Source organism: Nelusetta ayraudi, unplaced genomic scaffold (genome assembly GCF_046127955.1).
Source record: "Nelusetta ayraudi isolate G7.1 ecotype Tasmania unplaced genomic scaffold, CSIRO-AGI_Nayr_v1 ptg000004l, whole genome shotgun sequence".
Taxonomy (NCBI): Eukaryota; Metazoa; Chordata; class Actinopteri; order Tetraodontiformes; family Monacanthidae; genus Nelusetta; species Nelusetta ayraudi.
The window spans coordinates 8,160,543-8,448,900 of record NW_027466054.1 but is presented as its reverse complement, the minus strand read 5'-3'; the positions used below and the strand labels follow the sequence as shown (position 1 = coordinate 8,448,900).

Genomic DNA, 288,358 nt, shown 5'->3' with positions numbered 1-288,358 from the left:
ACGGGGGGTTGGGTTGGGGGAGGGGGAGGTGGGTGCCAGTTATCAAAGTTCAGAAAGGAGACATTGTGGATTAAAGCTGTGTAAAGGTCACAATGCTCTTGCATGGAGGATTTTTGATATGGACGCTCTTTACATGTGCTGAATGGAGTTGGAGATTGTCAGGAGGTGAATGTCCATGTTCAGGTCAGACTGGCTGAAGCTCCACTGTGTAATATTTGGCTTGATTTATGATTTTTATATTGGTAAAAGCTTTATACACTGCCCAAAAAATACATAATAATCGTAGTATACTAAAAGTAATTTGGTTTTTCCACCCTCAGAACGGTTCTCATATACATACATATAAAGATATACATAGCACAAGAGTCTTGCTCCCAGTTAGCTGACATCTTACACCGCCATAATTCTAAGCAAGCCGATGTGGAAAATCCAGCTGCCTGACAGCGCATTAGTATTTAGAGTGAACGTTATTGTTGTGTCTTAAAATAAACCAAAGAACAAAAAGGTGGACAAGAGATCCAGGTTTGGGTGTGCAGGCTACTGTAGTTCACTGGCAAGCTCAGGAGAGGGGTGGAGTTGGAAAGATGCTGCAATATAAAATGTAACCACTTGATGTCTCTGCTTCTTCTTCAAAATCTCCTGATGTTACACGCCTTTCGATTATCCACTACTTTGTAATTAATGCCTTGCACACACTCCACTGTGAGTGGTGTAGTAGTAACAAATGTAGTTTTGGTCAGACATGGTGGTTTTGAGTCTGCTGATGACTGTGTGACCAGAAGAAAGCCTTGTCGTTTGTATCTTGTCTCTTCTCCACAGCAGAATCCACAACATGTTCCTTTAATCTGCATGGCTTTACTTTACATGCTTTCATTCAAGCTGAACCCTGACAAATAAAAAAGGCCCAGTCTTTACCCTCTAAAATAGCTCTATTGCACTTCAACAGAAGCATTGACTTTCACTTGCTACTAAACTGCCACAATATTGTCATGCACGCTGCTGCTTTGCCTAATGCACGCTGCAATTTTAATACTATTTTAACGTTGTAATGCAGTGGGATTGAATCACTGAATCTAAACTCTTTGGGGTCTCAGTGGATTAAAACGACTTCAGCCTGTGGGCAGAGTAAAAGAGTGGAATCACCTCGTGGTTCTGAAGGGATCTACAAACATCTTTGAATAATCAGCAGCGTTTGACACACAAGTCCCACTCCCAAACCGGCAGCTCATCAAGGCATTTATTGATATCTTTCTAACCGGAGAAGAAACCGCGTTGCAAAGCTCTGCATCGAAGCCTCATTTATTTATACACCTACAAACACGAGTGCACCAACTTCCTCTGGTGGTGACTGACGCAAAACATGTCAGTTGCCTCCGTCTTTTCCCCGCAGTTTTGAACTTGATTAAGCTCCTCGGTCCCGATATTAGAAAGTCATTTATCCATTTCAGATGATGATGATGATAATATAACTCCTTGGTTGGTTATCATAATATAACCCGTTTTTGTCAATCCAAGTCAACTTAATTTACAATTAAACTATTTAATCGAATGCATCATATTGAAATCCTTTTGATGTATTTCCTTTGACATTCATGATATTTGGTGGAAAATATATTTTTTCTAATCTAAAAGCTTGGCACACATATCAAACTCGGTATATTTCAAACTTTATCCTAAGCGTCCCTAACTGCCATCATTCACTTTCTAATGAGAAGCAGCAGCAGGAGCAGAAAACCTGAGGGAGCGTGTCTGGGTTGTTTTCTGGCTGAAACGGTTTTAAAAAATGAGGGAGCAGGACTCTGAATTATGGGGCTGTGTTCTATTTTAAAATCCCTCCACTGGCGAGCCCACAGTTAATGTTAATCCTGTTGCTGCAGGGACTCTTTCTTCCGCCACAATATTGTCAGGCTCCCATTAAAAATGCCATTCTGCTAAATGAGATGCATTAGCCTTGTGGGCAACATATTCTTCACCAGCTCTCTTTAAACAAGAGTTGATTAACACGTCTTCTTTAACGACGCTTAGAGGAGGGCCGGCCTTCGCTTTGGCCCATTGTCAATTTGGCTCATGGGAGATGATTTCCCCTTATATTCAAACAGTAAATATTGGACATAATGGGTTTTTTTGCTCAATGCATCCAATACATGATTATAAACTATTCTAATTATTCTAGGTTATAGCTGGAACGGAGTTTTAACCTCAAAATCTGGTCGGTTATCTGAAATGTCATGATTGCCATGAAGCTAGCTAGGGCCTTGATAACGTAAAAGGCTTAAAAGGATTTTGAAAAACGATGGGCAGTGCAGCAGAGACAACTTTTAAAGGCTTAAAAGCAGTTGCTTCCAAACCCAGGAAACTGATTGCTCTTAATGACCAAAGTGCAGTTGAGAATTTTGCCGACCTGCGGTGCATTTTGAGCTTGAGGTTCACTCGAACCTCTGCCGATGCATGCTTTGCCTGTAGCAAAAAGCTTGTCAAAAACATTCAGCTCATCTCATAAAAGTGCAAATAACCAGTTTCTGTTTTGAGCTCGACTTTGAGCTGTATACTTTTAATCTTTTTATGCCTGTATTATTGTCCATCAAAGAACCACATAAAGTTGTCTTGAAACTTGGAATCTTAACTTGAAATTTGATCTTCCCTGCATTCTCAGGAGAGCTCCCGATTCTGTTCAAAAAACTAAATCAATTAAAAGCCTCTGAGAAAGTGAAATGTGCAAAGCCCCCCGAAGGCCAATGTGGGAATTATTGTGCTGGAAGATAATCTTTTGTGCCACGAGGTCACCCACTGCTCTTGCCTTTTCACTTTTGCCTGCATTTCTACATTCACAGACACAATATTGATCATGTCTCTTTTGTGCAAGCTGAGGTGTAGATGTGCCCACAGAATTGCATTTTAAGCTTGGCAATGAATATGCTGACAGTGTTCGGGGCAAAACGAAAAGCAATGCAGAACAAAACAAAACCTGAAGAATAAAAAAAAAGATTCTCAAACTCAAAATGAATTTGAGAATCTTTTTTTTAAATTTTGCAGTCCAGGGAGCGCTTCAGTTTGCTGAAAGTTTTACTACATTTTCAGCTACACCTGTGCGTTAGAGCCCTCCACATAGGGAAGCATGGCGGAGAGATGGAAAAAAAATAAGCGACTGGATTTGCCTAAAATATGCAGAAGTATGTGGGGGAACAAGTACGTTACGCTTGATGGATGAGTCGGGTTTTCCTGCCGCGACCACGCGAGGATATTGTTTACATTTAATTGGATTGTTTTGTTTTTTTTCGTGGGGAAAAACACTGGCGCAACAGCCGAGTTTCCGTGCAAACATGATGAACCAACGGCTGCCATCAAAGTGACAGTCAGGTGAATGTCGGCGCCGCCACCGACGCACAAGGACGCCCTGCAACAAGCACGCCAGCCACTGCCTCATGTTAAAGAAGAAGAAAACAGTCAGAAAAAGTTAAACGCGTGTTTGTATGTTGCACTGGGTAGTCGGAGCAAATGACATTATGAAAGAGATTAAATAGTTTAAAACAAACTTTGTATGAACCGTATCCGTACGGCACAATATCACGCGTGGTTGCAAACAAGCAAAAGAAAAAGGAAGGAAAAAAAAATCACATAAATATTTATAACACATTTTGCATAATGTGCTGGTAAGCAAAGCCTTTACTCATTCATTTTGCAGAGTGTTGCACACTTAGGAAGAATGATCATTTCCAATTTGCTACATCAGAGGGGACGTTGTATACATAATGCAGACTGGTAAACTGGGAGGGAAAGCGAGTCATGGTGGCATGAATCATGCCGGAGCCGCTGTTGAACATTTAGGATTTTAGCAGGCCAGTTAATGTTGTGTGTTTACGGACGCTTGAGGTAAAATATTGTTTGCATCTTGACGGCACAGTTGCTTCCAGTGGAAGACTGAGCCAAGACACTCAGACACTGGCTCTGTTATTATCATGGGTTCATTAAAAGCTCACTGACACAAACGGCAGTTGAATTTTTGCTCAGTCATCATAGTGGAACGGATTCTGACTTGGCACAAAGTAACGGTCACATTTGACAGCTGTCAATGATCACTTCCTCAAGTGCAGCTGTTAGAAATGGGCTCAGAGCAATAATGAGGACATTTTGTTTGAGGATGAGGCTGCGAAAACAGAATGGAAACATGTTGTAATGGTCTCGCACTAAAGTAGTGATTTGAGCTTCGGTGTTTTTAATGGAATGCACTTCCAGGTTTTCCAGCGATAGTAGCTGTTGACATTTCTTTTTGATGCCAACCGATAATAGTTAGTGATCAAACAAAGATGCAAATATTTCAAGCGTAGGTCAATTGAGGCCACTATCACACCGTTTGGTGAAATACAACAATTCCAATAAGACAAAGATGGCTAATTCAAACGTCATTCATATCGAATGGAAAAGAAATTTGGCTTTGCCAAATGTATGGGAACCACAAGATGTGAAGCAACATTCTCTAATTTATAATACAGTTGAGGTGGTTCCAGTCTTTACTTTTCCAAATCATAGCTAAGGTGCAAAATCTTTTCTTGAAACAGTTTTGCCAAATTAACTCGGACGTTTGGAAAAATTGGCTCATGTGACCTGTGCTTCTTTTGCGTCCTTCCGGATCTTTCTGTAACGAGCCGGGAAACTTGGACAGATCAGGAGACCAGAATGTTCGCCCCGCATCACTTCCGTAAAAACAGAACTGAATTCCACTCTCTGTTGTTCTGCTGGTTCGTTTACCTCCGCTTTCTCGGGTAGGCACAGAGCGCCATCCAATGACCTTACTGTACTTTGTGCATCCTCGTTAATTGCCATCAAATCACTTCAGTGAAATGCAGCATGTTCATTTCTTCAAACATTTGCTTTTAAATTTGCACAAAATGTCTCGGAAACGCAACGTCTTGCTCTGATGCGGCACAAGCCCTCCTTTCATCACTCCCTCTGCTAAAACCAGGCCAGTTGTTTGGACTTTTGGGCTCAGTCTTGTATGTAAAATCTCTGCTTTTCACATTCCAAGTTGTGTACCGAGTCGTTGGGCAGCCGCAGGGCGTAGTTCCCTCCGCAACGCGCAGCATTTTAGCATCCTTTTCAGCCCACTAGGTGGTCTGCAGCACTGACATGTCAAACTCAGTGGAAATGATACTTCAAGGGCTGGGAAAATCCTGAGGGATGATGACACTTTCTTTCATGAGAAATCATCCTGTCAGTGCCACAGTAAGTCGGGGAGCAAAACAGAGCCAAGGGTTGAAACACACAGAGCTGTCACCTTCAAAGGAGGAACTTAGAGAGTCTCAAAGGTTCAACCAAAACTAAATTCTTCACAGGAGGGACCAAGAAAAGTTCTGCAAAGGTCATGTCCTCTGCTCAGGCATAGGAGAGCAACACTTTTTCTTCATCATTATTTTCATTTTGTTCCTGTTTTTTTATGTTTTGTTATGAGACAAAATGTTGGAAATAAATAAAATTCAGAGTACTGGATTTCTTTTAATTTTTTTTATTTTTTTAGTAAAATGCTTTGCTATTTAGAGATTTGTCCCTCATTTTGGAGCACTCTAGTTCAACCTGCAAAATGGTGCATTTGAATGAATCCACCCTTGATCTCCTCTTGTACCTTTTGTCCAAGTGTCCATTTAAACCCAGTCCAGAGGCCTTCAGCTCATTTTCCCTGTTAGCTCTGCAGTCTCTCATCTTCCTCTTGACAATATCCCATATGAAGGGCAGCTCAATCGAGCTTAGTGAGAGCAGCACACCAATCACTGGTGGTTTTGGCTCTGTGTGACGGCGCCCCCGCGGAAGCACAAAAATCTCCAAGATTCCCTGCTGAATGGCTGTGCTGACTCTGGACCGGATGGAACACAGTGGGCCAATAGCAGCAGGTGTCACGGCATCCTGAACCAAGCCGAATGTGGAGGCTTCACTCTGGACTTCAAGCTGTCTGGACTCTGTGCCTCTCCAACTCTTCCTCCATTCTCTGGGACCTTGATTTCCAAATGAGATGCAAAGGCTACTTTCACAGAGCAACACCACAACCAGTCCTCCCCCCCCCCCCCCCCCCGCGCGCCCGCCCCCCCCTTATTTCAGCCAGTTTAGCCACTTCTGACGTCCCTGGTGTAGGAGTGGCTTGAATTTAGGAATGTGACACTTTGCTGTTTACATCCGTGAGTGGTGGCTCTTGATTGCACTTTTTGGGAAGTTTTGGAAACAGCAATAATTCTGTTTTTCTTGAGCAGCCTTTTACATTAAGACACTTAAAGAACATATTCATCACACTTCTGTTGCACAAGTTTGAACTGTTATCTAACAGGAGTGTATGTAGAAATACAAAAACAACCTCATCCTGAAACCAGGTGATGGAAAGCAGGAAAGCAGGTGGCCACTTGCAAACATGATCAGGACTTTTTTCTTTTTTTTGCTGTCAGTGTTTCAAATGAACAACAGCTGCGCCCCCTTCATGAAGGAACAAATCTGAAATCTGAAAATTCCAACCAGCCACTGTGTAAAAAGTCCATTATTCTTTGTTCACAGCACAATGGCTTCTAATTACTTCACAGCATTCATATCTTCAAGTACCCTCAGAGTGGAGGCTGAGCAAATGTTGCCAATATTGTTTTCCATCTACCATCGATTGAAGTTTAATTTGAGTTGATGCGCCCAACGTTTTCTCTTGCAATATGCATACATATTGGCTCTGTGGTTTGCATGCTGCGCTGCATTTATGCTGCCTGGTGGTGGAAGATCGCGCTGGCAGATTTCAAGCCTGGCCCACTCTCTTCTGAATTATCAATTAGAGTTTATTTCCCTGGAGGACAATAACTCCCACAGCGCGCGGCGGATGAGCCCGGTCCTGCTTTTGTTTGCGAGTGCAGCGGCGGCGTGACACCGACACTGCAGGGAGAAATGAGCAGCTTATGCTCCGTACAAGCCGCGTGACACTTTGGGACATTTTGTGCGCAGACAAAAGCTACACAAACCCAATAAGCCAGATGGACTGTTAAACAGCTCCATAGGTTGCATTTTACATGTCCATCTGGGACAAAACGGAGTGGAAAATCTTTGGGATGGGGGAGGTTACTGCAGCGGAGCGAGCTGGATGTTGATTGGATAAACCTGCGGTCTGTTTCCCATTGGTGCTTACCCTGTCTGGGTCCCATATCACAGCTGTTTTGGCATGAGGGCAGGGTTACGTCACATCATGTGGCACGCACACTCGTACCCTTAGCTACCGCCGATTTAGAGCTGCCAACCCAGTCTGATGTTGAATGTTTTTGGACTGTTGGAGGAAGCTGGGATACCTGGAGAGGACCAATGCAAACTCCACACAGAAAGGCCCCAGCTGGAATCAAGCACACGACCGTCTTGCTGTCAGACCACTTTGTCAGATCTGGTATTAACAAACTCTGCCGGTGGAGCCAATTGGTTATTGAAACTCGCCAACCCAGTCGAGGGTCGGAGAAAGCATTTAGTTTACTTTTATTGCTCTACTCTGACGGGGGGAATGTTGTCCAGTTCTGATTAAGCCGCTGCTAGCGCTGCCTCTTTCCTCCAGTCCTGCTCTTGTCACAGCCAAACCCCTCCTGCAGCTTCTGCCTTTATAGGCCGCTGATTGGTCTGCTACTTTTAGACCAGGCTAGTGCTAAACAAGAAGACACAGAGGGGGAGAGAAATCTTCGACATGCTTTATTATATTTTGCTCGACCACATAGTTTATATAAGATCCACAGTGTCAAGTCGCACCTGCCGTGTCTCTCTAATTGGAAATGATTGTACAAGCTACAGCCGCAGCTGTTAATTGGATGACACATGATAGATGGTTTGTGCTGACCTCTCATTGCCTCGGCCCTATTAGCTGAGCAGAGACCCCCTCTGTTCTTTGATGGGCTCCCTGCGGCTCCAGCTCATCCCCTATATCTGTATTAAAGAAAAAAAAAGAGGCAGAAAAAGATGCATTATAACTGCCATCGATCGACAATGGGTTTTGCCGTTTCAGGGCTCTGTTGACAGATGATCTGAAAAATGATGCAGCTGAAACAATAACAGATTTTCAGGTGTCCTACAAAAGCACTCTGATTGATGCTCTTGAAGATGGCAGTCGTTTGGTTTTGCCTTAAAAGAAAGTATGGCTATGTCAGTGTTTCCTTACAAAAATGGCAGTGATCACAGCGTTTGGTTTTTACTCTTTCACAAGTTTCAGGCACCCTAGTGCGTGTATTTATTTCATTGACTTGGAGCCGTCATGATGAAAAACTATATTAAAGTCCAAAACAATGGGAGGTATGACTTTCAAGTTGCATTACAGCAAGCATATGTTTTGATTTCTCATAAAAGAAAAACACCTCAGGCTCCTCCCTCCCAGACCTCCCCTCCCTCAACCGGTTTCTCATCAAGATCCAGTATGGTGACAAAAAAGTACTGGTTTTAAATAAAAGTTTACACTCTGATTTTATTACACACTTTATGATAAAGTTTATGCATCTTTTGGACGACAGATTTTTTTTTTTTTTTTAGCTACCCCCAACCTACTGTAAGACCTGCAGCGGCGTACACCGCTGTGAACAAGAAACTGCCAACTTTTTCTTGTCTCTTTGACTCTCTGCTGTCCTCCGGCGTTACCGCTGTTATATATCTCAGCCCTGTGGTGTCTCGGCAGGCAAACACTGCTGCCCAGAGACAGGCAATCCTTAGCCGGCGGCTTCTGCCTCATTTTGTTGCATTTGTTCGATTGCGGCCGGTTGTGAGCTCACCTTGACTTGACAACATAATTCTCCCGTGACACCCCAGGAAAAAAAGTCATTTTGGTTGATTAAAAAGCTGCTTTCAGCACCTCGAGCCAGGCTTGTCATCGGTTTCCTTTGGGTGATAAGAAGGAAATGAAAGCCGCATTGTGGGCCTGCGCCATCTACTCGTATCACAATATGCCAGTGGACGGAACAAGCGCAGAAAATCTTAACACAGCAATGCACAAATGTTAGGTCTGTCTTCTTTTTCCTACTCTGTATATAGCGCTCCCCTCAATATGATAAACCAATGAGGGCAGGGCTTTCGGGTTCATTTAATATCCATGTTCTTATATACTTGGTTTGTTATGTTTTGGATCTCTCATTTATTAAATGGGTTTTAACTATTTACTTATTTATATTTAAATAAATAATTAACTTATAAATTATATAATCATAATGTACAGAACCTAGTTCTCTATTTGAAACACGTTAAGCACACATCTGAAACACACTGTTCAATGCAAATGCAAGAATAAAGTACACGGCACAACAAATTTCATAAATGAAATTCTCAATTGTTTACTTAAAGGTAATAAACCAAGGAATGTTCACTATGCAAGTCTTTCAATCAAAAACAAAAAACCCTTTTCCCACCATCAGGGTAAACGCTATAATCCAACCAAACTCTTCCAAAAACAAAAAAACAAACACACTTGCGGGCCCACACACCAACTAAGCCGGCACTTTTATAACCGCACGCTAAAATAAAAATGGGTCCTTTGGTCAGCCGGAACGTAGCTCGGGTGCATTGGAGCCGCAGTGTGTAGCTGTTTCACCCACCACTGGGCAATGGAAGAAACAGAAAAGCAGTACCTTGGTCCAGAGCAACGGGGTCCACCACAGTGGGGGGTCAACGGACAGAATGGATGCGTTGGGGAAACCGACCGGCTAGAATGACTGGAGGGCGACGATGTGCGGGGCGCTCACCCGCCGTCTGCTGCTCCTCCCGTCCCACGCTCTCCGCTCCCACAGTTCGCGGATGGCTAACTGCCGCAGAGCGTGGGGCCGCTAGCTGCTGCATTAGCTGCCAGGTGTCTCCGTCCTTCCCAGGACAAACTTGAGCAGGCTGCAAACAATCCAAGTTTTGGGAGAGAGTCCGGGTCGGACACTCTCTGCAGTTCGCTTACTCCTCCGCGCCGTCTGTATCCCTCGTTTTCCTTTTTTTCCTTTGGTTTTGTCCTCCTTGGCCAAACACACCTGTTCCTTAAGCACTGGTGATGGTTAACCCTCCCACTGCTGAACACACCTGTTCCTTAAAAGTCACCTATTATACTAATTTTCGGGCTTTTGTATTTGATATCTGGCCCCTCCAGAGCAGCAACGCATGATTTTCCGCGCTGAAAGCTTTTTAGATTTGCGTATCTCGCGGCTCGTTTCCTCGTATTTACTGCGTCCCGCGAAAAGGCTCTGTTTAGAACCATGCCCAACAATTTGCAGGGCTCACGTCCAAACGCATGAACGTCATTATTTGACGATATCGAGATCGTTTGACGATAGAGTTCAACATTGTAACAGTTTTTAAAGCTCAGAAAAGTGGAAAAGCACCATAGGTCCCCTTTAAGTACCGGTGATGGTTGACCCTCCCACTGCTGATTCCGACCGCTTACATGGTTTCCGTGCTGTACAATAAACAAACAAACTGTTTAAAACGCCTGCTAAACATTTTAACAAAACAACTGAAAACCAACCTTTTTAACCCATTTTCTATTTTATAATATATAAATAGTATTAGGTTATTTAGATATATGCTATATACATATATATACATATATATATATATATATATATATATATATATATATATATATATATATATATATGCTAGAGATTTTGCAAAAACACACACACAAAAAAAAAAAAACGCACTCAACAGTCAGACTGATTCGTTAGCTTGTCCTTATTCGCCTTTAGTCTTCATCTTATGTCCTAAGGTGACCTAATATCTATAGATTTCAGCCCAGAGTTTAATTTTAGCCAGTGGAGCATCCAGCATGCATTGTCAGGAAACTGGACGAGCTGCATTACAGCCCTCTTGTAGCAGAAATATGTGTTGCATGGAGAAGTGAGGACACAGGACTCGGGTCTTCAGTGTTTTGCGCAAAATCATTTCCATCAGGGAGACTTGTTGAATGTTATTTCACACTCCGGTGTAGACAATCAAGCTGAGAGAAGGAATTAGAAATAAGCCTATCAAGTCTGCCGGCAGCTGGAAGGATCAGGAGAGTTACCACAGGTAAACTTCACTCAGGTAGTGTTTACAATTACAGTGGCAGCAAATTGGACGTTGGCAGCCGGTTTGCATATCAAACAGAACTGACGAGCTACTCTTTGGCTTCGCTGCAGTGGGGATCTGTTTACTCGGCAAACAAGTTTAATTGGAAAAATAATTTTCCAGCTGCTGTGGATTTGAAGACAAGCGTGTGTGCGTGTGTGTGTGTGTGTGTGTGTCAGATAGTGCGTAAACTGTATTCAGTTCAGGGCTCCTAAATAATTAAGCCAGGCGAGGGGAAATTAACGGAGCGGTCTTGCTACTTGGATTTGTGGCGATAAAACCAGTGACCGCACAACCAGCACCCTAACACACCTGTCAGTGTTTGGTGCACGTGACAGTTGGTGTCCTCGCGACTAATTGATACTCCCTCTGATTGGCTGCAGCCCACAGGGGTGGACCAGCAGACGTGTGGTTATTGCCAACATGTGGTGTAGACCTACCTGCAACTGAGCAGGAAAAAGGATTCCTCAGAGGCTCCCTAAACGGTATCTCTTCAAGACAAGGTCGGCATCAGTCAATTCAGGTGTTCGCACTAAAACCCTGCTGGATAAAACCCATTCAAAGCCTCTCCGCAGAATCTGGCAAAGGGACTTTTTCGAGAGGCATTCAGCCCAAAAGAATGTCAAGGGGAAAAAAAGTGCAACAAAAGTTACAAAAGATAATTTTGTTAAGAATCAATATATAGGTCATCCTGAAGGAGCAGCACACCTTCTCCTGCTGTAGCCGCACCACTCTCTTTGAAAGAGAAACAAGTGTGTGCTGCGATGTGCACTCCACAGGTGCTTACTCCACATTTCCTCTTCTCTCACTCACATTCCTCTTCTCCCCCCCCCTGCCCCTCACGAGCCTCCCTGTGGCTCAAGAGTTATTAGAAAGTGGGCAGATGTACTCTGTCAAGAGGTCCCCTCAGTCCCCCTAGCCAATCGGCTGAGCCGAGCGGACCACGAGCTGCATTGTGATTTTTGTTTTTTCTTCTTCCTCCCGCCTCCCCCTGACAGGGTAGTCAGGCCTAGGACAAATGATAGAAGAGATGGAAGGCAACGATGGGGAGTAAAATTCTGAGAGGTTGAAGTATAAATGAAATATGATACTGGAATGTTTGCTCTGTTTTCTGTTGCCTCCATAGAGCGCGAATGAACGGGCAGTGTAATTGTTCCATCGTTCGTAAGTATCAGGCGTTTCCATTTGAGACTTTGACAGGTTTACAATTAACAGCAACCCATCCGCATCTGTTGTTTTCAGCAAGGTTGGCAAATAACCTTTGAGTTCTGCAAGAAGACTGCATGCCTCTCATCCATCCATCCATCCATCCATCCATCGAAGGCTTAGGCCTCCTGGGTCGACCACAGGAGGGACCTTCACCCAGAAAGGCCAAGCGTCCTATGCTCACTAGACACCGGCATCATTTTCCACACTCAACACCTAAAAGCAACAACCCTGCTCCTCATTTCAGCTGCTTGTATCTGTGATCATTGCCAGGCCAAAATTGGAACAAAGACAGACTGGCAAAAAAAAGTTTCCCTCAAGGTTGAACTCCTTTGTCACAACACCAGTTAGCGACAGAGCCAGCGTCGATATAGACAAACTGTTCCAAACACTATCCGTCTCCTGTTCTGTCTTCCTGTCATTTGCCAGTAAGACCCAAAGATACTTGAACTACTTTGCTGAGGGCAGCAATTAGTAGTGTGGATTGAAATTGGATGTCCAAAAATGACTTACAAAAGACATAATTCCGATGTCGCATGGCGCAGTGGGCCCTGTTTTGTTGATTCTTTTTTTGTTGAATTAGTATAGAGTTGAATAATAATACAAATGAGTGAACACTGTTTCATTTCAGACAAAAATAGACGAGGGGAAATATTTTTAGTAGTATCTGATTTCTTTTTTTTTTTTACTATAATTTTTTGAATTTCTTAGAACCTCCATGGTCTTTCTTCCACCTTCCTTCCTTTGTTTTTGCACAATGGCCTTCCTTCATGTTGTGTCCATTACTCATTGCTGTGTACATACACAAAGAGACACATCCGAAAGGCGCATGCCATCTGCTTTTCCCCATCACAAATAAATTGCATCCTGCACATATGAGCAGAGAGCTTTTCAATGGCCTATAAAAGAACGTATGAACGTCTTGAGCTGATGCAGCGGTGAATGTGACCTGAATGCTGAGAGTTAAAATGTGCCTCCTTCAGCAGTAAAGCATAAAAAGCAATAGGCAGTACTGCATATGTATAGTGGGAGCTATGGAATCACATCACATCCCACTATGGAATAAAAAAAGAGGTCTGGTGTACAAAGCTCCAGCTTGGTAGAGTGTCCACCCTGAGACTGGGAGGTTGTGGGTTTGATTCCTGGCCGGGTCATACCAACAGCTATGAAAATGGTACCCATTGCTTCCCTGATTATTTAGGCTTGGAGTCGGTTGGTCCCAGGGCGACACCACTGCTGCTCACTGCTCCCTCAAGGGATTGTGTCAAGGACCAATTTTGCATCCTTCAGGATTCAGAGGGACCTCAGTTTTAACAGAGGCTTGCTGTGCTGCAATATCATGTCTCGAAATGCTGCTTAGTTCAGTGTAATTCTTTTGGGAGCGACTCCGCTGTGAAATTTTGACCAGTGGTTTTCAATTCAGAAGAGATTTACTGGCAGCTCTTTTGTTGTTTATTGCAGAAAACTTGTCCCACAACACAATTAAAAAAACAAACAAAAAAACAACATGCAACAGGTCCAGGGATTCAGCTTGAGTCAGGCATGCAAAACTTCAATTTGCTAATAATTGTCTTTCTTTCCCATTAATTGGGAGGCAACAACATACTGGCCTCTGTAAACACTGTTTTTCTCTATTTATTTGAGCTGGTTTTTTGCTCCGGGCCGGCCTGGATGAGTCAGTGAGCTGATGGGATGAGATGGACTCGTGGTCCCGGTGGATATCCACACTAATACATAATGTTTCAGCGTTTCACAGCACACAGAGAAAGTACAGCACAGTTGGACAAGATGGGCTGTGTGAACTTTGCATCGGGCCCATAGTGGGTCATGGAATAATAATGTGAGCTGCTCTTTGTTTGAAAAGGAGAGTTTGACTGTTGGTGAAATGTAGCAGTGTGTTTAAGCATCACTTCCATGTATCCGCAGGCTGCTGGAGCACCGCGGCTCACTGATCCTGAACTCAGATGTGAAACACTTAGCGAGGACACCCATTGGGAGACTGGCTGCAGGGGGAATTCTTTGGTTGGCCTTCAACCACCTCAGGAATCAAAGCGGGTGTAGTTGAAGGGAGGTTGAAAGGAGAAGAAAAAACATTGCTTGAAGGCGTTTAGAATGCGTTCTTCAAAAGCAGAAATGTTTCTGACCACCTGATTGGGTAGCCTCTGGTCAGAATAGTTTTGCTTTGCATCTACTACAAGTTCACGTGAAAGGCTGCTTCTGTTCTTAGCTTCTCTGTCGTTTGGGCCTGGGCTGAATTTTTCAATCCTGACTTTTTATTTATTTATTTTTTTTTAAAGGGTAGCATTACAATAATCTTTCATATGACCTAACAATTTGTAAAAGTGTTTGCTTCTTATTATTTAATTACTGCAAAAATAAATCCTCTTGAATTTTGACAGTGATTTGTACCCTGCCTTCGCCCTATGACGGCTGGGATAGGCTCCAGCAGGCCGCCATGACCCTGAGCTCGGGGAGAAGGATGGATGGATGGATGGAATTTTGACAGAGTCGACAAACTATTAAAGACTATTCGTCAATATGACATTAAATATATTTTTTTGTCTTTATCCGAGCACACAGGTGTTAGACCCTTAACTGTTGGAGGAATGCATTTTCAACACATCACCTTGGGTTGCGGAAATGGGGATTTTCAAAATAGTACTATAAATAGTTCTATAAACCTTTTCATGCCTGCTTTTTTGAGTTGCAGTACGAGTACATTTTTTGGATAAGGACAAGTTTTGCCTCAAACTGAATAAATATTCAGCACCCTCCAAATTCTTTCAATTTATTCAGACGCAATCCTTCGTGCAGAATCATGGTAGCAGTTCAGAAGCATTTTCACGCAACACGTTCCCAGTAATCAGTAAAACTGCCAGAGATGCAAGATGGTATCAAAAAATCAGGCTAGATGCACCAAAAGATGAATACAACTAACAAACATTCAGCACGACAGCGATCTGTCAGATATTTACTTGGTGCTTTCTTGACTTTTCTGCTTCTATTATATAAAAGTTGTTGAATGGTGCCTTTGTGGTTTAACTGTGTTTTGTTGTGTTTATTGATATCTCCTGCTCTGCAGTGCTGTTGTGGGAGTGGGCTCAGATCTCAGGAGACGAAGGTGAATTCAAAGGGGCATTTAGTTACTTCAGTTTATTTGCTGAATGTGAACAATACAATTTTAAGTTTTGAATAAACTTTTAATATATTTCTAAAATACTGACGTTTTTTCAGTTTTATGACAGGTGGTCTGATACATTTGCTAAATAAACACTGTGCATCAGTAGTTTCAGAATGATTTTATTCCATTTCTAGCCCAGAGAGCACAGCACAAATCGCAGAAACACGGCCGTCATCTGGATGACTGACTCTCGTCCTCTGGATTCTCAAAAATCAGGACTGCAGGGGAAGTTAATTTTTGTCTGCTGGCCTCTTCAGCTTTACCATCCGTCAAGGTTCCTCATGGCCAAAACACCGCTGAATATTTATGCTCCCATAAATAAGCTCTCAATCCAGCGGCGAGAGAAACACCTTTGTGCGCCGCTGTCTTATTTTTCTGAGTGTCCTCCACTGCTCTCGTGAATTTATAGCCTAGTTGCCCTCTGAAAAACAATAATGAATAAGTGGACTGTGAAATTTGATGACTATTGCTTGTGTAGTCCCTTGTGTCCTGCAATGAAATGAAACTTCCTCTGCATATACAGCCTTCCCACTGGTGGCAATGGTTTATTACAGCCAATGGAAGCCCCCTGCATTCTTCTTCATTAATCACTATAAGTACAAACCACACGACCACGTTCCCACCTTCTCCGTCACCATCTGCTAGACTTCTGCCAGCGCCAGGCTAAGGGCAGACCACTGCAAATCATTTTGCTGTGCTGAGAATGTAATTGGCTTCAATCTGCAACTCCCCACGGAGCTGAACTCCATCAGGAGGTTGGAGCATGTCGGTGACAGCGGGCCGGTGCACTCCATCAGGAGCAAACTTCACACTTCACCAGCAGTGCACTGTGGTTTTCACTCCTGGTGAACAGTGGGTCAAACGTGAAGTTGGAAGTTGAATGGGTATGTATGAGCTCTTTAATTTTCAGTCGCAAAACAGAAATTCTGAAAAAGCAATTTCAAAACTGATGTTCACATGAGCTCAAGTAGTCAGGAGAAAAATGAAAAAAGAAAAATAGCAAAAAAAAAAAGAAACAGTCTGAAAGTGAAATATCCCAAATATCCCAAACTCTCGACAGAGCAAATACTGTAGTTTGCCGTATTCCCTGATAATGAAGACACAACGTGATGTTCCCATTGTCCCATTTCTCAATACTTAGCAAACACTATTTGCTGCAAAGGCTGCAACCAAGGAATTTGGAGGTTGTGTGCTTCATCATTTTTGAAAAAGGCACAAGCAGGATAAAATTGTGATCCCACCCCCCCTTCTGCTTATGACAAAACTTTTGATGAAAGTTTTGACAGTGAATATGGTCAGTTAGGTTGGTTTAGTTTATAGTTTCTGTATCATTTTCTCTGTATTTATATCTGTGAACTTGCATATACTTTGTATTTCTACTTTAATTAATTTATGACCATTAACAGTGTACATAGCTATGATTGTGATATAATGATATTTTGAGACCGTATTAAGGGCCTGAAGGCCCAGACAGACCACCTCAACACATAATCATCATTGTGATCAAAACAGCCTGCTGCTGTATTTCTGGATTTTTGTCTTGAGTCGGTAATTTTGTGCAAAATCTAAGAAGATACATTTTAATATAACTCTGAAAACATGTTCGTATAACATCAAAGGTAGTTTGATGTTGTTGTCTTAAAATGACAAAGGAATCAAAGGCTGCTATAGTATGCAAAGCGCTCACTGATGTGGCAACTGCTGCAGCTGCGTACCTCTTCAGATTTTGTGTGTTACTCACACTAAAATTCTCGTAAGTAGACAGCCAGAAAATATACACATTCAAAAGCATTTAAGTGCACCGCAAGGTCCTTGCCGTGGTTCTTCCCTTTGTGAAAACTGAAAAGAGGCACTGCCAGAGAAAATCCAGCCTCGTATAACCTGAAATTTGTTCTTGTTTGAGTATTACTTTGGCCTGACGTGTGTGAGTGAATATTTTACACACTGGCGGTGGATGTTTGGAAAGAGGAGGCACTTTCAGTAGCAAGTAAAGAAAAGTCTTTACTGCTCTACTTTGAGCCACTTTTAACAGGGAAATTCTCACTGCGTCAGCATTTACCTTCATCTCTTCATCTGGCTGCCACCTTTGCTTACAGGCTTTCCGTCTAAACTCTATAGCCACCAATACAATCGCCTCTTTCGCCTTAAAGGACTCCTGATCTGTGTGGCAATACTGTTGTGCAGATAATGAGAATAATGCAGGTACGATTCACAGCATGACCTTTCATTTACAGACTTGATGCGACTGCAGATTTTGTCAGATTGTTTTCAAGTCCTCAAATCCTCATCTCCATTCGGTGCCAGCAAAGTGAGTATCACAAGGCAGCGACAATATTCGTACTGTGATATCATCAGACCAATTCGTCACCTTAAAACTGGACCATCAGTCTGCATGTGAATGTGTTCATATCTTTAGCTTTCGAAGCAATTTTCCACTTTCGGTCAGTTAATTATCACATCCTTGAAAGCTAAAGTCACCTGCAGGTGGCTTGAGAAGAATTTAAAAAAGTAAAAAGTGAATAAAGTACAACGCAACTGAGATATTACTGAAAGTGAAAATGAAAAAAAATGCTTGTAGTAGTTTCTTGATCAAAAACTTTTTGTATGAAGTGGACCATTGCAAGAACTATCAATGCATGTTAACGGAATTAAAAACTAGAGAATTAGTCCCTGGGTTCTGTGTTGTTGCAAGCAACCACCATTTAGAGGCAGAGTTCTGCGAACAGCTTGCTGACATGGTCGGTAGCTCGGAAGTTCTGGCCAGGAAGTCCAGCGAGAGGCATCCATCGCCTCTAATGGTCAGCCGACCACTTTCATTAAGTTCAAAATGAGAATAGCATTAGTTAAGAGGACCAACAGAGACAGTTGTGCCTGTGCTGAGCCTGCAGTTGAACAATATAACACACACACACACACACACACTTGAGCTTTCCTTCCCTCGCCTGGTTTATTTTTAATTTTTCACATCTGCTGTGTTGGTTTTTAGTGGGTTCTCATTTCGCCGTAACTGTCACGTCGCCGTAGCGGTGAGAGCGATCGCCGGCCAACACGGAGTCATCGGTATGCGCGGCGACGTGCGCTGCAGAAACTGGAAGCAGGCCACGTCTTTTATGGATGTCAGGGACAGGCTGCCAAACGGTCCCAGCGGCCCACTATCCCAGTTGTTAGGCTGTTCACCTAATATCAATGAACCATTTCTTACACGGGACAATGGATCTCTCAGGACCCGCATTAACTTTATCAGCGTCGGCGTTCTCGACGGAGCTAATTCAATCTGAGGCGCCATATATTTGCTCGCAGGGATTCTCAACTTGAGGCAAAAGGGATGTCGGCGTTATCTCAGAGGTTTTGCTCTTGCCCAGGATCTGTTGCAGTACGTCTCCAGCTTTATCATGCAGCTGTTTGGACGTGCCGCTGTGAAAAGGAAGGGCTCCTTTTTTCACATTTTCTTTTTTCCAGTGCCGATATTCACGCTGTGTTTCTAGCTGTATCTTTGCTTGTCAAGTCAAGCCTTGAGCTTTATCAGTGCACACAGTGGAGCGCAGAAGTGAAATGCTACTGTTGTTGCTTGAGTCATACACCATTTAATACTCAGCATATGTTTCTAGTCAGTTTTTAAAAAAAAAATGTTTGAATGTTTCTTGCAGCTAAATGTGATGGTGGATTTTTAAAATAGGGACTGCCATTTGGTCTCAGCCCCACCCTGGTGTTTCCAACCCCTGCCGTCTTTTTACTTCTGTCTCCATCACCATCAAGTCACTCTGACTGACACCGCTGCATCAGTCAGTGACACGTCACTGTTTCTGGGACTGCTATCAAAGTTTGAGAGATTAAAACTGCAGAGTCTGGAAGGATGAGGGGCTAAAATATGACTTTTTTTCTTCTTCTTCGTCTGCATGTTGCCAAATTATTTTTCTGTTTGGTAGCATACAAAAACCTTTAAAATGACTGTCATAACCTTAAAAAAAACTGATAAAGTCATTCCAAAGACAAGTTAGCAGGATATTTTTCAACAGTGACAGTAAGTGTGGAGCAATATGTGATATCAGTTAGGGTTAGGGAAGTTTCTATCTACTGTAGATGTCATGACAACGACAGAAAGATTGGCTGCTGGGCCGGTGTTGGGCGCTGTTGACCAATCAGCCTGTTAGAGTGGTAGAACAAACAACAGACATGATGATATCTAAGGCTTGTCTGTTTGGTTCTCTTTGAGCCAGTCAGCCGTCGTAGACTGATACAGCAATGTTTACCAAAGGTAAGATGTTCAGGTGAAAACTTGAGGCAGAATGATTTGATTTTTATGAGCAGCTGCAGTTGGCAGAAATGAAATGAAATAGTCACTGTTTGCTCGTCATACTTACCCTTTGGGTCAGAGGAGGACAAAGAGGGGGAGAAGCAGAAGCTGACACTGGGAATAAAAACTAGTAAAGAAGTTGGGTTAATTCAGTAAAGGACACACAGTTACTGTGTCAGGGCATGGCAGCCTCTGTGTTGCCCTTATTCATCATGACAGACTTATTGTTGAGACAAGCGACAAAGCAAGTCCAGCAAGAGATTTAAAAGTATTTTCAATCATAGATGAGTAAAGAACACACAATCTTGTTTGGAGGTTGGTGATACTGTGTTGGTAGATGCTGCTGATTACTCCTGACAGCACAATGTTCATTCTTCCTTTGCTTTCTGTTACTTGCGACTCAAAATAATCCACATTTTATTCACAAATGTATGTGTAAAGCTAGTGGAGAAATAAACCCTTTTGTTCTACACATGAAGTCTTTACGATGCTTATGATGCACTGCCACCTACCTTATGTATTTACACCCGTTAGAATTGCAGTCGCACAATGGTGATGTGTTGCCATGTCTCTTCTTCGCAGTTAGCTAGCTAGCAGTAGCAGGGACGAGTCAATGGAGATGAGGAATCGGGACACACAAGTTCCATAAAGACTGAACTATTCATGCAGGACTCTCTACGGCTACCGAAATACTTGTTGTGGCTTTTATTTCATCTTATTCTCAATTAAAAAAGGAAAAACACAATCGCTCTGATTTTAGAAGTGCCATCGACTGCTTCGCTGTAAAGTAAATTATTCCCTGCATGCCACACACACACACACATACACACACACACACACACACACACACACACACAAAAACAACAACATATGATGCTTGCTGTTTCTCAGTCAGGCAATCAACACCACAGAGAGCATTAATTGGGTCACTATAAAAGCCCTATTACCGAGCCGAGCTTGCTGCCGCTGTTTTTCTTGGAGAAATAATAATAATAATAAAAAAAAATGTTTCATGTTCCGGCTTTTAATTCAGATTTAAAAGGCCAAAACCCGCACGCGGGCACGGCGGCCATCCTTTCCAGACGAACGACACAAACATGCACAGACACACACATGGATAAGTGGCGCTCCCTCACTGAGTTACGTTGGCAGCGCTGCGGCGGGCGGAGGGGCTACGAACTGATCCCCACAGACCCGTCGCACATGGATCAGTGCCTCATTTTCAATTGTTCTGAGACCCCCATAAATCATCCCTGTGTATGTGTGTGTGTTGTCGTCGTTGCTGCTGCGAGCTGTTTACATATCAGCGGCATGGACCCGTTCACAAGCTGTAACATGTCGCTCTTCATTTACACCCCAGAGCCAGTTGTTTAACACTGAGCTGCGAGAAGCACAACGTCCTCGGCGCCGAGGCGGCCTCCCCTTCTTGTCCGTCTATTTAATCCCCACACAGTGAGCCTGGAACCCAAAAAAGCACAAGATTTGGCATTAACATTACTTGGACTGGAGCGTGTGATGATGCGTCGGGTGGAGCGGGGGTGGGGTGGTTCAGAGGTCAAGCTGATAGCTTGATTTGTTCCGCCTGAGCTTATTGTCAGTGCACGGTGTGTCCAGGCTGCTCAGTAAATTGCTCTTTTAATGAATGCCGCTCATTATGTGACTCTGGATGTTGTGAGGAGGAACTTGAAAAGAGGAATGCTTCAGCAAGTCGCTGTTGGTTTTTCACCCCTTTGTGATTTTCTCTAACCTCAACTTCACATAAATATCTAGTCCTTCCTTTTCAGGGTCAACATGCACCCCAATTATGACTATCTGCACCGTTGCTGACACTCATTATTCACTTTGTTTGTAGCGATCGTCTCTTTTTCCTCTTCTTTGCACCAGTTGTCTTCCTTACCATTCTGCTTTATTTGAAAAAAGAGATCTTTCTTTCTTCATCAGATGATCACAGGTTGATTTGTACATTATGTTGTCCTCTTGCTCTTCCTCTTAATAATCCCCATTCTCTGCATCCACTTCTCCCAACCTTTCTCCTTCCACTCCATCCATGACAGATCATCTTTGCATAAAGTTTACATATTATGCTGACAGAAAAGTTGATTGTACAAAGAAAATGAACTGACTGGACCAATGGTGTCTCTCTTTCTGTGCTGCTCAGCACATCGTAGACACCAGAGCAGTGGAATAAGTTTATTTATGTATTTTTCTGTTATGTAATGGCTTGTGGTCTTTCTCAAAAGCAGAGACCTTCCACAGGGAACATTCACACAAAGAGGGAGATGTCAAACTTGACATGAACAGCTGTGTAATAAAGATATTTTGACTAAATAAACAAGTTGAACTGAAGGAAATATTTCCACAGAAGGCCAGTTATATGAGGCACTGCAGTGATTTGCCAAATAAGGAAGTGCTACTCAAACGGAGCCATCAGTGGGTTTTTAAAAACACTTTAGGGACTTGCTGGCAAACCTTTGTAAGATCTGATGATGTTTGAACATCTGACCAATGTCTTACTGAACCTTGATATGCATTTATCAATGCCTGGCATTTTGTTAGGTATTTTTTCTTGTTGGGTTTTGTTTTTAGATTTTAAATGATGTTTCAAGGCTTCTGACCATTGTTTTTTTTTTGCAAATATATAAATAAGAATCTGTGAAATTTTATCAAAATGACCACGCTCACTTATTTGTATGGATACGAGTTAGGCGTTTCGATCAATGCGACACTGCGTTTAGGCTAAATATGTAATGCATGTGTTCATTTGAGAGCTCCTCTTTTCATCTATGGACTCCAAACTTATCGCCGGCTTAGAAACTCTGCAAAGAAAGTAAATGATAAACACCTGGAGAGTGGAGGAGGTGGACGGCTGCAGACGTCGCTCTCCCAACAGCTGTCTGCGGCGACGGGGTGAGATCTGACATTCACTGGAGCGCACGAGTCCCTCCGGAAGAAAACACAAATCAGCGCAAATGATGCAGCGTCAGGCGCCGCGGCCGCAGCTGGTTCTGCCAGTCGTCAGAATGGAGAGGAAGTTGTAAAAAAGCGAGATTGCTGCCAGCAGGCGGTGGTTTCTCATTGGACGTCTGCCGACGGGCGTGTTTGTCTTGTCCCGCTGCTGCGTGATGAGGAATAATGCAAATGCGGCCGGAGATGATGTGCCTGGAGAGCGAGTTTCAATAACGCAAAGCTTGCCGAGCGGAGCATGTGAGGACCCTTCTCGCCCTGACACACAGGGTCTCCGTGCAGAGCCGTCGGGCCCGAAAATCAACCCGGCCGTGCTGAACTGGGCAGGTCAGCGACGGGCCAAGTTTGCGCAGCAGTGTATTTATCCCTCGTCCACATGCTGCTCTTCCTCCCACTGCCGTCCTCTGCAGCTCCGGAGTACATCTGAGGCGACTGTCAGCCATGAGATCGATTGTTAGGTTAACAACACGCTGTTTAAACAGTCAAAGCTGGCAATCAATCACTGCCTTGTCAGTCTTGCTGAGGCTTTCTCCCGAGCTCAGTTCCTGTGGCTCCTGCATCTTTTCCTCTGGACGAGTTAGGTGAGGCAGCATTTGGTGGCTGACAGAGAATCCAGTCCCTCCACACACCAGACAATCAAAAATCACCCCAAAACTTTTGTTTAGTTTTATGGCTATTACTTCAAACACTATAAGCATTTTTTTTATTGTATCATTACAATATTTTCATCTGATCTATTTACTGATCAGAGTTTATTCTGCTGTCATTGTCTGTTCAACATGTTATGCTCTCTTGCGTAATCCTTCCCCCCAAAAAAAGGTAAGAACATCTTTAACGGAGGAACAAACAATTTTTAAAAGGATTTAAGATGAACCTTTTTGATTTATTAACTCCAAGCCTGCTCCCTGGAAAAGCATGTATTTCGCTTTGTTTTATTTTTGGTTTACCTCCAGCTGGCCATTCCCAAAATGTTCTAAAACCCAGACGCTGCTTGTCGAGGTCACTTGCTTGTTTTAAAGCTGGAAATTCAGAATTCACTCCTGCCGGCCGGCTGACACATGACATTATGTTCCTGCGGCGAATGCACCGACTTTGACAGCCTCTTGTATTTTATGGACTCACACCTGTGACCTTGTGATAGCTCGTAAGTTCACCAGGGTGCCGCAGTCTCATTCAAAACCAATATTCCGGCAAAAGCTTGTCTGTAGAGGACCTTGGGAAAGAGAATTTTGGGTTGGAAAAAAAAAAAAGTGCTGTTGAGTTTACTTTTTTCCCCGCTGCCAATAAAAACAGAAGCATAAAGAGGGCAAAAGGCTGTATAAAGTAAGTGTGTGTGTGTGTGTGTGTGTGTGACCAAAAAAGACAGAATTGAGTGGAAATGTTTCCTCTAACCACGGCCATGGAATGCATACCTCACTTGCTGTCACACTGTAATGACACAATGAGACCTGATTTAGGCATTTCCATTAGCAGAGACCAATGAAAAGTACAAAAATGGAAAATGAAAAATGATTTAAAGTCATGATTTAAAGTATAAGTGAGGGCACGAGGTGTTGTGTGAATGGTATTTAATTTTATTTGAGCCACGGACTAACAAACTAAATCCTTGGAGGAAATTTCTTGTTGCAACGTGTCAGCTGTGAAACGAAATCGACAATGGGGAGGTGGCGCCGCCGAGGTTGATTGTGTTTTGTTTCACTTTGAATTTTAGATGCCTGGAGTGAACAGCCGACATTAATTTTGCTTGGGCGTGATTCTTGTTTGGTTGACAGGACAGCTCACTGTGTCGCTGAAGATGGCAAAACACATTGTCAGCCCAAATTGCTTTGCCACAGTAGAAAGTGCCATCTGTGTGCGAGGAGTGAAAATGTCTCACTGTGGTAAATCTGCAGAATTAGAAGAGCCTCCTGTTGCATCTTATTGCAAGTGCAAATGTCTTTTCAATATTTGATAAGAGTTTTTAAATTGTTAAAATAAGACGGTATTATTTCACTGCACTTGTCTTGACGCGTCTTGTCAGATCCAAAATATTCAACTCACACCAATTATCCGACTTTATCTTAATTGGCCGTCTGCATTTTACATTGGAAACGTGTGTTTCGTCAACCCACAAGCGCTGCTCCCTGACACGTGCTTTGTGCTCACTGGACGGCTCCCACCATCCAGCCAGCTCCTTTCGGCTTGAAGTGGGTCGCCTTCAGGGACCTCTGCCTCCCAATTTATGGTCTCTATCAGCCGCGCGCACGTGCAAGTGCAATATTGACTCGCCCTGAGCCTCGATAACATCTCCAATTTAATCCACAACCAGCCCAGTCTGAGGGAGCGGGCTTTAGCAAATGAAAGGGAGAGATGTTGATGCTGACACATCTCCCCGAGCTTACTTCTCCCTTTTATCTCCACTCGGCTACATTAGTAATCGCTTAGCACAGTTGGTCTGGATGAGGCTGGGAAAGCTTTGGTGCACAGACAGACAGTGGGATGGACGGACACATGCAAGGACACACACGCACACACAAGCACACACCACTTCCTAAGGTACCTGATCCTGTAGGTACACCTTGCCAGGGCAAGGTGTACCTAATAAAGTGGACGGAGTACCATCATATCCAAAAGCGGTGATGTTTCTGGTCTATCCATCATAGCCTTGTTTGCTTTCTTGTGGCCTTCTGCAATGCTGAACGCTGTGCACGGCTTTGACAGCATTTTGAATTTTGAATTTTGCCTTTTTTTTTTTTTTTTTTGGAAAAACATACTACAAGTTATTTAGATTTCAATAAAAGGCAAATGGTAGCCAACCAATCTTCCTGCATGAATGGTAGCTTACATTACACTGTAACCCCCCCAACAAAAAAGCACACATAGCAGATTTTATCGTGTTTGTTTTTCAAAAGACAAGAAGACATATTGGATTTTCATGTTTGTATTTGTAGCACATGCGGTGTGTTGTTCCTCTGATGTCTCAAAAATTGAAACTGCAATCATTGTTCTCAAATCAGAGCTCGAACTTCTGACGTGACCCTGCCCTGATGGCAGAACAACCTTGTGATGTTAACTAAAAATTTCCCAAACAAGTGCCAGACATGGAAGTTGTGACAGTGCCATAATAAAAGTGTTGTCTGAGCAACAAGGTTGTGTAAGTGACGTAAGATTTGGATTATGTAAAAAAAAGAAAAAGAAAAAAATGTCATCGCCAAAACACCCCATGCTTGCACCTGGTTTATGACAAAATTGTTTCTCTCAGATTGACATTTGAGGTCTTTAAGATTCTGGCCACGTGTCAAGACCTTGCGTCGTTCCTGAATTAGATTAAATCCAAACCGGCTTGTCTAAATAAAGGTAGAAAACTGCTGGTGATACAACAAAACAAGAAGTGCCAAAGACTTCTCGCCCATGAGCTTTTTCCTTGAAGGTTGATGCAGAAAGAATGAGAATAGGGAGGTGGAGAAAAGAGACAACTGATGCTTTAAACTCAAAGAACTTGACATTTAAATACAGATAAACTGAAGATCAAAGCGTCGACAAACAGGCTGCTTATCTTTGCGCCTGCTTTTCCGTGTAAGGGAGAGCATTTTCTGTGAATATATTCACATCCGTAGATCAAAAGAACAGTTATGATTACGTGAAATGTCAAGCAAATTGAAAACACTTAAAAATTAAAATGCGGGTGCCGTGTTTCCACGAGAGAGCAATTTCAGGAATTACTGCGAATTGGGCAAGTTCTAATAATTCTTGTTATTCAAACTCATTAGTCGTGTGAGCTGAATGCTTGCTGCTTCAGAATCTATTTGGGAAAACTGTTTCCATTCAACATATGACATATCACACCAGAAAAAGGAAACCGACCTCAGGGGAACATAGAACTGAGAGAAAATACTTTTCTCCCAGTCAAAAAAATGCAATGCACAGTTTTAAAAAGCAACCCCTTGATGGACTGATTTAGTAATAACAACGCCCACTGTCTAATAAAGCCTCAGTTATTTGCCAGAGGCTTCAAACAAGGAACTGTTGGTAGCCGTGAGAATAAACTAATGTTGAAAAATAATAAGAGTATAAAAATAAAGATCTGAATATGGGGCATTTAAATTATGGCAAGGGTTATTACGCAAGATTGCTTTCGATTCCAATTTTTTTTTTTTTAATTTTTAATCTTTAATAGCCTTTATTGGAAAGCAATAAAAAGAAAAAAGAAAACAGCACTCTCACATTGTTACAGTAACATAATGATTATTGTCAAATGTTCTCCATCAGGCACCAAAATTGATGTTAAAGCTAGGATGGCTCGTAACCTTTCAAAGAGCAAAACAGACTCACATAAATAACCGAGGGGGGGGGGTCAAAAAACACCAAAACCCAAACGCTGCCTCTGTCTGAGGCAGCATTAGGTTATGATAGAAACCCTTTGCAGGGAGTCTCCTCCCTCTCGTGCACTCACCGACGTCTGGTCTAATGACATACTTCCTCTCATTTGTCAGCTTCCCTGGAAACCAGCTGTGACTCAGGAAGTCAGTGATCCCAGCAGAACACAGTGGACACTCAACTCTGTGTGAAACCACACGGTTTCTCCTCCTCCGACTACAGGAGGTTTTACACCACATGGACTATAACGTGAGTGCGTTTTTACGGAGTGTCTTCGAGGACCGGCTGATGTCCAAACTTTAAAGCTCAGAATGAACTTAATCACCCGATGTCAGTATTCACATGAAAAATTCTGTGATTTTTAACCCAAGCGTTAAGTGAAGTGTTATGATTTATCCATATATGCTGTTTTTAAATGCACACAATGATGTGTGGTCACTATGATAAACAGTATGCGACTCGCCAGGCTGAAGAAGCTGCTCAGCCTGTTTGCTTCACCTGCACCTTGTCACTCCATTGACGGCCACCGTGAAGACTGTGACGGCAGCTGCGCCGCGTTAGCCAATTATTAATGATCGTGGAGGAGCTCGCACTTTCCCGCTGCCTCTACCAGTTAGTCTTTACTCATAACAGCAAGTCAGTCCGCAGTCAAAGCAAATTAGTGCCTGCGATCTACTTTTGCGAGTTCTCTCCGACACCTCAAACCAACGCAGCATGAAATGGGCATTATGCGCTTCTTGGTTGTCGCGCAATTTGACTTCGGGCTGCTGGTGACGCAAAATGTGTCATTTCTGCTGTTCTGTTTGTCAACATGCAAACCCGTAAAGATTAGACTCGGACGTAAATCTCACAAGTCTGAACCTGAAGGTGCGGGAGAATATCGCACATTGCAAGAGCACCAAACTTGATGATTTGCTAACACAAATTTACATCAGCAAAATTGTAATTATAAAAAAACTGATTTCGCTTTTTAGTCAATCCCTGGTTTCAACCTGTGGAAATTTTGGGATCACTTCCGCAAAACTTATCCAGAGCTGGTGACAAAAATGAGAACACATAGAAAGACGTAAATATGTTAAAATTGCATGTTTTCTGGTTCAGTAATTTGCTATTTTCCAAACCTATGCCTCAACTGGTGCCTCCACACATGGGTGTAGCCATCCATTGATGGCAACGCTTCACGCTAAATTAAGTGGCCACCTGAATTCCTCATCACCCAGTGGGAGTCCCACTGGGTGATTTGGACCTTGAGCCACAGGACCGATCCTGGCAAATCTTGCCAAATAAGGCAAACGAGTCCAAGCTATGAGCCAGTGGAGCCCATGTATCCTGTTACCCACCGACCCCCCCCGGGTGTCTGTCGTGTCCGTGTCTCCGTCCACCACGCCGGGTTTCTGGCCGTGTTTGATGCAACAAGCAAAACACTTCAGTATAAATGCGAATAATTCTGCTGCCATCAACAAATGCAAAACACACCAGCACGAGGCATTGCGTGTGTGTGCGCTCTCCTGGGCCGCCTCCTAACGGAAGCACGGCGAACGCGCGGGCGGCGGAGCACTTTTCACCGGAGGCGGCGTGTGGAAAAAAAGAAAAAAACCCTGCAGCCGTCCCACAGATTAGGAATTTGTCTCACCAGCGTGGTAATTACGTGCTGATTTGAACGCTTGTTTTTGAGGAGCCAGCCATTCCTAATGAAGCCTAAACCAATGCCTTCAAGCTTTTTAATTGGAGTTCAATCCCCGCACACTTAACACGTTTGCCGCCTTAATTTGAATTCCGATCGTCGCGACTGTATCGTCAACCTTGAGGTGGCTCATGAGTGTCCAGTGGACGGTTGTCAGCGGGAGATTCACTACTAGACTAGTTTGTAAGATTATTCAGAAGGAAGCAATGATTATTACAGTATGGAAATAATATGTAGTTACAATCGCAAATGTAGTTGTTGGTAATGATGATATTGGACCATCTTGCAGTCCAGAGTAACACCTGATTCCTGCAGTAGCAACAAATTGTATTTATTGAACCGTTGAATTGTTGATTATCTGGCACTGGTTTTCTTAGAAAACGAATGTGGAATGAGCCCAATGCGACATGACAAAGCACCTTTGACCAGGTCTGGAACTCATTTACTTTTGAAAATAACAAGGAAGCAACCAATACTTTTGCTTGAAATTGCAAAAACTTTTATTCCTCAAGCTACAACACAGCAACTTTTCAGCTCTGGTGGCAAACAGGAAGGTGTGAACTTCATATTTTCAGAATATTGTCACACTGTTTTACGCCCAGTTTGTCCCAGATGTGACTCGGCGCCATTTGTCTTGTTCGGCTTTCTTCCTAATGGGAGAAAAGCAGCCGGGAGTTTGGGCAACACTCTCATTTCTCAGCAAACACTAATCATTCTTCACAGACACCCAGTCGTCCAATCAACAGCAGCCAATACTTTCTGTTCTCCCAGATTGCTCTGTGTATACACACTGTTCTGCCGCTAATGGAAACCGATCACGCCCCTTCAGTCCAGCTGCAGAAAGCGAGACTGGACTCCCGAGAGTAGGTGGGAGTGCAGTCACACACACACACACACACACACACACACACACACACACACACACACACACACACACACACACACACACACACAGAGACAACCAAACTTAATGGTCTGAAAGATTTTTGTTTGCCAGCTTGTTGCTCTTCATGGACTAAACTGAAACCAACTTCCTCAGCCGCCACAAAGTGAACCAGACTTTTTCTACCGTGGTTAAACAAATGATTTTGGCCAAAAGGGAAAAAAAAAAATTCAAGGAAATATTGGTAGAGTGAATCAGAGGAGAGCACGTGGAACACAGCATCCCACCAGTTTGATCTGGATGTCGAAGAGCGGGAACTCTTTGAAGAACCAGAGGATGGTTGTTCAGCTCTATTCCCGCTGCTCGCATTTATGCAACTCGGTGTGAGCTGCAGGGCCACTGCAGCGTGATCCACCGGCTCAAAGTCGAGGAATGAAAGAAAAAGGAATCGCATTAATTCAATTGCAACAATCAAAGGTATACGGGAAATTCAGTGGAAAGTCAGCGCAGCCACACTTTCAAATGATTATGTGTTTTATTGAAAAGCCTGGGCTAGATACGCAGAAATGGTTATTGACTAATCGCATCCCTCCAGTCGAGATGCGGCTAAACGAAAAGACTGGAGGGAAATAAACAGCTGCTGGGAAATGTGATTGCTTCAGACTTTGTCTCTCATCCTCGGCGTTCACGGTGCCTGATGTGCTGCTGTGCTCCTATTTAAGGTTGTTATCATTCCAGAGTTGGGTCACAGCCGTGTGTGTGTGTGTGTGTGTGCGCGCACGCGCCAACACGTCACACTGTATTAGTTAGCCACGCAGGTTTGTTTTACAATTCTGGTACATGAAGCAGGCCATTAAAAAGGCGATTTGAAAATATTTGGAACACTGAGCAGACTTTACCCGTGGCCCTGGGTGAATATTGTGTTGAACTGTAGTGGGGAATAATTGATGTACACACAGTGTCATCTGAACCTCTCATAATGATGCTTTAGAAATGCTCAATGGTGGCTCCATCTTCATTTAAACCATTATTTGGCAGAATTCATGCAGGGAAATTGGGTGTTTTTAAAAAAAAAAAAAAAAAAAAAACTATTTCTCTCTTTTAATTTGCCCCTTGCTTTGAATTTGAACAGCGTCCACAAGGTCAGTGCATTAAAATACAGTTCTTGGAAATGTAATTGGTCTTTTTTTGCCCCGCAGTCAAACTGTGCTAATGTTTGTTTTCACCTTTCAACATTTTAATGCGAAAATGCTGCGGCAGATTTTCTCAGTGGTCTCTGTTTTGCTGTTCTCACCCATGAAAAACTCTGGGCAACATGTTCAACTGTAAAGTTAAAAATATGTAACGCAGTAAAATCTAACGTAGTTTTCTTTTATAATAGTAAATATAGTATATGAAATGGGAACCTAAAAAGAGCCTCTGTCAACCTCTATGTCTGGGTTTGTCAAATCAACATGAGCCACTAACATGCTTTTTCTTTATGTCAAACAGATTTTTAGCTGTTGTTAAAATTTTGACAGCCATGTGTCTTGGACCTCGCCATGCTGCACTTTACTTCATTGTCACCATTTTGGCCATCAGCTTTATGGTTTGCATCATTCCTCTAATGGCGATTGGCACGGAGAGATGACGATAATCAGCTTCTCGGTCTTCATTGTTGATGTTGTTCTTGGAGATGGACGGTATGTCTGCCCCACACAACCAGGATTGGTTTGTCGCGTTTGTTCCGCGGTGCAAATGTTTATTGCTCCTGCAGCATTATAGTCACATTCTTTGTAAATTACAAAAAAAAATACATTGTTTTGGTTTAGGACATGGAGCTGCGTTCAGACCATCCGCAGGCTGAATGACGGGTTTTTTAAAAGGACAGCAGGCAAAGCACCGCCAGTAGAGCGCCACCAGCAGTGCACCACCGCTTCCATTTAGCGGTCGCCAAACAACGTCCCGGTCAAACGTCACGCTGATGCGTGTCAGAAGCGTAGAGCAGCGTCGACTGGGAAAAGGGCTCTTCAGCTCGGTGTGAAAGCTAGAAAACAAACAGGACCGCAGCTCCTCGTGCAAAATAAAAGCAGCTTCTTCTTTTTTTATTGTCAGAGTCTCGGTCGGCGCGACCACATTGAAACCACCACGTTCACTCACTTAGCGCCGTTTGTGGTCTTTTTAAAAATTCACAACTGCGGCGACGGCGGCTGGAGCTGCTTTAAACTGAAAAGCCTTTTGTTTACTCTGCTGGCTCGCTGTGCGCGGTGGTTCCATCACACTGCTTTACAGGACCAATGAGACGATTCACTGCACAGCCATTTTTAATTGCTTTAAAAATATGTACCTTCAACTTCATGCGTTTTGTGATTGGGTCTCACGCTATTTGCATGCGGGTTGGGTTGTGCAATCGGCCAGTGGCATAGTAGTGGACCTGCGTGGACTGTGACAGTGCTGAACTGGTCTCCACCAAAACCTCCCCCGACATGAGGTCAAAATCAGGAGTGACACTGTCGTGGCTGCCATTGCTGGCCAAGGTCACAGGCCACAGGACTACTGAAAATGAAGGAGAAACACTGTGTGCCCACCAGCACTGGGTTTAATGATGACTTTGGTCAGTCCTGTCTGGCAAATCCGAATTTGAACTAACAAAACAAAACCATGCAAATCATAAAGAGTTTTTTTTTCTTTCTTTTTTTTTAAATGGGGCCAACAAGGCCTGAAGCACAACAGCAATGCTAAACGCACAACGAGAATTTCATGGCAGTGTGATGATCTCTGGTGGTCGGCCCCTGACCTTGTGTTTACGAGCACGTCACACCCGAGATGATATTCAGTGTAACGGCCAACCTTCCGCGTGATCGCACATAAATAAACAAGACAACAATGTTATTGCTGCTCATGAGTTCAGTCTGGACCAATTGTCTGATTTTCATCCAGTTTGTCTTTTAAGAGGAAGATTAGACGGAACCAGGCCGAGACCATTCTTTCACTTTTGGATGTTACATGAGCCAATAGTGCTCATGTACCATGTGTGCTCATAGTGCTACCAATAGTGCTCACAGTGCTGCGTCATGGCTGCTCATCCAGTCGTTTTTTTTTTTTTAATGGTTTTGGGGCAACATGAATTATTGGCTTGCAGCGACTTTGCTTTAAATAATGTAGAATGGGGGAAACCTGCTTTATGTCAGAGCAGTTAAACGCTGCCTGGTTTCTGCGTTCCACGGCCTTGCTGTGTAAATGCATAACAATGAAACGGTTGTGTGCAGCCGCTGATGCCCCCCGCCCTCCAAAACCTGTTCAGAGGATTGAAAAGCACGGCGGCGTGTCGTCTGTGTATCCCAGCAGCCGCTTCGTGCTCGTTGTGGAGATTCGGAGTTTCCAAGTGCACCTCGGTTGTTCCTTCTCTAAAGCGGCGTGATGCCTCCGGGGCAGCGGCTCCCCTCCCCTCCCCCACGTTCATCCGTACTCTCTTTTCGCCGGGCGGGAAAAATAATGATGGTGCGCTATTCTTCCGGCAGAGTCACAGTGGCTGATGCAGATGCGATCAACGTGCGCCGTCGTAGCCTGGAGTGATGAATACAAAAGTAAACAGCAGAAGCTAAAGGTTGCCACATCAAGGACTAAACCGAGTTTTTTATTTATTTATTTATTTTTAAAGATTTAATATTAAAGAAGCTTTCTACCTTTTTGAACAGCAGCGTAAAATGTCAACATCCCCCTTGCGGAATGGTTGTGTGGCTCTGGGCCGATGTTGGCATTCATGTTTTTCTATGCTCCCCCTCGCTCTTTTTTTTTTTTTTTTTTGAGGATGCACACTCTCCTCGCTACTATTTTCATCATCGTGGCCCCGAGTTCACCTCAAAAGCTGAGCAATGCAAATAGTTTACATTTAAGGGCCCAGACGCATTGATGCTGCCGGTTCTGTATTTGCTGAACTTCCTTTTTTGTTTTTTTGCTGATGGAAATGTCTACAGCCAAATAAGATTTGAAAAGAACATCAGAAATATCTTGGAGAGCGGCCCCGAGCCTTTACCAGAGGCTTCATGAATTATAGAAGTGGCTGGTGCAGTCTGAGGTACGACACGCAGCGTAGCAGCAGCAGCAGTAGGAGACAGCGTTCCCGGCGTTCCCGCAGCCCGCAGAGCCGTGTAGGTTTACAACACCATCGCAAAAAAGCGGAAGTAATTATTATTTAATAAATGCGGTCTGCTGTGACACTGCTGTTTATCCTGCGTGTTCAACACGACTCGGTCTTACTAGAGATTTGTTGTAGGGAGCTGCGTGCTCAGAGTGGGTGAGTTGCTCTGTTTATACCTCCAACTTTTTTGTTCTTTTTTTGGATGAACAGGAAGTCACCTAAAAACTTGAAGATTTTGCTTTTGAAGCATTTTATAATGTGTATACTATGGAACTGCTACATGAGAATACATACAAACATCACTGGACTTGTTGTTACCATGATTGACTGACTACATAGGAGCAATTTTTAATGTAACTGTAAAAAGAATGTTTCTCAACACCCAGCAACGAGACCAGATCTGCTTCAGCGCACTGAGTTGTGGACACGGATGGACTATTACTATTAGACCACAAGCTTATGATAATGGAGGGAAAGTGCAGACTGGAGACATAAAATAAAAACATAAAAACACCACACTACATGGGAATCGAACCCAGGAGGTTTCAACCTCAACAACAGGCAGTTCAGTCATTGGCAGTAAAATAATTGTGAAATGGCACATTTTGGACTTTTAGAGCAAGTTATCTTAATACAACAGAACTGTATGTGTAATAACGCTAGAGCAAAGTGGCAGAATACTGGCTGTTCACTTCTTCCACTATAGGGGACACTGATGATCATGTTAGTGCACCTCTACATGAGATTGTGACCTAAATACTACTGTGGCCGATACAACCTCACGCAACCTCTCACAGAGAGAATGAAGCACCGTGAGTGTTGATGGTAGCCCAACACTCTTCTGATTCCCAGCAGCCGAGAGGCGGGAAAAAAAATGCAAACGCTCGCACAGTACATTGGACATCAGCGACTCGCTAACAAGGCTTGACCTGGTGAGCTGCTGATGCCGGTGGCCTGTGTGAGCCACTTGATCACAGTTCTTGTTCCTGTGCGGCCGCTCAGAAAGCCCAAGTCTTGGGCCAGAAGACAGACAACACAACATCAACAAAACCAATTGGTGAAACTCAGAGAATTCTATCCCGAGTGCCTTGTGATGTCACAAAGAGCGCTGATACCTGACTGAGAGACAACCTTGCAGCTGCTCTGCTTCTAAAAGTGATTTTCTTTTTTTAGTAGGTGGTAAATCGTTGCATCAATATGCTTTTTCTTTCTCTATTGACATCTGTAAAGTTGTTTTTTGTTGTTGATAATTTACATTTACATTGGAAAGCTGCTACACTGGAGTTCAGAAGGAAAAATAAAGTATAATTGGGGCCCTGGAATTCCCTTGTCTGGACATCATCCTGGTGTCAAGTTGCTGACATGTGATTGGCTGCTGAGCGCTCCATCTATTCTCCCTGTAGACTCTTACTGGCAACCAGTAGTTAATGAGCTGCAGAATTTGGACAGCAGCCCAATTTAAAAACAAAACAAAAATTTAATAACAAACTGGGCAGTTTGGACAAGGACAATTGAGTATTTGCAGAACTTTTATTGGATGTAAAGTCATGAGGCTGTGTCATCGCAAGCAAACCTCTAAACAAAATCAACTCAGTTCAATGTGTTTTTCAATAGGAAGATGCAGCTTTCGTCATTGCTAGGACGGCTATTAGTACCCCATCCATCCATCCATCCATCCATCCATCCATCCATCCATCATTGTTTCTGGTGTCCTAAAGTCTATACCAGCCTCCTCAGCTTCAAACCTTCTCAGCTTTATCGCAGGTTCACACGGTGACAAACAGCTGCTGTCACTGTCGCACCTACAGCCAATTACAAGCTGCTAATTAGCCTGACGGCGCTAGTCTTTGGACTGCGGGAGGGAAGCTGGAGGGCTCGGAGAGAACCCACGCAGACAACATGCAACCTCCACTTGGAACGGCCTCGCCGGTTCTGCGAATCTAAACCCACGGCCTCATTGTTGCGAGGTGTCCAGACAAAAGAGAGAAGACGGTGGTGCGGGCGGCCCGGCTAACAGCCGTCACAACCTGATGACGTCCATCACGACAGCGTGGACATGAAAGCCCGGCGCTGACACCCACCTGCCAACAGGTCCCACCGCTGATGATCATCACGGCTGGCTGTTTTAGGCCATCGCACGCACCCCCTGCCACCCCCCACCCAATTCCCTCAGAGAGCAGGTGGGCTTTATCCATGAAGGCTTTTCTCTTTTTGTTTTTTTTGTTTTTTTTGTCCCTTCACTCTCTCGCCCCTGGCTGCTTTTGTTTCATCCTGCTTTTCTGACAGCCGGCTGTGTGTTGATGCAGGAAGACAAGACCCCCCCACCCACCACCACCACCACCCCCACCACTGTCCCATCAGTGCTCCGTGCTGGAATCACTGAGGGAATTCATTCGAGGGACCGTAGGTCTTGATGAGGCACTGTTACCACGGTCTACCCTAGAAGCCGCCAGACAAGAACCTATTACAGGCACTCCAGCGTAACGGAGGGACCAGAGCATTTTGACAGGCCGACGGCCGGTGATCTCGGCACCGGCGTTCATTTTTTTTTAGTTGGTGTTATTTATTTTTTAGCTTCCCAGAACATTTTGTTTTAAATGGAGGATAAGTTTGGTGTTCATGGACGATTGGCAGGAAGTGTTGTTTACTGGCACAAAATGTCAACAAAACAAAATGTCAGTGGTTTTCCATTACAATCATGTGACATTGCTATTTATTATAACGGAATACTTATACTTTTTTAATTAAGCAATTAGTACTGGTAACTATTTGCTATTTTTCAGTAACTAGCGCAACACTGGTCCTAGTACAAGTGTCTTAAGCTAATTGTCAACTATGATTGCAAATTGTGGTATGTTCCTCTTTTTCGTGGCCATGTGATGAACTGGCACCTTCACCCCAAGACAGCAGCTGGGATAGACTCCAACCCAGCAACCCTGAGAACAATGCTTTTGAAGCGGTCCCAAAGTTTTATCTTGTTGTTGTTGCTATGGAGTCTAACAACGTGATAAATCAATGTGGTTTATTGAATGAAGGTTCTGAGGGTTATTTCATTAGACTTAGATGGAAATTTTCATTTTAGGAACCGCTGTGCCCTCATCAGAAAATCTGCTTCTTTAATAAGGCAGACGGATGACTTCTCCTATATACCAACAAATGATTATTGGGCACTGCTGTTGCTGCTAACATCATGAAACTCCACTGAACCTGAAACAAAAAAAGAAGATAAAGCCATAATGAGCATAATGGGCACACATTTTCATTCTGCAGCCCATTTCTTGCTTCATAAACCCCGTCTTACCTGCATGGCTGATAATTTAGCTGGGCTGAAAAAAAAAATTCATATGACATTTTACATGTGTTAAAAAAAGAAACAACAAAAAAAGAAAACATACAAAACTTGGCTTAATTAGGTCATCCTTACAGAATGTTGCATTAAGGCCCAAATAATAAATAATAGGAAGTCTCTACTTTCATCTAAAGGCGTTCCTAAAGATTTACTGTTGCTTTGACAACTCAAATACACGACGGGCACTCCAACGACAACTGAGGAAAAAGAGATAATAAGGTGGCCGCCTACTGAGCATAGACAGAACTGATACACAAAGATTTGTTATACACCGTATAATAATAATGATAATAAAAAAAAAGATTTCCAGATGGAGAACTACCTGTTTTTTACTGTACCCAGTGCATCGGCGCGAACATCCTTCGAGTTATGAAGATGAAACAAGGCAGAATATAATGCTGGGGCCATCTTTCATTTAGAAATATAGCTGTTGGACATGTAAGCATCAGAAGAGCGTAGATATATATATATTCTTCACTCATTTCTTTTGACCATGAGAAACTTCTCTTGAGCATCAAAAAAAAAAGTGCTGAAATGGTACTGGGTTCTCTTTTCTGCTCCAGTGATTAGCTTGTGTCTCAGCTCCCTCAAGTCTTTCTGTGACGCCTCTTTTTTTTCTTCTTTTAATCTGCCATTTGTTGCCGAAAAAAGAAACAGTCATTAGCTCCCACCTAATCTACTCTTCATTTTACCCCTGTGATGAGGCTTGTCGCCGGATTTTGGCACGATAATGATTTATGCAGCGGTGTGAGCTTAATGGCTTTGCTTTATCTTCAAAGTCTTTGATTCCTCATTGTTGTTGCTTAGCAGACAATTAGGGTCTGCAGGCCATGGTTGGTGACGGATCTCTGGCAGTGCAGTTAGGTGCCCAGCTGAGCTTCAGCTAGTTAGTCAACATCAAAATGCAACCTTTGAGTTAATTTTTTCGGAAAATGTTGAATTATCGTGCATGTTGCTTCTAGGTGTCTCACTATTTTAGATGAATTTTTCAAGCTGACCTGGATTTAAAGGCTGTTTTGGGCAAACTCCCTGTCACGTACGACTGACAGACCTCACAGTTATCCAAGTCGCATTTAGCTGCAGACTGCCATCAAGCCACAGACTTGTTTTGAAAAGGTAATTTTATGGGAAAACGTTTCAAAGCCTCTCTTCAAGCACAACATCAGACTGTCTTGAGTGTTGCCAGATTATTTTATCAAGCGCCGTGTGCTCCTCAGGTCTGATCTTTTTTTTTTTTTTGCCGTGTGACTGAAAGCTGTGTTTGATTGCATGCAAAATTAGTGAAAGTGCCATTGGAAGAAGAGATGCAACAAGATCTCACACACAGGTGCCTCATTTGAAAGGATTTGTCAAAAAAAGAAATTTTGGAAAAGGCAAGAAGAAATGATGAAATAACAGAAAACATCACTTGCCATAGTGAAAGGTTTGAAAAATTCCAGTGTCAGTCATCTTGTTAGAAACTCTCGCAGCCCACCTGAGAGGCCTGATTACTGCTAGCTATTCCAGCATTTTACCACACACATTTTGGAAAATCACAAAACCACCTGGTGCCATGTCGTCAGATCGCATCCAGCTTTCAAAGTGGACAAGCAAAAGTTTACATTTACCGTGAACACAGCTTCCAACTTGACCAGAACATCACCTTCAACGTACAATATAAAAAAAAGTGTTCATTTAGTTTGTTTTGGCTCCAGTGAATATGCAAAGAGCCAATTTGCATGCATTTAAATAATAAACAGCTACCTTATGGCAGATAGTTAGCAAATTAAGGTGGAACTTTTTTTTTTTTTTTTGTAAGAATACACATTTACGTACCAAACAGAATTATACAGAGCCTGAGTGGAACAAAGGTGCAGAACTAATTACAACCTTAATTGGGAAGCGTGGACAGCTTAATTGGCCCTCGCCTTGACTGCAGCTTGTCATGTTCTAACAGATGCTAATTGACTTTGATGCCCTTGATCGCAGGATAGCAGCAAACTTGTTTATGTCACTAATTAAACAGCGCGTCCCTGTGCTGCTGGAGGGAACCCACTCAGTTTCAGGAAAGAGCGAAGCCACCAACTTAAGTTTCTTAAGTGTCAGATTCTACAATTCCAATTTGCACAATGACATTTTTACACATCAGCAGTGCAGTTTTTTAAAACAATATTTTATTGCACTGGAGTACTTTAGCTAGCTGGAGTATGCAAATGTTACTGTAACACCATGATCAAACCTATACTGTCTTAAAATATGACATTCTAGAGGTTTCTTAGTTTCACTGTCTCTTTTGGAAGGTTTTCAAGCTATGAAATACTTTCTTAGTGGTCTAGTGGTAGAGTGTCTACCCTGAGACTGGTAGGTTGGGGGTTCAATCCCCGGCCGAGTCATACCAAAGACTGTAAAAATCATACTCATTGCCTCGCTGCTTGGCACTCAGTATTGGGGGGTTAGATCACCCAATGATTCCCGGGCACAGCACTGCAGCTGCCCACCGCTGCCTCAGGGGATGGGTCAAATGCGGAAGACAAATTTTGCATCCTTCGGGATGTGACAATCACTGGGACCTTAGCTTTTTAACTTTAAAAGCTGGGTGGGATAAAGGCTAAGGAGAGCGTTTTCTTATGCATTCATAATTTGATATCTTCATCAAAGGGCTAATTCCCACTACATGTCTCTCAATACATGGTTATGTGCTGCTAAAAAGAACAAGATTAGCCCTCTTAGTGATTGCATAAGATTTGTTTGTGAAATGTCTGGACAGAGGAGAAACAGACTCATTGTAACTTGAGTCATGTATTTTCTTGCATGAGTAAACAGACGAGAGCTCATCAGGTCACACTCCAGAGCTGACGAGGTCATGTCTCAACTCAGGTTGTTGATGCAGGCCGTTATTCTCACCAAAGCTGCTGACCAGAATTAAAAAAAACAGGTGGAATCTTAGGAAAAATAAAACATAACCACCAAGAGCACAAAATTTAATGTGTAGGTACCAATTTATTCTTAATTTACCATATAAACCAATGTCAATTGCTCACGATGGTTTAGCATGTTTTCTTTTTTTTTTTAGTAGTCAATTGACGACATCCGTTATGTTAAAACAGATGTAACTTAGTGGTGGAACAAAGACCCTATAAAAATAATAACATTGCAGAACAGACACCAAGGCTACAGCTGGAAATCCTCGTAACAGCAGTAAGTGAAAATATAGAGAATAAGCCTGTAATTTCAAAACAAACAATAATTGGTGTTATTTTTGAAAAAGTGTCTGTTTTTAAAGGAGATTTGTCTGTTGCTGTTATTGCACAGACAATCAACAGCAGAAAGAGCACAGACAGCTGTGTAAAATAAACCTAAAAAAAATAAAAATAAAGTCGTATCTCAGGGTTGAATTGAAATGAATAAAATAATAGCCCGCATGTGTCCTCAAGTATGAAACCGCTGCACCCTCAGAGATGTGTCTCATCTCTGAGACTGCGTGAAGGGTTGGTACTCTGAACGCACCACGGCAGCACTTCACAAAATGACAGCGGCCTTTTTCTTATGCTGGTGGGTGAGCTGGAGCTGAGTGGTGTGTTGATCTGATGCGTCAGTGTTTCCACATCCAAAAGAATTCAGCTGTACTATCTGTGCCCTTCCTTCTTCAGGGCTAATTAAACAGGGAGCGGTTGAGGCTCCAGTGGACCCCTAGCCTCTCATTATTCGATTTGACAATCCCAGATTGAAAGATGTTTTCAAAAGTTTTTTTTTTAGTTTTTTTTTCCACAACTCTGCATGAGAGCATGGGGGTGACAACACAAGCACATCATGGGTGCTTCGTCACCAAAAATACCCAAAAAGTACATGGAGCTGTCAGTGCACTGACTGGCTCTACCTTTGTACTCAGCCCGGCACAGAAAAGATTGGAATGTTTTTCTGAATACCATTAAGGATGGTGCGAAAAAGGAGGATGGGAATGAACCAGATGGGAACGCAGTGGTTACCACTGTCCCGTCGCAGCGGGGTCATGTGGGTTCGATCCTTGGTCCAGGGGTCCTGCGTGGAGTTTGCATGTTCTCCCTGTGTCTGCCTGGGTTTTCTCCGGGTTCTCTGGCTTCCTCCCACAGTCCAACATCATGCAGGTGAAGCAAAATGGAAACTCTGAATTCTCCGTGGCTCTGTGCGTGTGAGTGTGAGTGAGTGAGTGAGTACTGGGTTGTTGTCTTTCCATGTGGCCCTGCGATAAACTGGAGACTCATCCAGCAGTCTCCAGCAGACCCTGAGTGTGTATAGAAAATGAATGAATGAGTGAACGTCGCGATGCGGGCGACGATGACAATGGCAAATATTACGGAGACCCTCGCTGCAATCTGCTTCAGCTCTCGTCTCGTTCCCCTTTTTCCTTCCTTCTTTCCTCTCCGCCGGCTCGTCCTCCTGTTGCTCCTCAGCTTCTATTGTGCCTCTGGAGCATCCTGAGTGCTTGTGTGTCAAGGAGGGTTGCATGCACCGCTCCAGTCCTCTGAGCCATGCAAATAATTGTGTTCCTGACTGATGTTCCATGCATTTTTCATAGGCAGGGCTTGACTGTCTGAGCAATGAGTAAAAAGTTTCCCCCCTCCCTTCTCCTCCTTGCCTTCTCCCCATGCTGCATCTTCGGTCTGCTCACCTCCCAGCACACCCTCTACCTTCACCTCGTGCTTACCCCCCCTCCTTGCGCGCACATTTCCAGCCTCTATCATTGAAATCAATGGAATTGATTCTCCTGGGGTTAATGGATTTTGCTGCCAAGGTGAGGAGGATGCACTTTAATCATGGCTGATCTTAAATATTTTATCAGTGAGAGCCAAAGGTTCAGAGCCGGAGACGGCTATGTAGAGGGCGGTATGATGGGGCTGGGGGGTGGGTGGGGGGGTCTTCTGCATCTCTGCACTCTGCTCTAACAATGGGCCAAACGCAGTCCACTTTAGAAGACAACAAAATGGTATGGGGTTGAAGGGTTGAAGCTGACTGGATGCGTTATTAAATTGAGTTATGTCGGTTCCGGTGTTGTGCTTACAATAATATTTTTTTGTCTTCAAACTTTTGTGCATTTGTGCAAGGCCAACATGGCAACAATTTAAACCTTTACAGGCAATTACAATGAGTGTTTCCCTACAGTGGAAAGTAGATTGCTCCGTGTAGCCGCTTTCTTCCTAATGGGATGTAATAGTCTAAGGGAGAAATTAATGTCCGGCATCATATATACTCTATGTCTGCTGCCCTCTCACTACTTGCTATTTTTCCGCCAATTAGCAGATGTATTTTTAAACCCACTGGGGATTAATTAGGCTTTGATCACCGAAGTTGCTGATGTATTCCGAAGGGTTGACTACAAATCTTTTTTTAGATTGCCGCACCAGATTGCTGAACACGAACAACATTGTGTTTTCACACTTGTTAAGCTGAACCGCAGCGTCTTTTAAATTGTGCGGTGTTGGTCTGCGGCCTTTTCTGCAGTTCCTTCTCCTTGGATGGCACTGATTCTCTTTAGCCCCGTTTACACGGAGCCAGATTTCACCATACAGAATATGGTAAAATTCTCTATCAATTTGGCTTACTGCCTCGTTGATGCCAGCCGTTTTAAAGGCCAAATCCACACATTTCTGAAACCGGGTCCCAGAGTGGAAAGTTTGAAAATGCTGTCCTTTGTGATTTTGTCACTATTTCTTTTCTTTTTTAGAAGTCATCATTCTCAGACTTCAGGCAGTACCTTTAAAGTGCCACATAAGGGCTAACAAAAGTACTGCATCGGTTTCAGTTGTTTTCAGTGGTTCCATCTAGACGTTAACATTTTTGGAGGCAACTTTGTCCGCATAAAACTTTTTTTTTTTTGAGAGCGGTTCAGAAAATGGTCGGTCTCAGAAAATACTGCCTTTGTGTACACATGGCCTTTGTTGTCTCGACAGCTGCTTTCTTTGGCGGGCGCATTGATGGTGCAACAAGGAGGAAAAACAACTCAACTTTGGTTTGTTGGATGAACACTGTCGGATGCAGTTTTAATTTTTAATTCTCATGGAACAAACCAAAACACATAAAGTCCAGACGGTCTTTAACAGTTCGAGAGGAAGTTTTGGATCTGCAGGTCAGAGTGAGGCGGAGATGGAACTCGGTGGTGCCGAACCCACCAGAGGACCTCGAGAGAAAATCATTAGCACAAAGTCCATAAATCTGAGCGACCTAATTGCCGTTTCTAGCACAGCAGCATCTTTTCCTCCTATTAAATTCATCTGAGAAGCAACATATACTCGTGGAGCAAGATTTTAATGATTTATTACCTTTCTGAAATTAATGCTGTTTCCATCTCCAAAGAAGAATGATCTACCTGGCTGGTATTTAGGATAAAAGCAGGGGGAAAATTACAAGTGTCCCACCTACCATGAGCGTTTACCCACAGTGCCTCATTTACTCACCTCCAGCAGTAGGAGCTCATCCTTTCAGACTTAATTAGGAGTCCTGCAAAGCCACATAAATGCGGCCATTGCACTTTGAGGAGGGAGTTGAGGCCAATCAGGACACACACCACATCCCTCAGTGTTGATATTGGCTGCCAAAAAATGTCAGAAAGTCACAGATTCAGGACAGGCTAGTTTTCCTTCAGATGTAACTGATGATCACACACATGTTGTAATGTATGGTTGCAGGTTCATTGTCATAAGTCTATTCACATTATCTCAGCCATGTCCTTTATATATTTGTCCTTTACTTAAAATCCATGTTACAATGTTCTTAGTTTACTTTTAGTCTTAATATAATCATCAAATGAAATTCAGTGGGCATTTACAAATCATTTACTGTGTTTGTAAATCTTTACATTTTTCAAAGATGAATGAATAATGCTACGTTTTATCCCAACAAGACAACTCATTAAACAAGATCATTAAGACCCCTGAGTCATTTTTTAAATAGGCTTCATGACACATTTTAGAATTAAAGTCATTCAACGGGATGATTCATTTCTGAATAAGTATGCTGTCGTTATTCACTTATACTGAACTTCTTTTTATGTAAACACATTCCCGCAGGCTATTGAATGATGACCTAATTAGCGCAAATGTTGGTTTATCGGGTATTTGTTTTATCTATAATTAAGCTCCGCAGACTCGGTAAATAAACCAAACGTTTATTTCTAGTTTTATATCCACAACCTTTAATCTCATTAAAACATGTGTTACACGATAGTAAGTAGTAAGACAGTACATAGAAGTAATTTCCAAACACTCAGTAAACTTGTGACTTCTCAATTCAAGATTAACTTAGTAACTTTATTAATTCACCATTATAGATACCTTGACATTCTTTGTTTTGGTTTTCTTTGTGTAAGGCATGTGTTTTGTGTTTATCGCGACCAAACTATGAAGACAAATTTCCAGAGGGACAATAAACTTTCTGTCCATCTCGACCCACACTTGGAAAACTGATCAGGTTGTCTTTTTCACACTTTGTCTGCACCATTCCGTTTGAAGTGTGCCGACTGTCATCGAACAGCCTGGGTCTGACGAGCTCATCCTCTTGTCTTTGGCCCTTGACTGCGGTTGTGTCTAATCCTCATTCCCACAAGCATTATAAATGAGTCAGTGAGACCAGAGATAACCTTGATTTGAAAAAAAAACAGACAAAACAAACAAAAAAATGACTCTGCCCCTTAAAATTGCCGCCACATCGACAAGCCAGGAATGAATTAGCAGGTGGCAAAACTAATTCTGCCCCAATTAAACTGATTGCTATACTGATAGAAGACTCAAACATTTGGACAAACACAGATTTCTGTTCTCTCAGCTTCCCGCCACCAACGCAATCAAGAGACCGCCGAGGTCTGGCTGGCGCCAGACAACCATCTGCCGCCAGTACAATTAAAACAAACAATTCCATCCATTTGACTGCGAGGAGGGGGGGGACTGCCGCTGCAGTCAACGGCCGCGTAGCTCTTGCTGCTGCCACGCCGCGCTGGACCTGCGCGCCGCCACCTCCCAATTAGCTGCCGTTGATTTATTTAATCTGGACTGCGGCGTGTGTGACGCCTCCCTGAGCCAGCTGCAGGATGTTGCTCCACCATTAGAATGGGCCAGGCAAATAACAGGGTCACATGGCGCTGTGTATGCCGGCTGTCAGAGGATGACAGCCGGCATACACAGCTGACAGAGGGGTGGGGTGGGCGGAGGGGGTGCTGTCAGCTGTCTTCTAAAGCCACCCCCCACCCTACCCCAACCCACCCTCACTCTCAGCACCAGGCTGGCAGGAGCATGGCGGGAGCTGGCAGATTCCTCCCTGTGAATCAGCGCTCTGAGCTTCTAATACGACCACCACCCCCCCCTCCCCCCCTCCAACAAAAACACAAACACAACGGTCCCCCTGCCATAAATATGTTGTTGTAGGAAGGAGAGAAAAAAAGGAGTGAGTCTTCCGTGGCCATTTGTTTTTATTAGTCTGTATTTGGGAGACGTCCTCCCGCCGGCTCTGTATGAGACTCACGCACTGCGGCATCACGGCTGAGCCTCAGACCCAGACTGACGGCTGTGATTTGGAAGCGAAGCATGTTTCTGGCCGCCTCCTCCGTCCTCCCGACTGTATCCTCCTCCTCCTCCTCCTCCTCCTCCTCTTCCTCTCCCTCCCCGTCCTGCAGGTGACCTGACCTTCCCGGAATAGAAACCATCTCCCCGTAGATTTCACTCCGGTAGCCTTAACCTGAAGTTTGTCTGTTTGAACCTAAGGCGCCCCCTTGCACATGATAAGAGGTGTTTTCAGTACAAGAGGTGATTTATGACTTTTGGCCAAGGGAATTTCCAAGTGTCGGTGTATATGCTGAATAATCCAAGATTTGTACTTTGGTTTTCCGCTGGGAGATTTGATGGCCTTTTCAGCTTTTAGATGTGTCTTCTTAATCTAATTCTGGATCTCTGGCTCTGCAAAGTGGAGTGAAAGTGTCCAGAGCTTCTAATGTTCTTTTCTCAATCCCAGCACTAAACTTATTAAGATTCTTGGATGCTCAGGTCAACTCAGGTAGGCCTAAAGCCATTTCTGTATGCGAAACCTTCCCTCTCCTTTGTTAGCGTTCACGGATTCTGACTTATGATGTTTGTTTGGTGTTTTTTTACACTTGGTTATTTTTTTTGAGTAGAACAATAAAATCTGTCCAGGACCAGTGAGACATGCTAGTCCAGAAAACACATTGCAAGATATTTATTGGAAAAAAGTTTATTTTTTTGGTGGGTTGCTATTGTGGTTGAAAGTATCACTGAGGTCCAGTTTGACAACTGTTTGTTTTCGTGGCTCCGTGTAGCTCTCTGCTGAGGTGATTAAAGAAGTGCCTGCCTTGCTTGGAATCTGCTTTCTACTCGTCTGACCTTTTGGTTTCAAACCGATTTATTGAATCTCCTCTTAAGTCATTGCACTTACAGACAACTTCGAGCTTTGGCCCAAAGTCCTTTCTGAGGGTGGCCTGTGTCTCGGTGTGAAGAGACACAATCTAACAGTTTCCAGCCTTTAAAACCCCTCGGACTCTCCCTCTGAAGCTTCATTTCAAAGAAGCAGGTCCAATCACTCTTACAAGACACTGACAGTGCACAGCTGGCATGTCAGCGGCAGTGCTGTAAATGAGGTTGTTGTAAACTGACATGACATCACATGATGATAAATCAATGACATTGTTCCTGCACTCTGTGGGAGAGGCAAGTGACTGAGAGGGAAACATTAGGAAAGAAATTCATGTCTTTTTTTTATGTGTGTGCAAAGTCAGTGGCACTGAGTGAGATTCCACAGCAGTATAAATGTGAGAATAAACCCACCGTGTGTCAAGTGGAGCTTTCATTTGTATTCTGGGAGGTGTTTGCTCCAGAATACAGAGTAAGTGAACAAACTAAATAAGTGATTTAGTTTTAAATTGGCCCTATTATAGCCGTTTCCAGATTTAATACATTAATGTTGGTGGTCTGCTTCCATCAATAAACAAGTTTGTTTGAGCTGCAGCAGTCTTGCAAAACCAGCATTTCTGTTGGCTCTCTTGGGCCCCTCCAATATTTCAGTTTTTCATAAAAGCATATCCATCTTGCTAAAATTGAACTGTGAAACCAGTCATAAAATTCCAGTGGAATCATGTCAGCGTTGTCTACAGATAAAGGGATGTGAGCTCTGAGGGTGTGGGGGAAATTGCTTAGAAAAACCTGGAAAAACAAGACCAGGAGGAAGAAACAATCAAGTAATTAACCTGGAGTTTAGCGTTGACGCAGATGGTTTATCACATCATATTTGACCATCACCATAAATCCGACTGGTCTTGCATGTGTGAACTATCGGTGCACTCAATTTCCATTTCCAAGTCTTGCATTCCCTTACCAAACACTGTCTACGCCCTCTTTCCTGGACGGATCAGATACCTGAGACAAATCCAAGGGATTTGGGAAATATGCTACCTAGCGTGTCGGTACGTGCACAGTATGTATGCTGCGAAGGATCACAGCTATAAAGAATCAAGTGCAGAATGGGGAGTGTCGATTAGCCGTGCCGAAATAGGCTCCTTCGCCAATGAGAGAGAGGCTAATGGGAAATTTCTCTGGAAATAAATAAATAATTACAAAAAAATCACCTCCTTAAAATCCTCCATGAGACACTGACCAAAAAAACAAGAAAACAAGATTCTTGTGCAATTGTGCCCCAGTCAACTTCCTGTATCGATTACATCCTGTGCTGTGTCACGTATTGTTTCTGTGGTTTCCAAATCAGACACCTTGGAGCCCGCAAGTGCAAATAAAACATTAATGCACCAACAGATATGGCTCAGTAAATACAAAAAATGGATGCACCAAAACAATAGCAGTGCAGTGCACAATTTGCAGGGATGAAGCACAGTGCTTTAGTCTGGAGCGGAGGGCAGGCGTCGCAGTCATCGGGTTTGACCACAGCTTCCGTGAGAATTGTTTCTTCCTCCCAGGGTTTTAACTGCTCCCATGCTGTGTAACTCTGGCAGAAGCACCATGTGCCCCAGAGTCAAACATGAATCAAGATATCGACTCTCCTCTGTTAATACTGTGAAGGAGTCTATCACAAATTCTAATAGGCCTGAAGTGGAATTGGAGTGGGTAAATGTGAGCATCTGTTTTCCAGGCTTTTGGAGCCGAATAGCTAAAAAGGGCATGTTTATTTTCTTCTCCTTTCCTCGGTACACTTGTACTATTTGCCATCTCCAGTGCATTACATATTGATTTTTGCTTCCCCCAGCCCCCTCTATCAGTCAGGCTTTAATAAGACAACACATGTCGCACAAAAAGAAACGCATTAGAATGTTAATGGCTCGATCTCTAGACCCTGGCCGCCTCGCCAGGGCACAAGATTGTGTTGTTGCGTATTGGGCGCGCCGCCACATTTTCATTAAACCGAGAGGAAACATAAATCTTGATGGTTTAAGGGGGCAAAAGGGGGCGGGGAAAGCAGGAGAACGTGGCAAAAGTAGGGATGAAGGGATAAGGATGGGGAGAGTGGTGGAAAGTGAAGAAGAGACCTCTTTGTGCAGGGTGGATTCATCTTGTGCCTTATTACTCCTGTAGGGACCAATTTATCTTCATTAAGGTTTTTGGAAGCAACCCCAATCCGCACAAGCCTCTTTAAGGAAAGACACTGTTTACACCCCGAGGATGTAATCTAGGCTTTTGTTTCCAAACAGTTTTTTTAATGTCTGACAAATGAAATACTCAGCTGTTTCACAGACAGGAGCGTCGATTTGGTTTTCTTCTAAAATATTGTGGTTTTAGTGCTAATGTGCTGCTTTGAGTTTCCAGTTTATTTCCTGTTTGGGTTTATTTGTTGTGAAATCCCATAAAAGTGATTATCTTGTATTTGTCCCTCCTCACTGTTCTTCACCAGCTTGTTGCTTTGAAGTTGGGACCACATGGCCCCAGGCGTCTTTGTCACTTGAATATGTCTCATTAAATCAGAGCAATCTCTTCGCTCCTTCATTTTCTGAATCTTTGTTTGTGGATTCTTTTGAATTCTCATGACTTTGTCAAGGACCTCTCTGAGATGGCCACAACCTCACTCCTACAGAGGGCCATTGAGGGTGAGCTTGGGCTGGTGATTCATTGTGAATAATCATTCCTTGGTTTAATGTCCCTTTTCAAACATTGTGTTTCACCACTTGAAAGATAAAAAGAAAGCCTTATCATCGGCAAATACATGCTCTACTGCTTTATGGGCATGATCCACAAAGGGATTTCATTGCTTTTGTGAAATTGTGTGAAAAAAAATTGCATCCTAGTCATTAAATCAGGGAGCTGCTTTTTTGCTCCCTGAACACAAGCAAAAAGCAGCACAACTTGCCATGACACACAGACGGCATCACAGCTGGGCCAGTGCAACACATGTTGGCGCAGCAAATGCAAAAACTTTTTTAGGAAGTCAGATGAAGGTCAACTGAAGCAGTAGCGTTTCCACCAGGGGGGACAGGGGAAGACGAGGGGCGAAAAATCAGTCCTCATTACATCCAAAACAAAAAACCTCTTCTTCCAAAAAAAAGTCCACAACAGAAAAAAAATCCTCTTCCCACAAAGGAAACTGAAAGTGAATAGCCAGCGCCAACATTACCAGGAGGCAGAAACAGAGAACAGGTCGGGTCGGCAAAAGGCGAAACAATCTAAAGTGCAGGAGAGTCAGGCATCAATCTGGCAGAGGCGGGGTGGGAGGGGGCCGTGGGGGGCGGCATACACCCTGGTGTGGTGAACAGGTGTGAGCAGTGGAGGCTGACTGTGACGAGGATCGGCTGATTGGCTAGGGAGTGGGCGAGGGATGACGGCACACTCGCGCGGAAACACAGGAGCCACAGCCGATCAGATTGCCAACCATGAGAGCCGGGCTCATTTGAATATATCTCAATTGATCATTTGCATACATCTCGCGCAAAACGACACCCTCTCCCGTGCGAGTAACCCTCGTTAGAAACAGCGTCTTATCCAAAAGGCCGGAGTTGAGGTGAGTTCCGCACGCAAAACAGGCTAATGGTTTTCACAGGTGGCGTTGCTGGTGCAGTCAGAGCAGACTTGCTACTCTCTGCATGGCTAATGAGGTGCGATATTATTGAAATACATTGGATGATGTGAAATAAAAAATATTTTTTTAACAACTAAGAATGTTGACAGAACTCATATTAAGAAGGGGATGCACCATTTGAAAAAAACGTTTTACGACGTAGTCCTGGAATCTGTGTGTAACTGATGTTCGAGATGCACTTACTTGATAATATACAAAACAAAAGTGAAAATTGCAATCGGGTAACTGGCACATATATAATGACTCACATGCCTGGACTTCTGTTTGATCACAGCAGCAGCATCGCTGCTCCTTTTCTTCTTTTTCTTTTTCTGCCTCCACTGACACTAAGTGTCTGCCTCAGCAATGAGGACAGCCGGCTCCAGATCTGAGCATTTCAATTCTCTTTTTCTCTTCTTCCATGAGATTGTTCTTGGCGCACAGCCAACAATACACATATTAACTGATGTGGATGTCAAGACACCCGATTGCACTTTGCGTCCCTGACTCAGGTGCCTAATTTGTGGGTTTTTTGCACTGGCATGCAATTAGGGCAAAACAAAATAAAAACCCCTTGTGGATATGATGATAGAGTGTGGATGTTTGTGGACGTGACCCCTGTATGTTTTGCACCTTTACAGACTTTAGTGCCTTCTTTGACTCGTCCTTGACCTTGGGGCTTGGATCACCACACCGCCGAGCAGGGTAAGGAATGAAAAAATTAACATTGATGTTCGACGTGGCCTTGCTGCAGCTTCAAGGCCTCGGCTGCGCGATGGCTGACAATAACCTTCACAGTGTGAGTGTGGGAAGGCAGCGAGTGGAGGAGACACAGGGGCTCCATCAACAGAGAGCACTTGGGGAAATTTAAACCCATCCTAATTGTTCTGGCACATGCCCACAACAGCTGTACTCTGTGAAGCTGCGAAGACACCTCGTTGAAATTGACAAAAATCTTTGTATTTTGGATTTCTTCAAGGTCTGGAACTCTTTGCAATACTCTGCTGATACTGGTATTGATAAGCATCACTGGAAACCCATTGCACCTCTCCTCTCCTCTCCTCTCCTGCCTGCTCCCCTTGTACGATGCTGGCTCTTGATGTGAGCGCTCAGTTGCTAATTAGTTTGCCTCGGCAAACCAATGAGGAGTTAGCAGGGACTGGCCGAGTGGCGAGACGGGACTGGAGGGGGCGAAGAAGACAGGTGAGGAGAGGAGAGCAGAGTTGCAGCTCCTCTGGTCATGTCATGCTGCCGTGCGCCCTGCTGACGACGCTCCCAGATTGATGGATGGAGCGGCGCATTGCACGTTTCACCAATTTTGTCCCAACGTTTTCTCTCCTCCGTCCCAAAGTCGCACTGCCTCATCACTCGCTCCCTGCTCCCCCTGCCCTCCCTGCTCCCCCCCTTCCCCGGCCGTCGCTGCCTCAGATCCCTCTCTCTCTCTCGCCCCCCCCCCCCCAACCCCCCCCCTCCCTCCCCTCGCCTCCCCTCCCCTCGCCGTATTAGTTTCCAAAAGGCATCCCTGACGCTGCCAGAGAGAGCGCCGTGAGGCAGGGGGGAGCAGGAGGAGTAGGAGGAAGAGGAGGAGGAGGAGACGCGAGCCGGGCGGGATTGCTTTTTTCCTCGCCACCGCTTTTTCTCTGCAAGCTGCTGCACGTGAGCCAGGAGGCTGGACTGGACCGCGCTGTTCCGTAGAGGAGGAGGAGGAGGAGGAGGAGGAGGGCGTCGAGGAGGAAGAGGGGGGAGAAGTGGACAAATGGAGGACTGCGCCCAACACCTGGGACACTGCATGGTGGACATGAGGGAGCTGAGTGCCACCCCGGAGGGACTGACCGCTGCCGGTGAGCTGACCATGCTGATCCTCCGAATGAGGCTCCCATCACTCTCCCCTTTCACGCTCTCGCTCCTCAGGCAGCATTCTGCTTGGCAGCTCAGTGCGTCTCGCTGCATCTCTCTTCAGTTATTTATTTCATTTTTTTTCCTTGCATTGGTTGTGAGTGTACGTGTGTCTGAGGGTTTATTTAGGAAAGCTGGAGGTGGCAGGGCAGGGGGGGGCAAGACGATCTGGGTTGCAGGTGAAACGGCTGCATGATGGACAGTGGAGTTGCTAAATGACCTCACATTAAAACATACGTCACAGAAACAAAGCGTGTGGAGAACTGGAGACCACACATCTGTGTCGCATCTAAATCTGTCTCACCGCAAACTTCTAGTTGATGTTATTTCATCAGTTTGGAGCTCCTGCAGCCTTACCTGTCGATAGGCAGCACGAAATCTGATGACTTTGACAAAGGGCGAGTTTGCGAAAAAAAAAAAAAAATTAGTATTTGTTTTCAGTTTGTTTTTTGTTTTTTTTTAGCGGCATGTGTGCAAGCAGAGTGCGTGCAATTCTCACTGCATTCGTCACCTCCTTGTCCAGCAAGTGTAACAATCACTGACGAGCGCCAAGAGGTGGCAAACTCACGTCGCGCCGGGAGGATGCTAAGGAGATTAGCCGTGTCTGCATTGCCACAAAGTCGGCTCCCGCCAGCGTAACACCTTCGCTCGCCAAAGAGGACAAATATGCTGCATGCAGCGCTGCCGAGCGATCGCATTGGCATGCAGGCTCCACGCCGGCGTCCTCCCCGCGGGGGATGAGTAAACGGAGCTGAACAAAAGAGGGGGTAAAGTGCAGATCATGACGCGTTGTCTTATGTTTTTTTCACTTCGACGCATCCAGCGTTCTTGCAAATGCACGCAAACAAACTCAGGCAAATGATAAAAGCAAAATAAAAGGCAGCGAGTTAAAGGAAAAACAATAAATAAACGATATGAACCAAAGGAGCTGAGGAGCGGAGTCCCGTGACCGCAGTCTGATGTCACCGTAGCTGTGTTTGCATTACCCCTAGAATTGCTCGAAACCTAAATATCGCAATAGAAAAACTGGTCATGGAAACACCGAAACTTTAAAAAACCTCTCAAAAATCACTAAAAGGTTTTGACGCTCTCAGGAGGTGGTTTTTCCAGACGTATCGGGATAGAGGAATATCGCAATAGTGTTATGGAAACACTTTTTTCGCATTCACCGGACGTGACTTACGGAGTCACGTGACCAGTTCACTTTCACTGAAAATGGCGCGTTACGAAATTTTAAAAATATCACTTTTATTTTGCGAAAAAAAACTATTGGAAACGCAGCTACTGACAGGTGTGGGAGTGCAACGCTAACAGCAAACACCTCGCTGCCCCTTTGTTTTCTTTGCCCCGTGATTTTCCCTGGAGAAAAAAGGGAAGAGCAAAGCGCATAATTACGATGTTTGGTGAGAAGAGACATTTTGACAACCGAGCATTATCAGTGGCAAGGTGAAATAGTTTATCTCCCCCCGTCTTGACAGGAGGGAGACGAGCGAACAAACAGGTTGCGGCTCGGTACTTATTAGGGTGACTGGACCAGCAATTTTTTTTTTTACCAACTCCACTCCACGGAAGGGTGGAATTACTCCAAACAGGTGCCGCTTTTAGAATTTACAAATAAAAGAAAAATCCAGACTTTAACAGCAGTTGAATCATTACAGCCGTTTTCACTGGGGAATTCTCTTGCAGCCTCAGAGGCCTTGTTGGATCCTCAGAGGCCTTGTTGGATCCTCAGCCTCCATCTTCTATCAGTGTGACACACTGAAAACCTTCCAAGCGAACAGCACTTGATTAACCGCTAACAACAAAACCATCCGTGTCCTCGTAATCCAGGAAGACAACTTACTCTCGTTCAGTGCCTCTTGTGTTAATATGATGCCTCTTCATGCAAACCACAGTCAGTTTGTTGTTTTTTTTTCTGATCTGATGACTGAGTGATCAAAAGGGTCAGCACGTGATCTTTGGTGGCAGGAGCAAGGGCAGGACAGAGCATTGCGCTTCAATTTGTGGTTTATTGAAACGTTTGTTGGGGGCAGTGTGACTACTCGCCAGGAGCTCCTGAAATCCCGTCCTCGCCAGCTACTCACTGCAATTGGCAGGGATGGCTTTAGTCCTGCAAACCACAGCACCGATGGATCGGACACCTGATCCATATAAGTCCAACGGAGTGTCTCCAAAGTGAATTATGAGTCCGACTGTGGCAGGTGGTAATTTGATCTTAATTAAAATGGTTTCATATCATCCAACTACGTATCAGTGAGAATTAGGTCCCTGTCTCAAATCAATGACTATAAATGCTTGAAAATGAAGAGGTAAGAAAGGCGTAATTTTGCATCCACTTGACCATTCATTGTGTAGGATCCCATAAAATTCACTTTACTTTTCATCCATCCATTTTCTATACACACTTCCTCCTGCACTCAGTGACAGCTGGAGTCTATTCCAGCTGTCACAGGGCGGAGGAGGGCTTACACTCTGGACAAGTCGGCAGTTCATCGCAGGGCCACATAGAAAGACGAAAACCCATTCACATGCACACACATAGCTACGGTCAGTTAAGAGTTCCCAATTTGTCTCATATGCATGTTTTTGGACTGTGGGAGGAAGCTGGAGAACCCAGAGCAAACCCATGCAGACTCAGGGAGAACATGCAAACTCCACACAGTAGTGTGGGATCCAACCTATGACCTTCTTGCTGTGAGGCAAACTACTGCACTACCACGTTGCTCTTCACTTTACTTTTTCCAACTTACTTCATTTTTGTTTCTATTAGAATTTTTCAGAATCCTATTTTGCCTTTTACTTTTAAAATTTCCTTTCCCACTAATGTTTTTTTGACAAAACAAATCTGCACTATCTCCGTAATGACACTTAACACAACTTGCACTTGCATAACTCCTTCTTTATAATTACTGCTATTTTAGATTTTTAATTTCTATTTTTATTTCATTCCACAAAGCAATGGACGCAAACGTTCCTGAGGACTTTTCAGGTCCTCGGTAGAATTTATGACTCAAGCATGTCACATCATCCATCTGGTTGGAAGTTCTGAGTCATTACTGTGTCTCCTGTTGATTTGTGTCTTTAATACAGATTAAAAAACAAACAAAAAAACGTTCATCCTTCGACACAGTACTTTGCAGTTGACCATACAGAAACTATCCAAAAATTCAGATTTCTTAGGTGAATCCCTGTGGCCATTGTGGGCAGCATCGTTCTCAGACCTCTCAGCTCAGTGGAGGCCCTTCCTGCCTCATTCTTCTCTCACTAACATCAACCGTGACTGATGCATGTAATGCCTGCAGCTTCTTCATTCTACATTCTATACATTTTTTGACCTGCTGGATAAAACATAAAAAATGCTGTTTCAAACACCTTTTTCTTTCTTTCTCTCTTTCCTTCCCTCTGTCTTTCTTTCTTTCTTCTACATACCAGGAATGTCCTATTTATATGGAACCAGAAGTGAAAAGTAACTGTAAGCTTTTTCCAGTTTGATAGATTTTTGCTTCAAATTCTTTTGAATGTGCTGCTCCTTGGGTGTTAAAAATGTTCATGTTTCCAAACACAATATTTTTGAATGGTGAAACTACTGAACAAGCCCAGCAGGTAAAATCAGATGTCTATAATTCTCAACATGCACAACTTAATTAGCATTTATTTATTTATTTATTTATTTATTTATTTACCATTGGTCGGTAGTATTGCAGTGGTGGGGAAAAACAGGTTTCATTGCACACATTTAAAATCTAAGATGAATCAAAATTGCAGCATGAAGAAAAATTTCTTTGGGGCTCCAGTCTTACGCATAATATCTATTCATGAGATGGACAAGAAGGACTGAGGAACATGCACGCAGTCATGACACAAATCTTTTCAAGATTCCATTTTTGGAAATTGCTTCATCTTTTTTGTGCCTCCAGATGCTTATTTTTTCATCACAGTACTGAACAAGTGACAGGCCTTAGTCAAAAACAAACACGCGCTAGCACCAGATCTTCTCCATCTCTTCTTCCATCTTCCCCACCACGGAGAGGGTGAAGAGGCAGGGCAACAAGACGGGAAGAGAGTTAAATGATCATCTGCAAGAAGGACAATCTGAGCCCCTGTCCATTAATTAGCTCTGTCATTTTAGAAAAATCACCTGAGCGACCCGCACCCTCTAACAAATTACCCTCTCCTCTTCCCCAGCACGCCTCCCCCACCACCCACCACCCACCCCTCACCGATACCACCCGTAGACGTGCGATGATAGATTGGAGGTTCAGTGGGGCTGCGCTATTATTTCCACAACCAGATGAAAACTGCGGAATAGCCGACGCCGGCACACCTCATTTGCTGCGGACCCCTCTGAGAGTTACATCTGCATGCTCCGCCGCTTGCCGCCCCGGCCGGCCTCATTACCATATTCATAATGCCAGCGGATATCGATTTTTAAATGCCACACCTGTTCCACTTTTTGCTTTTTTTTTTTTTCGCCGCCCGCACTTGTCCAACATGTGGCAGCTGCATCGCCTTTGAGGGCCACATGCTGGGGGCGCTGTGACGGAGGAGGATGGTGCAGATGGTTGACCTCTCCCCGTGTAAAAAGGGCTAATTGGCCTAATTAGGCGTTATTTGCTTGTTTTGGTCAAGCCCGACGGCTCAGTGCGTTCAGAGCTGGCAAAGCGTGAAACAACGTCGCCGGAGTGCGGGACAGGTGTTCCGCCCTCAGGTAGCCCGCACGCATAATTTGCCCGCACCTGTTAGCCACGGTTATGGAGTCCCACTTTCCCGAGCTCCACCGCTAAATGTCACAGCGTGTAGGTTTGGCGGAGAAGCAAATTAACCCGTGTTGCTGCTTGTCCCTTTATCGCAGATTCTGGAATTGCTTGTCCGTGTTTGACATGCTTGCAAGTCTCATTGAGGGGCTGGGTGGGAGGTTGGGGGGGTAAAAAAAAGGGCATCTCTCAACAGTGCGCCACTCCTCCACATTACCTTTCAAGCCTAATTAGTCACTTTACCTGGTGTGAACGTGGCTCGAGCTGTCGCAGTGCCAGCTTTGTGTGAGATCCAACCCGGGTTCCATTTCTTGTCAGTACTCGGTTATCGCACAGATAATTTGCTCCAGTCCGGAGTGTATGGTCTCTAGCGCACACAAAAAAAAAGAAAAGAAAGAAAGTACCCAGACTGTTGAGGTGATAGTCCCTCACGATGGCACCAGGGAGAAGAGCCGCCAGTTCACAGCGTGTCACCTCGGTTTCATCAGCGACGGTGATAATTGTGTGAAACTGAGCAGCAAAGTTACGAGCATGAAAGAAATTCTCCACAACAATTGATGTTGTTACTCTGCAGTTTGGCTGAGTGACCTTTCACACTTCCTTTATTTTATTTACAGCATTAAATCATATCATTCGGCCAAATTTTTTCAGAGGGTTTAACTTTTATTAGCTCTATTAAAATGGGTAAAATGAATACATACATTTTTGTTTAATTTTTTGTTTTAACCAGATAAATAAATATTGATGACAATGACACTCAAAGTCTGAAATGTATAACTGGTCCATTAGCATGTGTGTGTGTGTGTGTGAGAGAGCGTTTGAGTGGGCACATGCTTTGCCCACACATAACAATACAACCCAAGATGTTTTTTTTTATTTCACGTTATCATTATTTGTAGCCCTGTAGCGCTGCGCAGCCACTGCGCAGTGGCTGCGCAGCCACTTGCAAGTTTGCAGCTGTGTTTTGAATCTGGTCACAACACAGTTTGGGGCCAAGAATATCTCAGCCATCACAGTTGCATATCTATCCATCCCCTGTGGGGTGGGCTTGTGTTGATGATGACTCACTTAGGAGTGACGAACTGAAAGCTTGTGCGTCTGTGTACATCTGTTGGCTCTGCCCCCTCTAACTGCAACACTCGGGCAAAGACACTCGACTAAATCCCAGTTTTCAGCCGTGAGTAACTCTGTCTGAGCCGAGCTATACGGCTGTCATGGCTTAAGTAGGCAAGTGTCTCTTAAGAGGCGGTGGGAAATGCTAATGATTTCTCAAATTGAGTGTGCTTGTTATTCATTAGCAGTCTCGGTAACATTTTGTTTGTCTTACATGAATTTCAATGACCATTCCAGAGAGCATTGGAACTTCTGAGCAGTCGGTTTGGACCAGGCTTGAATAAATAAGGCTACGCTCTCATTTTTGGAACATCGTTCAACATTTACAAAGTCAGGGTATGAGAGAATCGCCAGAAACCAAAAATATAGAAGAGTGATAAGAGAAAACAAAAAACATATTTTATTATAAAAAAAACTATTTTTTTATGAAGATCATTACACATTCATCCACATAAATGGGCAATGGTAGTTATTATTTTGTTTCATTCTTTACTAGTACAGTATATACAACAGGGAATTTTTCAATACATTTTAGATTTCCTTCATGGAATAATGTATGTTGACTCTGATTAACTCTGCATTTAGAGACACTTGGTGCTTATACACACTAAGGATTCGCTGCTGAGCGCAAAGCCATAATAAAACTTCTGGTTCTGACACATTTAAACGGCATTAAGGACAGATAAATGCCACAGACGTGCAGCTCCTGTAAATGAAGAGAGAAACTGACACTATTAGGGAGACTATTAGTTTTACAAAAGACCCTGCCGTGGTGCAGTAATAACACATGCTTTAGGGCTGTTGGCCCTCAGTGTGTGCTAGTGAGTGCCCTTTTAGCTCACTCGCTGCAATATTTAACATGTAAATGACTGGGGAAATGATAGAAAAGCAAGTGGTAATTTTCTATCTAACTATAACAATTTGAGGTGGTGATAATGTGGAAAACCTCGCCTGCACGGCATAGCTGTTTTGTAAGAAGCACACGAAGGCTGACAGAAAATCTACCGTGCTTTGTAACACCTGAGAACTCTCACTGCCTTCCTCACAGCAGTGACGACGCCCTCGAGGATCATTAGTGGTAAGCACACGTTTTCTAGGTCACCACTATGAGCATAACCGTGCAAGCTCTAACGGATATTAAACTTTATATGGCATTTTTTTTGGATCCTAAAGTATTACTATACTACAGTATGATCTTCTTGATGATCTTTGTTTTACTTTCGCTCCTTGTAGGTTTTAACTTTCAATTGCCCTGAGGTGTTTGCCTGTGGTCCTCTTTATGCAAGGATAAACCTCATTTATCAGATGAATAATTCCCTAAATTTGTTAGAATTTCTTCACATGTAAAGAATATTAAAAAAAAACCAGCTTGGATGGGATTTAACTGCATCAATCAGATTATTAGTTCCTAGTTTTGCTGACTAACTACAGATTGAGACTTGCTGACATCAGTGCTGTGTTGCTGCATCACAGTGTTTAACCAAACTTTGTCACCGCTGTTATTTTAAATTGGGGGAAAAAAAGCCATCTGACAAATCTGTCGCTGCGGCATCGTCTGTAGCTGCAAGTGGCTTCCTGGGTTTGTTAAGACTCCAGCTTCTGCTTCTGAATTCATAAGATTCATTAAAAATACTCTCCGCTGGCAAGATGGACAACTAGGAATTCAGACCTGTGTTCTTGGTAGACGTGTCAGCAAGGTTACCAGAACAGGTCAGTCTTTGGTACGGTTACCAAGATTTTCAACATCAAATCTTTTTTGGGGAGATTTTTTTTTTTTTCCCACAATTTCTCCCCCTGGATTTTTTTTCACAGCTGAAAAAAGGCGGTGCTGTCCAGGGCACTTTTGAATAACAAGTAAATCATTGTTAGGCTTGGTGAAAGATCTTGATTTTATAAAATGAATATTACCTAAGGACGTGTGGCTCCCATACATCAGTAAGCGTCGAGTGTCCACGGCCCATTAGTGAGGTTGATGAGCCTTGGAGGGGCCAATTGTGTCCAAGCAACCCAGTAAAATGGAAATGTCATGTTTGTGCGTGCGTTTGTGTGTGTGAGTGTGCACGTGCATGCGCGTCCCTACTCTGCACGGTGTTGTTTGAGGGCCTGAGTCCCTCCGATAGAGGCTCAGGCCCTGGTTTGAGGCCAGTAACAGGTCCTCTTGGACTTGATTTGTTTGGGAATGCAGCCCAGTGAAGGTGGTAAACACCATCTAGGGCTAAATACCGGTACGAGACCGACTGCCAACAAGCGCATTGAGGGAAAATTGAGAAAGACTTTGGTGAGAGACATCGAGAGAGTGTGAGCTGCTAAGGGGTGACGTGTGCTTGATTGATGCACAGGAAGTTCTCCTCTACGATGTATTTCACTCTTTATGCTAAATGATGAAACATCTGCAGATGGGTTGAAACAGCATGATGAGATCTTTTGTAAGAAGATCGTGCTGACGGAGAAAATACAGCGATGATTTGATGAGTCGTTTTATTCTGGAACGACTGGAACGCCTTCGGCTTTTCGGGTGTGCGTTAGTGAGCGGAACACAAGAGAACGCAACAGGGCACCACTTTTGTATCTGACTACTCAGTTGATGTTTGATTCTTGCGAGCCGACTGTTGAATCAGGCTCGGAGGCACGTGGTTCAGCCGCCGTACTTCGCCGCCTTTCAAGTCGCACTTGGTCGGATTCTGTATTGTGTTTCCTCTGCTAATGTTCTCTCCCCTCTCGGTCTCTTTCTCAGGTGCTGTTCTGACATCAAAGCTGCCTCAGGTGGAATTCAGCCTCGGTAAGTTCTGCTCGTCGCACACGGCAATTTCAGGATAATTTTAGCTTACAATTCAGAGCAGACTTTTATCCCAGACTCTCCCAAGCACATTAGATAAAAAGGGCAAAGATGTTTTGCTCCTTTGCTTACTTACTCTGAGTAAGTCCATGCACTCCCCTCTATCACAGACAAGTTCAAAGCCAAAATGCACAAGCTGAATTTTTTTTTGTCATGTCAGACACTTACTGGCTGAATGCAGTCAGCCTTAGTTGCAGATATCTTTTTCCTAATTTAGTGTCTGCGCACTCTTTTCTAATGTGCTTATGAGGGGCAACACAAAAGACAGACAAAACATCAAACAAGGTGACATGAAATGTTGAAACTCTATCTTCAGATGAGTCACCGTGGCTTTGGGCATGTTTCAAAAACTGATAATCCAAAACAGAAAAAACTCAGTTGTATGATCTCCGACAGAAGATTGATAACATCAACAATGAGTTTCGGCTTCCTTGTTTCTATCTTTAGAGGCGAGAGCGACAAAGGCTTTTCCACTGCTCACGATGACGCATCGTGACTGAAAACTGATATTCTCGACACACATGTACACACAAAAAAAAGTCTGAATACTGCTCGGGAAGACGAACATCGCAGAGAAAATATTCTTCCACCCGTTCCCTTCATAAACCGCAGACCGGAGCGACGCACAATTTTCTTATGTTTATGTTTGCACTCCATGCGTCTTGACCGCTGACACATGCTGACACATACGGTGGACAAAGCTATTGCAGTGCATTGTACTCTATTACAGAAACAGCACCCTCTTTGGCATCTCAAGGTCCACGCACGCAGAGTGCACACACATCTGATTCGTGGTTGATTAAAAAGTACATTTAAATGTAAATTCTATGTCACGACGCTGACAGCCGGAACGCAGAAAGACCACGTCACAGCTTTTAAATTGCCCCGACTGACTGTTTGCTGATGCGTGCGCGATGTACAAGCGCAGCTGTCAAACCCTCCTCACACCTAGCAAACCCCGCAGCAGCCGCACTCAACCGCTAAAATGACGAGCTGAGCAAAGACTCCACTTGTTGATCCTAGGAAAATTAGAGCGGTAGTGGAGGGGCAGAGGGAGGGTTAATGTTTTACCATTATTAAACATCATTCATTCATTCATTTTCCATACCCGCTTAGTCCCGAGCTCAGGGTCACGGGGGTCTGCTGGAGCCTATCCCAGCTGTCTTAGGGCGAAGGCAGGGGACACCCTGATTATTAAACATCACTTGTGCATAATTTTCATTTTTTATTTTTTGGCCAAAGGATGTTCCGTCGCAGCGTTAATAACAGCGCTAACCGTTCGCTGGCTGCACCCCTGCAGCCGTCGCTCCATCGCGCTTGATCCGGGCCGAGGCAAATTAAATCATCTCACGCATCAGACACAGCGGGGAGCTCAGCACGATTTAAATGAGAATTATTAAGCGCAGAGAGGAGAAACAACTTGCTCCGTCACAACAAGCAGAGAGGAGTGCGAGCCTCAAACTCCAGCGCTGTTCAGGAAGGGAAGTAGACGAAGAAAACGTGGATGCCAGCGCTGCGTCCGCTGCCAGAGCAGAGGTACGACATTGTTCGCTCTGCTCCTTACAGCTCAGTGACGGCTCATGGAGGATGTTTGACGGAATTTAAATCCGTAATCTCTTTGTAATCTCTCTGGTTTGGTCGGCGTTGACCACACGACGAGCTGCTCGGCTGCTATAGTAATTTTGCGATCCGGCAGACGATTGACTCCATCCAGCGATGGGTTTCCTCGATCTTGTTGTAGAGTCGATGCCAAATTCCGCTGGAGGCATTTGCGCAGCGAAACAACCACAAAGCGATCGCGGGGCCGACTGCTGGCGTGGGCCGACTCCCATTTCACGCGTTTCAGAAGAACCGTGGAACGCCGAGCAGCTAGAAGAGCGAGATCACTTGACCGCAGGGGAGCCACAAGCTCGCGCTGGGAGTGCTTATTATGCTCCGACAACCGTGGGTAAAGTGGCTTCTGCATGTAAAGACTCTAGCAGGGGTTTGTGTGTAAGCTCAGAATTAAAGTGAAGCGTGAGCTGCTTCTCACCTATAGTTCGGTAGACTCAACAGGATCGGGGGACTAACACTGTTCCATCTTTTATTTGGCTTGCTAGGCATTCACATTGCACTTTGTCAAGTGCTGCAAACATTGCAATGAGATGGGTGATGTCAAAATGGTCGCTTATCTGTAATCTGTCAGAATTTGTGTGCACTTCCCTTTACCATCATGTGTTGTCATCGCCTTGTGTGCCACACATTAACTTCCTCATTAAACAACGCCTCTTGGTCTGGTTCATTCCTACTGTCTATTTGGATCGGGTTACATTCTCACCTTGCAGCAAACCCAACTGGGATGCACTTGGAAGCAAACTGAGACTTCTGAATTTTGCAGTTTGATCAAAACTTTGTGATTCTGCTTCTTTACAATGGAAAACTTAGGCATTGTGTCACATTCTAAAATCGACTGCATGCTGTTTAAATGTGATTTCCTGTTTAGGGCAATTGCACTATTTCGCACACTTGTACAAAATAGACGTGTTATTGTTGAGAGGAGCTGTTGATGATTGGCCGACTCCCGGCCCTGTGGTTGTGTGAGGAAAAGTGGATGGACGTGGTGGGACGGCCTTTGCAATTAACTTAGCAGCTAATTAACATGTAGTTACGACTCTGAGGGCGAACATGGTATTTCGCAGAATAGGGCTGTATTTAGGGTGGCAGTGATTAAAGGGGACGTCTACTAGTTTTAATCTTCATCTGGTTTTAAAACAGCTGGTTATGTCTCTGTGTCTTCTGAGGAGGCTTTCTGAAATTAAAAACAACTGTCACCAGGGTTGTGTTGGAAACTTGAAATCTCCAGATGTGAAAGTATGACATTTTCAGCCGCTAAATGTCACGTCAGAGCAGCAGCAGCAGCAGCAGCAGCAGCAGCAGCAGCAGTGAAAGCTCGCATGAGCAACCCGGCGACCAAAACAAAGACCAGAGAATCAGAGGCTGCACTGCAGACAGCGTGACAATGAGGTCATTTCTCTGCCAGGCTGCAAACAGCTGCGTCACATGTGAATTCAAACACTGGACACCAGATCATCTGTCTTACCGACTATTACGATACTCAATAATAACTTTCTCAGCCCTGATAATAAGCCACTCTCACTCATGGCAGCTGTATTTAATCGGAACACAATCCACTGCCACACTAAAAGAACAACACACTTTTCTCTCGACTGGCTTTGCCGTTGCAGCTGACCACAAGCGAGGTGGCATGAGATCAAAGTTTCCCCTTTGACCAATAGAAAGCCTCAAACGAGCAGTGACCAATCTGATCCGTCCACTTGAATGTGACAGACAAATATGCATATGTAAAAAGATGTCAAAGAATATATGAGGAGACAAGACTTCAGTGTAACCTCGTAGTGAACAGTGGTGATGTGTTACACAGTAACCGATCTGATTCTCCAATCACCTGCCAAGTTTTGTTCGCCTTTACACAACAAATCCTATCACGGCTCTTTGTGGGAGGTTGTGTGTCATGAATCCAGAGACCTTCCATCTGTTGCATCTGCTTGTATGAACGACCCGTGCGCATTGTGATATATTTTGCTCCTTATATCTCACTGATTACATTACAGCGATACGTCGCCTACGGATTCGAGGGCCTCTTCTTCTAGAATCTAGTTTACCGTTCGCAGTTGCATGCAAGATCAAATCAGTGAAAAAAAATTGCCCTCATATGTACGTAGCCATCACACCTGTTGTGATAAATTGGTGGATTGTTTACGATGAGCATGACGTGAAAAACACGAAACTATAAACCGCGTTGACGGCTGAGCTGATGAACGGCGCCACCTTTTTGTTTGTCGCTCTCGAACGCTCCTTTCTCTTCACGTCGTCATGCGTGTGTATATCACAGAATTTCAGTTGTCGACGGCGCAGTATATGTGTATTTATTTTTTTATTTAGACTCATTTTTCATCCCGGCATAATGATGACGGGGAGCGTCGGTTCCCCCGTGTTTTGACACAGTGTCACAAAACCGCGAGTGAATATGTCGGTGAAATTGTATACGTGCGTTATTCCTCCACACAGCCGAGATAAAAAACAGCACCTTGTTATAGCTGCCGTCTCTTTCAGTCAACACACCTGTGCGGTACATACACGCGACAGCTAGATATTGAGTCTGTCACACGGCTGACGTTAAATTAGGTTTGTTTTTCCTTCCATAAAGGTGGTGGTGGGGGGGTGTAAGTGACAGTTGTGACATGCTCAATACAAAAGTCTGTTTTGCGTGGTTCCTAACTGCGGTGAGGCCCTGCAGGGTGACTCGTTCCGTTTCAACTAATATTTTTGGTTTTTTTTACGTCGAAAAATGTTCCTCCCCGCTGGGCGTTTAACATTTCTCATCGTGCTTCTGATCTGCGGCGCAGGTTTGAAAAACACTCGAGTTCACCTTACATTTCCAGAAAATGTTGTTGTTGTTGTTGTTGTTGTTCTTTTCTTTCGCCGCCACCAACAGGTGCGGCTTTGCCGTGAATGAGGGCTTCGGAATGAATAAGCTGTACATGATTCCCGAGTCGGGGCTGCCATCTCAGAGGAAAAGACAAATTGCGGGTGTCATTTTAAAGCCTTCCGCGTTATTAACATCTGCATGTCAAAGCGCGCAGCAGGTGAAGGACATATTTATCACAACATGACAGCCCTAATTTTCTCTTTCTTCGCCCGCCCACCCCCCACCACCAATCATGGACAAACAGGTGCGCACTGTGGCTGCGCATGCAAATAACGTTGTCAAATTAATTGAAGCATTGAAGTAATTATCGTGATGAATGGAGCTTCTCCTGGAGACCAGCGTATCCGCGTCTCCCGTGGCGATTCCCGGGACTCCTCTCGCGATTAAATGGAATTTAGATTCGTTCCGTGGCTCGGAGGCCCCGTCGCATTAAAACTCAATTCTGGCAAATTCTTCTTGGAAGGGCTCAGCGCGGTTCAGTCACTTCCCAAAATAAATAAATAAATAGATACGGTGCAGCCACTGAGGCCTCCAAGGACGGACAAACTATATTACTCCAATTGCTTAATTGTTATGGTAATTTAAGAATCCGTCTCAATATACTCTGATAGCTGAGCAGTGAAGTGAAGCTGCGAGTCATGTCACTTTTCAATTAATTTTCACCTACACAAGGGCAGATAATTTGCTTTTAATGTCTGCAAAAAAATCTCCAAATTTAATTTTCTTTCAGGCACTTTTTTCAGCGACTCCTTTCATGCCTCCCCCCCCCCCCTTTTTTTTTTGAGTTCCTCTCCACTCTACACCGCTCTTGCTCCTCTATGTCACTCTCTCTCATCCTCCCTCTTGCGCTCTTCCTTCCTCCAAACTCTAAATGCCTCTCCGAGGGACTCCCATGTCCTTTCCCTCCCTCGCCCTCTTCATTTCCTCTGCTGCCACCCCGACCATGCATCGTAATGGCTCCAACCTCAGCGGGTCAATCTGAGGAACATATCCCTGCGTGAGAGCCAGCCCACTGATGCGTGGATGGGCACCCAGTCCCATCACTGTCCCCTCCCAGTCTGGCTGTAGTGTGGCTTCTGTGTATGTGTGTTGTGTTGTGTTGTGTTGTGTTGTGTTGTGTTGTGTTGTGTTGCGGAGGTTCCCCCAGGCCTGTTGTACTGTACGTACACTGCCATTCAAAAGTTTGAGGTCACCGACTCAAATCTCCATTGAACTCCACTATAATCAGTTCCATCAATGAATGATCTTGATCTTGACCTTTTGAATTATGAGTGTACAAAAATCAGTCAAGATGTGCTTAAGAGGTATGGGAACATATGAGTATAGGAACATTTTAGTATTTAATGAAAACCATTTCCGATGCCTAATTAAAAGTGATTGAAAGAATTCCAAGTGTGCAAAATTCTGTCTGAACACCCTAAAAATCGGCTGCTTTCAAGAGCCTAAAATATAAACCATGATGCTTTGTTATTGTTTAGCACACACAACTGAGTGTGATCACAATATAGGGCTTTGTTTTACTCTTTTTTTTTCTTCGCAATTTTGAAACATACACCTTTTGTAATGACGGCCACATATTGCACACTTGATATTCATTGTCTGAAATCACATTCAATAACACCTTCGAGGCAACAATGGACAAAGCCATCCAACATGTGTTCAGCACATCCTTTACTGACTTCCCTGCACTAGTAATGATTCTTGGAGCATTCCAGTATTATTTCATGTGGCTGGTTATAATGGAATTCAATGTAAGAAATGAGTCAGTGACCCAAAACTTTTGAATGGTAGTGTGTATCCTGAAAGTGGCCGATGATTGGAGCAGTCAGCAGCGTATCCGCAGTGGAAGCACGTATTGCTAATATATCAAAACAACTGTTGGCCTAGAAACAGAGGCGGAGGAATGTCAGGCACAAATGGGCAGTAACAGATGGAACTGAGCTGAGGCGGCTGTACGGTTGTGTGTGTGTGTGTGTGTGTGTGTGTGTGTGTGTGTGTGTGTGTGTGTGTGTGTGTGTGTGTGTGTGTGTGTGTGTGTGTGTGTTTGTGGAGCAGATGCATCAATTAATACGTGCATGTGTTTACTATGAGTACCGTTGAAGGGTCAGACATTCAGGGCTCTCAGATAGCGCTTTTATCAAGTCTGCTGCTTTCAACATCCAGCTGAAGCCTTTCCCCTAATTAAGAACATGTTTGACCTTAAATGTAAGTGCACATGACTCTGTGCCGGTGTCTTGTAAGAGGGAAGAAAAAAGGAGAAGGGAAAACCCAGAAAATTCCCTTGGAGGTGGTACAAGGATGAACTTTGCAGCAGGATGTTCTCCCACTGCACCTGTGGGATGCCAGAGGGCTACCTGTCATATCATATTTTTTTTTACCCCATCATTGCCAAACCTGTTTGTTTTTTTTTTACCTCCCTGAATAAGATTTTTTTTTATGTAGTCACAAAACAAGCAGCAAAACACACAGCCAAACACACGGGGGTCCAGATTAAGTCATTTTTTTTGCTCAACAGTGTGCACATCGTTAAAGTCTGACTTGCATAGGCGACTGGACCTCCTCAGATGTACATCTGAGTGTTTGGATGCACAGCAGTCACGCCACATTAAACCCAGAGAATCCAAATGTATAAACATTTAAATGGCTGCAACAAAAACATCCAAAGAGCCCCCCCATCTTGGAACAGAAACACAACCACTGGGTGTGACCGTTAATAGTCCATAATCTTTATGGGATGTTTTATTTTTAGATATATATATATGCACATAACAGGACAGTAGTCAGTGATAGTTTGCCTCATATAACCACCGCATGCACTAAAGTCCACTCAAACTGAAGTTACTAGCAACATAATTCAACCTTTGATCAGCTGATGATGGGACTCCCGCTGCTCTGAAGATTTTACCAGCTCGCACACAAAACTCTCAAGTTGTTTGTTAAGAAAATGGGAGGTTTACTCTGACTACTCTGAGATTTTCACAATGAAATATGCTCTCCACTTGGAAAATGAAATCGAAAGCCGAGTGCTGTCAAAAATCTCTTCCGGAACTGCCGTGTCTTCATTTCTCTATGACACAAAAGACACGGAACGGGTTATATTTCTTGTTTTTGGTGGTGACTCACAATAGTTAGGTAAGATGCTTGTGTGTGTTTGAGCAGTCTGCTTGCATTAAAACAAACCGGAACAAGAACACCTCCACTGTGATTGGGTAAGTCCCGCCCCATTCAAATATACTGGACTGACAAGGAACTGATTGGATTTTGGTGGTCCAAGATTCAGATCATTGCAGTCTGAGGTGAAAGGTCGTGGTTAATTTGACTGCACAACGTGTCTTCTGATTCTACAGCAATGCTTTGATAGTCTCCTCTGCTAAAAACTCTTTGGTCCAAGGACGACCTCTACCTCAACTGTGATGGCTGAGTTTATGAAATGACGTTTATATCATATACTAAAAAGTCTTTCATTTACTTATAAAACCAGGCTGCAGAATCCACATTTCACAATGAGGAGCTTCTGACCGACATCCGTATTTAAATTCCCAAGTCCACTCGGACTCTTTTCATTGATATTGAGCTTCTGGGGATTGTTAAAGGCCTCTTTAAGTACACACTGTGTATTTATGAGTTCACTGTATATGAGTCAGGGCAGAGATGACACCCATGAGGCCATCATTTCAGCTGTTTTTCATAATCAAAACGGGAGCTATAAGCATCCATTCCTGGTTTTGATGAATTTACACATCAGTAGATCGTCCTGTTGCTAGAAGTGTAAGTGCCAGTTCTTTTATGTGCTATAAATGTACATTTACAGTGTGATGCATGATAAGTGATCACTGATTTATGTTCCACTATGTATGATTTCGTAGCATCTGATGGTCAGAAACCTTGCTGCATGTTAACCCTGTTGTTTTGCTATTATCCTACCTCATCTCACGTCTTTCCTATGGCAGATCTGGAGGCAAACTCACAAAGTACCCTGTTCATTGCGTAAATATAAATGTTTATTCCTTTGTGTAATAATATTCAAAAAGAAATCACATTAATGACTAACTAAAAAAGTGCATTATTTTTAGAGTTGTTGAAAGCTCGATAAATCACACAAGCTAAGCTATACATAAATACACAGCAACCTATAGAGTGCTTTCAACTGACCATATGAAACCTCTGATATACTGAGGTTTTTGCAATACTTCAAATCTCAGTCAACTTAATAAAAAAAAAAATCAATATTCCTTCTGTATTTATATACCATGGCTTTGGTCTTGTATACAAGAAGCAACAGCAGAAGATAGCCTTATGAGTTGAAGGCTTTCACTGTCCTCAGAGTGCCTTTGTCAATGTCAAACTGTGTGACTGACAATTAGTCCTCAGTGTTGCTCTTCTCCTGATAGTCCCACAATCACAGCTCCAGTGCCGCGCAGATCCCTGCACAGTATGTGAACGTGCATCTGCGTGTGCTGCGGCCGCACTCGGTCTGCATTTACGCCTCGTCTCTTGAACCAAACTTGCACCAACTCATCTCTTCACCAGAGAGAGAGAGAGAGAGAGAGAGAGGAGAGAGAGAGAGAGAGAGAGAGAGAGAGAGAGAGAGAGAGAGAGAGAGAGAGAGAGAGAAGGGTCTCCACAAAACACGGCGTTCGATGCCCTGCCACTGAACCTCTCATTTCTTCGCCAGCTTTGTTTTGGCTGTTAAGAAAATACCACCCACATCATTCCCTTTCATCTTCGCTTTCTATTCAGTTGCCTAAACATACATATATATGTATATATATATATATATATATGTATGTATATATATGTATATATATATATATATATATATATATATATATATATATATATATATATATATATATATATATGTATATATATATATATATATATATATATATATATGTATATAAAAGACTACGTATGAAGACAGAGCTGCATGCAAAGCCACAACCATCTGCTTTGGCTGTGTTTTTTTTTTGTTTGGTTTTGTTTTAAAATGCAATTTGACCCTCGCAGTGACATCACTCAAGTGTTATTTTGCAAAGTAAGGTGTGAAGCTGACCGGAGGTTGTGAGTGGATCATTTGCACTTGACGTGCAGAAATAGTGGGTCGAAGATAAAATGCAGCTCTTGGCAAGGATTCAGAAAGGTTGCTGAGCACTGAGTCATTGCGTGAAGTGGTCATTAATACATACGATTAAAGCGGCACAAATGACTCATTTACTCGCTGGATACAAAAGTGGAGTCTTTGCAAAGTTAAGCACCAAATTAAAAAATAAATAATAAAACAAAACAAAACAAAAACCTTTACACTGTGCCGCCACGTCACGTCTCGTCGTTTCAGCTCGATTGCTGTGCGTGAGTGTTCCGTTTTCCTCATCAGGATGCATTGGTTTCCTCGAAAGGAACCGTGCACGCACACGCTTCCTGTCCTTGGCAGCGACGCTGAGTGACAAGCCGCCTCTCTTGTCGGAAATGGAAGAATACTGTACATGCATGCACTTCAATTCTTTTCCGCCCAGTGCTGCCACTCTCATTGACTGCCGAGGCTACGTTTTCCATAACTGTCTGCATTGTGTTGGTGTGGCTAATGATTCGCCGTGTATCCTGGCGATGCCTCTGATAAAGAGGGCAGTGAATGAAGCCCTTCGTGCCATCGCAGCTTTTTGAATTGAGTCGTGAACCGTGACGGTACCTCCACCTGTTGCTGTCACTTATACGTATTAAATATAAGCCTAATCCTCTTCCTCTTCTGCCCTGTGGTCTCCTTCTCCCCCCCCCACCCCCTTCATCTCCTGCCTTCGCTCCATTCTTCCTCCTCTGTAGCCTGCACTGATCTGGTGGCCCCGGGCAGAGACAGGAAGCCCAACGCTTTGGTCCAGGTGGCTGTCATAGATCCCCACAAGCAGCAGCTCGTCTCTCAGCTCTGCACAGAGATAGTGGAGGTGAGGACACACACACACACACACACACACACACACACACACACACACACACTCCCTCTTCCTTCTCGCTCTGACCTTTGGTGTCTGTGGTTTTGCCGTATCTCCGGGTCACTGCTTGTGTTCTCTCCGTCTCTGGCCCGCCTCCCGTCCCCTCGCTCTCAGCCCTCCTCTCCTCCTCCTCTGACCCATTGAAGTGGAAGAGACGATGAGCGTTAACCTTCTGTTTCCTGTGACAGTCCACCCGTCTCCGAGACAGTACGTGCGACTTTCGCTTTCAGCAGCTTTTTCCCTGGACATGTGTGCGAGACATTTGTGCATTGCAAAAGAGTTCTGAGTTCAACAGACTCGTCTTTGTTTGTGTGCTTGTTTGATTGTGTGGGGTTTTTTTTTTTTGCTCCTCCCAGTCTCTTTTTAAAGTCCCGTGTTCTAACCGTCTTCAGATCTTTATCTTTCATCCCAGATTTGAGTCGCGCTTCCTTTCACGAAATGTCAATAGGTCTGTAGGTCTGCATAAAACAGAATATTTTCCCCTCTGTTTACAGCAGTTTGCATAAAGTAGCATATAAGGGGCATTTGGGTTAATTTATTTGCACTGTACTGTGATATTGTGTTTGTAAAAAGCGAGCAGTTCCATATTTAATTCCTTTTGAAAAGACAGATGCCTTGACTTGGAAATCACTGCTATTCGACCAGTGATTCGTCTGATCTCATGCTCTCTTAATCATCAATTTATTCATTTGCGTGGAACTAAACAATTTTTTTCATGAATGGGTTGATGCACAGCCCTGTTCATCTTACATAGTGCATGTACATTTTTTTTAAAAATCTTTTATTTAAACACAATACCAGCCAACTGCAGATGGTTGATGGGTGAATATAGAAAAGTAAATGTATCATTAAGCAGGAAAATATTCTCATATACAACATACACAGTGCTGTAATCCCAAGATCACGTCTGCCATGAAGCCTTAATCAAATCTCCCCTATAAGCCAACAGAAGAGTCAGTTTCTCATGTTTTCAAGCACTCAGTGTTCCTCTGTCATCTTTCATGATGAAGTGCCTGAAGTTCGATTCTGTTTCTTCTGCAGAGTCGCTGTCCTGCCAAGGTTTATTGTGTCGGTGACAGTATTGCCTGATAAAACGGAATAGTTTAGAATGACTGGAAACAACATGTGTTTTCTCACCAATACGTGCATCCTCGTGTGAAAGATGAAAGAGAGTGGAAGTCATATGTTCTTGGTTATACTGTGAAATACATAAAACGTTGCTTTCGTTCTAGATTTATTATACAAAAGGTCAAACAAATAAACAAAAGAACCGGAGCAAACAAACTGGAGTTTGATTACAGAACTGATCTGAAAAAAAAGTTGAAACATGAAAGTTTTGATTTTTTTAATTCAATCACAGAAAACAATGAAAAAAAGTATCCTCATTGGCATCTAAGGTTTGATCGTCATGCAATCTTGTTGCAATGCAACTTGTACTGTATGAGCCATGATAATAATGTATCAAAGTTTTTAAAGGAAAATTCTCATGATAATCGTATTTTTTTAAATTATAAATGCCGTCTTTACTGTGAAGTGAACTTTAATGAACATATCGGTTGTTCAGTGGCAAAATCCCTTTGTCCTTGCCTTCAGATACCCAGGACCCAACAGTGTTAACGCCACGATTAAAGTGCCATCGTAGTCGTGGTAGGACAGTTGCACAGGAGTGTATTTAGCACTATTCAGCATTGGTGGTTAAAAAATATATATATATAAAAAGCCTGAACAAACACGCCTCTGTGCCAGGAACAAGATCAAACCCTCTGACTCTGTGCTGTCGGAGGCACACAAGTGGTTTTGGGGAGGCGGCAGCTGCCCCCTATCCCACCGTGGAACGCCCCCTTTTAGTGACACATGTCTGCACACACACCCATTCACGCATGCACACGCTCTTTTCCTTTCCCCCCCTCTTTCCTCATACAAGGGCAAATTTTTCCTGACGCACATTATTTTCCCCCCCCTACTAATCCAGCAGGGCAAAGGCTCGACTGTCTCTTTCAAAGGCAGCCTTTTTGCTGCTTTCCCCCCTCATTCCCGTCATAGGAACAGCGGCGCGTGTGTATTGGAGCATGTGTGCACGGAGACACAGGATGTGGTAGGATACTGTATGCTGGCTCAGCCTGCTCTGCAGACACTTGGACTGGAGTTTTTTTTTTTAAATTCACGGGTACAGAGACGGAGCCGGGATATGGAGTGCCTTCGACTTCACAAACACCGGGTACGTCTGTATTCTGTGAGTTTCTGCGCCAGTTCGCTGTAAGGGAAGAGATTTAAGGTTTAACGCCGTCTTATTTATCGGCAAGTGAAGCATTCAGACGCACAGACGACATGCTGCATTTTGCAAATGAGATCAGCAACATTATGTAAAAGTCTTGACTCAGATGTAGAACAGTGCCAGGGCGTGAAATGTCTTGTCAACAGAGAGTGTTTTCTAGTCCAGTAGGGCAGAGGGGGAGTGGAAATAAGCCGAGATTTGGAGTTGAGTTATTGAGTTTGATTTTCTCAACCACGTTGCTGTTGAACAGACAGAAAGTGATGTTCAGCAAGCAGTTGGGTCGTGACGACATCCTATGTGTGTATGTTTGTGTACGTGTGTGTGTGTGTGTGTGTCTGTGTGTGTGTGTGTGTGTGTGTGTGTGTGTGTGTGTGTGTGTGAGTGAAAGAGAGGGCCAACTGCCACTTGTGTTTCTCCCGATTGTCACATTCCCGGGATGATAGCGCACAACAGCTGCCGCTGGCATCGCTGGACGCTCGTTCAAGTTCTGGCAGTTTCGGGTTTCCAGCCTCCACTCAAGTGATCGGCCCCCATTGTCTGGAGTCCGTCACAATGTGATGGGAGACTTTGATTTGAGAGAGGAGCGATGAAACGTGCCAGCTGCCACTGAACCGCTCTTCAAGTCTAAACCATGAATCATCTGAACACAGGTCATAAAGAGAGCAAGGCGGTGTTTAATCATTGCCCTTTATTTCTTAACAGTTTAAAGACTTTACCTCCTGGTTTTTTTTTCCTTAGAGGAAAATCGAAGAACGTGCCAGATAATGTGAGCGTTTCACCAAGTATCAGACATGAGTTTTGGCAGGAGAAGTAGGATAATTACACTCCTGATCATTCACCAGTCTGGTTAACAGTGGAAAGATGGCAGTGAGAAAGAAAAACTACAGTCAAAGTTGATGAATTGAACATTTTGATTGGAGACATAAAATGTCTGCCTCACGCTTAAAAAACATTAGAACTTTTTTTGTTTTTTGCCATGGCCTATTTCCCTCAAGAAAAGTTTGTTACCCAGTTGTTCTCTGTTTTCTGACAAATTGGTTTCGAGCTTCATTGCCTGTTGTGACATTTGTAGAAACAAAAAAAAATCTAGCCGTGCTGATTGATTCGGCTGTTATTCCAGTCCGAACAACGGGAACTGCGCTCGGCGCAACGCTTTATCGAACGGCTCGCTTTTAACATCCTGAGATACTTATTTATTCATATACTGTATGGCGCGGAACTGGGACGCGGTGTAATTTCACCACAGAAAGGCTGTCCCTTTTTATCTGCGCAGAGCGGACGCGTGTGTGTGTGCGAACGCCTCCGCTGAGGCTCTATCTAATCTACTGCTCCTGAAAGAGAAAGGAGCCGTGACAACTTGAGTGAGAAATCTAAAGCCGTCTAAATCTCTTTAAAGTGCAATAGAAAACATCGCTGACAAAAAAAAAAACTGCATTCCGGGGAACACTAGAACGTTATCTCGCCTCTCAAGGAAACGACGCAGAGAGAAAAAAACGCGGCCCGGCCCCACTGGGGGTCCAGGAGTTTCGCTCTGGGGGGGGGGAGGGTGATGTCATTCCACCCCAGCCCACCCAACCCCCCCACCCCTTCACCCCCAGGGAATAAAACCATCTTTGATGTCGCACTAATTTAGTGTGGAACCCTGCGACCTGGAACCAGTCCAGGAAGTCCAGCCTGTGTGTGTGTCTGTGTAATTATGACCGGTCAAGGAAAAAAAAAATCCAGTGCACTTTGTATCCCGGCCAATCTAATCACACACACACACACACACCCTCTAATGGTCCAAATTGGCCCTTCCACCCAAGATTTGCCACCCAAACGGGACAAAAAGAGGCGGCCGGGGCAGCTGCATCTCATAGCATATGTCAGCCGCTGGTGCCACAGACGGGCTCGCCACTCCGCCTACATGGAGACGGGCTCAGCACTTGAGCTCATCTCAGCCCATCAGTAAGAAGATTCAGCCGCAGTCAAGGCTGCCAAGCATGCTGGTAAGTCTGAATGAGGCCCATTCAGGGGCGCCGGTGGGGGAAGTGCAGCAAGGGCGAATATGTCTATTAGTGCGTGTGTGTGTGTGTGTGCATATGTATATATATATATATATATATATATTCTGTATATATATACAGCATAATAGCTGTCTGTGTTTTTGTCGGCGCACCACACTGACACATATCCCGATTTGCCGTCAGAGAGTCCTTTGTGTTGCGTACCTGCTGTGCGTCCTCTACGCAAACCACAAAGCCTCAGAGCAGCTCTTCGAATGTCCATGTCTAGAGAGAGTGAAACAGGATGAGAGCGCATTTGTTTTATTTCCGCCCTCCGTAAGCCCACGGAGGGCTCTGAGGAGTTTGCTGCCCTGAGGTAGATTGCTCTCTCCTTATTTGTGTGGACACTTGAAACGCAATCATCTTTGCGTCTCTACATTCAAAGTGTCCACAAAGCAGAAAAGTGGCCAAAACAGCCGTTGCATCCCTTCTTGTAGGACCTGAGTCCGAGTTGCGAAAATGTCCTCAGGTTTTCGAAGATTTCCCGGTCAAGGCTGTTCTAAAGATAGTTTGTTGCATCAGACCTTAAAAGGCAATCATCAGCAGTTTCCTCCTCTTGCAGATCTGTGATTGTCAATGGGTCCAGTTTCCCTGAAAACGACTTCATTGCCGAGAGCAATAGAGATTAAGGTGTCCACTTGACATTTTATCCAGCTGGATCCTCTTTTGCAAATTAGTTGCATTTACAAATTTCTTTTCTGATGAGTCACAAGTGTTATTACACAAGTGTTATGCTTTCAACCTTTGGTTAAGGTAAATTTCTCCTAACTTTGCCATGGCTCAACCAATCATGATGGTTATGTACGCTGGATCCAACTCCGACAACATTGCCATCAACGACAATGTCTAATAAGCTGGTTATCAGCATCAGGCCTTGTTTCCCAAATGGGAAAAGTCTGTTTCTTTCCTTCAGATCAGGTGCCAGCTTCCATAATCTCAAAATACTATACCTACTGGCATTCTAGCCCAGGGGTGTCAAACTCATTTTGGTTCACGGGCCACATAGAGGAAAATCTATTCCCAAGCGGGCCGGAACGGTAAAATCATGGTAGGGTAATAATATCGTAAAAATACTTCCAGTTGTTTTCTTTGTTTTACTTTGTTCGTGTTCTTTGAGCACTGCACTCTGCATCAGTGTTGCCAACTCCTCAGTAAGGAAAGTGGCTGTCCTGAAAGTCGCTGGAAGTCGCCAAATGATGTCATCATCTAATTTGCATAATTAACAATTTGCGCTTGATTGCAACGTAATAACACCAGGAAAAGTTGCTAGATTTGTCGCTAGTCACTTGTGACAAAAAAAAGTCGCTATGGGAGAATAGCGACTTTTTGGGGGGAGAAAGTCGCTAAGTTGGCAACACTGCTCTGCATCAACTTTGTCTGTTTAGACAGAGACATTTAGGGGGAATTGCGGGTAGCCAATAGGCCAATTTGCTCAGCCCCAGTATTGAGTTTGTTTGCGAAGCAGAAACGATATTGCGACACCAAGTGGACACATTTAGAATAGCACTTTCTTTCATTGAGAAACTGCAGTTTTTATATTTTGCAAAATCATCTCGCGGGCCGGAAAAAAACAGTCTGCGGGCCTGTTCCAGCCCGCGGGCCGTATGTTTGACACCCCTGTTCTAGCCTGAATCGAAACTTCCTTTTTTCACTTACAGCTTCTCTATCCACACTTGCTGTTGTTACCGAAACCTTTTCGCCAGAGCATTTTGCATGTCTTGGTGGTCGCAAAGAGGTTTGACTCACAGAAAGCAGTCAAGAAAAACAAAATGATGACTGCATAATTGAATACTCTTGATTTCAACCACACAGAACAGCCTGACTGTTTTTGTTGATGCTTTTTTTTAAACACCAGGGTGTGACCAAACATATCTGCCAGCCTGTCTGTGTTGCTCTCATTACCACTCCCTGGCCAGTCCCCGAACTCTCCCAATGGGCTGCACTCAACAGCCGCCCATCAGCGCCAAGGAGAGGAAGAGGAAGTCCCCCGTGTAAACATAGAGCGCTTTGAACCCGTTCAAATGGACTCCACCAAATGGCTTCACGGCATTTCTCAGAAGTGCCCAGTCACTTTCTGAGGAAGAGGCTTTTATTGGTCCCTCCCCAAACTAAATGCTCTACATGTGTATTTCTTTGTAAGATTTCAAATCATTTTTTGTTTAACTTCCAATGTTCACAGAATTCCAAAAACATTTCACCAACATCATCGTTTAGCCCTCTGTTTACAGCCTCCCACGCAAATGTGGTTTTTAGCTTCCCACTGGAACTGACGTTTTGTTGGACAAGATGGGCTCAGCTGCGCGGCGAAACCAGCACCTGGCTGTGGGTGGAGGCCTGATTTCCACAACTGTGTGGAAACCCTCCAGGATCCAATATGGCAGCCCATTCATTTTAATGAAGTGCTCACCCAGCGCGCAAACACCGAAAAGGTTTTGGGGTTTTGCTTCCCCATTATGTGGCCCATAGAGCGTGCACAGTATTGTCACTTCCCGTCATGCCTCTGTAACACTAGTGATACATTAGGAGGCATCAGCCAATAAGAACCAGCCAACAGCATCACATACGATGCCGTGACGTCACGCTGAGTTTTTATTAAAAAGACAAAAAAGATTAAAAGTGCATGACCTAAAGACCTACAATAGAAAGATTTTATTATGAATCGTGTTTCAGGTCGCAGTATCCTGTCAGCCATTTTACAGGCATTTACTTTTTTATTGAAAAATGCTTTTTGGTGCCGTCTGGGGTTTTTGGCTGCAGTACTTTGAGTGTCCACTGGAAAATAATTGCTGCACCACCATATATCCAGTCCAGTTCTTATAATACAGCCATGTTTTCCTTTGGTTTTATTTTCTGAAAAGTGGAGCGAGCAAAAGTCAGGGGTGGACAATTCTCGACTGGCTGGGCTCACGTGTTGAATTACATTTGCATAATATTCTGTGACGTCTTGACTGCGTGTTGTGATGATGGTATGCCAACAATGCAACCAATGCAACCTTGAAAGCGGCCGCTGGGAGATGTGCTCCCCCCCACCACCACCACCATCACCTCCCACCCCCGTTCACTCTGTCACTTTCGCCGACGGACATCCACCTTTGTTGCCGCTCGCCTGCTTTTTAAAATTGGCAGAAAGTGGACGTGCCTGTGCTCCAGACAGATGCACCGGGGGAGAGGGAGCCTCTACCTTCTCTCGGCACTGCACCCAGGAGGAGGCGAGAGTGGGAGGATGAGGACAGACGGCGGCCAGCTGTTGGCTCATTTATTGCCCACCTTCCTTCCACTTCTCCTCTTCCTCTCCACTTCCCCTCTCCCTCAACACATTCCCTCCACTTCCCCTCTTCCTCTTCGCCTTCCCCACCACTTCTCCCTTTAGCTCCCTCGCTTTGAAAAAAAAACGCTCGTCGCTGTGGAAAGGTGCATGAGATGACAAGGTGTCACACAAGCAGCACCTCACACTGTTTCTACGTTATGTGTTTCCCCCACCCTGGCAGGCAAACAAAGACCCGCTGTTTCTGACGGGGGTGACCTTCCCTTCGGAGTATCCTGCCAGTCCCGAGACGCTGGTCAAACTGAGTGTGTATGACTCAAAGGACAAAAGTCAGGAATCGGTGAGTACGCAGTTCCGTGTGCTCGCCTCTGTGTCTGTCGCGTGTTTCCGTATTTAAAAAAACAAAAAAAAAAAACCCCGGTGTGTTTTCGTGTGCCGAGGGATACAGATTGGGAAGTGTTCAGAAGCCCATTGCAGCTTTGTTCACGTTTCAAATGTTGGCAACCTAGCGCCAGGCTTTTGACTTTACAGAGGCTCAACATGAAAAGCTGTGAAAAATCTGCTGCAGGATCTTATGTTGTTCACATTAATCTTTCTGTTTCAGCGGCGTACAGGGCTGTGTGTATTGTAGCAGGCCGTGAGTTCTGCCGTGTCCCAGTAATCATGCATTTCATTTGGCCTCAGACCAAAACCTTTGCTTCAGCCTTCAAAGTGAAGGCCGAGCAGCTGTCACTGGGAATCTGAGCCACGCATCCCTTCCTCTGGCAGAAGCCCTGATGGATAGGGAATGCCCGGCACTCTTATTCAAACATTTTTCCACAGGCTCTTTTAGACTCTGTAGTGTGGGCGTATTCATAATGTTAATTAACCGGTGCATTAATCATAATTCAGCATTACTCATCACTTTACGTGAAGTAAAGATGCTCCGTCTTAACTCGTCTGGCATCTCAGACGGCTGATGCGTCATGATGTGGTGGCAGTTTTGTGCTCTAACGCTCGCAAACCCGTCAAGCGTTTTGTAACTTGAAGCAATTGTCACACTTATAGGTGGGTGGTTTGGACAATTTACCGCTAGTTTGGCCTTAAACCGTTGCTTTTTCCCCACCTATTGAGGCAGTTCCTCTTACCTGCAAGCATGTGGTGGGCATTGATGCACTGTGCTGTTTTTCGTAGGGAAAATAGTGTTGCTTCTTTGCTTTTTACTCACTGGTTGTTTTTCTGTGTCCTGACATTCACACAAAAAAACAGTGGACATACATGCATTTTATAGGTAAATAAATGTTGATGCTACTGTTTTAAGACAAACAAATTATATTTGATTATGTCTGGTACAATGAATTGGCAAATGGCGTTGGACTGTGCACCTCCTGAAAGCGGATTGCAGCTAGAGGAGTCGGCCTGGACTTCTGTTTCCTGGTAACAAAGTGAAAGTGGGGAGCTGATCCCAGGCCAAGACAAACTGTGCTCGCTGATAATATACTCTTCCATCCAGTCATGTATTCATCCAGAACTAGCCTGTTTTTTGGGAGCTGCACAGTGCTCTGCCAAGATATTTGTTGGCCAAACAGAAAGTTTGCTGTAGGAATTTTTGCTAGTTGTCTTGAAGTGAAGAGAAATTATGACAACAATGTCATAATTCATGTACAAAGTGTAATCTAGCGTCCCACCAAAACTACTGACAAACAGAGTGAGCCCTCTCTTTTTCAAGTACGTGCCTTTCAATAAAAGATAAGTGAAATATGAAGAACCTCTTGCCAATGCGATACACAATTTATTTGTACTCCTCGACTCTGTCTCCCTTTTGAATGTAGCCTCGGAACAAAATCCCAAATGAAATTTGCATAAAATGGGAACACAATGGTTCTGAGGTGTGCGTTTTGAATGTTTATGTTGAACAACACCCATGTGAGCTTCTCACAGTCGGAACTATGCTTTCTATTCCCGCCTCCTTCTTGGCAGCGTCTATCGCGCTCTGCCTTCTGAGGTTCTATTAAACCTGTGGATCAGCGAGCTAATGGTGCACGCTAAAACATCAATCTGCCAGTTTTTAAAAGCAAACTTCCTGGAACAGTTTCCTGCTCTTCCTTTCTGCCTCTTACCTTTTGTCTGTAACATTCTCTTGAGGGCATGACATTTGTTCAAATATACCACTGACCAGCTTGGCTTTTACAGTTTCGGAGCTCAACACTGAACTAACAGCCGAAGGACACCTCCTCTGCCTTTGTTTTTTGTTTGTTTGTTTTTTCTGCCTTCAAACAAACAAAAAAACAAACATTTTGGAAGCGATAAACTGAAACCCCAATTTTCCGGGACTACTGAGTCCCATCAGGACTGTGCCAGCGTTTCACTGGAAGCCCTTCCCCCGTTGTCTCAGTGGACCCCATGTGGAGGACTTGGAATTCTTGAAAGTGTAATTTCCTTCTTTTTGATTATTTTTACCAGGCACCGGCGCTCTCACGCTGCGGTTGGCTTTTCGATTTTCAGCTACGCTCGGTTGGGCACAGCGTGCTTGTCTGGACCTCGTTAGAGAGTCTCGAAGTGACACAAGCGTGACCCTGGACGAGGACGGGCGCAATATGTCAGCCTTCGGCCGCTTAGAATCCCTCTGCCATTCATTTATTTATTAATTTAATGATTAATTTCTAAAGAAATCAAGCGTGAGGACACGCTGGAGCGTGTGCCTGCGTGGGCGCATATTAACAAAAATCAGCCGTCAGGAGTTTTTCATGTTGCTCCCGGCCGAGCTAACGGCGGACGTGACACGAGCTGATTCGCAGCAAAAAATAAAGCAGACGGCACTCGCGATTAGCACCTATTTAGGAGAAGAAAAAGCCCTCTCCCGTCTTCACCCGTTTAGTCTGAGCGAGAGCTTTGGAGTGGAAACGGGAGGAGGGGAGAGGCTGCGCCAGTGTGGAGGAGGTTTGCAGGCGACGACTGCGACATTCGTAGCGGACCGGAGGATTTCATCGCAGGGATGATTTTGCCGCCGCCTCGAGGCTCCTCGTTCAGATATCCTGAGATGACAATAGCCCGTCTGGTCATGAATATTTGAGAGCATCCACGTGGCTGCCAAAGCGATAAAATAAATAAATAAATAAATAAATGAACGTGGCAGACTGGAGGTGTGAGACGGGCCGGCCTCTCCCTCTTCCCCCCCTCCCCCCTCCCCGACCAAAAGCCCTGCCTGTCAGAGGATGACGGGCTGCCTCTGCTTTGTCACAGTTGTCTTACCTGTGGCTGCTCTCTGATCGGCTCCCGTGGGGCAATAAATTCTCTTCCCGCTCGCATGCGGATCCACTGAGTCAAGAAATATTCATTCTGGCAGAAAAAGAGGTCGACATCACAAAGATCGCTTCATTTGAGGCAATTTTGTCATCGGCTTGGCGGAGGCCTTTGATCGCGCCAACTTGGAAAAAAACACACATTCGGAGTGTAACTAATTTGTTGCATCTTGTCTCGAGCGCTGCAAGTAAAACATGATAGCTGTCTGGTTGCTGTCGGAGAGCCCATAAAACATGTTTTTGAAGTTATTTTAGCGACTTGTTGGCGGTTCGTGCCTTGTCCACACAGTCAAACTTTAAGATCTTGTAAGGAGGAACTGGGACCTTTTCTGTTTGTGTGGATGAAGATTTTGATGTGTTTTTGGCTTGTCTGATTTGACTTGCACCGCCTATCACGTTGTGTGTGGTTTTTTTTTAAGATATCTTATCTGCAGACAAAATCCTTAACCACTGGGTCGGACCTTCCCATCGGGGAAGTTTTAAATGTACCTCATAAATACCCCTCCAGAGTTGCCACATTGCATTTTCCTAACTTCAAAATCAAGTGCAGTGCTAAAATAGAAGTCAGCTTTATGTTCAGTCCACCATTTGACCCACCCCTGCACATCGGACCACATTCTTTGTTGTTATGAGCCATTCCTGGTAATATGCCATTACTGGTTTTCCTCTGAGAGCGGTCAATGTGTCCTCAGAGTGAAGCATCATCTAGATTGTGGATGCAATCATCTTAAAAAACAAATTTGTGTTGCATGAGGATTGCTCAAGGCTATAAAATGGGCTTTTAAGAATGTATCCAGCCACTTATTGTCTTCACAGTTCATCAGCGTGAACGGCGGTGAGATAATAGGAGTGGCGCAAGGTAAAAGCATACAAAGTTATTTGCGCGTGAAGGGTGCTCGGGGTTGTCCTCGCGCGCCGTCGCCAGGTACGAACAGGCCAGGCTAATGACAGATTTGTTCGCTTGTCTGCGCTCACACTTTGCCGAGAGCCCTTGAGGTATGACAGCGAACGGCCGGCACTTTTTGAAGCGCTCCTCTTTTAAATTGCGACCTCGTTTAACCCGGCCTCGCTCTCAGCGACCGGGAAATAAGCATGTCACGGCAATTTCGGTTTGCATCCCTCTCACCGCCCACGTCGGGGATTTTGATTGGCTTCTGTGATGCGCACCGTCGTGCGGCAACAAACAAAAGAGCCACATCTCCATGCAACACGAAATGCCACAGGCCTGCTCTTTTTTTTCCCCACACTGAGAAGCATTTGATGGAATGAAACGCGATCCGAGGGGATTCTGACTGCGACACTGCGATGGTCATTCCTCCCTCATGTACACGCTCTCGCTCTCTCTGAAAATTGGATCAAGGTTGTAAGTGGGGAGTCCCGCTGAAGCTTTTTATATCAGTTCCAATATGGTTTTTGAAACAGGAAAAATAATTGCTGTAGTCTCTGTGTCACGTACCTCAGATTTGTCCGTCTGCCTCTGTGGTTATGGCAACGGGAGAACGCTGATTTGAATTCTGAGAGAATCTGAGCGTCAGTAGACCGTGATCTCCAACAAGGCGCGGGGAAGAGGTTCATTTGCATGTTTTCCCCTTCGGAGACAGATATGTTGTACATATGAATTCTATCTATTAAAATAACTTCCAAAAACACCTCCCATGGGAAGTCTGTCTGTCAACTCGAGGCCAATTTGATCAAAAGCGCTGTCGGAACTCGCATTTGTTTGAACTTCAGTCACATGTAAAACAGAGCAAATCAATATCAAATATCATAAAACAGCAACAATGTCAAACATTGCACTGCCTCTATGGTTGCCCAGAACATGCTTTGATGATTTTACCGGGCATCACAGCAAAGAGAAGAAAGATGTGGGATGAAATGGGATCAACCTTTATATTTGCAATACGCTTTCTAGAAAGTCGCTAAATCTTAAGAACTATACCTTTGAGTTATTTAAACATTTTTAAATATAAACATGATTATTACTGATTAGTTTCTTGGTTATCACATGATTTCACTTTTTTTTTAAAAAATCCACCTTTATCAGCATGTTATAAAACACACTTCTGTGATGGCTACAGATTTTCTTTTTTAATTTCTCTTTTTTTCCCCTCCCACCTGATTTGGAGAGTGTTTGACTGGCAGACATTGGCTAAATCTTTGAAGGCACTCCGAGCAGCCAGTGCTCCATGGTGAATTGTCGCTCCAATTATGAACTGCTGAAGTATGGAGAATCCTGGCCTCGGTTAATCCTGCCCTGTCAATAATCATGATGTGTAAAAGGCAATGACTTGACACATTTTTGGCGCAGCCTGCTCGCTTTTAGCTGGATGAGTGTCAGCGTGGCGGGAATGTTTTCTTTTTTTTCTCCCCTTTTCCCGGCGAGTGTACGAGTTCGCTGCCAGAAGAGGGAAGGGGGGCTGGCGGGTGGAGGGGTACGGGGGTTAGAACGGGGGTGGGCGGGGGGAGGGTGGCGTGAAGCAGACAGCGGAAGGATGCGCACACACAAACACACCTCGACAATCGCAGATATCCCGGAAAGGTCTTAGTATAGATTGGCTGGACAGCCGAGCAGCGATAACCTATGAGAGTAACAGTCGGGAGATAAGGACTGTCGGTTGTCTGATGGCCACTCTGCCTCCCGCGCTGTCGCCGTGGCAATGTCAGCCAATGTCACGCCGCCGTCTTGTACCGCCCTTCAAGTTCGACAGTATCAAAATTAGTCGTTATTTCCTCTTCCCTCGCTCGCCTTTGGCTTTTGTGAGTAGCATTTTTTTTCCTCCCTCCTCCCCATGACATGTCGGGTTAGCGAGGCAAGACCAAGCCCTTCCTCATGATCTGATATGGCGCCCCATTCATTTGAATGAGTTGCTAGTTAGCTAACGCATACGCCGAAAAAGGTTTTTTGGATTCTGTGTCTTCTGTGTTTCTTCCGCATCATGTGGCCCATAGAGCGTGCACACTGGTGTCACTTCCCATCATGCCTCTGTAACACATGCAATCCATCAGCCATCGGCTTCAGCCGATCAGAACAAGCCAGCAGCAGCACGTTCGATGCTGTGATGTCACGCTAGGAGTGAACTCCTTTACAGTAATTTTCTGACTTTTAGAATTTTTTTTTAAAGATTAAAATTCCATGACTTAAAAATCTACAATACAAAGATTTATTATGAACCGTGTTTCAGGTTGCAGTTGTCCTGTCAGCCGTTTTAAAGACATTTATTTTTGTAATGCGGACCTTTGGGAAAATGCTTTTTGGGCAATATGGGCTGCAGTACCTCAAGTGGCCACTGGAGAAGAAAAAAATCAACACACCACAATATTACATTCATGGCATTAGAAGAAGGAGGTTAATTCCCTGTCGGGTCGGACAGAGTGGGAGGTGTGGTTTTTATGTGCGCGGCCTCAACGGCGAGGCAGTGCTGCTCTAAGTGGCACCTTGACTAACACGATTAATTAAGGCGGCTATTTCGTGTCAATGCAGCCTGCTGCGAGAAAGGCTCTTCCCATCGACCGCCGTAATAAAGTCTTGTTATACAAACGGGCGCATATCAGCGCACTCAATTAAGCTGTCATAAAAAAACAAAAACAGTCAGTACCTAATTCAGTAATACAGCAGCAGCCTGCTGGGACGTCATCGCCACAGCCGCCTCTGAGAAACTTGAGTTTGATGCCATTTATATTAAAAATGCAACGTTCTAGTCAAATGTTTTTAATCTATGATGACATTATGTTGCATTCATGCTAGTTTGAGACTCTGACAGCATTTACTGGCGTGTTGTAATGCAAGGTTGGATGCTCGCTGGGCTTCTCTGTGACGTCTTTTACTTTTGCTTGTAAGCTTGCTGTCCTCGCAGGATGTAATTATGTGTTTACATAGACTCAAGCATCTTGATTATGAGCCTGTTGTCAGTTTGAACATGTTTGATAAGAATAAGACTACGAATAACAATGAGAAAAAGAAGAATAACAATGTTTATTATATCACAATGGGGAAATTGCAGTGTTCCAGCAACATATAAAATAACGACAGAATTGCAGATAGAAAGAAATAATATATTATGATCAATTTGAATAGGATAGAATACAAATATTTACAATACTGTGCTGTGCATAAGTGACGAGTGTGGATGGTGTTTCATTGTGTTACGCACAAAAACCTGATGACTGGTTCTTCTGCCTCGCAGGTTATGCATTCTGTGATATTTATTTCTACACAACTTGACTGTGAGCACTTGCTATTTGAGTTCCTGTTGCCTTTCTACCAGCTCCAACCAGTCTGCCCAGTCTGACCTCTGACGCCAGGCCACCAACGCGGCATTTTCCTCTTCAACTGGCGCTCGCTGGGTGTTTTCTCTTTTTGGGGGCCGTTCTCTGTTGTTTGTCAAAATCCCAGTGGATCAGCCAGTTTGCGAAGTGCTCAGTCCAGCCCGTCTGGCACCGACAACCATGTTCAGCAAGTTGTCTTCCCCACGTCTACGTGCCTAAATGCATTGAGTAGCTGCCATGGGGATGGCCGATGAGAGTCGTGTTAAAAAGCAATTGAACATTTTACATAACAAAGTGGCCAGTGAGTGTAGATTGCAGCAGTTTGTGCAAAAACAGTTAAAAATGACTTCAAATGGAGGTGGCGACTAGTTAGGGGTTTACGATATTCTAGAAAAGAAAAAGTGTGTCCATACATGATAAAACCAAAGTGTCGCCACTGAATCCCTGCGCTTTACTGTCTGTCTCATTTTTTAATTGGCCTCTGCCTCTTTCATTTCCAGACAATCATCGGCGCCGTCTTACTGCAGGGGATCGAATTAGCACAAAGATTGATGGCCAACACGCTCTGCAGCCTCGGCCTTTATAAGTCTGATCTGTTGCCACCGAGAAGCCGCAATCGTTGAGTTGGGATTAGGCTTGCTGCATGGAGCACCACAGTTCAGGAAAGTGATTCAGGGGTTGCGGTCTGCTGTTTAACCTGCCGGCTTCAGGAATCAAAGCCGAGTTCCATTCGTGAAGGGAAGACAAAGCATTGCATGGCGAATGAGACGTGAAGCCACTAATAGAAATAAGCAAATCAAAATGAAAGATATATATATTTTTAAAAATCATTCTTGGCTTTTAACCTTTGGATTTATCTGCGGAAGTCTGACGCTCATGATGTGGCTTTTGGCCGTGACAGCAGTGAGAGGTGAGCTCCGTCGCTGCAGACACAACAGTCACTTGTCAATCTCGTAAATGTCACCATGAAAGTGGTAAGTTGAAAACCTGAGGCAGCTGATATGTGCGCGCAAAGGGGGATCTTTGAATTGCAGTATGCAGTATCACCATGACGTGCCTTCAGGACAGGAAGTTTGCAACCTTGGTGGTTATATGTGATATATGATATACTGTGCACAGTGGTCCAACACTGGCCACTTTCACATTCTGCACGGTCCAGCCAGCTGTAAATAACCTTCATTTATGTGCTTTTAACTTAGCTTCTCACCCAGGAAAGCAAAACAGGAGCACAGCTGATGGATGGTAATTAAACTTTGGCGGACGTTCACTGCTTTACCCAATCAGGGAGCTGGCTTTTTTCTTCTTCTTTTTTTTTGGCCCCCCAGGCCATCATGCATTGGAGAGAATTTCCCTTTTATTCATTCTTCTATAATTTTAGCTTGTTTTCCTGTTGTTTACTTGCTGAAAGTGTACAAGCTTTGACAGCCCTGCTAATTATTCTCTTTATGACCGAGCCTCACATCTTTCCTTGAAATCCTGCCGCCAGCAGCTTCACTCTCTAATGTTCCATTATGCGCAAATGTGAGAGCATAAAGCATCTTGATGGAGAGGAGGGATAAGCTTGTTTCACCCCCTATCTTAATTGGTGAAGTGGCACTTTGACATGAATAAAGCCGTTCTCTTTCAGACTTCCTTCTTTTTGTGCATGAGCCTGTGTTGTTAAGCACATGAAGGGCTCTGTTTGCCCTGTGAACGCAGGCCAGGAGCCCAGCCTTCATTAAAGTAGTGTTCCAGTAGTATGGATCCATATTGTACACTTCACACAAAGTCTTCTCACCCTGAATTGGATTTGCTTTAAGTCCTTTCAACAACAACTTTGGGGAAAACAAGTGAAAAAAAAAAGATTGAAGTCTTTCAGCCTCTTATTTGAAAAACCGGGTAAATTTAGCATCAACTAAACTTATGCTGGATGCAAAACTAAATCCGAATGGTTGACATCTTAAGCCAGTTAAAATAAAGCTAAGTTCTGCTGTCACTTGCAGGTCCATCACTGATAGTTGTGCCCTTGGGAAACATGAGATTGCAACAGTTCTGGTAAAAAAACAAAAAACAAAACTCAGCTGAAAGCAGCGCAGACGTGATGGATGAGTTCAAAAAACATCCATGGCGGCCTTGAAGGCTCGAGCTTCTCAAGTGATTCCACAGAGCCATGATATCACTTTCAGCTGTTGACAACAGCGTAAACTCCTGTTTATTGCGTTCACCACATAATTACTTTGTTATGCGCCACATCGCTGCCGCCCTCCCACTTCACACGCACTTCAACACAGCGTCAGCCATCGTGACAGTGAATGAGTTTTCACTGAATTTCAAGATTTTTTTTTATTTCAGCTGTGGTGGCTCAAGGAGCCCTACAGGTGTTGGCTGCCTGTGACGGGGGTGCAGTGGTTCATGAAAACGATTGTTTAAATAGTGCAAGTCTCATTAAAAGCAACCAACAAAGTCAAAGCAGAGACGCCAATTACTTCTAAAAAGTAGTGATTTATAACACTGGGAGAGACTTTCCCCTAAAAAGCCGCAAGTGGAGCCACTTGAAGTGAGCCAGTAAACAGTCTACTACAGTCGACCGTCTCTAAAAATATGTACAGCGACGTCTGGAGTTTACATGCAAAGAAACACATGGAAATACACCCGAGTGTAAAGAAAACAGACTTGAACAGTGATTTAAAACAACTGTCGCAGACTCATCTTGTATCTAAAATTATAAGTTGTTGGTTGTAATAAATGAAAGCACACTGACTATTTAAAGGAAAGCAAGAAATAATGCAGAATGCAGAGAATTATTCAACCAACGCTAACTTTAGCATGTCCAGCTCGCAAACTATCACACGCTTGTGGCATTGTATAAGTACATCATCACTGGGCCTTTGCCACTCTGTGGGTGTCGGTTGCCTCACATACGATAGTAGGGAGGAGGCGGAAGCATAAGGACTATGAAAACTGTGCTAAACTGTGCTCTATAGTGGTGGAAAAATTGCTTACTGCCCTTGTAAAGATCAAGAAATTGTCACATGTGGCTCTAATGCCAGCCCAGGAATATGTATAGCTGGCATCAAACTAATGGAGGGCAAAAAAGAACTCTGTCTGGCTTTTTATCTCTTTTTTTTCTTTGAGTCTACAGGGACAAACTGAATTGTGCTGTGAGCTGTTCACACCGAATCACTCATTACCTTGAATGGAACTCTACTCTACTATACCGGCATATAGCCGACGTACATAGAGCAAGTCAATTGCCTTTTCAAGCACCAGGTAACCACTTGATGCTGAAGCGTAGTTCTCTCAGGATACCCCCACCAGCCCCCCCCTCTTCCACCCTTCACCCCTCCTCCCAACACCTCCCTCCCCTGCATAAATATCCTTCAATCTCCTCGAGGTGGGATTTGTCCGGATCAATTTCCTGGTGCATAATTCATTTTTTTGAATTTAATCAAATATCTCCTTCACCAATCGTCTCGACAAACACTCCTCCCAACCCTCCTGCGCTTCCTTACCAAATCACATGGGCAAATTTTCTGTCGCTTGCAATAGTGTGTTGCCACCTCGGTGAATCACTGGGTCACAGGTGAGTTAGATGGTCGACTGATCTCTTTTCTCTCTTGCTCTTGCAAAAAGTAGCTGTGAATAAGTCTGCCTTTTTTCATGGGTAAAATTGTATAACTGCTCGAGAAAAACCCTTTTCTCAGCCTGTGTGTGTGTTCTGCAGGGTAATAGTTTCCTCTGAGAGGCACTGGTGGAAAGTGCTGATGCTTTTTCTGTGTGTAAAGGCTAATATTTTCCATGGCTAACTAAGCTACTGATGAGCTCGGCAGTCAGCCCCGTGTCTTGTACAGTATGTTTGTTTTTCCGTGTGTTCATGTGTAATTGTGTGTTGATGTCATTTCGACTCATTCTGACTGTGTGACATTAAAACTTTACAATTGCTTAATTGAGATGTAAAAATATGTTTCAGCAGGCGTTTGAATGAAACTGAAAATGAAAGTGAATGCTGCTTTCAAGTCTGCGTTGACCTTAAACTAGATTTCCCACCACGCATTCTCAATTTTTGGTCCTTCGACTTCATTCCACACACATCCCAAATTTAAGTGTTTTTGCATGAGCAGAGGTTTTTGCAGTGGCCAGTTGCGAAATATCTGCAAATAATTTGAGAAATTTGGGGAAATAAAGGAAATGTACTGTTAAGTTATTGAAACTTTTTTTTTTTGATGATGTTACTTCTGATTGAAGTAGCAATGGAGGTTTCTTAACCTGTTAATATGCAATTAAGTGTCTTTAATGAAAGAGAACCTTTTAGCGTTTATGTATTTACATTATATTGTTTGACTTTATAATCGCGTACTACGAGAGTACAGTAGTTAAGGAGTGATTACATTTGCACAGTCTAGCAGTTACAACCAGCAATCATAATATTGTTGTGGCCCTCAGTCAAAATGAGTTTGTCACCCCTGATTTAATAGCCGGACATTAAAGTGTGCTGCGGTTTGCCAACTAAGTTGGTACTGAAAGGAAATGGGGGCGGGGGGAAAAGTTTCTTGTTGCCACTGCTCACGCACACTGATTGACATGATAAACGACATTAAGCATCTCAAAGCTCCGCCTCCCCAAGGACATGCAAATGTATTTGTTTTGATTTTATCTGTTATCTGTTTTTTTTTTGGTTAAGCTCAAATAATTTTATGCACCATTTGTCAGTGTGTGAAAACCAATGGAAACAAAAATTGTTTATCTGCTTTACGAACCACCAAGGACAAATGCTGCCTTCACACACATGCAGTGTTGTCGGTTCAAAGAGGGGCTCTGTTCTTGGTGTTGTTCCACATCAAATGGCAGATATGTCTTTTTGGCAACCAACATGTGTGTGTGGTGTGCTGCAGAACAAAAATAGCTGGCAGCTGTTGCACTCTGGTCTCCCACTCTTTCCTGCATCTTGTCTGCAAAGTCAAGGTGGTGCGAGCCGTCTGAAATGGCATCTTCATACACAGACTCGGTTTGCAGCGTCCTCATGGGAAGGGAAAAGGGGCAGAAAAGCTCATTCTGGAACACCCACGCAGCATGAAACCTGTGCGCAGCCACAGTTTGCACCGACACTGACACTCACTCATTCACTCTGTGTTGTCCTCTGTGCATCGCATAATTGATGTCAGAGACTGTAAAAGGTAACGAGTCGTCCATTCAAAGACAATTCACCCAAAACTATAAGTTCAACTGTCGTGACAATTCTGTCACTTCGGTGAGGTGTGGATTTTCATGGGTGAAAATAAAATTCCACGTCAGACATATCATGTGCCTGCACTGCTCTCTCTGACGCAGCAGTCCAATTGAAATGGTGGCTAGAGTGGATATTCTCGCTAAAAACGTCCCTTAATGTTGCTGTTGATGACAGTGGAGTGGTCGGCCGTGTCCTCTATAGAACTGACTAACACTACACATTCAGCGTGAAGACTTTTATGGGTTTTTTAAACTGCTGTTCATGACTGACATTGGCCTCTACTGGGTAGAATCATTTCTGCCCATCAAAGTAACCGGAATGGCAATGTGGCTGCAGAAAATATCACCAGAAGCTTCATTGCCATGGTTGATGGCCAAGTTGATGACCATTCCAGTTTTGGTAGAACGATCCCTTCATGTAGCACTAAAGTGAGTTATGATGTTGGATAATATTGATGATCCTCACATTAGAGCCAAAGTCTGCTGCCATCACAGACACACATGCAGGAACTCTGAGCCTAATTCAAAACTGTTTGACCACGGCCTCACGTCCCGTGGGTTACTTCCTAATTATGCTTCTAAATTGATTTTGTTTATTATACATGTTTATTTTACAATGGTATGTATATTAATATATATATAATGTATTGCAACAATTTCAGGGGCAATCATTGTAAATGTCACATTTTCTAGCACTGGAACAACAGTGTGTTTCTCCTGCTGTAACTTTCCAAATCTAAAATTCCCACCAGAGAGTCTGAACCCTGCGAAAAGTGTTCAGTGAGCACGCAAACGTCAATCCAGAAACGCGGCGTAGCCTTCAGATCAGACTCTGCCGCTGAGCCATTGAAGAACAGGCTCTCCAGACATTACGGGGGGGGGGGGGACATCAGTCCCTGTCTGTCTGCCACGGCTGTCTGTCTAAGCTGTTAACCACCTCTGGGCTGCACCATTGATCTCCGTAATTGTCTCACACTCTTCAAAGGCAGCAGGGAGAGTCGGTTTGATCCGAGCTGTTTACTTTCACAGCCCCCACCCCTACTGCCTCCCCTCCCACAGCTCTCTGGAAAAGTGAGCTATCAACCACTCCAGGCATGAGCTAGCATATTAGGGAAGCATTATTCTGCATGTGCTCGTGTTCTGCGTGTGTCACAGGCGAGGAGGGGGAAATGTGCTCCAGACGGAGCCCATAGCCTCTAGCCTGACAGGCCTCGGGGCCAAGCTAGCAGCGTCTCGCTTGTTACATAAGCAGTGGGAATAGCAGACGGCAGCGTTGCCTGCTCGGGTGTTTTGCTACGCGGCAGCCCGTGTCGTAACCCCGTGATGATTACTGGCTGCACGCCGCCATTGTTTGCCGTATAACAAACATGTCCGTCGACGCAAAGCGCAAGAGAAGTCGCGTCTTAAAGCCGCGGCCGAGGTGACGATGGTTGATGTGAGGGGGAAAACAGGATGCTGAGCTTAGCGATGCGCTCTGTGGCTATCAAGTGATAAAGTGCATCCTTCCTCTGAAGCCGCATGCAGCTCGTCCCCACTGCTGCGTCTGTGGGCTCTGACCTTAACCACAGTCAGGTGGAATAAAGTTTCAGTTTTATTTGTTATTTTTTCACACTTGCACATGCGTTTCATATATTACACTGACTATCACTCTTAAAAAATGTGCTATTTCTTTCACAGTAAACTGCATTAACCCATAAAACTGGATGTTTCAGTAAGATGGTGACCTTTGCCACACATCCAAGGCAACAATCTATCTTTTATTTTTTATTTTTTGTTAAGCAAAAAAAAAAAACATTTTCCAGTGTCTCTAGTACAACCCAACCTTTTTGAATACTGAAAATGTTTTACTGCAATTGTGAGTTTTTATGTTTCAAGGGTGTCCGAATACTTTCTCCCCACTACTGTAAAGGTGGTGGAGGAAAGCTGTGCGCCACAGTCTCACAGAGTCCGTGAAGGCCGGTCGGTGGCTTGATGGCAGCGCGAGGTAAGCGGCTAATAACGTGGATCATAACGCTGACGGAGAAGAAAAGGAAAGGCTGCTTAGAACGCAACTCTGTAAGAGCAGGGTTACCCATGCTGTAATTCAAAACAAACGGCTCTCTAATGAATAGTGTGCGTTTGAATGGCCGCGCTTCTCTTTGAGGTCGTGCTGCCGGGTCATGTTTACAGACTCTGAGTGAGGGAGCCTTGACTTTAAGCACCCAGTCAGCAGAGGGATTAGCCATAAAGTTTATGGACCAAAGAAGCAAGTGTGTGTGTTTGTGTGTGTGTGGGTTGCTGGTGTGATACTACAGTAGCATCTGCCTCCACCACCCCCCACCACCACCAGTTTCTCTTCCCCCTTCCCTTCAGCAGCACACATGCACGTTGGCTCTTTCATTTTTCATTTTTGCTGCCTTGTGCTTCTGTCAGATATCGTGCGCTTGTGCAGGATAACTGGCCAGGCAACAGGAAAAAAAGAAACGCAGTCAAAGCCTCATTAGGTTAGCGAGAGCACGGCTACATAGACAGAGACATAGACAGAGAGAGAGGAGGGGAGGGGGGCGGGGGGGGAGCAGAGCCGGAAAGTAGCGCAGTAGGAACGGCTTCTTGTTTTGGGGGCAAGCATTGACAAGCTGAAGAATGCTTGCGAGAGCAGAGCAGGTACCAGCGCTGTTTTTTCCTGTCTGCCTGCCGTCCAGCCAGAGAGATATTTTTGGGAGCTCTAAAGTGTTCTGCAAGAAGGAGGGATATTAACGCGTCGGCTCCTCTGCTTCTGCTGCTTCTTTTTTTCTTCTTCTTCTTCTTTTTTTCTTGGCTCCTCATATTTTCCCGTGCCTAAAATACCTGCGCGGGGAGGAATTGTAAAGGGATTTTTGCAGCAGTCGATTTCCAGTGAGTATTCGCCTCTCGGATGTTGGAGTGTGAAATCCTCGTCTGAGTTGCATGAATATTTTTATTTCATTATATATATATATATATATATATATATATATATATATATATATATATATATATATATGTATATATATTTTGGGGAACAGTTTGAGTATCGGGAAGTTTTCTACTCAAATTAGATTTAATTTTGGCTTGAGCTTGGTCTTCTGACGGAAACCTAAAGTGGCATTTTTTTAATGAGTGCACTGTCAAACACTTGGTAACATTACTGTATTCAAAAGTAAAAGTGTGTGCGCCCACAAAACCCCTTCGCCTGCCGAGCTGCGGATATAAAACTGTGTTTGAAAGAGAGCTGCTCCAGAAAGCAGTGAAATCACTCCATTGAAAAATCTCTTGCTTCCCCAAAAGTATAGAGAGTGAGTACTCAGCGAAACACAATCAAAGAGGCCGGGGATGGTGATTGAGTTTGTTTGTCAGCGGAGCCCGTGTATCAGCGCAGTCGGCTTCATTCATTGAACAGCTGACTGACTAATTAAAGAAGCGAACCATTCAAGCGTTAGCAAAATAACATTATTGTAGTTTAACTTTGACGTTGCTCGGATGGCAAAGCTGATTAGCAATGCTGAACACTAATGCTGCCTTTTGTTTTTCCCTCCCAGTTTTTGCCCCTTTAATGTTCCTCAGATATGGATTTCTCTTAAACCCTGCATGTGCTCTCATGGTAATTTTCACTTGTCAGCCTCCGGAGAGATAAGAATGATCACAGAATTATGTGAGTATAGAAGTTGAGGCGTGCAACGCTACGCCAATTAAAAGCCCATTTCCAGGATTTTACACTCAATAATCTCACTGAAGTTGAAAAAAAAGATTAAAGTTAAGCTTTCTTGGTAAAAGAAAGGCATTTTGAGGTACTACTCCTCTTGATTTTTTTATTTTCATGTTCGCACAGGCACGAATACACAAACGCACACACATGCGGCAGTCGGCGGTTGCTCTTCAACCCATACACAGGTTAGAATCCACAAGGAGGGAACCAAAACTGGCTGTGTCTATATTTAAAAGCAGAACCTCCTTGTTACATTGGGGAAAATGAGAAGGTACCATTTGTGCCCCATCTCATGTAAAAGTTGTGTATGTGATGCTTTTAAAGTCAACTGAAGGGAGAAACGTTGCCCAGGGAACGTTGTCCAAGGAGAAAGTTCCTTCTTTTCTTACAAAGTTTTTTTTTCAGTTACCATAAAGCAAACAAACACCCAATACAAGGACAATTTCTTTAGACCTAGTTTTGTCAAAAATGTATCGTCAAGCCTGGACAGTTACATTTTCTTTTGTTGTGCAAATGAGACACAGGGATGCTTTTTGTTGGCAGTGTGACTACAGAAAATAATTTGATTCAGCTGCATGCTTTCTGATCGACGTGCTTGTAAAGGCTTTGTGTATTTGTATTTTCGATGCAATGTTAAAATAGCAGGTTGAAAGGGAATTTTACACTGATCATATATTCACTTCCCCTAAAGGTCCTACCTTCAGTCGGGAAAGTCTGAGGAAACTCAATAACCAGCTATTATTATGAAGGTGTTTCTGAGTCCCAAAGTCGTACTGACGGACCATGATTGTGCACAAGTAGACTAAGACTTTGACAAAACGCGCATTGAAATAGACAGTTGGAACAGATGCAAGTCGCACCTGAGAAAATGGACTTTAGCTTCTTCTGCATTTTGTACTGTTTTGTGGGAATTATTGATTGGTATTGGCTAACTGTGATAGCAGCGCTCATGAACACAACAAAGTGCTTCAAACTGCTGATGTGGGACTTTCATGACATCACAACCATCTCCAGGGGTTTACGGAGAATGCTCCCAAAAACAGAAAATATCTAGTTTGTTGATGTCAGAGGTCAGAGGTCATAGAGGGCAGACTGGCTGGAGACCATAGAAAAGCAACAGTAACTCAAATAGCCCCTGGTTTTAACCAAGGGCTGCCGAATAGCATGCCTTTTCTGAAGCTCATTCACATGTTTGGGACTGTCCCCGACAAAACTATGGCTCTAGTTCGACTTCTAGTCTCGCCTTCATTCAGCGGCATCACATGTTCAACAGTCCTGACACCGACGTTGGATGGTTTGCAAGGCTGGCACATAAAATCCTGATCCTTGAGGGTATAACTCACGACGCCTGGACGAGACGAGAGCGGCCATGACACAGCCTCAATGTCGGACAAGCTGAGGCTGATCACAGGCTGTCACTGCATATATTACGTGCATAAGCCTGTCCCACAACCAGACAGCCACGTAAGCTGCACAGTTGAGATTTTTTATTTTTTCGTCAGTGTCAACGATGGGCGGCGGGCGAATGAGGTCAAAGCGGAGAGAAGAGCGTGGAGGCCGTGGAGCTAGAAATGAGAACATCTGAGCCCACCGGGGGAATTGAGGGGCACCACTGCCACCTGTTTTTGTCTGTGATTGTCTGAGTTTGGAAGTGACTGGCCGTCTTTGGATCCCTCGCTGCTGAGGCTGCTACTGCCGCTGCTGCCGGTGTGAAAACCGACAGCTGCCAGTGGCATTTGTTCAATGATCTTTACACGGGCTAACACATCCCCTGCCTTCAGACCCTCACAAGGTCCGTGAATAATGTCGGCGTGTGTGTGCGCAGCGGCGATAGTGTTCAGCTGGCAGCGGGCGCCGGTTCAAATCTACTTTAAAGAGCTGGAATTAACAAGTAGCCGCGCTGTAATTTCTCAAAAAACGGGGGCTTTTGAGCTTTGCACTGCGGCAGATAGATCCCATGCTGGGAGGGGAAGACCTGCCCTGCTGTGAATTATATAAAACGTGGAGACAATTTCTTGTATTATTTTTGAGATAGTGTTTCTAATACATGTCATACTTGAGTTTCACAAAGTCTGGACCCAATTTGACTTTAGTGCATCTGATGGGACAAATAGAACAGACAAAGAGTTTTCAATATGCTTGAAGTCTACGATGTCTCGCACTTTGCCTTCTTACCGGCATTTTGTTTTAATGAACTGATTTAGTGGTGTATTGTTGTTCGATTGCCTAGCAATATATGGAAAGTCTAAGAATTGATTTATCACAATATTACTGTTGTCATGGGCCATGTATCACGTCTTCCATCGTTTCATAAGATGCCCTTTTATTCCCACCACTAGTGGCCAGTAGCGTACTTTCCATTACATTGTTAATGCACTGTGTGGGTGCAGCCACACAGTGCAGCTGTCAAAAAACTCGCAACTTGGTAATAATACACCCCAAAAAACTCCAGTAGGAATGTTCACAATTCTCAGCCACCCCCAACTGACACCATGACACAATGCAGTTTTTGCCAACTCTAAATTCTAACAGTGTGCATGACAGTGTCTGTCAGAATATTTTACCCCGGACTGGTTTACTAGCAGAACAGTGCCGTGCATGTTGGATCCCTCCGATGCCGTTTGCTGCTCGCTGCTGCTATTAAGTTTCAAAGCTGATTGATTTTGGCAGACAAGAATATCCGTCTGCCGAGGCTCGTTCCCTGCGGTAGTTACATCTTCTTTTTTTTCTTCTTCCAGTTATAGTTTCAGAACCAAAGCCATTCTATAAAGCATGTCAATAATTGCCAAACAGACTCGAGAAGGTGTGGGGTGGAGGCGGGGGGGTTGGGGAGGGCCGAAGACTTCGCCGGCTTGATGCTGATTGTCGTACGCGCCAATTTGAGAATGCGCAAACCCGTAAGCTCGGGAGCTCAGGAGCACATGCACACGCGGTGCCCCCTGCTGTGCCCGCCCCGCGTACCTGCCGGCGGTGATAAGAGCCGACGCCGAGCAGCATCCTTTTGTTCTGCCGGAATTTGCTCAGCCCTCCCGTGCGAGCGCGCGGCTAAATCGAACCCTCGCCTAATCCTTTGCTTTGAGCCCGGCTACCTTCAAGCCTTTGAGCTCCGTGTTCTCCGTCGCTCGTCGTGGGTTTGATCATCGTCTTTTGTCTGGAAGTTCCCAAAAATGGGCTGACGTCACACACCCCCCACAACCCCGACCGCCCCCCCTCCGGTCCCCACCGTCTTGTCTTTGTCTCTGTTTACCAACCTCTCTCTCTCTCTACTCTGTCCGTGACTCAGCGTCCAGAGTGTCTCAGCGTCCTCGGTGGCGGTGGTGGTGGTCGTCGTCGGTTGTGGGACACAAACTCGAGTCGCTGCTGTAACAAGTGTCTCTCTTCCTGCGGGACGGCTGAGTCACAGGCTGTGCCCGAGGTGTGACACACGACTCTGTCTGCCTCCTCGCCAACTCTGTCCGTCTTCCCTTATCCTTCCCCTCCGCCCCCTCCGGCCTCTGTTGTGCCTGTTGCTATCTTGGTTGTCGACCCATTAATTGTTTGCCTTCCTTCCTCTCCGTCTCTTCCCCTTCTGTGTTGTTCCAGACCTCCCTCCCCCCTCTTCCCCTGCTCCACCTCGTCTGCTTGTATTTGTCGACTCTCTTCCCTCTTGTGGCTCCCTCCTCTCTCTCTCTCTCTCTCGCTCTCTCGCTCTCTCTCTCTCTCTCTCGCTCTCTCCCTCTCTCTCTCTCTCTCTCTCTCTCTCTCTCTCTCTCCCTTACTGTCAAGCCAACCACAGCATTAACAGCAGCAGCAGCAGCAGCAGCAGCGCGGGTAGCTCGCAGCTTTGCCGGCTCTCGGCCACCACAGCAAAGGCTGCAGCGTGCGTGTCTCTGTGTGTGCGTGCGTGCTTGCGAGTCTCTTGTTTTGCATATCCAAGGCGTGCGCGTGAGACAGCGTTTCCGTGCAGCTCTGCAGAGCCAGGCTGTATCAGATACGTGGAGTTACCCCGAGCGATGACTGCTGGGGCTTTTCGTTGAGGCGTTGAGTGTCCTGCAGGAAGGAAGGAAGGAAGGAGGGAAGGAAAGAAAGAAGACGTGACATCTCCTTTTCCTCCTCCGTCGCCCTTCTTCCTTTTGGCCTCTTTTCATCTCTGATGACTCTTGCTCGTCTCTCGTTGGCTCTCTGGCTCAGTCGCCCGGTGCTGCGAGAACTGTGCGCGCGCCGTAACTGTAAGTGGACTTCCTTGTCTCTGTGTGCGTGTGTGTGTGTTTTCTCACATACTAACCCCTCGAAGCCCGTTTCCAACTGCTGTGTCCGTGCTTTTTGGCCAAGTGCACATGCTTGCATGTTTAGATTTAAGTGGCGTGTGGTTACATCCCTAATGACAGAACTAGGCTGATTTGTAAATAGCCTGTTTGGAGTCGACCACACTCACGTACGAGCAAAGGAGTGACCTCCATGCTGGAGTTCTGTGTAGATTTCTAGACGTATTCTGAGTAGATGTTATTCAGGGAAAGTGTCACGACTGCCATTTATGTAAAATGTCACTTGTTGTCGCGGCATGTGAATGGATGCCCTCTCCTCCAGGTGTTCTCTGCACTCAGTGTGTGCATGTGAGTGTCGCCGAGATTGGAGTTGAGAGATTGAATGATGGAGGTTCACACTAGTGTGCGTGTGTGTCTCCACTGTCAATCAAGGCGACAGGGGGGTGGGGAGAAAAAAAATCAATAGATTCACGGCTCCACTCGGACCGTTTACCACTGCCAAGTAACGGGCTGACACCGTGGCCCCCGAAGGTTTGCAGACAACTGTCAAGGATCGCCTGCAGACAGACGATGTGTCAGCGCCAGGCGCTCCTTCACAAGTTTCTTTCATTTTTCTTTTTTTCCAATCCTATTCTTGCCAAGTGATCTTACACTGCCTCTCTCCAAAAGAGAGAAAATAAAAACATTTATGTCCTCTCACAAATCGTCTGCGAGGCAGTGATGGAGGTTATACGTTAAAAAAAGTAACAAAGTTTCCCTTGTAGCTCGCAAGCTGACACGGCCGACAAGGCCGGTGCAGGGGAGGCCAGGGGACAGACGGGGAGGCAAAGCGAGACCAGTCGCTATCAATCCTCGGCCGTCCTGGAGGAGCGTCGTTTGTCTTCTCGCGCTCTGCTCTCCTCCTCCGACGCCCGTCGTTCTCTCCTCCTTGTTGCTGCGGACACTTTGATCCTGGGCGGCAGGCAAAGACAAAGTCTCCAGGAGCTTCATTACTTCGGAGGCCTTCGTCATAAAGGGGGCCATAAAAAGATGCTAAGGGATGGATTTCCGACTCCATTTAGCGGACGCTCTCCACCGGCTTGGGCGTAATGGCTACATACGGGATGTAATGTCCCTCTGCCAGCGTAAATGGCCTCTTCTGCTTCCTCGCGCGCCGAGGTTAGCGGGGGAGACTGGGATTGGCTATGATACATCAGTCCTGAAGGAATATGACGTTGTGCATTTTAAGTGTTGCCTGCTGGGGGTCCGGCTGCTGTTTGATTCAGGGGGAAAATGTCACCACGCCGCATAAACTTGTAATGAATGAATACATGACGGGGAGTTTTCTCCTGTCTATTAGTCTGCCAGAGTTTCTTTTCTCTGTGTTTTATGAAGTTGTTCTCTAAGCAGCCCAACTGACCTGTCTGCTCTATAGTTTCCTCACCTTTCCCTGAATTTGAATGATTGCCAGCTCGTAATGAAGCTGGGCCAGGGAGAATGAGTGTGGACTGTTTTGTAAGCATTTGGGCATTCATATCGGGTAGCAGGAAAAATGCTTGGGGAATTGAGGACTGAGAGAAAAGGTCAGTAGACAGGATGCCCTTTTTTAAAAATCTGATACAAGGGAGTTATGGAGAGCAAAAAGGAGGGAGAGAGCCAGTGCCATGGAAAAATCAGCTCAGTGGGGGAATAAATGTAACAAAACAAAGAAAAAATGGATCAAAAACAACATTAGAAGCCCATGGAAAAGTTGACTTTTAAAGGTCTCATATTGCATTCATTTTTATTTTATTTTTTTCTCCTTCCCTGACTTGAGTTGATTAGCCTTGTGCGGTTAATTATTCCTAAATCCGTTGATCTCTGGAAAATAGCACTTTGCCCTCTGTTCTTCAGTCAAGAAAAAACCCCAACAAACCAAAAAACAAGCCAAAAATAATCAGTTTTAGTTCCTATTAAAAATGATACTTTGCTGAGCTAAAAAAACAAAAACAAGGCAAGCTTGAGGCTCTCCCAGTGGGTGGAGCAAACACCTGGCGGAGGGGAGTTCTTCCCTCAACTTGGTGGGGGGCAGTGCACTTTGTGACATCACATAGGGATACTTTCCAGAACACAGTGGTTTGTTGTTCTTTATTAAGTAAATGATCTTACCTTTTTCATTTGGTTCTCTCCTCCAAAACCTTTAACCTTTAATTAAAGAGTTCAAGAGAAACCAATCCAAGCTGTGCCTCCTTTGAACCCTAACTCAGTGAGTCTAATGATACTGTTCCAGACACGAAACGGAGGACAGACTGCATTTGTCACAGCCGGCTCATTAAATCAACTTATTACTTGTTATGCATACAGATCGAAGACAATCACTTTCTTATTTAAGTGAATATAAGAAGGCATGAACAGCTTTCGGTTAAGGACCACATACTTGGTTTACGACCCTGTTGGAGTCGAAAAAGTTCATCCTCCCATCCTCAGCAGCCGTTCACGGATCCTGTTTTCTTTGCGTGTTTGCACAATGAATCACACCTTTTGTTTTCGTCATCGTATCACCTTTGAAAGATTACGGATGTTATTTATAAAGCAGCCTCTGGGGGCTCAAGATGACTATGGCCCTGTTTGCACTTGGTCACTTGTAACTGTTTTGGGTGATTGGATCACGAGAACGGATCTCGCAGCATCTGTTCGCACTTAGCCATTAACATGCGTCTCGAGCGTGCCATTTGATCGCATCACCCCCCCTGCCGAACCTATGCAAATGCAACATGCGTCATTGCAGTAAAGCGCAAAACCACGGCGAGTTTTACCTGACAGCGAATAAGAATCAACTTCCTTTTTGCAGACTGTATCAAGTCACTGGTTTTAATTCTACTGCAGCTCGTATGGATCCGAACGAGGAGTAACGACTGTTGGGACAGAGTGGTGACCACTTTATTTTCGGATCAACAGTGCCTGGCAAATTTTCGGATGCAACGTCGCACATTTAATCTCATATGTGGGAAACTGCGACCGCTGCTCCGCTGACAAAATACGCTAATCCAGAATGAAATTTATTAGCATGCTAATAATAGAGTCTAACAAAAATTATTTGTTTTCGCTTCTTGTTTGTAACTTTATAATGACGACGCCGGAAGTTGGGGCGCCGACCAAGTACGTACACGGGAGAGGTGAGTGGAGTAGGCGGTCCTTAATGTGGACTGAAGTCGCATTCTGTTCGCACGTCCGTGACGAATGCGTTTGCACCTCCCGAGGTGGTTTTGGTGATCGGATGTCAAAACGGATTTGGGCTGTTTGCACTTGGTCATTTCATGCGTTTTTCGTAATCTGATCAGCAAAAAACGCATGAAATGACCAAGTGCAAACAGGGCCTAACAGTATATGTTGTGGCAAACATATTAGAAAACTGATCATCAACAGAATTTATTACAATTACAAATTTGTACAGTAAAAATAAAACTTTGTCATATTACTTGAACTATACTTGTTGCCTTAGTTGTTTGATAAGCTAATGGCTGTTGCCTTATGCGCTTAAAAGTTAATAATTAGGACTGAGACTGAGCAGATGACTCGCACAGCACAGTGCAGCTACTGTATTCCTACAGTTGTCTACCGTGTGGAGAGGAAGAAGGTGCAGTATTTTCCCTCGTTGCTGCTTTCAGAATCTCAAACTCTTCTTGAAAAGATGAATGCCGACAATGGACTACTAGGCTGGTGGTTTTTGTTTTGTTGTTTGTCTTGAGCCAACCGGGTGTCTCCTCATTTCAGTACACATGACATAGATTGTGTTGCATCATTGCTACATGTACAGCGCTTTCATAGTCATGACTGACTGTTATCATTTCCCCCCTCTGCTTCTTCTTTGTTGCTGTTTTGGTTGGCATCCTTTCCGTTTATACTGCCCCCTTCAGGCATTTTGATTGTGCTGCCTCGGCCCTAATGACCAGTGTTTTTGCACACGGTTGTAGTTGTTCACTGAATCAGACCCATTTACGCCACTTTAAGTTATCAATGTTAAACGGAAACTATCTAAAGGAACATCCTTGATAATTTCAAAAAGAATCCTCACAGGTATCAGAATACAATACAAAACAACATGATACTCCGAAGTACGTTGGAAGGAAGAGGTACCGTGAAAGAAATCTGCGCTTGCCTTTATATACTTCACTCGCTTTTTCTGCTCCTGCCAGGTTGAAATATGTGGAGCTGTTCTTAATTACACTCTTTGGTTTTTCCACTGAGCGCTTTACGTCATTGGCACGGTCGTGGCCATCCAGCACAAGGCAAAATGCGCTGATGGTGTGGTGCGCAGGTGCAGGGCTCCTCAGTGCAGATTTGTCCTAGCATGCTCATGAGAAAAAGACTGGCGCGTCTCTGCGTGCGCGGGTGTGTTTTCTCCCACTGTGGATCATCCTTCTTCTGTGGTGACGGGCTCATCCCTGCCTCATTCTCCCTGACCCACTTCGCCTGTGCTGACACCCCCCCCCCTCCCCACCCCCACCCCCACCCCCCATCGCGCCTTCAGCGGCCACATGTTGTAAGGGGAGTGAGGCGAGGAAGCGGAGGCCGAAGGAGTGAGAGGGGAGAGAACATTGTGTGTCCCTGCACCGTCTGTCAACAGGACCACTTTTATTTTCCCCAATTCACAGAGTTATTATATTAGACACACTAATGCTATCTGCCTGCAGCAACTACATAATATAATCAAGAGAAGAACCGAGTTTTGCAGCAGTCCAGTATTTTCACGATGCCGAAAAGCTTCAGACAGCTGTGAAAAGCTAAATTCTGTCTCTCTCGTCTCTTTCCGCAGAGCTGCTTCCTGGGCAGCGCCACATTTTCAATAAGTGATCTGCTGAGGGCTAAGGATGAACACCTGACCTTAAGTCTCAGGTAAGTGCATGTTCCTGTTATCCTGTTATATATTTATGCTCCGAGTCCCTTTTGGCTAAAAGGCGTTCTGACTTTGGAGCGGGCAGATTATATCTGCTCCGACCCAGACTGACAGACCAATTTACACGTCACTCTGAGGAGAAGTGGGAAAAGAAAACCTTCCCGCAGTTATTGGAGCACAGTGGGGGGTGATTGGTCATTTTGTTTTAGCAGTGCCATGTTTGTCATATGCATCAGAAGGTCTCTCGCCTCCCTTTTATGCTTCTTAGTAAAGCATTTCATTTGCAAATGTTTGGCTGGCAAGCAGAATCCTCCGTCAAAGTCAAGGGCGCAAAAGAGTCCTTCCTTTTTTTTTCTTTTTTTTTTGGTCACTCGAGCAAAAAGCAGATAGATTTTTGACAGAATCAGTCAGCCAACAAATCAGAGTTAAGGTGACAAATCACTGAGGACACAAACATTCTGAAGGACAAACACCATGGGATGCTCTCAGTGCTTTACACAAAGGAGGTGCCGTTTTTTTCTTTCTGTCTTAATAAAGATCTAGTGGCAAGAATATAACCGATTGGCCCTGGTTGTGAATAATGGGTTGCTGTACGAGAAGCTTTGTATGGCAGGGAACAGTTGCCATTATGAACTAAGAAAATATCCACTTGACCAGCATGAAGTGTTTTTTTTTTTTTTCGTCTTTTTTTTTTTTTAAATAGGTGCAGTTCTTTTGCATACAAGTGCCAAGTGTGTGTGTGGGTGTGTTTGGAGAGCAGACCCTAACAGACCCTGAAATATCGTGTGGCCTTGAGTGAGATTGAAAAGTTGTCATCTTGGTAAAAGGAAAAGGGGAGAAAGGACAAAGCGAAGCGACATACTAAGTAAAGAAAGGAGTCCAACAGTGATGCCTCAGTATTTAGGACCCACATCTACCTAATTTGTTATGAGGGGCAAAATTTGCATTGCCCAACCATATAAACACCCCACCATGTAAGCACTAGAATGTTGAATAAGAGAGAGAAGCAAACTGAGAGCATTGTTCTGAGGCTATCAAGAGCCCCAAACTGGGCGTCAATAATCTTCATCTTTGACCACAAGAAGATCTTGGCTCAACCTTTGCTCTGAGTAGGTTCCCTATACAGCCTAAAAGAACTCTTCTTCACAGACAAACTGGGTTTGGGTGCTTGTAATATCAGTAAAAGCTACCCGGGGGGGAAAGTATATAAAGGCTTGTTCACTTACCAACAAAAACAAAATTCCTGAATAAATTTGTCCATTTTTCAAACCCTTATTTTACAGTTTTCATGAATTAATGTGATTGTTTCCCTTTAAAAAGATAACTATTTTTTATTTAATATCAAGTTCATCCGAAGTGCCATGTTTATGGACAAAACCTACAGTGAATCTGCCGACTGAGAAACAGGAAGTGACAGAAAGATGGAGGGTTGGTGATGTGTGCAATAGCTGAACTATTGCGCCCATCAGCTCAACTCAAACACAATTCTCATAAATATCTGTCACTGACCTGCTTTGCCCAGACCCGCAATCATTTCTTCTAAAGCTGACCTGGATCTGCGGGGATTCACAGTGCAATACACAGTGCATTGCGGGGTCCCATGGACAACAAGTCACCCTGTCCATCACTGACATTAAGAAAGTCCCTGACCCAAAGCAAAATCTTGCGCCTCCCACTTCACCAGAGAGAAAAGAAATGCCTGAAATAAAGACAACAACACAAGATGTGTGTAGACTGATGAGGGGAGGACAATATTAGTAGAATTACTACATGAAGCAAACGCAGATGCCATACTATACTTCAAAAAGAAAGACATTTCCAAATTACTTAATTACTGCATTATCATGTTTGCAAACCCAACGACCGCTTAGTCTAGAATGTCGTGTGTTTCTGACCAATGTATGACCAATATTAAAACTCAGGAATCTGTGAGTCATCCACAACTCATCCATTGTGTTGATTCCCAGCTGCTTGATGTGAAAGAAGTTGAATAGACGTTAGAACACACTGCAGCCGATGACTTCCCCTTACCAAAGACCCACTTTACTTCTGTTTTCCACTGGTCAGCTGTGACTTCAAAACTGACTGACTGATTCAGTTTCTCAATCGGGCCTTACACAACAGACAACACTCTGCATTTTCGTCAGACAGCGTTGGAGAGATATTATTATTCTGTCTTTGTAGAAATCGTGACTCTTCATTTCAACACATTTTGGATGTTTTCTTGGGTTGAAACTGGTTAAACACTTGTTTCAGCCTTAATGATTTTGTAGCATGTGTGTTTTCCCAAGCTGCCTGTGGTCTTTAAATGGAATGTTTGAGTGTCTTTCAGTGTCTAAGGGCAAAAAGTTAGGACAAAAGTACAAAGGGTTTTCTTGTAGTCCTTCAATTATTCATGGAGTGTGGTTTCATTTGTTTACTTGGCTTTATTTGGGTGCTACTTTACGACAAATTGAACCAAATGGCGCCCATTTTTTTTTTTTTTAAGTCCCCTTCAAACTCAACAACAAACATATGTGTTCTCTCTTTTTTTAATTGTCTATTGACTATCATGAAACCAATCATTTGGCAAAACAACAGGTATGAATAATAAGAATGTCAATAGCAGTATTCAGTAAATAGGACACAGTAATATTGGATAAATCAATGAAGGACTCATACTTGCTGATCTTAAAGTCACTCATTTAAACCTAGATTCATACCTTCTGCATTTGTCACGTCCCAATGTTTTATTTTATTCTTCCAAACTGCATCCCTAGCAGACCGTTCAGGATCAGCAGAACCAGTCTGGGGTGAATCTCCCAGTCTAATGCTGGCATTTTCTGCAGTCACATTACTGAAGCATGCACAGAAACCTTTAAATAATTCAAGCACCCCCTTTAAGCCTCTCACTCAGTAAAATTACGGGGCATGTGTTTGAACTCAGACTAAATTTTATATCAGCAATGCGTCTTTACCTCTTTTTACGTGGGCCAGTAACATTATCCTTCTTGCGCTGCTTCTTGTGTGTTTAGTCTGAGAGGGAGCCAAGAAGCAAATGTGGACAGAGAGCCCCAGGATTTAAAATATTGATTGACCACATTTGATATTTACAACCCATCTCTGTGAAAACTCATCATTTTAAGGATTAAAACTGTTGATGGGGTAAAACTTGAACCAGTAATTTATGTTTGATTCTCACCATTCAGAGCAGCATAAATTTCAAGTGGTCCACAGCTGGCATTCACCATAAAGTTATATTACATGAGTTATCTATCTGAAGCGGGGTTGAATAAAACACATGGAACACATAAATACGGCAAGGTTAGAACAAACCATGTGATTGTCTCCTACAGTATATGGGTGGGCCTTTGGAGATGTATTTAAAACCCTAAAACTCTTTAAACTAGGCGTCGGCAACCTTCACTATCAAAAGAGCCATCTTGCTACTGTCAGACTGCCTCTTTAAGAGGGTGACGGAGACCTGAGGCTGTGGGGATTGTTGCAGCTGTCTTTTTCTTGGCGTGAGAAGTTCGGGAGAAAGCCGATGCGCATGTTATTTGACAGCGATACAAATAAAGTATTCAGTTGGAAATTAAACGTCCGGTGATTGACGTTTGCGCCAACGTTACAATATCAGAGTGCAATTTTCACTTCTGACTCATCGGGTGCCGCATTTCAAGGCATTTTTGCGGCTGCATATCATTAGCGCAAAAACCTTTGTGGACGCGACGCAAAGATGGAGTTAGTAAGTAAGCAACTCGTAGCAGGAGTTCAACTTTGTTGTCGATCCACAGCGTCTTTTTGTGTGCGTTCTTTGCCGTCTTCACAGTGCTATGTTAGCGAGCTGCTACTTCTGTAAATACACCGGGCTCCACGTCTTCTTCTTCTTCCACCTTCAGGGAGTAAAACCATAGCGCCACATAAGGGCTGGCGTAAGTACTTTCCAGTGTTTCTGTGTATGCAGATATATTTAGAGACAGCTATATGTAATCTCTTTTTTTCAAATGCTTTTCTTAACACGCTCTGTTTAAAAAATAATTAATGTTAATGGGGTCATTAAATGGCTAAATGTGTTTCCTTGTTATTAGGTTTTTGTTTTTGTTTTTTTCAACGCTAAAGGAAGCCACTGCAGGGGTTTGCCGAACTGTCTTAGATCAGTCCCCCAAATTAAACTACCAAACACCTAAAGGTCAACTTTTTGTTTGTTTGTTTGTTTTACTCTTTATGGAGAGCAAATAGCTCAACCTGAACCTCCCAATCTAAGGAAGAGCCAAACAACACATACTGTGGGCTACAAGTCATGTGACTCAGCGCTGTGCGCTTGTTATGCAACTTCCTGGTGTGGTTCTTTTAATCTAAACTACTTCATTACACAAACATTAAAGAGGAAAACGTTGTGGAGATGAAACTATTTTGTTCTAAAACTTGTCAAGTTTTGTTTTGGTTTGGTTTTTTTTTCATCTTTTTCACATCTACAGCAGGGATGTTTGAAGATCACCCGGCATAGATAACAGTCAAGCAGCACAAAGCAAACAGGATGCCAGTCACCATGTTTTGCAACTCTGTACAGAGATAATACTCTGTAGGTGAGGAGCAGCAGCTCAAGTCACACAGGAATCAAACTATTTGAGGATGTTTGCACAATAGACAAGAATCCTATGGTCCATTAAATTCAGGGGTGGCCACAGCCAATCATCTGCCTCCATCTAACCATGTCATCTGCATCCTCTCCTCTCACACCAACTCACTTCATGTCCTCTTTCACCGTATCCATAAATCTCCCCTTTGCTCTTCCTCTAGACCTCCTGCCTGCCAGCTCCAACCTCAGCATCCTTCTACGGGCATATTGACGATTCCTCCAATCTGGCCTGTCTGGGTTTTATCTCAATCTAACATGTGCAGCCCCTCTGATGTACTCATTCCTGGATCAGTGACGTGCACAGAGGAGGGATGGTGAACCTATCAGTAGAGGGATGCTGAGGGTGGAACTGCCAGGCAGGAGGCCTTCATCCAGCAACCAAGAGGAGCTCAAATAATGTTGCTGCACAACCTTATCATGTTCTGTGCGAATACCCCTCCACGGTGCACCAAGCAGTAGGGTTCATGGCCCCTGCTTCAACAGACTGGTAGAAATTATGCCACTTGGCTCTAACTACAGCCCAGCAAAAACTGCAAAAGTGAATTTTATGATACATTTTTCTGAAGAGATCAATCCAGTCGGTGAGATTTCAGCTATGTGTCATTTGGAAATCTTCCACTACATTGTTGTTCCATGCAAACATTGAGTATGTGCGTGCACGCGAGTGTGTGAGTCACAGTGAAATTAGGTATGCGCTGTGCCTGGCGGCTCTTTATGTAAATCCCTGGGTGTGATTCAGTGGTCAGGATGTTTCCACCTCCAAACTGCTGAGATGAAAGTGTCCTTTGTCCTGATCGTGCAAACAAACTAACTTTCCCTCAATGCACACTTGTTTTTCAGCCTTGAAATATGTTTTCTCTGTGTCGACTATTTTTGCACTTTTCCAGGTGGCAAGATCACTAATTCCCGATACACAATTTCAGCTGCAGTGAGGAAAGAGATGACAAACCCTCTTTCTTTTTTTTTGTACGTTTCTTATGCGTCTGAGGTGTGTGCATGTGTGTGTGTGTGTGTGTGTGTGGCCCCCCGTTGATATTCTGCTTCTGCAGTTTTGATCCTCTGCTATGTTATGTGTGTGTGTCTGTGTGTTAGATGACATCTGAATTAATCTATTCTATTTCCATTCGCCCTCACATAGGTTTTTCTAGAAATGTGACATTTTCACAAACTTCAAAACTTTAAAGGTTCATTATGCAGAAGGTAGAGAATCCTGAAATTATGTCTCAGTACGACGCAGAATAGTTGTTAAACGGTGAAAAAGGTCAGAATGCTGGGGGGAAAAACAAACTAAAAAGAATGAAACCCTCACTCTAATCCTTCATTTTTTAACATTCTACTCAGGTTTACATTTTAAGGTGTCATCCATTAAAAAAAAAGGCGTGTGGTCTCATTCTTCACGTTACTTTGCGGTGACAAGACCGGGTGCCATTTGAACGCAAATAATCACTGGCGTGTGACAACTTGGCACCACCTCTTCACCTCGGAGACGGACACACGCAGCCGTGGCAGCCAGGGGAGCTGTTGGCGGCGTGTCGGCGTCGGGCGCTGGAAGGCGTGGAGCTGCGATGTCCAGTGGTGCATGTGTAATGGTCGGAGACACACCGGGAGGGACGGGGGGACGGGGGGGGTGCTCTTGATTCAATATGCTGTTTGCTTGTCGGTTTCTCCCGTGAGAAAACATTTCAAAGATGAGCATCTCCTGGCTCTCTCCTTCTTCTTTTCCCCTCCATGAGCATGTATGATTCACCGTGGTGCTGCTCAACCTGCGGACGAGCCCGTGGGTGATTCACAGTCCGGGTTTGCTCCGCCGACCCCAACCTCACCCCCACCACCACCACTCCCCCCCCCTTCGAGGTTGCAACCGCTAACGCTAACGGTCCGGAGTGCAATTCATTGTGGCCCGTTAAGGAACAGATGCTTCATTTTACCACAAGGCTCTAATTGCCACTCACTTAGCTGCGGCAGAAAGTCAATTTATTTGAGTTGACTGGGCTCGGCGCGCGTGGGGGAGGAGGGGCGCTGCTTTATCTCGCCGAGGTGCAGATTGATTGCCTACAGTCAATCTCAAACCCAATATGACTTTGACCAACTTCCCTCATAAGCTCCACATTTACATTCGCTGCTGAGCATGTGTGGAGAGGAAATTGGTATTTGAACGCCTGTGTGTGCGTGTGTGTGTGAGAGAGACTTTCCGACTTTCTTACCTCGGCCCTTTCAGTAAAGTTCACTCTGCCTGAGGCAGCGTCCACCTCAGCACGCCTTTTTCCCCAATTCTCTGAATTCTCTTTGCACTGCGGCTCGTCTCTCCGGCTTCACTGGCCCGCTTTCATGTACGACTCGTTAGGATGTTTGTCCTGGCCTGTTTTTCACTTATTCGAAAGCCGCGGCTGGGTTATACTTTGTGAAGCTTCCCGACGGTGTTGTGTGTAATAAGTGCAAGTGCCGGATGCACGCAAGCTCCTTCCATTGTGCCGAACTGTCTCTGCTTTGGGCACCACAAGCCGCCGAGGTATTGACGAGAAAGACATGTCGAGGTGTTTGCAGCAGAAAGTTTGACTCGTTAAAACAGGCAGCAGGGAGCATTTAGTGGTATTTCTTTGAGTCGGTTACTTTGAAGCATTGACCTTTACTAATCATAAAGCGCACGGCTGTTTTAAAGAGAATTATTGATGATGGATTTGTTTGAGAAGTAAAACTGTGTTTGACTGAGTGAAACTAACAACTTCTTCAAATCACTTAGATCCATAAAGAATGGACTGCGCTCCCTACCAGGGCCAAATTTTTTGTGAGGACGCTGCACCCGCAGTTTGCACCAGTTAGGCGTCGTATCCAGAGAGGTTTTTTCCCAAATGATATGCCGGCACAAACGCACCCATAAATTTGCACATTGCCATCGCGTACCTTGAACCCAGTCTTACGCGTTACATTCACATAAGTAAATGCGTGTATTGTTGGCTCTGTGCCTAAAACAATCTCGTAGAAAAGAGGAGAAGTAAACAAAACAGGAATAGGAGCTGGCTGTCCTCTCTGCCGGCGTTCAGCGGCTTGCAGCCAAATTACAATATCGAAAAAAAAGTCAAAGTGAGAGGAAGAAAACATGGGAGGTGACGCAACGCTGATCGAAAAGGAAGTCCAGATGTGTCAGTCATTACATATATGTGCAATTGTCACTTTAGTATTTTATTTCAGATTTCAGGTTTATGTAATAAAACGGTTTGTATTAATACAACCCCCTATCAATATATGAGTTCTGTCAGTGTTCTTATTCATTTAAAAAGCCTCTCTAACGACGTGTCTGGCCCGTCAAACCATCCAATATATTTCAATATCATTCTCACCTCACAAGCTTGTTCCCGTTCGACGTAAAGTGCTCAAAGTAAAGTGGGTTTATCAACAGTAAAGAGTTTCTTGGTGATTTATGGGCTTTAGAAAAAGCTAAATCAATATAACTCAATATGTCTCAAGACTGGCAGAACATGTTGCAACCAGATAGTGTTTCTCCATCACTAGGCTCATGTAACATTCATTTTGTATCCCCCCAAAAATACACTCACAGTTCTATCTACTCCAAGTGCTGTGAGTTAAGTTGTTTTTTGTATGTGAGTTTCATTTTTCACACTATTACTCATCATTAATCTACATAATCTACAGGAATCTCTCCACTGGCAATGCACATTGGGCTCGAGTTGTTGTCCTCACCGTGATATATTCAAACTTTATTTAAAAAGACTAAGACTGCAATTTAACTAGACTTGTGCAACTGAATTGCAAAGCCAACAAAACTGGCTGAAAGACACTAAAGCCCTACAGTATATATATAAAAAAGGATGGGGTGAAGTAATGCGACTGTGCAGTTGACACTTATATAAAAAGCATTAAGTTTGTGACCTGAGCCACTTTAGTTGTGTGTTGTTGCTTCATAAAGCTGCAGTCTATAGTGTATCACTATAAATGATGACCTCAGATTGAAAAAGGTGTGAAGACCTGCGGACCGAGCGGACTGACCTCCCCGCTGCCTTCATCCTGCTTCCTGCGCGCCGGCTGTTATAAATCTCTCTCTCCACCCATGTGCTATACGGACTCAGACTCTTTGCCTGATCCCCTTGTGGCCATTACTCACGCAGGGAGACGGTGGCACTGTACCTTTTGAAATGCTGCCACATCCCAGCCACGTAATCCATCATCTGGCTGTATAGAGTCAAGTGTTTACGAGGGAGTAAATAAGTAAAATCACAACTGGGCTCCTAATTGTCGGCCAAATTCGTTACGATCAGGAATTTGAATGTTGCGTCACGCTGAATAATGGTTTTAGGATTTGCTGAAGTTAATGGCGGGGGAATTTATTGGGCTCGTTCGCGCACATTTGTCTCATGAATGTAATTTGTTTTGGATTTTGTTGCAGTTGGTTTTTAAGCTCAAGTGATTTGCAGCTGTGTGTGTGTGTGTGTGTGTGTGTGTGTGTGTGTGTGTTTTTCTTCTCTACATTCCCTCTGCAGACAGTTTTTTTCTCCCCCCCTGAATAACTTAAGAGGGATCTTTTTTTTTTTTATTTCTCCTCCAGTGGAGAGTTTGGCTCATTTTGCAGTCATGTACATGCTAAATCTGGTGTGGTATGAATAAAAATCTGGCGAGGGCACCCGCCGCTGCTGGTGTGCTACAGGAGATGGAAGCATGTCAGCACGCTGGAGGTCTCTCAATTATGGATGTAATGTATACACAGGGGAGGGAGGTTTATAATCGGAATAAAGGAGGTGAGCTGCGTTCACCCACTCACAGCGGAGATAAGCGGATTTTTCCTTTTTTTGTAGATGTGCCAGTGCGGCAGGCTGTATACAGGTATTCATAAGGAATGCCAAGTGCAGGTGTAAATCATGTGAATAAGCTCCTCCATCATGCTACTCCAGCTTCTTTTTTTTTTTTTTTGTCTTTCTGAGGGCCTTCCTACTCCCCTGCCCCGTGACTTTCTCCCATTGTGGATGCCTTGTGCTCCTCTTGTTATTTCGGAAACTTTATGCACACAGTAGGAGAGGCACTCTATGACCCAGTTCTGTGCCGCAGTTCCGAGATTTGAATTCGATATTGTGTTAACGGGCGCGCACGTCGGGCAAGGCGGGCCCGCGCGTGCGAGATTTACCGCGGCGGGGCTGCATTATCTCAGACCAGTGCCTCTGCTGCCTGGCTTCATGGCTTATTCAATAATTTTCCGTTGCTCCGAGCCCTTTCTTCGCCGTCCCACCAGTAGCGGTTTAGCCCACTATCACTATAACACCGTTTAACACTGGCACAGCCCTCAATACTTTGCTGTCCTCATTCTCATACTTATTTTTTCAGGGTGGGGGGAGGGGGGGGGGCTGCTAACTCTCTCCCTCACGTTGTGTTCCCTGCAAAAGATTTTATCGGCGGCTGACTAAAAGCCTGAAAATCTGCTACACTCAACGTCCACTTTGTATTGATGTTGAATGAGGTTCAATCGCTTGTTAACACAAATAGCTAATCAGCCAATCAAGTGGCGGCAAATTAGTGCATTTAGGCATGACGGTGTGGCGAAGACAACTTGCCGAAATTCAAAGTGAGCGTCGGAATCAGCGGGGGAGAAAATGGATTGAAGAGACTTTTAACGTGGTAAACATGGTTGTTGCTGCCAGACGGGCTGCAGGTCTGAGTGTTTCACAAACTGTTGATCTATTGGGATTTTCACATCACAATCATCTCTTGTGTTGACAGAGAATGGTCCCAAAAAGAGAACATATCCCTTAAGCGGCAGGTGTGTGGAGGAAAGCTCCACACACCTGTCGGAGATCAGAACAGGCAGACTGGTTGGAGACCATTGAAAGGCAGGAATTACTAAAATACCCTGAGCTGAGTTTGGTTCGAATCAAAGAGTAGATATGCACAAAAGTCCAACCCCAAAAAAACATTCTAGAATGGAAACTCTTTTTAAAGAGACATTGTTCCCTTGAAAATTGCTTCAAATCCAACTGTGTGTGAGCTCACATTCACCGTGACCGATCAATGCAAAGAGCCTCAAGTCTTTACATAGAGCGGATAGGCCAGCGCTTTGAATGGTCAATCAAGACAAGAGCTGAAAGGGGGAAAAAAAAAAAAAAATCACATCGCTTTTAACCATTAAACATGTTAAATTATGCTCCCTGTGATCTGACACACTCTTTCTTCCAAAAAGCCAGTTAATAGTTTCCCCTTTCTCGGCCAGAAAGCCATTTAAAATGGGAAATTGTGAGCAGGATTTATTTAATTAGGGTTTATTATGGTAAACCAGGCCTGCATTATGTTAAATTTGAACCAGAATAAAGAAAGCATTACCTGTCTCTAGATGATATGCCTTTCAAGGAGTTCAATGAGAGGTTACTTCAAAAACAGCTGAGTGTATTGGTGATTCGCTCACTGCTGCAAATCACACTTCTTACTATGAAACAGTTCTTTGTGCTTTTCTTTTAGCGAAGTAAATTGACTGAATAAATTGTCTTTTGAGTTAAACTTTTAGAGACCAACTGCACTAACACGATGACTTGTTTCATATGTTTGATACCAACTGAAATTTAATTCTACAAGTGAGCTCTCAGTATAATCTCACTTCAGACGACGGCATTACAATTCAGGCTGTTGATTCCAAGATCACAGTGATTGCTCACAACTCTGGTGGACGGATGGTTTGCAGGAGCGTAACCTCTCTTCTGAAGTGCGTTACCGGTTTTTATCTCCTGCTTTGAAGCAGTGAGCAGCAGAAAGCGTAATGCAACGTTTTACACAGAACTTTATTCTCACCAGCTGGTGTAGACATTTTTGCTACTCTAGCAGCTCTGTTTAAAGCAGGAGCATAATGAACAGAGTGTGAAAAAAGCTTTTCAAAATTATATTTATTTTTATGTTCATTATCAGTGAGCAGAGGAAATGCATTTTGCATTTCAAGATTTTTTTTAATATACGCATATTGAGAGGCCTTTAGCAAACAGAAAAATGCATTCAGTGCAGATTGGATTTACACCTGAGCAGCGTAAACACTTGGGCGATAGGAGCCACACATGCATATTATATACAAGAGCAAAATTGCTACACCCCAGCTATACGGGGTAATGCCAACGTGCAATCCTCCAAATCATATATGTATGTAAAAGAGGGGTGTGGTGGGGTTGGGGGGCAGGTAGTGTCGACTGGCCTGAAATAAATGCACATACTGTTTCCTCATTTTTTCCTCCTTTAGCGCTAAAAGTGCTCTTTCTCCACACGGTTCCTCTGCATAATCTGAGAAATCCCAAGGCTTTAAGGCTCATGGGCAGAATGTGAAAATAACGAAGTCAGCCGGCGCCGCAACCCCACATCAAAATGGGAGTCGGAGTCAAAGAGTACTGGGCAGACGGGGAAATATTCCAGTGACGGGCCGCCTTAATTATCTGCCACGAGTACGGTAATTCCCTTTTCCACAGGACGACTGCAAGCGTCGACTTCGGTAAACGACGACAGACTCTGTGAGGTCTGTCAGTGCTGGTCAGCCATTCAGAAGGTACCTCCAGCACATATCTACACATTGGCCGGTGACGAGTGCGGAGGGTGGTGGCGGGCAATGCGTTGTACAGGGTTTTCATAAATTTGCTCCAAAATGGTTCGGAGGCACGCTGGAGGTGCCACATGCTAAGTAATGAGGGGGTGATAATGAGGGCAAAACGGAAGCAGGAAGGAGTGAGGTGCGTACAAGCGTGTCTCGCCGCTCTCTGTTTGTTTCCGCTTTTATCCCCCACCTAGTTTAGCTCGTAGAATAAATTGTGGCATTCCGTCACTCAGGCTCCCTGCTGGGACCGCGTGGGGGGGAGGAGAGGGGAGAGCGAGAGCGAGGACTGCAATTAGTTCTGTGCGTGCGCTATAGAGGATGAGGTCACGCATGGTATCCTGTCTGCCTTGTAGTTTTCTATTATCTTCAATAATGCAATGCAGAGTTCCTCTTTATTTTTATTTTTTCAGGCTAAAAATAGATTTAAACAGTCGCACACTTGTCATATTTCAGTGGCCGCTGTGCCCATTGATCTATTACTGGACCCGAGATTCAGGTTGGGTTCCGTCATCTTACCGCCGGTTATTCTGTGGCTGCTTCTTTTTTTCTTTTCTTTTTTTCCTCTGGCTGCCAGTTTACAGTAAAGCTGCTGTAAACAGTTTAACGGCCGTTTTGCCGCGGCACTTCTGCGCCTTCGCGTGCGTGCGTGCGTGCGTGCGTGCAGCCCGTGCGTGCAGCCCGTCGACAAGCTGTACGAACAAAGAGCGTGTTAACAGGAGCGTTGTAATGTTCAAAATGTCGCAGTGCAATATTTATTGCTGTGCGCCGGGCGGCGGATTCGAAATGAAGTGCAGTCTGTGTTTATCCGACGAGGGCTGAACTTCGAGCACTTCCTTGCCCCGCAGTGGTGCTCTGACGGCGAGCTGTGTTGGCGAGAAACTTTACCAACTTTGTCGCTCCGTTTCCATCCACATCTGGCAGCGTCCGTCGCTTTCGCACCTGTTTCTTGACCACAAATGACGGGAGCTGTTGTTTCAACCTATCAGGCCTCCACGCTGACATCACAGCGTTTCATCCTTTAACACCTCGGCAAACTTTTTTGTCTTTTTTCACTGCGGCTGTCATTTGAATTAAGGCCCCAATCACTGTTTGGTGAATCAATATGCACGTCGACTTGCTCACGTGTTGTGCGCTGACTTGTGGATGCTCACCCGGTTATAAGCGGCAAGCTCCGACAGCTCATCCGTCATCTTTTAATTCACTTCATCTCTGTGAAGTTCTTTTATATTTTCTGACCCGACTCATTTTTGGTGCTGAATGGGCTCTGCTGCCCCACAAGAGTCATATGAGTGTGAGGATTGCACGTATTGATGAAGTTACAGCCATGTTTATGATACAAAACGAGAGAAAAAAACCTGCTTTGATGATTAGATAAGTACTTACTAGTTTGCATCATCCTGGATGAAAAGTTTATAAAGACCCCAACTGCCACTTATTTTTTTAATATGTAAAATATTGCAATTATTCCAAGTCAACCATGGATTTCAGTGCATGTCAACGGAGAAGGAAACATATTTTCAAGTTGTTAATTGCCATTATGCGTACTACACATCCAATTTGGCATGTAACATCAATTAGCATAATAACATGTTCATGGTGACTCATAATGTTGACCGCGTGGGGAGTAAAGGGTGAGCGAAGCTACACCGCAGGGTGCATTTCCATTATTTGTTCTCTGACATTTAGATAGGTGGTTGCACAAGTCCTTGTCATTCGATGTGCATGCGTCAGTGTTTTGCTGTGTGTAAAAATGTATACACTCACACCGAAGCTCACACTACATGCATCTGTTGAATCGTTAATTCAATTTCCTTTGTGTTTTTTGATTACGATATGAGATCGTCTCGATCTTTAGGTCAGCGTCCTAAACAAACAGTAACTGCACACAGCAGTAGGAAACACTGTATTTCTCCTGTTTCTACAGATTTTACCTTAAGAGACACAACTCAACAGTTTGGGTGAAAATACTTGGTGTGATTATTTCTTTAGGTTTTTTTTTTGCTTCTTAGCACTTCAGTTTTCGTCTCCATGAGGAGAAAGCACAGATCGTTTTGCATAAGTTCACATTCCACCAGTGCTGTATGCTTGTCTTAAACGCAACATTTTCTGGAAAACACAACTTTCAGAACTTGATCCTGGTGTCTTTTCACCACCCCGAGAGAGGGAGTCTGGCAGAATGTTAACCGCTTTCCGTGTGTAAACAACAAATCGTCTGTATCAACAGAATTCCTAAAACTTTTTTTCACTTCCCAGGGATTCTTTGACATAGCCCAGAAAGTGAATCCCGTCAGGGTTTTCACCCTCATACCTTAACCCGTCGATCGAGCGGGACATCACAAAAAGCTGGCATTAACATTAAAAGTGGCTGTCCCAGATTGCATTTGGTGATAGAATGTTTGCAGTGTGAGGATGATATTGCCTGATTTTTTGAAGGGGAAAAAAACAACATAAATAAACAGGAGTAATAGACCAGATATGAACAAGGTAATGAAAACAGGATATTTAAGTCGAAGATAAGGGGCAGAAAATAATGGATGATCTCCACGAAGGCCTCCTGCAGAAGTGGGTTTTAGGAAGTGCTGGAATAGAATTTAGCCGAGTCAGCTGGCTGAAGATCTACCAGCAAGAGGTTTTAAGCTGCCGGGCACAAACTGAAAAACCCAGATCACTTTTTGAAACAAGTCGGAGCAAGTACCGTCAAGCATTTTGAAAGTAATTAATATATTTTTTAAAATCAATCATAAACTACATCCAAGAGATATATGGTCCTTGGTTTTTCAGTTTGTCAGCAGTCTTCCAGCTGAATTCTGGATTTATTGCAGATGGGCAATTTCTCTGAAATTGATCCTTAAGTGCGATGAGTTGCAGTCATCACACCAAGTTGATATAAAGACACGATCACTTCAAGACCAGCCTGATGAAGAAAGTTTGTTATTTTGTATTCTTTTTTTCTCTTTTGTCATCTTCTATAATTTGTCTTCGTAATGCTTCATATTAAAAGACAACAGCACCACTGTGATTTGATGCACAAAAACTGAAGGTTGGCAGAGTTGTACCAAATGTTGTTCACATGATTAAAGTGGACTATGTTGTGGCACATGAAGTGCACGTGGGAGATTTTATTGTGTATTATCAGCATGACAACGGACTTTGCAAATGTGGCGATAATGATTCGGAACGAAGGAGGGCACATAGACTGGTAATGGTAAAGGACCAATGATTGCTCCTGGGGCCACTCCACAGGTTAGACAGGCTGGAGGTTGTGGGAACTCTTCCATAGAAACAATGTTTCTACTTTTCTAATCTTTTCTTCACAAAAATACAGTGTAGCTGTTTACCAAAACACCAGAACCAAACAGAGACCAAAACATAAACATAAGAAGAGATGGACAACAGCCAAGATGGGTGAGATTTTTGATTAGTCCCTCATATTTTTGTTTTTACACAATGGCACCCAGTCAATTGTTTAGACATTTACCAATTAGACTTGCCACAAAATGCTAATCTGTTAATCACAAAAAATGATCTTGGATTAGCATGGCCTTTAAAAACATTTTCTTTATCTTGGATTAAGTGTACTTGAATTTTTCCAGCAGCATGATGTTTGCCCCAAAGTTATCGTACATATTTTATTAAAGCACATTTTGATTTGCCAATTATACATAAAGCTTGAGGCCGAGATGGTAACTGTTGGAATTGGATGTTCCGGGAATTTCTCTGGCCTTCTTTTTCAGAAGAAATTAGAAGGCATAAAAACACATCTGAATAAAAGGAGACTCTTGGTGTTGTCAGCTCTTCATTGAAAAAAACAAAACAAAACAACACTGTGTAGCATTTACTCCATTCACTATTTTTTGTTTCATATACTCTTTGTGTTTCTGAGTCATTAAACTTGAAACAGACTGTGTAATTGTCTCTTCAGCTCCCCTCCGCCCCTCATCCAGAGATAGACGCTCTTGCGCAAACGCATTTGAAGGTTATTTCATGCCCTGTTTCATGGCCAGACAGCACACCCAAGTTTGACCCTCACTAAATTTATAATAAAACTGAACTGGTAATAAAACAGGTCAGTGTGTGCTCTTGTCGGCCAAACGCACGCGGTCTGCTTCAGTCCGACTCATTATCTGTAATGTAAATGGAGTTTACAAGGGCCTCACACTGAGCATTTGCCTTCTGTTTTCATGGATACACATACTGTAATGGAGCAAATGCACTGTTTATCGCTCAGCCATGAAAATGCATACAGGCATGAGTCCTTATATGTACAGTGTGCACTATGTTTGTATCATGTGTGGTAAAATAGCAGCAGTAACAGACAGCGTGAACAGAAAACTTACAGCAACAGTCTGTGTGACCGAGCTGTTGGTCTGCTATGTGATCCACAAGTCATTCCTAGGTTTAGGTGTCACCGTAAAGGCTCAAAGTGTAATACTTCCATAAATAATGTGGAAAATCCAGATGCAGTACTAAAGAACAAGGAGTCCAAATCGCTTTGGGAAGTCATGTGGAATAAAACTTGAGGCCGAAAGCATTCCATGGAATTCAAAAGAGAGCTTTGTGCTGCTGAAATCCCATTGTTATGATACCTCGTGTATCAAATTGCCAGGGCTCAAGAACATGATGCCTCTACTTCACTGAAAGAAGAAAGAAAAGAGAACACTATTGGTATCCCAAATCCCATCCACATATCCAGGCTCGGATGGTTGACGTCCAGTGCACGACGAAGCACAAGGTGGCAATGCGATCTCTTAGTTTAAGGACACTCTGTCCAATCATTAGCCTTGAGAAGAAAGTACAATAATGGTAAAGTACGTTTCAAGTCAGTTTCTTCTTAATATTAAGCTTGAATGAAAAGTCAGTGAAGTGCAAGAGAATGCCATCCAATGCCTATTCAGTGGATGAACATTCGCCCGGACACATTACTCTGGTTCTGTCTGCCATCCGTGCACTGCTGCTTTAAGAGACAAAGTTGCACAAACAAACTTTGCACACACCAAAGACCATTGCCAAAGAAAAGGAAGGAGCCCAAATCTCTTGGTTTTCGTGCACACACCCAGGGAGCAACGGTAAACCTGCGATTTCACAATCTTCTGCCTCGACAAACTTTTCAAAAAACTGAGGTGCCAGTGAGCCAAAATCCTTTTTGCATATAGATGAAAGGCCAGGCTGCGCAGGCAAAGAGCTGCATTCTCCTAAACAATATTCACATGTGCACATGCATATTTAATTTAAAGGTTGATTATTTTATGTATTTGTTTATTTTTCGGAACAGAAAGTGAAAAAATGAGATGGAATAAGAAAATGATGAGGGCCAAAATGAGTGATGCGAGGAAACAGTATGTAAATGATCTAATTACTATTCAATATTCATCATCAGCTTGGAGTGGAGAGTGGATGTGGGTGGCTGTGTTTAGATGATGATGAGAAAAATAACCTGCACAGAAGTTGTTTTTTGTTATTGTTATTTTTATTATTATTATTATTTTTTTTTTAATAAAGAGAGGATTCACATGGAGACGCTGCAGCCAAAAGAACTTTTGCTTGACTCCATCAAGTCTCCAGTGAATACATCATTGCATTGTGTGGTTTTTGGTTCAGACAGCCTTCATATTTCTTCCTCCCTACACTGGGCTCACTAATATTCCCAGCAGGATAGGCTTCCTATATACATTTTCTTTCTCAGAGACAGCGCATCCAGTTTTCTTTGTAAGCTGCTGCGCCATGGCCAGCGGTGGCAACAAACATTTACAGCTTGACATGCAATAGCTTCAGCTGACAGAAGGCGCGTGTCAGTTACGCATTGTTAATTCACGACTGCATTCAAACATTTTTGTTTTTCTGAACAATATTACACGCAAACATGATACTGAGAAGATTATCTAGGGTTTCCACATATTATTTGTAGGTGTTTTGCTACACAAACAGCTGTTTTTCTTTTAAAAGAAAAGAAGGGATTAGACAAAAGTTTTATGAACCGACTATGTTTCTATATTTATGTAGGATCATAAAGGCCGTTCTGCCGCTTTTCCACCGTACTTCCTCTGTGAAAACGCTTTATCCCGGGCTGCCCCTGATGCTGGCACGGCTCGGGCATAAAAGCAAATGTAGCGCAAAGAAATTTCTCGTCATGCAGGGATGCAGTGCCCCGTGCGTGTGACAGAACTGGAACAAATAGGATGCGTTTAAAGTCACATATCTGGCGCTGGTTCCCTCTGACATTGCGCCTTGTCTGCCTCTTACAGATGTGTTGCAGCAGACAGAAGATTTGTGTACGTGGCATAAATTTTCATGGTGTAAAGATTGATCCCACTGGTGTGCTCTGAATAAATCAGCTTGTTTTGATTACAAATTGGAGCCTTTGTGAGAGCTAACAGGCTTGAATAGCACAGAGTGTGTCGCTGCTACTACTACCAAATTGCACTTAGTTGCTTTTTAATGCACTGCGTGTCACTATCCCCTTCCCTGAACATTTCTCACATTTAACTGGAAGGGCTGTAATGTGTGAACACGATCTCTCAGCCAGAATTTATACAACAAGACTCCTCGTAACTTGACCACACAGCCGGGACTCACCAGTTAATGCTGTTTGCATCAGTCACAAAAAAACAAACAAAAACAAAACAAAAATATACAGCTGGACAGATGAAACATCTGTTGTACAGTTGCTGCTTCATTCCCTCTTTAAGGCTCATCCACGCACTGCTGCACTCGTCCCGCATGCAGTGCGCAGAAAAAAGACAGATCGATATTCAAAGAGCATAATTTTATCCTTTTTTTATGTTTTTTTTTTTTTAAAGAGAGGGTTTAACAGCCGCTGTAAACTGTTGATCAACATTACACATAATTTGAAGGAACACAACTGGAAGCAATTCACATCCATGGTCCAACAGAAATACAACTGCAGCACGAACAGCATTCATGAATAATTTATTTAATATGAGAATTGGAAGGAACTACTTAATAAATTGAGTGTAGTAGAGATTGTTTGGACCTGAATCCCTGCCCTGGGAAATTACACTGACTGTACTGTAAACAAACAAAACAAAACAAAAAACAAAGCTGCCCACAAGTCACCTCACCTGATTGAATTGTGCTCACTTGCCAGTTATTATTAAGCTGCATTTCTGGCAATTCAAATGATAGTAAAAAGAAATAGCCAATATTACCATTTGTTAGAACCCAATAATGCTGCTATATGTGAAGTTCTCTGACCCTCCAGCTGACCTGCTTCCAACTTTCTCTAATTGTGCAGCATCAGTCCGTCCATGCCAGGCCTCCATCCATGTGGCTTCTTTCTCGCTGCACCGGGATATTTTCTCCAAATGTTTGGCTGCATCTGTGAAGGAGTTCCTTTTGAAGCTGTGTCGCTGTGTGATGGTTTCAGGGGGTAAAAAACCTCACACGCATCAAGAAAATCAACTCATTTTCTCCCACTAAAACAACTTCAGTTCTCACTCCAGCCTTTCCTGGTGACTTTGGTCACTTTGACAAGCAATTGCTTCAGTTTTTGCTGAATTGATGGGGATTCCCCTCACCAGACAATTTCATTACAGCTGGGGCTCATTATGAAGCTGTTAATTACAGCGAAAAGTCCTGGTATTACCTCTCAAACTGGCATCCCTCCACTCCTCTGTTACTATAGAGTCCTGTGTCCTAACATCTGTCCTCAGTGAGAACTCGCCAGCGCTATATTTAGCCCACCCGTCCAGCGCTATATAGGTCAAAAATCTCATCTACACTTCCTCAGCCTGACGTCAAGGCTGTAACATTCATGTAGCTTGTGTATAGGGTTCTGGGTTCTCATAGTGTACTTTCTCCCACCGCTTTCGATCTATAAGTCTTATAGACGATTTCAGAGCCACCCCCCCAACCACCCGAGATCCTGTTGATGTATTTTTAGTTTGCGGCTGAGGCAGGAGGCCCCTGTGACTCAAGCCAATGTTGTTGGTGCTTTATTTGCGAGTCTCCCAGGTGCTTTCCCCTCTTGTGTGAAGCCTCCCACAGAGAAAAGTGCCTGTTGGCCAGGGAAGTGTTGCTGCTTTGATGTTTCACGATGAACCGCCGCCACCCATGGATTCATAAGAACAAACCTTAAAAACAAAAAGTTGTATGAATTCCGTTCCCTCTACTGCTGACTCTATCTTTACAGGTGCTAGGTCAATATTAATAGACTTTGGCCCGTGTTTTGTTTGTCTTTAACTTATTTGGGTTCACACATAAGCATCATTTTTTATTTCAAGCCCGCAACCACAGGAAGCAAAATGGTAAAATCCCAATTTTGAGTAATGTGCTCATCCTGCTCACACAGAAATTATGTTAGTTAGAAAGAAATATCAATAGAAATACACAATATTTATCACAGTGCAGGGTCATTGTTCCATATAATCCATTGTAATTGAAAAGGAAGTGATGTTTTTTTTGCTTTGTTTTTATAATCTACAGTATATAAAATACAGTAATAATCTACAGCATACATGTAATTTACTGTCTGTATGTACTCTTTTCGAAAAGCAAAGTTCTCAACACACAGCCTCTAAGATACAGCAATATGCAGGATAAATAGAACCCATGAAACCAAGCACTCCTCACAGAATACTGAGAATAATCTACAGTGGTGATCTACGTTTGCTCTGTTGAACCAAGGCATTAACAATAAGGCCAAAGACTTTATGAAGCATGAAGATGGATTACAACTATGATGTTCCTGACGAGGCTTTCATTATGACAGAAAATGTAGCGCTGCCACAAATCTCTCCATGTAAAGTATTAATTAAGAAGCCATTCATCCATTATCTATGGGTGAGAGGCAGGAGGCGCGCTGGGCCCGTGGCCAGCTCTTCACAGGACTCTTCTGCTGAGATAAACAACCACACCAAGTGCAAGCAGTTTGGTGATAAATTACACCAACCTGCCAGTCTATTGATACATCCAGACAGCGGATTTAAAATCAATGCATCGTCACCAAAGAGGTTGTCGCAGCACTTTATTGTGTCCCATTTTTCAGCCGGGCAATTCCTCATTAGTCTCCCTCAGTCTGCTTAAAAACTGTCACACAGCATTACACCAAATACACCGACTCATGTAGTTGTCCTGCTGTTTTCACTCAATTGCTCTGCATTATAGTTAAATTGTAAATATGGTTTATTCATAATAGGAATGCAGTGCAGCTCTGGCACTCACACCGCAGTAAGTAGGAATCTGCAATATCTTTTTCTATTATTTATCATTTCCACAGAACCACTGTTTTACAACAATGGGACTGCACGTCTGTGAACATAAAATTCACAAAAATGAAATAAAAAAAAGTCCATTGTCTATGTCTTTATTGTTCTAAAAATTCACAAAGTAACTCAGCCCTTTACGATGTCACAAAAGTCACTGCCACATCTGCCGGGTCCCAGACAGGTGTTCCTTGTAGGGGGGTTCTTTAATTGTGTGCACTAGAGTACATAATAAAACAAAAGCAGCACTGAAAATGGCTATGAAATGGGTGTAGCTTAAACAACCGTCACACTGGCCAGCATGTCGCCGTGGCCACGGCAGCTGTCGGCTGTAAAGCAGCAGAAATGCTCCTGTTGCACTGATGGTACGGCATCAACAGTGGTCAGATTTGTTTTGTGACCATGATTCAACCAACTCAAGAAGACTGTGTGACTCGTGCGTCTGTAGACCCCTTTGTCAGCGTTCACATCGGTTAAGATAATACACTTGTTTCTGATTAAACAGATTACGCCCGTCATCACTGACAGTTTATTTTTGCCGCATGATGGAGCCTCGGCTGAACAGATCAGATCTCACATGGTGCTTAGCGACACGTCACTCTTGTCCGCTGGCAAAAAAAAAAAGAATCCAGTCACTTTGAGTTTATTAAGATTTATTTTAGTACAGATATTTTAATGCAAATTGCCTCGCAAACATGGCTTATACATAACAGGCGTGCAAAACCATCTGAAATAAATTAGGATGCACGTCCCGCACGCATTAAAAATATGTGTTTTTGAAATGTCAGAGGCTTTTTTTGCTTCCTGGAGAAAATAGCTGTTAAATATGAGGAGATTCCTGATAACTAATTAATTTTTGAAGTGTGCCAAATTCAAACATTTTAAGCACATTATTTTTGTCACTTTAACAAAACCCCCTGATTAAGTGTTTCTTGATCCTGGGCCAATTACATTTTTTTTTTTTAAGGAGAGATAGGCTCGCAGGCAAAGAACAGTGTGCAAATTTGTTTCCTTGCCAGGCCGAACAGACGGAAAGAGAAAGAGAGGTGGAGGGGAAGGAGGAGGAGGGCGAGAGCAGAGGGAGACGCGTATTTCTTTCATCCACACTCTCAGCAGAACCTTCAAAGTTAATTGCAGGTCATTTTATGTGCATGCTTAACTAAAGTCGGCAAAAAAAAAAAAAAAAAGGAATAAAGTTTGTGTCACTGTAAACGGATGGTTCTGCTTAAAAGTTGATGCACGCTGCACTGACTGCAAATCTTACGGAGATGAGACAAAAATTACTATCAAGTTAAGATTTTCTTTATGTCTATATACTGATAATGTAATAGTTTCTATGTCCAGTATATTTGTATTTTTGTAATAATACATTAATAACAGATTAATAATGATTAAAAGGTTTATTACCTACTTATAATGGGGTTTACTACCAAGCGGCCTTACATATTAAAGTTATGTCAGTAAATTAGTTGTTTTAATACATATCTCTATAGTTATGAAAAAATTGTTTGCTGTATTATACCAAGTTACTTAAATTTTGAAAAATTAAATTGTTCCCTGGACTGGTTTCAGGTGTAACTTGCATTCAATAATTGTCATCTATTTACATGTTTATTTACACCTCGCACCATCACGTGTGTCGCTACCTTCTTTAATCTGTTTCCCATTTATTTTCCTCCTGACACATGACATTTGTATATGCTTGCGCTGCACCTCCACCAGTGGTGTTGATCACTTATCTTAGTCATTTAGAGACGGTCCCCTCTGTCTGCTTAAATAGACTTTCATTAGTGGATTGAGGCAAGGCAATCTTAAACAGCAAAAGGGTGTTGGGGTGTGTGCGTGTGTGTCTGTCGTGCAGGGGTGAGGTGAGGAGGAGGCGCTGTCACCCCTGAGGTTTGCTGAAGGAAGGCTACCACTAAATGTGATGCATGTTAATCTTCATTTCCTCAATTACGCGCCGGGCCATCGTGGCCGCGCGCTGTTTGTTCAAAGTCAGGGTGACTTTCTTACAGCGGCGAGCCTCAGTCCTGCTGCATAGGGAGATTATGAGGAGGAAACGGCGGGTGGTGGGGGTGGCGACGGCAGGATGATGAGCAGAGGGGTAAACAGTGAGACAGGTGTCTGGCGAGGGACCATGATTAGATTTATAAGGCAACCTGTGTTATTTCCTTTGCTTGGGGAACTGCAGCAAGACATTAAGCGCTAACAGACGCTCCCAGCATCCCACCGTGGAGACGCCCCTCGCCCTGTCTCTCCCAACCCCCTCCCAGATCCTCCTCTCTTCCCTCAGTCCGTCTCTCCGACTGCCGCCGCAGTGCCTCCTCTTCCTTGTCCTCCTCTCTTCCTCTTCTCCCCCAGGTGCGATTAGATTTACTCCCTCGCGTCCCGCCGTGATGGATTGGCCTTGAAAGCCTCCCTTCTGCCTCCATCACCGTCTCTTTACGTTCTGTCTCTCCCCCAGCCAGGGGTGTGTCACCCCCGCCCCCCACACTCCCCACCCACCCCACCCCCCAGACATTTGGCTGGCACGGAACATCCAATATTTTCTCCAACTGGAAGTGGAACTGAGCACATTATGGATGGGTCTGTTAAGGTGATCATCTTGCTTGCACGATGCCCCGGGACGGGAGCATTTTTCTTCATTTGAGGGGCCGCCTGTCTTTGTGCCAATACTATGGATTTTTTTATCAGCCCCCTAATCACGGCGCCGTGATTGGAAAAGTGATTGGTCGGTCGGTCAGTGGAGTCGGGGTGGAGGGTGGGGGTATGAAATGAAACTCCTAGTATCAGTTTTGCGACCGACGGGCACGCAGGGCAGGTTTAATATACAGGCTTTTGAACGACGTGATGAAATGTTCCTTTCCTTCTCATTCGCCAACTTCCCAGCGGAGCGGGCCCGACTCCACTCTGCATGCGCACTGCTGCAAAATCTGTCAGGGAAAAAAAGGGGGATGAAAAAAACGATTGCCGCAGTCCAAGTGTGTCCTGATTCCACTTTCTAGTCAAACAGCTGCAAAATTCCACTACCCTTTCAAAAGTGGCAATAAGCTCATTACGTTGGGAGGGTTGGAATCTCCAACATGAAGGCGTGATTTTTTTTTTTTTTTTTCAGGTGCTCGGAGTAACGGGGGTGTGGGTGGGGCACCAAAAACATTCAAACTAAAGAGGCAAATGCTTTATTCTGCTGTGAATTAAATTACAGAGGTGGGAAGCAACAAAATACAAATACTTTTGTTTCTGTACTTCAATAAATGTTTCTGACATCTTTTTACTTACCTACAAATATCTGTACTTTTCAACTCCTCACATTGGAAAAACATGCCTGTTACTTTTACTGATACAAATTCTTTGAAAAGTAATACACTTATTATTCCAGCTGGTCGCTTGAAGTGGAGCTATTTGAACTATGCTGTTGTGCAGTTATAAAACTGAATTATATTTAAGAGGGATATTACTTTGGAGTACCTGGGTGACTGTAGTTTCATTAATGGCAGAAAGAAAAATAATAATTCTTACTTTCTTTCATCTCAGAACCTGTACTTTCTTACTTTTACTTGAAGTAAAAGATTTGAATCAGTACTTTTACCAGAGTATTTTTTTTTCCACACAAGTATCCTACCTTTTTCCTGAAATACGCAATGTGAATACTTTTGCCAGCCCTGATGAAATGACCTAAGGCGAACACTGAGAGCCTCCCTTGTGCCTGGTTGCAGGTCAGCCGACGGTGTGTGCGCAGCGGGCACGGTGGTGGTGAGTCGTCTGACGATGGGCGAGATGGAGGAGGTCGACGTGGACCACATCGCCGCGGACAAACCCTCGCATAAGGTGAGACTAGTGGGGAGGGTGGGAGGGGTGATGAGGAGGAGGACGAGGCAGGCGCGAGGGCGTCCGCACTTCAGATGCCTTCACGCTAATGCGAGGATTAGACTGGCACCGCTCAAGTCCTGCAATGAGATTAAATAAACTTCGGTAAAACCTAATAGGGATTTAGAGGCGTGCGTGTGTGCGCGCGTGTGAGTGAGTGAGTGTGTGTGTGTGTACAAGACTGACCAAATTAGCTTCCTGGTTCTCCTGTATGTGTGTGTGTGTGTGTGTGTGTGTGTGTGTGTGTAGTCGGCCCTGCAGCTTGGCTCTTTCATCTGACCGTGTGGAAGTTGTTCTTTGAATGTGTCTTTCCTGCCGCTGCAACCACCCATACCCATACGCCTGCACGCATGCACGCACACACACGCACGTACGCACGCACGTACGCACGCCCTGTAATCTCAGACAATGCACACCGCCTCGCTCGCCTCTGAAGGGACTAACGTAATCAGGGAACAGGATGAGAAGAGGAGGAGCGTTGCCGTTTTCTTCTCCTCCTCCTCCTCCTCCTTCTTCTTTCGTCTTCAAAGTTTTCTCGCTGAAGGTCGCGTCATCCTGATGGGTTGCCAACACGCCGGAACCCGAGTTGTACGTAACCTCACGTCACTCAACTAACACGTTTTTTTTTCTTCCACTTTCACTTTGCTCTTAACGGTGCCAGATTTGTCAGAAGTGAGTGCGAGCTGCGGAGGCAGAGTTGGGGATTTAAAGAGTTTTTCAACAGCTGCGTGGACACTTGTAGTCCTTTACCAACGTTTGATTTGCACTGTGCTTTTGTATGCATGTGTGTGTGTGTGTGAGAGAGAGAGAGAGAGAGAAGCATTGCCTTATATAATTGACCGAGGGCTTCTGCATGGCTGACTGGCTTTCTCTTCTGCCCACCCCTGTTGCTGGTGCAGGGAGGTTTCCTGCGAGGCTCCACAGTGTCACTGACAATCTGCCCATGTCGCGCTGATGAACGCGTTGCCCCTGCGCGCACGTGCGCATGCGCGTGCCTCGGTAGGCGGGTGTACGTTGTCAAAGCACATTTCCCCTCGCGTGCCTTCTGTTCCTGCTGCAAAGGAGGAGTGGAGGGACGAGGGGAGGCCTCGCGGTCGACACTGAACTGACTGGGAGGGACGGTTCTTTCACTTTCCTTATGATGCCTGGTTTTGCTGTTCTGTATATACACTGTAGTCACAAATCATTAGGGAAATTCAACTTTGGGCTGAAATTTATGGACAATATACAGTGATGCTATATTGTGACCGTGGAGCATCTAAGTAGAAGCATGCTGTGGAATTTACCACAAAATTTACCAATAATCTGACAGTAGGTGCGTTTCCATGACAGCTTTTTGCAAAATAAAAGCAATATTTCTAGAATTTCAACAAAGTACAATTGCGATTTGCAGGTGTTTCCATTGAATAGTGTGAAGCACATAAACTGTAATTCTCCTAAAATCTCGTCTTGCGAGATTTACAAGAGTTACGTTTGCCCCTTGTTTGTTTACGTTTGTGTGCTGTCAAAAATGGTTGTTATTTTTTTCTGATTACTTGTAAAAACCATTCCGTCTCCTCCTCCATCCAAACGTAACACGCCATTTTCATTTGAAGTGAACTTGGCACATGACTCCGTACGTCACGCCTGGCGTGTACATGCGAATAGTGTTTTCATGTCACTTTTGCGATACACCTCTATATCGATGTGTCTGAAAAACCACCTCATCCGAGCGTCAAATCCCTTTAGCCATATTTGAGAGGTTTTTCGAAGTTTAGACGTTTTCATGACCTGTTTTTTATTGCGATATTTCGGTACATTGTGGAATTCTAGGGGTAATGGAAATGCAGCTTGTAATACAATGTGATGAGATATGACATTGACATGAGAATGATCATCAGTGGTTGGTGTAAAACTGCAGAAAAATGTTTCAAGAGCTCGAATTGGTTTCGAAATGTAAAGAGACTGTCTAGTCATCATCATTCATGGATAGACTCTTGTTGTTGGTGATTTTTGTCACAAATCACCTTTTTGGAGGACAACATGAAAGACTGAACAGTTTGGCGTGTGCCTTTAGAAGCATAGAGAAGGTGAAGTCAAGGTCAACTCTAAATCTAATAATGCATTTTAGCCTCTTTTTGAAATTTCCAGGAGCTGAATGATTAGTAACACACACGCGGCTGTGTGTGTGTGTGTGTGTGTGTGGGGGGGGGGGGGGGGGGGGGAGAAAGAGAAAGGGAGAGAGAGAACAACAGTGAGAGAGAGAGACACTTGTTTGATGATTGCGTTATTGCCAGGGAAACGTATGAATATCCAAATGACCTGGAAAAAAAAAAAAAGAAAAGATGAACAGCTGAGACAAGAAAGTCACCTTTGATCTGGTCTCCTTTAGTCATCAGACAAAGAGCCATCCAACACATGTTGCCCGCTACCCAACATTACAATGGCGTTCCTTCCACAGCTGCGGCCCTTGATTCATCTTATGTGCCTCCCTTTTGGTCCCAGACATTACTCTGTTATGTGCTTTAAAAAAAAAAAAACCTTTCCAGCCGCCAGTGGTTCTGTACAATCGACACTTTGGGCATCTTTCAGTGCGGGTTTGCCGGTTGGCTCGGGTGTCTTTCTAGTTCATGATCAGTTTCCAAAGCTGCGAGAGGTGATGGATTGTTGCTCGCGGTCATTATGGGCTTTTTCTGGGGACAGGTTGGGCTGTCTGGCTGTGTTAAATGGTTCATCAGACAGGCCAGAGCTGACGTGCAGCAGGCAACACAGATTGTTAGTTGTCAGTTCCGCTTTGATGAAGACTTCCAGACTTCAGGCTGGGGTGGAGGGGAGAGGAGGAGGGGAGAAAATAATGGGGGGGAAAGGGGAAGCTGACGATTTGCCCTACCTCAAAGCCGTCGCTCTGACGTGGACGCGTCACAAGGAGCTGAGAAGCGCAAGAACGCTGTTAAATGAACTCGCCAGCTTACATTATAAATGCCCTGGTTGTAAATGAAAATGGAGAGCATCAAAAATGAATTAAATTCAGACTGAGTTCTCTTTGCCCACCAAGGCCCGAGAGTAAAAATGCAACAAGGGGGGAAAACGGCCGTTCACTCCTAAATGGTCGTCAGCGTCAGCGTGTCTGGCTGCAGCTTTGTGCGTTTAACAAACGCTTTTATTCAAAGTGACTCGCGAATCGCATCAAGGCCTGCGGACGCAAGTTAAAAATGCAAATGCCATGCACCCGTGTCGGTCCAAAGCGAATTGCGAGCTGCTTGAAATGTTAAATAGCTTACAACCCTCATTATTAACACAGGGTTGAGCCCACGCCAGGAGAGCACGTCAAGCATGCAGCACATGGCACCGGGTTACATAGTCAGCAGGAAAAAAACAGGAGACGGGCTGCTGCTGCTGCTGCTGCTGCTGCTGCTGCTGCTGCTGCCGTGTGATGGGAAAATGTTGCCGCTTCTGTTTCTCTGCAGCTTGTATTTTGGGGAAATTTGCTGACGACCAGCGAGTGAGAAGATAATTACCATGTCTCAAAAGACAATGTTAAAGAAATGTTCTGCGTGTGGAATTCAAATGTGCCCCTTTTTCATTTATCGATTAACAGCCACACAACAGGTATGCTGTTGTTGTTTTTTTTGACTCTAACAAACAAGTGATCAGGATACAGACGCTGACAATGAAGTGAGGTGAAGGACGTCAATGTTCGCTGACGCAGTGTGGAGGAATGAGGAATGCTATTTATTGAAATATGGCAGAAATGAAAGGTTCGGAAAAACATCAATTGAAAGCAGTCGTCCGTCGGCTCGAAAGTGATTGACAAAACCTGCGTTGAACATGACAATTTTACATTTTGTGATTGCGGTTTTTGTTTGATGTAAAGGTTGGGCAGGAGAGGTGGGAGCTTTGTTATTTAAAAGAGATTAAAAAGGGAGGCGTGGACCTTGTTGCCTCAGGCTTGTACAAATTCACTTCTCACCAGGATAAATATTCAACACTTCATTATAAACACAACAGGGGGTCTTGGCAGTTTAGCCCTCCGATCTTCCTGGAAACAGTTTTGACTTTGCTGACTTCAGGGCTGCATTGACGCTCATTGACCACTGTGTTGTTTTTTTTACGGATTTCACAGAGAATCAAGCAGCTGACTTGGGATCACTTACAAGCTGCTTTTACGTGATCGGATGAAAAAGAAATTACACGTGTTGCGTGAAAATGTTGTAATTAGATGAAATTTACGCAGCTCAAGTGGCAGTGATGGGTGAAAAAAAAAAGCAGCCCTGGTGATTCAGTGCAGCGGGCGTCTTCCCGTGGCTGCCGCCTGCTGCGACATCACTGATTGCAGCGAAGACGCGAGGGGACCGTCTTCATCACGGCCAATGAAAAAAGAGGTTTAGCGACACAGTTAGGGAGGTCGCCGGCTTGGCTCCAATGTCGAGTTTCACTGGTTGGCTGATGGTAACTTGGAAGGGAAAATCTCTCCCCGGCCTGAAACTGATTACTTGTGCGGTCGAGAGGCAAAATAAAAAAAAAAAAGAAAGAAAAAATAACTCAATGAATGTTCTGTCTTATTTTTCTGCTCTTCTGTTCTCTTGTCTTCCTCCCTAGTGTCCGCTGGTTTGTGAATCGGCATCTCATCCCTGCCTCGACAGAGAAAACAACCCACTGTCAGGTCCAGGTATGTCTTGTTTTTCACCTTTTAACGTCGACAAGAAGTTAGTTAGCGTTGCTTCAGCTCGCACACAGAAGCACTTCAGTTCAGCTCGTTTGTGGTTAAAAAAAAAAACATATATTTCAGTTTAAATAAGTTTAAGCTTTGTCATCCAAACTTTGCATTAAACTCCGCTGAATTTGTTTGATTATTACATCCCTTCATGAAAGTGGATTTGGAAAAAATACACAAATACAAATAATGGAAGAGCAATAAAAACCTTCTGGTTCAATGTGGGGTCATCAACTTTGTGTGCACCTCATATACTGGACTCATCCACTCCACTCAAGGCTTGCAAGGTTTTGTGAAAGGAAAAAAAAGAAACGAAGGACAGAGACTCTGCAGACTCGATGAGGTCGCGGAACCTCACCGTCCTTGTTTTTAGGAGGCCTGTCAATCCGTCTCGGCAGTCCCGCAACACGCCGTCCTTTCAACAATGCGCTCTTCTCCCCAGTCGCCCCCCCTCCCACCCTCCCCCACGAGCTCCCCAGCAGCTAACATCCCCCACCCCTCATCACTGACCCCCGCCGCCCACTCCCGTTGTCATGGTGCCGCCGTCGCTTACCGTCTCCGCCGTGATTAGGGGCTGAGGTGCTGCCGCGTTTTCCGCAGGTGCAACATCTGCAGCCTGTCAAAACAGGCGAGCCTCCCCGCGGACGCGGCAGCCGCGGCAGATTGAGTAATGCAATTTAGTTTCCCGCTTTTATTACCCCTCAAAATGAGCCTGCTGCGTGGCGGGAGGCCTGCGGGGGCGTGGGAGGTGGTCCTGCAACGTAGCGAGTCATTTCCTTAAGAGGTGTCAGGGAGGGAAAACAGAGGCTTCTGATTGGTGCTCAGATTAGAAGAAGTGGTCCGCGGGGAGTTCAGGGGTTAATCTGCTTCTCCGACAGAGATGGAAGTCAGCAACTGCCTCTTTATCCATGAAGGTTTACCACAATCCGACCCCTGTAAACCTCCTTCATATTTCGCCATCTGTTACTATTTCCGTAATCCAGCACTGACTTCCATTTAGTTGTAATTACAGATTCTGTTTAGGGTCATTCTGGGCTTGGATTCATCTTAAATCACCGTTACTGTGATGGCACTGAGAGGATGTCTGTTGTTCACTTTGTCTCCCGCTCCCTAGTGTTTCTTTCAATTGTTCAGTGTGTTATTAGTGCAGATGGGAAAAACTGTCAGAAACAGGTGAATGTGTTTCTTCCCAGTTCTGGGTGCATTCCTTGTTATGAAGACAGCAAGTTTAGAACAGAAATAAAATTGATATAAGTGATATAAAAGAAGGCACTTTTTTATTTTGAGCAGAGTTGGCATTTCCAAAGAGAGAATATGCATCATGCTGGATTCTGCTGCAACTCTAATTCTTATTCTATACATTCTTGTCCTACTAGCTGTTATCATTTTTCTGTCTGATATGAGAAGATGCAATATTTTACTTTACTTTACTCTTTTAAAAAAATCTTGTTTTAATCTGCAATACACTCTTTTTATGAATAGTCTATATCACCATCATAATTAATAAAAATGAGTCCCTGAAGGACAATAATGGATTCAGGCACGACGGATTAATAAAGGTTACTTTAGTATGGCTCCATTTGAACTTTGTGGGAGTGCATGAATAAATCAAGTCTGAACGTAAGGTGGACCAGTATAGAGGTTTATGTAATTCCAATATTACATTATAAAGCATATTGTGCAAAATGAGAAAGAAAAATATTGGCCTTGAAGCTCTTGTGAAGAAATGCAGAACATTATGTAACAATGTAATCTGTGTTTGATTAACCTTTCCATATACTGTATAATATGGGATAGTTTTGAAAACTCAGATGTAAATCATATACAGTCTACCACCACCCCACAGACCCGCCCCAGACCCACCCGCAGCAGATAAACCCTTCAAGGTTTACAATGTAATACAACAAGAATCCAAAATCCCTGGGTCTGCTCTGTTTACTCTTTAACGAACCCTGTAAACGCAGGTATTGACTGATACCCAACATATAACTCCTCTGAAGCACGTCCAGACACAAGTGGTTTCCTTGTACTGATGTATTTATTTATATACAACACCGTGAAAACTAAAGAAAAACACATGGACAAAATAATAATTAGCACGTAAAATATAAAGGCAAATTAGGTTATTAATCGACTGTTAACTTATCATAAAACAAAATTTAATAATAAAACAAAAACATACCTCGTTGGCTGTGTGCTACAACAAGGAATTAGGCTTCTTTTCTTGCTAACTTTTAGCTCCTTGCTCTTGCTAAATCTTCAACAATTTTCTTCTTCTACAAATGTTTTTTACACACTGAACTATAGCGACACCTAAATGTGACAAGTAGAATTACACTTAGCAAAATAAAATGTGGCAGTTACACAACATGTACAGAGAATCTGAAGAATTTATCAGCCCCATCTCGTCACAAGAGAGTTAGAACACCACCTTCTGCTGACATTCCATCAACAAGCACCTTCTCCAACTGATCCATCATGAAGGACACTGTAATATTGTGAGGCAGACTGACGGTGTGAGCGCTGGTATTTGCCAGTGTTGAGGCCATGATCTGCCTTTATGGGTTTGTTGATGGAGGCAAAGTGCTGCTTGGATATTTGAAACCGACATATTTTCCTGCTGCCGCGTATGTTTGACTGGCCTACAGCAAGACAGGCACCTTTTCTTTCTTCTTTCACCCTTAGTGCTTTGGCACTGATGTACTGAGTGACCTCCTTTATGGCCTCAGTACCACGAGCAAAAATGAGGAGTAAACATTGGTGGAGACGCACAGCTTTTTTATTTTTTGCCCTCTGCTGGCAGTACAGATAAGAGCATTACAGCTGTTTTTTTTTTTTTTGTTTTACTTTTTTCGCCTCTCAGTTTACAGTGGCTGCTATTAGCCACTCTGAAAATATAACGGGGCTGCATCTGAGCAGGTTTCAATGGGACAACTAGGTGACTGGGTCTGACTCATCCTTCACCTATGTTTTGCAATAAACATGCAATTAAAATGGAAATTGGCAGGATGCGGGAGATGACAATCTAAAAAAAGGAAGAGGAACAGGTGTGTATTCAGCAAAGATACCACTGAAATCATTGCAGCTTATCTATGGCGGACAAAGTTATTCATTAAAGAATTTAATTAGAGCAGAATACTTCCTGTGACCCTTCAAAAGTCTCCGTCTCCAGTGGCCCTCATGTTACCAGCTGCCAGAGGTTTTTGGTTGTTTTTTTTTCACCCAATGGCAAAACTTTTTCTGTCTTGGTTGGATTGTTTATTTTACGCACACTTTCTGCTCCCTCTGTCCCTCGCAGTGTTCAAGAACCCAGTGTGCAAAGTTTACAGGTTCCAGACGGTGGACAACAAGTGGATGCTTGTGCGAGAGCAAATGGAAGAGTGCACGTTGTCCTTCAGCATTCCCAAGCAGCTGCTGTCGCTGTACATCCAGGAGGACATGAGCCGGTGAGTGGCTTTGAAATCGCGCTTCTGATCTTTTCCATGTCATTGCCGCTTCTCCCGTTGCATCAGAAAGGCGCCACTTCCTAATTCTCGAGGCACAACAGACAGGCAAAGGTACCTCCGAAAAACTCTGCATCGAGTTTTGACACGGGTCTCCCGATGCAGCGCAGCAATGTAAATGATTTTTATCAAAAGTTTAGCCGGTAGCTTCGGGAGATGTGAATTATTCAGATCTGCTTAGCACTTCAAAAGGGTCTTTTAGGTCTGTGTATCCAGAAAATGACAAACATTGTCCCTTTAAACGTACACTCATTCACACCGTCTCCCACACCTGTCATAAAGCGTTAAAAGAAATCCCCCGGGCCTCCTGCTTCCAGCGCAGAAGGAAAGAAAACTTCAGTCAGAGAAAACAGTAGCGACTGCTGAGAGGATCGGATGGCACACCTCATAACTGTCCGGTGTCAGGCACATAGAGCAACAAGGAAAACAATAAAACAACACTAATGACAGAATGTAGTTGGATGTGAAAGTTGAAGCAGTGATTGGAGACTGCATAAAAAAGTTAAAATGAAAATGGCTATGGGAAGCAGAAAGTAGAATCATACAATCGTACAGCGCATTTTAACCAACGCTCACTGGCCACGTCTTTAGGCACACTTTGCTAGTGTCAGTTCCCTTCCGACCCTTGACATCAACACTGGATATTTTCTCATTTGGGAACCATTCTCTGTCGAGCCAAGAGTGTGAAAGTCCCAGTTAATCAGCAGTTGAATACACCAACCAGTCAGGAACCAACAACCATGTTCACCACATTCAAAGTCACTTAAATCCTCCTTCCCACATTCTAATGCTCATTTTGAACATCACCACGTCTACATGGCTAAATGTGTTGAGTTGCTGCCATGCAATTGACTGATTGGATATTTGTGCTGATGAGCAGTTGAACATTTTCCCTAGCTGAGTGCTTGCTGAGAATAAGAAGGATTCACTTGGTGCCAAAAACTGCAGTTCAATGCATCTTATTTTACTCGTATCCGTTATGTTTTTGATTGATATTTAGGATGCTTTATATTCTGTAAAAATGAAAAAATGCCTTTTTATTCAAGTATTTTGCTTGGGCTACATTTATTCAATGATTTTTCACTTAATTTCAGCAGTTTAGTTTATGTTTAATTTGTATTTCATCCAGTGCAGAAAGCAACATTTAATATGAACTATCAGACCGTTCTGTCAATATGGGCAACTGAAGATTCACAACTTCAGGGGAAAAAATAAACTGAAATCTTCAATTCGCCAGAGGAAACTAATCTGTATGGGTCTGTAGTGGCTTTACCACACAGCATGACAGACCAAACCCTATAGTATATGCTGCTCTATTTTTTCTGGCAAATTCAGCAGTAACCCACAGCCACTTGTTGTAACTGCCGCCTAAGGGTCAGTGAAGCCATTCCACCCCGGCACGAGCTGCTAGTGTCAGACAAAGCGCTGTGCTGGTACAAGCTGGTCTCGACACAGAGGGTCACTGAGGAGTCGGGTGGACAACTGCACAACTTCACTCCAGCAGCCTTTGGCTGTTAAAAACAGCTTCTTCCAGCAAAACGGTTGCCCTCTCGCCTGGTTTGTGGGCGCTGGACAAATTTCCCTGTTAAGCCTGCATCCCACTGGCCTGTGGTTCCCTGTGACCTCACCTGGAGCTCGGCGAGAGTTCTTTTAATGCTGCCGTCTGCGTAGACACAAAAGAGGCAATCACCGGGCTTTGAGTGTGGGAGTAAAGTTTGATTTGTAATCACAGTGTGCTCAAGAGTGCTCTGCTGCAAGGAACACATACGTACGTATCCAATCACATCCTTCCTCCACACAAACTCTCTGCCCCGACTTTCTGGATTTTAGCTGCGGAAGAATTAGATTGGAATCTGTTCATGTGTCCAGACGTTTTTGCATGACTCGAACTTTAATCTCACTTTCTGTTTATAATTGCGTTTTCAAGTGGATCCTTAAAAGGGGCAGCTACCTTAGGTTGAATTTTTTTTTCTGCTGTTACTTAAGGCTCTGGTCTGTCAAGGTTCTCGGTCATCCAGGTGATTGTAGTCTTGAAGGTTACGTAAAGCTAACTAGACTAGTTTTTGGCAACCAAATCTTCTTCAAGATACCAAAAACCAGTTGCCTTAACGTAGCCTTCAAGACTTGAGGCTCTGGTAATATTTTCTAATCCACATACCCATCCCGAGTTTCACAGAGAACTTTTAGAACAGTGGGAAGCACGACACGTCTCCATGCTGCCCTTGAACTGTCACATCGAGGTAATCAGACCACTCACATTTGAAACAAATTGGTTGCCGTTCATTCAACATTTCAACACTCTTTCATACATGGTGACCTCAGTCTTGGGGAACACAGTAGCTAAAAACATGGCGTTTGCTACCACCATTTCCATTAGCTACTGCAGGTGTCCACTTGTTGGAATTCTTTCCCACTGTGAAAGTCAAGAAGAGTTGGATTAGAAAATGTCACCCAGCACCTCCATCAGTGGAAAATGGATGCAATATAAATTTTTCTGTGTTCTTTCCCTTTGAGACTCAAATTTTTGAATAAGATTTGAAATAAGACACACAGGTAGTGTGTGTGTGTGTGTGTGTGTGTGTGTGTGTGTGTGTGTGTGTTATGTATTCCCCCCTTTGCCACTTAAGCGCCTCTCCTTTAATCCCTCTTCCCTGGCGTCTCTCCCCATGAGCTCGACTCTGTCAGTCAGCCCGGCGACGGCTGGCCGACACACATGCTTGATGTTTTTAACGATTCGCTCGGCACTACGCAGTTGCGAGTGCGGCGACGAAGGGTGGGCTTCGCCGCTCTGATAATCTCGGATGCTTCTTCCGTCTGTTTGCTAGCTTTGGTCTCTGCAGTCATGTTGTGATCTTCCCCTCTGCGTCCCCTGTGTGGGCGCGTGCGCATGCGTGGGCGTTTTAAGATAATCAAAGCTTGTTTGCGCCCGTCTGAGAAACATCATTGACAAGGAGCCGTCTCCTAGCGCTCACTAATGGCAGAACAAATCACTTCCTTACTTTTCCTCCTGACAATGAATCCGCTGTGGGATCACTCAGGTAACATATTGACACCTGGCCTCATGATGTAAAATGACTTCTTTTTGGACAGAGTGGTGTTTTAACTGGAGAGAAAAAAAGAGGGGGTGGAAGCTGTTTGCCTTTGTATCCACTCAGGCAGCTTTATTGACTGACACACACAAAGCCTGGTGTGATGAAGTTGAAGGGGCACCGCACTGCAATGAAACAATGGTGCGGGTATGACAGGTCTTTGCTGCTGAGGAAATGCTCACTCGCGCCCCAGCTATCTATTCGACATGCAGGACTTTAAAAAAAAAATTTAAAAATCGTTCATTTGTCCATTTTTTTTGTCTACTGTGTGACTGTATTATTCTGTAGTCAGACTGAAGAAAACTGCCTCAGTCTTTCTCGATTGTATCACTTATTTATTTATTTCTTATTCTAGTGTATGATTTTACTCACGGTTCAAATAACTTATTAATAATATTTACCATGACAGTATAAAGAGAAATATGAGCATATATGTGCTGTGTTTTGAATTATGTAATTCTCTAATAAGATCTTGATCATATAAGGGAGTGGAGTTGCACACACACTGAGACAGAGGCGAGGATGCACACTGCACAATCCAATCAAAACACTAAACATAGAGCCTGGAAAGCCGACCGCATGACACACACACACACACACACACACACACACACACACACACTTATTAGTGACATAATAAAAGTCGAATGGCCTTGACTCATATTAGTTTCAGCCGGGTAGCAAACATGCTCTTCTTTACAGTGACATTTTTTTCAGGAAGTAGAGTTGTGGTGAGTTCATGTGTGGCAAAATGATGTCCATGCTGTTTTACAGTTTGCAGCTCACTATTGCAGTAGAAAAAGAAGAAGCGGTTGGAAAAACTGTTGTCACTTCCGATGAGTGCAAAAACACAACGGTGCGCAATTTGAGACACAATCTGCCACATTTAAGTACATTATTATTAGTAGTAGTAGTAGTAGTAGTAGTAATAATTTTATTTTTGTTATTATTGCCCCTCAGATATCTTACATTTCATTGGCAGACTACTCAACAAATATAAACCTCATTGCACCAACTGCATCCATCCCATCCCCCATCCATCTTCTACCACTGCTTCTCCTGAACTCAGGGTCCTTGGGGCACTGGAGTCTATCACAGCTGTCTAGGGGTGAAGTTGTGGTTACACCCTGGACAAGGTGGCAGTTTTTCACAGGGCCACATAAAGCACATGGAACGATTTGCACTCCCACCTGAGGACAATTTAAAGTTTTCAACAAGCTTGTCGTGTCTGCCTTTGGAGCGTTGGGGGGAAGCTGGAGTTCACAGCAACACTTGCAGACACTGGGTGAACATGCAAAGTCCATACAGAAAGGCCCGGGGAATCAAAGCCGTGACCTTCTCGCTGTGAGGCGCCGCTGCGAACCACTGCACAACAATTTCACTCGCTTTTGCACTTGTACGTCCAATCAGCCGACACGCTGCTCACAATAACACCCTTAACCAGACAATAGCATTCTGATTAGGGAACTAATGCTATAGCTCATCAACCCTGACCCCAACGCCCTTACTCAGCTCTGGGTGTCTTTCTCTGTCATTTCCTCATCTGCAGTTTCGAACCGGGATCGTCCGTCCTGCTCGCCTCTCCAGATTCTGCGACACAAAATTACAGACTGCTGTGGGCTTTGACACTGCGGTGCCTGAAGTGCAATGTCTGAGTAGCACACGGGGATTATATAGATTATTCTGAAGGGCTGTGGTCTCAAAGAACAGCGTCAAGTTGTCCTGGAATGCATACAACCCTTCATTACGAGGTTCCCCTGCACTTATAACTGCTGTGAGAACTAAACTCGGGTCACTCAGTGTGCATTCTCCGCATTTGTAAATGCACATCTTGCTGAACATTTCCTTACTCATTCTCGTTCCTACTGATGCCCATTCCTTTAATCAAACTGCTTCATGCACTTATTAGCAGAGATTCCAGTCTACTGTTGCGCCATACGCTCAAATCAAAGGTTGCATCTCTTTTGCAATGCGCCCACATCCTCCAGTGGTGCCACCTGAAGCTGCGTGCGTGCCACTCACTTGTGGTATCCGCGATGAAATCACTTTGTAAGGAAGCAATTTCAAAGCACAATGAACTTACAAACTCCTGCCATGCCACAAAGGTTCCCAGCATGAGGCGCCTGTCTGCCCTTAGGGTTATTTTTTTCAGCTTTGTGCTTGAATGGGGGAAGAGATTGGGGGAGGTAGGATATGACGCAAAGGTTTGACACCATTCACACTGTGGTGGTCGCATTGCAATAACGACGCTGCTCGGGATTTTGTTATCCATGCAAAGCTGCATCTTCTCATCATACTGTACGTGCAAATCTTTGCTTCACTGGCCGCTTTATCCAAATGGCAAACAGCATCTTTGTCCAGAAGTAGATGATGCAGACTTGTCTGTTTTAATGCAATATACCCAGTACATGAAATACAACTGAATATTTTTTTCTGCAAACCAAATAACAACATCAACCAACAACCAACAAGAATTTGGTTTCCAATAGCGGAATTTGTTGAGCGTGGATGTTTGGCTTGGAGGCACGGAGCGACAGTGGTGACTTCTCCCGAGTGGAGAAGTCCTGAGAGCCAACAGGAGGATGCTGTGTTCGAGGTGTACAGGGGAATGTTTGGCTTTTGAAATGCTAACTAACTGTGCCAGCAGCAGCTGAATAGCGAGGCGGCAGCTCACCTTCCAGGTAAGCTTCGTCGTCGTGTGCAGGCAGTGTGACGTTTGACCACGAGCGGAACTGCACGCGATGTTCGACACAGCGCCAGTCGGATTGGGTGCAAACACTTTGAATGTTTTCACTTATAAACGTATAATCCGCTTTCCAAAAAAACAAAGAATCCTTGGTACTGTGCAATCTGTGAGCAGTTGTTGTTGGGACGACTTCCTTACAAACAAACAGTCCCTGTGTCCCGTTGCAGCAGCGGTATATATCACCAGAGATGAAACCCAAAAGCGGCAGTTTGTTTTCACATTTGCCTGTTTGTTTTCATGTGTAATTTGGCCAAACCTCATGAAAATACTGCTTGTTTTGATTGTACGCACGGCTGTGACTCACTCCGTCTGCCTTTCTGCTTTTCCTGTGGCTCCATTCTTGTGTTGCCGCTACGTATGGAAACACTTCAAAGTGTTCTAAAAATACTCCTTGTTTACCTGGAGGGAACCAGGAAGTTGTCTGCAGAGATTCGCGGCCCCTCGTGCTTTGTTGTAGTGCAGTTGAGGCGCGGTACAACAAAAGATGCGTTCAAACAATTACGCCCGGTACGAACGGAAAGCACCACCGCCGAGCGTCCACGCACGCCAGCCTTTTGTTCAGAGACCTATACAAAATGTATGAGGCGCAATCAGCGGCACTCTGAAGCGGCGCAGATGACCGTCTGTGTTACATTGATTACCACCTTACGTGCTATAATACCGCTGCAATTTTATTTTGAGGGGGGATTTCTGAATGATATCTGTCCGTCTGATGTCTTCTTCCACATGCAAATGCCGAGCCAGTGAAAGAGGCTTTTCTCATGAAATCGACACCCCCACCACCCACACACACACACTCTCACGGCTACCATTATTTCCCAAAAGAAAGACCACAAATGATTATGGGGTGAAACTGTGTGAACAGCGAGATGGAAGAAAGCCAAGGGATCAGCCCTAGACGACACTAAAGAGTTTTTTTTACATCCGAAATGGCAGAATAAGGAGCGAGGAAGTTATCTGAGGGACTTTTTTTTTTTTACCTGCCCTGTTGTGTTTATTGTTTTTTTTACACGTTAAGGCTAATGCGGTTGGCTCTGTGCTTTCTGAATTGCCAGTGCTAGCCAGGTTGTGGGAACAGAGCCTGTGTCTTTTGTGAAAGGTGGTGTAGCCTGGGGTTGAGATGGTTGGGAACAGCAGTGAGTGGTGTTGGCACTACAGCTTCAGGTTACTAAGCCTCAGTCTAGGAAGCTTGGCAATTCAATTAATGTGAGGTGGCATCTAAAGTCAAAAGTCCCACTGATTGTCGCATCCTGTGGGATGCGACATTTGTCCTCCACATTTGACCCATCCCCTGAGGGGCCATGCCCAGGAATCATTGGGTGATCTAACTCCCCAAGTCCAACCACGAATACTGAGCACCAAGCTCAATGGGCATTGGGTACCATTTTACAGTCCTTGGTATGACCCGTCTAGGGATCGAACCCACAACCTACCAGTCTCAGGGTGGACATATACCACTAGACCACTTAGGTGGCAGTACCTCATCCAGAAGTAGGTTGAGTAGCATTGGCACTATCGGGTTCAAGTCTTCCCCAAGCTTGGTCAAGATGACTCTGCCTATTAGTTTGGTATTGTAGCATTGCCATGGGGGATGTCGTGGTTCAGGCAGTAAAGCAATTTGTCCACTAACTGGAAAACCTTAAAAACTGAGTAGAGCCTCATGGGTGTTCGTGGAGAAGCCCCACTATTGTTGTCACTGATGTGGTTTGGGAGATTGAGCTGCATCTTCACACTCACTGTTTTAAATCCAAATGTCTGTTTCAACTATAGCATCTGAGGAAAAAAAAAAAAACGTCCCCTAAATACTCCGATTTCCTCATAGATCTGTGTTTATCTACAGGGTGCAGGACCTGCGGGAGCTGGGCGAGCTTTCTCCTCACTGGGACAACTTAAGAAAAGAGGTGATGACACGATACGGAGGAATAATCAGCTCCTACCAGGAGACTCTGGCTGAACTGGACAAGATTACTGGTATGTCCTCGCGGGCCATTCATTTGTGTGTCTCTTTCAATAACTCAATCCTTTAAGCGCACACACGTGCAAGGGTTCTTACTCCAGAATTGTACACACTTGATTAGCAAATCACTTCAGAGGGGTTTGCATATGTGTCCTTGCTTTTGATCTTTGTTCCCACATCATCTATCTGTAATTTTTATTTTTCTGGCACAGTACCTGAAATCATTTTCCTCCCCCGGAGCTATGTTTTGTCCTTGAATGTTCAGAAACTCATGCCCACAAAAGATTCAAAGATGAGGTATTGTTCCGCTATGAAAAGCAGAAATAACGTGCTAGTCTGCAGACAGGAGAGTGACTCTAACAACAACAAAATGTTTTTGATATGCTAATGAATATTTTTTTCTTTTCATTTTCCAGTTGATGAGCAAAGAGACACATATTATTTAATCTTATCATGTGTTGGTTTTGTCAGTCATAGGAAAAGGTGTGACCAATGGGTGTAGTTTTCTTACTTGGCCTTCCATGCCTGTTGAGCAAACCACAACAAATCATGTTCCTGTTTGTTCGTTTGGATGCTGACACTCTGCAGTGTGTATAAGAGCTCATACAAATCACTGGCAAGTTCAAACAGAAGCACATTTCTCACCTCTCATTTACAGAAACTCAGTGTTCTAATTGGTTTGGAAACATGTTTTCACCAAGGCTTTGCAACTGTTTAGCCTGATGAAGAAATGCACTCAGTTTGCTGTAATGAACGTGCTGCAGTGCACCACACTAATGTTCACTTCAGTAAAAAAAAAAAAAAAAAAAACGCATTTGTACTTTTACTGTTCTGATCGCAATTCATTTTTAAAACATACAGATACATAGCATTCAGCAGAGTCATTAAAATCAATGAAGAGTCACCCTGTTTAACACCATTACACAGGCAGCCGCAGGAGACAAACGCATGACGGATTTTTGTTGCACTGTGGTGGTTTGCATACAGATTAAATGATTCACTGTATCTGTCTGTCTTTTAAATTTGCAGTGGTTGAATAATTAATGGTTTACATCCGTGGAGTGTTACTACCTTTGTGGCGACCACAAAATTGCAGTGCTCTAATATTTAGAAACATGACCCACCTCTGAATGTAAAAAACTGATGCATCGATGGGGACAATTGCATCATCTCTTCCTGATTTTATCATCCGCTGTCACCAAGGTCTAGCTGCAGCTGCAGCCGTAGCCACTCACGCCCACTTTAGTAACCAATAGTCAAAACACACCCACTTCTGCAGGTATGATGAGGCTTAGCTGAGAGGCTTAGCTGAGAGCATATTTCCCTAATGGCTTGAGCTGTAGCTGGACCCTTCGCTCTGTGTGTGTAGCTATGACAATTAGAGAGGTAGCACACTGCCTGTTAACGGCTGCTAACAATGTTTGTTGAGCTAAAACAGTGCAGTGATCCAAATATTATTTTTTTCCAGACACTTTTCTGTTCTTGTTTGTTCAACACAATGTCCTCATAAAGTTTACTTCCATGTCACACAACTTGCACGCAATGATCAGAGTTGAATGAAATGCTTATTATCTATATTGATATCCTTTTTGTTGTTGTTTTGGGAATAAATCTTGTTTTTTATTATGCTGCGATCATTTTTTGGTATTTAGGTTTTAGCGTATTCGGAAAGTGAATACAGGAATGACTGAGAAATATTTTCTCCCATTAATCACACGCAGTATGCTACATAGCATGCTAATAATGTGTGTACATTCTAGTATTCTGCTAAGCAAACAGTGCTTCCCGGGACTTCTTCCTCTGCAAAATAGCAAATTGGTTGCTTGTAATGCGGCATCAACATTATCTGAGATAATCTGTATTATTTTACGAATCCGAACAAAAATAACAAAATGGGCATAAAAGAGCTCATATGCTCATCAATCCTGTGGGATTTGCTAATTTCCCACCCTGTTATCTCTCCCTATGCATATTTGAGCTCACTGGGCACATAGAACAATATAGCCACTGATTTGTTTGGCTCTGATTTACCCTCATGGTGAGATACTCGTCTCCTCCTTGCTATTTGCCTTGCCAGCTGATAAGAGATGATGGTGGCTCAGACTATTCAGCTCTGATTGAAGGAGTTGGGGCTCAGAGAAATGGATAATGTGGTCTTGGTCATTATGGTTCGTGACAAGTCTTTTGTGCAGTCCGAAAGCTGCTTGACATGTTGGAGGCCTCCCCCACATCACTCTATCTAATAAAGTCTTGCATTTATCTCGGTGGGATAAGAGATAATGCTAAACAAGTGAGACAGGCAAGCTGCCGCCCATTAATAATTGATCAGTAATATCATTAATAAAAGGTGGGGAGTGAAGGAAAAAAAGGGAGACAGATTGTCAAGGTGGTTTAAGTGTGAAAGGGAAAGATAATAACTGAAACCAACCAAATGGGGACAAAGGGATCTTTCCAGGATGATGTGTCTTTTTGTGCAACCCGGCTTTCCTCCCGATGGGACACAAAGATTGACTTGATGGGTGCAATTTGTTCCCAGAGAATTAAACACAATCCCTTTTGAAAACCGCATTGAGCCTGCAGCCGCTGACATGATGTCGACTGGTGAAATAAATCGCTGCAAGGACTACACTAACTGGGAGAGTGAGGGGGCCCTTACACTGTCTGTGCAAAGAGACCCTGGTTCTCGTCATCAAACTGTGTAGAGCTTCTCCAAGGGTTCCTGCTCCCTCTGCCCCTGAAGAAGCCTCTTACTTGGAGATGGGGAGACGCGGGTTCGGACGGTCTTCAGGCCAATACACACCGTACACATTAATTCAGACACTTTTTAAAATAGCGCATATAGACGTGTTTCCATCGGGAGGAAACAACACTCAAAGTGATTTTGTGTTACCGCATTTCCGTAAAAGCATCAGCCAACCAGCGCCAAAAGCGATGTCCACAATTGACCTTAGACAAACTTCAAGGTCCTCTTTAGGTTTCAATATACTGAAGGTGATTCGTCCTCCTCTTCCTCAGACGGGGCATATCGTCCCACTGACATCCCAAACTATGTTCAGAACCAGACATGAGGGAATTTGAGGTGCGAAACGCCGTTCCTCTGACAACAATTTTTTATTTATTTATTTATTTATTTATTTATTAATCAGTGATGGAGATCAATGACGACTCTATTACCCTGGTTGCTGACAGCCAACAGTTATTTTTGCACTGCCGCAGAAAGTTTTCAGCAGTGAAGGGGCACTTTCACAATGTGTAAAGGCCTTAGAACGAGACATACATTTAGACTCTGGTTCCTGCAGTCAAAATGCAGTTACTGAGAGAGTCCCTTGGAATGCACTACCCTCTGAGCACGGCCTTTTTTCTAGGGGATGACTGCAGGGACAATAACACTGGAAAAATACATTTAGAATTGGGTTTTGCGAGCAAAGCGTGAACACTTCCTCAAATTATTCCTCAAAGGGCCCAAAAAAAAAGAAATAATTGGTTCCTGGGATTGAACCTTGCAGAGTTCCTCAAGAGGTTCCTTTCCCCTCGACGGTGGTGCCCTCTGAGCAGTGTAATCCTTTTACCATCATGTTCTTTTGTACTTCCAATACTGCAACAGATATTTTTTTCCTGAGCCTATAAAACTGACAGTCACTCAACTTTACTGGCGTCTATATCTCAATCCCTGAGCTGCTTGTTGCATGGCACACCTCACATCTCTCTTGATAACATCTGCATGATAGTCCATGTGGTCTCTGCAGACTGTTGCTTCCAGGAAACGATCTCTATGGGATTTTTTTATTTCTTTTTTTTTTACAGCTTATTAAGCACAGAAATCGGGAAGAGGAACCTGTCTATGAATAGTCCAACTATTGAAGAGTATTAAAAGGTGTGTGTGTGTCTGTGTGTCTGTGTATGTATATACATACATATACATACACACCTTTTATTCACCTTGCATTGTCTGTTCAAACCTGCTCTATAGCTTTGGCACGTTTAGTTAGCTTGTGAATTCATAAAAAAAAAAAAAAAATCTTGCTTCTACTCTCACTGCCACAGAATCATAAAGATCAAAAATATCCAGTTTCAGCAAACCTACGCTGACCTGACAGACCTCTGCTCTCAATTACGAGCCACCGCTTCCTCACCGTTGTTCCTTCTCTGACCTCATTGTCTCTTTTGATCGAGTTCAGTCTGACAGATTTTCTTTCTTTATTATCCTTCCAAAAATGGTAGATATTGGATGCACATCCCCTAAAGACAGTGGAAAAGAGCAAGAAAAGACACCCTGGGGGGTGAAGAGGGATTAAGCGGAGACAGTGGGCAGATGTTGGTCAGTGCTGCTGCCATCCAGCCCGGCTGTCACACCGCCAGCCCACCTGGGCAAACAGATGGGGATGTGATATGACTAATTAATCGAACCTACAACGGTCTCCAGCTCGATTAGGCCGGTCCCTGGGGCTCCGTAGTGACAGTAAGAGCCCACTAAACAGGGGTGATATCATCTAATCATTGACTTAGCCTTTGGAAAAGGGTCCAAAAATCAGAAATGTGTCAAAGTGGACACACAGTGCAGGTCAAACTCGTACGCTAGATATGTTTATTCTAATCATGCATTTTAGTCTTTAGTGTGGCAGTGGGCTTATGGTCGTGTTTCTGCCTTGAGGCTTGGGCTCCAGGTTGTATAATACGCAAAGTGGAGCAACAGTATTAAAAATGCACTTGGACAACTTGAACTTTCTACATATTGTAAGTAATTACAGTCTATTATCGCTGGTACATTTGCATTTGGAGTGAACATGTAATTTAGCCACCTCTATTGGCTTCTCGCTGTTTTTAATATAAATTGGTGAAGGTAAAACCAAATATTATATGTATGTATGTAAATATTACAAGAATAATGTTTACATTCCTGAATATTATATATAATCAATTTTTATTTGTGTGCCCTCTCGTGGCTCACCTGCAGTTTGTTTTATACACTTACTTTCATACTCATAATGCACCAGCATTTGCAAGTGTTTGAATCAAGTGTCTGTTATGACGGTGGACACACTGTAGGAGCAGAACTTGACTCAATACTGGTCGAATCTTCGACGGCCATAATGTTTCTCTGTTGCTTACACAAGGACAGTTGAGTCAATGGGCCAGATTGGCTGTAAATGCAAATTATACTGCAATTTTCTATCTGCAGCCTGTGTGCATGTGCCTGAATTACCACAGCAGCAGTTTTTCAGGCACTCAGCTTCTGGTCCAGTTCTACGACTGATCCTCCAGATGCACAAATTTGTATATTTAGTAGCATGAAATGGCATCTGTTTGCATTTGCACTTTGAGAGATCGCAGCTAATCTGTTTCCACCTTTGCTGGAGGAAATGATTGATTCCCAGCGCTTGAAAATAATAAGCCACGTGGCCTAGAAAATTATATTCTGAGATAGCATATTTCCAATTTGAGCAGGTCAGCAGTAGCAGCATTATCAAGTGTGAAAAGGGGAACAGTTAGGATGTTTCTGTGTTTGGAAGGAAACTGTTTTCATGATATGAAATCCTGATGGAAAATGTCTACTGCCACCATGGGAGGAACAAATGAGCGACAAAGACTGGATGTATTTGCTGATTAGCTTTTTTGAACCCAAAGTTATGGCTCTGATGAGTGTTTTATGTCCATATAAGTTAATATACAGTTGGAATGGAAAAGGATTAAATCTCAACTGTTAAGAGACACATTGAACATGTGACAATTCATTTCATGTCATGTTTGAATTGTTGGATGTTTAAGATTAGATTAGTTTTATGCTAGTTATGTTCCACAACAGTAGGAAGAAAGTGGGAAAGTATTATTTATATCATTTCATGATTTTTACACTTAACTATTGTAAAAAGTCAGTATGTTCATTCATTATAACGCTGCTTTTGGTCAACAGGAGACAGGAAGTAAAACCAGAGACTTTACTTAGTAATAACAGAGTGCGTAAGTACAGAGTGTGACTGGCCATTTAGAGTACCAAATAATGCTCTCTGTGTAAGGGTAAAGAAAAATGGTAATTTTTCATAATCTTTGCTGCAGGTTGTATATTTTTAATCCCTCTATTGTCAGTGTCCACAATGGTGCTCTGCATTCATATTAAAATGACAAGAAGTACTTTAGAAGCCAACCCATGTTTAACTCATATTTTAATATCGCAGCACTGCATAGACTGATTCACTGTGCATTAACGTCCATCACACATGATGTTGCAAGACCTGTCTTGCTGCTGCTTCATTTCAACAATGAAGATTGAGTTTTCAGGTCTTTATCATTTTTTCTTACATCAGGATGGATGGATGAATGGATTGCATAGAACTTATTTCTACCGTTGTCACTTATATGTTCAATTACTAAAATTTTGGTATTCTGCAAGCAAAGCTTTGATTGAGCGCTGATGAAATAATGTGCAACAAAATTATCTATGCTTGAAGACTTGGAAGGGAAATTTAAAAAGTTCCCTAATAAAGGATCTAATTAAAAGTTTGGATGTCAGGCGAGATTATAAAACTTCATGATAGGAGCAGTTTTTGTTCCGGCTTTTGTTGTTCACAACTGTTTTAAATGGCTTGTTTTTTGTTTTTAATTTGTTTTTTGCTTCTTCTTTTTTTTTTTTTACTTACCTCAGATGGCACTTCTAAACTTCAGAATTGCCCGTTTGCAGATTGCTCTTGAAAGCTTAGTCTCGTTTCAAAAACAGGCTCATCAACCCTATTTGCATATTTCAGATTTGTGCAGCCAACATGGAGTGTCAGATTGTGATTGTAAACCCAAGTCTAAGCCATAGACAAAGAGCAGCTTTTTGCACAAAGTTTTAATTGGACATTTGAAGCAAAGTGGCAGCTGCAAAGGGCATAAAATCCTGTGCTTAAAGGATTACACTGTACATTAGAGGATCCCAGAAGCAGCTGATAGAAAAAAAGTTGTTAATCTCTAATTGACATTTGCTCAGATATACATTGATGGACGTTTGATGATTTCTAATTAATACTGAAGGCTATAGAAGGGCTGATTAGTATTTTATTACGTTCATACAATTAATTGCTAGTTCCGTCACCCTTTTCTTCCCCATAAAAGCAACTCTCTGTAGCTCTGCTTTGTTTCGGACTCTGTTCATGCACTCATTGTGATCATGTCACTGATTCTTGTGAAAGCCTCCACAGGCTCATACGGTGCAACAGAACTGCATTGTCACTTTCCCTGTGACTTCCACTTTAAATCCATATTAATTTGCCGCTCCGCATTCTCTTTTGTCACCCAGTATTTCATTAAAAGAAAAAAATTAAATCTCTCTAAGTGTTCCTTTCAAACGCTAAACCACTCCAATGTCACCGTTGAATAATCTGTTTTCCCAGGCCTTAGAAAAGGAATGCAATGTTGTAGACTAACATGATGCTTTCATTTAGAAACAATTATAACATGGTACAGCAAATGGCAAAACATTTGAATAATGAGGTGGTTTCATTGGGGCGTTTTGTCTTTGAAAACTGTGCCGACGTGATTATGTTTGACAACAAAGCATCATGCCGGCGTCTGTTTTTCTTCAATTTTGATTTTTTTTTTTATTCTTCTGCTTCAGGTCGATCATTCAAGCCAAGCTGCTGCAAAGCCCAGAAGTCTCTGGAATTTATTCCAATAAACCTGCACACCCAGAGGATGAGGGTCACTTGCCCCAGGAAAACAGGTATTCCACTACTGACCGACATCTTTTGCCACATCAACTTTCAAACTGAAAACACAATTCCTTCACTTGCTATTTGGCAGATCACAATCTAAAAGTTTGAAGTTTTTCTAACTTTTATATTGAATCCATCTATCAGGATGAAAATCACATTGCTCTGAGCCTTTCATGCTGAGCCACTTTAGAAACTAAAAAAATAAAGCCATTAGATTACTGTGATGAATTGGCTTTCATTAACTAGCACTAAACACTCATTTTTCACTCTATTTCAAGCTGAAAGAATCTTTTAAACGTTACAAAGTGCTCCTTTAATTGTAGATCAGTTTTATCTTTGTTCGTGCTTTCGTACTGCTGCTTTTTATACCCAACACCTGTCGCAAAATACTCAGAGGGCCGCGACAGTGTGCAGGGTGACCACCCAGGCTTGAAGGTCAGAATTAACTTGGCTTGAAACGTGATGGACAAAACCCTAATTAAGCCCTCTGCGTTGCACAGTGGAGACGGAGCGTCGTCTGCGTGCGGCTCTCTAGTCGGCTGTCTCAGGCCATCAAGGCCGCTAACTGCCGCCGCTCACTGTCTGTCCGTCTGTCTGTCTGTCCGCCTGCGCCAGCTCCGTTTCAACTTCACACCGCATGATTGATGGCAACTTGAAGAGAGGCAAACCGGGGTGGCTCCTGCTGCGAAGGCACCTGGAAGAACGGATAAATAAAGTCATCAAGTGCACCTGCGAACTGTCTCGCACTGGGAAGCCACAAACAAGAGGAAAGGTCGAGACCTAAAGAAAAAGAAAAACACAGCCCTAGGGGAGTTTGTCCGCTGATTGATAGACAGTGTGATAATGAGCCTCCGAGGGCCCGATTCACACTTGGGCTGAATCCCAGGCAGCGGGGCTTTTTGTGCGTGCGTGCGTTCGCCAAAGTGAATGGAGCACACTCCATTCGCACAACCCAAACGCACTCTCTTCCGGCAGGTTGCACACAGCTCGCACATGATGTCGATTTAGAAATCGGCGTAATCTAAATTGATGGTACGTGAAAGCTAAACGCTGTGAAAGAGACACCACAGGCATTTTTCCATTTTTAATTAAATGCCATGTTTTTCAACTGCACTTGAGCGGGTAAAACCTCCTCTCCATCATCACCGCAATACCCGCAGAACCCTCTGACTTACATGCCCCGACATCCTCTAATTTTTTCCCAATTTCAGCAGCGGAGGATTTACAATGAAATGCGCTATTGACTTATGTAATTTGTCCCACTGTTTTTTTTTTTTTTTTTTAAGTGAGCTGTTTGGGAAATGAAAAGAGCCTGCAGCATTGGAACGTCTCCGTGAAACACAACGTCTCTCAAGACACTTTATTCAAATTCTGTCTGCGCATAATAATCCATGGCCAGACAGCGAGAGTCTGGGAGGGCAGATAAAGGTCATGAGCTCGGGCTCGCTTCCTTCATGTTTTTTATGCAGCTCCGACATTAACCCTTTGCAATGAAAAGGTCCTGACCAGCAATACAAAAACCACTTTGTCAGAATTGGGCTTGACTGTCCAAAGATTGTTGTCCAGTTTTTGGAGGGGGTTTTTGTTGTTGTTGTTGTTGTTGTTGTTGTTTTGTTTGTTTCTTCTGTCTGTTTCTATTCAATTTGATGATGTTCTAGCAGTGTGTTACTGAGGCAGAGATAAGCCTCTGAGTGAGTTAGAATTCTTCTTGCTACTTTATCCTGAAAATTCCATTTTAATAATAATTTGAATGAATCCCATGAAACCATTATTAACTCACAAGACCATCATACTGGTTATGGTAAAATACATGTGTAGCCACAATTGCAAGACAATGTGAAGTGTCTTGCCCAAAGACACAAGGACATAGAATGTGAAGGAGCAGGATTTGAACAACCAACCCCTCTGTTATTGGGCAACCTGCTCTACTTCCTGAGCTACCACCTTGGTCTTTTGGTTTAGTGACCAGTGGAGAGGTTGAAACTGATACGCTTTGATTCTGCTGCAGTCTGTAAAAATCCAAAGATTTTCACCTGCGTAGGGAAAAAAAAGGCCTTTCTCACAGCGTGACATGAATGACTTGGCAAGAAAGGAGTGCAGGAGAGAGATGGCGAGAAGATGGCTCTCTAATTGCAATATCAGCCCACCTTTTCGCCGCACGCACCTTGTCTCCAAACGACATTACAATGCACAATTTGGTTCGATCCGAAGGGAAAACACGTGGCTATCAGTCGTCAGGCTCCGAGAGCCAAGAGAAACCTGCTCCTTAATGGAGCTCACTCGGAGCCTCGCAACTGTAGGCAATTGCTCTGCAGCTCCATTTGATTTTCTGAAGTGATGCATTTCATTGAGCCTGCCTAATGCGATACACTCGGCAAAGCCGAGCTATTCGTTTTCATTTCGTCAGTGCAATGTATCAGCTGGCAACAAACGGATGTCGAGAAGAGGGAAGACTTCAGGGCTCTAAATGCCATTCATTTGTTTTCCTCTGTCTTCCCCCCCCCAAAAAAAAGACAACAACAAGAACAATTTTTCAGCCGAAACGCTCGTTTGTATATTGGATCAAATAAGAGCGTGTTTTTGTCTTCATCAAACAGGATTCTATGACAGCCAAAGTGTGAAACGATACCCTCCCACACCACCACCCCTTCACCCCACGGCCAAGGCCAGATCTCCCGCTTCAGGAAGCCACAGGTTCTTCCTGTCCGCATTCCAGAGACTCATCTCCTTGATTTAATGAAACGAGCAGACAAAACGAGCCCCACTAGCTCATTGTGCTTGATGTTCTGAAAAGCCGACCTGGCATTTCAGTGTAAATCTGCTCAGTAAAAACCAATTAAGGGGATATTTCTTTTTCTTATTTTGACATCTAAAAACTCCACCAGCCGAACGAACGTGTGGTGGACAGGGAGCCCTGGATAATTAATGGAAGGAGAAGTGGGTGGCGCCAAAGACCCCCGCACATCAATCTAGTGTCGGTCCTCTGTTGTTGTTTTTTATTATTATTATTGCTCAGGGTTTGGATGCTGCGGCAACACTCTGAGCCCCATTGCCATTAATTTCAAGTTTTTTTTATGAGCAATTTTCCATCCAGCCTTTCCTCCACATTTGGAGCGGCGCTCTGTCGCCTTCCCGAAGGTGTTCATTAAGTGACCCAGGACTCGACCAAACGGAATATTTACCCTTGTTTCGCCCTGTGGCTCTCGTCCTCTTGCTTTCTTTCTCAGATTTAATTGTCAGCCTCACGATTACAGATTCAAAACATGGTCCGCTGTAAGCACCGCTGCGCACACCCAGAGTTCAGTCAAGTGTTTGTTTGCTTTTTTAGCAGCAGTGGGAACAAAAGCCGGAACATTCGGGGGGGGTTCTTTCGAATGGTGGCTGTGTAATATCTCCATCTGTGTTCAAATATAAATGCCAATATGAGGCAATGAAATTAAAGCACAACAGTCACTTTATTGCTCACTGACTTTCTCGAACAAACCTATGTGTTTTTCTTTCAATGTTCAGACGCCGGGCCTTGAAAACACGCCTGTCGTGCGTGTATGACTGCCATACGTCGGTGGCCATCTTCCACTCAATCCTTTCCCCCGTCTCTCCAGATGCATTCTACGACATTGTCACCGTGGGTGCGCCTGCGGCACACTTCCAAGGCTTCAAGGGCGGCGGTCTACAGCGTCTCCTCAGCAGATACGAAGCCGAGAAAAAGAGGTAAGGGCGGTCGAAGTGGCACTTTACGACACAGGTACACCGTCGTATTGCAAGGGAGCGTGGGTAATTTAATACCGGGGGGCGCACGCTGACAGAACAGGTTTGTATTGACGAAAGAATTTAACTCGGCCATAATTGATAGTGACAATCAAATCCTTCCCTGGCCTGCAGAGTTTATTTTCTAGGCCTGGTACAGTCGGTTAGTGACAGCCAGTGCTGACTGCAGACCTGCGCTGCCTCTGACAACTCAGTCTGACTGGAGGCAAGCGGCATGATATTGGGGAGACAAATAAAAGGGTTTGTTCTCAGCCGGAAGTTCCTCTGCACGGGCTCTCTGATTTCCACCCCCTCGAAGTAATTTGTTAACTTGCCACTGTTTTGACCGCAGCGGATGGAGAAAGAGTCTCAGAGAGTCTGCGGTCACATTCACACTGCAGGCGGCCCAAATAGGACTTTCTTATCAGAATCAGAATATTTGATTAATTCCCAGGGGGAGCTGCTCCAAAAAAGAGGCAGTTAAAAATAAAGTAAAGTGAAACAGAAATCAACAGCTAGCATACAAATAAGCCACACACACACATACATATGTATTCATATTCAGATACACAGTATTTGGTGCCTATTCAGACACATAGCTGATCTTTTGTGATGCTACTTCTATCACAAAACTTCTAGGTACCAATTTCCATGACAACCTAAAAATTGATACACACAGCTTCTGTATTTACTCTGTAATTACAGTATGAGGCCATGTCTTGTCGCACACAGGCCCGATGGCCGTTGCGTTTAGCTTATAAAGTAAACAACCACGCTTAAGATTTTTCATTTCAGCCTAAAATCAGAAGCGAGCAGCAAGATCTGCAGTGTGGGCATCGCCTATTGTTTTCTGACAAAGATTAGTTGATTGGCCCGCGGCAAATCGCTGCTCAGTCTGTGGGAGCTCGAGCTGAGACGCTGATTGCTTCAAAGAGCAAGAAACGCTCAGACAGGAGCGTGAACCCAAGATCTTTTGGGAGGGTTACGGCACTGCGCACAGGGAGCCTCTCAGGTTTAGATTGAGTTCTGTCGGTGGCTCCGGAGCAGCTCTCTGCCTCTCTGCCTAATGGGGGAAATATGTCTTGTTTGTTTCCTTTTACTGAGGGGGAAACACCTCGCCGCACAAACACTCTGGGCTGGCTGAATGAAGTCAGAGCCCTCTAGCAAGATTACATTCGGCGCAGGCAAAACGCAATAAGATAAATGTGTGCATGCACACACGCTGTGAGAAAAGTATATAGGTATGTGTGACTTCCGCAGCCCTGGAATCAGCACTATACTGCAGCTTGCTTTCTTTCTTTTTTTTTTTTCTTTTTTTTTCCGTCTTCACCTTCTGGACGCAGGGCGGAGGTGTGCACTGTGCCTCTGGAGTTCATGTGGTCACTTGAGTGATGCCAGAAGAAATGAAAGGTGATTTTTCTCAACGCTCCCCACAGAGAGCAAAGTCATTACAGAGCACGCCAGATCCAATTAGTCACAGAGTTTGCAGCTCAAGGAAGAAAAGGGGGCAAGTGAGGCAAGATGAAGAGAGGTGAGGTATCACATGGGCAAAGTTGATAGGGGGCGAAGAAAGTCGCAGGCATTTCGCTGATAAAAAATAATAAAGTGAAGACTTTGCTACGCTGAAGTGGGCAGGTGGCTTTGCGGCGGATCGTCGGTGTGATCTGCTGGATAAGGTTTGCATATTCTATTGAGTGAAGGATTAGACTGGAAAAAGAATTCTCAGGGGAGCAGGAGCCTTTTGTTTCATATTTGACTTAGCTAATGACTCAGTGTAGCTTAATTTTTTTTTTTTTCCTTCCAATTTTCTGCCTGGCTAACTGACTACAGCTTGCACATAGTTTTATCTGCGTCTGACCTGGAATGCAGTCATTTGTCAGTCACCGTCAGAACCGGGAATGCATTTCTGCGGGTTTTAAGGAGGGTGCGGGCTCACGTTGAATTGGAAGTATTCATTCTTTCATGGTTTAATTTGTCTTTATTCTGCACGCACATTCTACACATTGGATGGCCCATTCCCTGTAATGTAAAGGCGCTGTCATCCCCAGGCACTTACATCGGTAAGAGTCATTAATTGCACGGTAAAGTGAAGCCTGGTGATCGGCGCAGTCGCACGCGGGCGCCGTCACTCATTATACTTTGCGCAGTGTGTCTTCTCACCATTGAGGAGCGGCCCCTTTTGTAATCACATTTGATTAAAACGGGAACAGGATGTTAGACCCGGCTATTCATTCTGATATTAATTCATCAAAGGCGGACGAAATGGGAGCGAGGATGAGGCGGAAAAGCCCGAGCACAGAGGTGTTACCAGGAGGGCCATGAAAGAACTATTCATCTTTGTTCTCTGGACACAAGGAGAGAGGGGGGAGGATTCTTTCCAGATCCATTAAAAAAAAGACGAATAGGCCAAAGTTGGCAGTGATCTGAGGAGGCAATGTAGTTTATCTCTCAGGATGGGCCGGGAAAGAGTTTAATCAATAGCTACACTTAGTATTCCTCCAGAAGACCCCGCACATGTCCACACAGGGCAAGAGCATTTATCTTTCATTAATGCATGCAGTCCCACTTAAACGGCTGTTTTAAAAGTCACTGGATTTTTATCCATTTTTAATTGAACCCAGCAGACGGGCCTGCGAGATTTGCTGAGGTGGTCCAATCTTCCCTAAACGGCCTTTTGTGAATTATCCAGCTGATCTGCATAATGGCACACGCGGCCACTTCCTTTCGGAGGCGGCGACCTGAGATGATGATGGCGGCATGTGCGTGTTTGTCTGCGCGTTATTTCTCAGATTTATCGCACATGTATGCGAGCGCTTAATGGAGCGGATGCAGCTGTTTTCCTGAGTCGGCGGAGGCCACGCACTGGAGTTCCGCCGTACAGGTGCCTTTAATGGCCAGTAGCGTTAACGCCCCAGATGTGGGATTTTCCATGATGGCAACCGGCTACATTGTCAGAATCACCAGCTTGAAATTGAAGGACTCCCAACAGACCTGGAGTTTCCGGATTCCTAACGTGGCGACGCCCCCTTTAGCCACATGGAGTGAAAACTGTGCAACCTGATGCATATTAATCAGAGGGGCAAAATGATTCACATTCTTTACTTAAGGAAAAGTCCAGATACTTGTGTAAATAAAATAGTAAAAGTGAAAGCATTGATTCAACTCCTTAACTCAAGTAAAAGTAAGAGAGGACACATTCTAAAATGTACTTAAATAAAAAGTTGGGAGTTTTCTTTCGCCATTAATGAAACAATACATTTGTTGATAATTTTCTTTTGTAAAAATTGCAAAATTGTGCAAAAACCATGTGACAGAATAATCTTGATGGAACTTATGTACAGGAACAAAGTTTTTGTACTTCATTGCCTTCCACCTCCGATACTAGTATACCAGTACGTATTTTGTGTCAATAACAGATACGTTGACATTAGTGTGCAGTGTATACATGTTTATACTGCATGTTGGTTTTGTGCGTTGAACTGTAAGCTATTGCATGCGCCTGCAGCCACAGTCCATCTTGCTTTTCTGACTCAGAAGTGCGACATTGTTAACTGAAATGGCGACATCGCTTCCGGCTCCAGACTCCGACTTCTGAGGTAAAGCCAGCACAGCATAAATTGCGTCTGTAGAGAGATGGGAGGGGGACTTTTCCGAGATTTTCCCAAATCCTCCCGGTCGCTCCTGCAGACCTGCGATATGGAGTTATCGCAAGGACACACAGACAAGTGTAGAAACTACATGACACCTAATAGAGTCTCCTGAGGTTGCTGAGAATCCCATGCACACCAACCAGCAGCGTGTTGTCCGACAAAATAAGTCCCAGGATCGTGCACGCAGCGTGTCCAGACGGGACGCGGCCACGCGGCCGGGACTCTGTCGGACGTCAGCTTGTTAGCAGGTTCCCCTGCTCTGTGGTCGGGGCCGCTCCACGTCTCGTTTATGATGAAGGGGCATCCTGGCAGGAGCCTCGAGGCCTCTCCGGGTCTCAGATCTGGATTTCCAGCCTGCGTCTGAATCGCTGAAGGAAAAAAATCTTTGGAGGTTACTCCGAGAACTGATGTGAGACCGGGGCCATGCCGCGACCGACGGCAGATGGCGTTTAGCGGCTCGAGGAGATTGTTTTGGGCGCGGATCTATCTGCGGCGGACTCTATTTCCTCGGCGCGGCCATGTGGTAAACGGCTGGCGTGAGAGCGCTGCGTTCCAAATGGAGGAGGAGGAGGAGGCTTTGGCCGTCACCTGAAGCGCCGCGAGCCGCTGACGTGGCTCCGTCGTGGCCCCGCTGCCAGTCAGCAGCAGCTCACAAGCTCTTCATTAATTTTCCTCTCCACTATTAATTAGACACGCACTGGAGGTGCTGGCTTAATTAGGCCGCTGGGTGCGGCGGTTGTCTCACTCTCATTACGGTCATAACCAGTTCCGATTGATCCCGAAGCAAAACTTTGGCAACCAAAGAATAAAAAGTTTTCCGGCTTGTTTCCGTTATTTTGTAATCTTCATTCAGCCTCGACGGTAGGATTCAGCTGCCACGTCGGAAATTTGTGATGATGGGTGTTTTGTTTTTGTTTTGTTTTTTTCCTGGTAAACTACAGCTGTTGCTTATGTGGAGCGCAGATGATTGAGGGCGATGAGTCTGAAGGGAAGGCGAGCACACCTTTGGTATTTTTTACGACTGGAGGTGTCTGGTTCGGCCAAAGTGCTCGTGGAAACTAGACGGGATTAAGATGAATCCATTACCGTACATTATCTTTGAGTACGGTAGGCACTGACGGCAATTTCCTCTAAAAGCACCCGTTCCCCCTGGCGGCGACGCACTGACGTCATGTAATGGGGTCCTGGAGGAACTTCACCAGAAAGGAAAAACGTAATATTATGTCCCAGGAGGGGAATATGCACGCGTCTGTAACATCTAGTCCAAGTCTGCTCTGAAACCAGATTGATGTAACTTCTTATTGTATGAAACGTCCAAAATTTATGTAATTTTCAAATGGCAAAAACTCATCAGGAGAGAGGAAATTAAATTTGCTGTGGCTCACATGCACCATTAATGTTATTGAGAAGAAATGGGGACACAATCAATTTCATCGCAGCCGTTTTCATTTTGTGTATTTGTGAGCTAAAAATAGGCTAAATGGAAAACCTTCTTTTAAATCGATTTGCAAATGTTTTATGTAGAGATTCAATGTTGTTAAACAGCAGTGTGATTCTGGTGAAATAGGAAACCCTCAGAGGTCACCGTGTCATTCCTCAGTCTGTGCCTTCAGCTCGCAGAGAGAGCTTGATGTTGCGTAATTTCAGGCAATTCGATCTGCAGATCAGCACATAAATATTCATTCATTAGAGAAATTATATGCCCACTAGAACATTTTAATAGTTGGCGGACAAATGACTCTTTGCACATTATGGATTTCATTAAAGATTCATATTAATTAATTGTATACAATCAAAGCGGACCTCCTCAGCAGCAGTTCAGTTGTAGCTACAAGACATCAGCTTGTAGGTTTTCACGTTCTGTACTCCAGGATTTCCTGTTCTATTTCAAACTATTTATAAAACATAAAAACACAAGTGCTGCATCAACATTCAACATTTGTTTTATTAAGGATCCAAGGTTGAAACAGCAGTAGAAATCTTTGATGTGTGTCTTTATTTGGGAAAGTGGATTTCTTTGAGATCCCTTTTTTTGTTTTTGTTTGGGTTTTTTTTGAGTCAGCATCAGACAGAGTCCAACCACAACGTCGGACCCAGACTATGGTGGGCGGTTTTCAGCTCTTCTGTTTATTTATTCATCTATCATGCGCATTGTTGGCTGATTATAGTGTTTTTGTTTTGGGGTCACCACCATTTTTTGGCACTTTGGATGGGGGGGTCAAAATACTGGTAGGAAATCAAACAACATTCCCCTTACATACACTTTTTTGCCAATTTAACAACTTTGCACCTGTACGTGCCCAGTCGCCTGGGCGGTCCGGCTGGAACTGACACCAATGCTGATGAGACAATTAAAGTTCCTCGCCTTAGTTGGCCTTACAAGGGATCAATTCAAGTCCCCAAGCATCAGGTGGCAGGTCTCACACTGGCTCCCTAATGGGATTGGACTTGTACTTGTGACTCAACAGGAGGTGCCGATTGAATCTGAGTCGCCCGGGCCGCTGTCCTCTTCCGACAAATTTTTCTCCGGGTTCGGCTGCCCCCCCGACCCCAACATCCACTTGTTGCGAGTTCCGTAAAGTTTATCCAGCTTTGCTTCTCCATAATGTGGGAAGACTGATGTAAGTGTGCGGCAGATGAAAGGGGTTTTTACAGACGTCGCTTTGCCGACAGATTCTTCAGTTGCTCCTCGTCGTTCTCGGCGCGCGTTGGGGGGGGCTGCGGGTGTTCGGTGGGGTCGAGTGTTTCACGCTGTTTGCTCCACGCGGCGCCCGCACTTAACCATTCCTTTGATTGTCTTTGAGCTGGTGGGTGGCAGCTCTCCGGGGGTCTCATTAGCTCTAATGACAAGGCCAAGATTGCGCCGTTCGGCGGTCAAAGCCGTAGTAAGCGGCGTCTGCGCTGCGCCTAATTTCCAAAGGACTGCAGGCTTCCGTTGACGCAGCAGGTGGTGCCACCTTCCACGGGTCCACACCTGAAGACGTCGCCCCTACTTCAGGGAGCACTGTGCTACACCAGGCATTTGGTCCAGCCAATCACGTCTCCCCGTCCCTTCCCCCTCCGCTCCCCCTGTCTCTTCTGTCAGTCATGCCTCAGGATGGGGCTCTGGGCTCTGGCCTACATAGAATCTCGCAGAGCCGGCTCTGAACTAGCTGGGGGGGTTGCAAATGACTGCCCTGCTCCACGCCGCGACCCGGTGGCATGAAGTCGGCGGAATTTCATTTTAGAGTCACTGGAACTCTACCTGAGGACAGGCCTTTGATTGGAGCTATTTGCCCTGAAACCAGGACCTGACAAAAGGTGTTTTTGTCTGAGATTAAATAGCTTGCCAGATGTGAGGAAAGGGGGGGTATTAATTATTCATGGAGCAAAAATGGGTTGACATTAGACTGCAGGTCCAGTCTGGGTACCTGTAAAGCTGAAAATCTTTCAGGGCTGCGGAAAAAAAAAAATTAGCTCGACAAATATCCAGGATTCCCCTACTGTCGCAGCACTTAGCCTCATCCGACTGAAGCACCATTACCTTTGTTAAGTGATGATCAGTGATTTATGGGGTGTAAAGTAAATACAATTAGGTGCAACCGCTGGCATTTACAACGTTGGTCCTGCTGTTTGAAGCGCACTGGGACATGGGGAACATTTTAGCATAGCAAAACTCTCTTCCGCTGTGGTGAAAATATTCTTTTTATGAGATTTAGCTGCCGTTTGATAGTCTTTAGTTGGGTACACCAACGCTGGGCTGCATGGTCAAGTGGCACTAAAAATAAAGTAAGAAAATGAGCGATAATAAGGGAACTGACTCGGCCTCTTTTATGGGATTGGAGCGGCACTGTGAGTACACGACAAGTGCTACGAGTTCTGTTATTATTGAGAAAAAATAAATTTTGTCTTTTTCATTTGAGCTTGTTGGGGGGGGGCGGTGGGGCTAATAGCTGGGCAGGGAAACTAAAATTTGATCATTATTTGATTTCCATTAGCAAAACACAGCAAATTCAGTTGACGATTTAAGCGAAAGGTTGATTTGAAAGTGCAGTTTAGTGCTTTTTACGCTTGCTGTCTATGACAAACACCTGTAAACCAACATCAGAAGTGATCTCCACAATGTTGTGTTTGGTTTTCTTGTCTCTGCATCCATTTACTATGTCGAACCTGAATGGTTACTTTTTCTGTCCCTCCGCCACAGCTTCAGCACTGCCTACCAGTGTATCTACTACTCTCCAGAGCACACGGCCAAAGCTCAGGAGGTACTCAGCACCATGAGCCTCCTTCAGCCCCTCATCGCGAGCTTAGCAGACCAGCTGCTCCAGGCGGCGCAGGAACGCTCTTCCCCAGGACTGAGGGACACGCTCAAGAGCCTGTGTGACAAGGTACCTGCCTCCGTCCGTCAAGGGGACGTCTTTATCCCTCTTCACTATGCTGATGACACTGAAACCAATATTGATTTCGGCTTCAATTCCTCTTCAATGTTCCGCAGCCACCCCCTCTTCACGAAAAAAAAAGAATAGACACGTCCCCGCTCCTTTCATTTCCCGACGTGCACCTTCCCCTCGCACCTTCCCCGCTGCCGCGGTGCCACGTGACTCGGCGGCACGAGAGCAGCAGCCTCGGCTAGAGAGAGAGAGAGAGGGAGAGAGAGAGAGCGAGAGAGAGAGAGAGAGACACTCTGCTGACGACTGACGCCATCAGCGATCATGGCAGGCCAGGTCATGCAGTCTGGAAGCACTTTATCCGAGCAAACAAAAACACTGCCTTCTTCAATATGAAAGTGAAAAATCAGCTTTTCTCCGGTTCATACTGATGATACTGGACCTGAGTTTATCAAGAGATAGTGTTCAGTCCCTGCATTGTGCAGTACAGGATCACTTCTCAAAGTAAAGTATGGCATAAAGCTTGAGAGTGAGGGGTGAGGTCTGAGAAGGCAACAGGGAAGCTGATTGATTAACATTGAAGATTTCCTTATTGTCATTATGCAGTAAATACCAGGCAGGCACAAAGTGAAGCCATATTTGATAGGCTTGTTTAAATAAAAAACAGTAAAGCACTCTTTCAGTAGTTACCTTGTAGTTGAATTTTTCAGTTTTCGGTTGCCGCTGAGGATTAACAAATAAAAACAGGTAATCTGTGATTGAAATATATTTTTCCTTTTTATATATTATCCACTCTTAGTGTATTGAAATCAATAAAAAGCATAATATGGGTTTAAGCAATACCACCTTTTCCAACCTTTCCCTTGATATTGGATCAGCGCTATCATGCATCACTAGCAGGAAGCCTGTGATGCGTCGCCTTAACTGGTTTATTTTAATTAACCTTTTGCATTTTCCCCCCCAAAATGTTTTTTTAAGAAGTTGGCAACTCGTAAAATAACTTTAAAACTGTCATCCCGCATTTGCTCCATCACAGTTGCACACACACACACACACACACACACACACACACACACACACACACAAACAGTAAACGGACAGCCTCAGGACAAACTCATTAAAAAAAAAAAAAAAAATCCAGACTAAACAAAAGTGAATGGCAGCATGGAGGGTTTATGGAGTCCAGTTTTTTTTTTATCAGTATAATTAATGAATTACATCTGGTGCTGTCAGATTGCAATCTGTTGTGGGAGAGATTGTTTTTGCCACGGTGGAACAGAGCGCAATCAGCCTCCTTAATAGGTACATTCGCTCTGTCACCACTTCCTCTCATCCTTGATTAGACACGCACACACTGGCCAAGTAAACCCCTGGCCTGGTCAGCACAGACAGGGCTGCTGCTCTGATTAAAATCTCAAGCTGTGTGCGTGTGTGGGTGGGTGTGTGTACGTGTGTCAGAAGGCAGAGAAGGTGTGAAGCGCTCTGCGCGTCTGATGTCAGTGTGACAGCTCCCTTTCCGAACTTCCAAAGCTGCTAAGCGTCGCCACTTCTTTATGTTTTTATCAATATTCCCGCACCCCACATCTCTCCGTCTGTCACATCAGTGAGATTCTCCTCATCACTGAAAACACAGAGGCCGCATGTTTTCTTCCCACCGCCACACACTTTGTGTTTGCAGTCGTGTTTGCACTTGCAACGTGCAGCTGGTTCATTTTATTTATTCAGCCTGAATCATCGATCGCCTGAATTGGGATGTAAAGTTGAAACTTCCTGGTGTTTATTCGTATTCTTTTTTTGTGCTTTTGTCTACCGAGCCAACATTGGAGTCAAGTGTGTCAACAAGTGTGATGCTACACTGGGAGAATAATAAAAATAATAATAATTTGATGTGTTATAGTTCAATGAATATTCATCAAGCCCCTCTTTGGCAGCGCTTGTTATGCTGCTGCCTCACATCAGAAGCTCAGGTAGCGTTGTTGGTGTCAGAGCTGATGAACTTGGATCAGAGCGTCGCCTATCTGTAAGTCGTCGGTGTCAACCGCGGATCAGTAGCAGCATTTTATATATTTAATGGAATAAATGAATAGATAGAGAGATGTAAATAGTAATACAGTACCTTTTATCCTCTCTGAACGAAAAATAAATAAATAAACAAATAAATACATAAATACATAAATAAATAAGACTAGACCCCCCCTCAAAAAAGTCAGGGTCAGACACAAAGCTTGTGTCACTCAGACAGATAAACTGCTCAGAAACCTTTCAAAGGGCACCTAAATAAAGGTGGGCTTATTTTAATGTTCATCTCCTGGGTATTTGTGGATTTCTTCAGTGGAGACAGCGATTCACTGCCTCAGAGAAAGAAAATCACAAGGCTGCAGAAACCTTTATTTTTTTCCTCATGTATTCACAGTCTCTGGAATGTTTTCCTTTTCTCGCCGGTCCGGAGCGGCTGACCCGAGGCCGCCGTGTCTTATCGAGTTAAGAAGCAGGCAACTGAGCTCGCTTCCTGGTTGTCTGCTGTTTAACTCTCGCCGGCTAAGACGAACCGCTGAGAACCTTCGCAGGTCACACTCGAGACCTCGCGCTTTGCCTCACCCTTCAGCATGTTTGTGTCACCGAATGCGCTCTGCCGGTCGTCTTCGCCAGGCGATGGTTTTGCCAGTTTTTCACTCCGCCGGCGGTCACGCGCTCCCCAAGACGAGCTGCGACGTACGTTTTTACGTTCCAAGCGCAACAGCGGGCCCCCTCGTGGCCGAGTGTTGCCGGACTCCGACCGGCGGCGCCGCCGGGGCTTCACCTCACCTTTCGAGCAACTGTTTCGAGTCGGTTTAAAAAGCCCCCTATTTTTAACTCCGCTAAAATCCACTCAGCCTGCAGGGAAAAGCCATTTGAAACCATGTGGGGCGAACACATTCCTTCAGTTTTCTTCATTTTTAGATCAAACATAACTTTGCCCCCTCCCCTCGCCCAACCCCCCGCACTTGCGTCCGCAGAGGCGTTTGTACTCCGGCAGTTGCTCCCAGCGGAGTTTCAAGGTTTCTGATCTCTGGAGCAGGTAGCTGCACAAAGGGGGGTAGTATCAGCGCGCGCAGGAGAAAAGGCCGCTTTAGTTCGACTGGTGCGCCAAAGTGAAAGCAGTAACTGGTGTGAATCCTGCAGCCTCATGTGTGTGTGTGTGTGTGTGTGTGTGTGTGCGTGTGTGTGTGCGTGCGTGTGTGTGTGTGTTGTTGTTGTTTTTGCCGCACTCAGCAGTTGATTGTACAAGGTACGAAACCTGTTCCTTTTCCAGTATCGAGGAGGACAAATGGATGATGGTGAACTGATGCGCTGGATGCTGTGATTTTATTAAAGACCTTTTACAACTTTTACATCCCCATCTAGCAAAAAGGCCTGCAGACATTTTTTCATTTTTTGGGAGGCTCAAACCTGTTTGAAACTGGCAACTAAGACTTCTTCTCTTCCTGTTTTCATCACAGACAAACAACATTCTCTCTCTCTCTCTCTCCCTCTCTCTCTCTCTCTCTCTCCCTCTCTCTCTCTCTCTCCCAATGCCAGCTGCTGATTGGTCTGTAAGATTTTCGGACAGGCTCATAAAAATCTACCAGATATGAAGTTTCTTTGCAAGTTCATAATGATGCTTTCGTGGCTGACAGAGATGTGAAAAATGTTACAAGATAATTGAGCAGGAAAGTTTGGCAGGTGCTGAGGTGAGTTTCAAATCTGACTGTTTGATTATTTATCAAGCAGTGATGATTATTAGGTTTCACTTTTGCCCATATCGAGATGTTTGAAACAGCTGCAGTGAAAAAGCCTCAGACACCTGGTACAATTTGCAATGTTTGCATCTGATGGCAACCCAAGGTTTGAGTTAATAGGCGCAAGACCTGCATGATTGAGTGAGTAAATGTCAAATGGCGCCCACTGGTCTCTCAGAGAGCGCTCACACAGGACCAGCTGTGCATTCTGAGCATGAGGACCCTGCTGGCCTGCGCTCAGAGTGTCCTGACCGTGCCAGAGCTCGGCTGCCTGCTTTGCATGCATCACCCTGTTGCAGCGTGACACACGTAAAACAATGTCTATGCGCCGGCATTGCAATATTCAGTTGTTATAGTTATTTGCCAAACGTCAACTGCAATTTTTCTTTCTCCTATGCCTTTTTCGCCTTCTAATATCGTTGTGCGGTAAGGCTTTTTACTGCTGCATTTTCAGGCCATGAGATTAAATATCAATCTCCCAAGATTAATATAGTCGATTTGAACACTGAACATTTCCGACATTCACATTATAAGTGGCGCCGTCGTCAAACACATGCATTGCGCCACTATGCAAATATGATCCCTATTGTTTAAAATCCAAAGTGTGGCTTTGCTCACTTATCTTAGGAGAGATCATGAATAATGCATGTGCTCATAGATTGCAAATTAACACCGAGGTCAGATAAGCAGAGTTCCATTTGAATACAAATTTGCATTTAGAATTCGCAGTTCCTGTTAACTGCACACTGAAGCTCTTTTCCCCTCCCCTCCCCTCCCCTCGGCCATTTAAACATTTTTATCCCTTGAAATGATGTTTACTTAGTAAACAGTAGCTTGCGTGGCAGAACAGGGCTCCCCCAGAAAACTTGCTTCTCAGCCAATTACACGTGTCTTCTTCTTCTCCACAGATTTCAGCTTTCACTTTGTTGACTTACAGCAGAGGCTCTCGTTCTGATCTAGGCGTGCCAATTAAAGTGGATCTGAATTTAACGCTGTGTTGTTTCCACTGCATTCATAATTTTCCTGCCCGGCTCATACATTCATCAAATGGGTCATTAAAAGACAAATGCAAGGACAGAGCAGTTTACACACCTTGCTAGTACTGGGTACCTAATGAAGCGGCCGGTTAGTGTATGTATTTAGAGGACGCTGCTTCAAGGTTGAAGGTGTTGTGTGTTCAGAGATGCTATTCTGCAGACCCTGGGTGTAAGCAGTGGTTATTGGAGTCACTAATGCCTTTCTATGGTTTCCAGCTGCTACTCACTGGTTGTTTTCTCTTTTTTCCATTTTCTGTAAACCCTAGAGATGGTTGAAGCATGAAAGTCCCAGTAGATCAACAGTCTGTGAAGTATTCAGACCTGCAGCCCGTCTGGCACCAACAACCATGTTGCATTCAAAGTCACTAAAAACCCATGTTCTTCCTCCTTCTGATGCCTGCTTACGGCTTCAGCACGCCGTCTTCACCACATCTACGTACTTGCATGAAGTTCCTGCAATGTGATTGGCTGATCAGCTATTTGTATGAACAAGCAATTATATATTTTACCACATAGTGGTAAAAATACGAGATTTAAAAATGTAAGATTCTTTTTATGTAACGGTAGAAATGAGCCACTTAGTGGAAGTAGTCAAAACGAAGGACTAAATAGAGCATTGTCAACAACAGCTGAGAGGCAGTTTACAACAGTGTACGTACGTTATATTTTGTACATTTACATAGCAGGAGTGTGAATCAGCAGGTGAATTATGTTTATGTTGCAGCACCGGTTGGAATCTGTGGACCGTGTTTTATAATCATTCTGATTAGCAGCAGATGGGTGAAGTGATACATCATTAATGAGGGAAATATGAACTTTATAACCTGAAGCTATTTTTGCAAAAGGAGAGACAAGAGGCGTGACGCAAGAAAGTACAGAGTGACAGCAGCCCAAAATATCTGTTTACTGACTCCAAGCAAACAGCGCCATGTGCAAGAAAAGTGTAAAAAAGTCTGATTGTATTTATGGATTTGAACGTTAAATATTTACAAATATGTCAACATATAAAAAAGAACAAGCTTATTACAGACATGATGTCTTGTATTTGTTTTCTCTTTTAGGCCAAGTATCTTGTTTAAATTTACTCATTCACTCCATCCATCATTCACTCCATCCATCCATTTTTTTTTTTTAATCGCTGCTTATTCAGCAGTCAGCATCGCTGAAAGGCTGGAGCCTATGCCAGCTGTCTTGGTTTAAGGCAGGGCCGCGCGTTGGGCAGGTCGGGTTCATCTCTGGGCCACGTGGAGACAAACAACCACACTCAAATTTGCACATGCATTAGGCTAATGTGCAAGTGCATTAATATTAGCCTAATGTGCATGTGTTTGACAACTCAGACTGAACGCGGGAAATGAACCCGCGACCTTGTTGTGACATCGCGAACCGCCGCACCATCGTGTCGCCTCTTACATCACTCACTCGGCGCAAATAAATGTACTGAGGGTGAAGCAGAGTGCAAGAAATCTCTTCATTTCTCTCCAACTAAATCATTTACAGATAAACGCCAGAGGGTTCACTACACCCGGTGACTTTTCTTTTTCTCCAGTTTTTGTTGGTGGCAGCATTTACCGCCGTCATCTGAAGGCGGCAGCAGCCAATCGTACCTTATTTCAAAACCATCAAGCTCATTTTTTTTGGATGGTTGGAGGCATATTTGCTACCTGCACATCAGGGCTTAACTGCATCCGCGGAGTGGAGCAGGGCATTAAGACCAGGGAAGGAGGCGGTGCATCCTTTCAACCAACCGCAGTGGTTCACGGGGGTCACGTTTACCTCCACGACTACCGACTACAAACCAACTCTTCCCTCTTTTAAAATCTCAGCAGGCTCACAATTGAGTCCACATATTGGAATTTAAAAGCGCGGAAGGAGATGGGGGGGGGGGTTGCCGAACAAAAACTATATACGTACACAATGACCTCTCGGGTTTGCATTCCTGGATGACTTGGGTCTTGTTTTTGTTCGGAATGGCGAGAGGGAGAAAAAATTGCTTATTGCAGCACTAACTCAATTACTCTGGAGAGCCCTCATCATTTGTTCGGCGGCGAGCAGAAGGCTCCTTAGTGCCAGGATCATCGTCAACCTACAGTAACTGCTTGAATTTGGGACTAAAGGAGTTGCGTTCCTCGGAGAGGCAGGCTGGAAGGAGGAGTAATTGAATTGTTTGTTGTTTGCCGCCGTCGCCACAGAGCATCGGCGACTCTGCAGAAATGGGAAAAAAAACACTCGGTGGCGTCCGTCGCCTTCCTTCCTTCCAGACTTGCCTGCTTGAAATGGTTCCTTTTTTCTCTCCCTCATGGTGTTTAGGTGCCTGGAGTTCCTCATTTGTGTGGCTGTCCGCTTGTTAAATCTTGAATAAAAGTGCTGGAATCTGTTCTCAAGAATTAAACTGAAGATTTATTTAGGCTTTTTTCAAACAATCATGACAGCCTCTCCGGCCCAACAACAGGCAGCACATAGAACGGGACTGCAAAAACCACACCCTAGCTCCAACCCACAATCAGAGTTCTGACAGGTATGAAGGTATGAATGGCCCAGTTGTTGACTTGGCATAATGACTGCCACAGTGGCTCTTAAAGGTTCTATGTCACTAAGGGCTAGTTAATGTGCACCCAAATGGAATGAGATCCAAATGGTTGAGCAATGGATTGCCAAACAGGACATTGCCAAACGCAATATCTGGATCCTCCAAATTCGTCTGAAAAAAATTCATCCAACACAATAAACATAAAATGTACCATGATTTGTTTCCCATAATTTGACCAAAAATACTCAAAATTTAGAAACTTAATTTTCTGTGAACTGCAAAATAATAATTCAAAGCTATTTTCCAAATTAGTCTCCAGACCCCAACTAACTGGTGTTGTCCACATCGCTTCCAAACTCTCTCTCCTCCACTGCAGACGGAGCAGTTTGTCCACACGCTCAAGGATGAAATGGTCAAGAGTGCGCTGCTGGCACTGCACACGGCGAGGCCTGGCTACGTGTCAAAGAGCCAGAAGCAGACGGCGGTGGCAGGAGAGCAGCAGCAGCAGCAGGGCCACAGCCCTGGAGGATGTGAACAGAGCCAGGGCCCGGCGCAGGGTCTGCCGGGCCACAGTCCCACAGCAGTGGCGGCCACAGACGGCACAGCCGTGTGCAACAACGTGGGGAGCTCGCAGACCACGCCCAGGTCGGAGGGGGCGCAGCTGAAGCACCAGGACTCCATCCCGCACCACAACGAGTATGACGAGGAGGAATGGGTGAGCACATTTGCGGTGTACACAGTGTATTTTGGCTGAAAACAGCCCGTTAAAGGTTAAGTGTGTAATATTTGGAGTTTTTGAAGAAGGAACAGCGACATCAAGTCATTACATTTCAGATTGCAGCGTCTTTCACTCTCCCTTCTCTCCCCGTGAACTACGGTGGCCTGCGCACCCAAACCTGGATACCTCGTCCACCTTTTTCTTTGTTGGTTTGTTTGAGGTCGCGAGCAGTCACCCTATTTACGAAACTTGGATTGACTGGATTGTCCACACCAGGCTTCCCTAGAAATATGGCAGTGCAAGATAGCAGCTTACCAGGAGCAGTTTTCTTACAGTATATATAAATATAAGACCATCATTCTAAGTGTAGGAAAACCAAATTACTTTCATTGTACTGCGAGTATTCACTTTTATTAATGTATTTATCGGCAATATATTAAGCTTTTACCTATATAAAGATCATAAATCAAGCTATATATTACACACTGGACCTTTCACGTTTCCAAGTCAGGTTCAATGGTAGAATCTTCTGCACGCTTGGATGGCACTCCAGGAGCCGATTGTCGTTGTCTGTAGCTGTAATGTTTGTGTCCTTGACAACAGTGGGATTTCACTTGGCAGATTCTGTAATTCTTTGCCTCCGTGAAACTGAAGAATGACTCAAGTCATGTGGATTAGAAAATGTCCCTAGAGGCTCCATTGATATTGGAGCCATGTAGGGAATAGGGGAAATTTCAATTTTGAGTGAATTGTCTCTTGAAGCTGCCTGTCAAAACTGTCAGAGATTCTTTATTTATTATGCTTGTGCATCTATCCTCAGCGACAGGGCAGAATACTATCACTGTGATTAAGCATTTTCGTAATAGGTAAAGTCAAAATCAGACTTCATACTAGCGGTCCCTCTATGGCATTGACGAGAGTTGAAGTGAGGAAAAACACTGTTGAAGATGTTGTTACTATCCCTGCCACTGAAAATGAATCATTTCATTGAACTGTGTGTGGCTGTTGCGTTTTTCATCTGTTTTTTTGTTTTTTTTTCTTGTGTGTGTGCGTGCGTCACACTGACAGCAGGAGATTACCACGATTTCTGAGCACCCGGCGCCTAATTACCCCTCAAAATATTCCTCACCGTTGTAAAATATTCAAGCCATACGTTTGAAGTGACAGGGACGAAAATACACGCAGAGCAAACACTCTTGGATTGTCACAGCTGCACGCATGCGCACACACACACACACACACACACACACACACACACGCACACACACACACGTGCACGCTCGCCTAAGAAGCAAAACCATCATCATCCACTAACAGATGGCGCTCAGAAGAAAAGAGAAAGGTGGGGGTAAAACTGGAAACAATCCAGACACTTTGAGTGTAATCTCAGAATATCCAGACAGCAATTTCCTGTTGACCTTCTGGACACTGTAGACTGAAGAGGGGAAGCACCTTTTCTAGCCCAGTGGAAGCTAAGGGGGGAATTTTTATGTCTAAACTGTCGCGAAAAAGCAAAAGATTCCAATCAGTCGGTGTCGGTCTGTGCGCTCACGGAGCATTTTCACTCTTCCAGGACAGGGTCTGGGCCAGCGTGGCCAAATGTCTCAACTGTGTGATCGCCATGGTGGACAAACTCCAAGAGGGGGACCCCGGCAAGCAGGAGCCCGTCCCTGAGCAGCAGCTGGCCGATGTCATCACCTCGCACAACCCCGGTAATGACTCCTATTATGACTCTCTTATCTGGCACCGCCCGGTCCGAATCCACAGCAGAGCGCAGCGCAGCACAGCAGCCTCTCCAGCCGCTGGCCGACAAACCCAGCCGCCCTCCGCACGGAAGCCCAACAACACGCTTCACCATGTTGGACATACATCACTTTTGCTGTCCCTCCCACCCTTTATTTAAACTGACGGTAACACATTCAGGCACACAAAGTGAATAATGTGCTGGAAATTCACAAAGAGTTGTCGACATATGAGAGCAGCAAATTGATGTTTTAGTTTATTTTCTTATGAGAAGTTAATGCCAAGTTGCCCTGGAGGCTGGCTACTCTAAACTAGTTAAATTAAGGCAAGTTGTTCTGATCATCATCATTAGTATCATTATTCATTTTATTCGTGTTTTCTGTTTGTTCCTTTCAATCACACTGATTTTATTCTCCCCTGGCCACCATGTCTTGGGAGTTTATCTGAGTCCATGTTTTGGCTAGATTTTTCTTTTGTTGTCATCAGAAGTACAAAGAATGCATCATGAGTCTAATGAAGAGTCAGACTGTACTTTCTTTCTTTAATACGCCACCACATTTTTTTTAGTTGTCTTCAAGGCCAGGGGAAAAGAAGGAAAAGCATTAAATCATTATTTTTGAAAAGGTACACAGTAAATTTAAATACACTTCCCTCTGATTCATTTGATTGTTTTGCCCCATCTTTTCTATTTATTTTTAAAGTTCAGAACCGACTAGTTTTTATGAAAACAAATTTCCATTCCAAATTAAATAGACTTCTAGCTTTAAGACACCATTCATGAGACACTCACAAAAAGACAGAACCCAAATGAATGCTGTGAGGAAAGTCCTATCAGCCAGCGAAAGTTTTTCCGCTATCAGGTGAAAGGAGTGAGGCGAGAACTCGAGGTCCAACTCTGAGGCGCCCCGTTAGTGACAGAGACGCACGAACCCTTGCCAGAGGAGTGGATAAAAGCCGTATTTGATATTCACAGCCATTCACTGGTGGCCGCAAGCTGCCCAGTTTCGCCTTCTGTCCAATGAAATCCTGCCTCTCACTGCCGGCCAGACAAGTGGCCAGCGTGCCACAACGGCCAGCTGGCACGCAGAGCAGAGGCATTAGCCTGACCAGGCGACACCAGGAGGATCAGCAAGTGTGTGTGTGTGTGTGTGTGTGTGTGTGTGTGTGTGTGTGTGTGTGTGTGTGTACACATCATGGGCAAACGCACAAACACTAAGACGCAGATGCCCTGCAGTTTGCGCAGTGGTATCGGTCTGTGCATGGTTTTCAGTGTGTGTGTGTGTGTGGGTGTGTACTAAGTGTGCTGGCAGGTAAGACCAAGGCCATCCACCTGGTGAGGAGGCTGGAAAAAAGATAAGCCGGCTGCAACCTTTATTAAGACGGCGAACGGCCTCGAGGCAAGTGGTCATCTGCCGGTGTGAGGGCAAACACGGATGGAATAATGACCGTGGTGGTGTGGGGAGGAGGGGGAGGGAGTAAAGCACAGGCTGTCAAGGCGTGGTGGGGGCTCGGTGTGTTTGGACAGGTGGGCTAGCGCAGTGATGACAGCTGGAGTTCTGTTTCCTCCTCCTCTTCCTCACCCCCCCCCCCCCCCCCCCCCCCCCCCCCCGAGCAAAGGTGCTGTTTGCAGATTGAGATAAGACGTGATTTCTGTGGCAGGGCAGCGGAGGGGGGGAGAAGAGGGGAGGGGAAGAGTCCTGACGTGCTATATGTTCCCAGTCCGCGCGTGCACGTGAGTGCGTGGGTGCCCGTCTGTTTGTGCACGTGCGCGTGCGCCCCACCAATTTCTTGTCAGCGTGTTGCCGCTGATGCATACGTCATTTATTTAAAATAAATAAATAAATAAATAAAATAAAATAAAAAAAAGTTGGAGCTTAACTTTATGCAACACTGCCCCCTGCCGGAAGATGTAGAGACCGTCCGTTAGGCGTAAAAGAGCACGGCACGTTGGGAAAGGAAAAACGCCTGTAGGTCGCCATGGGATCACAGGCTGCACTCATGCTCCTTTCAAGCAGTTTTTTTTATGCGCATGTGCGGTGACAAAAGGTGGAGGGGGGTGGTTAGTCTGCAGCCTGATGGCATTGTTGGAATGCATTAGATTTATAAAAAAAATAAAAAATAAAAAATAAATAAAAATGTTCAAAACAAAACAGATGAAGACCCAAAATTGTACGTTGATGATGATAGATGATGGCATGTGTGAGGGTATAGCGATAGAACAGTGGGAACTGCTGTGTTATGTGTTTAGTCCATCAGAATGGCCATTGCTTGGCAAAATAGATGTAGAAACAATCAGAGTGCTTCCACGGCGCGCTTGTATCCTTCGACTGTTAAGTTCCTCCTCTGTCAACATGACAACGGCCGTGTGGAAACAGGCAGTTTATTCATGATTGTAATGAGAGCTATCAGCTAAAGGCCTCACTAAGGACCCTTTTTTCATTATGGGACCAGTGCAAGCGCGGGCAGCTCTCTAGTTTTTATTTTTCCCCAGCAATTTGAAATTGGTTTTGTCAGTGTGTTTGTGTGGTTATTTAAAGCCCGGCCAAGAGCAGCAGCACTCTCTGGTTCATTCACATTGGTGGGAGCAACAACAAGTTGGTGGAGTTGAGCTGTGTGGGACGTTTATTAAAAGCAGCAGACTGATAATCTGGGTCCACGCTTTAGAAGTGGTTCATGTGAACTGTGCGTCAAGGCAGCGTTCAGATTTTGTTCTGCACAAACAAACCCCTTGTTAGTCTGTGCCGTCAGGCAGCTGGAAATCAAACAAAACACTTCATGCATCGTGTCCCCCTTTTCCATGTGCTTTTATCAAGTTTGTTTCAGTGCAAGTTCTAGCTGCCGGCTCGTCTAAATCACTTTGTGCGGTAACACAAATCCACACAAAACTCGATGGCGTGTCACAAGATCACGATTATTATTATCTGACGACCCTCCCGCTCTTCTCTTCTCTTCCTCACACCCCCTCTTCCCCATCCCAAACCCCACAGGCGACTGGAGGGAGCATCTGCGCCCTCTGGTGACCAAGTTGAAGGAGTGCGTGATGGAGGTGGGCGAGAAGGCCAAGAGAGCCATGACCTTCATCCTCCTGCAGGAGGCCGCGTGCAGCATTCCGCAGGGTTTCCCCCTCCAACAGAGGCGAGACGTGGTCTTCAGTCAGGCAGTGAGCGGCCACACTTGGATCCATCGCATCCGTCACTTTGACGATTTGCCGTCAGTTGTGCACTCAAAGCTGTAGAACTCTGGAGTCTGATCCCAGCTATGTTAGAGTGCCACCGTATTCGGTGGTTCTGACAGGCAAACAACCATCTGCACCTACGTTCACACCTATAAGCAATTTTGGGCCCAATGACCAAAAATCAGTTTGGGCCCCTCCTCGCCTGTGCAAACTGTATTATGTATACATCATTAATAATTTCCTCTGGGGCCTCTTATGACTGCTGACACGTCCACGAGCACTGCAGATGCTGGACTCCCAAAAGATTTTTGTTTTTTTCCGCATACTTCAAGCAGGTGCAGTTCGTCAGATCAAGACAGACACTGAACTGTACCGATCCCTTCACCCTAACTCATGCTTGTACCATGCTCCTGCATGACCCTCTAAACCTTTGGCACGCAGGTGCTTGGTGCAATAATTTGTAGTCAGTTGACGGTGCACTCCTTCCTTTAATTGCATACTGTACATACAGTACAAGCACACATTTACTACCCACAGCTTATATAAATAGAGTACACACACAAATAAGGTTTAATTGCCTCGGCAAAGTACACAACGTGAAAGAATTTGAAACATGCACAAATACTCTTGTCTTAAAGCTCAACTAATCAGAGCCAGTACTTGCCTGCTAACAGTTGTGCGGCTTCATGTGTGTTTTCCAGCTGGCAGCCTTGGCCTGTGGCTTTGTCATGAAGCTGTATGCGGGAATGCAAGACAAAGGCTTCCTAAAGCAACTTCACCTGGTAGGCCTGGTGGCCCAGTTTGAAAGCCTTCTCAGCACCTACAGTGAGTAAATCTCTTAAGGGTAGAATCTCATCTAGCGTCATAAGAGTGAAATGAACTTTGCTCTTTTACAGGCGCTTTTATCTCTACTACAGGCGCTTGCGGTAAATGTTGAGGACGATTAAAAACTAAGATAAAAACGCGCCAATTATAGCTCAATCAGAAGCCCCAGCACTGAAACGTATTTTTTTTTTTTTTTTGTGATCAGTGTTTTTATCCAGATATTGCTGAGGCTTTGTAACCATTGTGCTGAACACAAAAGAGGATGCAAACATCATCACAGTCAGTCTGTTCGTCATGTGTCACTCAGGTGAAGAGGTTGGCATGCTGGAGGACATGGAGGTCGGTATCTCAGACCTGCACAGAGTCGTGTTTCAGATCACCGAGGCCAAGACGGACGAGTTTGGCGATCTCCAGCCTTTAGTGTGTGGCCGACGGTGAGAAATACTCATGTGATTTATGTGTTTTTTTTGCCCCTCTGGGGTCCCATTTTTATGATTAGAATTGTTTTTATTCATCCCAGGCTCCAGTGAGGTAGCCTCACACAGTAGTCACCTGTGTGAGTCTTTTGCTCTCACCTGTCAAGCATAAGATGGTGTGCGCACACAGGGCTTGCCAAAGCCTATTGCACATATCAAATTGCACAACTTCCCAAACGTTTCAAATTGTACCGCGGGCACCGGGCCTCCGTTCCGAATTGTTTCATCTCTAACTTGCATTTGTTTTTCTTCCTCCAGAGACCACTTCACTGTCGAAGTGCCATTACCACGGCTGGTTTTCCAGTCCTTGCCAGAGGAGATCAAGGAGGGCAAGCCTCTACGCGTATTCCCGGTGCTGTTCAATGTGGGCATCAATGAACAGCAAACTATTGCTGAGAGGTACATTAGCGGAGCTTCTTGTTATCTGGGATGTTTTTTCCCTACTTTTTCTACGTTTTGTTTTGTTTCTGCAGGTATTTCAAAATAATGTCAAAGTCAAGTCATGCATGATTTACAATGACAACACCTGCTATAAAATCAAAATAGTAGCAATAGTAGTTGGCTGAGATATTTATTTATCTTTTAATGAATGAACCAGCTTTCTTTGTGCTTCTCACAGGTTTGGAGACATTTCTCTACAAGAAAGAATAAACCAGAAGAACTTTGAGATGCTTGAGGCCTATTACAAGTTATTAAGTGAGAAGGTGCCAACAGAATGTAAGTGCAGGAGCTTTTGTTTTGTTTAGCTATATTCTCTTACCTGCGCTCAACTCTTCCATAAGGACATGTTTGCGTTACATTTTGGATGTTTGTGTGTCACTGTATTACTTGAACAAAGTTGTAGAGAGGTACAAAAGCATGTTTTCTCATGGGGCAGTCCACGCTGGGAGTTGTGCCTGGTCTCCCCACAGGGACTTTTTTCCTGCCCTGTATATATATATATATGTATATATATATACGCACCGGAGCTCACAAAGACAGAGCGCATAAAGACAAGAGAACATACAGACGAGAGCGCGAGCGTGCCGTGCTCAGAAACATTGTTTGATTGACTTGTTCTGTTCACCCTTTTCTTGTGATAGAAATTATCAGTATTCCTCTATTTCCTTCTTTGACAGCAGACCGACTGCCTTTAACTTAAAAGCTGCATCATATGCAATTCTTCATTTGTTTTCCACAATGAGGATTTGTGCATGAAAACTTCCTTTGCGCAAACTGTCTTGCTCTCGTTGTGTCTCTCGTACTGCATTTGGTTCCACTTTTGCTTTTGTTGTTCGCGCGAACTGCCTGTCTCACTCTTTCCCGAGCCCACCCAAAAATCCATAGTGGAGAAGATCCCCTAGTTAGCTGTAAAAACAAAAAAAAACATAGATTAGCCGCACCGTTGTATAAGCCGCAGGGTTCAAAGCATGGGAAAAAAGTAGCGGCTTATAGTCCAGAAATTACGGTACACATATATAAAACTCTTTTCAGTGCTGAACATATATCATATATACATATAGTCTGTTATTTTCCGCTCTCATCAGCAGTTGATTAATCAATATGCTCACTGTGCCTCAGAATGGTGATACAAGCTCTGAACAAATGATACCATTTCCTGATGTCAGTGGAGAAAAACAGGATATCGCTTGTACCTCCTGTCTGTGCGAATGGATCTGACTATCTCAGACAGTGGAAAGGTCTGAGTACAGTTTACGCTGTCTTAAGGTGTGACTACACAAGCAGGGACAGACCCTTCCTGTTTTCTGCTGTGCAGCCCTAACTCTAAGTGCTTCTACATGCACTGGCTTGCTAACATTATGTCTCATTATAAATATACTTTATAGGAATTTTATGTTTATTTAAGACCAACACAAAGATATACAAAATTGTGCAATGGAAAGAAAAAATTTGAAAGTGCTGTGTGCGAAAGTATTGACCCCACCCTTTTCTGTGAGTATCCTGATGATTGCAAGCCAAATTTTTTGAGCCATTGTGCAGTACGTCGGTGAACAATTCTGTAACTTCCTCAGGAAGGAGAGCCTCAGCTGAGCCCTTTTCGAGTTTTATGTCCGTCCGTCGACCACAGTCCTCCTTTTCCACCTCTTCATTACCCATAAATACAATTATGTGTCCTTCTTTTTTCTAGACCAGGTCAAGATAATCTCTCAAGATAAGCTCAAAATGTGACGCATTTGGTATACGACATGCATGTTATGTTAAACATTTCTTTTCATCCTTTTTTTTCGCTTTTGGTGAACAGGTCTACCATGTTTTCAGAGCCAGACTGACATAAAGGAATTACTTGAAACCCTGGGCCAGAATGTAGTCACAAAGAAGAGAAAGAATGTGGAGATACTGTGGACTGCTGGAACGGTGAGCGGTTGCTGTGCGTGCGTGCGTGCGTGCGTGCGTGCGTGCGTGCGTGCGTGCGTGCGTGCGTGCAAGTAAAAAAGACAGCTTAAAATCCCCTCTTGCAGAATAGTGTAAATACAGCCATCGATCAAATTTCTCACAATCTTCACTGGATTTGAAACTTGACTGAATCTGATGAAACGTGTCCGTGCCCCAGCAGGATTGGTCGACTTGGTTACCTCATACCCAGGTCACAAACCTTGGAAACCTTGTATAAGTTGGCGAGTTTATCACAGGGTCACAATAATTCACACTCATAGCTATGGACAACTTAAGAGTTTGCTGATTTGTATAATGTCTTAGACTTAGACTTAGACTTTCTTTATTGTCATCGGGAAAAGAAACACGACAGTGATTCATTTCACAACGGAATGTCGTTGCCCAGTTCCAGAAGTACAGCAACTAACTTAAATCTATATACAAGCTGAGATGAATACAAGATATAAAAATATGGGATATCTGGAGGTAGAATGTTGGTGTGAAAAAAATAGAGTAAAATATACATAGTATAAACAGTATAAACAGCGACGAGGTATGGTGGAGTATTGTCAGGTTCAAACCTACAAAGTATAAAAGAAACACACAGGAGTTAGTATATCTTTCTCTCTAGCGAGGAGAGCAGTGACGGAGGGCAACATCAGTTACAGTCCATCTACCCCACTCTGAAGTGCCTCCGGCTGCAAGCCTCTTTTTATTACCATTAGGGCAGTTCTTAGTTACATGGGTTGGGTTAGCCTAAGGTTGGATGATGAGACATACGTTAGTTTCAAAAAATGTGGTTTATGCTGTTTTGCTACACCGTCTTCTTCTCCCACGTTCCTCTTTACGTCATCACAAAGAAGACTTGGTACAATTGGCCTCCCAAGCCAAGTGCGGTCAAGCTGTTCCTTGACTCTCTGCTTTGTTTTTCTCCTGTAGAATGTCGGCTTCAAGCTGTGGTTAATGTCGGCTTCAAAGCTGTGGTTATTATATTTTATTTGCAGCAATTATAAGCATATCAACTATAAAATATAAAAGCATCTTTAAGCATATCATGAGATAAAATATAAAAGCATCTTTATCTTTCTCTAACAAGTATAAACAGTATGAACAGAATAGACACAATAACAGTGACCAGGTGGAGGGGTATGTAGGCTGTACATGTGTAGAATAGTGATCTGATGCTGGTGACGGTGTAGTCAGTAGCAGCAGGGAGGTGGGGGGTTAACTGGTGTTTAACAGTCTGATGGCCAGGGGAAAGTAACTGTTTGTGAATCTGGTTGTTCTGCAGCAGATGCAGACCATGGTCTGCGGAACAGACCATGGTTAGGGTGGGTGGGGTCGGACAGGATCCGCTTGGCTTTTGATAGGCAACAGCTATCTGCAACGTCTTTGATGGCGGGGAGCGGGGACCAGATGATCTTCTCCGCTGTCCTCACCACCCTCTGCAGAGGTTTCCAGTCCACAGCTCTGCAGCTACCACACCAGACAGGGATTCAGTTGGTCAGCAGGCTCTCGATGGTCCCTCTGTAGAAGTTCATCAGGATGGGGGGGCGGGAGGGAGGCTCTGCTCATCCGTAAGAAGTGCAGCCGCTGCTGTGCTTTCTTCGCCAGGGAGGAGGTGTAGACTGACCAGCTGAGACTGTCGGTGATGTGCACCCCCAAGAACTTGGTGCTACTCACGACTTCCACAGCTGTGTCATTGACGAGGAGGGGTGTGTGGCTGGGTCTGGATCTCCTGAAGTCCACAATCATTTCCTTCGTCTTGTTGACATTCAGGATCAGATTGTTCGACTTGCACCAGAGCTGTAGATGTTCCACTTCCTCTCTGTAAGCCATTTCATCGTTGTCCCGGATGAGGCCTACAACTGTAGTGTCATCCGCATACTTGATGATATGGTTGGAGTTATACTTCGGACGGCAGTCATGTGTCATCAGGGCGAACAGCAAGGGGCTCAAAACGCAGCCTTGGGGGGTACCGATGTTCAGGGATGTGACACCAGAGTTGTTGTGTGTGTCGTCCCCCCCCCGCCCCCGCACAGACTGGGTTCTGTCTGAGAGAAAGTCCAGCAGTCAGGGATGTGTTGAGGCCCAATGGTCCCAGCTTGCATTCCAGGTCCAGGGGGATGATCGTATTGAATGCTGAGCTGAAATGCAAGAACAGCATCCGTACGTGGGTGTTCTTCTCATCCAGGTGCTCAGGTGGAGAGCAGTGGAGATAGCATCCTCAGTGGAGCGGTTGGGCTGGTATGCGAACTGGAACGGGTCGAATGATGATGGGAGTATGGAGACGATGTGGTCCTTTACGACTCTCTCGAAGCACTTCATGATGATGGGTGTAAGTGCGACAGGACGAAAGTCGTTAAGGCATGTTATGGTTGATGTTTTAGGTACTGGAACTATCGTGGCTGCCTTGAAGCACGAGGGGACGATGGTCTGGCCAAGTGAGGTGTTGAAGATGTCTGTGCATACGGGTGCCAGCTGGACTGCACATTCCTTGATCAGCCGTCCCGGAATGTTGTCAGGGTCAACAGCTTTCCGCGTGCGTTGACCTTCCTCAGGGCTCTCAGGGGAGGGTTAGCTTTCCTCGCAGGGTTGTTATTGAGAGCTTCAAACCTTCCGAAGAAGTTATTCAGCTCGTCGAGGAAGCCAATGTCGTCTGGACAGGGTGTGGTTGCTGCTCTGTAATCTGTTACAGACTGAATTCCCTGCCACAGTTGCCTGGTCTTGCTGGAGTCCTGGAAGAAACCTTTGATCTTCCGACTGTGGTCACGTTTAGCTGTCCTGATGGCTCGGTTCAGATCCGCTCTCACTGATCTGAGTGCCAATACTAATGTATGCATAACGTGTATATGTCTGGAGTTTGGGAGGAAGCTGGAGTACCTAGAGAGAGAAACCCACACAGATACAGGGAGAACAAGCAAACTCCACAGTGAAAGAGTCCGGATGAGATTAGAACCTGCGACCTTCTGGATGCAAGGCGACATTGATAACGGCTGCAAGACTGAAATTTATTTACCTTGTCTGCAAGGTAGGCAGCCTTTACAAATAATCAGTGGGAAGGGGGGAAAAGTGCCAGTGCGCGTCATATTTCTATTTGTGTAACACTGCCGGTGGCAACTTGGTGGAATTAAAATAGGACTTGGAGCTTTTGCCCTTTTTCACCTCTAAGTGCTGTTGTTCCAAGCCTTCTCCAAAGTCCAACCTCTTTGAAATTACTTTGGCCATAAATCAGTGTCTCGAATGAACGACTGAAATATGTGATCTGACATTGCTGAACGTTATCGTTGCGTTTTCTTACCTCCCTCCAGATTTGCCGAAGGTTAAATGGCATCAGGTTTACCAGCTGTAAAAGTGCCAAAGACCGGACATCCATGTCTGTCACATTAGAGCAGTGTGCCCTCCTACGAGATGAACACCAGCTCAGCAAGGATTTCTTCATCCGTGCTCTGGACTGTATGCGGAGGTGAGACAATCTGCCAGTCAAACATTCAACCCATACCGCTCCACATTCCGTGTGTTAAGACATTCCTCCCAATTTGTTTTCATTCATGCACTTTCAATGGGCTGTTTCACCTACTGATGCCTTACGGTTCACAAGTTAATCACAAAGCACGGCAATTCATCACATGCATTAGTCTGATTCATCAGTGCAGTTTGACACGATGATGATACGGGATGTTACGCTTCAGACTTATCTTGTCAAGCCCTTCAGTGAGTTTGAACATTTATGGCTCAAACAAAAAAAAATTCACAAATTCACAAATGTTTCACAGTCAAATGTTGTGCTTACTGTTTTTTTCTGCCGAGGCAAGCAAACTCACATTTGAGAAACAAAGTTTCACATTTGAAAATGAATTTCAATGCAAAATACTCTCAACAGTCAGATGCTGCACCCGAGTCTCACTTTGAAGCAGTGAAAATACAAGTGACTTGTCTTGTTAAGAAGGGTAAAACAAAGAGGAGCAACAAACAAACTTGGGCCGAGAACGTGGTGACGGATTATGACGGCATATTTTGCAAATTGCACACAATTTTACTACTACTAAAAAAAAATGACAGCAAACTTTCGTTTCAGAATTGTCTTCTTCTCAGCCTCTGTCGAGTTTGTTGTAAAGCGTGCTTCCCCATGTGCGTGTACGGTATTTCTCGTATTTACGTGGAGTTGTCAACAATTTATACAGTCAACAATTTTTTTTTTTGGGGGGGGGGGGTTACCTCAACAGACTCCATCATTACCTCAAATGCACTCGGTGTGAGATAATTTTGCATGCAGGCAGAGACCTGTTCATGTAGGTCTCCCCTTCTTTTATATGACTCTTATCTCAAGCGCAGGCGTGTATTCATTCGGAACTCCTGTGTTTGAAAACCATAGGACAATCAAGACACCATTTGTAGGTTTACTGCTAGTGTTTCAGAAAGGATGATAAAAATGAAATTGGTTTTTGTCTTAAAGGTGAGTCGGATCATAAAGGGAGGAAACTCTTGCGACTGTTGAACTGATTAACATCCAGTTGGTCAGTGGGGGCGTGTCCAGATGTCAGTGCCAGGGGTGTTGCGCTGACTTTTGTTGAGCTGGCATGAAGAGTTGCCATGAGCACCTACTCACACACACTGAAAACATGCATGTGCAAACACATACCAACACAGAGGTTAGAGCAATTACCTTTTTGTTTTGTGTTGTCACAAAGACTGCCAAAAAACTAGAGTTATAGTGAAAAGAAAAGAGGCAACATGCAATTGTGATAGAACGATAATTCATTCATTCATTCATTTTCTATACCAGCTTCTTCCCGAGCTCATGGTCACGGGGGTCTGCTGGAGCCTATCCCAACGATAATTCAATCATTTATAGTTTGAAAGCACATACATGCGTATGAACAAAGCAAATTTAGAACCACATACAACAATAGAGCAAATATGAGCTATAAATGTATAAACATAAGTAAAAAGTCCTTGCTGTACGATGAAACTTCTTAAATCAATGCACATAATTAAATGAATTTCAGGCATTTGCACCTCAACACACAAAACAAAACAAGTTCATAAGTCACAGCGTCACTGATATTAGGGCAATAAATTCATCCTTGATTTTCAGAAATGAGTTTAAACGTGATTATAAAAAATGTAATGTAAAAATTGTGTGTAAATGTAAACTATTATTGTAGAACCTCTTAACCACATACACGTCAAGTAGAACTCAAAAATTTACTCACATCTTCCAGATAGCCGAGCAGTGGTAACGTGTCGTCGCTGATAGATTATGCTTCGCTTCTACCAGCGCCTGGCTCATTGCTTCTGTCACTCTTTTTTTTTCTTCTTTCTTTTGTTGCCTGCTTGGTGCTACTTTATTTCTTTATTGCCTCTTAAGTTTTAATGTGGAACTACAACTGAAAACAGTGGCAGGGTTTATATCCAGCGTGATAGCTCAACTTTGGCTGAAAATTTAGAAATTTAGAGAATAATTTTGGAGTGGGCAAAGTTTGTAATAAGGCAGTGTCCTAAATCCAGACACGTGTCTGTTCAGGCAAGTGCTTCGCCAGTATTAGAGTGGAATGCTATCCGCAAATGAATAAACAAATAAGTCTGTATCCTCCAGCAAATTTAACAAGCAGCTTTACTCTGACAATTGCCGAAGGCACCGTCAGATGAATCATATGCAATTACAAAGACCCCCTCAAAACAAAATAAATGAAAGACCTGCCTTATGATGGCACTTTAGAAAGGTGCTTTGGCGTGAGTGGACCTGAATGAATGACGCTAATGCTGAGTTGTCCAAACACGTTCTATTAAAGGTGCCTTCATTTATATCCCATTTTGACATCTTTGTTTTTCATTCCAGATTCAAATAGAGAAAACTTGCTTGATTATGTTTAAAAATAAAAAGTCAACCTTTCTTGAATATTAATTCCTCTGATTACATCCTGCAAGAGACACCCAGGTTTAGTTTCCTGCTCCAACTGGTGCTTTCACACATTGGCCTCATAGTAGAAGAGAACACACTGGCTCGTTGCTTCTGTCACTCTTTTTTTTCTTCTTTCTTTTGTTGCCTGCTTGGTGCTACTTTATTCCTTCATTGCCTCTTAAGTTTTAATGTGGAACTACAACTGAAAACAGTGGCAGGGTTTATATCCAGCATGATAGCTCAAGTTTGGCTGAAAATTTAGAAATTTAGAGAATCATTTTGGAGTGAGCAAAGTTTGTAATAAGACAGCGTCCTAAATCCAGACACGCGTCTGTTCAGTCAAGTGGTTCGCCAGTATTCCCCCTTTTCCCCGGTGGGAAGATTCGGAGGCTTTGTGGTCATGTGAGTCATCCCTGTCCAGAACAGATAGAAATACAGTGGAATGCTATCCGCCAATGAATAAACAAATAAGTCTGTATCCTCCAGCAAATTTAACAAGCAGCTTTACACCGACAATTGCCGAAGGCACCGTCAGATGAATCAGATGCAATTAAGAACACGTTCAGAACTCATTTCTTTGTGCTCAGTCAGCTCAGCTGCATGCCTGGCCCGCCACTCATCTCCATCTTTTTTCATATCCATGCTTGTCTGTGGCTTTTTTTTTCTTTGTTTGTTTTAACACCAAGAGGCTCAGAGTCTACCTGGGCTTTCCTGTTTCCCACCTACATTAGCAGAAACAATAGCTTCTCTTTTTCTTCTTAAATTTCTCTGTCTAGACTCTACTAACACCTGAGTGTCTTTATCTGTCTCTGTTGGTTGTGTCGCACTCTGCTGGGCCCCCCTGCAGTCGGCTCACCCAGGGGGATGTTGGGCAGTGGGAAGACCCCGAGGCCGGCGCCGTCAGAGAGAGCAAACCAGCGTCGCGACATTTTTACCCCATTGCCCTGCTGCTCGTTAGCTCCCACTTACTGGTTGTGTGGCTTATTTTAAGTCTTGTTTTTCTGCTTGCAAAATATCAATAAATTGCTGACAACGCCATCTCTGCTCACTTCTTCTTCCTTCTGCGTTGAAGGGTGGCTCTTCACGAGCGTCAGTGCTGATCTAGCGAGGGATTCAGGGCAAGTGGTAGACTAGAAGTTGGTTTCAGAGCCGAAAGCAAAAACAAACAAAAAATGTGCGTCAAACCTTTTACTCTGCAGGGGATTGTCAGGCTGCAGCAGGGGTGTGTCGATGATGATGAAGGAATCCTCGTTGACTTCTTATATAGAAGTAAGTTTTAATTTTGGGATGGTTTACAGAACATGCACGGGAAATGTTAAACATGTAATATGTATAGGGAAGTGGAGAAACCTCTGTCTTTAGGTCTACAACCTTGCTTCCTCTTGCTAGAAGAAACCCATTCACAGACGGCATGGTTAACTGCCTTTTCGTCCTGTTTTCTTATACAATGGCTTATGACGTATGGGACTAGATGCTTCAGACACTACAACTCATTTCCCCAAATTTCTCAGTACAAAAAGTACAAAAAGTTTCCTGACAAACTCTTCAGCATTCTTTTTTCATTTTGATTCACGCGCATGCTCACACATGCACACACACACACATATACCAAATTTGAGGAAGGAAAGTGTTAATTTGCAGCGTGTTTTGCGGCGACTTAGCGGCCGTGCTCTCTGCCACCTTTGCGTCTTATCCATGTCCGTCAAAGTACGTGCGAACGTGAGCGTAAACCCTATGTGAATCTGGCGCTGTTTCGAATGAGGCATATTTGCACAAAAGGAGGTGTCATTTTACACGAAATGGCTGATTATATATAATCAAAAGAGTCTGTTGCAGGCCTGCCACTTCGCCTCAACGCATCTTCCGCCACTTTATTACCTTTACGTCCGCTCTGTGGATAGGACGCACTGTTTTTGCTGCTAATTTGCACAGATTTTCTGGCACAAAAGCCTTCAATCACCTTGTGGATCTGGGCCTTCAGTGTTTGTGGAACACTAATTATAAGTTTGGCTACAGTTAAATGTAATATAACAAACTAATGCAAGGTTTGATTTAAGGAGCTGTGTGAGGATTAATGAAACACAAACACAGAATTGAATGTACCGGTTGTATATTTAACAAAAGATGCTTGAAATTCTTCAAGAGAACAGTCATAGAAAGAAAAAAAAAATATTATTATTATTATTATTATTATTATTATTATTATTTAGCAAAACAATTAATCAGTCAATCAATAAAGTCCTACTAGTAGTAATTCAATCAATCAATTGCAATTTTCTTCAAGGCACCTTTTAACTTATCATATACCATACTTTCACAGTATGGAGTATATTCATTCAATAACTTGAAAGAATTTTAACCGAATAAACAAAAAAAAAGGCACCATCAAAGTAAATCAATTCCTCTCTAAAATGGGTTATGTCTATGTGAATGTAATTGTTCTCATTAACTACAGAGAGGCCAGTTAAGTCCTACCACACCACTGGGGAAGGTGCTTGAAGCAGCTGACAGGCTTAAGGCCGGCCAATGAAGCTTGGTCCACAAAGTTCAATTTCAATCGGGTTTCTTTCAGTCCTTAAAAGCCCGAACAGTGTCCAGCCAAAAGAGTTGATCGACAGAAGCAACACATCCGGATATTAGCAAGAGTACAATTCTATGAAAAGGAAATGAATCATAGGAGAGGACAAAAAGCCTTGCATGGTTGGTCTTTTGGCTCTCCTGAGAGATGTCCAGCCGGTTTATTTTACAGACTTTTTTAGAACCAAGTTGAGAGGTTCTGCTGCTTCAGGTGGATGGCTTGGTGAGTAATGAATGAACAGGTGGTGGCCACAATATCCATCTTAACGTCCACTGGGGTCTGCATTCCAATCTTCAGGTGCAGGTGTCAGTTTAGTGATGGAGTCCCTGGTATTTGTTCCAAGTTTATGTTGCCTATATGTGGTGCTTGTAGGAAATACGGTACCTTAATTATAGTAAGTGTCACAACTAACATTTATTTTGCATCCATTTATTGTAGCTGTGGGCAGGTGTTGGTCAATTTGTTGTGTATATGGTCCGCAACAAGAGCGAATCTGTTCTCAACGGCTCAGCCGTTTGGCGCGCTCTGGTTTCCTCTCATTGACTAATCCAGGATTTAATGACGCAGGTGATGGAATAGAGAAGAACATGTCTTTTCTTGTCATTGTAAACCACAAGTTGCACAGCACAACAAGATTTCTCGTCAGCTCTACAAATGCAAAGAAGAAGAGCAAAAAAGAAATAGAACAACAACAGAAAAAATTACTTAAAAAACTCTCAATATAATAATGTGTAAATTGTCTAATTTTGTTTTTTTGTCATTTCGGTCCAGAAGCAGGTAAAAACAAGTCGGTGTACACAAAGCCGACAACTTATTTTTGGACTGGTACGACTTCAAAAATAATTTTTATCAGCTTAGCCGACAGCCTGTCATTGTGTGGACACATCAGCTTCATCATAATACGTAGATTGTGCTGTGACTAGTTTTCTTTCATCCTTTCTCTCTGTGAAACTATTTACCGTGAAAATCCACAGAGTTCACTCGTGCCAACATTTTCTCAGTGAATGTTTGGCTAAATCTCAAATGCCTGTTACTTTTATCACTCATGCTGTAATTGTGAAACTGGCTGAAACAACATCAAGCCTCACTGGAAAAAAATAAAAAAGAAGAAGACTTTGTCTTGGATGACTGTTCCAGGAGCACTTCTATCACAATCCATCATAATTAGACCCAGCATGACCCCCTCAAAACAAAATAAATGAAAGACCTGCCTTATGATGGCACTCTGGTTTGCCTGAGGGAGGTCTCGTAGTCGGATGTGAACAATTCCAATGATCTAATGTTAACATCACCTTGTATACCCCATAATCCGAGATACCGCGTGTTTGTTTAATGAAGAAAAGAAGACAAGGAAAATCTTATGAAGTTTTAGTGAAAAGATGGAGAGATCTCTGGAGTCGAGTCCTGGCCGTCGCCAGAGTCAGACTGACAACTTTCTCCCAAGAAAGTCCTTAAATGCAAAGACAAACAATCTGACTCCTGATCTGAACGTCTTCTCAAGTGTCGTCCTCTGACTGGATGTCCATTCTTCTCCCTTCAGTTGCTGGGTGTTAATGTCATTGTTTGTGAATCAGGAAGCAGGTCCTTATTTGGCCGTGAGCCAAATAGTCCATCCTTCCTTCCAGTGTGACCTGTTGAAACCATTTTGAGGCAAGACGAGCTCAGGCCACAAGTTCCCATCCCTGTGACTGGACAGGTCGCAAACTTTATGAGGGTCGCAAAGACAGTTCCTTCAGCTGACCACTCTCTGGTCCCCCCAGGTCACTGTTCATGAGGCTTAATGAGTTACACAGTCTTTGCTCACAAGGTTCTCAACATCCCCAGGGCACTGATCATGATCAGCAAATATACACCAAAGCACTACATATAGCAACATTCAATACATTTATACATTCAACTCAATGTAATAATTCTAACATATAAATGTAATGTTACAAATATAATAGCACAATATGCAATGATGCAAGATGTTAAATGTCTGATTCCAACAGTGAAAACAGATGTATGCTCATTTCTTGGCATAGGTATTGCAAGTATGCGGAATGTATTGGAATGGTCACGTCCTCACTAGATGATATAAAGGAATGAAAAAAAACCTTATATGGAGAAATACAGCAACGTCATCATTAGTTCAGATACTACAGACATATTTGTTTTTCATTCCAGATTCAAATAGAGAAAACTTGCTTGATTATGTTTAAAAATAAAAAGTCAACCTTTCTTGAATATTAAATCCTCTGATTACATCCTTCAAAAGACACCCAGGTTTAGTTTCCTGCTCCAACTGGTGCTTTCACACATTGGCCTCACAGTAGAAGAGAACACACTGGCTAGGTGTGTTGCCACTAACCTGGGCAACTTTTCTGACATCACAAAGGGATGATTTTCACAATTGCATACTTTAGCACACACATTCTGAATAGTGGAGGAATGAGAAGAAGTAAACCATTTCTGGGGGATTCATCCACAGGCTTTTATCAAATGTTGGCATCATGAATTTTGAGTAATATACATTAATAATATAATATAGAAATACATTATTTCCTGCTAGTTTGGAGGTTCTGGCAAAGGTCATCAGAATGTTTCTTTTTAAATAGGTCATTTTTTTTCTATGCCTGCAGGGAAGTAATTTGTGATAGACATTTCAATTCTGCGACTAAATAGTTGAACCCAACTTTGTATCCAGCATCACTGATGTCCTCTATATAGAATTAAAGATACCAGTGACCTGTTGGGATTTATTATTTTGCAGTAAAAGAAAAACAATACAAACATCTTGAAACGTTGTGTGTTTATTATTCTTGATTCAACATTTTGTAGGCACAAACACTGCAAAATGTCTTGCTCTTTATATTTCCACAAGAGTAAAAACTGAATAAACATTCTCAGATTTTTTTGTTTTTGTTTACATTTGCTGGGATATTAATATACAGTGAATTTAATTTACTTCAATTTATTCAAGGCTCCATCTTTCAGCATTTGTCAATTCATTCACTTGAAATTTCTGTAACTCAGCACACACAGCACAGAGACTTTTAATCTTCCCTTGATTTGAGCGCATTTATTCAAAGCAGCAGAAAATACCATCGCAAGAGTTTTGATTGCAATATACAGAAACTCACAATGCATACTTTTTTGTGTCATGTCATATTTAAATATTCATCTGTTTTTAAATCAGTCACACTTAACAATTGCATTCCTAGAAAAAAAAATCCATTCACGTTTCTTTTCTTTCTTTTTTTTTTGCTTGTCTCCCCCATCATTCCTGCTCACTGTCTTCATTCAATCACCAGAGAAGGATGTCGCATTGAGAACGTTCAAAAGAACATTAGATGCAGGAAATATGCCTTCAACATGTTGCAGCTGATGGCTTTCCCCAAGTGCTACCGACCACCGGAGGGAACTTACGGCAAAGTTGACTCCTGAGGACATTTATTATTTAAAAATAAAAAATAAATATATATATATATATATTTATTTTTTATTTTTATATATATATATATATATATATATATATATATATATATATATATATATATATATATATATATATATATATATATATATACATATATATATATACATATGTGTATACATATATATGTATACATATATATGTATACATATATATGTATGTACTAATTTAAAAAAAAGAAAAGAAAACAACTTTGAAAATATTTGCTGTGTGTACCAAAGAAAATGCTGGGACTTGTGTATATTTTGTGTTTTATTTAGTTTGTTTACATTGTAATTTTGTATTTTCTTTTTTCTTTCACCTTTTTGTTGTGTTAGCATGGGTGCATGCGTGTAAGTCACTGCACTTTCTTTTATTGCCTTGTTTATCACTAGCCTCCATGAATGAATGAACAATGTGCTCCCTGTTCTACACTCTCAGGAACTGAGGAGAACGTCAGTGAATACAGCTCTGAGTTGAAACTATGAGGGTTCTGATTTATTTTCTGTCCCCACCACCACCACAATCAAGAGCTAAAATACCGTGGGGCTTCAAAGACATATTTCTACATATCCCACGATATATTTTTTCCTCCTATGAGGTGGCTCACAAAAACACTCCTATTGCTATTTCCTTTTCCACCTAGCATGCCTTGTTTCAGAACTTTGTCCATGATCACATTTTTTTTTTAATTTCTAAATGACTGTAACATATCTGTGAACTATTTTTGTTGTAATATATTACACATTAAGGATATGAAAATAAATACCATAACTGTTTCATGTAGATATTTTTATAAACCATTTAGCTTTCAAAAAAAGTTAAGTGAATCCATGTGTGGTGTGAAAAAATGCACTGCTGAGGTCATAATAGCGGAAAATAATATACCTAAACGTGTTGCATATGAAATGAAGAAAATGAAGATGTGAAGAAAAACTAAACACAACAGAACAACCACATAAACGTACACAGAGACAAAGCAACCACATCCAGGTTTTCCTGCAGGATGTCTGAATTTGTCTGACACTTCAGTCAGACACGGCAGTAGTCATTGTGAGAGTTGCAGGCAACTGGATTTATATCCTTTGTTATTTGAAGACGTTTCATATTTCATCCTAATGGTCTCTTCAGTTTCACATTTGAAAATGTTTTGCTAAGAGAAAGTGAAACATCTTCAAATAACCTAATAAAAAAACCTTCAGTTCTCCGATGGCAGAAGTCAAGGAGCTTATTGGATGAAAGGTGAAATGTCTGCAAACAACAAAGAACCGAAACCAGCTGCCTACGACTCCACTCTCAGCATTACTACGAGTACTAGTTTTGAATTACACAGGGCTCAACATGACTTTAGTCATACAGCTGATTGCTGCACAAGAGCAGATCAGAGCACCTTTACACATGTACAAAACTATGAAAAAACTGATTTTCAATATCCCAGTTTTTCAGAAGAAAATCTTAGCAACGATACTGTCGCACTCAAGATAAAGGTATAGTTTGCTCAAAAGTACTATTCCACATATTCATTGCTTATCACTCTGTGGATTTGCACTGTGGTTTCTAATCCATACAAGTTACAACGACAGATGGATGCTGACAGCTGCATTATTGAACATGTGAACAAAAACATCACGTGTCCTCATACTGCTCCTGTGGTGTAATCCACTTGTCCTCAGCTGAATGGCAAGCGGTAAAATGAAACTGTGACGTCTACCAGTGTTTAAGTTCAGCGAGATTGCGACACACTGTATAGTCTTCCACAAAGTTACAATCGCACAACATCTTTATTTTATGAACTTGGGCTTTTTATTCAAGAACCACTCCCTCTCACAGAAGCATGCAAACGTGGTTCAGACTGTTAAGTGTGCATTGTGAATGCAGCTTCTATCTTGGAGGTCACAGTGGACACGGCGCTAGTGTGGCCATTTACATACAAATTGGGCTGCTACATCCTCTGGGCCCTTGGATGACATGGAAAGAGCCGTATGGAGACTTGTCATGTCTGTCTTCTCTTTGTTTTTCACTCTTTTTTTTTTCTTTTTAGAGACTTCCAAGGCTTTTATCGGGTGGATTTTGTTTTTCTGCCCAAGACATTTGGAACAGACAGTGGTTTAAGGGCAGTGTTTTTCAAGCTATCCAATGTCAAGGACCCTCAAATTGTTGTGTATTTGGCCTTGGACTCAATATTTGAGTATTTGTTCTTCAAAAATTGTTGTTTTTTTGCAGTTTTTAAGTGTGTATATGTTCTATTTTTACATAGTTTAAACATAATGATAGCTGTAAAACAATTTAATGGCTAAATGTCAATATTTCACACATTGCGCATTTATACCAAAAGCAGCCACATCCTCAGCAGCCTCCATCCTCATCTACTCTGGATGCCATTATTCTGCTTGTCCTGTACATGGCCAAAAAAAAGAGTCCCCATCCCAAAGTCTAGTAAGGCTTACTTTAAACATCCTTCAAATGTACTTCTCGTTACCAAACAAAGTGGACAACAATGTCATATACATAGTGAATATTTGTATGTGGTGATGGCTCAACTCTGTTTTTCTTTTCAATGGATGCAGAATGGGAACTTCCCTGAATCTGTCAAATTGTTGTGTAATTGGCCTTAGTTGCCTTTTAAGTTCTATCATCTCTGCCTCAAACCTGTTAATATTTAACACATGCAGCACACTCACTGGCTTCACAAGTACACACAGTAGTTTCAAAGGTGTCTATACATCTACAACGCAGGACGGCAAGATATTGTTACTGGTCAACCATTTCCTCAGAACCAAAAAAATAAGCTTATAATGGTACACTGAGGAGAATGAATATATAGGATGGAACTGGTACATTTTATATCAACAATTACACTGATGTTGGTCATTGTTTATACAAATGCATAAAATAGTGTTTAAACAGAACTTGACAGTGGATAGAAAAATTATGCTGAATACAGTAGCGTACATGGACTGCATATTGATTTTATATTTGAAGCTGCAGCGCTGTGTAGAATATCCTATTATATATTTGCACATCAGCATTTGCAAGTTTGGCATTATAAACATTATAAAATACAAAAACGTCATAACACTCACAACGTCATAGATAAAATAAAATAAGAATTGAAGCACCATAAGCTGTTTTTAAAAAAATATTATTTATAGACACTGCTGCTATATGATACATGTGCTTACACCATGTTAGGTGGCGTGCCTCTTGAAGGTCATTTCTTCCAGGAGGTTATTAAGTCTTTCCAGGAATATTGTAATGTTTTTAAGTGAGTAGGCTTCACAGGGCGGACAGTCAGTCTGAAATGTCGAAGACACATTTGCAACATTGAAAAAAAAAGAAGAAAAGAGAAATGTTAGTGTGTGTTCTTAAACAGACTGCGAGGCGAATCAGTTGACGAGACTTACGAGGTGTTCCTTTGGCAGCATGTCACTGAAGTCAGTGATGCAGTCTGCATTTTTACCCGTGATGTCTTCCTCGTCGATGACCATCATCAGCTCCAGCATGTAACATCTGAGCGACATGTTTTTACAGTTCTCCTGGAAGAGAGAAACGACGCTTATGCACACAAACATACACACAGTTTCTCCAAATTCATTTTGACAGAGGGTCATCCTGCTTTAGCCGTAGTGAGGATGAGGATCACGTGGGCACACGCATCTGTACTCCGGGGACGACTTGATGCTGTCGACTTTTTAAAGTGGAAATTAAACCTGCTGATATGGACCTTTTTAGAACAGGAAATAAATACTAAAACTGGTGTGACTTGGGCTTTTTCTTGGAAGTGGGAAAATCTTTCTTGTTAATACAGTTTTACAGTAATTGGCACTGACTCCTTGCCAGTTTCCATATGATCACCTAGTACAGGGGTGGGCAAACCTTTTTTTTTTAATTTGGCACAGGGGCTGGACCAGGAGCAGATGGATGGAGTGTTTTGGTGACCCAACTCATAGGAGGAAAAAATATATCTTGGGATATTTAAAAAACTGATTTGCCAGCCTGATTTCTGTCCTCTGTCACATTGTCTTCACACAGAATCAGTAAACATTAACAACACAGTTTTTAAGTTTGAGCCTAAAATAAAAATAACATTATCTTTTAAAGGTCCACTAATGTAAAATTTGGCTTGACTTTCAAGATTTTTAATCGGTAAAAGCTTAACATACTGCCCATAAATACATTTTTTTTTTTAAAAAGAAAGAAAGTATATACTCGTAGGAGGAGATCGTTGTGAACAACACGCACTTTCTCATGTAGGACAACGGTGGCCAGGAGTCCCTGAGGTCGCTGTGGAATACATATTACACTATATTACAAGTAATTTGGTTTCCCTGCCCCTAGAACGGTTCTCATCTATCTAAGAATATGCATATATGTACTTCCTCCTAGTTAGCTGCCATCTTGCGGCGCCATTTTTTAAGGAACACTCTGTGTTGCGGAAATTTTGAAATGAAGAGATCCAACATCCGAACTGGTCTGCGTTGAGTTTATTAGAGCGGATCCGGGCTCCTGCACACACACTCGGATGGTGTCTGTAGGACTGCCAAGAGGAACGGGGTGCAAAGAGTTTTAAACAAAAGTGGTTGACATCACCGATAAGAGGAGAAGGCTAAAACTGACGAATAAGTTGAAGATAATCTTATATCGTGTATTGAAGATAGTCCAATCGAGGTTAAAGGAACTAGGTGTAACATATTGATCGGAGTAAGACATAAGAAGCACATATCCGGCGTGGGAAAGGGAGTCTAAAAAACAGCAGTTGCTCACAATGTCACTTGCAGCAGCATTTTTTCCAATTGCACGCTGTCAGGCGGTCACCTGAAATACTGGGCTTCTTTAAAAATGTTCACACTGGACCTTTTCATGGAGTAAGTAATGGAATACACACTTACTTGAATGTCATTGGGTGACGGGGAGTAGAGCATAGCGTCAGACTTCTGAAAAGGGGTATAAATCATTTTTTTTAAATGTTAAATGTCTTAAAAAAAAAAAAAAACATAAAACTGAGTGCATGTGTGATAAAAAGCCAATGCATCCTCAGGAACATGATAAGAATATGAATGAAAATATTATTTGATGGTACCTTCTCTCACCTCAATGGCATTCCTCAGCCCCGTCAGGCAAGGCTTTAGATCTTCTGTCCGAAGCTCAGAGGCAACGCAAGCATACGCACTCACAAAGCTTCGAGAAAATTGCACAACAGTGTCAGTGAGTTAAAATATGACCGGATTAGTCGTCAATTTTTTTCATTTCTGTCTTTAGTTGTCATGACTTGTAGTGCTTTTTTTGTTCCTTTTTTGTGAATATTGATCTGTGCTAAACATACTGAACTTGAGTAAACAAATCCTGAATAATCCCGGCGTAATTTCCCGGCAAGTCTTAAATGCACTGTGCACCTACCTCAGAAGTAATAAAGGAAGCCAGACCTGGCTTCTGCTGCTTTCTCTGCAATGGCTACAGTTTGGTTGGAACTTGACACCTTTCTAGAAGTAACAGACAGAGGGTAAGTGCTTAGGGTAAGTACTGCTCACAGTATGTCACGCAGAACACTTTTTATCACACAACTGGCCCAGTGAGTATGACAGTATGTTTCAAAACCTAAAACAGAGAAAATAAAAAAAAATCTACTCTCGCTCAAGGTTGACCCAGCGATGACCAAAACAAAATAAAATGTGTTTATCATTGCGTATTGCTGTGTAGGAAATGAACTTTGGTCATGATTGATTTCACTATGAGCATAATATTAGTCTCAAGGTTCACTATTTCTTTTATTGCTGGGAGCGCATTAACAGCCAGGGTAAATTACTACCTGGATCCGCACAAACACAGAGGGCAATTACATAGCCCACGAATCACTGAGCTTCTGACTGACCATTTGGGTCAAACGACTGTCTCATAAAGGACCAAAATAATAAAATTAGTTGTTTTATGGGGTTCATCAACATCGAGAATAGGCTTCTTAACACATGCAATAACCATCTGGAAGTGTGCAGTGTTCAAAGGCCAGGTGAGTACACAGAAATCCAGGCAGCAATGCATTTCTATTCATCATTCTAGTGGCCAAATCAATTATTTACACCTCTGAATTATGTTTGAACTGCCACATAAGCATAACTAAGTCATCTTTTTGAAGCATGTCATGTTTATTTTCATTCCAACTGTTTTTAATTATGTCGACCACAAGTACCTACCACACGTGACACACGGAAAGCATCAGGAGACGTTCCGGACTGTATCGGAGCGGCTCTCCAGTATGCGCATTTTTGTGTCACATGCCTGTCAGTCTTGCCTGCTGGGTTCTGTGTGCCCTTGGCTGGTGCGCAGCTGAGGCACGTTCCCACCTGATTCACACACCTGCTTTCTCTCTGCCATCACTGCTGCATATAAGCCCTGGTCCCACACACACTCGTTGCCAGATTGTCCGCTAACTCTGTTATGACTTTCCAGCGGTTCCTGGTGTGCCCGCTCGATCTCGACCTGTTTCTGACCACGAGCCTGTTTCTCCTGCCCTGCTACTGCCAACCTGGAAAGCCTTGGAAACGAACCATCGATCTCCGCCCCGGACATCCGACCCGCCTTTCGTCCCCGACCAGCCTGCTCCGCCGCCGTCCCGGAGAACTGACCTGCCTTCCGTCCCTGACCACGAGCTTTAGCTTACTGCTGCTAATCGTCGCAAATAAATCCTCCTTCCTTACCCCATTGGTGTTGCACTTGGATTCTTATCTGACACGTTACAGTACAATCTGGCCAACGATGGATCCAGCACACCACCCATCCCCGCTCAGCAGACTGGAAAGGATTGAGGAGCTTCTCCAGCGCCATGAGGCTGTAATGGTCTCCTCTGTTTCCGAGGCTCGGTTAGCCGCAGAGGCTAACGGACAAGCGTCCGCGCCGCTAATAGAGCAGCTGCAGACCTTCACCGTAGTGCTTCTGCCTCCTGCTCCAGTTGCTCCCGTTCCCGTCCTGGATGGTCCAGAACCACGGGTCGGGTCACCTGAACGCAACGACGGTATGCCAGAGACTTGTGGTGCGTTTATTAACTGCTCATTGCTGTTTTCCCTGCAACCGCACACTTTTTCTGCAGAAGCAGCGAAGGTGGCGTTCGCCATAACCCATCTTACCGGCAGAGCGTGCCTGTGGGGCACGGCAGAGTGGGAGCGCCAGACGACCACCTGTTCCACATTTCAGGCTTTCGGAGGAGCTACAGAAGGTTTTTGGACCAGCAGGTATCCGAAGCACGGCGGCCAACACTCTGCTGGCTCTAGGACAGGGCCTGAGACCAGTGGCCGACTTCGCAATCGATTTCTGAACCCTTGCAAACCAGAGTGAGTGGAACCCAGCAGCTTTGGTGGATGCTTTCCTTCACGGCCTGGCGGATTACATAAAGGACGCCTTAGTGGCATACGATTTACCGCTGTCATTGGATGAGGTCATTAAGTTGGCCGTCCGGTTAGATCTTCGGGTGCAGGCCCAACGACGGGAGCGACGCCAAGGGGCGCTCACTGCCGGCCGGGAGGAGGCGCGGCCGCCACTTCCAACTTCTGGAGAAGTGGAACCCAAACCAATGTAGCTGGAACGCACAACCCTCTCTCCTGAGGAGCGGAGACGACGTCGCCGGGGAGTCTGTGCATCTACAGCGGGGGAAAGGGTCATTTCGTGGCGTCATGTCCGGTAAAAGATGAGACTCGCCCATAACTGGGGAGGTACGGGTGAGTCCTATGTCCTTACCTCCCCACCCTGCACGATCTTCCCTCCGGGCCCGGTTGCTCCTGCCAGGGGGTGCCCACGAACTGGCAGCCCTGGTGGACTCGGGGGGGGGGGGGGGGGGGGGGCGGATGCTAACATTATCAGTGGTGAGTTGGTTCGTCAACTGGGTCTCCGTCAAGAGCCTCTGTCTAGTCCTGCTCCCGCTACGGCTCTCGATGGTCACTCCCTGGGCACCATCACTCATCAGACTGCTCCGGTACCCATGCTCCTGTCTGGTAACCATCATGAGGTGATTCGATTCCACATCATTGATCATCCTGATATCCCGTTGATCTTAGGTTTTCCCTGGTTGCAGCTCCATAACCCACATATCGACTGGAGGGGTCGTGTTGGAGTGGGGAGGGGCCTGTCATTCCTCCTGTCTGCGTCATGCCTCTCCTTTTCTTCAGGAATCCTCTCCAACCCCTGAGAAACTTGATATATCTGGGGTTCCAACATTATATCACGACTTGGCGCAGGTGTTCAGTAAGACCAAGGCCACTGTTCTGCCTCCTCACCGACCTTACGACTGCGCCATAGACCTATTGCCAGGAACAGCTCCGCCTAAGGGCCGTCTGTATTCCCTTTCCGAACCCGAGCGTGAGGCCATGGAGACGTACATCAACAACTCTCTGGCTGCATGAACCATCTGTCCGTCATCGTCTCCAGCCGGAGCCGGCTTCTTCTTTATGGCGAAGAAGGACAAGTCCCTCCGGCCATGCATCGACTACAGAGGTCTCAACGATATCACGGTAAAGAACCGATATCCTCTTCCCCTGATCTCCTCGGCTTTTAAACTCCTGCAGGGGGCGACTGTCTTCAGCAAACTCGACCTACGGAACGCCTACCATCTGGTCCGTATCCGGGAGGGGGACGAGTGGAAAACTGCCTTCAATACCCCGGCTGGACACCATGAGTATCTGGTCATGCCGTTCGGGCTCACCAACGCTCCAGCGGTGTTCCAGGCTTTGGTGAACGACGTGCTCCGACATGCTGAACACTTCCGTTTTTGTCTACTTGGATGACATTTCGATTTTTTTCTAAAAAACCAGCGGGACCACGTGCAGCATGTGAGGGCGGTGTTTTGACATCTCCTGGAAAACTCATTGTTCGTCAAGGCGGGAAAAATGTGAGTTCCACGCAGAATCAGTGCCTTTTTTGGGTTGCATCATCCCCCAGGACAGCATCCAGATGGATCCGGCCAAGGTCACAGCTGTGATAACAGGAAGCAGCTTCCTGGGGTTTGCAAACTTCTACAGAAGCACGCTGTCCACGCTGAAGCACGAGTAACCCGACCTCGCTACGGTTTCTGACCACGAGCCTGTTTCTCCTGCCCTGCTACTGCCAACCTGGAAAGCCTTGGAAACGAACCATCGATCTCCGCCCCGGACATCCGACCCGCCTTTCGTCCCCGACCAGCCTGCTCCGCCTCCGTCCCGGAGAACTGACCTGCCTTCCGTCCCTGACCACGAGCTTTAGCTTACTGCTGCTAATCGTCGCAAATAAATCCTCCTTCCTTACCCCATTGGTGTTGCACTTGGATTCTTATCTGACACATTGCATTTTGTGCCTATGTGGCGTTGCCAAACCAACAAATGACAGCAAAGGAGACAATGCTTTCAATAAAACATTTGAAGCACTTTGCTGCTGACATGAAATGCCAACACTTTCTTAAGTTGGAACATTTTCTGTTGAGACTTGGTGCATATTTGGTCTGTCCAAATGTCCCACTTCAGCTTATTGTCAAGAACCACACCGAGATATTTATATTGGGTGACCTGTTGTATTGGCTCTCCATTTATCAAAGTGACAGAGTTGGGGCATACCACTGTTCTGAAATCAATACACATTTCTCTTGTTTTAACCCGGTTCAGGAGAAGGTTTGACTTTTCAAACCAGTTGATAAAATAATCTAGCACAGGGCCATGCTCCTCCTCCTCAAATAAAAGACTGACCAATGTAGTACCCTCTGCATACTTCATAAAAAAAACTATTTGGGAATGTGCAAGTCCAAGTTGTGTACAAAATAAATAAGAGGAGATAAAACATAACCCTGAGGAGAGCCAGTGAAAATGGTCATTTTATCAGAGAGGGCTGCTCCTGCTCTGACCTGCTGGATTCTGCCACTAAGAAAATCAACAATCCAGGCAATAAGACCAGGTTCAAGAGAAAATTCAGAAGATAAAATATTTACAAAAATACCTGGCTTGATAGTATTAAAAGCAGATGAAAAATCTGCAAATAAAATCTTACCATGGGCCTTAGGTTTTTCAAGGTGACTGAGGAGAAGATTTAGGAAAGTGGCAATGGCCTCCTCTACCCCTCTGGATTCTTGGAAAGCAAATTGCAAGGGATCTCAAAGATGTTGTGTTTTAGCTATGATGTATTTCTTTACAAGACGCTCAAAACATTTCATTACAAGCAAAGTCAAGGCTATTGGACAAAAGTCACTAAGCTGGCTAGGGTTTGGAGGCTTTGGCACAGGAGCAATAACCGCACTTTTCCATATAGTAGGAACAGTTTTATGGACAGAGGATTTAAAAAATCTCGGTGAACATGGGGGCTAATTGCTCTGCACAATTTTTAAAACATTTCCGCAAACATTGTCTGGCCCAGGGCTTTTCCGCACATTACAGCCTCTAAAGAGCTGAATGACTTGAGATTCCTTAAGTTCGATGTTTGGAGGAGGGGAGAAAGAAAAGGGTGACACAGAGGAGGCCTCCCCCACTCCCATTAAAGGCAGTGGGGAGTTAACCCCTACCTTTGTGAGTTATACTTGTCATCTTTTTAACTCCCTGCCAGGCTTCTCTGGAATTTCTGGAAGTTACATTTGTGTTTATTCAGCACCAGCTGTCTTTTGATTTGTCTTTGTAGCTCCCTACCTACATGGTCATCTTGATTCCTGTGAGCTTTCCTTTTTTTGTAAAATTATTTTCTTTAGTTCTCTGGACAACCAAGGCTTATCATTAGAGTGGACTTTAAATGTTTTGGAGGGTAACACGGAGTCCACACAGAAATTGATATAGTCAGTTACTGTCACTACCTTATCATTGATGTCAGGGCGGTCAAAAACTTCCCACATAGTACAATCAAAGCCACCCTGCAGTGTCGTAATACCTTAATTTTCCCACACTTTGACAGTGCTTACTTGAGGCTTTTCCCTCTCAAGCAGCCTCGCGTTGATTGGTAGCTTTGCAGGCAGGGGAGGGTTGTTCTTGAGCCCTTGACAGATGCCAATTTTACATCCGCGCTTCCGCTTCGTCCATGATATATTACTGTTTGAGGTTATTTTCAAATAACCTGAAATCGATTCGGTGACAGCAGACGCATTTGCTGAAACGTGGTTGCGCAACAGCAGAAGAGTCTCTCTGCTGTAGCTGATTTCACGGGTTGCGTCGCCAGCAGCGTTGTTAACCCTTTAGGCTCCATGGTCGCAAAATTGCGAGAAGCGTCATTGCTGAATTAAACAGGCCATAGCGGCAAATATGGTGCCTGAAAGTAGTTACTACTTTACACCAGGAGATGGCAGACACCTGTGGCTTCAATCTGAGCAACATTTGTGGGGGTGTTTATACTCAGATTTCAGAGTATAAATAGAGAGAAAGCCTCAGTCAAGGAGACAAGGAAGTGGTTGTAGTGGGAGCGGAGAGAGAGAGAGAGAGAGAGAGAGAGAGAATTTTACCGAGAATACATTGCCGAGACGAGAGGTTTGTTCGTTGACGAAGTGCTTCGTCAAATAATGTCTGACTCAAATAACGAAGAGGAATATTCGCACTCTGACGATGATGTTCAGTCGTCCAGTGATGAGAGCGAGTCTGACTCGCCACAACAGGCACCAAGCAGCACACGCTTCTACTCAGCGTGGCCGGGGTGGGAGTAAACGACGAATGAGGATGAGGGGACGTGGTGGGGGAAGCAGGAGTGCTCAAAACACCGCTAATGGTGACGGAGGGCGCGGGGAATTAGTGATCAACGTGGTAAAAGCTGTGGGAGGAAACGCCCAGCCAGTGCCGGTGAAGGCAGCAGGGATGTTCGCGGTCACCCTGTAAATTACAGTGATGATGGCTGAGTCTGTTTGAGATATGTGGAAAATTATCAAAAGTGGATAAAACATTCTGATGAGCCTCGGGGTATTGTGGAGACAGGGATCTGACATACAGACCCCTGACATCTGACATAATACAGAAACAAACAAACAAAAATTTACTCCTTTCACAAAGTTTTTTCTCAATTACAGTATGGCTTTATCTCTAACAAATTTGAAATCTTGATATCAAAATTGAATATTTTCTTGAAAGAATTCTGGCGCTTAAAGGGTAAAGCCCTTGCGTGAAATACATATTGAAAAAGTCCCATAAACGAGCAGATCATCCCCCATAAAGCAAGACCCGTGATTCTGCCCCAACCGTAAAGCCGCGCATTTAGCCCCTGCTCCGCTAGCCAAAAAACGTCATGAAGTCCCGCTACTAATCTGCATTTGGTGGCAGGGGAGCAGGCTCACAGAGCCGCGCTGAAGCGTGACATAACGCGTCAAACAACCCGGCCAGCGACCCGGGTAATAATCGGCACCGATCGCCACTGCACTGATCGGCTTGCGATGGAATTGGGACACCCAGCGACATCACCACATGTTTTTTTACCTGCAGCACGGGATGACGGAGAGCGTTAAGGTGCTTACACACTGCACGCGTTTTTGACGCGGCCCGACGCGCGGTATGGCGCAAGTAGGCGCAAGTAGGCGCCGACCTGGCGTCAACGCCCTGTGACACCTTGGCGCATCCAATAGGAGAGCAGCCGGTTCTGAAAAAAGTGGCCCGATGCAGAGCAGGGCGCCAGTTCTCGATAGAGCAGTAGTGAGGAAAAACGAAAGAAAACCTTGTCTCGCAGTGTCCCGAGTGTAACATTTGATATGACACCGAGTTCTGGGACTCAAGACTAGCTTAAAAATATGTATCGGGTTGGCGACTCTGCTTGGTTTCGGCGCACTGACGTTCTCGTTACCTCCGGTGCTCCTACTAGGTGCTACGTGTTTTGCATTCAGGTGGCACCGGAGGCTTGAATAACTGCGGTGGAATGAAATCTCGTTGTCCCACCGTATGCACACAACATCCTCCCGTTTGCTACTCAGTCCGTCGCTATCAATTTTGCCGAAAACCCGTGCAAAGTAGTTCCGTGTTGTCTAGACTCCAGATGAGTATAAAATAAAATGCGAATCAACGCGATAATGTCCCGACCCGAATATATATGAACTTTATGTTCATATATTGTCAGGCACAGTTCGATGTAGAGAAGTTTTAACACATATTTAACAACTGGTGCCGTGCTGTGCATCTGGGCACTTTCTCCCCCGCAGCCGGCTGCTCTCCTATTGGCCGCGCCTAGATGTCGTCACAGTGCCTTGACGCTCGATTTAAAAATGTTTTAAATCGAGCGTCAAGGCTTGACGCCTTGATGCTCGATTTAAAAAAAATTAAATCGAGCGTCAAGGCGTCAAACGCCACCCTTGCGCGATGCTCTGCTCTCTGCGCGGCGTTGCGCTCTTGCGCCGACGTCGCACATACACAATGAATGGCTGCGCTGATGCCACCCTGCGCTTGAGCGTTCAGTGTGTAGGCACCTTATGAGCCTTTAAATAATATCGCGCCAATCGCGGCGTATATCAAGTACTGATGCAAAAGTTTTCTAACACGTCCCATCAGCAGGGGCGGCGCTTGCGGACAGGCAAGCCAGGCAGTTGCTTGGGGCCCCGGCCACTAGGGGGGGGGCCCTAGGGCTGCCAAAATGTACATCACAGCAACGACAACACTGCGCTATTTGCAATGACATGACACCGCAGCAGCAGCAGACCCCCCTTGTAGGACCCCGCCCCGTCTGCCTTCAGCCTGCATCTGAACACATACCGCGAGACAAGCGATACTGGTCACGTCACACTTTTGGTTACAGTTTCAAAACTTGCTTCTGCAGACAACATGAAGAAGAGTTATGGTGGGAAATAGCGCCTAAGTCCCGCGGACCCGCGGAAGTATCTTCGCGACTCTGTCTCTCCATGCGATGCAGGCAAACTGCCTTCACGATCGACCGGTAGATCGCGTAATTTATGACTGCCTCACGCGGGCTGGGCCGGCCGTACTTTGCCCAGGTCTGCTGTAGGGGCTAACACAGCTAACTAAGGTATCAATTAAGCCATGATGAATCCTATGAAGGCAGGCAGACTGACAGTCAAAGAGTAATAATAATAGCCTAATGATAATAATCCTAATAAATTGCTTGAATGAAAAGCTATACATTTTTTATTTCATCTGACAATATTTATTTCCACCATTTTATTTCCACCATTTAAATGTTTTATATTGTATATTGTGGCATTTTTTTTCTTTTGATTTGACCTGAACTATTCTATTTACTCAGGTTAGCATTTTTTGATATTTAACTTAACTTGGGCCACATACAGTCAAACAGCCATTCACACTCACATGCACACCTACGGACAATTTAGAATGTTCAATTGACCTCACATGCATGTTTTCCAAAAAACGTGGGACTGTGGGCCCACAGTCCCATTTGAGAAATATGAGAAATTTCAGACTCACTTATTTCTGGGAAATTTGATAAATTTATCTCAAATGTCCCGGAAATTGTGCGTTTAGTTGTGTAAAAATCTATTTTTTCGGCGTGCACTGGTAAGGTGGGGCCCCAAGGCAACTTCTTGCTTGGAGCCCCAAGAGACCCTAGCACCGCCTCTGCCCATCAGCGCTCGATAATTGTTCATTGTTTACTGGCTTGTTCGCTCGCGGCTCGCGGCTCGCGCCGCTTCTAGTCTGGCGTGAACGACACCATCCGCGGAACGATTCTACAGCCAAAAGTGCCCAACAATAAAGAACACTCGACACCGCCGGACTCCTGAATTCTGTCTCACTTCATCTACGCGATCTCGGCGCGCCGACGTCAGCAGACACGCGGCGGTGAAAGCGGAGGGGGTGCAGCTTGCCGGCGGGGTTGACACCCCGCTGGTTTTAGTCCGTAGAGAAGGAACTAAACGCCCATCGATTGCGCGACGTCCCTCGTTCAGAAAAACATAGTGACAACGCTCTAATGTTAGTAGAGAAGAAAGCCTCTTCTCTACTCTTCTATAATTGTTTTGTTTTTTATATTTATTTAATCGTAAAGACCTGCTCCCCTATTTGGGTCAGTGATTATATAATTTCCCTTTGATTGACTAATTGTAGAAGTTTTTTTAGGGATTTTAACAACGCAAAGAAATGCTCTTTGCTCGTAGATGCTCTTTGAAAGACGGTAAGTCGAGCAGAAACGGATTGACCCTAAACGGACGAAGACCTTTGAACTTTCTGCCAGTGAACGGGCAGAAAAAGTGAAAGTGAAACTAAACCAAAAACAACCGTGGCCATATTTTTTATTTTTTTATTTTTTTATTTTTTTTGCAAATCACCACAATTATGTACCTAATTAAACATACCGCGGATCACGTGGCCAACCTGACAGGCGCACCACTGGCTGTTTCGCGCAGTTCTTGCTTCCCGAGGGTGAATTTAGAACGCACTGCGCTCATAGAGTAGAGAAGGGAGAAAGAACACCTCCGGGAAGTGTAAGGAAGGAGAAGCAGCTCACCGCTCGAAGGTCTCCGGTGGGTTGGGTGACGTTCGCCGGGGCCGCCGTCATGAAGTCTACTGTCTGTAGGGCAACAGGTCCGTATCACATTTTGCATGTCATGAACGGAACTGGAGCCCTTTGGTGTCATTAATTCCGAGTTGCCGAGTTCAAGAAGCCCTGCGTTCGCGTTGCGATGCAACAATCAACGACGCAGGTCCTTATATGTGTGCGCGTAATGCTTGAGGCCAAGTCCACTCCTCCTCTGCGCAAGGCGTTACTTTATTACTCAGCAGAAGCGCCGCCGTATCGAGGGGAACTATCAGATCGACACGCGAGTGATCACGAGCGCGCGCGCGGACACACACTCTGTCTGTCATACACAAACACATCTCAAAAATTTGCATTTTGCACTGCTAGATATATAGAAGGTTCTAAGTAGTAGAAGAAGAAGAAACGGGAGCAAGAGAGCAAAAATTTGGAGCAGGCAGTTTATGGAAAACAACAAGTTACTTGCTTATGCAGCTCAACAATCCTACCATGTTCAAAGACAGTGAGCTTTCTTGCCTTTGCCATCTAGAGATCTTGATGAGAGCGATTACCTGACAGAAAATGACATGGAATACAATTTTTTGCACAGATTTGGGATTTTAAATGCTGTGGTCTTGAACTTTTTATCAGCTGATGAACAGCCTATTTCAGTCAAATTGTTGTTTATGTATACTGTATATGTATATACGTGTGTGTGTGTGTGTGTGTGTCATTGGATATGTAAAAAAACATGCTTTAATGTAAAATGAAACAAACAAATACAACAAAATATGTGTCGTTGAAGCCCCAACATATTTATTTCTTTATTGAAATGACTCTTAAAACACTGGGGAAAAAATGGATTAAATACACCTTTTATGACTTACTTACCATTATATTGTATATAATTTCTTCAGGTTCGGCGGACGGGATTAGAAAGGCTAACGGCATGGTGAACTAGCAGAACACAACTTGTCCGCCACTTGAGCAGTTTGGAGTTGTTGGATTGTGTTTGTTTGATGAGTTTAGAGCAGGGGTGCCCATTACGTCGATCGCGAAGGCAGTTTGGGTCGATCGCATGGAGAGAGAGAGGGAGAAAGAGAGAAGGGGGGGGGGGGGGGGAATCTGGTTGATTTTCGTCGTAATGTACGATGTGCTGGATTTTGTTTTTATATGTGTGACACGTAAATGTGACGTATCGGCTTCGGCACTGTTCAGATCAAATAAAGTAGACATAAAGCCGATTTCATTTTAAATCTGAAACTATAATGAACACAATCAATGTATACTGGTACCTGCATTTGTATGAGACCAGACAGGGACAGGAAAAGGAGTTTCGCAGTTGTTTTCTTTAAATACACGCGAAACCAACGGGGTTGTCGCGTGAGCTTGCAATCCTCGCGTAAACTGATCGAGACGCCACGCGAGACGCCTCGTTCGGAAAATGCGCTTCAAAGCGCGCACGCACCGCAGACGCGCCGCAGATCCTGGGAGATGCTGCTAGCAAAACGTCTGCGTCACACACACACACACACACACACACACCAATTATCCCTAACCTATGTGCTGAAAAACACAAAAATATACAGCAAAACATCTTAACGTAAACATATTTTTTTACTGATAAAATAAAACATAAGCAGATATAACCTTAAAAAATTTAAACCATGAGTTTTCTGTGCAATGATAAGCATACCTCCTGTTTGCTCACTGCCGCTTGCGTTCAACAGATCTTTAAACAGGTGCTGATAATTAAAGGCAATGTACCTCATCTTGTGAACTTAAGGATTATTGTAATATCAGTTTTGCCATTTTTTTGTTTAAATATATTTTTTGCTAATATCAAGAGTGCTTCGTGTAAAATGAGGACCAAAAAAACCCACAATTTAACTCAAAATGAATGGACCTTTAAAACATGATGTTATAGAATTATTACACTTTTATTTTTGCAAATTCCAGTTCGGAAAGCTCGACCGTTGCATCACAATCATAAACTGAAGGAGCAGCGGGGGGGGGGGGGGGGGGGGGGGGATAGATTCCACAATGGAGACATGGCTATTGAAGTTAACATAAATCCATCAAATATTTCAGCAAGATTTGCTGAATCTTTCCTCTTTACACTCTATGGTGGACTGTTGACAACTACTAGCCCCGTAAATAAACTCATCTTAAGCCTTTGTTTGGGCAAACTGATTTTAATGTATTCTGCAACCTGGGGAATTATAGCCACACTGCAGCTAAAACACTCTGACTGTATGTACGAAGAATGGCTCTTTTAGGAAAACGTCCTACTGATGAGAAACACATTTTCCAAAAAGAAGCTTAAAAATATATATATATTAATTAATTAATTAATTAATTAATGTGTGTGTGTGTGTGTGTGTGTGTGTGTGTGTTCATAGGCCGAACCCCTTGCCTTGTCCTTTACTGCATCACAACGTTCAAGAGCTAATTATTACGGGAGTCTTCCTGGTGCCTCAGTTCAGCCCTGAATGTGAAAGCAGGAGTTGGTTTAAATTACATTACATTTAGCAAGTACAAATGTAAGAAAAGTGTAGGTGTTTATTTGGCACTGCTGAGGCTACCCAGCGTTTTGTTGACCCAAGTCTCCAGTTTCCCTCCTGTCCTGTGTGTTTTTGTAACATGTGACCAGCTGCCTTATCTCAGGCTCTGCCCTCTAGCTTTAGGCCCGCCATTGAATCCGCACCCCTGTCCTCTTCTTCTTCCTCCTCTTCCTCATCCTCCTCTTCCTCATCCTCCTCTTCCTCCTCATCATCTTCGTCCTCATCATCATCTCCATAGTCATCCTGGTCATCTCTGCCTCCAGATGCCAAGTTCTTCCAGTAGGCGTCATACCCAGAGGCTCCAGTGTCGTAGTCGTCGTCGTCGTCAGCACCAGCCTGCCGACCGAATTTCAGCGTTCGGGCTGCGCAGAACACACATTCGGAACTATTAGAACGTGTCAGGTGTAAAAAGACAAGATGTTGCACGACAGGCTTTATTCATTTAGGCAGGTGTGAAGACAAACCATCAGGAAAGATGCAGAGAAAGGGATTGAAGGAAAGTCATACTGAGCGTCTTTCTGGATCAGTCGTTCTCATAATTGTTTTAAAAAATCATTGCAAAAAAGTAAATGTTTTTTGTTGTTGTTTATAACTGAAAAAAACCTTTGGAAGTGTAGAATCATGAACAATATCCCTGCTAATGTTGTAGTACCCCAGATTGGCCTTGGTTTCAAGACCACTTTTTAAGGGGCTTGGTCTCGTCTTGGACTCGGAGGCATTTTTTACTAATTCTTGCGTCAGTCTGGAACCGGGCAGACTCAAAATCTTTGCTCAAGACCAGTGGAGACTCAGTCAACACTGCAATGACACAATAATTACAGACAACCTCCTCATCCTCAGAGCCATGCAGAATTTTGAAGTCTTTTCCAACCACCATGAGTGGCATGAGTGTATTTTAAGTGTTGAGCTCGGACATTAAAGGTTTTTGCGCATTTTTTTCATGCTTGGCATGCCATCATTTTCATTTAAATTATTTCTACTTTATTTATTTTATAATTTCATGAAGCAAAGTTGTTTTTTTAAATTCCTGTTCCATTTATGTAGAAGCAAACTTGAATTAATAAAAAGACACCGGTCATTTGTTGTCTTCTGTTGTCATTTTTCTTTGATATATAGTCTTGATCTTGTCTTAGACTACAACACTAGTCTCTGGCATTACATTGATTTTGTTTTTTTTGAAAGTCACTTTAATTTTTTGGCAATTCAAGTAAGGCCTGACCCCTATTTCACACCAGAAGCATCAGCAAAGCGTTAGCGCAGCAGACGCGTAGACGCTCTGCTTCGCTGCAGTAACCTCTCATACAGAACGCGCTTTACAAACAGAGCGTCTCGACCGGTTCACGCGAGGATTGGAAGATCGCGCGACAACCCAGCTAGTTTCGCGTGTATTTAAAGTAAACAAAAGTGTAACAAAACTCTTTTGTCCATCCCAACAGTGTCTCGAAGTATCGATGTGCGTAAAAAAAGAAAAGTAATAATAAACCGAACTGCTGGTATCATACAAAATGCAGTTATTTAAAGTATATATGCATTTTGTTCATCATAGTTCGAGATTCAAAGTGAAATCTGTTATTGTTTGACGGCCGACCTGAACAGCGTTGAAGCCGATGCGTTGCTTTGATGTCTCTCAGTAAAATATAGCACAAATAAATACAACATACAGCACATTGTATATTATGATGAAAATCAACCGGATTCACCGTGTTTTTATACCATTGACGTCCTGTCTCAACGATCCAGCGTCTGGGATGCTTCTGAAACGCGGCCGCTCTGCGCCTGGTCTGAGCCTGCTCATTGACTTTAGTGGCCGCGTTTTACTGCGTCGACGTGGACGCTTCTGGTGTGAAATAGGGGTGAGCCTGCAGCGGTTTCCTCGAAACAGCTGGTTTACAGGAATCGCTAACCCCTGTTTTACACCAGAAGCGTTTGCTTCTGCGTCAGCAGAGCGTCCGCGTCGACGCAGTGAAACGCGGCCACTAAAGTCAATGAGCAAGTTCACACCAGGCGCAGAGCGTCCGCGTTTCAGAAGCAGTAAAACGCGACCCGCTGGAAAAGAACGCCAGAATTTATTCTTTGACGCTTGCCGCGTCCCTCCTGCGTCAATCGTAGCAGGTAGAATCGTTCAGACGGGAAGTCAATGGTGTAAAAACACGGATTTTGTACTTATATGTGCTGTACTTTACTGTGAAACATCAACGTGACGCATCGGCTTCAACGCTGTTCAGGTCGGCCGTCAAACAAAAACAGATTTCACTTTGAATCTCATCTCAAACTATGATGAACAAAATGCATCTATACTTTAAATACCTGCATTTTGTATGATACCAGCAGTTCGGTTTATTATTATTTTTCTTTTTTACACACATCGATACTTCGAGACACTGTTGGGACAGTGTCTCGAAGTATCGATGTTTTGTTTCATTGTTGTTTTCTTTAAAAACAGGCGAAAACTACCTCGCGTGAACCGATCGAGCCGCTGCGCGAGACGCTCTGCCCGTAAAACGCGTCCTGTGTGGGAGGGTGCTGGAGCGTGAGCAGAGCGTCAACGCGGTCGCTCTGCTGACGCTCTGCAGACGCTTCTGGTGTAAAACAGGGGTTCGTTGAAGCTACTTGAAGTGTGTGGGAATGTGTGTGTGTGTGTGTGTGTGTGTGTGTGTGTGTGTGTGTGTGTGTGTGTGTGTGTGCGAAAGAGAGAGACAGAGGCGGAGGAAGAGAGAGAGGGACGGCAGAGAGATGGAAATGTATTTCCCCCAGCGCTCACTTCTTCCCCCAAACACCTCATTACATTTAGGGGGAAATGGTTTTGGTTTTACAAAATACTAGAGAACAGGTGGAAGTCACAAAGACATAAAGTGTATGTGTGTGCATGCGCGAGGAGAGACTCACTGGACATGCTGAGGTCTTTGGTCTCCTGGGTCTCATGTCCGCATTTGGGACAGGGTGGAGCTTTTCCTTTTTCCTGTTTAAAGACTTTACTCTTCGCATGGTCATCACAGTAGCAGGCCTGGTTGGGCAAATTTGACAAAGGTCCCATACACATTAACTCCAAACAAAATACCTCAACATTCAATCCAATCATTGTGTTGGGAGTATTGTAGCATTTCTTAACGCATCCTCTGATATGATTATGTGGTGAATTCTTCTGGTGGCTTCGAGTGATGTAGATGTTGAAGGAGTCTTCACTGACACCGACTTGGTTGTATAAAAACTGGTTTATTTGCAAAGAAGTCCGAAATCAGACAGGCACCTAGGAAGCCTGGGGATGTCTCTTGGCCAGATGTGAGCAACTCCAATGATCCTTTGTTCACATCACCTCTTATACCCCCAGCAACCAGGGAGGAAGATACTAGGAGTGGGGGAGAATGTATACATTCCATAGTTGCACCCCCAATGGCCATCTGGTTATAATTTGATGGCAGTGGGCAACAACAAGGCCATATATGGAAACAGAGACGCCCTTAGGGAAGGAGTGCAGCGGGGTCACTGCTGAGTTCACATCAGGCCGTATACATAAGTTCAGATACTACAATTAACATTTAAAGTCATTAATTTACCAAAAAGCTTATGAATGACGTGTTGAGGAAACAGTCATCGTCTGACTAGACATGAGAAGTCCTTGATCAAAATGGTTCATTTATAAACAATTACGGGCCCTGTCTGTTGTACACATGCCTGTGATGCATTTTCTTAATTTTCTTGTTCTAGCTTTGTGCCCCATTCACTGTCTGTTTTCTTACACTATTACCAACAGCCACATTTTAGAAATAATAATGTTTATAGCATCAAATCCAACGGAGAAAGCACTATGAGATATAATTCTTTTTCCCTCTCTAGGTAATCAAGTTGATTCGAATGCTCTCTTCCTGCTGCCAAGCAGAAGCATTTTTAAAACCTGCTTAGTTGCCTGCAATGCTGAAATATTGTGGAAAGTGATAACAGTGGCAAATGAGAAAAGAATGGTACAAATGCAATTTAACTCTTTAGTAAAAACATTCTCCCCTTCTTTGTCTATAGTTAAAAATGATAAAGGAGCAAATGAAAGACTAGCGGCGTTTTCACACCAGGAAAGTCCTTATTGTATTTCGCAAAATACAATGTATCTTTTTGGTTTGGTGCGGTTCCTTTTCACATTGCAATTTTCGCAAGAGTCCCAGGATTTGACAACAAACCCACGTGTGCAAAGATCGTGCAAATCATTGGACAAAGCGGTACGGGGCGGGGTAACACGGTAAAAAACGGAAACAATCGTGGATCTCCAGCGTGCTGCATTCGTTGTGCTCATGTTTGTTTGTTTTTTCCAAACAAACACAAGCGTTTGCAGGTCATTTGGAGCATCAGAAGCTTTTGATACAACGTCGATTTTATGAGGAGATGTTTACCATTTTGCGACAACGAAGCCGTTTGGCAAGAAGCGTCTCCTCATTGCTCCACGTTGAACCATGACTCATGTTAGCCTGACGGTCCGATGACGTGCTACTAAACTTTCTACTATGCTAACCAAAACATTATTTCCCCTAATGGTTGTGGCTACGAAAGCCTGTGACGTGTAAAATAGTGTGTGATTTCACAACTGGTTCGAGCCACGGTGCGGTCGATCTCACACATCAACCGATGGTTCGTTTGGAAGCGAACCAAGACCACCCCTCCGGCGAGGTCTCGGACCGGCTGTTTGCTCCGCACCAGAGTTCGCTGGTTTGTATTCACACCAGCCCAAAAGGTCCGCAAAAGGGACTTTTTTGGTTTAGTTCGAACCAAACAGGGCAGGTGTGAATACGCCCTAGTTGTCAAATGTTTGTAGTTTAGCCGCAGAACCTTGTTGCCAGACTTTCCCTTACCTTGCAGCGCAGGCAGGAATGTTGGCCCAGTCTATTACAGGAAACGCCTTAAAAGAAACAAGAAATACAAACACAGTTACACTCACACTTACACTAATCTAGCCCGCGGCAAAGACGTGTGTGTGCAGTGACATCCTACCACCTGAAATCCAGGATGTGAAAAAAAAAAAACACAAATGACTCACATTTGAATGTTTCTGCCTGCAGAACTTGGCAACTTGCTTGGTGCTCGAATTGATCATCCTCACACAAGAAGTTATGACAGAAGGAACATCGGAAGATTCGTCCTCCTAGTCATGTGGTTAGAGAGAACTGGTGGTGAATTTGAGTGGGGGTCGAGTGGATGAAGGGAAGCCAAGGGGTGGGTGAGCCACCTACCGTGATCCCACACGCCGCGTTCACACTCTATACAATCGGCATCAGTCAGAGGACAAACGCAGGCGTGAGTGCTCAGACATTTCCTGCTGTGGCACACCCAAGCCTCACAGAAGTCACATACTGCTCCCTTTTGGAAAAGAGACATTAAGGAAGAAAGGGATGAAGAAGACCTTGCATGTTTTATTTTTCTTGTGCACAACTAGTTAAACACACTAGTTATTTTTTTGTTTTTTAGAAAGTAGTAAGCAGCATTTACTGATGACTCTGGACCTCAGGGCGTCATCATAATGTTTCAACGCTCTTACTGTACATCATTTAACGCGAAAGAAACTGCATTCTTTCAGCATTTGGCTTCAGCAGACATTTTACCAGAAAATATACAAATATATCTGTCAACTTTGCGCGAATAATCAACTGCTTTAGCCCAATAGCTCTGAGTCTGACCCGTAATGTGGTTTTATATGATTCACAATCAGGAATGTCTCTCCTCCCTCTACTGTATAAGAATAAATATTTTGAGAACCAAAGTTAGTCATGTAAAATATACTTATTTTACTGTGTTTTTGTCTTAAAGTTTTCTTTAGACAATTATGTTTTAATTACATTGAATTAAGTTTCATTACAACAACAAGTGAAATGTCCCACATGCGGTTAATTAACTTTCTTGGACGTATCGAGAGATTCTGATAATGAGATTAGAACAAAGTTAAAATGTTACTAACTTACCACCATGGCCATTCCGGTGGAGTGGATCCCAGGGTGTTTGATCACACAGTCTGATGATTTCATACACTTAGTTTTGCCTTAAAACACAAACAGTAAGGATTTTGTGCTGAATATGTTTTACAAAACTTGTCTAGAAATTTGTGGCTATTCTTGTCAGCCAAAGTGTCTTTAATTGTGCCTGAAATATCTGTCCAATAGTGCAAATGAAATGATCAGCTGAGCAAGGAAATCACATGTCGTTCTTAGGTGGGTGAGCAGTACGTTTGTATTTCACAGGTGGTGATCAACATTTATGGTAAGGTTTTGGCAGCAGATTGAAATGCAGTATATTCTTTTGATGGGACACATTATTATACACAAGAGCTTACTTACCACACTGAGCGCAGACAGGCAGCTTCTGCACTGTATTACAGAAATAGCAGAAAGCCCTGTTCTTCTGTTTCCTATTTTCAAAATTAAAACAGGTGATACTGTTGTTGTTACTGGTTGATCAATGACAGTCATGTGCCCACATTCTTTAGAAGAGTTAAAACCCACATACAAATACTAAGTATATCTAAAATTATAAGTATCATTCAACAATCAAACTGTTGACTGTTCAGTAAACAGTATGTAATAATTGGAAGTATACTGTAGCTGTGTACTAATATCTCTTGGGTTAGTTTGAAGATAATACTGTTTCTAAGAAAAAACAGAAAACCATACTACTGACAATATATTGGAGTAAATGCAGCTCAAAATGGGAATATCTGAGTAACTAACACCAGTAAAGTGCTGTAAACAGGCGCTATCACACGTCACTACTGCTTCATGCAATCATACAGTCACTTACCTCTGACATTTGTCACATTCCTTTAAAAAAAAAAAAAAAAAAAAAAAAAAAAAGAGGACAAAACATGATGTCAGAAGACATGAACTTTGAGATGCACTCTAAGTCTTGGCTCGCTTGGTTAGCTGCTCACCATGTTAAAGTTGCAGGGATGTTTGGCCACTTCGACATGATCCCGGTTGGCTCGAATCTGTTTCTCCCGTTCCTTGCGATTCTCGGCCTTTTTCCGGGCACCGGTTTTCTTTTTGGGCATTTCTGCGTCAACAGGTCGTTTTCCACGAAGTTAGGGGCAAAATCGACGTCTGGTTTTCTGTGAAAATAGGACACGGCATTTTGGCGAGCTTCACGTCCAGCTAATTTATCTGTAAGCAACAGTTAATGACATAACGACACATTGAATGTACGAAAGTAATTCAACTTATCGATTCTAATTGACCTTGATAACATACGAATTGACACAAGACCACGTACGAAAACTTTTCGGGATGGAAATAACGGATGACATTTTAACCACGAAGTACAAAGAGTTCAAAACTTGACGTTTCCAGCCAATGCATGTACCAGGCTGGCTTTAGTCACATGGTCTGCGATTCAAACGGACTCCAAGCCGTTTGGAGGTCGACATTTTGGTTATGACTGATGTAATTATATAAACTAATGTTGCATTGTAGTGTCATATAAATTGTACAAGCGCTTAGAGATTTCTTTCTTACCAAAATGATGACTAGTGGCCGGTGATGTCTACAGCCCAGGCTTCCGTTGAGTCCGTTCTGCAAATTCGTCCGACGAGCAACAAAGGTCCGGTACATCCGGTTCAATCAGGGTTCGATCAATATGTTCTATTAAAATAAATAAAACATGAAAAAATAATTTATATAAATAATTGAGGCACATTGTAGGAGCAACATAATAATGAATGATGATATTTCTTCCTCTGTCTACATTTAAAAAAATATCTGGTTGTGTTGTACAAGTGCATTTTTTTTTTCAGTGCGTGCTCCTGGTTTCCACCTGCTATTCCATGAAGTTAGTGATCTCTGCTAACTGCATTGATTAATTAGACACTGTTGAAACGTTATATTAAATAAAGGCGCAGTGAAATTATACAAATAAACAAACAATAAATAAATAAATAAATAAACAAATATTGGGGCTTGACATTCCTGTCAGAAAATTTTGTGTAAAGAATTATGCCACGCAAAATTCAACAATGATGCTTGAGGAATTATATTTTTTGGGGAAAATGATAATCCACACCACAGGTGTTAAACTCTGACCCGCATGCCGAATTTGGCCTGCATTGTAATTATATTTGGCCTGCTAGGCAATACAAAATCACTACTAGAGCTTGTCCGTCAGTATTATACAGCACATGTACTGCTTATACTATAAATCTCAGAATGCTCTGCTGATATTTTGACGATTGACCTTAACAGACTATAATTAACGTTGCTCCCCCAAGACATGTGCCTGAACGGTTGTACTTTCATTAAAGGATATTATCATTAGTTAATTGGTTTATTATTATTATTATTATTATTATTATTATTATTATTATTATTATTATTATTATTATTATTATTATTCATTCATTTTCCATACCCGCTTAGTCCCGAGGTCAGGGTCACGGGGGTCTGCTGGAGCCTATCCCAGCTGTCATAGGGCGAAGGCAGGGGACACCCTGGACAAGTCGCCAGTTCATCGCAGGGCCACATAGAAACAAACAACCATTCACACTCACATGCACACCTACGGACAATTTAGAGTGTTGTTATTATTATTATTATTATCATTATTATTATTATTATTATTATTATTATTATTATTATTATTATTATTATTATTATTATTATCATTATTATTATTATTATAAAATGTATTATCGGCCGATGGAAAAGGGTTAGGCTACGGTTGAAATTTAAATCAGGAGACTCCAAATAAAAATGAGGCATGCGATTTTTATTTACATTTTAAATATTTCGATGTTTTTTTTTATTAATGAAATTCGATTTTGCATGTGTGCAATATGAAGTTATTTATGTATAGTATTAAGCTTTGCTTGTTCCATATTCAGTGTTGAAGCAAAACTTAGATGGGTCCATATGGAAAGGTTCACTGTTATATAAGGGGGTAGATTTTTTTTTTTCTTTTTTTTATGTTCTTTTATTTTTTCTTTTTTTAAATAATGTTGGCCCGGAACTTTGTCCAAATTTTAAATGTTGGCCCGACTGCATATTTGAGTTTGACAACCCCTGATCTACACGAACGCTCTCTTGGTACTGGGTATGTATTTCTACTTGAAGTTTACCCACGTGCCACTTGGCGTCAGCTGCACCTTAGGCCGCGCCCCAGTCACGTGCTTTAGGAGTCCGGGCCAATCCAGATGAGGCTTGGAATACCTAACAGCGAACGACAACACACACACACACACACACACACACAGTCGTCTTTATCTGCAGGTGGTGCTGACAAGTACACACTCCTGCACGGAGCTTTAAAACTCTTGCGCGAGCTCCTCGACGAAGGCTGCCATCTGTTTCCGGTCAGTATGCTTAGCTTACCGGCCGCTGCGCTCCGACGCCTCTGTGATTAAGGCAACGAGGTTGTTTAAGCTCCACAGTCCGCAGGAGACCCGGGGAGCTCGTCCACACGTCCCCAAAACTGGCCGCGTCGTCACACAATGGCACCGTCCCTCATCCGAGCCTGCCGCAGTCTGGCGCTTTCGACGTGGCTGCTGTCGTTCTGCTTCGTCCACCTGCTGTGCCTGGACTTCACCGTGGCGGAGAAGGAGGAGTGGTATACGGCGTTCGTCAACATCACCTACCAAGACCCCGTCACCCAGGAGGTGAGGACGGAGAAGACCGAGTGCGGTCGTTACGGCGAGCACTCGCCCAAGAGGGAGGCCAGGGGTCTGGTGCTGGTGCCGTCCCTGCTGCAGGATCGCCAGGCGTGCGACCCCAACGTCCGGTTCCCGCCGGTGTCCCGCCACACGGCCTGGGTGGCTCTGGTGGCTGCGGGGAACTGCTCGTACCGGGAGAAAATCCGGAACGTGGCGAGCCACAACGCCTCTGCGGTTGTCATTTACAACGTGGGCGCCGGCAGTGCCAACGACACCATCACCATGCCACATCCAGGTAAGAGAGCACCTGTCACAGGACCCGGTGCGTGCGTGCAAGTTAAATACATTACACCAGGGGTGTCAAACTCAAATACACAATGGGACAAAAATCAAAAGTCGAAAGCAAATCACTGAAACATTGAACATTGATTCAAAACATTGCTATGTCTTGAAAAAAAAAAATAAATAAATAAAAAAAATCTTCCTCCAGATCTAACAGTGAATCTTTTCATATATACCCAAACAAATTTTGCTTCAACACTGAATATGGAACCAGCAATGCTTAATAATAAACAATAAATTTAGAAACTGAAAAATACATTTCAAAAGAAAAAGACATATTGAAATAAATAAAATGTAAATAAAAATGGTATGCATCTTTTTAATTGTAGCCTTCTCATTTAAATTTCAACAGTAACTTAACTTTTATAATAATACATTTAATAATAAAATAATAATAAACCAATTAACTAATAATAATATCCTTCAGTGAACGTGCAATTCAGGCACAAATGCCTTGGAGGAGCAAGAAAAAGTGCGTAAAGAAATAATTATAGTCTGCCAAATACCAGCAGAGCATTCTGTCATTTGTAGTATTAACAGTACATGTGCCGTATAATACCAGCGGGCCAGCTCAAGTAGTCATTAAATATTGCCTCATGGGCCAAATATAATTACACTGCAGGCCAAATTTGGCCCATGGGCCAGAGTTTGACACCTATGCATTACAGCACTGAGCCCCTGCCTGCGGCTGACTGCATGTTTTCAATGGTGTGGTGGCGCTTAGTTTATTCATGGGTTATTTGTTGTCAGTGATGTTTTGAGAGAAACTTACTGGCAATTTGTTGTTATTACTGTTATTCACGATCGCTACTAAGCCTTACCTCTACCATTACCATTTTGTTTGACAACAAGAGCCCAACTGTCTGGAAAGAAGAGTTTAGATGATTTTGAAACTGACCCACTTACCATTAACCCTTTTTTGTTACTGTGAAGTACCTGTTAATGCCAACATCTACACCTGTCAGTGGGGTGTTGTTTTTATTCTCATTTTCAGTCGTAGTAGTATTTTGTAACTTAAAAGAAACTTAGAAACCTAATTTGTTTGCTCCCTGTTTTTGGCAGATCCATGCAGGCCTTATTTACTTACTAATAGCAGTAGTTACTAATGCTCAAAATCTTTATTTTCATTATGCAAGCACAAGACACTTTAAGGAGTCTCTCGGCTTAGCACAGTAAAAAAAATAGAAATATACATTCATTCATTTTTTTTTTTTTTTTTATAGAAATATATCACACAATAGCTAGAACAATAGGATTAGGATCAATAGTTGCAGTATGAAATAATTCATGGTATGATGTGTGAGCTGACAAGAAGATAAAATCTTATATTGATTGCATCAACACATGGAATAAGCATCGCATACATGTTTCGGACAGTATTTCAACAAATTCAGAAACAGAGCTGTAGTCATGACATGCACAGACATATTATCCCCGGACTGCCCTTACTTAAAAAAAAAGATTTGCCGGTCTTGTTTCTAACCAATAACGAGCCTGTTTTCAACAAACTTGCCTTTAACTGCCCCCGTGGTCTCTGCACTGGAGCACCAGTCAGCAGATGAGCCCGGCAACCAGCAGGTAGTCATGGTGGGGGGAGGATTTAGCAGCTTAGTGCTTGATGTCTGCCTCAGTAGCAGGCATTTATTTTTGCAATGTACATGGTGGTGCAGCAGCTGCCACTGTCACTTCACTGCAAAAAATTCCCGAGCCTGGGGCCTTTCTGTGTGGACTTTGCCCGTTTCTCCCCGTGTCTCTGTTTGTTGTCTCCCAGTATACAGTCCAAATGAATGCGCATTATGCTAATTGGGAAGTGTAAATGTCAGCACATGTGAATGTGAGTGTTCCGGGTTGTTTGTCTCTCTGCGTAGACCTGTCTTGAACTGGTGACTTGTCCAGGGTGCAACGTGCCTTCACCCTAAGACCGCTAGAATTGACTTCAGACTTAGAGCGAGCCTGAGAGCAGGTTCAGCGATGAACACCATCTACATTTCCAAGAGAGTGTCAAAGAGACACGTAGACTTGTCCTGTACGCTTGACAATTATAAATTGACTTCACTTTAGAGACTTGAGCGGCAGACAGGTAGACGCAGACAAAAATTAACAGAAAAGAGGGAGGTAACAGGGAGCCTAGCGACACAGGAATCAGTTGTAATGTGTTTGACTAGATGTGTGGCTGCCAAAGAGAGAACGGAACGCAGCGCGGCCCGGAGCCAACACAGCTGGCCTGTGAAATCCACCATCGTTACAGCACCAAACCTCTCAGGACCTGCCCTTATTACTAAATTGTAAGCATTGCCAGAGTTGTGTTGATCTTGGCAACACATGGTTAGCTCTCTTGCCAAATTTATTTAAAAAAATAAAAGTTGCATTTTTTCCAAATCAACGTTACAGAGACTGAACAGCTCTTTTTGTATCAACCCTCTAGAAGTCCTTCCACCTTAAAAATGATCTCAAAGAACATATAATGCTGTAAAACTGCAATGGATTGTGTAATTAGTATTCAAACAGGATAAGAAAAAATATTCTAATTTTTCTTTTATTCTCTGCTCAAAACCACAGACCCCTCCCAAACCTGATAACCATGTCCATACACAACAAATAGTAACAACACTCTATTAGCTCCCCCTTGCTATAATGTTGGACCAGATTGAAATTTAGAGGAAATAAAGAAATACAATCAATTTTTTAAAAAATACTAGAGGGACATATTCTTATTTGCAATAATATGTACTCTTGTTGACATAGTTGACAAGACAGCGATGGTCACCTTGTTTCTATGTTTCCTCAGTGTAGGCTCACTCCTCACTCCCCCAGAGTCCCTTGAAGTCCTGCAGGAAGCTGGTTTGTCGTGTACATGCAGTTCAAAACCAGAAGATGTAACATGGCATCACATCTAGCCAGTTCAATTTGCAGTTCAGTCAAACCCTGCTAAGCTTATTTCTCTCATGCAAGCGACACTAACGCTAAAACATCAGCAAACTACTTTTGCTAAAATCAATATGGGCGTCTTTGGACCGTGTTGGCTACTTATAGCCCCTTTTGTGTAGCTGTCAGGTTTGGATTAGCACACAGTTGCTATAGTTGTTCCAGCCAGTGTTCTGTTGTTGTGTATCATCCACTCTGCTCCATATAGCAGGGGCCTTTGCAAAACAAATGGGTCGTGTCCACTAAAAACGACTTCAGCATTTAGTTCTTTTCCCCTCCTCGTCTTTTCCCCAAGTTCAGACGTTGCCCTCCTGTTTTAGGAACAGCTATTTTTGTCCACTCAGACTGCGTCACGGTGAGTAGAGGAAGGAGCTAAGAGTCCAGGCTTAGGGCAATCTTCCATGTCGTGCACACCTTATTTCTACTGGCTATGAAGACACAGCTGGCTGCACACGCGTTTCTAATCACGAAAGTCCTGCAGTATATTTAATTGTATTTAAATGTGATACTGGTAGGTGGTTTGTATAATCATATGGGTGCTGAGAACTTTTACCTGAAAAGCCTCAACATTAAAAAAAAAAAAAACAAACACACTGAACAGCTGCACTCCAGGTGCTTTGTGGGCGGTTTTGTAACCTAATGTTGACTTTGTGTCAGTTAACTTTTAGTCCAAATGGCTAACGGCTATTTTTACCGGCCCTTCACTGCCGTTATGTTCTTGTGACTACATACTAGTTGTACAATAAATTGCCCAAGATTTCAGATGATGTGAAATTCACTTTAGTAACATAATTTAAGAGTGTATCAGCCAGCAACCTGGAAATAAAAAAGGTACATGTTTTTTTTTCTCCTACTAGCACTTCTCCACTTGCAGCTGTATGATACTTCTCCCAGAATAGTGACAACCACTTATGTTGATCCTACCTTCTGGCCACTTAAATTTTTGTTCCCTTCCAGACATGGAGAAGGTCCAGCAGTTTCAGTTTTAACAGGAAGCTGACACAAAGTCTGTTTTGTTTTGTTTTTTTGCCTGTGGCTGAAAACAAATGGCTAAATATGTAATTTTGTGGATATTTGTGCAATTAAACAGGTGGCTTCTCCACTGGAGTCTGGAATCAAAACAAAAGGTCTGAAAATGGGTATAACCTTTGTAGTGTAGATGAAAAGCAAAGAAAAGTCTGCCGGCTTGTTAACACTTGGAATACAGGCAGTTTTTATTAGGGTTCTTTTTAGCTATATGAATGGACGACATGGACGGTTGTCGTAGAACACTCTTGACCAGACCCACATGTGTGAAGGGCACAGAAGCTGAGAGTAACACGGAACACCTTCAAATTGAACCACAGAACCTTCTACTGGAACGGCTTAGTACAGCATGGACTGCAGTGACTTGCGGACTGTGGCCATCTCCTGCTGCTGCTGTGGAAACAAATGTCAACACATTAACAGGGAGCTGATGACAAAAATGTCTGGATGGAAGGATGGACTTAGGTATGGACTTGAGAAAACTGTTGTTTACACTTCAGCAGTGCCTGCAGCGGTTCTCAGGCAGGAAGGGTGCAGTTCCCCAACCCGCCTGTCTGTGTCCTATTTTGTCAGCAACAGCACCCTTGACCACAGAAAGTGTCTCTGGTGCCCTCTTTGCTTTGTTGTGACCTTGGTCTGCTCACCGTGTCCATGAGGATCTTCTTCTGCAGTGTGGCCATCTCCTTCTTCAGCTCTAGTTGTGCCCCCTGGAGAAAAGCATCATGGCTTTTCTCCATGTCCTCCATGTTCTGGGGAACACCCAAAAAACCTTCACTTTATATAATTCTGCTGGTATGTTGAAATAACTATCATCAAATTAGTGTCATATCCATCTTAAAACGTAAACATGGTCAGGATCACCTTGACAAAGTGCTCGTAGAGATCCCGGACCATCTTAAGCTTCTGGCTCTGAACGACTCTGGCCTGCTGCAGGATCTTCTGCTGCTGTCTGAAAAGATTCTAGAGAAAGAGAAACACACATACAAAATTGTTACATGACAGCTGTCTAAAACATGTTTATAGTCTTTATCTTGGCCAACTCTTCTTGAGTTGGGACAATAACTGAAACTATGTGTTATGTCTAACGTTATGGACTAGGTGGCAAAAGCACTATATAACAGTCAATCAAGATGGAGGGTATTTGTCTTATCAGTTCAGCTCACAGAGCATCAAACCATTGGGTCTATCTGGTATACGCAGGGTGAAAGTCAACCAACATTAAATTTCTCCTCCTGCTCCTCGGCTCGCTGGGCTTCAGCCTCCCATTGCAGCAGCGCTGAGGACACCTGCTGGGAGTACTGCTGGGTGATCTTTTGCCTGCAGACAAACAATCACAATATCACAATTGAAAAAAAACAAAAAACAAACAAAAAGTGACAGTGACCTGAATCAAAATTGCCCAAAGTGAATAGAGTGGAGCAATAAAATATTTCAGCTGACCGTATTTTTTGAACAGACAGAAATGTTGGCGGTTCAAATTCTGCTCCATCCCAGTCTGTCACTGTGTCCTTGGGCAAGACACTTAACCCTAAAATTGCTCCCAATTGGGCTGGCAGCGCCTTGCATGGCAGCAGCCACCCATTGGTGTATGAGTGTGTGAGTGAATGGGTGAATGAGAGGCCATTGTATTGCACTTTGGGGTACCGTGAACGTGCTGGAACGTGCTGTCCATTTACCATTTACATGATCAAGTTCAACTCAAAAGTTAATGCGACCTCATAAAAGTGTTTTCTCTAATGTCAAGTCAAACCTCTGGGTGTAATGGGTGTTCCACAGCTGCTCCAGCTTGTGCTGGCTTCCCTTCATGTAGTTCTTGGTCAGACACTCCAAACGCTTCTTCTTGGCCTGCATCACCTTGCTAATATCGGCTGGAAGCATTTAACACAGTGAAGCAGAGAAAGTCTTGTGACAATTTCATACAGAAACTACTATTTCTAGTTAGATGTAATGCTATCAATGTTCAACTTAACACAAACTTAACTTATCACACAAGCCAATAAAAATTTCTTTGAAAAGCTTCAATTGGGTTTTGATGCACATTACTATTAATGGATAAAGCAGCTCACCTCCAAATTTCTCCAACATAAATTGAACTTCATTTCTATACACATGGAAAAACAACAACAGGGGAAACCATTTAACAGAACGTTTTAGTAAAAGCACACAGACGAACACAAAGACAAAAGGTATTACATTTAACGAATCTTAAATTTGCTAGCGTGCGACCAGCTACACGCAAATGACTTGAAACATGAAATAAACAAGAATGGTGAATACCCAACAGCGCAAGAGGCTCCTTCCTCATCGAATTCAGCCGCGTTTCCCTTCTTGGTCATCTTGTCAAGTATCGGGGTTTCACCTTTTGACAAACGACGAAGGTTGGCTACCCTCCCGTCAATACAGTCCATTGGGCGGCGCAAGCTAGCGCTAGCTACGCACCTGCTCTCTCGTCGTCTTCTGAACCGCTCAGATTTTTCTTCTCGTCCTCTTCGGGAAAAACAAAACGCTTGGCCTTTTCTTTTTCCACCTTGGCCTCTGGGTGCCTTTTCTTCAACGGTCTTCTCGGTGTTGACATTTTTGCACTTTACTTACGCTACGCCTAAACCTTGGACTCTCGCAGAACTTGGAAGGCCAATGCGCCGCTGACGAAAGTCCTTTAAGAGAGAGGGGGGGGAAAGTGCGGGAACGATCGTCAACTTCAAGCGCGTGCGCTGGCGCCTGTGTATTGTCTATAGCTAGATATACAAACGACGCTAGCCCTAAATGAGATTGAAAGTGTCTCATACTGTTTTCACATTTCCCCCCAGTACCAGTGTAGTGGTGGATGTGTGTGTGTCTGTGTGTCTGTGAGCCTATATGCACTCTTCTTTTTGGTACATATATTTATAACTGATTAACTATCTTTCACTTTCCAGTCAACCACAACCAAATGCTTAATCAAAAATAATATAAGAATAAGTTCTTTTTTGTATTTTGGTATGACAAAAGGGTGAGTGGACGTTTTTGTTTGCATCTCACAATGGCGCTGCTTTTGATGATCAAATTAAATCAGTTCATTGATTCATGCAGCTGCCAGAAAATCAGTTGCTTTTTAACTTGACTTTATAGAAATTGGTTTATTCTATCATCAACTACATCAAGTTTATGTTGTTATTCACTTGAGAAAATCTAAATATCTTTGACGCACGTGCTGCCGTGAAGGCCAACAGAGCCGCGCGACTCTGGCATCTGAATCAACAGTGTTCTGCTTTCTGTCCAAACACCGACTCTTGTTTGGTTTCGCCGTGTTTGCAGTGTTTGCTGCAGGCTTTGCTTTAGAGACTCAAGCAAACGCGGTGTCACCGGGAGGGAGCAGCCACCATGACACAAGGATAAATCATTGTTTTAACGTCGCAGCTGGTTGACTGCGTGGCTGTGGGTAGGATTGGGTGGGTGGTGGGGAGCAAACGGCTCGTGCAGAGTGTTGCACGTATCAAGTGCTTTGTTTGCCATTCTCGCCCGTGAACGTCACTTTTATGGCAAGGGCGTTAATCTTGACGCGCACATGAATTTGAGTAGCTTTTAAACAGCGTGAACAATTCATGTTTTAATAGCGACTGTGATGACCGTGGTCACATAAACTCTGCGCAGCTGTGCGGGTTTAGGGAAAGCAACCTGTTACATAACGAGATTTGTGAGCCCTGAACGCAATAATGCTCAGCAGCTGCATCCTGAAACTGTGGCATATCTGTCCTCCCCAGAGCCTATCACTGAACTGGGCTGCCTCTCAGTTTGTCTCTTCGTCTGGCAGCCTGCAGTGAGACCCCGAGGCCCAACGGCAGCTCCAATAATAAAGGTGGTGTTGATGGCAACGGATTGGAGATGTCAGGCACCGCAGGGAGCTGCTGTGACTCTGCGCAACCACTTGTTGTTCCCACCGACATCCTCAGAACATTTTGTCTGAGGATTTACTCTCTTAATGCACGCAAACCTTTAAAGCCTGCTTGTTATTGACAGTTGCCAGAACACCGGCCACTGAAATGTTTTTCTGCAGACCGTGGTTGTAGTTATTGTCTCTCTCTCTCTCTCTCTCTCTCTCTCTCTCTCTCTCTCTCTCCCCCCTGCCCCTCTTCTGCCTTTGGTGTGTGTGTGTGTGTGTGTGTGTGTGTGTGTGTGTGTGTGTGTGTGTGTGTGTGTGTGTGTGTGTGTGTGTGTGTGTGTGTGTGTGTGTGTGTGTGTGTGAGAGAGAGAGAGAAAATCCCAGACATTCAAAGTCTCTTCAATCCCCCTTCTTCCTCACTTGGATAAAAGTGATATTTTCATTTGTGGGAATTTGGCTCTTCTTTCCCTGGTGCCACTGGGATTTCTTATTTAACAGTGTGGAGGGGGGGGAATTTTCCAAAATATAAATGAAGTGCGTAATTCCACAAAGAACACTTCCTGTAACATGATTTCTTTTGAACCATCAATCTATATTTGGTGAACTGACAGATTGTTTGCTTGTTAGTTATGGGAAGAATATACAAATTTGCTCTTCAGTTGTATTGACTTGATCTTCAATTTCACGTAATAATAAAGCTTTCTCCACAGATAAGTGCATTTTTGAAGGGATTTCATTCATTTCGCATTCATTTGCAAGACTAGTTTGACCAGCTTACTATATTGAGAAACTCTGTACGATATGTAGTTTAACATGGCGCTGCTGTAAGTGCAGACTCGTAGCTCCTGCGGTCAGTTTCCTTAAGGTCTAATCTGTTTTAGATACGGGTAATGTGGTGGCCATCATGATCCCGGAGCTAAAAGGTCGCGAGATCCTGACCCTGCTGGAGCGTCACATCTGGATCACCGTGCACATCACCATCGGGACCCGCAACCTGCAGAAGTACGTGAGCAGGACGTCCGTGGTGTTTGTCTCCATCTCCTTCATCGTCCTCATGATCATCTCCCTGGCCTGGCTCGTCTTCTACTACATCCAGAGGTTCCGCTACGCTAACGCGCGGGACCGCAACCAGGTACGACTGCGTATCGGTGGAGATCGATGCCGTGCTCTCGGTCTCCTCGCGGCTCCTTGATATTTCCCCCTCATCAAGCTTCTCTGTAAAGCCCAGTGGGCAGGATGAGCCGGCTGAACACAGCCATGGCAACCCAGTTCAACCGTCAGCCAGTCCAATGTTCAAGTGCTCTGATGCCTGATGACAACTGCTGCTTGCATTGTCACATTAAAATTGGATGATTTCACAACAACTGATTTCAGCTGTCCACATCATCAATTCTTAATACATTCTTACAGCCTTCACATTATCAGACTATTGTTAATGCCATAAAAAGACATTATTAGTTCTATTTCTGACCCTCTTTGAATCATGATTCTCCTCTGCGCAGTCTGAAATGAGACCTAATGGGACACCAAATATTCTTTCCCCGATTCTTATGTGCAATTGCAAATGTTTCCTGCATTTGTCAATTTTGTTGCTGACTGTGGAAACAGTGTTATAGAAACACAGTTGGTTTCCAGGAAATCCCTTCCTCCAGAGGAACAGATTCCAGCCCTGTGTGGCATCGTTGATCTCAGAGCTACAACAAACAGCTCTATCAGTTTTTCGGTTGTTTTTTTTAAATTCCTGACAGCAGTTTCATAATTTCCAGCACTTCCTCTGATGACCCCCATCTCCTATTTTTTAAAGTCCTTCAAGTTCGCTGCCAACATAGTTTATTAGTCATCAGAGCCTGAGATCACTCTGATCTCAGTCAATCTGACACTAAATAGCCCATCTGTAATTGTTTTTAGCCAAAGGTCTTCGGCCTCTCTTGAAATCTGTCAGCTATTGTTGTGAATGAACTTTCCAGGCTTCTTGCGAACATTTCTGTAGCGTTCTTTGTATAAGCTGCCGCTGTCATAATGGAGTTGTCCCCATGTTAACAGAGGCGTTTGGGAGACGCCGCCAAAAAGGCCATCAGTAAACTGCAAGTGCGCACCGTGAAGAAGGGAGACAAGGTAATCGTAATGTCTCCACACCTTCCAGCTAAATATTCACGGAGCTCAGACGTCACCGCTGGTCACTGCTCATCAAATATTTTTACTTTGTGTTTCACGCTCTTCAGGAGACAGAGTCAGACTTTGACAACTGCGCAGTTTGCATTGAAGGTTATAAGCAGAATGATGTCATCAGGATCTTACCGTGCAGGCGAGTTGGTGTAGCGGTTTTGGTCACATGAACCTCATGATTAAACTGGTATTCAGCCTCTGCCAGATGCTAAAAGAATGTTGCTGTCTTGTTCTTCTTCCAGGCATGTCTTCCACAAGCACTGTGTGGACCCCTGGCTGCAAGACCACCGCACCTGCCCCATGTGCAAAATGAACATCCTTAAAGCTTTAGGCATCCCAGTAAGTTTATAGAAAAACATCAGTCAAGTTAATGATATTGGCTGAAAGGGGTGTTTCACCCAAAACCTCACCACTCGTTTCCCACCACGTTTGGTAAGGAGGCTCTGATGATATTCATTTAATCCACATTAGCTTTCTGGAGCTTTGCAGGAGTTAAGAATTCCCAAAGTAGTTGCACATTCGAGTGTAAATCACAAAACGTTATGACTTTAAATGGCCACATTAACACTTAAGCCTGTCAGACAAGAGCCACCAGTCACTGCTCACATCAGATCAGTTGCCTCTCAAAGAGTAATGTTAGAAAGAGAGTAAAAAAAATACTTTAATAATGCTGAAAAGTGCCTTAAATGAACCGTTTGGTGACTTCCAGTTTGACACGGACGATGTTCCTCCGGACTACGAGGCTTCTGTCGGGGGTCCGCCCACCAACCCCATCAGCGGCGCGAGCGAAATCACAGTCAACGAGAGTTCGGTGGTGCTGGATCCAGTCGGGAGAGCCATCGGCCTGCAGCAGCTCCATCTCAACGCAGAGACGGAAGCTCAGACAGCCGAGGAGAGCCACATGTTTGCCAGCAGTAAGTGCAGAACCAACTGAGGTTAACTGACTTCCTTTCACCGGAAGGCAAACATCTCAAGCAGCCAGCACAATAATGTTGGTGTAAAGTTAAAGTCCCACCAATGGGAGGACCATAAGATGAGAAATCTATCCTACACTTTTGACCCATCCCCCGAGGTGAATCATTGGGCTACTGGGTGAATGATTTCCTTGACAACAAGCGGAGGGAAAATATAGTTCTCTTCCAGACTGAGTGTACCACTCTCACACACAATATTGTGCAGCAGCAAAAACACTGTGCGTTTCAGTTGTTTTTAATACCTTGCAGGAGAGGAAAAAAACAACTTCTACAATTACAAAGTAGAAAAAATGAAAAGAGTGAAAGAACAGTGATAAACAGCCCGAGATCGATGGTCAGGTGTCCCCCCCCCCCCCTTTGATGGATCTGTTTCCCGCACCACTTGTATTGTCACACACCGCAACAGCTCGGTTGTTTGTTCGTCACAGAAACTAATTTTGTTGTTTTTTTCACCTTTTGGTTGCATTCAGCCACTTTACCTATTCCATCATTCAGTTTTCACAAGGGTTTGTTTGGAGGTCCGTCAGTCCAGTCCAGTCAAGTCAGATGTCTGTAGATAAGAGATTATCAATTCAACTTTTTCATATCTATATATTCTTTTTTACTATATTGGTTATATTGGATTTTTTTTTTTTACTGTTTGCAAAGTCTTCAAGTCTTCATAAGTCCATAATGCTCTATATGTCACATGTACAAGTTGTACAGTGTGTGTGTGTGTGTGTGTGTGTGTGTGTGTGTGTGTGTGTGTGTGTGTGTGCGACAAGAGAGTTAAGAGTTAAGATATAGTGTTTTTCCAGTTGGTTTCATTTAAAACTCTGTTCGCCATTAACACAAGACCTCTCTGTAACTCAGTAGACTTGACAGGGAGTAGCCTGAATTATGACTGCTTTGACTTTGTTTTACTTTTGTTACTATTTTTGTTACAACATTTAATTTGACACAAGAAGAGTAAGTTCAAAATCTTTGCTCGGGTTGAGCCACACAATAAAATATTTTGCTTCACTCCGATTAACAGCCATTGTTAGATAATGTAACAGGCAGATGATAAAGAGTATATTGGGTTTGAATAATAAAGGGTTAACGTGGTAAACAGGTAACAGTTTTGCTAGTTAACAACCACAAACACTTTATCTTCAAAATAGTTTGTTAGTCTCCAATAAATCATGTGCTAACGCCAACTGTTACACTCATGATGTCATCTGTCACCTCCTTGTCTGGGGAAAAGATCTTTGGAGTGAGTTTTGGAAGGATTGACTGTAGAATACGGTCACCCTGCAGCGGTACCTGGCATCGTGACTGACCCCCTGTCTTTTGTCCTCCAGGTGAGCACCAGCCTCCACTCGGCAGCGACTCCGACTCCTCCATCATCCTGGGCCTTGAGGTGGGTGTGTTGGAGGTGGAGCTGTCCACAGAGCAGGAATGTGACTCTGCCAAATCATGAGGCAATCAGTGCCGGGTCGCCAGGAGGGTGAAGCCGAGGAGAAGCCGCGTTGGTCGCCGTTTGACCACCCCAGCTTCTTTTGTTTATATTCAGCCGAGCAATACAACATAGCGAAACACAGACACCAAGTCCCGTCCTACCTTGTTGCTCGTCCCCATCTCGCTGTCAAAACTCTGTAGCATGTCGGTTTGGCTGCTGTCTTCAGCTCCGACAACAAAGCAAACCTATCATATCCTTTAGTTCCTCCTACATCAGCGGTCTACGCCTGAAGCACAGACATCACGTCCCTGGCAAGCAGAACCTGCCGCCGAGCACAACACAAGCACAGGAGTGGCAGGGCCTCCTTAAGGCCAGTGTGCAGCTTTAATCGTTGTGAAAATATGAGCACATTGTTTGATTTCTGGGTCGTGATCACTGGCAGCACATTCCAGAAGTCAGTTTTTGTTGATGTGATGGATAAACGTCACAAACAAAGCCCCCACAGGAAGCCCTCGATGCCAGCACTGTTTCCTCCTCTGCCCTCCTTTGAAAACTTGATGTTTTGGACTTCGAGTCGTGCGGTTACAAGTATACAAAAAGAAAAAAACCTTTTTGCTGTAATCTCCTCTGCACGCTTTTTGTGTCCTTACTTTGTCATTTTGATTACTTGACTGTTTCCTGGCGTCGAAAGGGATAAATAAGAAAAAAACGCAAGGTCGACAGTTCTGCCTTTGCGTTTGGGCAGTCGGCGCGAGCAGTTTTCAAACGATGTCAGCCACTGCCCTGCTGAAACCCGCTGCTGCCAGTTTTCAAGGCTCTCACGGTGCACGGGGATCACGCAGCATGTCACTGCCAGATCCAGGTAGTGCGCACGAGCTGCACGGCAACTTCCAACTTCCGGCTCGCTCACCAGCCCGTACGTTGTACAAGTCTTTGCCAAGTTTATTGGTTGTATTTTAACTTTTAATGGACAGTGACAGACGGCAACCATTGTTGCGACAGTTTCAGGCTTAGTCTGCCTGTGAAATCATAAAATACTTTTTATATCCAGAGAAACCAGGTGTCTGTGCCCTGACTGATAAGGAGGACTGTATCTTGTGCCTGATACAAAGAAAAATATTTGTGCCCCCACGTTATTTTATTATTTTTTTTTACGCCCAGTGGCCACGTTGTGCAAGTAGCAAGCGCCTGCATTAATGGGCAGGCTCAAATGAAAGTGTAAGCATATTCATTATTTTCTGAAACAAGTCACTGCATCTACAGTTAAAACTCACTGTTATGTTATTCCATTTATCAGTGGTGTGCAGCAACTGTGTATCCGCCAGTGTTGATGTTTTGCCCATTTAAATGTGTCTGGAAGCCTTCAGGCTTCCATTTAAGGCCTTTAAAGTTCCACGTCATAGTGTATACAATGAAGACATGCACACATGCGAAAACAGTTTTAAAAAGAGAGCGAGAACTCCTTCCTGCTCCCTGAAGAGACCATTTCAAATGCTTTTTACCCCAGTGGTTTTTTGTTTGTTCATGGTCATAACATGGTTATTTTTGACCAAGCAGAGGACATGACGGAGCCGTTGTGCTCAGGTGTCTCACACGTTTCTCATGTGATGGTGTAGAATGTGTTTGTATGTAGGAGCCTCAGAGCTTGCAAGCTTTAGCAACCAACCTGAATGTACAATTGCAAAGAACTAGCACTTAAAAAGTCTCTTTGGCTGACGATGGCGAGGCTGACCTTTAGCTTGCCTTCGTCATATTTTCCTATCCACCCCCCCCCCCCCCACACACACACACACACACACACACACACCCCTTTTCAACACTTTTCTTCAGTTTTGCCTGGATTGTGAAACATCAGATTGGCCAGGTTTAATTCCCCCTCACATTCCGTTAGAGTTGCACACTGATGAAGCACAGATCCGCTGATGGAGCTGCTCATTTTTTCCATCTCATCCAGGGACACTGTTATGTAACTGGCACATGTGTAGGCTCCCCTGTGCGGGTTGGTCACTAAATGTTTCAATGCTTCGAAAAGAAAAGAGAGGAAAAAAAAACTTATTATAACATCACTATTGATAAGCTTCTTGTGATGCTTTATTCCTGGCCGCTAAGAGCAAAGCACAATTTTCAAGACTGTTGAAAGAGATAAGGTTATTCTCACTATATCTATCTGACTGCCAGCACAAACAGACCAGCACAACACGATTTAAACGAAAACCTTCATGAATGTACATTTCCTTATCCTGTCTTTTAGATGGTTTACCTCTTTGTATTCATCTTGGGCATTGGGTGGAGGATGATTGACATGTCTGCCAGCACACTGTAGACATACAGATATATCCGTTAGCCTGACATGGACCTCTTACATCATCACACGGAACAGAGGGATAACACATAACACACCCCAGACACACCAAAGGATTAATGCTGCTCTCCTCCTCTCTCTACCCCTCGCTACCGCTGGCTCTCACTTTAAATAGATCAGAACAGATGAATCCAAGCAGCTCCAATTTCAGTGCCAGAGCCCATTTTCCGGCTCAAAACCGCCTAACAGAACCAATTTGTGTAAATGTGGATAGGATACCTTTTTTATCTCTCTCCAAAAGGACATTTAGAATTAATTTAACAGTTTATATTTCCGGGATGATGTCTTGTTGGAATGGATGTAAATCAGATGAATTTCACAGCACTGAAGACTTTACTGTGCAAACAGTATTTAATCTAGTTGACTGAAAGCCCCTGAAACACCTTTTCAATTTTTTGTGTCTGGAATCTCTTGTTGATTTTCCATATATATGTATTTTTCCACATCACAATACGTTAAGATGGTTCTTTGCTAATGAGAGACTTTCTTGTACATGAAATGTTTGCCTGCTCTACTCTGAAACCAACGGTCGGCCAAATGTAGTGAAGTGGACGACTACCCACACGACTGCAAGGGGTGTTTCTGTCAGTGAAATGGTTTATGAAAACTTTTACTATGAAATTACGACCCTTTATCCGAGGTTGTTCCGTTTCGCTCTCGTGTGTTGTTGTGTGAACTTTCCTGTACTGCACTTTATCCCTCCAGCGAATGTGGAGCAGCTTTACTGAACGTCTTGAGAAAGCCTGTTATTTACAGCTTCTGAAGAAGAGGGCTACAGTATTTACATGGCATGCAACTCTGACGTTGCCTCTTATACGGTGTATCGTTAACTTGTATCGTTGCGTACGTGTGGAGTGATGGGATGTAGCGGTATATTGTCAGCGCGCCCGTCAGAAATATCAGCGTCACTATATTGTAATGACAGAAAACTGTAGGAATGACTAGCTGTGTCTGTGTACTTCTCTTTGTACCGCGATGCACGTGACAGAATGTATACATTATTGTTACATTGTAAGTTTTAATAAATTGTAATCAGGGTTTTTCCAATTGGTTTGATAAGGTTGTTTGTTTTACATAAATCATTACTTTTATGACAGTCGGAGAAGAGATATCCCTCATCTTGAACCATATGGCAAACTGCCTTCTTATACAGGGTGTTTTCTTATAGTTTTTGCATCTATAAAACATAAAAAAGAAATAAAACACTATATCCTGTGATACCAGTGAACCTGTATTGCCAGTTGAACATAGCTGTTTGATTTGAAGGATATTTCTAAGCAAACAAAGAGAAATGTATTCCTTTGTGTAAATATTGGGTGAAATACAGGTTTGTGGAAGCAAACTAACACAACCTTCTCTTCAGTTTCCCAGTCAAAATGAGATTGTTTTGTAACCAAGACCTGCAGGGCGTACACTGATAGCACTGACTTAAATCCAACAGGAAATCCACAATTTACACTTCAAAATGCTCAATTTGCAATTTAAAACATACATGCATACGCTATCTTTGCCAGGCGCTTCTATATTACTGCCTTTAAATTTGAGTATACAACCAAGAATGTCTTCTTCATAAAGGCAAGGGCCCAACCGCCCCTACTCACAGGTAAATCATTATCATATGTAATATTAGAAATATTGAATAAGTAATGCACTGGTGAACTGCTATCCAGGTTACACTTTACTTCACTATCTTTAAGAGCTCTGAGTGCAGGTGGTGATGATCGAATGACAGATGTTAGTGTCTACTTTTATGCAGCAGGGGGCGCCATTTCACCCTGCAGCGCCCGAAGTGCGGCGTAGAAGAACAAATCGACAAAGCGGAAATCAGCGCTGTCTAAAAGTCAAAACATCCGACTCGTGATGGGCCGCAGTCGTGAGCTCAGTGACTTCGAGCGGGGGACTGTCGTGGGATGTTACAAGTGCAAGAAGTCTGTCCGGGAGATCGCGGCGCTGCTGGACATGCCGAAGTCCACGGTGAGCGCTGTCATATTGAACTGGAAACGCGGAGGAATCACCACGGCCCTGCCTCGGAGCGGCCGACCGCACAAGCTGAAGGAGAAGCACCGCCAGATGCTGGAGAAAATAGCGCTGGAGAGTTGTCAGCCCTCCGTCAAAGCTCTCGCTTCCGAGTTTCAGACGCTCTCCGGGGCCGCCGTGAGCTGCAAGACCGTCCGCCGGGAGCTCCATGAGATGGGCTTCCGTGGCCGAGTGTCCACTTACAGGAAACAGACAGGTGAGTTCAGGCCCTCAACAACAACAACAGGTAGCGAGTCTTGCAGTCTTGACAAATTTAAAGCACCACTATTTCAATGGAAATTTTTTTTCCCCACCTTTTTAAATAATATTTATTAAGTCGTGACTATAATTCCGACGTTAGAAGGAGAATGACACCCCTGCCATTGACTCAATGCTGGTCCGGGAGGATGATACAACTGTGGTGGCTGATGTGTGACACAGCAGCCTCAGGAAGTGGTCATTTCAAAACAAGCTATTCAGCCAGTCACGGAAGCGTTAATCTGGAGCATTTGGCAAAGTACGTGTACGTGATGACCAGTAGGTCGATTGAGAGCACTGGTGGTGCTCACACAAAGTGAGCAGCAAGAGCATCATCAAAATCATCATAAATATGCTGGAGATGTTGCAGACACGCTTTTCACAGCCTTGAGAAGAGCTCTGTTTTGTGTGTTCGAATTTACATTTGAGAGCACATGAGGGCACCAGATGCATAATACCAAGATGCAGAGCTGCACATCGAATTTAGGATGCAGGGTCGAAGTAGCACCATACGAAGAGCAGCTGAGAGTAGCACGACTTAGCAAAAACATCAGCAAGGAGAATCTGACTTAAAGATCCTTTAAATTGTTTATATAATTATGTATGTGTATATATGTATGTATAATGTTTTGTAATATTCAACTTCAAAAAACAAAAACTGGTAAAACAATAAACAAGTTGGCAATAAATATGTTTTTTAATCATTAATTGAATATATATATATATATATATATATATATATATATATATATATATATATATATATATATATATATATATAAAGAAGAAGCCTGTATTGCTTTAACTGTTGTAGTTAATTGTTTGTTTTTTTAAACAGTCAACTATCCCCTAGAGGGCAGTATTAGACTCTGCAGTATATCTGTTGATCGTTTTCTGATGGAAATGAAAATGTTTTTAAGACCCAGTTTGACTTGGTCTCTTTTGGGAATAGATTTTGGAAACTCCTTTGAAGAAAGGAAACAAACCTATTGGAGGATGTGAGCAAGGAAGCTAATTATCCTAGGAGTTTACAAATAAATCCAATAGGAAAGCTGAAAAAGTCCACCTTTTTTATTAAATCAATATTTTTTTTAACGTGAATAATAGTTATCTGCTAACAATATTGATTTTGTTTTTGGTTTTTTTTAAAAAAGGAAAGAAAGAAAGAAAGAAATTACGTTACAGTCTTTGTAAGTTACAGTTCAGGTTGCCACTGTAAGAAGCCGTGGATGAGACCTCAGAGCAGGTACTGCAGAGTCGTTCATTTCACATCCTGTATCAGTCATAGCAGCTACTGCGGGAGAATAAATCCTGCTTCAGTGCCGCTTATTGTTTCACTGTGGTTCACCAGATGGGGAAAGTTTGCTAGCAAACCACCTAAGAGCTTGTTTCAGTTGATCTGAGTCACCCAAACAAAACAACAAAACTCTTTCCACCTTCTGTACAGCATCCTGTTTTTCAGAGTGTGAGACAACCAACGCAACTCTGTCTTCACAGTCGTGTCATCTCACCCTTGTCTGTGCACAATATTAGACATTACAGGATTCTAGCATTTTAGCGTTCGGACATCTATCCAACCAACCCCTGTTGCACTGTTGCTGCCTGCTGCTGCTGCTGCTGCTGCTGCTGCTGCTGCTGCTGCTGCTGCTGTTTGTTCGCAGACTTTTACCCAGAAGCTGTTTCATGATTAACAAACTTTACAGCTGGAGTCTTGTGAGTGCCCTGTCTTATTTTAGACACAAACACACACACACACACACACACACACACACACACACACACACACACACACACACACACACACACACACACACACTGTTTTCCTTTCTTCAAGCAGGTTCTATAAAAAGATGTTGAGGAAGAAGACCATGAAAAGTATTCACAAAGCGTGCAAATTGAAGCCTCGACTGTTTAGTCAATTGCGTTTACGGTATATACTCTCCAAATGATATTAAGCAATTAAGGCCATCGACCGAGTTACTACAAGAAATGCTTTGTGTGCTTCAGTGTGTTCCAGATCTCATACTTCTTCCAAGCCAATGCACAGATGTTTGGTGCACTGATCTCATCAGGGACACGATGTTCGGGTCAAAAATAGCTCCAAATTATTTTTGTCTTCTGTGAGATTTTATGAGATATTAGTATTGCTCTTTGGGGCTACATTTATGTGTGCAAGCTCCGCAGACAAAGTTGAAATCTGTTGTTCTCTGGCTGAAGAGCTAATGGGCGCTGGGGTCAGTTTCCCAATCACTTTATCATTAAAAACAAATCAATCGTTAAGCAAAGCGTGTGTAACATGTCACTCGCCAGCCGGTGAGAACATAATGTTGGACAAGGCATTTCAGTAAACATTTTTGTCATGAAGCAACTCTCTAACAATGGTGCTATTATACTGAGCAGTGCGCCCTTTAAGTGACTTTTCAAAGCTGACTGCCAACGAGGTTGATCTCCTGGTCGCTGGATGGGAGAAAATCCTGCCCGCCAGTTTTCATAATCATGTGAAAAACCTTCCCCGGAGACTGCGGCCACACTGGAGGTCTTGTGCCAGTTACGCAAGGACACTCACAATGTCGGCCCTTGCTTAGCTCATTTGTGATGCCTGAGTGGAGAACAGAGGAGGTCCTCCTAATGCACTAAGCTCATGTCTTGCAGGTGAACCGGACAAAGAGCGGAGCCCCAGTGGAGAGGGTGTGGGAGCAGATTCAGATGCGTCATCACATGGACAGCTGACGTGCAGGAACTTTGAGCTGCCCCAGAGAGGCTTGAGTACAGCCCAAAACAACGGACAGCGCTTGGGAGAGTACGCTTGAATGCACGAGGACTTAAAAGCTTCTGTGTTTCCCTTTGAAAACAAGAGTTTCAAAAAAGAGAAAATGATCCAGCATTCATTCTCACTTTCTGAATAAGTGGCTCTATGCCTTTGTTTTTACTTGAAGTTGAGTCCCGCATGTAGCCCCTGAAGTTCATCAAATGACTAAAAAAGAGAAGATGCAAACTTCCTCTTCCTCTTTATAAAGGAAGAACTGAAAACACTTTGGAACCGAAAAAAAAAAAACATCAGCACAGTTGTCATTTTTTTTCTCTAACCATGTCACGGTACTGTGAAGCCTGTTCAAGTTTCACACTCTGAGTCTGATGTACCTGGTTTTCACTCAATAAGCTAACCATACCTTGTGTACCGTGTGGGTTCACTACACGTCCGTGTCTCTGTGTGTGCTCAACGCAGTCGAGTGACAGTCGACTGTTGTATCTGTGTGGTTTACCAGTGGGGAGCGTTTGTAGACAGATCGCCTGGAACCTGGTTTCAGTCGGCTGATGCTGACCCGTCTATAAAACCACAGCCACACATTTCACTGCATCCTGTTTTTGACTGCACATGAACCCCTCGAGCCTTCCCCACCTCCCCCAACACACATACACACACACACACACACACACACACACACACACACACACGTGTGTAGAGTATATGAATCTATTCTGTTGTTTCCTTTGTTGTATTTTTCTTTATTATTATCTTTGAAATGACCAAAATCTGTGTGATAAGTTGCAGCAATACAGAGTAGACAGGGAAACATTTCAGACTACAGTTCTGCTGTTGAGACCTAAAGACTGTTTGAAGATCCTGCATCTTAAGATTTGCACAATTAACTGTTTGAAAAAAAAAATAGCCCCCTCTGATTTATCTGAAAACAGCATATTTAGCCCTCTGTTTACAGTCGCCCACAAAACATTCAGTTTTACCTTCCTTCCAAACCAAAGGTTTGTAGCACTTTAGACAAGTTTGCAAATGAGGATAAAAGCCTCGTTGAAAGATGTCAATGATGTCGAAGTTCTCTTTGTGTCATAGGAAAGTGCCATTTCCACAACTGTATGGTTTCAGAAAAGTCAAGCAAGAAGAAGAGGTGTAGAATGGACTTTTTGTCACTTCTGGGGAGTTCACTGACATGCTACAGACAAGTCTGAAATTGTTTTGGGAAGGGGATTTTGCACAATGTGGGACCTTACAGCCACCTTACATGTGGTTATTTATCAGCCCACACATGCATTAGTGATTTGAGCAGCAGGGGCCTTAAATGTCTGTTATAAAAGTTTGTATGACTAATAAGTGCTGATGACGATGATTCATGCTGTTATTTCCAAGATAAAAATGTGAACTGATTGTCGTGTCAGTTATAGTTCCCTGTGATCCCGGACAAATTAAACAACCAATGATATCCACGTTGTTCAGACTGTTGTAGTTGCTGTGTGGCAGAGGTATGTTTGACCAAAATGCTTATTCTTTGCGACTGTGTTGAATGTTTGTCAAACTGAGGCCACATCAGAGCAGGGCAGTGGAGGTAATGTGTGGTGGGTGTTGTGTATGTGGTTTGCATGGGTGCGAAACTCACAGAAATACATGTGCTGTGTGACTTTTAGGCGGCTGAAACTGAAAGGCAGCTTGTTCTTTCCTCTGTTTTTGTTTTGGCGTTGTTTTTTTCCATGTTTACAGACTCACGGGCGTCGATTCTTGGAAGAATAACAAATGAAAACGAAAACTGGTTAAAAATAAAATAAAAAATAGTGCACCGGTGTGTCAACAAACAAACCAATCATTCTACGTCTAAAATTGTGAGCAGTGATGAAAGGCGCCTGATCTCAGGCTGCATCCACTCGCTCTGCTCCCACCTCCTTCTCCAGCCGCTGACGTCGGCGCGTTGACACGCTCCGTGCTGCGCGTGCGGCGGCGCTCGAGAGCAGTAGCAGGAGGGGGGGAGGAGGAGGAGGAGGTGGAGGACCAGAGAGCTGGAAACATTGTCGATTCTTCGTCGAATCTCGTCCCTGTGCTTGTCAACACAAAGGCGGGCATTGCTCTGCAGACTCCGGGTGCGCGGTTGGCTGGTGGGCGGTTCTCGGTTCCGTGTCCGTCCGCCTGCTTGCAAACGCGAAGCGAAGCCGCGACGCGAACGCCTTCGAGTCGACAACAGGATCGCACCTGCACCGGAGCAGCAGCCACAACAAAGCCTGATCCAGCAGCAGCAGTGCGGCGGCGGCGGCGGCGGCGGCACCGTCCTGAACGACCCGGTCACCGAGCGTTTGTTTGTTTATTGAGAGGAGGAGGAGGAGGAGGAGGAGGAGGAGACCGTCCGACAAAGCCCAGTTCTGTTCGGTGGCCTCGCCGCGCTCCCTCGATTCTGAGCCGGGTGGGTTTAATTATAGCAACACTTCGCATGCGCCTCCGTAGTTGCGCCTGGACGCCACTGGATCGAGGAGGAGACGGTCGGTCGGGCCTTTTAGTTTTATTAGTCGGATGGTCGCCATCGGCCGCCGTGCGCGTTCGATGTTCCCCTAAATAAGAGAAAAAGCAACGCGCAATCATGTGGGTCAGTCCCGAGGACGTGCTGCTGGCGGGCGCGCTGTGGATCACGGAGCGAGCCAACCCCTACTTCATCTTGCAGAAGCGGAAGGGCCACGGGGATGGAGGCGGAGGACTGGCCGGTAAGTGCTTACCACTGTCCCGTCACTGTGTTTTCATCGGCATTATGCACTGTGCTGCCGTGAGGTGTTGATTGCTGCTGAAAATCATATGATCCATCAGCTGTTTTCCGCGCCAACCTCTCCCCTTCCTCCCTCCCTCAATGTGACCTGCACGTCTGCGTCCTGCCCGCTACCTTTGACACACCGCTGCTGATAGCGCAGCTGCTGTCCGATGGTCAACTGTCCAATAAAGTGGGTGCGTTTTTATGGCTGCCTTCCTCTTCACAGCCGGTTGTTTTTGCAGCTGCGGATGCCCGAACAGCATTAAATCTTCCCGACCGGCGAAGCAGAGACACAGTCTGTTCCCTTTGCTGAATCATCCCACTTGTCCCCCCTCCCCCAACCCCTCACTATCCATTGCTTCCAACTCCTCCCTCCTGCTCGATTCAACCAAAATGGGTCAAGCAGCAGCAGCAGGGGTGGAGGTGGTGGTGGTGGTGGAGGAGGAAGAGGAAGGAGAGGACCGACAGGTTATAGACACATGAAGCTGCTTTCGCTCTGCTACCATTTCTCATTTGTGCCTCACGCCCTGACCTGGATGTGGCAGTTATCAGGAAAAAAAAAACAACAACAAAGTGCTGCAAGTCAGATAAGACATGGCTTTTATGGGAATGAAAGAGGTCAGAAAGAACAAAAGACAATCTATGAAGTCCTCGTTATAAGTTCGACCGGCCTGTTGTCAAGCTCCAACCATCTTATCATGACAAATAATGAGATGCAGTTTTATGGCGTGTAATGACGTGCTGATGCAAATTTAAAGAGAAATATGCAGGATCCAACCAAAGTATATCTCTTTGCAATGCTGTATTTACATTGCAAAACAAAGCCTTAACAAAGGCTTGAAGGCCCAGTTTGTAAGATGTAGCAGCTTCTAGTGCTTATAAAGAATATTGCAAATAATGTCAAGCTTAGTTTTCTGATATCTCAATTGATCTTAAGTCATTCTCATACCTCATCCTAAGCCCCGAGCCGATCCACGTCCATGACCGTAGAAACGTTGCAATATGTTTGCCTCCATACAAGTGGGACTGTTCTTTGTGTGAAAAGAAACGCTTGTTAGCAACTGCGAACGCAACAGTTTATCGAGTCTTAGTAGTCTTCTCTTTCACACAATACATTCCGTTGTTGTTGTTTTTGCTGCTGCTGTTGTTGTTGTTCACATTTTGTGATTAAAAAAAAGGAAGCCCTTTACATGCTAACACGCTAGGCCTTTAGGCTGAACGGGAAGCTGTTTTCAGACATGACATCCAACGTTTATAGTGCTCCTGTGCTTCTACCAGTCTCACATAAGGTAGTTTTCTCTTCAGTGTCTGATGAATAGTCCTAATTATTGTTGCGAGACAACGTGCGCTGTGAGTGGTGCTGGGGGATGATGTCATGGTTATGTAAATTGCTGAGCTTGCTGACTCGCCGCGTGTGCCAGTTGGCCCTCTGTGCACGGTCACCCTGGCACCGTCCGCAGGCCGTTTTGGACCACGGAGAAAATCAGAAACCTGCAGCACCTCCGGGACCATAAGATTGTTACATAACGAAGCACAGACGGGCGTGCAGGGCCCGAGCTGCGATACTCCTCAAAGAGGTGTTTGTGAAGAGCACATGGCGCCACAGTAGATTGAAGTAAGGCAGGCCATCCAGGGAGAGGATGGAAAAATGTGAACTTTGCTCAGTGTGAAGGATGTGATGTTGCGGTTTTTCAGCATATCAGTAGTGGAGCCAGGAGGTCCTTGCAAGTTCCAACAATAACATCTGAGTCCAGCTTGTCAAAACAGGCGTCCTGAATCAAACTCCGTGACAGCCTGAGCTATTCTTACAAAACTGGTGTATTGATCATGTCCCTTTAGTGTTAAAAAACAAAAAACAAAACGAGAAATAGGATATTATAGATTTGAGATGTAGACGGACACGTCTGTGGCTTTACTGATTGACTCATGTCAATGTCCTTTACTGCGCCCCCTGTGGCTGGACTGTCCTCCTACCAGCCATGTTCGCACAACAGTTTAGCCAAGAATGAAAAAAGTTTTACCCCTCACCTAAAAAAAAACAAAACAACCCACATATGCATATGTGAAGCTTGCTCCACCATCTGTCACCACTCTGGGTTTTCCTAGTGGAGCACGGTCCAGCTCTCAACAACTCGAGCCATGAGAGCAACCAGGTCCCGCAGTATTCAAAGAATTCACATAAATCCCGTTACGTAACACAATGTTGTTCATTTAAATAGGCCCCCCTCAAACCTGAAGGGGCTTCTCAACTAGATGCGTAGCAACTAGACTGACCTGCTGGTCTGCTTTTGTTTTGGAGAGTTTTGTGCCTGTCTGTCACATGGAATTGCACATTATTTCCAATTAAATACACAACTGATTGTTAGTGTTTATCATAAAGTTACTCATATTTCAATAGTCTGATTGAAAATGCTTTTTCGATTCAGTTCCATATAACTTAAATGTGATGGAAACTCTTTCAATGAATCGTTGAACATGTTTTAAAATCAATGAATAATGCTGTTAGATAATCAGAAATGTGTTTGAGACGTTTGCCGTAATCAGTGGCTCTACTTTAAATTCAGCTATCCTCTACACGTGACAAAGTGCACCTTTAAGAGTGAAGCAATGTTTTTTTTCAGCCTATGTCCACAATAGATTGATTATCTTTGTATTCATTTCCAACATCACTTTTTCAACGTTCAACTAAATCTGCTGTCTAAAGTATTGGATGGTAATCACTGGAGGGACACAAAGTCTCACATTGAGATAGATTCCTTTTAGTTCTTTCTATTTTTATGGACACTCTCCCCTGAAAGAAGAAGCAGAGGGAACGAGGCAGAACAAGACACGCTTTGATTGGAATGGACTCAAAAATAAACCCTGAATCAGGCAAAATACATGGTGACGGTTATGCAACCCATCACGCTGGTGCCGGGTGCTATAATTTGAGTCATAATACACGGCACAGCATTTCACAATCCAGGTTGCACTGAGGTCGGAGGTCTCCCGTGATGCTGAATCGGTCTCTCGCCGGGTGTCCTGAACGGCGTTCGTTAAAGGGCAGCAGGTTCAAGGAACTTGTACGTGGTGTTCGTCTTTTTTTTGTTTTTTTGTTGTTGTTTGTTTTGAAGTCTGACTGATATGATGGTGAACTAGGAGTGTTTGTTGTTGTACTTCCCCGTGTGGAAAACCACTGAGGAGTCAGTGAAAGTGACACATCAGGGGATGTCTCGCATCATGACAAGGTTCCACAGCTCTGATCAACAGGAAATCCCCCACAAGTCGCACAACAAACACAAACACACTTTGGCCTCCAGCTGCTTTGTTCATGTCTGAAAGTGGCCCAATTTTGACTCATCGACACATGACAAGAGCGATAATCCAGTGGTCTCGCAGCACCGGTGGTCTCCTGCCACAGCTTCCTGTGTTAAACCCTCACTGTAATGAGCCGTGGCGTCAGTTCACGGCTGCGTGTGTGAGTTTTTACCACAAAGTGCAACGCAAAGGTGGCGTTGGCGGCCCGCGTGTCGCTTCTGTCGCTCGGCTTCAGACTTTTTTTCTGTCTAACACATGGGCGCTTGCGTGTGTGTTTGTGTGCAAGGTTAACATGTGAGCTACTCTCGAACTTTTCTTCCCGCTGACTGCTCCCCAACCTTGTGATCAACCGTTCCGAGAGGAAGTTTTTTTTTTTTGTTTTTTTTTACATTCGAACAATGTCACAAGCAAAGGGCAAATTCCCAGGTGCTTCTGCTCCTCTCCTCAGCTTCATTACAGAGAATGCTTTATTTGGAGTTTGTGGTAATTTATATGACACATAGCAGGAATCATATGTGGCGGTTCCTATTGTATCACGTCATAAAAGTCAGTCAGGTTTTTGTGGAGGCTCAAAGTGGCTGGAAATTTTCCCCTTTTTGAGTTCTTTGCAACAAATTGGTAAGGAGGTTTCAGAAGAAGCGACAAAGAGGAAATTAAAACACACAGCAGTGGGTGCAGACGCACGAGGCAAAGGCTTGTGCTGCGAATGCGAAGTCTCAACTCCCACAAACTCAGCCTCAAAGATTGTCTGTCTTCTGAAGAGCATAGCAACGTTAGCTCCCTGCTCTCCTCGTCCCCTGCCGTCTCCCCCTCACCCTCTCATCCTCTTCCGAGGTGACTTCATGCTGCGTTGTAAACAAAAATAACCCGTCTCCCGTTGCTGCAACCCTGGAGAATCCTCGTGGTAAACAGTGACTCCACTGAAAAAAAGAAAAAGGTCAACACAGCAAGGAGGTTTTGGTTTTTCCATAGCTTTTTTGTTTTCATACTTTTGTTACTGTTGTTGAAAGTCATTTTGGATCGTCCCATAGGAGTGGGTTTGTAATAAATAACCCAGCGGCAAAGAAAGCGTTTGTGTGAATTGAAAGAATAGATTTACTTATAAAATCAGTGTCAATCTTCCTGTGGATTCAATTAAAAATAAAAAAATAAATACAGCAACTTGTGCTTCCAAACCTTTGTCTCCAGGTCATCATTATGTGGCCGTCGCCTTTTTTGCTTTTCTGGCAGCCATTAGCGGTTTATTAGTCGTTTTTTAAGAGATTAAAGTGAACTATTGCATTGTTTTGCCGCTGGTCACTACGCTGCGTTTGGCTCCGAATCAAAGCAGTCATGGTGGGAGTCTTTGGCAGATCAACGATCGGACAAGTTAACAAAGCGTTTGAAGCTGACAGGGTTTCGCTGTCAGTAATGTCTCTAGAGTGACTGGGTTTCCCCTTCACTGAGGGACAAGAGCGGCTTTTTTTCCCTGTAAATTTGTTCAGGATCTTTGGTCTTTACGTGTTTATGGTGCTTTTGTTCAGCTTGTGAGACAATTTGCTTCTCGTGTTTCTGACTGAGAGACGTTTTTCCACTTTGGCTCACAGAATTCTGACCTTTCACAGGTTTACTGGTCGGCACCCTGGATGTCGTCTTGGACTCCAGCGCTCGCATGGCTCCATACAGGATCCTGTACCAGACCCCGGACTCGTTAGTTTACTGGACAATAGCTCACGGTACGTGCACTCTTGACACCTTCCTGCACCTTCACAGATATCTACTCTCAACTTCACCATCACCCCCTCCCCATCCCACCACGCAAACACATGGTGCCTTTTAGCCACTGAATGCCGAGCATTACATCATGCCCCGCTGGTTTCAAAGGGCAGACATCATTCCTCAAACGGAGTTGCAGTCCGACGGCTGGCAGTCACTGCGTGGAAATCGACACACTTCACGCAGGCCGATCGCTTCACAGGCCGTCTGTGCCGCTACGCTTCCTAGTGATTAGAAGCAGCACTCTACTCATTTTCATCTTGCGTGAAATAAGGCCCCGGGCCGTATATCACACTCTTGCTTCCGCTTGACATTCAAACTGGGGGACCAAAAAGTTCACGCTTCCAAATCAGTTAAAAAGTCGTATTCGACGAGCCTGAAACCGCAAATCCTTGGAGAGGCCGAGACATGTTGCTGATGGGCAGCGTCTCTCACGATGTGATGACCACCAGCCACGACACTGAAATGTGTAAGTGAGCAGCAGTTTTTCCCCTGACTTTTTAACACCTCAAACGGCTGATTGTGGTCTTCGCACATGCTGAATCGATTGACTTGTGCACAGCCACCAGTTCTAATGTCTGTTTTTTCTGGCTGCTGTTTACAGTGTCGCAACTGGAACTTGTGGGTACGACCACAGCCAAAACACTGAAAAGGAAATAGAAATCAATCAAATTGTTGCTTGTTAACGTCACATGTTTTGGATGTGTTACTTCAGCAAATGTCTGAATCACATTTTCAATTAGAAATTTAAGATGCAACTGACGGTTATTCTTTTTTAAAGTAATATACAATGATGTGCGAATGGTGGAAAGTAGAATTTTCCTTCGTGAAATGGAGGCTCGCCAGAGACTGGCCTGCCCTCTAACAGGGAATCGCCCTCCCCAGTTCTCCCAGCAGTCGTCTCCTGTTTAATTCTCTGGGCCTCCGGAGGCAGCAGCCCTGGCAGACAGAGCTAATTCAGTGATAGAGCACTCGCTGAGCGCTGCTGGCAGCAGTGCAGAGGGATAATGGGGCCCGGCCACTGCCATTACTGCCATCAGCCACAGAGAGAAATCAGTGTTAACCACCATGATCACTTACCACTGTAACACAGTAGTGATGTCGGTGCGACTGACTCTCACCCTTTTTGCAAGACCCTCTTTATCAGGCTTTGACCTGCACTGATGCCTTGGCCATCCTTCATCCAAATATTTCTTGTTTTTTTTTTTTTGTCTTCTTGGACTCATGTCAACACCCCTGTTTTCAAATTGCTTGCTTTAGCATATAGACATTGGCGATTTAAAAATAAAGATACTCACTGTTAAAACACATCCGTCCATCTCTTCATAGATAAAATCCTTCTAATGCCTGAGGATGTGTCATTTTTGAATAAGTTAAAAGCAGCAATTTCAAAACGGTTTGTGGTGTTTACCTGAGCCCAAGTAGACGCGATAAACGAGCCAGAAAGTGTTTGAAAGTGAAATAACATAACATCCAAACACATGAGCCATAGTTCAGTAGTACTGATGATTTCTCCCTCCTCGTCTCCAGGAACCTCCCGTAAAGAGATCACGGAGCACTGGGAGTGGCTGGAACACAACCTGCTGCAGACGCTCTCCATCTTCGAGAATGAGAACGACATCACTACCTTCGTCAAAGGAAAGGTCCAGGTAAGAAGCACAAAGAGGAGATTGGTATTTGGACAAGAAAATAGTTGCAAGTTGGAAACTTGTTGGTTGAGGATTGAAGTCAAGTCCTGTTGAGAAGTTCTTGAAGCTCAAGCCTCTAAGGCCAGTCTGGAAAACCCTCCCCAGCCTCTTGATGCAGAGTTCCAGCTTCTCCCACTCAAGAGAAGATACACTTCAAACTAATTTTGCACAAGCACGGCCCCATCCTTCCATGTTGCCTGTTGTTCTTGTTGTTGTGGTTCCTCTCTGTATAGATGTAGTGATATTGCTGATTTTTTTTTTTTCAAAGTTTCAACACAGCAAGATTCTGGTTAAGATTTTCTCTATAGTTTTGTTGATGTTGAACCTTTAACCTTTTTGCAGTGTGAGAAAAATCTTTTTTTCCCCCTTGTCTTGATTCAATAGTTGTAGATTCCTTCAACTGCACTACTTGTAGGTCATGACTTCTCTAATCTCCTACGTCACGCCTTAGGGGATCATAGCAGAGTACAACAAGAACCACGATGTCAAGGAGGACGACGACACCGATAAGTTCAAGGAGGCCAGCGCCAAGTTCCGGAAGCTGTTCGGCATGCCGGAGGAGGAGAAGCTGGTCAACTACTACTCCTGCAGCTACTGGAAGGGCAAAGTGCCGCGGCAGGGATGGCTGTACCTCAGCATCAACCACCTGTGCTTCTACTCCTACCTGCTGGGGAAGGAAGGTGGGATTTATACCTTTTACACATCATTTTTTTAACGCCTTTATTTCTCTATAGCGATGTCAAGCTGGTATTGTGCCTTTCTCTAATTATCCATTTTCCATGTTTTTAAACAAGCTGTTTACATTTGCTATTGTGACACTTTGTTTCGCTAAATGTTGGTCTTAAAAATCAATGTCAGATACTTCAGAATCAGAATGGCTGTTTTCATAGTGTTGCCCATAAACAAATATGCTGAATTTTCATGGGCGAAAAAAAACAAGAGTTTGTTTGCATTGCTCTTGTTTAGCTTGTGCTAACTCGGTTTTAACAATGGGTTTGAACCCTCCTTCGGTAAACAGTCTCAGTATAAAGTTGCTTTTAGAATAAAGTTGTACCTTTGGTTTCAAAGGAGAGTTTCTGTTTCTGACCCCTGATTTATTTCAATCTTTCTTTGCAGCATTTGCTTTAGATAGTTAAGACAAATCCTGCAAGCCTTACGAATCTCTACAGATAATTAGTTGACACATCATCCAGTTCATTTTCCGTGGAGAGCAGGAGATACAGCTGCAGATAATCAATTTGCAGAATCTCAACTCTGTCCCCATATGATTCGTACACAGCAATGCAGCTGGCTCACACATGCTCAGATTAAACTGTTGAACTAGTTCAGTGCTGTTCATGGCTCTGTTACTGCATGGCCTGTTTCCCCTCCCAAATTACATTGTTTGAAATGCGACGCTATGCAACCACAACTTGCTGAGTTCCCATCCCATGAGCTTGTTGTTCAGTGATGGGGGGCTACCCTGCTCAAGTTACCTTATTTTCTCTTGCAGAAAGTACCAATTACACCGGATTGACTCCGGTTGGATAAGCTAGGAAGAAATGAAAAACTGTGTTGCATGTGCATTAAAATCCCTTATCCTGCCAGACTGAACCAAAAGCCGCTTCTCGCCTTGTGATTGACAGTCAAGCTGGTGGTGCGCTGGGCAGACATCACCCAGCTGGAGAAGAGCGCCACCCTCCTACTGCCCGACGCCATCAAGGTGAGCACCCGCATCAACGAGCACGTCTTCTCCGTCTTCCTCAACATCAACGAGACCTTCAAGTTGGCTGAGCAGTTGGCCAACATCGCCATGCGTCAGCTGCTGGACAACAAGGGCTTCGAACAGGACCGCTCGCTGCCCAAGCTCAAGAAGAAGTCACCCAAGAAGGTGTCGGCGCTAAAGAGGTCAGGAGGAACAATAGTGAATACTCATTAAGCGTGTTTACGAGGGGTTGGAGGTCGGACAATAATGTGTTAGTTTGCCGAGTTGCTTGTTAGCTCAGCGGTTTTCCTTAGATAAGATATTAGTTCCACTCAAAGAGATAATGAGGTTACAGGGAGCAAAGATAAATAACGTAGAAGATTTAAAGCACTCGGGGTCAACAGTCAAAAAAAATTAGGTGAAAAAGTGCGTGCCAGCAGAACATGTGGAAAAAAGTCTGGCGTGGTGTGAGATAAAGAGTGTCAGCATGGAGCAAATTAAGTGGCAGGAGCAGCGACAGTGGAGACACACAGACACAGCAGCACTGCGGGCTAGACGGGAGGCTGAACTGGAGGGAGCAGAGATTCAAATGCTGAGCTGGAGATGTTTTGGACGTGTGCGGAGGAGGGACAGTGAACATATCAGCCATAGGTCAGAGCCGATTGGCTCAGGTTGGCAGGCAGGACGCTGAGAGGAAAAGCAAAGAGGACATTTCTGGATGAAGTGAAAGAGGGCGTGGAGTCCGTAGGTGTGAGAGAAAAGAAGGCAGAGGACAGCGTTAGACGGAGGCAGATGATTGGCTGTGGCCACCACTGTAGGGATAAACCAAACAGATTTAATTCTTTAAAGCAGGAAGGAATAGTTAGCAGTGATCTTGAGCTCCATTATTGTGTTAGTCCATCTGGTGCTTGTCATGCAGTCATGTTATCCTTCAAAATTGCGAGACTACAGAATGCTAAACAAGATTTGCGTTGTGTAGGTATGCAGTATTTTTTGACACGGCAATTATTAAAAAGCTTCCTCCTTCTGTTCCTCGTGGAAACTGATTCAAATTCTGCCCCCTTGCATTCAAAAGAGACCTGGATGCACGAGCCAAGAGCGAGCGTTACCGCGCGCTCTTCCGCTTGCCCAAGGATGAAAAGCTGGACGGACACACGGACTGCACGCTGTGGACGCCCTTTAACAAAAAGCACATCCTGGGGCAGATGTTCGTGTCCACCAACTACATCTGCTTTACCAGCAAAGAGGAGACAATGTGTAGCCTCATCATCCCGCTACGAGAGGTGAGTGGTTTCGTCTGCGCACTATTGATTGTTTTCTACATGCCTGACAATCGAGCAAAGAAAATAAATGAGTGGCTTCAACAAATCAAAAGAAGCAAAAAACCTCCTCTTGCTCCAAGCAGGGTCTCTCAGCAGAATCTGTAGTCTGGCTTGTCACAAGCCATCTGCTCTGAAAAGACACACACACACACACACACACACACACACACACACACACACACACACACACACACACACACACACACACACACAGGCAGAGTGTGAAACATGAAGCTGTCAGTCTGAATCACATCCATCTGCTTTACAGACACTTCATACTTGGGCCATTAAGGGTTAATGCTCACCATTTTCCTTATAGCTGTTTACTAAATATGTCATGACATTAAAACCGGTTACGTAGTAAGTGTGCATCACTTCCTGCCTGGAGTGTGCGGTATCTTACAGCCCAAACCAGACAGAAACATAAACAGGAAGTAGCCGCTGTTTTTTAGTGACCGTTCTCTAAAATTCTAAATAAAGGATTGAATAATTTAAAGGTTTGATGCATAGTTTTAAAATTCATTTTGTTCAGGTTTAAGATGTTCTCAGTTAATTTGAATTTAATTTTAGTTAATCTCATGAGCAAGCTAAAAGTAGCTTTTTCAATTAGCATCCCTCTTACTAGCCCTAAAGGAGCTCAATTTAAATTTCAGCCTTATTAGAATCTATAAAACTGTGTTGTTGCCAGAATTGTATTTTACAAGGAGAACTGAAAAACTAAAGAGAGAGAAATCCCTGCATGCATTATCATTACTGATCGACATTCATGTTGGAAGTTCAGTGCTCACAGTACTGGCAGCCACTGAAGACGCTCAGGCCCGAGTTTGTTTTAATGTACAAGTACAATACCTAATGATCGTATGTCTGTGGCTCATTGCGCTAACTGAGGTCGTCCCTGATCTTTCAGGTAACCATCGTGGAGAAGGCCGACAGCTCCAACGTGCTGCCCAGCCCACTCTCCATCAGCACCAAGAACCGTATGACGTTCCTGTTTGCCAACCTGAAGGACAGGGACTTCCTTGTCCAGAGGATCTCTGACTTCCTGCAGCAGACCACCTCCAAGATCTACCTTGAGCGGGAGCTCACCAGTAGCCTGAACAGCTCCGACGACGAGGTGAGATGTCGGTTTAGCCGCTTCGCCTTAATCGCCGCGTCCAAAGCTTCCTGAATCTCGATTGAAACCAGTTTCCCACCTTTCAGGTTTACTCTCAGCACGGATCTCTGCTCTCCAGCAGTCCACAGCACAGTACGGGCTCGGAAAGCGAGCGAACGTTCAACCTGAACGACAGCAGCGTCCCCACGGCCACGCAGGCCCTCATGACCATGTACCGCCTCCGCTCGCCAGAGGAGTTCAACCCCAAACTGGTGGGTCGTCTAAACAATCACCATTCCATGTTTTTTTTTTTGCATTGTGCCTTTCTTTTAATTTTATGCAACTTTCTTTGCACCACAGTTACACCACATGTCCAATTTGCTTTACAAGCGGTGGGTGTATATTTCAACCGGCCGAAAGGATTTTCACTGGAATTTGTGTAAATGAGGTCAACTATGAAATTCATTACATCATCCATTAAAAGAATTCCACGATGAATTAGCCATGCGTTGTGTTAGTGGCTTTTTTTATATATATGTTTTGCTCTGAACTGAAAGAGTGGAATATCTAAAGGTGCCATATTACACATGTTGTGTGTGTATGTGTATGTACACTGATGGCCCGAAAACAGCCTGTTTAGCCTTCTGTTTAAAGCCACCGTGAAAAAAATTTTGATTCTGAACGTATTGATTGATATCATAGTCGCAAATCAGCTGATGAAGCAATTTTCTTTTTTCTTTTAGCAAAATGGGGGGGGGGGGAGGGGGGGGATCTGTATGTATCTATGTCTCTCAGTCTACCTCATTGCTTGACATCATTTTTCTGTTTTTGTTTTACTGCTCAGGCGAAAGAGTTCCTAAAGGAGCAGGCGTGGAAGAACCATTTTGCCGAGTACGGGCAGGGCGTGTGCATGTACCGCACGGAGAAGACCAAGGAGCTCGTCCTCAAGGGGATCCCTGAGAGCATGAGAGGAGAGCTGTGGCTGCTCTTCTCCGGTAAGCGCTCTGCGCCGACGAGGCCACGCCCACCACGGCGCATGTTCACACTTGAGTAGAACCAAAACATGTCTGTGTCAAAGTATGAAGACGACGTCATCAGTACCTGTTTAGCTACTGCCCCTCCCCCACTCCACCGTGACCCACTTATGGCTCACCTGACCTGACTTGTCACAGGTGCACTGTGTCGCCACAGCTACGCCAAAACAAACCTTCTCACGTGGAAGATTTCATTTTTAGATCTAAGGGGAGTGAAACTGGTTTGGTGTGAGAATGTTCCATGTCATACCTGAAACCAGGTCAAACCTGGAGTAGGACACGCTTTCATTGCGCTGTTCCAAAGCAAACAATAAAAGTGAGCCAAGCCTTTTCCCTCATTAACTTTGTTTGTGTAATGACTCTCATGGGCCAGTAGTGGGAGACAGACGCATCACTCTGCAGAAACGGGGATGGAGCAGCTAACAAATTTCCAGACTGAATCATTTACAAGTACGGCCGCCTTTGGTTGATTCTTGGCATTCTGCCACTTGGAATGGCCAATTTAAAGAGTTCACATCCAATGGCAAAAGTTGAATTTGCTTTAAATCTAAATACCAGTATGTATTCAAGAAGATTTGACATTCTGAAACATGTTTTACTTTGACCACAAAACAGGTACACCATGACATGGAGAAAGCGCATTTTATTTTGAGAGACAGAAAAGCCTCAAATTGTCCTGAAACCAAGACATTCTGATTGCTAATTGACATTTGTAGAGTAGGGGGTTCACAGCAATGTAAATCTCTCTGCACAGGGGCGATCAACGAGATGGCCACCCACCCCGGATACTACGAGGACCTGGTGGAGAAGTCCATGGGCAAATACAACCTGGCCACCGAGGAGATTGAGCGGGACTTGCACCGCTCCCTCCCCGAGCACCCGGCCTTTCAGAACGAGATGGGCATCGCCGCCCTCCGCAGGGTCCTCACTGCCTACGCCTTCAGAAACCCAAACATCGGATACTGTCAGGTGCAGCAGCTCGATCGCTCGCTCGCTCTGTCTCCCTCTTGATCTTAACGCGACTCGACGTGGCGGTGACGCGGCGGCCGTCCCATTTGCTTGAACTGCTTCTTGTCTCCCTGGACGCCTCAGGCCATGAACATCGTGACGTCCGTGCTGCTGCTCTACGCCAAAGAAGAGGAAGCCTTCTGGCTGCTGGTGGCGCTGTGCGAGCGGATGCTGCCCGACTACTACAACACCAGGGTTGTAGGTCAGTGTGTGGCCGTGGCTCTGTGAGACTCATTTTTTTCTGCTCAGTTGTTTGGTCGAGCACATTTTGAGTCCTTGGATCCTATTGACAATGAGTTGAAACCAAAATCAACTTGATTGGGCCGTCTCTACCACTCGGTTTACATGTATGGTCTATAAACAAAAATTTAATTTAGCTATTGTTGCCCCAAGGAAATAAGAAAATGCAACAAAAAAAAAAACACAACAAAAAAGATTTCCACAGCTTTTTTCTTGGTACGACTTTAAAAGGTTAAACTAGATTTGGTATCAGTCTGATAAACAGGGCCACTATCTCCAATACTGATGGGTAATTAAAGAAATGTATCATCAAATTGCTCAGTCTGAATGACAAAAATGTCATTTTTTAGTGTGATTGTTAGCGTTTTGTAGTATTTGTTGTAGTATTTTTAGTATTTGTAATTAGATTACATGAGATTATATTAGATCATATCGAACTTTATTGATCCTTTCAGACAGTGTCCACTGGGAAATTAAAATTTCTAGTAGAAACAAAAACAAAACAAAAAGCAAGTACAGAAAAACCGAAGCAGGGGTGAAATAAATAGTAGTTCATAGTAGAAGAATAGTAGAAGTATAAATATTATCTTGTAAGGAACTGCACCGCTGTTGTAATTGTAATTTCATAACAAACAAAACAAAAATGTTTTATTTGAACTTGCAACCCTGCAATAGTCTAAACATTGTATTCAATATAAACAAATGCAATATTGAGATACAAATCTATAGTTCAATCCCATTTGGCTAATTTCAAAATACAATATATTACCAATACTAACACTGGTATAGATATTACTGATATTTGGATGGATAAGCCCACCACAAATTTTCACGACGACCTCTCCTGCCTCCTGCTGCGTCTCCTCTCCAGGGGCCCTGGTGGATCAGGGCGTGTTTGAGGAGCTGGCCCGCGACTACGTCCCCCAGCTGTACGACTGCATGCAGGACCTCGGCGTCATCTCCACCATCTCGCTCTCCTGGTTCCTCACCCTCTTCCTGTCCGTCATGCCGTTCGAGAGCGCCGTGGTGGTCGTGGACTGCTTCTTCTACGACGGCATCAAGGTCATCTTCCAGCTGGCGCTGTCCGTGCTGCACGCCAACATCCACCAGCTGCTGGGCTGCAAGGACGACGGGGAAGCCATGACGGTTCTGGGCAGGTAGGGAGAAGGAAAAGAAACGGTCCAGTTCTCTAGTTTCTTTATTCTCCTTTGCTCATGTGACGTATTGGCTTTTTTTTTCTATTCCCTCAGATACTTGGACAGTGTGACCAATAAGGACAGTACGCTCCCTCCCATCCCCCACCTGCACTCCTTGCTGACGGACAACGGAGAACCACATCCGGAGGTCGACATCTTCAAGTTGGTGCGCAGCTCCTACGAGGTAAACCTGTCTTGCTTTATCTTTTTCTTTGCTTTAAAGGCACAGGAGCGTTTAAGAATCAGTGTCTGTGTCTAATGTCGGCTTTAATCCTTCTGCGTCTTTCGGCAGAAGTTTGGTTCAATCCGTGCGGATGTGATCGAGCAGATGCGTTTCAAGCAAAGACTGAGGGTCATTCAAACCATCGAGGACACGACTAAGCGCAACGTGGTGAGAATCCACCTCCTCCTTCCTAAAGTCACGCGTCAGCAGACTCCCGGGACTCTTTTCACTTTGAATCTGACTTGTTTTCTTAACTGACTATTATCAATTGCTTGTTCCAGGTCAGGACCATCGTCACGGAGACGGCCTTTGGTATCGACGAACTGGAGGAACTCTACGTGCTCTTCAAGGTCAGCGCTTGTTGTGGTCTTGAGCCCTCCGACCACCTGTATCACATTGATTGTTGACTCTTCAATCAATCAATCAATCAATCAATCAGCTTTTATTTGTAAAGCGCTAAATTACAATTGAAGCACTTAGCACAACTCTTCTGTCTTCCTTGCTGAAAGCAAGCTAGGTAGGAAATCCAGCATGAACTTTTTTTCATTTGTCTTGCTTTTACCACATATCCAAATAAACTAATTATGAAGCATTATCCTCCAAAAACTCTGTTGGGTTTCGTAGACGTAATATCTGCGTTACTATCAGCTTTTTTGTTTTGTTTTTTGTTGTTGTTGTTGTTGTTGTTTTTTGGGTCACTGTGTGTAGATTTTTTGAGGCATTTAAGGAAGCTGGCTTTCTTAAAAAATAGTAGCGCACGATGTAAGCTAACTAGGAGCAGGACCCTTGCTATATGTATATTCTTAACCTTTACTGTACTGTGAGTATATACTTTTATTAATGCATTTATGGGCATCGTGTTCAGCTTTTCCCAATTAAAAAAATGAGGTTAATAAGCCAAATTTTACACACTGGACCTTTAAACCCCTTTGGCCTCAAGCTCAGCATGCTCCTTGTTGTACCGCTTAACTTTAATTGTTTTTTGCACGCGATGTGACAGTTTGTTGTTGTCCTCCTGCAGGCAGAGCACCTGACCAGCTGCTACTGGGGCGGCAGCAGCAACCCCACGGAGCGCCACGACCCCAGCCTGCCCTACCTGGAGCAGTACCGCATCGACATGGAGCAGTTCAAGGTCCTCTTCACGCTGCTCTTCCCCTGGGCCAACGGCGCCCACTCGGACCCTCTGGCTCTGCGCTTCTTCCGTCTCCTCGACCAAAACGGGGACACCCTCATTAATTTTCGGGAGTTCATCTGCGGCCTGGGTAAAGACGCCGTTTGCCCCCTGCAGAGTTTGCTAATTTACGCTCCCTGTTGCTTTCAATCTTTTCTTCCTGGGGCGCCCGAACTCTGAGCCTCTCGTTGTTTCCGCAGACGTCCTCTGTCACGGCGACCTGACTGAGAAGCTGAAGCTCCTCTACAAGATGCACGTCATACCAGGTGAGTGTGTGGAACCCATGGGGATTATTAGCGGCACAGAAAAGAGGTGACCTAGTGGAGAGCAAAAAGAAATAGAGAGAAAGGTTCTCGAGCTCTTTGCCTCACTTGACTGAACAAATCACTTCTCCAGGATTAGCTCCCTCCCATTTTTAAATGAGTGAACCTCCGGGCAGTAACACGGGCACACACACACACACACACACACACACACACACACACACACACACACACAAAGCACAAAGCACTCGCTGTGCCTTCCTGTAGTCAGTCGCTGACTTGCTGACCACTGAGGTTTGAGTGTAATTGAATACAGTTGACAGGGAACAAAGTAAGAAATTTGTTATTGTAGGAAATGTGAAATGACAATTTAATGTCTCTGGTTGTTGACGGTCTGCTTCCAGAAGTGATCCACGAGCCGGAGGAGCCGGACTCTGCCTTCGAGGCCACTCAGTACTTCTTTGAAGACATCACTCCTGACACCTCCATGGGTGAGAGTTCTTTTCAGATTCTGTAACTCTTCCGAGTTACAGAATCATATGTTTACGAGCAGGAAGCTTTTCACACCTTTCCTGCTCCGCTAGTTATCCAAAAGATGAGGAGACTTTTACACTCTTCTTGTTTTGCTTGTATTTAAAAATTTCCAATACAGACACATCGAGATTGTCTTGTAATAACTTGAAACCTACCTCTAGTCTGCATTAGCTAAGAAATTAATAGTCTTTAAACAGTCACACCAGTTAAATCATGAATGTTAGCCAGAGGACCGCAGTCACGACAGAATAGAAATCAGAAAAGTGTTGCTCGGACAAATAAAAACGTGTTTGTCTTTCTGCTGGTGTTTGGTGCTTATTAATTTTGTCCTTTCCTGTGTCCTCAGGTCACGACTCAAAGTGCAGAAGTGAGAAGGATGACGGCTTTGTCAGGGTCACATTCAAGACTGAAAAAGGTTTGGAACAATATCTGTGTCAGTCAGCGTAAAAGTAAAAAAAAAACAAAAAATTTAGGAGGTTTAATATCATTTTTGAAATGAATAATTCGGACATGAAAAAAACCTTTGGAAAATTGTTTTTTGGAATAAAAGAGTAGTCGCTGTGCGAATAAATGAGGGTGCCAGGCTGTAATGTGTGAAGACTGTAGTTTTTTTTTTTAAAAAAATGGCCAGATTCATCCTTGATAAAGTAAACATGACCAAAGCAGACAGTTGACTCACAAGACGGTCTTTATTGTAAAATTGCGTGCATTGTGAAAAAAAAAAAAAAGACTTTATCACGCTACATTCATTGATCCCACAGTAAAGAAACTGAACAACCCAGAGTACCACTACCTGAAGCTGTGGAACGAAGAGGCCAAACCCAAAAAGGAAAAATCCAAAGACCTCCCCAAACTGAACCAGGTGAGGTCTCACCTTCAGGACCGGAACGCACCAGGAGGAGACTTAAAATGTCAAAAATAATTTAATTTAAATGGATTTAAAGTGACAGCAAAATGTTCTCCCTCTGCTGGCGCAGGCCCAGTTCATCGAGCTGTGCAAGACGCTGTACAGCATGTTCAGCGAGGACGTGGCCGAGCAGGAGCTGTACCACGCCACGGCCACCGTCACCAGCCTGCTGCTGGAGATGGGCGAGGTGGGGAAGCTCTTCTCCTCCTCCGGCCCGTGGGGGCGCGGAGCCGAGCCGGCCATGGGCGGTACGGACCCCGAGGACGGCGAGGGCAGCCAGGGCCGAGCGGGCGACGTGGGAGCGGCTCCTCGGAGGAGCGACCCCATCCCTTGCCAGGACGCGGACGGGAAGGGGGACGACGGGCCCGAGCAGCCGCCGTCCATGCAGGACATCAAGCTGGACGACTCGTCCCCGGGCAAGGACACGGCCACGTCCTCGGCCATGCTGGTGTCGGACGACGACACCTCGGTGTCCAGCTACTCGGTGCTCAGCGCCGGCTCGCACGAGCTGCATTGCGAGGACATAGCGGACGACACGGTGCTGGTGCGCAGCGAGGGCGAGCCGGGCCACGGCCTGCCGCACAGCACCAGCATCGACAAGGACTGGGCCATCACCTTCGAGCAGTTCCTGGCCTCCGTGCTCACCGAGCAGGCGCTGGTGCGCTACTTCGAGAAGCCCGTGGAGATGGCCGCCCGCATCACCAACGCCAAGAACGTGCGCAAGGCCGGGCGCCCCCTGCTGTCCACCAGTGACTATGAGATCTCGCTGTCCGGCTGAGGAAAAAAAGTTACAAATGAAAAGAAAATTAGAGAGAGCTTTAGGAGGTCCGGGGAAGGTCAATCAGGTTTGTATTATGTCTGTACGATAGTTGAACGAATTGAGGGTTGGGGGGGTAAATAAAAACACAAAGTATTTTACAGAAGGTGAAAGTTTTATTATGCTAATCACTAGCTTCTGTCCCGTCGACTGGAGACACTGGAGATATTATTGTTAAGGTCCGCTCATATGAAATCAGTGTGAACAACGTAGTAGCTGTAATTTATAAGACATGTATGCATATAGGTGTCAATAAATATTGTAACCTCTAGCACTGGTAGACTGTGAAGATGTAGATGTCCACTGCGTCAGTCACAGGTCCAGACTGACGGAGTGTCCTCAACTCCCGGTCATGTGATCAGTCACTTTTACGAGTCCTGCTGTTTAATCACCAAACCTTTACACGCACACTCTGGGCGTGAGAACGAGGCAAAGAGCTGTAAAAACATCTGATTCAATGTTTTTCCAGGCGTCTCTTTGCCAGACTTCCTGTTTCTGTGACTTCCTCCACATGTACATTTGCGTTCGATGCTGTGAGGACTCGGTAGCAAACCAGAGGGCACAAGCTCATTGAGGCAACTCACTCTTGATTGTTAAAGACAGTCGACGACATCCAAGACATCACTGTTCAATAATGCCTGCTTTATGTTTGCATCAAACGTTGTTACACTTCTCACGCGTCTTTGCCCCCCATGCACATGCTTTTTGATGTACAAAATATTGTGTTCCGTTATGTTTTGCCTGTACATTTTTTTACAGTGTGAAACTATTTTGTTATGTAAATATTTTCTTTTTATTAATTTTACATTAATATTCTGATGCGTTGTGTATAACTTTCCATCAAATAAAATTACCTTATGATTAATATAATGCAACTAGCTGACTTGATGCTTCCAAACACACAAGGCCTGCCTGTGTTTGACTGTTTTTCTTGAAAAAACAAAACAGCGGCTGCAGCCAGATAATCCTGTTTTCCTGCTGGTGCCAATTCAATAGCTCAGAGCATTGATTAAACCTGGTTGTGTAATCTTGATCTAACAGAACAGCACTCCAATGCACACAAACAAAGGAATAAATTAAAGCATATTGAAAAAAAAAAAAAAGCTCTTTATGCATCTATCTCCACGTTTTATTGAAGACACTTTTAATTATTTAAAGATGCATCTTATTTATTTTAGTTTTTTAGTTTTTCACCTTTGGTCATGCATGTGAAGTCAAATATTGCTTCAGTTTAATGCGACCAAAGCTTTGCCTGTGCAAAATGCTCAGGCTGACTGTGGTGCAGTTTGTTTCAAATCTACCTTAACATCTTTGGGTTTTAAAGTCAATGAAAGAGAGAAAACTCAGAAAGAATGATCTGACTCCATCTGAACAAATAACTCAGGGATTTGGTAGATGAATTATGAATGTGGCGTGTGAATCAAGCGGTTGTTGGTTTGACTGTCATGAGAATCAGTGTGTTGTGTTGTGTTGTAAAGTCCAAAAGCCAAAATATGAAAACAAATGTGCCACTATTCGTCCTTAGTGGAGTTGTTTGTGTTTGAAAGCCAGTGTAGAGGTGCTCAGTTTGATTCTTGCTTGTGACCAAAGTGACTTGAGCGCCTCACTCTGGTGGAAGAGGGCGATGCTGAGCAGTTTTAGACCTGAGTTGCACATAGCTAAAAGTGGTAAAAATTAAATGAATTTGAAATTAATCAAAACAAAGAAAATACATTTAAAAATTAATGTTGTTTAATTGTATAGTTATATAATAAAATGTGAAAAGCAAAAATAAATTATTGAACACACAATTTTTACATTTCATTGGATTTAATTTACTAAAATATTCATTAATTAATTTTAAAATATTTATGTTTCTGTGCATATTTAATCATTTCATAATCCTAATGATAAACAGAAAATTTTAAACACAAATATAAACAAAAGTGTATACACTTTTGTTTATATTTGTGTTTAAAAATGTAAAAGTGATATTTAAAAGGTACAATTCACTTTCGAGGAGAGACCAAATGAGACGTCTTCCTGAACACTGAATTGTTTGTTTGTTTTGTCGTCAAAAAACAAAAAATCTGAATATTGTAGCAATGCTAGGGTGACCAGATGTCCCGATATGTGCGGGACTGTGACGCAGACTTTTCAAGTGTCCCACAAATTGAGACGATGTCCTGCATTCTGATCGACATGCGGCAGTTTTAAATTGCGCATACACATTTTTGTCTGAGTGTGAAGACCGCAAGAGAGGAGCAGAGGTAGGCTGTCAGACAGAGACAGGAGGCGGGCGTAGCCGTGCGTGTGTGTATGTGTCAGCCTATGGTGGACATGTGTGTGTGTGTGTGTGTGTGTGTGTGTGTGTGTGTGTGCTTGCTTGTGTGCGTGTGGTGAGGATCCAATCAACAGCCGAGCTCACACCGGCGCAGAAGTCAGGTGCAGGAGCGAACGCGCACCAAAACCTAAGCAGCTGCATACATCCTCCTCCTGTCTCTAGCTAAAATTGAATGAATGAAACGTGGAGGATGATGAAAGGGAGGAAAGTGCGACCACGGCAACGAAAAAGAGAGGCAGTTACAATAGGGACTGGGAAAGTATTTACCCGTGGGTGAAGTCAGTGCAAGGCCAATCTGTTTGTCAGAGCCGTTTCTCCGTTGCACACGGAGGTGAATACGACGTGACGCGACACAGACTTAAAAAGGAGGCTTCACGTTCTATGGACACCTTCCTGCTAAAACCAAAGCAAGATTCTAACGCGGATAAGTTAACAGCTGCTGAAATAACCAAACACGTATCACACTTCCAGTCGTACAGGTTAGAAGACAGTGGTAGTAAGCTATCATCAGTTATATGATATTATTATATCAATTATATAATACTACATTGATTATAATGCACTTGCTCCTTGATATTGACTAAGCTGTCCCTCAAGACTGTTTGTTACTGCACATAGTTGTCTTGGCCAAGTTGGCCACAAGACTGTGAAAACTGAGAGCTCCATTATTGGTTGTAATTTTTTTGTCTTCACAATCGAATCAAAGCCTCTTTCCTGCCAATAAGCTGTATTGCCCAGTAAATACAGATACTTCAAATGCATTTCTGTTGTTACGTTTTGATTTGCATAGTAGTTCTATTAATTATCATAGTCCTTTGAATCAAAACAGGTGACAAACTCATACTATGTGCAGGGGCGGAATAGAAACGTTATTTCTTTTAGATTACTATTGATGCATTGGTAATGTCACCGAGGTGTCCCACTTTGTCCCACTTTGTCCCACATTGTCCCACTCCCTGTCCCACATCTGGTAAATTGGGATCTGGTCACCCTATGTAGCATTGGTTTTCAAAGTGGGGTCCTCTGCACTCTTTTCAGCAAGGGGGAGCTTGGCTGGCTGCATAAAATTGGAGAAAATATTTTAAGAAAATGCAAATAAATAAATGAACAATAGAATTAAATTATCTTTTAATTATTATTATCCTAATCCTAACCCTAATTCCAGCCTTAATGCCTTAACGCTAGTGCCATGCAAGTCTATGGGGTCAAAGGTCAACTTTGTCTTGGAGACATGGGCCCACTTGCTGCTTCATCAGGACCCCCTAAGACAAAGCCACAACAAATTTGTGGCTTCCAGCCCATGAGGAACCCTGAAACCGTAACCCTAATTTCAGCTAGCCCTAACCATAACCCTAGCTTCAGCCTTATGGCAAACCCTAATTCAATGCAAGTCTATGAGGGTCAAAGGTCAACTTTGTCCTAGAGACATGGGCCCACTTGCTGTTTCATCAGGACCCCCTAAGACACACCCACAACAAATTTGGGGCTTCCAGTCCATGAGGAACCCTGAAATCCTAACCCTAATTTCAGCTAACCCTAACCCTAGCTTCAGCCTTATAGCGAACTCTAATTCAATGCAAGTCTATGAGTGTCAAAGGTCAACTTTGTCCTAGAGACATGGGCCCATTTGCTGCTTCGTCAGGGGGCTAAGACACACCCACAACAAATTTGGGGCTTCTAGTGCATGAGGAACCCCGAAACCCTAACCGTAATTTCAGCCTAAAGCGTAACTCTAACCCTAATTCCAGTCGTCACCCTAACCCTAATGCCATGCAAGTCTATGGGGTCAAAGGTCAACTTTGTCCTAGCGACATGGGGCCACTTGCTTTTTCATCAGGATCCCTCATGACATGCCCATGCCAAATTTGGGGCTTCTAGCGCATGAGGAACCCTGAAACCCTAACCCTAATTTCAGCCTAAAGATTAACCCTAACCCTAATTCCAGCCTTAACCCGAACCCTAATTCCATGCAAGTCTATGGGGTCAAAAGTCAACTTTGTGCTAGAGACACGGGGCCACTTGCTGGTTCATCAAGATTCCTCAAGACGTGCCCATGCCAAATTTGGGGCTTCTAGAACTAGGGGAACCCCAAAACCCTAACCCTAATCCCAACCCCAACCCCAACCCCAACCCCAACCCTAAACCCAGTGCTATGCCTAATCTTAAATTTAACCATAACCCCAACCGTAAACCCAACACATACGCACACACTATTTTCAGACATATTCTACCACTCTGTCTCATGCTAAACTATCATGAGGCGGAAATTTATGTGAGTTTGGGGTAGTTTAAAGTTTTTCTTTTTAATTTTTGTTGCCCCTGAAAACTACTATAAAATGTAGTATTATTAATACATAGACCACCTTGGTCCCAACAAACAAATGCGACAGACACAAATAATTATTGTTCATACTAAAAATTATGATTTATTGGTTTCTTTTTTGATAGATAGATAGGTAGATAGATAGATAAATAGATAGGTCTCCTCACCCTCCCCTTCCTCGTGGACCAACACAATGGGGTGGTGGCTCAGATCGACCAATCATAGCCAAGTAACACTCAGGAGCTGACCCTCTTGGAAACATGCTAGGGATTTATGAATCTACTGCGTGTTCCTCATTACAGCTGATGTGTATCCTTCCATAGTACTTAGCTTCTATACAATATGCTGGGTGGTAATTAAAGAAATGAAGAGGAGCAAAAGTCACAGGAAAAAAAAACATAAACTACCAAAAAAAAATAAAAAATCAATTGCACAACATGATTCGGTTTCTGTTTGTTTGTTTTTGTTTTTTTGCATTATTGTAAGCAGAAAACAGTGGTTTGGTACTGAAAACATCTGTCACTATGATGCAATGCAGGTTGGATTCAGGGCACCGTTATGAAACAGGTACCATCACTACTGTGCCAGGCAGCTGACAGGACGAACCCGGAGTGCTGCAACAATCTTATCTGATCCATAGTGAACTTCACTCCCCAGTTCATGTCACTGCTCGCCCCCAAAGTCTTTTTGTTTTTTTGTGTGCGTGTATTATTGCTATGCTACCGATTTGCACAACCTCTTTAAAAATAATTATTGTTTTAAAATTTATTTGAAAAGTAAAATCATAACCCAGATATATTTTTGTTTTCTGACAATGTGATGTGATTCGGGCCCTGATAGACTCAGTTGGCAACCAGGTTTGATGTTGTGCAGCCATCAGGCCACAGCACTTTCTCTGTCGTCCACTCACCTGTTGAGTTGCTGTAATGAATGGGTGATTCTGTTTCATTACGACTATTGCTATGAATTATGCATACATTTTTGTTTAACATTCATGATGCGAAGGGGGGAAAAAAATCAGCTCAAATGATCAAAAATGCACTTGTGTCCTGTGTGTGTGGAAAAAGGATGTAGTTACATTAACGCAAAAATAAAAAGATATCAGTCAAACTTCTGGACATGTTGAGTTTTCAGTGCCCCTGTGGCGAATGAAGGAAAGTAAAACAGTTGGTTTTTTTTACCGTGTGGTAGGGGGTAAAAATTGAACATTGACTTTCTGACTGTCAGTGGACTTTGATTAGACTTGTGTGTCCAGCAGCACACAGTAACGCCTCTCTGTGGATGTCATAAAAAAGGCCAGCAGCAGCAGATATATAAACACAAGCGAAAAGATGCATCCTTCCTTTCTCTGCAGCAGGCCTCTGTATGGATTGTAATCTGGCCAATCGAACTCTGCCCGGCAACACATGCACCTGAGGATCACAAGGAGCCTTTAAATTGTGAGTACAGTGGGTTTTTTTTATACCATCAACCCGTGCCTCATAAAATGCTATCACCGGGCCAGCCGGTTTGTAACTCTTGCTGCCGCTCTCACGCGCACGTGTCTCTGTCTGTCTGTCTGTCTGTCTGTTTCCCTGGACGCAAGTATTTGTAAACAATGGTGGGACTGAAGCCCTCGGACGTTCCCCCTCCGCTCGGGGTAAAGATGGCCAGTGCTGGTGCGGCGGCCTGTTTCGCCGACCTCATCACGTTCCCCCTGGACACGGCCAAAGTCAGGCTTCAGGTATATGATTCGTAGAAAATCCTCACAATAAAAAAAAGTGATCTCAACCACACACCGACAAACTGAAACAAGAAAGGGCCTCACAAACTCAACTGAGCAACCTTTCCCCCTCCAATGAATCAATATCCCTGCTGTCTGTACTGCACAGTTCAATGTATAGTTAGTGTGTTTTTCCTCTGTGAGTTCTGAGCGTTGAGCTCTGACTGTGACCTCAGATCCAGGGAGAGAAGAATGCCATGGACGGCATCCGCTACAGGGGCGTGTTCGGAACCATCAGCACAATGGTCCGGACCGAGGGTCCCCGGTCCCTGTACAACGGGCTGGTGGCGGGTCTCCAGAGGCAACTGTGCTTCGCCTCCATCAGGATAGGCCTCTATGACAACGTGAAGAATTTCTACACTGGGGGGAAAGACAGTGAGTGGAGATTGGGGGATTTCCCTTGTAGGGAGAATGCTGCTTGGTACTCAGGTGCTGGATTTTTAGTGGCGATGGATAAAATAAATACAAATGGAAGCTGGCTCACAGTGTGGTAAAAAAAAATAAAAAAATCAGACATCACCAGAGTGCATTCAACCGCTTTTGATGAATCACTATTACGTATTTGTCTGAACGCATCCGCTGTCGAATCCCCCCCCATCTGCAGACCCGAGCGTTCTGATCCGCATCCTGGCCGGCTGCACCACGGGTGCCATGGCCGTGTCCTTCGCGCAGCCCACCGACGTGGTGAAGGTTCGATTCCAGGCCCAGATGAACCTGAGCGGCGTGGCTCGGCGCTACAGCGGCACCATGCAGGCCTACAAACAGATATACCAGCTGGAGGGCTTCCGCGGCCTCTGGAAAGGTGCGTCACCCTTTATCCCATGCTGTCAATTCATTTTGACCCGACGGTCTCGCTCACGCTCCCTCTTCCGCGCAGGGACTCTGCCCAACATCACGAGAAACGCGCTGGTGAACTGCACAGAGCTGGTGACGTACGACCTGATCAAAGAGGCCATCCTGAGGCACAACCTCCTGTCTGGTGAGCGCCGCTGCTACCAATACGCACGCACACACCCTCCCACTGTGATAGCTGACTGGGCAGAAACCAACACACCCACTCAGGCCTTTAACTCCGCTGCGGCTGATAAGCGAGCCACGGTACATGAAGATACAGCGCATACAGGGCAGTTAGTACATAAACTAATGATTCATCTCATTCACTCAGTGGCTTTCTGTTCACTGCGGGGGGAGGGAGGGGATTGCGTAACCCGCCTGACACGTTTGACACAACGGAGCTCATTGATTTAGGGTTGTGTGTTTCAATCCCGCAGACAACCTGCCCTGCCACTTTGTCTCTGCTTTCGGCGCCGGATTCGTCACCACGGTGATCGCCTCGCCCGTGGACGTGGTCAAGACCAGGTACATGAACTCACCACCAGGCCAGTACAAGAGCGCTATCAACTGTGCCTGGACCATGTTGACTAAAGAGGGGCCCACCGCGTTCTACAAAGGGTGAGCTCTGCCACGACTCCGCCTCCCACCTGTTGTTTGGTTAAAGTGCGCAATGATGATATAATATTATTTGTCTGTTTTTTTTCTGCCTCCCTTGCACAGATTTGTGCCCTCGTTTCTAAGGCTGGGCTCGTGGAACGTTGTGATGTTCGTCTCGTTCGAGCAAATCAAGAGAGCCATGATGGCCACCAAGAAGAGCATTGAGGCCAGAAATTGAGATTCTGGTTTCAAGTGTTTGATCCAAGGACTTGAACCAGCGGGCAGAGCTGGGGAGCGAAACACAACAAATGCAAAGCGCGTCACAGTGTTTTTTTTCTTTATTTTTTCTTTCGTGTTTTTGGTCATACGGTGGCAAAGAAGAAACTCCTTTGTCCAAAAGGAACTTGGACAATTGTTTGTTATGGCTTAAACTGAACTGATGTTCAGCACAAGACTGTATTTTTATATTTATGACTTTACATGACAACAACATTATCAATTTAAAAGGGGATTGGCTGCACAACGCACACGCTTCAATAAGATTATGTAAGAGTTGAATTTGGACTGTTTATCTAAATCTGCCAATGTACAAATTTTCAATTTGCAAAGAGTATTTTCACTCTCACAAAATCTGTTATTTAAAGTAGGTTTACGACCTTAAACATATTGGACTTGTGTGGCTGACCCAGGGCTTGTTTGTCAGTGATACTGTAGAAGGGTTAAGTTGATGACCTGGATGACTGAGAACCTACACAGACACTCGTCAGTCATGTTCATTCCAATCACACAACAACTCCTAGAAACATTAAAAATTTTATTAATGTGATTTTGAGGTCAAAACGCTTTTTTTTTTAAGACAACAATGATGATGATGATATCAATGAGAACAGGCTGGAATATTCACACATGTTCATGTTCCCTTCAATTGATTCTTAACTTAGACATTCAGTTCCGGAGCAGGTTTACATAAATATATCAGCTCGCGTCATGTTAGTTGATCCTGCTTACTTATTGTTTTGGAAGTCAATTAAAAAAGGTCCCATATTAAGCAAATCTCACTCAACCAATGTTTTATGAGGCGTGTCTACCACCGACAGCTCAGAGCTAAAACTTGGTCTTACATACAAACAGAGGACATTTCATCCAAATCATTTTTTAATCCATGACACAAAAAACCAAGCTGACGTTTCCGTTCAAACACTGGGATGATCAGTCCTGTTCTACCTCAACCTCAACACCATCAACTACGATAGATGATGAGACACGGTGAATTAAATATCTTTGTCACTGTGGCCAGTGACTGGCCGCCCAGTTCCAGTTTCTGCCTCCACTACTCCCTTCCTTCTGCAGCCACGTCAAACAGGGCCAATGGCAGTGGGGAGCTCGGCTCCATGGCCGGCAAGGTTAGTTTTTGTCAGAGCTGATGGTCAACGTGAGGGCGACGTCGGGGTCCTGCAGATGAGTCTTGACGATGTCGTGGAACTTTTCTCTGTACTGATTGAAGTGCATGATGCTCTCCGGTTCTTCAGCCACCCAGAACTTGTCAAACTCATACGCCAGATAACCTGCAGGGGGTCAAAATGAGAAATGTACCTTCTCTGTTTTAAAAACTCATGTTTTAGCTAACTGAAAGGATATTATATTATATTGCGCATAATTAAAAACAATAGAGAGAAAGAAAAACCTCACAGTATAGCTGGTGGAAGTGCTGGAGTTCAGGTGTTCCCTGCACTGTGTTGTAGAAATGGGGTTTCAAAGTGCCACTTTTCAGCAGACTGTAGGCCATCTCCGTCAAGTTAATCCCAACTATGGCATATGAATATCTAAGGTATGACAAACAGGAAGGTGGAAGTTCAGTTGGAGGGGTTGATATGGGCTGCCGGCCGGTCCAGAGGAACAACTTTGACACTGTAAGGACGTCCATTCTGAGTTCTGGTTCTTTGCACGTGCTGCAAAATGTCTCTTACCCGAGTTTGGGGTGGTTGGCATGGGACAGCACCTGGCGAGCCTCCTCTGTGTAGTTTTCACTGAAAAACCTGCAATTGAGAGAAATGTGAGGACTTGTTGAAGAAGATCGACTCCAATAGCATAAAGGCTGAGAACTACAAGGAAAACAAAGTGCCAGAGTTGCATAAAAAATGAGGTCACTGCCAGTCTTTTTATCATAAAGATTATCATACACTGCATAAAAATTAGCCGATTAATGGGAGAACCACATCTGAACCAGGCTCTGCTTTGATAAGACCAGAATGCTTCATAACTGCACGACAGCTTTCTCGTCATTACCTAAAGGGAAATGACATGCTCACTCTGTGCTCTGCCACATCTCTAATTTGTTTGACTGTACATTGCATTACAGGCGGTAAAGTGGAAGGATGACACAGGCATACATGCATGACTTCACACAGATTAACCATTTACAGATACAGGTCCGGTTTGGTGTGAGACATTAAAAAGCTACAAGGCCCAACCAAACACTGAGCACTGCATTAGTTCAGGCTGTTCTCTCTCGATCAAAGGCTTTCTATGCGAGTGCATGGAGAAGGTGGGAGGTTGTAACCGCTGATACTGCTGAGATGGTCGTGTGTGACAATCCCAGTAGATCAGCAGCTTGTCAAAATAGTCAGACCAGTTCATCTGGCACCAACAACCATGTCACGTTCACAGTCACTATCATCGCATTTCTTCCCTCATCTTTTTGCAAAGTCAGTCTTTTTGAAAAACACAATAAACAAATTGTGTTTTTTTAAAAACTTAACCGGCTGTTAAGTTTTGTTGGTGGTGATGATGTGAAGATTTGGCAAAGATGTCACCATCAAAATTGCTTTATGTTTTTTCATGAGAACTCACACGAGGTTGATCAGCCCCAGCATGCCCATTCCTCTGAAGTCCGTCTTGGGGTCGTCTCCCTGGAATCCAATGTCCCCCCACTGTTTGGTGATCCTGGACTCCAGCTTGATGGCCGGCATCAACAGCTCCCACAACTGTGGCGAGAAATTATTCTGAACTACACATCTGAGGTGCAGCAGTACTCCTGAAGCTACAAGAATGGCTAATTACAGTTTATTTCTGTCAAATATATAGCGTAATAATTTCAGTCAAAAATAAAAAACATACACAAAATAATCTAAAAAAAATAGGATTTCGTGCGTTATGTTTTTGTGTTGGGATACAGGAAAACGCACCTTCAGCAACAAGGCCTCATGTTCTTGGTTGTCTGAACTGAAGACTTCCTTTCTCAGGTCTTCAACAGATAAGAACAAAGTGTTGTATCCTGTTATCTGCAGCAAGCAGACATGGAGAGTCCCCTTGAACCTAGACATACAGAGATGAACAGAATGATTAAAAACCTTGATTTCAAACACTGTGTAGGAACAACGAGAAGGCAAGGAGTCACGATAACAGACAGGAAGTGGCCTCACCCCGGGTCTTTCTCTGGTTTAATGTTCTTCACCTTCATGATTTGATCCACAGACTGCTCTAATTTCTTCTGGTTGGTTTCCAAAACTGCTCTTAGAACCTGTAGAGGGAAGAAAAGACAGATATATAACCTGTGCCTCCTTCTGTATAAAAAAAAATAATCAAGAAATCAAATAGCTAACCAGCTAAAAATGATAACTAAGTGCATCAAAGTCTAGAATGAGTGTACTGCTGAGGATTGATAAGACAGACGCAATCACACATGGCAGCAAGAGTCGATGGTGGGTTTGATAAGTGTACAGAAAGATAAGCACCAATTAACCTCACAGTGTCTTTAATGCAGTTCACAACTCCAACAGCCTCAATCTGTGGATCAGTAATGTATTCAAAGTGAAGGGCCTGTGTATTAATCTTAAATATTAAACACATAGCTCATATTTGATATTTAATACTTATTAAATCTTGAAATTAAACTAAAGGATTATATATTTAGAATATAATTAACCTATATCCTATTCAAATAACCTATATTCAACACTCCAACGACCCTTGTAATTCGAAAGAAATCATGTTGAGCAGACACAAAACTCTCTTTAAAACCTAGACCAGTAACAGTAACTTTCTTGCCTTGTTCTTTGATGACTGAAGAGAATATTCTGCAAGAGGACACAAATGGAGGTTTTGAGTTAATGCTGATGATACAGAAGAAGCAGAATTAAAAAAAAAGAAAGAAGGGATTTTGTACGTCTTGATTCACCTGCTTTTGATGTCCTTGTGGCACCCGGTTTGTGCCCGGAACATATTCTTTGCAACTCACATGTCCCAGTCACCTGTCTGACGAGCCACTTCAGCCAGTATCTCAGGAAGGATGTGTAAACGTACTGCCAGATGCACCACAGCATCTTCTGGATCATGGGCACAGAACAAAATATCAAACAAAATCAACATTGCGTAGCTTATCTTCCTTAACATCATAGTTTCAAAATTAGTTTCCCTTCCCTTTCTAGTTATAATGGCATCAAAGAGGAGGAAGCAAGCAATAAAGGCAGAGTAGCTGGATACTGGATCACACAGGTGTATTATCGCGAGAGGTTGCGGACAGGCATGTCATAAATCAACATCTTAGTTGAATTAGACATTTTAAGCATTAGACAATAATTTAGATGTAAGGATGCTGCCACTGCTACTACCAACGGGGCAGACACACTTGGCTGCCTGGCTCATCATTGCGGTGCAATTGTTGAGTTAAAACAGCATCCCAGGTAAAATATGATTTATTAAGTTCAAACATGACGCACTCGTACACCACCATGGCGTTATAAATATAGTACAGACAACACTGATGGGATACAAAAAAATAACAACACGGGGGAGCCTGTCCCGCTAACACTAGCATCAGGCAGCAGTGGCCATTCAGAGCAAAGGAGCTAATATTTAAAAACTACTGAGCACTTTTTTACCATCGTGTATGACATTGGAATATTCTTTGTTTTGTTTTTTTGTTTTGTTTTGTTTTTTCGTTTTCAAACGGCCAGTAAAGTTCCCCTTGTTAGTCATCACTGGAGGCATTTAACTAGTCCAGACAACAGGTGTGTTAACTCTCTGGCTAGCTAGATTAGCTAACGCCTCCAGCATATCCACGCTGGTTTTGCCATTAACGAATGGCGAAAAGATAGCAAAAACATTAAACTGAAGTCAGACTCACCCCGCCGTCGTAGAGACAAGTTACAAAACTAGGATATACGCAAATGTACTCACACTTGCGAGCTAAGAACCGATAACTGTGGTTAGCATTGCGTCTCTTGACAACAGTCTGTCTATGGAGTGACGCGTTCAAGTTCTGGCGAGACAATAGGCGACTACACTGACACGTACTACAAATTAGGAGTTTCCCTGCCTGATTGTATTTTGTGGATAAATTGAGAAAACTTTATGTAATCGGGTTTATACACACGAGCTTACTGAATACATTTTTCGACTCTTTAATTGAGGAATCACCACCGGGATGTATCTTCCTCCATTTAACTCGTACAGACTGAATACAACAAAACAATATGTCTGTGAACATAACACACGCCAGCACGTCAATGACGCTTCCAACGTTGCTGCGCTCCCACCTACTGGCCAAATGGCAGTATTGCCTGGCCACGCTTAGCAGAAGATTACTCAGACCTCATCACCTTTCTAAAAGAAACGCAAGAGAAGAAAAAATAAATAAATCAATGTATGAGATAAGATGACCGATTGCTATAGCTAAAACTACAAAATACACGATAGCTGGTCGTGGGTAACGAGTGTTGGAAATAAATACTTGTGCACACCTTGCTTTAACCTCATCAAGTATTTCGCTATTCTGATTTATCCAGAAGATGGTGCTAGATGTACAACATGACTGCGTGCATGGCGCATTCATTTTTCAAGGAAAAATTTTAACGTTTTAAAAATGTTCTATCATTGCGTAATCAAAACTGCATTATGCCTACATTTGAATTTCACATATTCTAAGTCACAGTGTGCATCCATCATTTCAAGACATCAATACTTAAAAATGAAAAATGATTGACACAAGCTTTCAGATCCTGATTCCTTTTAAACGGGCCAGCCCATTTGATGTAACTCGAGGTCTAACTGTGACTAATCAGTCCCCAAGAAATCAATCTCATATGATTACTGTGTTTCAAGTGATGATAATGTTGAAGAGTCAAACTACGAATAGCCTCAGAATCCCCACCAATTAAAATACTGTCACAGACTGAGAGATTAGACTGGACTAAGACAAGATTCTGTTGTTAAATATAAAAGTATATTCAATTAAAGGTAAAAGTAAAGAAGGGGAATATTTGATCATTACAGAAATTTCGATTTGTAGGTAAAGTATATGTAATATTTATAATGCGTTCAACTACAACCTGTAGGGCAGTTAATCACTATAATATTTAGACATTTTCTCATTAATTGATACTAGTGTTTATATTTAATTGTTGCTTATTAGAGTGTGGTTGTTTATCATAGTTGCTTAGAGGAACAAGCTTAGGACAAGCATCTGGCATCAAATGATAAAAATCATACTCAAACGTGTTTAAAATAAAACAGGAAGAAAAGGTTTATTGTGCTCTTGTCTTCTATCTAAGGATTGTCAAACTGGCACACTTGAATGGAATTGGAATTGTTTGGAATTATTTGATGTGTTCAACAGGTAAAAACCCATAGAGAGAACATTTTGAAAGGGGAGGAGGCCCACTCAAAAAAGCAGGGATGATATAAATTCTGTTTTTCATTCAAGGCACACAGATGTTTTAAAGTTAGCTGGGCTGGGAACTGGTGCGGTGAGGTACATGTGCCAGATTTTCAAAGCTCAGGCCCCACTGCATTCTTAGACTAGTTTCACTTTGGAATTTCAGGATGGAGAGTTGAAGTAACTTCTTAAGCCCTCAGCTCTTCAGCAAACATGGCCACTTACTTCATCAACACTGATTAAAATGGTTGATTACATCTTTCATTGGCCATTTAATTTTGGTGTCCTTAAAGTATTTTACTGACATGACTGGTAATGAGCAATATCTACAAGCTCAGATATGATGTGTGCCCTTATGAGCAAAGAAATGCTTGCTTTTGTCACAACTGAAAAGTAGCTGATTGGTGGTGGTACATTAAGAGAAACTGCAAATCATTTAAATTGGAGCTTGGCGAGATGGATGTGCAAGATTCCAGAACTTAAATCTCAGCAGTGCAGCCACCTTGCAAAATTATAAATACAGCATTTGCAGCGATACTACCCTTGACAACGCAATTTTAACAACTTTGATTGGCAAGCAATGTCCAGTCATTTGTGTCAGAAAAAACACACACAAAATGGCACAGTGTATCATCCATGTGAAATGTATTGTTGTGAATTCAATTAATTCAATCGTTCACTTGAATCCAGCAGAAGCAACGTCAGCTGATCCTGGCGGTAAAACATCGGAAAAACTGCAAAACTGCTCTAATAATCAATTTACGAGTGACGCTGAGCGCTGCCTCCATCCTCCGCCATCCATTCAACCACTCCGCTCCGCCGCACCGCGCTGGAACCCGCACAGTCTGGGGATAGTGCGCGCACATGAGCTTTCGCATTTTTATTTATTTATTTATTTATTTATTTTTTTTGCGCGCAACTCTCCTCTCCACCGGCTTGAGGCAGCGACAGCGACCATCTCTCCTCGGCCGGTATCCAGTGGCCTGACCGCGGTGACTCATTGCGCACAGTCGCTCGGCCTGCACGGAGGTTGAGTCTTTTTCTCTGTCTCTCTCTCTCTCTCTCCGCGCTCCGCTCCGCCGTGGAGGATCGATATCCACGCTCTGGTGGAAGGCGTGGCTTTGTGTCACCGACACCACGGCTGATTTTCCATATTCATTTCCCAGCCCTCGTCTCGCCGACACGGACGCGGATCAGAGGGAACCGCAACCTTTGGGCAACATTTAAGGTAAGCCGCCACCTCCCCCTTTCCCTCCCTCCCCCCAATATATCTTTTTTTTTTTGCACCCCGCTCTCCGGGCGCACCCTGTTCTCCTCCCTGTCAAATGTTCAATTTGTCCGCAAGGTCAAACCAAAATCAGCAAAGATTTTTGGCCTCTGGGGTTGGAACTGGGTTCACCAATCTAATACTCGGTGCATGACACGTCTTAATTGGCTCGCATAGGCGTCACTTGAACGTGTGTGCAGCATTTGCCTCTGCACATCCCATCCTGCATGCACCTCCTTTCCCACCCTCCCACTCCCCATATTTCTGAATTGCTGCAGGAAGAGACTGCGCTGGGGGGCGTTTCATATATTAAATGGCTAATAGCAGACACAGAATAAATATTTGCACTTAACCTGCAGTGCAGCGTTCACAAATTGCCAGAACCTAACCATGACCCAAGGCACGACGCCCTCTGTTCGGCTTTATTCCCTTCAATGGATCTCTGAGGTAGCCATTAGATTGGGGATTGTGATATCAGTATGAATGATTATTACGCTTCTCTCCAGAGCAAACCCAGAATGAATGGGCAAATTTAAAGTGTAATGTGTTTGTTGTCCTCTCCGACCAAAGACAGGGAGACCCAAAGCGGGGAGGTAATGGGGATTCTTGTTGGGTACATTGAGATAGACTGACACATTATGCAGAATGGATCATCATTAGGAGGAATGTCACTGAAATAGAAGAAAACTACTGCCTCCTCCTTTTCATCTTCCTCCTCCCCCTCCTTTCGATGTCAAATTATGAATGGATGTTTGTGTGGATGCAGTTTACAGGCTGTGTGACTGAAGTAATTGATCACCGTGCAATTCATCCATCTGCTGGTGAAAAAAAGACCAGTCTCTTCAGACGTCTACCAAGTGGCGTCTCCTAGCACTGACAGAATTGTCCCAAATAATCCTGCACTTTAAAGAGGCTGTCTGAGATCGGGTCGTCCATTTGATTTGTGCGATTGTAGGTCAGTGGCTCGATGTGATACTAGACGGATTATAGCACAAAAGAGGATGAGCCACTCAGCCGCCTTTTTTGTTTGCTTTTCCATTGGAATGGTCTCAGAAAAATATAAGGAATTGTTATTTTAAGACTAAATGTAGGTTTTTTCACGCTTAGTTTTGATTCAGATTCTGATTCAGAAGCTAATTTGTAGTAATAAGGTTACGTCATGGCAAGATTAAAGGTTTACTTTTCATTGAGACCACTTAAGCCATATGCAGTGTATTTCCTATTTTCACCAATGAATTGGATGGGTTATTGATCTAAAACATGAGGGATTTTATCAAGCTAACTCTTACTACTACTACTACTACAAACGGAGTTGAAACCTGACAAGTCTGTAGGGCCAAAATTGAAATTAACTAGCAACAGGATATCTACGTTTTTTGATCAAACCAACAGGTTACTTTATCAATCATTACTTTCAGCCTCAGTAATGAAATGAAGCAAAGGTTCTGTGTTTTGCTCAAGTACTATAAGTACTAAGCAATCAGTAAATTTAATCTAAATTACTAAATTAGATTAGTCTCCTTTGAATGCTGATATATATATATGATAGATATATGTATGTATGTATGAATGTGTGTATGTATTTATGTATGTATGTATGTATATATGTATGTATGTATATTCATAGACCCTTAAAACTGGTTGACAAGAGAAACACTTAAGATGAATGAATAAGCAAGTCAACAAAATTACAAAGAAAAACATTTTATCTTAGTAAAGACTTAAACTACTATTGTTTTGATCAATAAGGTCATTATAGGCCTGTAATCTTGCACCAATCTTAATTCGAGGCAGTGGACGATAAGGCAAACAGTGGTCATTTAATATTCTGGTTGCTTGCCTTGGCTCTACATTGGAGTATTTAAATGCATTGCAATAACTCTGCAAAGAGTCTTTTTCACGTTGATTACTATTTGAGTCTGCATTGATTATTCAAGAAAAAAAAAACTAAAGCTGTTTCTATTTCTTTCCTTTAGGAATCTGCAAGCGAGGCAAAGTTGTGTTTTTTTTGGATTACGAGCGTAATTAAAGACTGAAACGGTGAATTCAACATGGGAACAAACCCAAAAAGGACAGTGACTGTCCAGATGGTGCCTCAGCTGGCTGTGGTGGACACACTGGGCAATAAGGAGCCTAATGCTAACTGGACTAAAGAGCCCAGCCTCACCCAAGTTTGTTCTGGCCCTGCGCTTACGACTCCTGAGCATAAACAGGAAAACAAGTTGGTGGCCGCCTCTCAAACCCAAAAAACAGCAACCAGGGTTGGTGAAGCCGTCAGTAGCACCTTGTTGGACGAACCGGCGCCGACTAACGGGAATAAAACAAAGTCGGGTCTGGTCTTGAGCGGAACTCAACAGATTCCGGACTTGACTTTGAAAGGCCAAGGAACGGACGAGGCCGGAGGTGCCGAGAGGGATTCTAACGCTAATATGAAAATCTTATGCGCGGATGATGAGAAGGTAACCTGTAAGGTCGACGCGTCAGCTGCTCCCCCTGCATCAGAGGTCAACAAGCATGCCAGTGACTGCAGAGTAGGGCATCGCCCAGCGGGGGACGAGTGTGCTAATATGACATCCTTAGCTGCAGCCGCAGCCGCAACCGCAGTCGCAGCACAAGCGGACAGCAGCAAACGCGACTCTCAGAAAAATGGGAATCTGAACGACGCCTCTGATTCAAGGAGCGGCCCGGCACACAAAAGCAGAGACGTCGCCGCACCGCAGAAACCTCAAGAGCCCGATCATAAAAGCAGCTGCTCAAAGAGCTCCATCGGCGTGCAGGAAGCACCTCAAGCTGAAGAGGTCCGGGAGACTGCTGCATCTACGTCGCAGCCCCCGAGCAAAGACTCAGATGATGCTGCACGCGCAAATAAGAATTTAAGTCCAAAACGTCCTCAGACGGTTTTTCCACCCGTAGAGAAACCACAAGTTTCCTCATGCGAGAGTCGACCGCTGGCCTCGCAGACGGACTCCTCCACTTTGCCCCAGGCGAAACAAAACATGGTGGCACAGGGGCAGGTGGCCGAGGAAGGCAGCCAGAAAAACACAGCTGTCAGTGAAGGGCAGCAGCGGCAGCAGCAGCACTGCAAGCTCTACAGAGAGGCTTCGACCATGACCTTATCTCCGTCGTCCACCCCAGCCAAGCAGCGTCACGACATGGAGGTTCAGGCCGTGGCTAATACCTGCAGCAAATCCGTGGCCACCAGCCCGGGCCTGTTCACTGCCCCCCGCAGGCCGAACGGAGCGCCGACCCGGGATGAGGCTCAGAGCATGGCCATAGTCTACCAGGTGGAGGGTGGCGCGTCGGCAGCGGGGGGAGGGCAGCACCAGATGTACATCAGCAGCGTGTCGACATCTTCGGCCCCGAGGCCCGAGAGGATCACAGTGGAGGCGGAGATGTGCGCGAACCAGAACGCCGGCCTGGATGTTTCGTACCAGCAGCAGATGAAAGGCGTCGGGGCGAAGCCGAGGGAACCGGCGACGGCCGTGTGCAACACGCAGCCGGTGTACCAGATCAACATCGAGCACGGCAACAGCAAGGCGGAAGCAGGAGGTGGAGGAGCAGCAGCAGGAGGAGCTCAGACGACAGCCACTGCAGAGAATCGCAAATCAGCAGCACCCCCAGAGACGGCCGCCGCAACCAAGTCGAGATCTGCTGACGACGGCAAGAGCGCGCCGTCTCGGGCGGCCGCTACAACCGGGGCCAATCAGGCGCTGCCGACGACGACGGCAACAAACGCTACATCAAAGTCAGCCGGGGCTAAAAATAAAGCCGGGAGTCCCAAAGAAGGAAAGGCCGAAGGTAAATCCCTGGCCAAAGCCAAGATAGTGCCGGAGAGACGGGGGGAAGGGGAGGAAGAGGAAGGTGAGGCCGGGGAGGAGGAGGGGAAGGAGAAGGGGAAGGGCGTCCACGACGTGGTCTGGGACGAGCAGGGCATGACCTGGGAGGTGTACGGCGCCTCGGTGGACCCCGAGTCTCTGGGCTTCGCCATCCAGAGCCACCTGCAGTGCAAGATCAAGGAGCAGGAGCGGAAGCTGATAGTCCGCACCTCCCTGCGCAAGTCGGTCTCGGCCGTGGACTCGCCCCAGCAGGGCGAGAAGGCCAAGCGGAGGCAGCAGAACATTTTCAGGTCCATGCTGCAAAATGTCCGGCGGCCCAACTGCTGCGCGCGGCCCCCTCCCTCCGCCGTCCTCGACTAGAGGAGAGGTGGCCCGTGGTCAGTCAGACTCCTCCCCTTTTGCCCTCCAACCTCCCTCCTCCTCCCTCCCCCAGAGGACAAAAACATTTTTTTTGGTCATCCCCCTCGTCGCGATTGCAGCGATGAGCGAAATGTTGACGGGGAGGGGAGGATTCTCCCCTGCGAGTTTGCCCAAACGTTGTCGCGTAAAGAGTCGATTTATTTGTGATGTTTGTGAACAAAGACGTTAGCAGATAGAGACATAAAGACAGCGAGACATATTTTCTAGATAGAGATATAATGCAAAAGAGAGAGAGAGTGCATTTTTATTTATTCACCATAAAGGCAATAATAGCTAAACGCATGTATAGTCGTAACAATGGCAGTTGTATTAACCCTAAAAAGGAGCTGACACCTTTCTCGGCGAGAGACGCTGGTCCCGGGGTGGTCACATGGCTTTCCGTCTGAGTGTTTGTGCAAGTATATTAAAACCAACGTCCCATCACATTGCATTTGTTATGTTTCAGAAGTGTTATTTTTTTGGTGATGGTGGGGTGGTGGGTTATTTATGACATTGCTGTTCCTTATTTTTTATTTTTGTGCACCTTTTTGTAGTGACAGCTGTTCAAAGGGAATGTATGCTTACAATGCACTGTTTAATCTATGTTCTATGATTTGATATTAAAAGTACAGAAAACTAAGCTGGGCCTTACATGTTCTTCACGTCCGAGCATCACGTCCACAAGATACGCGAGGCAGGTGCAGAGTGCCTGCAGTGATAATGTGGATAGTAATTTTTTTGGGGGGGAAATAAGCTGTTTTAAAACATTAAAACCTTCACGACGACAAGTTTAATCGGTGCGGCAACATGTGTTTAAAGTTTAGCCACGTGTCAGGGATTGTGCGAGCACCAGCCTGACAGCCTGCAGCTGAAGGGGAAGGTAGGTTACGGGTGTGATATTGGGCTCCACAAATCACAGTCAAGCTCCTGATCTGTTATCCAGGCACTGGGTTTGTTGAGGGGGAGAAAAGTGCAGATTTATGTCTGTTTTGAGGTTTTATTTTTTCGTATTAAACAGGTGAGATACTCTATAGCCTTTTGTTTACATCCTTGTTGGCAGTAAAGATAGATAGATAAAGTGCGACTGAAATGTCGTCATGACAATGGCAAAACAATGCATAGTTTCTAAAACATTCATCATTATGCATTATATCCTAAATCAACACACTCAATAATGAAACAAATGAAATGTTTGCACAGGTGCCTGCAAAAAAAAGGGGGTTGGTTTTGAATAGAGCATCAAACCTCGATGAGGCGAATCATTTTTTTCTTAAAATGTATTGTATACTTTCCACAAATTAAAAACCAGGATCCAGATATTGTGGATGTTTTGTTCTGAAGAGCCACTTAGATCTACTATAATATCAGTGTGAGAAGTCGCTCCAGAGACAAACAGCATTTCTGGCTGTGACAGATGATAAAACGCAGACATGCCGGAGCATTTTGTGTTGGTGTTGGAAGCTGTTGGCACCTCCTGAGGATTCACTTCTCTTATTGGGGAATTGAAAAAATACAATGTCAAAGGAGTGTTAGTTCACCATTCTGAGCTATACAGAAAAAGAAAAAAACTACTTAGCTAGTGCTTACAACCTGTGTTGGCTTTATTAGCTGAGCTGTGGTTTAACTCATCATACTAATAACTAACTACCATCTTATGCCAACCTCTATGAATGACTACATGAGCGACTGAGTATTGACAATATATGCTTAAACTACTGACTGACTACTGAAACAATTAATATCTGACAGACTAGCAAGCTATTCTGCGCGTTGTACTGCATTAGAGAATGACAACCTGTTTCCCTCCTGTCATTTTGAAAAGTCACCGACACAATAACCCTTCAAATGATCAGATGGACGAAGTTGGCAATTAAAATAAAAAATCTGCCACATCCTCTTTAAACATTCAGTGTGGCTGAAAGAGGTTTTCTTTTTGTGCTCAGGAAGGATGGAGACCCTAGTGTGTGACACATGAGCGTGAGAGGATTAGCGTCAATCCATGACACCAAATGTCATTAGGAGATACTTAACAGCTGCAGGTGCTCTTCATAATTTCGGCTGAAAGGGGTCTTGTACTGGGATTACTAGGCAAAAACGGCTTTTGCCCGTCAATGACCAACAGGACACAAATCATCATGAGCAAAAACAAGGTATTCTATTCTATTCTATTCTATTCTATTCTATACTATTCTATTCGGTTAAAACAGGACCAGGCATGTGATATGACCTTTTTCTTTTATTAGTATTTTTGGTTAAAAAAAAGGAAAGAAGAAGCAGTTTTGTTACAAAAAAACAAATGCTAGTTGCATCCCTGGGGGGACAATTGAGTGCACGCTGGATAATTAATCATGCTTGTCCAGGTTAATTATGGCGTCCTGTGCTGTGTTGTGCTTTTACTACTCAAGGTGTCATTTTAAAGCGCAAAGCACTCTTGTGGTTGTTTTTTTTTTTTTTTTTTTTACATTAAATCCTTTGCGTTGACTAAATCGCTCTTCTCGCAGAGGACGGCACGGGAAAAGCGTCCTCTAATAGGAGACACGTCCTCTCAGGGTGAATTTACTGGGCCGGCTGCCCACGACGCTGATCTCAGGCGACGGCTTTTATTGTCTTAAAAAGCGTGTCACTTCCAGTTAATATCAAGATGCGCTGGTAGGGGTGTATAAAGTCGCCCCTGTGCTTGTAATCTCAGCGCGAGGAGATGTCACAGCCTGTAAAAATGGTGCAGAGTGATGAGTCTATTCCCAGCGGCTTCTCCTTGAGCCGCTGGGAGCGGAAGGTCAGAGTTCAGGTGTGCACAACGGTGCCTGGATTCAACCGCGCCAACGGTGTCTAAATTGGTTAAAACAGCCCCACTTTAAAGCAGGAATTCTCATCGAGCTCCGGATGGGAGCAGAGTGACATCACTAATCCATCCGGTCATATTTAACACCCTGGTCTGACCTCAGGTGGACTGTGTCTCGTGTCTCGTCCTCCCGTGTCAGCGTTGCGTCGTTATTTCCACGTCCCCTGCCTTTGATTCTGATTCTCTCGCTCCTTTAATTAGGAGTGCATCAATTTTTAATAACCCCCTGCCCACTGTGTCATCACGCCCGCTTCCCATTTGCGAGGGCAGATGAGATTTGGCCACAGGTGGCGGTCAGTGCGGATGGGGGATTTATTCCGATGGCGATGAACACGAAGAGGGACTTCAAGAAAAAAAAAAAAAACAGACGCTTGGATGAATACTTCCCACAGCTGCAGCTACCAGCAGCCGTCTCTCAACGCGTGCTTAATATTCACTCTGCTGCCCTCTTAATTAAGACGCGCCTAGTGAGACGCGCTCTGAAATGGGAGAGTGTCTGCGCTTGGCTCAGTGACACATATTGTAAGACGTACACTATAGTGTGTGTGGCACATGTCTAAGAGTCTTGAGTGGGAAAGCTTTATTGAAAAACCAACTACCCGACAGGTATGCATCTCCATATTTTAGAAACACACTCGGTAGCAGGGGGAGAATGTTTACCACAGAGACGTGACAGTGTTACCCATCGTGTCTGACTCGCACATTGCAGCATGATTGGCACGTTTCACAAAGTTTCAACTGCTCCGTCTGTGGCGCTCAAGCACACTTGCTACATTAGATTGACGCTGCAATGCACAATCACAAAGTAATCATTTTGATAATGATAGTTAAAATAGGGCGGGCAATGATGTTCAATCAAAGAGCCTCTCTGATTCACAGTGAACAGCATATTATTCAAGACTGATCAATGAGTAGGTTTAGGAGGAATTCTGCTGAATGCTTGACAGATGCCTGACACTGGTAGATTTCCTCTGTTTGCCCCCAAGCAAGCAGCTGAGGAAATCCTCCAAGGAGCCTTGACAGTTGTGGTGATGGCACTGCAGGATGACTGACTAAGAAGGCTAATGGACTGGAAGACTGGTGGAGCCTGCAGAGGGGCTGGAATGAATATAAAGGAAGACTGAGAGGAAAATTAAAAAAATAAATGATGGCACGCTGATAAGGTAAAAGAGGCCGTCGCAATGATATTGGCTTGTGAGATTTGCTGATATCTTAACAGGGATGCTAGCATAAGTAAAGAAGAGAGCCTATCAGGCGTCTTTTTGTTAAGGTGATGCTATTTGAGCAGCAACACAATGCTGGCTATGCTCACAGTGTGCTGATGAAAGATGAACACAAAGTCAGATATTGTTGGGACGTATGATACACACAGGACAACAAGGAGATGAACACAACATGTGACAAGACGCACAGATGAGGGAAAAGAAACAAAAAGAAAACAGCAACACCCACCTTCTGATGACTTCAGTTCCTAAGATGATTGTGAGCAGCTTTGGATCTTATCGTACTTAATGTATATTACTAGGATATTAAATCCAAGCCAATGAGTCTGAGCCCATTTCTGCCTCCCCATGTTCTTTTAATTTAAGTCTCATCAATATGACTAAGAAATTGGAAAGTGTCATACACAAGAACATTTTTTCTTCTTTTTCTTTTTAGCAAGGTGAAATTTGGGCACTAGTAATGGATGAACCTCCTACTGTGTGATTGCTAGCCTTTTTTTTATTTTAAAAGTGTTTGCCATGTAATATAACTGTTAGACAGTAAATGTTAAAAATATTCTTTGATTTGAGAAGTGTAACGTCTCACATATAGTTTAACACTGCATATGTAGAAGCTGCAGTTAAACATAGATTGTTCAGCACAGCTGGATGTCAGTACCCAAAGTGAAAAATGAATATTATTGGAAACAACGTCACTTTAAAATGATGGCAGCACTTTCACATATAGGCATTTACACTGTCAATTACAAACGCCATATAACAGTCAATGCTCTTTATAGCTATAGATTGTTTTGACATTAGTTCTCTTATTGCTCTTATTTTGCTGTTCGTAAATACCTGGAACCACTGTCTTTAATAACCACAGACCAAATCTGACACCTGCTGATAGACTCTTAGCAGTCATATCAAATCAACCACCAACAGCCTTCTCACTCGCTCACTCACTCACTCACTCACTCACTCACTCACTCACTCACTGAATGTATTAGGTCCAGAATACATAAATGAAATGCTAATGGAATATAAAAGCTAGTAGGGCTTTGACATCTGCAAGTTCAGGTCAAATAATGGAGCCCAGAATTCAAACCAAACATGATCGCCCATTGGTATATGAGTGTGTGAGTGAATAGGTGAATGAGAGACGCTTTGGGGTACCATGAAGGTGTCTCGGCTTTGCCTTGCCATGTTTAAATGGAGCATCTCTGGACTGTGAGGGGAATTCAGGGCAGCACGTCTGAGCTGTAGCTGAAGTCCCACCGATAAGTTGCTGTTCTGCTACGGGATTTGAAATCAGCTTGCCGTGACCCAGTTGACGTAATAAACGCGTTCGCTCCTTCTGCTCACACCTTTGGAAAACCCTTAAAGAAGCCATGAGCCAGCAGAAACACAGACGTAGCCACAATTAAGCAGAATCACTCACACATCATCATCCGGGACACATTAACTTGACTTCTATCACGGGACTAATGTGGTAATTACTATTTACAGATTGCCCTTTGAGATTGTGGAGTGGCTAATTAGGGGTGGCTGCTGATCATAGTGGTACATGATAATTCCACACAACCCCAGCTTCAGAACTGCAATATGAACCGCCCGTGGGTTAAAGTCATGTCTGTGTTGTGACGGTCATTTTTTTTTCAACTCCAGTCCTCCATTTTCTCCCCAATGTCCTTTTTTCTCCCTTTGTCTTAATGAAGCATCCGAAGCCAGAAACAGTGAGGTGATTAAAAGCTTCTGGCGGCTCCCCTTCTCTCTGCAGAGCAGCTCCCATTAAGCGGTCGGCCACAGCTCCTCTCTGCTCTCTCTTGTATTCCTCCAACTATTGTGTTAGCTGGAGAGCTGGAAGTGAGGCTTGTCCTCCTGATGGCTGCCGACTCCCAGTGGAATACGTGGCCTACATTTGTTTGTGGTGCAACGACGGGCTGCGAGAGCAAGTTCCCTCACCGGAAAGCTCCTCTATCTCCCCCTCACCGAACCGTTTCAGTGTCACCTTTCTGTACACGCCTGCGTTGGTCCTGTATCTCTGCCGTCTGTGCTAGAGTCCAAC

General features: G+C 44.0%; 9 protein-coding genes across 18 annotated transcripts; 5 read left to right on the top strand and 4 right to left on the bottom strand.

Annotated features, from left to right (window-relative positions):
- Window positions 1-51,844: 51,844 nt before the first annotated feature.
- inpp4b (inositol polyphosphate-4-phosphatase type II B) lies at window positions 51,845-193,596 on the top strand. 7 transcript variants are annotated; one of them, XM_076032783.1, is made up of 22 exons: window positions 51,845-51,944; window positions 60,601-60,645; window positions 71,012-71,130; window positions 78,987-79,103; window positions 104,237-104,316; window positions 129,440-129,551; window positions 134,169-134,238; window positions 137,582-137,729; window positions 145,462-145,592; window positions 153,170-153,274; window positions 156,869-156,977; window positions 164,847-165,030; window positions 172,732-173,070; window positions 174,647-174,785; window positions 177,804-177,976; window positions 178,693-178,816; window positions 179,124-179,250; window positions 179,551-179,691; window positions 179,912-180,009; window positions 181,535-181,647; window positions 184,977-185,131; window positions 193,442-193,596. In XM_076032783.1, the coding sequence occupies exons 1-22, from the start codon at window positions 51,860-51,862 to the stop codon at window positions 193,572-193,574; spliced, it is 2,847 nt and encodes a 948-aa protein (XP_075888898.1). In that variant the 5' UTR covers window positions 51,845-51,859; the 3' UTR covers window positions 193,575-193,596. The 7 variants fall into 7 exon arrangements, with proteins under 7 accessions (XP_075888898.1, XP_075888893.1, XP_075888905.1 ...); XM_076032778.1 differs by lacking the exon at window positions 193,442-193,596 and adding an exon at window positions 188,418-188,773; XM_076032790.1 differs by lacking the exons at window positions 51,845-51,944; window positions 60,601-60,645; window positions 71,012-71,130; window positions 193,442-193,596 and adding exons at window positions 73,185-73,396; window positions 188,418-188,769.
- A 2,582-nt stretch (window positions 193,597-196,178) lies between these two features.
- Window positions 196,179-209,296, bottom strand: il15 (interleukin 15). Of its 2 annotated transcripts, XM_076032749.1 has the most exons (6): window positions 208,972-209,285; window positions 199,000-199,082; window positions 198,693-198,780; window positions 198,492-198,536; window positions 197,007-197,138; window positions 196,179-196,898 (listed from the first exon to the last, which is right to left on the bottom strand). In XM_076032749.1, exons 1-6 carry the CDS (start codon window positions 209,020-209,022, stop codon window positions 196,791-196,793), a joined length of 507 nt encoding a protein of 168 aa, XP_075888864.1. In that variant the 5' UTR covers window positions 209,023-209,285; the 3' UTR covers window positions 196,179-196,790. The 2 variants fall into 2 exon arrangements, with proteins under 2 accessions (XP_075888864.1, XP_075888868.1); XM_076032753.1 differs by lacking the exons at window positions 196,179-196,898; window positions 197,007-197,138 and adding an exon at window positions 197,219-198,139 and having other exon boundaries at window positions 208,972-209,296.
- Window positions 209,297-210,874: 1,578 nt separating this feature from the next.
- On the bottom strand, window positions 210,875-220,710 carry znf330 (zinc finger protein 330). Its single transcript, XM_076032710.1, has 11 exons — window positions 220,625-220,710; window positions 219,026-219,151; window positions 218,446-218,622; window positions 218,316-218,335; window positions 217,856-217,926; window positions 217,484-217,560; window positions 216,758-216,884; window positions 216,565-216,669; window positions 216,380-216,426; window positions 214,431-214,548; window positions 210,875-211,906 (listed from the first exon to the last, which is right to left on the bottom strand). The coding sequence occupies exons 3-11, from the start codon at window positions 218,563-218,565 to the stop codon at window positions 211,644-211,646; spliced, it is 948 nt and encodes a 315-aa protein (XP_075888825.1). The 5' UTR covers window positions 218,566-218,622; window positions 219,026-219,151; window positions 220,625-220,710; the 3' UTR covers window positions 210,875-211,643.
- Window positions 220,711-220,718: 8 nt separating this feature from the next.
- Window positions 220,719-235,901, top strand: rnf150a (ring finger protein 150a). The gene is made up of 7 exons (XM_076032739.1): window positions 220,719-221,446; window positions 230,185-230,435; window positions 231,347-231,418; window positions 231,526-231,608; window positions 231,712-231,808; window positions 232,179-232,383; window positions 233,766-235,901. The coding sequence occupies exons 1-7, from the start codon at window positions 220,993-220,995 to the stop codon at window positions 233,882-233,884; spliced, it is 1,281 nt and encodes a 426-aa protein (XP_075888854.1). The 5' UTR covers window positions 220,719-220,992; the 3' UTR covers window positions 233,885-235,901.
- sycp3 (synaptonemal complex protein 3) lies at window positions 225,615-228,112 on the bottom strand. Of its 2 annotated transcripts, none has more exons than XM_076032722.1 (8): window positions 227,884-228,112; window positions 227,722-227,803; window positions 227,511-227,545; window positions 227,195-227,312; window positions 226,662-226,761; window positions 226,306-226,404; window positions 226,089-226,193; window positions 225,615-225,834 (listed from the first exon to the last, which is right to left on the bottom strand). In XM_076032722.1, exons 1-8 carry the CDS (start codon window positions 228,017-228,019, stop codon window positions 225,784-225,786), a joined length of 726 nt encoding a protein of 241 aa, XP_075888837.1. In that variant the 5' UTR covers window positions 228,020-228,112; the 3' UTR covers window positions 225,615-225,783. The 2 variants fall into 2 exon arrangements, with proteins under 2 accessions (XP_075888837.1, XP_075888831.1); XM_076032716.1 differs by having other exon boundaries at window positions 225,615-225,837; window positions 227,884-228,111.
- Window positions 235,902-243,241: 7,340 nt separating the features above from the next.
- On the top strand, window positions 243,242-263,120 carry tbc1d9 (TBC1 domain family, member 9 (with GRAM domain)). The gene is made up of 21 exons (XM_076032696.1): window positions 243,242-243,977; window positions 248,920-249,030; window positions 250,601-250,719; window positions 251,210-251,438; window positions 252,384-252,645; window positions 253,518-253,725; window positions 254,672-254,878; window positions 254,965-255,129; window positions 255,702-255,852; window positions 256,646-256,860; window positions 256,984-257,101; window positions 258,011-258,296; window positions 258,390-258,519; window positions 258,628-258,726; window positions 258,840-258,908; window positions 259,580-259,820; window positions 259,930-259,995; window positions 260,397-260,483; window positions 260,873-260,941; window positions 261,288-261,388; window positions 261,504-263,120. The coding sequence occupies exons 1-21, from the start codon at window positions 243,857-243,859 to the stop codon at window positions 262,209-262,211; spliced, it is 3,762 nt and encodes a 1,253-aa protein (XP_075888811.1). The 5' UTR covers window positions 243,242-243,856; the 3' UTR covers window positions 262,212-263,120.
- A 5,347-nt stretch (window positions 263,121-268,467) lies between these two features.
- ucp1 (uncoupling protein 1) lies at window positions 268,468-270,915 on the top strand. Its single transcript, XM_076032662.1, has 6 exons — window positions 268,468-268,619; window positions 268,835-269,033; window positions 269,263-269,460; window positions 269,536-269,637; window positions 269,930-270,110; window positions 270,213-270,915. The coding sequence occupies exons 1-6, from the start codon at window positions 268,494-268,496 to the stop codon at window positions 270,325-270,327; spliced, it is 921 nt and encodes a 306-aa protein (XP_075888777.1). The 5' UTR covers window positions 268,468-268,493; the 3' UTR covers window positions 270,328-270,915.
- A 522-nt stretch (window positions 270,916-271,437) lies between these two features.
- Window positions 271,438-275,366, bottom strand: elmod2 (ELMO/CED-12 domain containing 2). 2 transcript variants are annotated; one of them, XM_076032674.1, is made up of 9 exons: window positions 275,215-275,366; window positions 274,267-274,414; window positions 274,137-274,165; window positions 273,512-273,609; window positions 273,275-273,404; window positions 272,940-273,073; window positions 272,057-272,125; window positions 271,779-271,912; window positions 271,438-271,654 (listed from the first exon to the last, which is right to left on the bottom strand). In XM_076032674.1, exons 2-9 carry the CDS (start codon window positions 274,409-274,411, stop codon window positions 271,494-271,496), a joined length of 900 nt encoding a protein of 299 aa, XP_075888789.1. In that variant the 5' UTR covers window positions 274,412-274,414; window positions 275,215-275,366; the 3' UTR covers window positions 271,438-271,493. The 2 variants fall into 2 exon arrangements, with proteins under 2 accessions (XP_075888789.1, XP_075888797.1); XM_076032682.1 differs by having other exon boundaries at window positions 274,267-274,411; window positions 275,215-275,362.
- Window positions 275,367-279,997: 4,631 nt separating this feature from the next.
- Window positions 279,998-282,859, top strand: gprin3b (GPRIN family member 3b). Its single transcript, XM_076032650.1, has one exon. It carries the CDS (start codon window positions 280,063-280,065, stop codon window positions 282,205-282,207), a length of 2,145 nt encoding a protein of 714 aa, XP_075888765.1. The 5' UTR covers window positions 279,998-280,062; the 3' UTR covers window positions 282,208-282,859.
- Window positions 282,860-288,358: the final 5,499 nt, after the last annotated feature.

Bases quoted from the DNA above. Each gene is read 5' to 3' on its own strand.
- inpp4b (XM_076032778.1), top strand. From the start codon at position 51,860: ATGGAGGACTGCGCCCAACACCTGGGACACTGCATGGTGGACATGAGG. The intron at 145,593-153,169 runs GTATGTCCTCGC...CTTCTGCTTCAG, and splicing joins TGAACTGGACAAGATTACTG to GTCGATCATTCAAGCCAAGC. The intron at 177,977-178,692 runs GTGAGCGGCCAC...TGTGTTTTCCAG, and splicing joins ACGTGGTCTTCAGTCAGGCA to CTGGCAGCCTTGGCCTGTGG.
- il15 (XM_076032749.1), bottom strand. From the start codon at position 209,022: ATGACGGCGGCCCCGGCGAACGTCACCCAACCCACCGGAGACCTTCGA. The intron at 199,083-208,971 runs GTGAGCTGCTTC...TGTTACTTCTAG, and splicing joins CCACCGGAGACCTTCGAGCG to AAAGGTGTCAAGTTCCAACC. The intron at 198,781-198,999 runs GTAGGTGCACAG...ATTTTCTCGAAG, and splicing joins CTTCCTTTATTACTTCTGAG to CTTTGTGAGTGCGTATGCTT.
- znf330 (XM_076032710.1), bottom strand. From the start codon at position 218,565: ATGCCCAAAAAGAAAACCGGTGCCCGGAAAAAGGCCGAGAATCGCAAG. The intron at 217,561-217,855 runs GTAAGTAAGCTC...TTGTGTTTTAAG, and splicing joins GCCTGTCTGCGCTCAGTGTG to GCAAAACTAAGTGTATGAAA. The intron at 216,427-216,564 runs GTGAGTCATTTG...GTTTCTTTTAAG, and splicing joins GCAGGCAGAAACATTCAAAT to GCGTTTCCTGTAATAGACTG.
- rnf150a (XM_076032739.1), top strand. From the start codon at position 220,993: ATGGCACCGTCCCTCATCCGAGCCTGCCGCAGTCTGGCGCTTTCGACG. The intron at 231,419-231,525 runs GTAATCGTAATG...CACGCTCTTCAG, and splicing joins CCGTGAAGAAGGGAGACAAG to GAGACAGAGTCAGACTTTGA. The intron at 231,809-232,178 runs GTAAGTTTATAG...GGTGACTTCCAG, and splicing joins TTAAAGCTTTAGGCATCCCA to TTTGACACGGACGATGTTCC.
- sycp3 (XM_076032716.1), bottom strand. From the start codon at position 228,019: ATGTCAACACCGAGAAGACCGTTGAAGAAAAGGCACCCAGAGGCCAAG. The intron at 226,762-227,194 runs GTTTGACTTGAC...GTTTGTCTGCAG, and splicing joins AACACCCATTACACCCAGAG to GCAAAAGATCACCCAGCAGT. The intron at 226,194-226,305 runs GTGATCCTGACC...GGTGTTCCCCAG, and splicing joins TCTACGAGCACTTTGTCAAG to AACATGGAGGACATGGAGAA.
- tbc1d9 (XM_076032696.1), top strand. From the start codon at position 243,857: ATGTGGGTCAGTCCCGAGGACGTGCTGCTGGCGGGCGCGCTGTGGATC. The intron at 258,520-258,627 runs GTAAACCTGTCT...GTCTTTCGGCAG, and splicing joins TGGTGCGCAGCTCCTACGAG to AAGTTTGGTTCAATCCGTGC. The intron at 261,389-261,503 runs GTGAGGTCTCAC...CTGCTGGCGCAG, and splicing joins ACCTCCCCAAACTGAACCAG to GCCCAGTTCATCGAGCTGTG.
- ucp1 (XM_076032662.1), top strand. From the start codon at position 268,494: ATGGTGGGACTGAAGCCCTCGGACGTTCCCCCTCCGCTCGGGGTAAAG. The intron at 269,461-269,535 runs GTGCGTCACCCT...TCTTCCGCGCAG, and splicing joins CTTCCGCGGCCTCTGGAAAG to GGACTCTGCCCAACATCACG. The intron at 270,111-270,212 runs GTGAGCTCTGCC...TCCCTTGCACAG, and splicing joins CCCACCGCGTTCTACAAAGG to ATTTGTGCCCTCGTTTCTAA.
- elmod2 (XM_076032674.1), bottom strand. From the start codon at position 274,411: ATGCTGTGGTGCATCTGGCAGTACGTTTACACATCCTTCCTGAGATAC. The intron at 272,126-272,939 runs GTGAGTTCTCAT...TCTCAATTGCAG, and splicing joins CTGGGGCTGATCAACCTCGT to GTTTTTCAGTGAAAACTACA. The intron at 271,913-272,056 runs GTAAGAGACATT...GTCATACCTTAG, and splicing joins GCCAACCACCCCAAACTCGG to ATATTCATATGCCATAGTTG.
- gprin3b (XM_076032650.1), top strand. From the start codon at position 280,063: ATGGGAACAAACCCAAAAAGGACAGTGACTGTCCAGATGGTGCCTCAG.